General features: G+C 38.6%; 8 protein-coding genes across 11 annotated transcripts; 6 read left to right on the forward strand and 2 right to left on the reverse strand.

Moving 5' to 3' along the window:
- Positions 1–523: 523 nt before the first annotated feature.
- LOC130921028 (triple functional domain protein-like) lies at positions 524–7,093 on the forward strand. The gene is made up of 9 exons (XM_057844637.1): positions 524–662; positions 2,002–2,198; positions 2,286–2,435; positions 2,522–2,627; positions 3,480–3,595; positions 3,675–3,797; positions 3,874–4,035; positions 6,018–6,078; positions 6,919–7,093. The coding sequence occupies exons 1-9, from the start codon at positions 614–616 to the stop codon at positions 6,972–6,974; spliced, it is 1,020 nt and encodes a 339-aa protein (XP_057700620.1). The 5' UTR covers positions 524–613; the 3' UTR covers positions 6,975–7,093.
- An 8,209-nt stretch (positions 7,094–15,302) lies between these two features.
- LOC130921027 (triple functional domain protein-like) lies at positions 15,303–28,862 on the forward strand. Its single transcript, XM_057844636.1, has 10 exons — positions 15,303–15,434; positions 16,873–17,069; positions 17,171–17,320; positions 17,407–17,512; positions 19,338–19,453; positions 19,535–19,657; positions 23,858–24,019; positions 25,150–25,210; positions 28,424–28,504; positions 28,593–28,862. Exons 1-10 carry the CDS (start codon positions 15,386–15,388, stop codon positions 28,646–28,648), a joined length of 1,101 nt encoding a protein of 366 aa, XP_057700619.1. The 5' UTR covers positions 15,303–15,385; the 3' UTR covers positions 28,649–28,862.
- A 13,100-nt stretch (positions 28,863–41,962) lies between these two features.
- LOC130921010 (triple functional domain protein-like) lies at positions 41,963–48,303 on the forward strand. Its single transcript, XM_057844604.1, has 10 exons — positions 41,963–42,266; positions 43,972–44,168; positions 44,265–44,414; positions 44,501–44,606; positions 45,481–45,596; positions 45,679–45,801; positions 45,878–46,039; positions 46,692–46,752; positions 47,926–48,003; positions 48,092–48,303. Exons 1-10 carry the CDS (start codon positions 42,152–42,154, stop codon positions 48,145–48,147), a joined length of 1,164 nt encoding a protein of 387 aa, XP_057700587.1. The 5' UTR covers positions 41,963–42,151; the 3' UTR covers positions 48,148–48,303.
- A 2,253-nt stretch (positions 48,304–50,556) lies between these two features.
- Positions 50,557–88,840, forward strand: LOC130920494 (myotubularin-related protein 7-like). Its single transcript, XM_057843769.1, has 14 exons — positions 50,557–50,821; positions 54,150–54,275; positions 59,674–59,836; positions 61,925–62,082; positions 65,246–65,374; positions 65,454–65,588; positions 65,670–65,802; positions 66,070–66,179; positions 69,359–69,484; positions 69,565–69,614; positions 74,707–74,907; positions 75,212–75,346; positions 79,479–79,605; positions 85,002–88,840. The coding sequence occupies exons 1-14, from the start codon at positions 50,798–50,800 to the stop codon at positions 85,365–85,367; spliced, it is 1,983 nt and encodes a 660-aa protein (XP_057699752.1). The 5' UTR covers positions 50,557–50,797; the 3' UTR covers positions 85,368–88,840.
- Positions 88,841–92,229: 3,389 nt separating this feature from the next.
- pmm2 (phosphomannomutase 2) lies at positions 92,230–126,262 on the reverse strand. The gene is made up of 8 exons (XM_057844139.1): positions 126,004–126,262; positions 121,957–122,068; positions 121,179–121,255; positions 109,566–109,657; positions 102,454–102,553; positions 97,075–97,150; positions 96,893–97,008; positions 92,230–95,371 (listed from the first exon to the last, which is right to left on the reverse strand). The coding sequence occupies exons 1-8, from the start codon at positions 126,076–126,078 to the stop codon at positions 95,267–95,269; spliced, it is 753 nt and encodes a 250-aa protein (XP_057700122.1). The 5' UTR covers positions 126,079–126,262; the 3' UTR covers positions 92,230–95,266.
- Positions 126,263–127,630: 1,368 nt separating this feature from the next.
- Positions 127,631–129,953, forward strand: hmgb2a (high mobility group box 2a). Its single transcript, XM_057843443.1, has 5 exons — positions 127,631–127,776; positions 128,524–128,683; positions 128,857–129,005; positions 129,076–129,250; positions 129,321–129,953. Exons 2-5 carry the CDS (start codon positions 128,537–128,539, stop codon positions 129,489–129,491), a joined length of 642 nt encoding a protein of 213 aa, XP_057699426.1. The 5' UTR covers positions 127,631–127,776; positions 128,524–128,536; the 3' UTR covers positions 129,492–129,953.
- Positions 129,954–137,812: 7,859 nt separating this feature from the next.
- wdr17 (WD repeat domain 17) lies at positions 137,813–198,341 on the forward strand. 4 transcript variants are annotated; one of them, XM_057843485.1, is made up of 32 exons: positions 137,813–137,890; positions 146,208–146,336; positions 148,934–149,117; positions 149,195–149,425; positions 150,550–150,660; positions 154,877–155,017; positions 155,256–155,378; positions 155,567–155,754; positions 156,848–157,016; positions 159,045–159,136; positions 159,387–159,469; positions 159,584–159,670; positions 159,886–160,050; positions 164,826–164,941; positions 165,336–165,422; positions 165,612–165,761; positions 165,844–165,974; positions 169,704–169,829; positions 172,614–172,769; positions 173,004–173,068; positions 175,848–175,980; positions 176,139–176,227; positions 179,444–179,543; positions 179,928–180,067; positions 182,858–182,969; positions 186,813–186,954; positions 189,960–190,053; positions 190,137–190,238; positions 193,249–193,347; positions 197,157–197,224; positions 197,314–197,402; positions 197,487–198,341. In XM_057843485.1, the coding sequence occupies exons 1-32, from the start codon at positions 137,888–137,890 to the stop codon at positions 197,604–197,606; spliced, it is 3,825 nt and encodes a 1,274-aa protein (XP_057699468.1). In that variant the 5' UTR covers positions 137,813–137,887; the 3' UTR covers positions 197,607–198,341. The 4 variants fall into 4 exon arrangements, with proteins under 4 accessions (XP_057699468.1, XP_057699466.1, XP_057699469.1 ...); XM_057843483.1 differs by having other exon boundaries at positions 189,960–190,062; positions 197,487–198,339; XM_057843484.1 differs by having other exon boundaries at positions 137,855–137,992; positions 189,960–190,062; positions 197,487–198,340.
- A 3,191-nt stretch (positions 198,342–201,532) lies between these two features.
- On the reverse strand, positions 201,533–227,477 carry hpgd (15-hydroxyprostaglandin dehydrogenase). The gene is made up of 7 exons (XM_057844626.1): positions 227,187–227,477; positions 226,764–226,887; positions 218,705–218,811; positions 216,567–216,663; positions 211,031–211,107; positions 210,719–210,882; positions 201,533–203,614 (listed from the first exon to the last, which is right to left on the reverse strand). Exons 1-7 carry the CDS (start codon positions 227,277–227,279, stop codon positions 203,491–203,493), a joined length of 786 nt encoding a protein of 261 aa, XP_057700609.1. The 5' UTR covers positions 227,280–227,477; the 3' UTR covers positions 201,533–203,490.
- Between the last annotated feature and the right edge of the window lie 24,430 nt (positions 227,478–251,907).

Raw genomic sequence — 251,907 nt, forward strand, 5'->3', positions numbered from 1 at the left:
CTGGACTGTCTCAGAAAATTAGAATATTGTGTATTCTAATTTTCTGAGACAGTCCTGTACATTAATCCACCATTTAAAGCAGGGGTGTCCAAACTTTTTGCAAAGGGGACCAGATTTGGCGTGGTAAAAATGTGGGGGGCCGACCTTGGCTGACGTCCTTTACATAGAACAATATACAGGACTGTCTCAGAAAATTAGAATATTGTGTATTCTAATTTTCTGAGACAGTCCAGTGATCCATGACCTTGTTTGGCAGTGAATGAGTTAAACCAGTGATAATTTTGAATGGATGTCCAATGTAGTGCCACCTGTCCTGAAAGGGTTAAGAAAAAAAAATACTTTTTATTATTGGTAATGATGAATAAATAAAAAGAAAAAGAAATAAAAGACAGAAAAAAACAATTAGTTGAGTCATTGAAGTTCTCAAGTAGGATGTCCAGAGGAGGTGGCGCCAAAACATGATGACGTCACGAAAAGAGCAACTGGGCTCTGATGTCACGTGAGCATCTCAATAGCATCCAAAGGAGCAGGTGGGAATCGGTCAGATGCTGCATTCGAGTGCAAGCGATTCATCTGGACGTAGGCACGCGACTCATCTGGAGACATTTCTACCATGGAACACCTCACCTCTGAACTTTCTGCATTCGTTGAATGGCTGGGAGGTAAGTTTGATTAAACTTGTTTTATTTGCCAAACCTTTTTACGTCGTGCCTAATTGTTGTGAACTCCACCGTGTAAATTAGCGTTTTGGTCGCCATGCGTTCACGGAGAACTTTTCAATAGCTTAACGCTTTACAGCTAACATTTAGCAAACTTTTAACTGTCATTCAGACTTACCGAGTCAAAAATAACACTTTGAATATCGCGTCGCGTGAAATCGTTTGCACGCTTACTACATTTTAGAATTTAATATGGCAATATACATGCATATTTTCGTGTTTTTCTGCGCGTCGGTGATCATTAATCCTCGTTTTTCGGTCGATGCATCGCGGTTGTCCACTTCCGTTCAAATCTAAGAACGTGAACGTTATTCATGTCTACTGTAAAAACGAAATTTAGGGGGAGGATATATTGCGTTGTATGTGCTATCATTTGTACAACACTTTTCAGGTTAACGTTTAGATTGCCGTTATCTAGAGAAATTTGTTCAATTCAAATATTTCTTCACAATAAAATAGGCAATGAAATTTGCGAATAAGCTGCCGCCTAACCAGGATTTTTGTAGCGCAATCGTCCGTTAAAAAACAAACAAAAAAAAGAAAATCCTGCGAAACCCTGAAAAGAACTCTTCTATTTTATGAAAAGCGTTTTGTGGTTTTGCCTTTCACCAAATGCCACATGAATGGATGAAGATAAAGATCATTATAACATATATATATGTATCCAAAGAACATGAGTGCCCTCTGGTGGAGAAAATAGTTCCTAGATTGAATAGTGAATAGTTCCTTCAAAATTACTATTATGAAATGAAAAGGATCATATCTCCGGTTTTCCGTGGTCAATCGGTGCCAAATAAAAACTAGAAGAGAGGTTAAAATCCGCGCTTTCGACTCATGTTGAGGGCAGCGCTCTATGTCAAATACTTCATTTTTTACGGTGCTTTAAAGACACCACATGATTGAACAGGCTGGCGTGAACATAGAACGGCAACCTTGCATCTGATTGGTATAAAAGGAGTAATGTGATTTTGTTACGACGTCTCATTGGTGAAATTGATAGAGCTACTCTAGGCATCGCTGGCAAAAAATGAATAAATCAATCTAATATGTTGAGTAAAGAGGAAAAATGTAATGACTCTTGTGTAAAAGTAACAGAGTAAGGGTAGTGTTTTTCCTTCACAAATCAAGTAAAAGTAAAAAGCATAGCTTGGTAAAACTACTCTTCGAAGTACATTTTTCTCAAAAAGTTACTCAAGTAAATGTCACGGAGTACATGTAATGTGTACTACCCACTTCTGATCATTGGTTGCTCATCCATGTTCTCATCTCTTATTGACTTTAGAGTACCTACCAGAGCTTACTGCTGGTTCATCAGAAGGCCGAGGCTCTGCAATCGGGATGACTACTTCTAATGACATGGATTTGAAAATGGACAACACTGAGAATAAGACAACTAACTGGCTGCAGCTGTTGCGCAAAACAGACAGCAACCGCAAAGTGGTCATTGCCTCTCTGGCTTTCCACAAGACCTGGGCACAGGTAGGTAGACAGTTTTGGAAGCCCCCCCCCTAAAAAACTTGGATCATACAAATTATATTCACAATCATACTTATTTTCAACTTACAGGTATGTCGTCTGCTGGAAGGCCTGGAGCAGGAGTATAAGAGGATGGAGGACTGGTGCTGCCCAACAGGCAAACCTGACTCAAGCGCTCAGTTGGACCATGTAACTTCCGTGATCAGTAAACACCTGAAACAGAAGGAATTCTTCCTCAAGGTTGAAATCACACCATTAAATATTTAAGCAGAGTTCATACAATGTTGCATGTCTAATCTGCCGTAATTGTGTTTTCCCTAATACAGGCCTGCACGTTAACCAAGGGCATCGCAGGGATCTTCTACCAGTACGTAGTGAGGAACGGCGCTACAATGGGAAGGCTCAGTGACGACCAAGAAGAGCATTTTACAGGTCAGTTTGGAGGATAACATTTTCTTATCTATATATAGCTCTAAGGAGCATTCAAAGTTGATGGGCGGGGCTGAAATACCCAATATTAGTAGTTTGATTTTCTATAAGTAATAATTTTCTAGCATTAGTAACAACTCACAAATGTAATGAACAAATAATGCTGTAATTCGCCAAAGTGAGTGGGATTAACAGAATTTAAAGATTATTTAACGTATGTAAAAATAAAAAAAAAAAAATTATTTAAATGGTTTGTAGCTTTTCTCTCAACTATCACTGAAGAGTGTAGCACTTTGAGTTTTGCCAACTACCCAGTAAGGTAAGTAGCTATTGGCGATCCTAAAAGTTTCATCACCAAATTTGCATAACTGACAATTTGCATTTCATTGTAATGGACGCTGGAGGAGAGAGGAATCAAAAAGTGAGTTAAAAAGCACCCAAAATAAGTTTAGAACTACAAATGAACGCTAACATTTTTTTTAACATAGCCAAACTAAATGGACCAGAAGTACAATACAGTACAAAAAGAAATGATGGTAACTTGTCGTTAGATTTGTCGCTTGCTGCTTATGACAAAAAAAAACTCGCCAGATTTAGCGAGAAAATTGCCAAGTTGGCAACACTGAACACTATAAAACTCACTTACACTTTAATAAATGACACTTGATTCTAAAATTTTTGAATAGAGGAACGTTAAAATAGCACTATGATCTCTTAGGTTAACGCTCAAACTGCTTGCCGAAGGCACTAGGGAATACAGTATACTAGCTGAATTTTACGGTAATGATTTAAATGGAACATCTTGCATCTATATAATACTTTCCTAACAGGTGGGTGTTTTTTTTCTTTTTATAGGTATCTTGAATGATTTGTGTGTGAGAGAGAACCGTGTCCTCAGTTTATGGAATGCCAGAAAGCAGCAACTGGACCAGTGTCTGCAGTTTTTGATGTTTGAACGCCGTGCCATACAGGTGACTGAGTTAGAAATCATTAGTTTCAACCAGTCAACATTGTGTGACTTGACCAAAAACAACAACTTTTTGTCTTTAGGCCCAGGAGAGAATACAAGAAATGGGCGAGGTTTACCTGTCGATGCACTACTCCACCGGCTCAGGCATCAGATTCAGGCAGGAGCTGCTGAAGGAGAAGGAAAACCTTAACATCATCAGCAAGGTAGGTTCCGCGTCACACCCTCATCTCAATGTTTGGATGCAAGCATTCAAAAATGGTCTTATTGGCTCCTCCACAGCAAATTGAAGAATGCGTTAAGCTTCTCATCCAACTGGCGGACGGGTACTGCGCAAAAGGACACAGCCATGCCGGCAAGATGAAAACATGTGTTTTGGCAGTTGACCGGTGCTACCAGGATTTGAACCGGCGAATGGAAAAGCACCGCTGCAGCTTGGAGAAAGTAAGTCTAATTTGACAATGATACCAGCTATGAAGCTTTTTCAACGGTGTACAAGCTACACAAGGGGTATGATGTCTATCACTATCAATGGCAGTGAATGAGTTAAGGGCAACTAGCAAATAAATAATAGGGATATTGCAACAAATGTATTTATAGTGGTACTCAGAAAATTCGAATATCCTGAAAAGGTTGTTGGATTTCTGCAATTCAACTTAAAAGATGAATTTGACATATTAAATGAATGAATAAAACGCAAAAGATTGTATTTCTGGCTCAATAAAATTTTTCTTCCATGTTAAATTTCCAAAATAAAACAACTTTCACTTGATATTTTAATTTTAATTTTTATTGCGCATGCGCAATAGTTCCTTCTTTAGAATTGTTGATTATTATTAATAAATACAAAAATATATAAATACATGTGCAATAATCTTATTGTAACATGTATTTGTTACATGTTTTGATGCATTTTTATAGATTATAAAAGATTTATGTCTGAATTTTGGGGCGCTTGGAAAAGATTCGAGCATTTACATTTACAACGTGTCTCTACTTACAGACACAGAACCAATGGTTTTGTAAGTAGAGGTACCACTGTACATTGAAGTACCTTTAATCTATAATGCAACAATAAAACATGTACAGAAACTAATCTTTGACAAGTTATTGCAATAATATAAAATAAAGAAATTAAGAATACAAGGATAAATGAAGAGAGAAACAAGGGAGAAACTCTGGGAAAATAATCTAATAAAGTGCTAAATGCCAGCAGCATCTTCCCAAATCGAACTAGTCAAGTCATCTGGTGAAAATTCTTCTAGTTTTAGTATTACAATATACAGTGGTACCTCTACATACGAAGTTAATCCGTTCCAGGAGCTTGTTTGTAAGTCGAAATGGTCGTATGTCGAGCAGGATTTTCCCATAGGAATACATTATAATTCCATTAATTCGTTCCACAGCCCAAAAACCTGCACTAAATCCTTAAAAAATACTGCTGGTACTATTACAAATGGCAATTACATATAGCAAAACAAATAAATAATAAATAAAAATCGGATTAATAATATAATAATAATAATAATTCCTTTAATAGTGTAACGAAATGGGTTCTAATAAGGCGGACGTTTTTTTCTGTACCTGAAGGCACCGCGGCGCTGACGTGACAAAGAGGGAGGGGAGCGGGTGAAAGTTTACTTTCGCTTTCAATGCTTTCTTGAGAACATCGTCAATTGCGGCAGACAGCAGGCGTTTTGTGTTGAATAAGTTGTGAAAGAAATGCTGAAAACGTGGCGAAGCTGGCGATTTCTCTGGAGATGTTACCACAATAAGAATTGTCAGCTTAACTTATAAAGACTGGCGAACGATGGTCGGAGGAGGACCGTGGAGATGTATTGTTGAGCCATTTCACGGATGCCCACCCTACGCTCATATTTTTCTGTCATTTGCATCTTTATTTAGAAGGTAAGCGTCAACTTTTTCCTTGTTTCACCACCTGTACCAACCTTTTCTGAAACCTGTGTTGATTTGTCACACAAGAAAATCCGCCGTGCATTCGTCTGCGGTGCTGCCATTGTCGTCGTATTTCGAGCATGTCGTCGGATGTAGAAACAAATGGCGAGTCAAATTTTACGTTGGATGTCGAAAAGTTCGTGTGTCGAAGCGATCGTATGTAGAGGTACCACTGTACTGTATATCGCAAACACCCAAAAAGTCACAATGTCAGTTTTTTTCCAATATTGTTCAGCCCTAATGTAGGCTGAAGTCAAGCTTATTGTGCGTGCGTATGATATTTTCATAATTTGCTGCGGGTCAAAAAAAAACCGGGCAGTTGGCCCACGGGCCATAGTTTGGACACCACTAATCTAAATAAAAGTGACTTGACTGACTAAATTGTGATAACTTGTAAGACTGCAAAAATCATACAGCATATTACTAACTCAAAACAATAAATTCCTCACTGTTTCTTGGTCTGTTTCTAGTTGACTGGCGCTAAGTACTTGGCTGCCCATTACACCAGGGAGAAGAAGCATGAAGGTAACGGTAAGTTAAATAAGGTCTTCTTTTGGCGTAGGGCACTTTTACAACTGTACAATGGAACCTCTGAAATGGAATGTTCCAAAAGTGATACTATGGAAGCCAGTTGAAGCATTTATTTGATATACTCTTGATATGGAGCTTAAGGGTCTATGTACGAGCACACTCTTTGGCCTAACTAATAGGACAATTAGTGCACTAGTACCAGCATGGACGTGCTTTTTGTTTTTTGTTTTCCCATCCTACGCTATGATATTTCTGCACACATAGAACACCTACCATATATACTAACGTAGAGGTCGCACCCCTAGTTTGTAGTTAAAAAAGAAGGCATTTTACTGTAGATTGACCTTAAGTTCGATATAAGTTGCAATATAGACTGTTTTTGGGCCAATTTTCTTTACCAATATGACTGAAACACAAAGCACGGTACATTTTGATTTAAAGACTATATTTTCATTATTTGACACTTGCAGCTTTGGCTGTTGGTTGTATATTATTTGGACCTTAACTTGCCTGTATAGTTAGTGTAAGTAGCTAATACTAAGTTGTATGCTTTTAAAGTTTAACGACGGTCTAAATTGGGAAATGGTCAGAGAGAGGACAACATGTCGGGCGTATAGAAAAATGTCATTAAAACAATTGCGAGTATATACAGTACATGTTTATTCGACAAGCAAAAATTATTATGGGTCTTGTACTCGGATCCTCAAAGATTTGGACGTTACATTGCGCAGTCTTAAACTGGAGTGTCAAGGAACAGGTAGATGACACGATATCACCTATAAAATCTGGGGGGGGGTTTATGTAAGAACGAGCAGAGTTGACAGATGTTTTGTCTTTTAGGTCCCAGTTTGCAAAAGTGGCTTAACAAAAGCGTGTGGTGCCCAAACCGTAATTAAGAAGTACGGTGAGGTGAGGTGGCTGGCAACAAGTACAAGAAGAGAGTTTTGCCGAAGAGATCCCCTCTTGGGACCCAACTGTAAATTGTAAAATGTAAAAAACAACTGTATAGCTGTATGGTACCTGTCCAAAAAGTCAACTTTTCATTTATTTTTGTACTTTTTGGGCTTTTATACTAATGTATATATTTTTGTATATAGTTGTGTATTTTCCTAAATAAATTGCCGTTTGTATGTGTAACTGAATGTTTTTGGTCTCGTTTGAAAACTTTAGTGTTATTGCTTATCGGGGGCCATAATGAGTGTATTTCTGTGTTTGTTCATTTTAATTTTATTCATTTTATTATGTTATTATTAAGATTTGATTAATTTGAAAAATTTAGGAAATTAAAACAAATACACTTTATTTTTTTGGGGCCGTAACGAAAGTGTATTTCTCATTTTGATTTAATTCTTGTTCTTGATTAATTTTTGTCATTAACATTTTATAAATGCATATATTAATTAAAAATATATGTAAAAAATAAAATACAAATAATATAATAATAATTGAGAATGTATAAGTATTTTTTTAAATACAGAAATTAGAAAGTTAATAAACCTTCAAAATGAGTGGCATTTTGCAGGTCACGTGCACTATAATAGAAATAAATAGTTGCATGCAGGCTTACGGCAGGTGTAAAGTGCATAATACAGCAAACGCCCAAGTACTACTTCACCTTTGGTTGCTGATTTTATTCAGCCATCCGTGAAACCGACCCATAAATGACCATTTCAGGCATAAATTATGATTTTATTTTTCATTCTTGAACATCATTATCATTTAACTCATTAGGAATCATTGATAATCCTAGACGTCTAATCCATTTTGACTAGGATGGGCGAATAAACAAATGTCTACAATGAACACTGAAAGATGAGCATTCAGATATGGGGCAAGATTTGTAAAGCAGCTTTGCTGAAGAAGACGGCAACATTTAGTCACATCTCGTGCCACACAGTGTTTAAAACTCTTCTGCAAATTTACCACAATATTTTGCAACTTCAATATTTATTTCTAAATAAGTATAAAACCTAAATGTTTAAACTCTAGAACCAAATATTTAATTCAAATCTGAATGTGAAATCTAAATATTAGAATTAAATATAAAACCTAAATCTTAAATATAAATTGTAAATCTAAAATCTCTTAAATCTAGCTCTCTTAAATTTAGATTTAAGATTTGGTTTTAGGATTTAGATATAATATTTAGATTTTAAATTTATACTTCTGGATTTAAACATTTCAGTGTAACACTTATTATTCAGACTACTCACCCTACTTAAATTGCTAAATATTGTTGTAAATATGTTGCTGTAATCTTCGCATGTGCCAAATGGCGCCCCATATTGACGTACAGTCCTACTAGTTTAAATGAATTGGGCGTCTGTTGCCGTCAATAGCATGCAATGAGTTAATACTAATTGATGCTAGAATTTTACTTGGGGCCGTAACCAGAGTGTTTTTCAGTTTTTAGTCTTAAAAATGCGGTGAAAGTAATTAAATACATATACGCTCAAAAAAATGAAACATAGTATGTATGCAAGAACCTTATTTACACACAACTGCTCTAAGTCACATACTATGTAGTTGAATGAAAAATGCCCAAATGATTTAAGTAAGACTTAATAAACTACTTGAACAAGTTAAGCAATTTCTATTCAAACCTTTTCCACGGAAAAATGTGTCATCACCTTGTGTTTTCTTTCAACAGGAGTGAGTATTTTAAATATTCATTGTGATATTATGAGTGGGGGACCATAGTGCAGAAATGGGGTTAACTAGCAATTGTACCCTACTGTTGCACTCACAAGAGGTAACAGCGGGACTTTGCATCTCTTAAGTAAGGACAGAAGTCAGGACTCAGGTACACAATCATGTGCTTTTTCTCAACCGAACACACTCCACCTATTTACAGACAACGCTATTTACAGTGGTGGTGTCACTTCACCCATAAGTCTTTGCGCCTGCTTTGTTTTTTGACACGTGCACTTAAACTGGGTGTGACTGATTAACTCTGCTAGAACATTTAACTCTGCTAGGTGTGTCTGTGTTAAACTCACTTAAATGACAACGCGCCAAGAACGATCGAAACACTGCTAGTGTGAAAACAACACCCAAATCAACACCGATCAACTAAAAAATAATTTACACCCAAAAAAGTCAACTCCACAGATTTTGCTGTGTACAGCAACAGAGGGACAAAAGTCATACAATTTGATTAGTCACGTTACATAAATATGAAGCAATGCTTTTTCACAAATGTTTTAATTGATTCTCTTACATGAGAAATACAACAATGGGTTCAGCAATTTGTAAAGACACAAAGCTAATATGTATATATAATGAAAAACACCTATTTAAAATTGAATTTTATTTGATTTAATCACGTTACTTGAAGCATTGTTTTTTCTTAAGTGTTTTAATTGACTGTCTTACATTATAAATAGAACAATAGATTCATTAGTTTGTAAAGACACAAAGCCAATATCTATATACAATGATAAACGCCTATTTAACCCCTTCAGACCCAAACGATGCACTTTGTTCTGGTGTTTGAGTAGAGTAAAAATCAGCGGAGATTTTTTTTTTTTTTTTTTTTTTTGCCCAGCAAAAAAATGCGGGTCTGAAGGAGTTACAAATTAATTTTATCCTATTTAATCACATGACATATACAGTATATTAAGCAATGCTTTTCATAATTGTTTTAATGGACTCTTCTACATAAAATAATGCATGTTAATTTTTTGAGTGTGTGTATAGATATACATTGCTGGCCAAAAGTATTGGCACCCCTACAATTTTGTCATATAATGCTCAATTTCTCCCAATAAATGATTGCAATTACAAATGCCGTGGTTGCAATAGCTTCATTTATTTTGCTTGCAATGAAAAAACACAAAAGAGAATGAAAAAAACATTAAATCATTATCATTTTACCTAAAACTCAAAAAATGGGCCTGACAAAAGTATTGTTCTATGGGATTTAGGTCTGGACTCATTGCTGGCCACTTTAGAAGTCTCCAGTGCTTTCTCCCAATCAATTTTCTAGTGCTTTTTGAAGTGAGTTTCAGGTCACTGTCCTGCTGGAAGACCCATGACCTCTGAGGGAGACCCAGCCTTCTCTCACTGGGCCCTACATTATTAGTCTTCAGACTTCATAATGCCATGCATACGGTCAAGCAAACCAGTGCCAGAGGCAGCAAAGCAACGCCAAAACATCAGGGAACCTCTGCCATGTTTGACTGTGGGGACTGTGTTCTTTTCTTTGAAGGCCTTGTCTTTTTTTTCCACTTTAAACTCTATGTTGATGCCTTTTCCCAAAAAGCTCTACTTGTCATCTGACCAGAGAACATTCTTTCAAAACATTTTTGGCTTTCTCAGCAAATTTTGACAAACACTAACCTGGCTATTTAATGTCTCTGGGTCAGAAGTGGGGTCTTCCTGGGTCCCTTTTCATTGAGATGGTGACGGATAGTACGGGTTAACACTGTTGTACCCTCGGACTGCAGGACAGCTTAAACTTGTTTGGATGTTAGTCGAGGTTCTTTATCCACTAAGTTTTCTTTTCCGTCCACATCTAAGGAGGTTTGCCACAGTGCCCTGGGCGTTAAACAATTTTGCTTCTCAAGTCCTCAGATAGTTCTTTGGTCTTCTTTCTTTTCTCCATGCTCAATGTGGTACACACAAGGACACAGGACAGAGGTTGAGTCATCTTTAATCAATTTTAAATGGCTGCAAGTGTGATTTAGTTACTGCCACCACTTGTCATGTGCCACCGGTAAGTAACAGGTGCTGTTCATTACACAAATTAGAGAAGCATCACATGATTTTTCAAAGGGTGCCAATACTTTTGTCCGGCCCATTTTTGGAGTTTTGTGTAAAATGATAATGAATTAAAAAAAAAAAAAATCGTTCTCTTTTGTGTTTTTTTATTGTAAGAAAAATAAATGAAGATATTACTACCGAAACATTTGTAATTGCAATCATTTTCTGGGAGAAATTGAGCATTATCTGACATAATTACAGGGGTGCCAATACTTTTGGCCAGCAGTGTAGGAAAGATGCAATGTATGGGATTGAATGCATTATTTATTGTATATGCGTGAGAGAATAAAGAAACTAATGCCAATTGTTTGTTGTTTGGAATTTTATATACGTATATAAGGGTGAACCTGAGGCTCCGTGTTCTTATGATTGTAGTATTATTTCGCTATTGTTATTAGGTGACGTCGGAGTGACAAGCTGTTTGCCCTCTGATAACGAGAAACAATAGTTGCCAGTCATTTTCTTTAAAAATTACAAATAAGAAAAACTCAAACGATAATATGATTCAGGGGGACTTGAAGGAATGTGACTTTTTAGGCAGATTGCCGGAATCACGCCAAGTCCATCCATCCATCCATCCATCCATTATCTTCCGCTTATTCTGGGGTCGGGTCGCCGGGGCAGCAGCTTTAGCAGGGAAGCCCAGACTTCCCTCTCCCCAGCCACTTCAGTCAGCTCCTCCGGCGGGATTCCAAGGCGTTCCCAGGTCAGCCGAGCGACATAGTCTCTCCAGCGTGTCCTGGGTCGACCCCGGGGCCTCCCGCCGGTGGGACATGCCCGGAACCCCTCTCCAGGGAGGCGTCCAGGAGGCATCCGAACCAGATGCCCGAGCCACCTCAACTGGCTCCTCTCAACGCGGAGGAATAACGGCTCGACACCAAGCCCCTCCCGGATGACCGAGCTTCTCACTTGATCACTAAGGGAGAGCCCGGACACCCTGTGGAGGAAACTCATTTCGGCCGCTTGTATCCGGGATCTTGTTCTTTCGGTCACGACCCACAGCTCGTGACCATAGGTGAGGGTAGGAACGTAGATTGACCGGTAAATCGAGAGCTTCGCCTTTTGGCTCAGCTCCTTCTTCACCACAACGGACCGGTGCAGAGTCTGCATCACTGCAGACACTGCACCGATCCGCCTATCAATCTCCCGCTCCCTCCTACCCTCACTCGTGAACAATACCCCAAGATACAGTACTTGAACTCCTCCACTTGGGGCAGGATCTCAACCCCGACCCGGAGAGGGCATGCCACCCTTTTCCGGCTGAGGACCATGGTCTCGGATTTGAAGGTGCTGATCTTCATCCCAACCGCTTCACACTCGGCTGCAAACCGCTCCAGTGAGAGTTGGAGGTCACGGCTTGATGAAGCCAACAGCATCACATCATCTGCAAAAAGCAGAGATGCAATGCTGAGGCCACCAAACCGGACACCCTCAACGCTTCGGCTGCGCCTAGAAATTCTGTCCATAAAAATTATGAACAGAATCGGTGACAATGGGCAGCCTTGGCAGAGTCCAATCCTCACTGGGAACGAATTCGACTTACTGCCGGCAATGCGGACCAGACTCTGACACCGGTCGTACAGGGACCGAACAGCCCTTACCAAGGGGCTCGATACCCCGTACTCCCGGAGCACCCTCCACAGGACTCCCCTAGGCACACGGTCGAACGCCTTCTCCAAATCCACAAAACACATGTAGACTGGTTGGGCGAACTCCCATGCACCCTCGAGGACCCTGCCGAGGGTGTAGAGCTGGTCCACTGTTCCACGGCCGGGACGAAAACCACACTGCTCCTCCTGAATCCGAGATTCGACTTCCCGACGGACCCTCCTCTCCAGCATCCCTGAATAGACTTTACCGGGGAGGCTGAGGAGTGTGATCCCTTTATAATTGGAACACACCCTCCGGTCCCCCTTTTTAAAATGGGGGACCACCACCCGGGTCTGCCAATCCAGAGGCACTGTCCCCGATGTCCACGCGATGTTGTAGAGGCGTGTCAGCCATGACAGCTCCACAACATCCAGAGCCTTTAGGAACTCCGGGCGGATCTCATCGACCCCCGGGGGCTTGCCACCGAGGAGCTTTCCAACAACCTCAGTGACTTCAACCCCAGAGATTGGAGAGCCCACCTCGGAGTCCCCAGACTCTGCTCCCCCCCAAGAGTGGCGTGTCAGTGGGATTGAGGAGGTCTTCGAAGTATTCTCCCCACCGACTAACGACATCCCGAGTCGAGGTCAGCAGTACCCCATCTTCACTATACAGAGTGTTAATGGTGCACTGCTTTCCTCTCATCAGACACCGGATGGTGGACCAGAATTTCCTCGAAGCCGCCCGGAAGTCGTTTTCCATGGCCTCACCAAACTCCTCCCATGTCCGAGTTTTTGCCTCGGCGACCACCGAAGCTGCAGCCCGCTTGGCCAGCCGGTACCTGTCAGCTGCCTCTGGAGTCCCACAGGCCAAAAAGGCCCGGTAGGCCTCCTTCTTCAGGTTGACGGCATCCCTTACCGCTGGTGTCCACCAGCGGGTTCGGGGATTGCCGCCACAACAGGCACCAACTACCTTACGGCCACAACTCCGATCGGCTGCCTCAACAATGGAGGTGCGGAACATGGCCCACTCGGACTCAATGTCCCCCACCTCCCCTGGGACAAGGGTGAAGTTCTGCCGGAGGTGGGTGTTAAAGCTCTTTCTGACAGGGGATTCTGCCAGACGTTCCCAGCAGACACTCACAATACGTTTGGGCCTGCCAGGTCTGGGCAGCATCTTCACCCGCCATCGGAGCCAACACACCACCAACTGGTGATCAGTTGACAGCTCCGCCCCTCTCTGCACCAGAGTGTCCAAAACATGCGGCCGCAAGTCTGATGACACGATTGCAAAGTTGATCATCGAACTGCGGCCTAGGGTGTCCTGGTGCCAAGTGCACATATGGATACCCTTATGTTTGAACATGGTGTTTGTTATGGACAAACCGTGACGAGCACAGAAGTCCAATAACAAAACACCACTCGGGTTCTGATCGGGGGGGTCATTCCTCCCAATCACGCCCCTCCAGGTCTCACTGTCGTTGCCCACGTGAGCGTTAAAGTCCCCCAGAAGAACGAGGGAGTCCCCAGAGGGAGCGCTCTCCAGCACACCCTCCAAGGACTTCAAAAAGGGTGGCTACTCTGAACTGCTGTTCGGTGCATAAGCGCAAACAACAGTCAGAACCCGTCCTCCCACCTGAAGGCGGAGGGAAGCTACCCTCTCGTCTACCGGGGTGAACCCCAACGTACAAGCGCCAAGCCGGGGGACAATAAGAATGCCCACACCTGCTCGGCGCCTCTCACCGTGGGCAACTCCAGAGTGGAAGAGAGTCCAACCCCTCTCGAGAGGATTGGTACCAGAACCCAAGCTGTGTGTGGAGTAGAGTCCGACTATATGTAGTCGGAACTTCTCTGCCTCGCACACCAGCTCGGGCTCCTTCCCTGCCAGAGAGGTGACATTCCATGTCCCAAGAGTTAGCTTCTGCAGCTGGGAGTCGGACCACCAAGGCCACCGCCTTTGGCTGCCGCCCAACTCCCTACGCACCCGACCCCTTTGGCCCATCCCACAGGTGGTAAGCCCATGGGAAGGGGAACCCACGTTGCCTTTTCGGGCTGTGCCCGGCCGGGCCCCATGGGGACAGGCCCGGCCACCAGAAGCTTGCCTTCGAGCCCCACCTCCAGGCCTGGCTCCAGTGAGGGGCCCCGGTAACCCGCGTCCGGGCAAGGGAAACTTGAGTTCATTTGTTTTACTCATTATAGGGGTCCTTTTGATCCATGCTTTGTCTGGCCCCTCACCTAGGACCTGTTTGCCATGGGTGACCCTGCCAGGGGCTTAAAGCCCCAGACAACATAGCTCCTCGGATCATTGGGACACGCAAACCCCTCCACCACGATAAGGTGACGACTCACGGAGGGGGTGTAAACATTTTTTTTGTACTTTTATTTTAAGTCAAGAAATTGTTTTGTTAAAATGTATTTTTATTTAATCAGAATGTCAATTGTATTTTTGTTTGGTTAAAAGAAAACCAACTTTACCACCTTCGACCTGCCTTGTACTTGACCGACATTAATAAATAAACCCATGCTTGTATGAAAATAATAATTGTGGAGCTTCAAGATTTGTATTTGAGGACCCCTGGTCTATGACCTTATTTGGCAGTGAATGAGTTAAGCTAATGACTTTTGAATGGATGTCCACCGTAGTGCTCCTGTGCTGAAAGCCTGAAAGGGTTAAAAAAAAAAAAAAAACTTTTTATGGTTAATAATGATGAATAAATAAAAAGAAAATCAATAAAAGAAAGGGAAAAAATTATTTGAATTGAAGTTCTCAAGTAGGACGTCGAGAGGAGGTGGCGCCAAAACATGATGACGTCACAAAGAGAGCAACTGGCCTTTGATGTCACGTGAGCATCTCAGCAGCATCCAAACGAGCAGGTGGGAATCGGTCAGATACTGCATTCGAGCGCAAGCGATTCATCTGGACGTAGGCACGCGACTCATCTGGAGACATTTCTACCATGGAACACCTCACGTCTGAACTTACTTCATTCGTTGAATGGCTGGGAGGTAAGTTTGATTAAACTTGTTTCATTTGCCATAACGTTTTGAGTTTTGCGTCGCGACAAATTATTGTGAACTGCACGGTGTAAATGAGCGTTTTGGTCGTCGTGCGTTAACCGAGAATTTGGTACTTTTCAATAACTTAACGCTTTACAGCTAACATTTTGCAAACTTTTAACCGTCATTCAGATTTGCTGAGTACTTGGAATATCGCGTCGCATTAAATCTTTTGCACGCTTACTACATTTTAGAATTTAATATGACAAGATACATGTATATTTTCGTGTTTTTCTGCGCGTGGGTGATCATTAATCGTCGCTTTTCGATCGATGCATCGCTGTTGTCCGCTTCAATTCAAATTTAAGATGAGGTTAACATTTATATTACCGTTATCTAGAGACATTTGTTAAATTCAAACATTTTTTTCACAATAAAACAAGCAATAAAATTTGCTAATAGGCTGCCACCTAATCAGGATTTTTGTACCGCAATCGTCCGTTAAAAAAAGGAAAGAAAATCCTGCGAAATCCTGAAAATACATCTCCTATTTTATGAAAAGCGTTTGGTGGTTTTGCCTTTCACCAAATGCCACGTGAATGGGTGTAGATGAAGTTAACATTATTTTAAGTAAATATATAATCATCTGACTTGTGCAAATGTATGTTTTCCTGCACCCCACTTGATTGTAGCTCATAGTTTTACAGCTGGGACTCTGGTTAATCAAACCACTCAATGCGTCTATCCTTGGCAGAGGTGGGTAGAGTAGCTAAAAAATGTACTCAAGTAAGAGAAGCGTTACTTCAAAATAATATTACTCAAGTAAAGTAAAAGTAGTCGTCCAAAAAATGTACTCAAATACAAGTAAGAAAATATTTGGTCAAAATAATACTAAAGTAATGAGTAACATTGTGAGTAACTGCTTGCATGTTATGTTTGAGTGATTGATTGATTTTTTTTTTTTTTTTTTTTTTTTTTGAACAATGGTATTTTTGTCTGACCACACAGTTTTCTATATGAATTGTTATGAGTTCCGACAAGAGAGAACAAAATACATCAATGAAGACTTATTCATCCAAAGAGTGCCCTCTGGTGGAGAAAATAGTTCCTAGTTTCAATAGTGAGTCGTTCCTTCAAAATCATGATTATCAGATTTAAAGGATCATATCTCTGGTAGTCCGTGGTCAATGGGTGTCAAGTAAAAACTAGGAAAGAGGTTAAAGTCTGCACTTTCGAGTCATGTTGACATTTGTGTAGCCCAAAGTAGCGGAGTAAGAGTTGCTATTTTTCTTCACAAATCTACTCAAGTTAAAAGTATAGCTTAGTAAAACTACTCTTCGAAGTACATTTTTCTCAAAAAGTTACTCAAGTAAATGTAACGCGGTACATTTAATGCGTTACTACCCACCTTTGATCATTGGTTGCTCATCCATGTTTTTGTCTACAGAATACAGCCCAGAGCTTATTGCTGGTTCATCAGAGGGCAAAGGCTCTGCAATAGGGAAGACCACTTCTAATGACATGGACTGGAAAAGAGACAACGCTGAGGATACGATAACTAACTGGCTGCAGCTCTTGCCAAAAACACACGGCAAACGGCAAGTGGTCATCGCCTCTCTGGCTTTCCACAAGACCTGGGCACAGGTAGGTAGATGGTTTTTGAAGGGTCTCCCCACTTAAAATGCTTGGTTCATTCAAACTACATTCACGTGATATTCACAATCATACTTATTTTCCACTTGCAGGTATGTCGTCTGCTGGAAAGCCTGGAGGAGGAGTACACGAGGATGGAGGACTCGTGCTGTGCAACAGGCAAGCCGGACTCCAGCACTCAGATAATTCTTGTGACTTCCATGATCAGGAAACACCTGGAACAGAAGGAATTCTTCCTCAAGGTTGAAATCACACCATTAAATATTTAAGCAGAGTTCATACAATGTTACATGTCTAATCTTCCGTAATTGTGTTTTCGCTTATTCAGGCCTGCATGTTAACCAAGGGCATCGCAGATATCTTCTACCGGTACGTAGAGAGGAATGGCGATACAATGGGAAGGCTGAGTCACGACCAAGTAGAGCATGTTACAGGTCAGTTTGGAGGATAACATTTACTTATCTAGTTGATAGGGAGGGAAAAACACCTGATATTAATAGTTTGCTCTCCTATAAGTATTTATTTGCATAAATAACAAATCACAAATGTAATGGACAAATAATGCAGTAATTTGCCAAAGTGAGCGGGATTTAAAGAAGATAAAGATTATATAACATGTAAAAAAAAAAAAAAAAAAAAAAGACTGGTTTATAGGTTTTCTCTCAGCTATCACTGAAGAGTGTAGCACTTTCAGTGTTGCCAACTACCCAGTAAGGTAAGTAGCTATTGGCTGTCCTAAAACTCACTATATGGTGTCATCACCTCATTTGCATAATTGGCAATTTGCATTTAATTTTAATGGGCGCTGTATGGGAGAGGAATAACGCAGTGGGAGAAGCAAAAAGTGAGTTAAAATTAGGGCTGTCCCAAACGACTAATTTTCTCCCGATTAGTCAGCCGACTATTTTTACGATTAGTCGACTAATCTAATAATTTAAAAAAAAAAAAAATTTTTTTTTTGTTTTGTTTTCTAATTTAGCAATGAAATTTTTGTTGACGCTTATCAATTCACAAAAAACATATTGGAACACTTACATTATTTATTAAAGTACAAATAAACACGTAAATAACAATAATAAATCACAAATAAACAATGAGTTGAAATGCTGATAGAATTAACTAGTGTAGCATCCTGATTAAAAAGATGGTCTCTTAAACTGATGGTTTACAACTTTTATTCCATCCTTGATGTAATCACACTGTAAAAGCTACGGTGCACACAAATAAAACAACACAATTAGAAATTAACGAAAACTTTTCACCTTTTTCCTTTTAAACCTTATTTATATATCAATAAATTGCCTATATGAATTGCCTTTACCTTAATTTATTACCTTATCATTGACAATCTCTCCCTTAAGTGAAATCACTGTATATACTGTATATATTTATGACCTTTTAACCTTATATAATTTTCTATACTATAAAATAAACCATAACATGAAATAAACCTTTCAGTTAGCATTAAGAACAATACTAATAGCGTTTACAGGCCCATTGTCAATGAAACATTATTATTTAGTAAGGCGACAGCACCCTCTGGTGTACAAAAAATGAAAAAACAAAAAAACAAAATTACAAACTGGGTTACGGCGCTTGAAGTGTTTATTCACGGCCGACGTTTAGCCAAGCTTGGCATTGAAGAGACAGGACGGAAGAGTGTACGCTCCTTTTTTTCTTTGAAATAAGTCAATGTTTTGGACACTCTGGTGCGGTTTTTTGGCTTTGTGCCGCTTTCCCCGCTTGCATACAGAGCATCCGACATTCTGAACTTTCCGTGCATATATTTTTTTAACCCTTCATTAACCGTCGACGGGATGTTGTGCTCGTCGACGGATTTACGTCATCGATGACGTCGACTATGTCGACTAGTCGGGACAGCTCTAGTTAAAATGCACCCCAAATATGTTTAGAACTACAAATGAACCCTAACATTTTTTTACCATACCAGTACCATACAGTACAAAAATAAATGATGGTAACTTGTTGCTAGATTTGTTGCTAGCTGCTTTTGACCAAAAAAAGTCACCAGATTTAGCGAGAAAATCGCCGAGTTGGCAACACTGAGCACTTCAAAACTCACTTACACTTTAATAAACGACACTTAATTCGAAATATTTTTCATTACAGAAACATTAAAATAACACTATGATCTCTTACGTTAACGCTCAAACAGCTAGCCAAAAGCACATCTTGCATCATTATAACATTTCCTTAACGCGTGGGTGTTTTTTTTTGTTTTTTTTCCCCTTTTTATAGGCATCTTGACTGATTTGTGTAAGAGGGAGAACAGTCTCCTCTGTTTATGGAATGTAAGAAAGCAGCATCTGGACCAGTGTCTGCAGTATTTGGCTTTTGAACGCCGTGCCATACAGGTGACTGAGTTAGAAATCATTAGTCTCAAACAGTCAACATTGTGTGACTTGACCAAAAACATAACAAGTTTTTGTCTTTAGGCCCAGAAGAGATTACAAGACATGGGCGAGCTTTACCTGTCGATGCACTACTCCACCGGCTCAGGCATCGGCTTCAGGCAGGAGCTGCTGAAGGAGAAGGAAAACCTTAACATCATCAGCAAGGTAGGTTCTGTGTCACACCCGCATCTAAATGTTTGGATTAGGGATGTCCCGATCCAGGTTTTTGCACTTCCGATCCGATCCGATATTGTTTTGCACTTCCGATCCGATACCGATACTGGCCGATACCGATACCTGCCTATCTCAGCATGTATCAAAGTTTAAAGTTATTTAGCCTCCTTACTTAGTTGTCAGACTAATGTTGAAAAGGGTTTTATTATTCTTGATAACAACTAGCCAGCTGAATTAGGTGAGTTTGAATAACACACAATGGTTGGTAACAAGAAACTGACCTGTTTATTCAGTGACAAACACAAAACATTATAAATGACAAACAGAAATGGCATAGTCAGTCAGTAAAATGTGCAAATAATATTGTAAACTGTCAGTGGAAAGTACCATAAAGCCCCCCAAGCTATTATATGCTTTTAATGTTTCGTGCATTAGTTACAAAAATTGTATAAAAAGCCTCTCAGGTTTAAATAAACGACTATTTCAGTATCAAGTTAACATTTTAAAACAGTAAATAAAATACTCAAGTCCCCATTCTGTATCAGCAGCTTTGAACTACATTCAATTAATTTAATTTTGCAAATCAACTGTTTAAGTTGTTAAAATTGCTCCCGTTATTCCATAATTTCCCTTCTGTCTACTATTGACATGTGAAAGTTTTAAAACTGTTTTGTAGATAGATTCAAGTAGGCCTGTCGCGATAACAAATTTTAGTGTGCAATAATTTTTTTCATAAATTATTGCGATATGCGATGTTATTGCACCCCCCAATTAAAAAAATAAATAAATAAATTATGATAACACTGTGAGAATACAGTATATATTAATAGATCATGTACACCCATTTAAACGCAATAATTGTTTACTCTTAAATTCAAAAATACTTTTTAGGAAATCACAACTAAAAACAATAGACCATGCCTCTTTTAAGTAAAAGACAACAATATTAATAATGCACAGAAACACAGAGGAAATAAAATGTGTTTTTTAAGAAAAATACAATTCCACTTAATAATTTAAGCATCTAGGCAAATGAAAACGTTTCCCCTCATAGCTTCTGCTATGGCGTTCCATGTGTAATACAGTGGTACCTCAACATACGAAGTTAATTCGTTCCAGGAGCTTGTTTGTAAGTTGAAATGGCTGTATGTCAAGCAGGATTTTCTCATAAGAATACATTATAATTCCAATAATTTGTTCCACAGCCCAAAAACCCACACTACATCCTTAATAAATACTGGTGTTACTATTGCAAATAGCTAAACAAATAAAATACAGTGCCTTGCAAAAGTATTCGGCCCCCTTGAATCTTGCAACCTTTCGCCACATTTCAGGCTTCAAACATAAAGATATGAAATTTAATTTTTTTGTCAAGAATCAACAACAAGTGGGACACAATCGTGAAGTGGAACAACATTTATTGGATAATTTAAACTTTTTTAACAAATAAAAAAACGAAAAGTGGGGCGTGCAATATTATTCGGCCCCTTGACTTTCAGTGCAGCAAACTCACTCCAGAAGTTCAGAGAGGATCTCTGAATGATCCAATGTTGTCCTAAATGACCGATGATGATAAATAGAATCCACCTGTGTGTAATCAAGTCTCCGTATAAATGCACCTGCTCTGTGATAGTCTCAGGGTTCTGTTTAAAGTGCAGAGAGCATTATGAAAACCAAGGAACACACCAGGCAGGTCCGAGATACTGTTGTGGAGAAGTTTAAAGCCGGATTTGGATACAAAAAGATTTCCCAAGCTTTAAACATCTCAAGGAGCACTGTGCAAGCCATCATATTGAAATGGAAGGAGCATCAGACCACTGCAAATCTACCAAGACCCGGCCGTCCTTCCAAACTTTCTTCTCAAACAAGGAGAAAACTGATCAGAGATGCAGCCAAGAGGCCCATGATCACTCTGGATGAACTGCAGAGATCTACAGCTGAGGTGGGAGAGTCTGTCCATAGGACAACAATCAGTCGTACACTGCACAAATCTGGCCTTTATGGAAGAGTGGCAAGAAGAAAGTCATTTCTCAAAGATATCCATAAAAAGTCTCGTTTAAAGTTTGCCACAAGCCACCTGGGAGACACACCAAACATGTGGAAGAAGGTGCTCTGGTCAGATGAAACCAAAATTGAACTTTTTGGCCACAATGCAAAACGATATGTTTGGCGTAAAAGCAACACAGCTCATCACCCTGAACACACCATCCCCACTGTCAAACATGGTGGTGGCAGCATCATGGTTTGGGCCTGCTTTTCTTCAGCAGGGACAGGGAAGATGGTTAAAATTGATGGGAAGATGGATGCAGCCAAATACAGGAACATTCTGGAAGAAAACCTGTTGGTATCTGCACAAGACCTGAGACTGGGACGGAGATTTATCTTCCAACAGGACAATGATCCAAAACATGAAGCCAAATCTACAATGGAATGGTTCAAAAATTAACGTATCCAGGTGTTAGAATGGCCAAGTCAAAGTCCAGACCTGAATCCAATCGAGAATCTGTGGAAAGAGCAAAAGACTGCTGTTCACAAACACTCTCCATCCAACCTCACTGAGCTTGAGCTGTTTTGCAAGGAAGAATGGGCAAGAATGTCAGTCTCTCGATGTGCAAAACTGATAAAAACATACCCCAAGCGACTTGCAGCTGTAATTGGAGCAAAAGGTGGCGCTACAAAGTATTAACGCAAGGGGGCGGAATAATATTGCACGCCCCACTTTTCAGTTTTTTATTTGTTAAAAAAGTTTAAATTATCCAATAAATTTTGTTCCACTTCACGATTGTGTCCCACTTGTTGTTGATTCTTGACAAAAAATTAAAATTTTATATCTTTATGTTTGAAGACTGAAATGTGGCGAAAGGTTGCAAGGTTCAAGGGGGCCAAATACTTTTGCAAGGCACTGTATGAATAAAAATCAGAATAACAATAAAATAATAATAGCAATAAAAATACGGTAATAATAAAACAGTACAGTACCTGTAATAATGTAACGAATCGGGTTCTAATGTGGCGGACTTTTTTTTGCTGCACCTGAACGCACCGCTGGGCTGACGGTGAGCAGGAGGAGAGCGCTTTTTACTTTCTGTTTCGATCCTGGCGTCAACAGCAGTGGACACTCGACGAGTTGATGGAATAAATGATTAGAAACCTGACGAAGCTGGCGATTTCTTTGACGATGTTACCACAATAAGAACTGTCACCTTAACTTATAAAGACTGGCGAACGGAGGGGGACAGCAGGCCCAGATCGGCGTTCTACGACCCAGTTCATGGATGCACACACCATGCTTATATTTTGCTATCATTCACATCTTCATTTCAATGGTAAGCGTCACCTTTTCTTTTTTTTTCTCCACCTGCACTAAACTTAAACTGCACTAAACTAAAAACAGAACTAAAATGCATTTTGCGTAGTTGTTAACAAGGAAGCCGAACTTTTAACTGCACGTCAGCCGCACGCGCGCACACAGGTGCACGCGAGGCGATAAATCGCAGCGGAAAAATTATCGCCTTCGTTTTTATTTACCGTGTGATAAATGGAATTATTGCATATTGCGACAGGCTTAGATTCAAGTCAAGATTTTGCCGATTTAGGAGTATTTTAAATAAAAAGTTAATTAGGTTCGCTTGGAAGGTTCACTACAACAGCCTACAAGGGAAGTCTCCTGCTTTAAGATGGCGGCTATTTACTAACGCACCTAGTTTTCAATGCATGTGTATGTCGCTAAATGCTTGATTAGGTTGGTTTTATTAAAACTTCTTACAGCTTTACCACCACGCTTGACTTTATTGTGGCATATATTGCACTCTGCCTCTTCGTCTTTGTCGTCCTTTAAGGTGAAATGATCCCACACAGCTGACATTTTTACAGATAAAGTCTCTCAGTAAATTGGGAGACGGTAATGTAGTGTGTTGAAGGTGTGCCGTAAAATGCGGACCGGACTTTAGGGAAACCAAAGCAAAAACTGGAATGGATTATGTATTTCGGCGCGCTGGAAAACCCGGACCGGATTTAAAAAAAAAAAAACTGGATCGGAAGTCTGGATCGGAATTTTTCCGTGTCGGCCGATCCGATACCGATCCGCATTTTTTTGCCCATATCAGCGTCCGATCCGATCCAAATATCGGATTGGGACATCTCTAGTTTGGATGCAAGCATTTAAAAATGGTCTTATTGGCTCCTCCACAGCAAATTGAAGAATGCGTTAAGCTTCTCATCCAACTGGCAGACGGGTACTGCGCCAAAGGACACAGCCATGCCAGCAAGATGATAAAAAGTGTTTTGGCAGTCGACCAGTGCTACCAAGATTTGAACCGGCGAATGGAAAAGCACCGCTCCAGCATCGAGAAAGTAAGTCTAATTTAACAATGATACCAGCTATGAGTTTTAGGGTTTCCAAACTATGATGTCTATCACTGTCAATGGCAGTGAATGAGTTAAGGGCAACTAGCAAATAAAATAATAAGGATATTGCAACAAATATATTTATAGTGGACTAAGAAAATTCGAATATCCTGAAAAGGTTGTTGTATTTCTGCAATTCAACTAAAAAGATGAATTTGACATGTTAAATGAATGAATAAAATAGAAAACATTGTACTTCTGGCTCAATAAAATTTTTCTTCCACGTTAAATTTCCAAAATAAAACAACTTTCACTTGATATTCTAATTTTAATTTTTATTGCGCATGCGCAATAGTTCCTTCATTATAATTGTTAATTATTATTAATAAATACAAAACTATATATATACTGTACATGTGGAATAATCTCATTGGAACATGTATTTGTTCCATGTTTTGATGCATTTTTATACATTATAAAAGATTTATGTCTGAATTTTGGGGCACTTGGAAAGGATTCGGGCATTTACATTTACAACACGTCTCTACTTACAGACGCAGAACCAATGATTTTGTAAATAGGTACCACTGTACATTGAAGTACCTTTAATCTATAATGCAACAATAAAACATGTACAGAAACTAATCTTTGACAAGTTATTGAAATAATATAAAATAAAGAAAAAATCAGAATACAAGGATAAATGAAGAGAGAAACAAGGGAGAAACTCAGGAAAAATGATCTAATAAAAGGCTGAATGCAAACAGCATCTTCCCAAATAGAACTATTCAAGTCATCCAGTGAAAATTCGTCTAGTTTTAATATTGCAATATACTGCATATATATCGCAAACCCCCAAAAAGTCACAATGTCAGTTTTTTTCCAATATTGTTCAGCCCTAATGTAGGCTGAGTTCAAGCTTATTGTGTGCGCCATATACAATGATATTTTCATAATTTGCTGCGGGTCAATAAAAACCGGGCATTTGGCCAATGGGCCATAATTTGAACACCGCTAATATCAATAAAAGTGACTTGACTGACTGAACTGTTAGAACTTGGAAGACTTCAAAAATCATACAGCATATTACTAACTCAAAACAATAAATTCCTCTCTGTTTCTTGGTCTGTTTCTAGTTGACTGGCGCTAAGTACTCGGCTGCCCATTACACCAGGGAGAAAAACCATGAAGATAAAGGTGAGTTAAATAAGGTCTTATTTTGGTGTAGGGCACTTTTACAACTGTACAATGGAACCTCCGAAATGCAATGTTCCAAAAGTGATACTATGGAAGCCAGTTGAAGCATTTATTTGATATCTTTGATGTGGAGCTTAAGGGTCTATGTACTAGCACACTCTTTACCCTAACTCACAGGTGTCAAACCGATTCCAGAAAGGGCCAAGTGGGTGCTGGATTTTGTTCCAACTGATACCGTGCAGAGAGTTTAACCAATGAACTTCCTACTGAAACAAGCAGCACCTGACAAAGTTTAACTGATAAAACATGTAAAAGATCTGAATGGTGAAAAGGTGTCCTCTTCATTGCTTGGAAAGCAAACCTGCACCCACTTGGCCCTTTCTGGAATCGGTTTGACACCTGGGCCCTAACTAATATGACAATTAGTGCACTAGTACTAGAGCAGGGCGGTAAACCGAAAATTTACCGTCACCGAAATTCTTAACGATGACCGACGTAATTTTGACCATGTCGGTAAATTCGGTAAATTAATAAAACAAGAAAATATAGTCTTTTCATCCCGCTTTGATTCTGTTGTTCGTCTATGTTCATTCCCCTTTAAGAAAGCAGTGAATGTGCTGACGTAGGGAGTCACGTGATCATCAGGAAGCCAATCAAACAAAAGCCCGGTAAGCTAACGCTAGCAGCTAACGCTACAAGCAAAACGTGATGGAGTGTGGCTTAAGGGAGGTTCACCAAACTTTCAACCGACATTTAGTAGACGCTTGGTGGCATCCAGACGGGCTTTCACCCGATGTCCTCCTTTGTTCTCACGATTTCCGGAGATGGTGCTTTCAGTGCTTTCTACTGATAGCCAGGCTAACGCTAGCTAGCGGCTAACGCTACAAATGAACGTTATGGAGTCGGATAGAGGCTCTAACCTTGTCGAAACGGCTGAACTTAATGAGTGGATTGGGCACGGACTGCATCTAGCAATTACTATGTGGCGTTATTTTGTATCTGTCTGTGTGCGATTCCTCTGATAGCTTTTGTGATGGTAAAGAATTCCGCATAAAGTACAATCCAACGGCGAAACTTATAATGACCGAGAAATGGCCCCAGCTATTTTTATTGTGCGTGCATTTATTAAAAAATGCACTGGGGGGGAAAAAAAACCTTAAACCATAAAGTAAACACTTGTATTTAATAATTATATCACAGCAGCCATTAACAATAAGTTGTCTTTTCGAAGTGTACTGTTCAAGCTGCAAGTCATTTGTGTTACAATTACATGTTTGCACAGGCATATTGATTTTGACAATGTACATTGTTCAAGTCATACACGCTGTTATAAATGTTCATACTTGAATTCTTATTGCTTACAATACATTTTTATAAACTTAATGTTTAGACTGCATGTACAATTGTTAAATACAGTATATCAAATTGAATGCTGGTAAATCAACAAGAAATAGTTAATCTGTATTTCATGCATTGATTCAGATTTTCAAATTACCGTATTTTTTGGACTACAAGTCGCTCCTGAGTATAAGTCAGCCATAAAATGCCCAACGAAGAGAAAAAAAACATATACAAGTCGCACCGGAGTATAAGTCGAATTTTGGGGGGAAATTTACTTGATAAAATCCAACACATAGAACAGACATGTCATCTTGAAAGGCAATTTAATATAAAAATACAATAGAGAACAACATGCTAAATAAATATACAGTGTACAGTGCATGAACAACGAAATGTGAATATACTGTCCTACGCTACAGCTCGGTCCTGGCTGTACAGCGAACTCCCAAAAGACAATGCAGGACGTCCGTATAATTTGCTGAATCAATTTGGTCCTCGATAGAAAACAGGTTCGGATCAACGTAAATAAATGATAATTAGGTACTATTAGTAATAAGTAACAGGTTAGCATGCGTTCGCTATCATTAGCACATCGTTCAAACAACCACACAACTGGCTCTAAGTGTCCGATCGCGGGTGGAAAACACACAACAACAACAGAAAAGATGATACACGCAGGCGTTGCCTCTGTAGAGATGATTTTAAAGCATAAACAATGAAAGTAGGCTCGCAGCCGTCTATTCTCTCTCGCTGTAACTCGCCCACTCACTCAGAGCTACGTAGCTGTCCGTCTTCTTCTGGCGTGTGAGCACTCTTCTCCACGTAAACAAGTGCGAGTGCGCCCTCACGTGGGCATGAAAGCGCCACAAACTAAATGCATCCATTTCAAGATAAAAAAGTCAATAATACAATTGAGCATACAATGCCAAAGGCAGAACGCGAACGTGGCCATAGCTATAAAGAGTTATTCAGATAACTATAGCATAAGAACATGCTAACAACTTTACAAAACCATCAGTGTCACTGCAAAACACCAAAATAACATGTGAAATTATATCATAATGTGTTAATAATTCCACACATAAGTCGCTCCTGAGTATAAGTCGCACCCCCAGCCAAAATATGAAAAAAACCGCGACTTATAGTCCGAAAAATACGGTATATAACAGTCCGCTTGGGCGAATTTATCGTCATTTATCGTTATCGAGATAAATCTGCTCAATTTATCGTGATACATGTTTAAGGCCATATCGCCCAGCCCTAACTAGTACCATGATGGATGTGCTTTTTGTTGTTTTTTTTCCCCTCCTACGCTATGATATTTCTGCACACAAATAGAACAACTACCATATATACTAACGTAGAGGTCGCACGCCTAGTTTGTAGTTAAAATAGAAGGCAATTTACTGTAGATTGACCCTTGTATAAGTTTCAATATAGACGATTTTTGGGCCAATTTTCTATACCTGAAACACAAAGCACGGTACATTTTCTTGTGATTTAAAGACTATATTTTCATTAAACACACTTGCAGCTTCGGCTGTTGGTTGTAGATTATTTGGAGCTTGACTTGCCTGTATAGTTAGCGTAAGTAGCTAATGCTTAGTTGTATGCTTTTAAAGTTTATTGACGGTCTAAATTGCGAAATGGTCAGAGAGAGGACAGCATGTCGGGTGTATAGAAAAAAGTCATTAAAACAATTGCGAGTAAAGTACATGTTTATGAGACAAGCAAAAATTATTATGGGTCTTGTACTCTGATCCTCAAAGATTTGGACGTTCCATTGTACCACACCTGTAACCACTTTGTTAAATTATTTGCAGCTATTCCTTATTTCATTGTTTTTGACACAAAGTTGATTTTTATTTACAGACACCTTGAACAGAGACGGTATGATGCCAAGATCGTGTCGCACACTCAAGCGCGGTCTTAAACTGGAGTTTAAAGGAACAGGTAGATTACACGATACCACCTATAAAATCTGTGGGGGGGAAAAAATGATGTAAGACCGAACGGAGTTGACGGATGTTATGTCTTTTAGGTCCCAGCTGGCAAAAGTGGCTCAACAAAAGCGTGTGGTGGCCAAACCATAATTAAGAAGTACAGTGGCTGGCAAACAAGAAGAGAGGTTTGACGAAGAGACCCCCTCTCGGGAACCACCTGTAAAATGTAAAAAAAAAAAAAAAAAAACGGCTGTATAACTGTATGGTACCTTTCCAAAAAGTAAACTTTTTATTTATTTTTGTACTTTTGCATTATTGTGTATATTTTTGTAAATAGTTATGTTTTTCACTAAATAAATTGCCATTGGTATGTGTGACAGAATGTTTTATGTCTTGTTTGAAAACTTGTGTTATTGCTTATTGGGGGCCATAATGAGTGTATTTCTGTGTTTGTTCATTTTAATTTTATTAATTTGTTTTTTATTAAGATTTGATTCATTTAAAAACTTAGGAATTGAAAACATGCACTTTAGAGTGTTGTTTGGGCCATAACAAAAGTGTATTTCTCATTTTGATTTAATATTGTCATTCACGTTTTATAAATAAATATATTAATTTAAAAAATATATAAAAAATAAATGATAAATAATATAATAATTGAGGTAGTATAAGTATTTTTCTTGAATACCAAAATTAGTGACTGTTAATAAACCTTCAAAATGGGGGATGGGGGGACATTTTGCAGGTCACGTGCACCATAATAAAAATAAAATAGTCAATAGTTGCATGCAGGCTTGCAGCAGCTGTGAAGTGCAAAATACAGCAAACGAAGTACTACTTCATCTTTGGTTGCTGATTTTATTTGGCTGCCCACAAAGCCGACCCATAAATTCTCACTTCACCCTTTCATGCATGCATGATGACTTTTTTTTTTTTTTTTTTTTTAAACTTGAACATCATTTAACTTGCATCTTAATCCTAAATTTATATTTTACATTTGGATTTCGGATTTAGTTTAAATATTTAGATTTAAAATGTATACTTCTGGATTTAACAATTTAATTGCAACACTTTTCGTTGTAAAATTACTAATTTAAACTTGTAAAACAAAACAAAAAACAACAACTTGTTTTCCCAAATTTTGCGTTCTAAAATAAACATGAAAAAAACAGTGTAATGAATTTTTCTACAAGTTTTTTTTTTCTGTTTGCAAATTTTTTGTTGTTGGTTTTTTTTGTTCTATGAGTGTTTTTTTCTTTTTGCTAAGGGTTAAAATTTACCAATTACAAGTGCACGCATTCCGGTCGAGTTTTTGGAACCAAAAAGTTACCTGTAGCCTAATTGTAAAATAAATAAATGAATAAATCCCAGTAAAATGACAGATTTTAACTTGTAAAACAAAAAAACAACAACTTGTATTCCCAAACTTTGCGTTGTGAAATAAACATGACAAGAACACAATGTAATCAAGTGTTCTACAAGTTGTTTTTTTTTTCCGTTTGCAAGTGATTTTTCCCCCCCTTCGGGTGTGTTTTCTTTACTACGGGTTAAAAATCACCAATTACAAGTGCACGAGTTTCGTCTCCCCCTTGATGTATTTAGAGACAAAAGTCACCCGTAACCACTGATGAAAAAACTACTTGTATATCCAAATAATCTGTTGCAAAACACAAATCACAAAAATATTACTCCAAATAGTAGTTAAAAAAGTCGTTAAAAACAATCAATGAATAGCTCTTCGGGTGTTTTTTTTTAACATCCTCTGTCTAACAAGTTATGTTAATTCAGAATATTTTAAAGTGCAATAGCTGATTACCAATTGCAAAGTAAAACAAAATGGTTGCATGTGTAATATTAAGCCTTACATTTGTAAGATCAAATTATTAACTTTGATTTTCTTGGACGTTTATATTTTTGAATACGTATATACATCTTGTCACTATATTATATGACATGTAAAAATCTTAAACATGCCCATCATCTTCATCATCATCAACATCTTGCTTGCTATACTTTCTCAGCACAACGCCATCTATATGAAATATAGCATATATTGCACAATGATCTATTCTATTACCATAATATGCCAAAAAAATCCAACTAAATTAGCTAATTCCGACTTGATGCCAAGAGAAAATAATGGCCTGTAGTGTACACTCATGCACAGAAAAAAACATTATACTGTATATACTAACAAACTAAAATGATAATATCTCTATTTTTCCGGAATATGTCAATGGCGTTAAACGTTATTAATAGCCGTTTTTCCTTTCATTTCTTTCGGGTTCTTCCTGTAACACCGCATCAACTCAACACACGAAGTCAAGATAGCTAACCGTTGCTAATAGGGTCGCCATCGATTTTCATGCCAATCTTTAAATGCAAAATTAACTGATATTTAAATTGTGATTATATTTGAATAATAAATCCTTTTAGTACATGACATTCAAGAGAAACGAACGTAAACTCCTTACCTGGGCGCGCACCGCCATTTCTATCATTTATTTATTCATTTATTTATTTTTTAGTTATTATTTTTATTATTATTGAACAATTTTATTATATTTCATTATCAAACATTACAACATAAGTGGCATGGTACATTGTTAAACAACTTTAAACGTAACAGACAAGCCTAAGGAGTAATCATGAATCCAACATCAGAAATTACAATCACATATACAGTAACTGCAAGTTAAAAAAATAAGAGAAAAGAAAAAAAAAAGATATAAAAAAAAAAAAAAAAAAAAGAAAAATTTCCCAAGAATTATAATTGTGTTGATGACTAGGTCATGTGATGGCTCTATTACAGAGATACCATATAAAACATTTTCATTGTGTGAAACTAAATAACTTGGCCAATTGCTCCAATTAGCATCTTGAGTGTTTTTAGGGCAAGGTGTCTTGGCTGATGGGGGAAGTGTAAAGTGGTTTTATTCTAGCTGGTCTATTGTCACTTTCAAGCCCAGGTCGTGGTGAAAAAGTTACCATAAAATAGACCAAACTACTGACAAGATGTGACTTTTCTTTTTAAGTGTTTACTTGTCTCTTCAACTCTTCCCGATTATCTTTTGTGTAAACCAAACGGGACATACTAGTCAGGTTTTCTTTCTTTTCTTTTCACTTTTTTTTAAACTTCATGCATGGAGCCATTCTGTCGTCAGACTTATGGAGGTACTGTATATTTGTGTCTTTATTATTCAATTTAAAAAAAGTTGCTTCAATCCCCAAAAAAAGTTGCTTCAATCAAAATATTTATTTTCAATCAAAGAAAAAGGCACTTCAATAAAAAAAAAAAAAGTGATTGAATGCAAAAATAAGAAACTCAAAAAAATGTATTTGGAACCCATTTTTCTTTGATTGGAAAATTTTTTTTTGATTGAAGTGACTTTTTCTTTGATTGAAACAACTTTTTTGATTGACGTAATGTAGCTTTGTGTTTGGACCATATTTTGGCTAGGACATTTGTGTATTATTCAATCAAAAATAAGTTGCTTCAAACATAAAATATATATTTTCAAAAGAAAAATCACTTCAATCAAAAATTTTTTAAAAAATCTATCGTAGAAAAAAGGTTTTTGAATATGAAAAATTATTTGAGACTCGGAAATTCGCATTTGAACACTTAATTTTTCATTGAAACTGTTTTCTTTGATTGAAACAATCCTTTTTGTGTTAGAGCCATATTATGGGTAGGACATTTGTGTCTAAATCATTCAATCCCAATAAAAGTTGCTTCAATCAAAAAACCCATTTTTAATCAAAGAAAAAAAATCACTTGCAAAAATGTTTTCTTTTGAAAATATTTTTTATTTTAAATATTTATTTTTTATTGAAGTGTCACTTTTTTCGAAAGGCAAAAGTTTTAAACTGTTTTTTTTTGTTTTTTTTTTAAAGAAGTTTTGCACACACTTTTTTTTTTTTTTTGAAGTGGAAAAAGTTTTGAAGGCACTTTTTTTGATTGAATCAGTTTGACACAAAGATCCAACTTCAACGCTACTTCCGACATGTTTGAGTGGCAAGTGACTACGCCAATGGCATAAAAGCATGAAGCAAGAATAATGGCCATTAGGGCTCCATCCAGACACTGGACTCTGCTCAAGTCCAAGCCGAAAATAGGGCACCGGTTTTTTTCACAATTTTTCACATTCAAAAACTTTTTTTCTACGATTGATTTTTAAAGTATTATTGATTGAAGTGATTTTTTCTTGAAAATATATGTTTTTTTGTTTGAAGTAACTTATTTTTTGATTGAATAATAAAGACACAAATGTCCTTGCCCAAATGTTGTCCAAGCGCAAAACTACTGTACATTACGTCATTGAAAAAAGTTGTTTCAATTAAAAAAAAAAACTTGACTTAAAAAAAAAAAAAAAAATTCAAACAAAGAAAAGTAGGTTCCAAATACATTGTTTTGAGTTTAGAATTTATTTTTGCATTCAAACACGTTTTTTTTTTTTTGATTGAAGTGACTTTTTCTTTGATTGAAAATAAATATTTTAATTGAAGCAACTTTTTTTTGATTGAATAATAAAGACACAAATCTACCTCCATATGAAAGTGGCTAGAATTTCTTGCCAGAACTCCCCGACGTGAAAGTCGTCACAGAGGCAGAAATTTTCTTTCTTTCTTTTTTTTTTTTTCTTTCTTTCTTTTTTGTGTGTGTGGGGGGGGGGATCAAACCTAAAACTGCTGAAATGCAAAGAAAACTGTTTTGGCACAATGATTTCTATAACACATACATAAACTGATTTTCATTGTAAATTGTATTTTTTTCAATGATTTGCAAAATAAAAGTTAACAAAAACAGCGATAACCCAATGGCGTAGTTTTGGTCTCAACATTGGTAGGGACGATATGGCATAACCCACATGTACACTTTTTGCAGGGGATGGGACATTCATAATGATCAATGCGAAATAAATCTGTATTGACCTATACCAAATTTTATGTGTATTGGTTCAGCTTACACCGTTCAATTCAAACCTTTGTTTTCAAAAACTACTGAAGAAACGTTTTGAAAACTTCCAGAAAAAATGTCCGGATTTTATGAGCAAATTTAAATTAGATTATTTGAACATCACTTAAGTTATATTAACATACACAAAAAATACAAGCTTGTTAATTTCAACTATCCAGGAATTAAAAAAAACAAAACAAAACACACACACACACACACACACACACACACACACAAAAAAACAATTGCCTTAGTACCATTAAGCATTGTCTAAATAAAGAAATTAAATAGCACTTGAAAAAAAAAAAATCTTTGTTACGAAATAATAAAATAAATAAAAATGGAGCCATCCTTCAAGTAAAACACAACTGCTTTTGTCCACAAACACAACTCAACAAAAAATGAAAGATCCTGTGGGCTGCTTTAAGACCACATAAATAAAATAAAAAGTATAATTGGGGAAAAGGGGGTAAACCTCGGTTCACTGCATTTCTCACAGTTTAATTATTTTAACAGTAGAAAACACATACAGGAGGACACTTCTCTCTAAGCAGCTTCCTACTCGAGTTTTGCAGGTTAGCAAGTTCACACAGTTTACTGCTATGCTATCTCTGATGTAGGGCTGACCTTCAGTAGCAAAAATAATGGTGTTTTCCCCACTTCCACAACATTAATGTCTTTTTACATTTCTTACAGTGGCTGCTGTTGGCCGAAAAAAAAAAACTTTAATTTCCCTAATATCTAATGTGTGTGTGTGTGTGTGTGTGTGTGTGTGTGGGAAGGGCGGGGTTCACGCCATTGGCCAATCAAAAATGCATTTAAGATGAGAAAAATGGACTGGCACATTCAAGTGAAAAGAGGTACATGTTAGTCTGAACATTATAAAAATAATTCACTTAACTCATTCACTCCCAGCCATTTTCACCTGAGCAACCCCCTTCACTCCCAGCCGTTTTATTGGATTTTGGTTGATTTTGCAAGGCCCACAGAAAATTCTGTTCTATTGCTATATAAACATGGAACCCACTAAAAGAAAGATTAGATTCTCTTCTTTCAGCAGAAAAAAATTGTTAGTTCATATCTTTTTCCATTCTTTAGAAATCAGCATTAGAAAATAGCTTAGTTTGAGCAATTTTCCAATTTCTGATGAAAAAACAGAGAAACTGAGCTTTTTGTAAAAGCATACATTTCAAACATAACTTTGACTTTAACACAGCTATTTTTCGCTTTTGTGACATGCCAAACATCTGAATAATGTTTTTATTCTCCAAAATGAGATAAACAACAAGTCAAATAGAGCTTTTGATCGCAAAGTAACAATTTATTTACACATAACTAAACTATTGAACTGTTGAACTATTTGCGCACATAACAACGGGGAAGGCTCTCGGCTACTCCCAGTTGAATGAGGTGGCTCCCAGTAATCAGATGAGCCCGGATTAAGGTCAGTCTCACTTTTTTCATCATCTTCATCGTTGGTTTCAACCTCGGGCTCAGGAGTAACGCAACGTGAGCTCTGCAGAACATGTGTGGAACCTGACGCTGTTGTGGCCGTCTCGGCAGACGGGGTGAACTTCTCTCTCATCGCCGTCTGTCTCATCAAGATAGATTTTTTTTTAATCCTTCTTTGACGATGGTTTCATTTTCTTTTCTAAACACTCCTCCAGTGTCGTTTGCCTTTTTCCCCCCGATTTTTTCCACCTTTTTCTCACGCGTCTTCACAAGATCCCTCCAACTTCCGTTTCCTGACTATTTTTCTTCACTTCCTTTCTTGGCCCGAGATGAGTTCTTACAAAATGCGCTACTGCCTTCCAGTGGCCAGTTTTATTGCTTTAAAATGGGTTTTGAGCATTGTGCATTGCAGTTTAGGTGCATCAGAACCTAATAAGATATAAGTACCATACATTCAGAAAAATAAGTACAAATGACTTGTATTATGCAGAGTGAAATGGAATGTTTTAAAGATCGCGCAAACATTGACTTTTTTAAATATAAGGAAATGAATAAGTAGCCTAACATTAATGAATAAATATATGTCCAAAGTGCACATTGACAGCAAAGATGTTCTGAACCTCCCCATCAGAGCAGATATAACTAAATATGATAAATTAGGCTCGTCAACTCTTTCGTTGATGTTAAAGATTTGATCCATTTCATGTTGCATTGCCCTTTTTTTGTCGCATAAATTCAACATTTTTTTTTTTTTTTTTTTTTTTTTGCAGTTCCAGAAAACATGCACATTTGAACCAATCAGAGCTAACTATATCTGCTGATCACATGTCAGTATGTCAGCCAATTGAACTGATAAATGAGTCCAGGCATTTTGCTTTGCTGCTTGCATTCGCACATTGACGTGACTCATCATCGTCAGACTCGGATAACTGCAGCAGCTGGGGAAACCCCATGCCATCCGTGGAATAAAATAAATAATAAACATTGGTGGAAACGGATTATGCTACACAAGCACTTTATTATGCTTGTTGTTAACACTTGTGTATGTAAATCTGATGTTGGTAGAATGTTTTCTTCTTGGAAATGCATGTGTGGTTGCTTAGCATTTTTTGTTTTGTTTTACATAGCGTTTTGATAGTTGCCGTCATATTTTCGGAATCAAAGCACCGTGTACCGGAAGAGCATTCCGGCCCTGAATCTTATACCGGAACTGTGTTCCTGACCGTTCTGGTTCTTTCACCCCTGCATATTCTGTATGTGTGTATAAACTGTATAGAGACAGAAAAGTGCCACTGGATGGTTGTCTGAGGCAATGAACACCTTTAGAGTTCATTTTATCTCCCCCTTGCAAATAGGCTTGTCCAGTGGGACAAAACAGTTGTTGCTTGTCGAACAGTGGACCACCCATGACAGCCTTTTTACATCTTCCAAAAGCTGCAGTTTGCCTACACTGCTGGCCAAAAGTATTGGCACCCCTGTAATTCTGTCAGGTAATGCTCATTTTCTCCCAGAAAATGATAGAAATTACAAATGTTTTGGTAGTAATACCTTCATTTATTTTGCTTGCAATGAAAAAACACATAAGAGAATGGAAGAAAAAAAAATCATTATCATTTTAAACTCTAAAAATACAAAAGTATTTTGAAAAATCGTGATGTTTCTCTAATTTATGTAATCAACAGTACCTGTTACTTAGCACATAACAGGTGGTGGAAATAACTAAATCACACTTGTAGCCAGTCAAAATGGATTAAAAATGACTCAACCTCTGTCCTGTGTCCTTGTGTGTACCACATTGGTCTTCTTTCTTTTCTCCATGCTCAAAGAACTGTCTGAGGACTTGAGAAGCAAAATTGTGAGGAAGCATGGGCAATCTCAAGGCTACATCCATCTCCAAAGACCTGAATTTTCATCAATAAGTGTAAAGCCCATGGCACTGCGGCCAGTGACGTGCGGTCAGGGGAGGCAGGTGAGGCAGAGCCTCACCTGTCATCATGACAAAAAAATAATTATAGCATCAAATTTATATTAATGTTTGTCCATTGCTCTTTATGTATGACTCATTTCAAACATTTTTTATAGTCAAAATCGCTGAATTTGCCAATTTCCTGTTCAAATAAAGAAATGAAACGAGAGGTGCGGCAGCAACGAGTAAAGCCTCACCTCTGATTGCGCAATCCATAACAAACTGGGTTGATACATGGAATTGGAGCGTGCTGGTTGCCGTACATCTGCATGTCGCCATTATAATGTTTCCAGATACGTTTATTTTACCTGATTTTCCTCACTCTGGCTAATGTCTTTAACCCTTAAAGTTTAATGTTTGTTAGCGACATATTTAGTTTTGCTGATGGGAAATAAAACCGCAGTGAAAAGACACAGGCTGCGGCAGATAGTACTCTGCCGCACTGCAAGGGGGCGTACGTGAAACTGGACTTTCCGTTAAAAGTGGACGCGGTTAACACAACGCCGGAGCTAAAAGGTTTGCTTCAGACTACGGGACAGAGGATAACTCGTGCTTTTCAAACGGACTGGTACACCCGAAAAGACTGGCTATGTGGCTGTCCTTCGAAAAATCGCCTTTGCTGCTTTCCCTGCCTTTTCTTCTCAACTTGTGCCAATGTCTGGACTAACACGAGATATTGTGACATTAAAAAACTACCACGAAGCCTCAGCAAACATGAGAGCTCGACCACTCACATTCAAAGCCTGTTTGCTTTAAAAACGTTTGGAAGCTCAAGGATTGATTTGGCTTTGACGAACAGCGGAAGCTCAACGGTAGCATCCTCAAAGCTAATGTAAAGAAAAGAGTTTGAAAGACCTCATTAATGCAACCTGCATCCTAGCTAAACAGGAGTTAACATTTCGTGGTAACGATGAGCGTGTAGCTCTTCTAAAAGTGGCATATATGTAGAACGATTACATGGTTTTGCTGAGAAAGATGAAAGGTTAGCTAGACATTTGGACACATCCACTGTGTTTTCTGGCTTGTCAAACAGAACACAGAACGATCTAATTGAAGCAATCCTCTCTATTGAGGCGGAGAGATTTTTTTAAAGTAAAGGAAAATAAGGAGGACTTTTACTAAAAGGGCGTAGGTTTGCATAGGGACGGTAGGGACATAACACTACCAACTTTTCAGCATGCTAAAATTCTCCCCACCAACTTTTAAACAACCTTACCTTTTTTGCATGATATAATGTTCAGTTATATAGAGAATTTAGATCTTTCAATAGTTCCATATGTTGTAAGGATAGAATTGACCCTACCATTATTAAGTGAATTATTTTCACTTAATAATGTTTATGTTTGCTAATAAAAACCAGACATTTATTCAGGAAGTTTTCAAAGTGTTTCTTTAGTATTTTTTGAAAACAAAGGTTTGAATTGAACAGTGTATCATCTAAACCAATGCACGTAAAAGTTATTATCAGTAGATAAGGATTTATTTTGCATTGATCATTTTGCCTATTAATTAATTAGGTTCATATACATTAGAAATGTAGCCCTTTGCCCCCTTCATCCAATCTGTTTGGTCTAATTAATGTCCCGTCCCCAGCAAAAAGTGTACCTACATGCATGTTATGCTGTTATATCGTCCCTACGAATGTTGAGACAAAACCTATGCCCTTCCAAAGTAACGCCGGTTTTTGTGGTGAAGGACAGGCGCAAGACCACAAACAGTTTTCATTTCAATCTTATTAAAAAAAAAAAAAAAAAAAAAAAAAAAAAAAAAAAGAGCTTAGACCAAGAAAAATACAATAGAATATTTAAAAACTAAATTTGGGCCTTAAATAAAATATTATTTGTTTTTCTTTTCACACTTTTTGTTTAGCAATCTGTAATAAATTGATTGAAGTTTCAGAATTAAAAGTTTTAAAAACAACTGAATATTTCACTAAAGGTCAGAATTGAATTCTGTGGTTTTGTACACCACTCTTTACTCTCATTTATGTTGCATGAATTATAGAATGGCGACGGCCAACACATTGAGGGTGTAGAGCAAATGCATGTTATTTTCTTACTTTTACGTATCGATAATATGTACCGTGTGTGCGTGTTTTGTGAAGAATGCTGATGAGATATGAAATAACCAGTAGCCAATTGAATAATCTACCCTTTTTGGTTTATATATTTGGAAATCTGACACTAAAGGAGTCAGTGCCTCACCAACCATGAACCTCACCGCACGTCACTGACTGCGGCTCACCTCACTAGATGTGGACGGAAAAGGAAAAATTGATTTCAACGAAAGATTGTGCGGAGGGTGGATGAAGAACCTCGACTAACATCCAAGCAAGTTCAAGCTGTCCTGCAGTGTCAACCCGTACTATTTGTCGGCATCTGAATGAAAAGGGACTCTATGGTAGGATACCCAGGAAGACCCCACTTCTGACCCAGAGACATAAAAAGCTAGGCTGGAGTTTGCCAAGACTTACCTGAGAAAGCCAAAGACGTTTTGGAAGAATGTTCTCTGGTCAGATGAGACAAGAGTAGAGCTTTTTGGGAAAAGGCATCAACATAGAGTTTACAGGAAAAAAACGAGGCCTTCAAAGAAAGGAACACGGTCCCCACTCAAACATGGCGGAGGTTCTCTGATGTTTTTGTGTTGCTTTGCTGCCTCTGGCACTGGACTGCTTGACTGTGTGCATGGCATTATGCATACCACTGTCCTAAAAAACCTAAAAGTTTGGAATACCTACAACTTGCACCATTTGATTTCAGTTAAGTTTAAAGTCTTCATTGGGTCAAATCAGAGGTTTTATCATTCAAAACATAAAATTACAAATTCAAATAAGTGTGGCCAATGTATATTTTGATTTGGGAATTTTATTTGTATCATCATCTTCATCAAAAGCATTATAAGAAAAACCTGAAGTGCCCCCACAAACACATGTATTTAAATTCCGTTTTAAACAAGGACAAACACTTTCCGTGCAAAGAACATTGACATTTTATTTTGTGAAATACATAGATTTATCCAACTTTATACAAGAAATCATTTTTTAAAAAGTGTACACAAACAACAAAGATTACCTACAGTATATACACTACTGTTCAAAAATTTAGGGTCGCTTTGACCCCAAACTTTTGAACTGGATTGCACATAATGAAAAAACCCATATGATACACTACGGTTCAAAGGTTTGGGGTCAAAGCGACCCCAAATCTTTGAACGGTAGTGTACATATATTAAAACTTGGCTTTTTGAAATAGTCCGAAGCTGTTTTCTTTGGTTTCTTTTTAAGAGTATATTGTCAAGGTGTGCAAGTTGTGCTCATGAAAAATCTACCAGGTTCACCTAAGAGGTCAGAGCTCGATAACTGTATGGGGCACTCATTGAAAGCATTGGCTGCCATGCATTGACGACGCGAGACGTCCAATCCATTTTGACAGTTAAAATGAATTGGACATTTGTAACAATATTTTGTTCGTAATATTGTTGTTTATTGTTTTTCTCTGTACATTAAAAAAATTAATGAAAATATTTGAAAGAAAAAAAAAAAGAATTGGACTTCAATTGTTGGTAATGCCGGAGGATAAATATTATGATTTTTATTTTTTCAAGCAACTTTAGAGTGTTATTGAAGCAATAACCAGAGTGTATTTCTATTTTTATCATTTTAATGTTATCAGTTTTAGTTCTACTGACATGTTTTTTCATTTCTAATTTCATTTTTTTCTGAAATGTATAAAAAAAAGATAGATATTAAGATTCATAACAAATATATGACCCAAAATGTGATGTCCACGTATGTGAATGCGAGATTTCCGTGTAAATTGTTGTTGTTGGTGGTGGTTTATTTATTACGAAAAAACACGCATTGACTTTCTTGGAATGTACCACATTAGCATAGCATAGAGGGGTATCCCATACCACGCATCACTGATTAAACTACTCAATCATCTTTAACGTTAAAAAAATAATTGCGGATGTTAATTACTGTGCAAATGATTGAACATAAAACACGATAAATATCTCCCTTCACATTTAGCGTAGAGCACGAGCAGTTTATTGATGATGATGAAGTTGAATGCCCTTGTTTGGCAGTGAATGAGTTAAAGTGCCTGTGACACGAAAAAGCATGTTTATTTCATAATAAACGCAGTATTTTATACTCCTGAATGAAATGGACGACTTGGATGTGTGAAGAAGCGATTGATATATTTATTAAATTTTTTAAATCCCGCGCTACGGACTTCCGCCTTCGGTCTTGCATTGAGGAAGAGGGCGCTGTGACGTGTACGGGAGAAGTTAACGTTAAAAAAATAATTGCAGATGTTAACTACTGTGCAAATGAGTGAACATAAAACACGATAAATAGCTCCCTTCGCATTTAGTGTAGCGCACCAACAGTTTAATGACGATGATAATTTTAATAATTACCTGCATGCAAAATACTGTATACATTTCAGCAGTTAACAGCTGAACTTTAGCAAAACGCTACAGCATATCCCAAACGTTGTTTTCGACCCGACAAAAGGCAATTATGCATACAATTAGTCAATTGTTAGGCACAATTAGGTTAAAAACAATAACAAAGATTTTAGAAAACGGGCTGCAACTAATATTTTGCACCAAACAATGTCACAAATGAAACGTTAATTAATTAAAAAGAATTTAAGAATTTAAGTATTTTTTTAACTTCGTAATGCCTTTTTCCACAATAGCCCTTTTATTTCATAATGTCATTTTTCAGCACAATATTTTTGAGATAAAAAGCGTTTTTCACACAATGTCTTTTTCCACAATGGCCTTTATATTTCATAATGTCGTTTTCCAGCAAAATGAACGAGTGGTGTCAGTCAAATACATTATGAAAAAAATGAGTTTGTGAAAAACTGCTTCTTTTTATCTTGTAAAATCTCATTGTGTTGAAAAACAACATTATGAAATAAAACGGCTGTTGTGGAAAAAGGTATTATGAAATTAAAAAAAAAAAACATTGTGAAAAGTGAGTTGGGCTAATGATAAGTTGATAACTTTTGAATGATGTCCACTGTAGTGTGCCACCTGTCCTGAAAGAGTTAAGAAAAAAACGTTTTATGGTTGGTAATGATGAATAAATAAAAAGAAAAAATAAATTAAAGAAAGAAAAAAATTATTAGTTGAATTAAGTTATCGAGTGGGACGTCCAGAGGAGGTGGCGCCAAAACACGAAGACGTCACAGAGAGAGTAACTGGCCTTTGATGTCACGTGAGCATCTAAACAGCATCCAAACTAGCAGGTGGGAATCGGTCAGATGCTGCATTCGCGCGCACGCGACTCATCGGAAGGCACACGACTCATCTGGAGACATTTTTCTACCATGGAACACCTCACGTCTGAACTTACTGCATTCGTTGAATGGCTGGCAGGTATGTTTGATTAAACTTGTTTCATTTGCCATAACGTTTTGCTTCGTGCTAAATTGTTGTGAACATCACCGTGTAAATTAGCGTTTTGGTCATCGTTCGTTAACGGGGAATTTGGTACTTTTCTATAACTTAACGCTTTCCAGCTAACATTTAGCAAGCTTCTAACTCATTCAGATTTGCCAAATCAAAAATAACACTCGGAATATCGCGTCGTGTAAAATCGTTTGCACGCTTACTACATTTTAGAATTTAATATGACAATATACATGTTTTTTTCGTGTTTTTCTGCGCGCGAGTGATCATTAATCCTCGCTTTACAAACGATGCATGGCGGTTGTCTGCTTAAGTTCAAGTTTAAGAACATGAACGTTTTTCATGCCTGCTGTATAAATGAAATTTATAGTGAGGTATATATTGTGTTGTATGTTCGATGATTTGGACAGCACTTTACAGGTTAACATTTATATTAACGTTTATTTCTTCACAATAAAATACGATTCTTTGCGAACAGGCTGCCTCCTAATCAGGATATTTGTACTACAATCGTCCGTTGAAAAATGAGAAAGAAAACCCTGCGAAATCCTGAAAAGACCATGCCTATTTTATTAAAAGCGTTTTGTGGTTTTGCCTTTCACCACTTGGCACATGAATGAGTTTAGATGAAGATAACATTATTTTTATGTCAATAAATAATCGTCTGACTTGTGCAAATGTATGTTTTCCTGCACCCCACCTGATGGTACCTCAAAGTTTTACAATTGGGAATCAGCGGTTAATCAAACCACTCAATGTGTCCATCATTTGGAGAGGTGGGTAGAGTAGCCAAAAATTGTACTAAAGTAAGAGTAGTGCTACTTAAAAGTAATATTACTCAAGTAAAAGTAAAAGTAGTCATCCAAAAATGTACTCAAGTACAAGTAAAAAGTATTTGGTAAAAAATACTTAAGTAATGAGTGACAATGTGAGTATGGGCTTACATTTTTTGTTAGATTTTTTTTTTAAACACTGGTATTTTTTTCTGAGCACAAATGAACTGTTGTTATAAATTCGACGAAAGAAAAAAAAAAAAAAAAACACTAAAAAGCATTATAGGTCCAAAGAGCATGTGCGCCCTCTGGTGGAGAAAATAGTTCCTAGTTTGAATAGTGAGTATTTCTTTCAAAATGACTATTATGGAATTAAAAGGACCATATCACCGGGTTTCCGTGGTCAATCGGTGCTAAATAAAAACTAGGAGAGAGGTTGAAATCTGTGTTTTCGAGTCATGTTGAGGGCAGTGCTCTATGTCAAATACTTCATTTTTTACGGTGCTTTAAAGACTCCACACAATTGAAGAGGCTGGCGTCAACATAAAACGGCAATGTTGTGTCTGATTGGTATAATGGAGCCATATGATTATTGTTGCCACGTCTCATTGGTAAAAATTGGTAGGGCTACTCTTAGCGTCACTGGCAATAAATAAATAAATAAATCTAATATGTAGTGTAAATAGGAAAAATGTAACGACTCTTGTGTAGCCCAAAGTAGCGGAGTAAGAGTAGATTTTTTTTCTTCACAAATTTACTCAAGTAAAAGTATAGTTTAGTAAAACTACTCACCGAAGTACATTTTTCTCAAGTAAATGTAACGGAGTACATGTAATGGGTGACTACCCACCTCTGATCATCGGTTGCTCATCCATGTTTGTTTGTCTTATTGTCTGCAGAATACCCTGCGGAGCTTACTGCTGGATCATTAGAAGGCCGAGGCTCTGCAATAGGGAAGACCACTTCTAATGACAAGGACTTGGAAAGAGACAACACTGAGAGTACCACCAGTAACTGGCTGCAGCTGTTGCGCAAAACGGACGGCAAACGCCAAGTGGTCATCGCCTCTCTGGCTTTCCACAAGACCTGGGTACAGGTAGGTAGACGGTTTTGGAAGCCCCCCCCCCCCCCCCCCCAAATTGCTTGGTTCATTCAAACTATATTCACAATCATACTTATTTTCCACTTGCAGGTATGTCATCTGCTGGAAAGCCTGGAGGAGGAGTACAAGAGCATGGAGGACTGGTGCTGTGCAACAGGCAAACCTGACTCTTGCGGTCATATGGATCTTGTAACTTCCTTGATCAGTAAACACCTGAAACAGAAGGAATTCTTCCTCAAGGTTGAAATCACACCATTAAATATGTTAGCAGAGTTCATACAATGATAGATGTCTAATCTTCCGCAATTGTGTTTTCCCTTATTCAGGCCTGTACTTTAATCAAGGGCATTGCAGATATCTTCTACCAGTACGTAGAGAGGAACGGCGCAACAATGGGAAGGCTGGGTCACGACCAAGAAGAACATGTTACAGGTCATTTTGGAGGATAACATTTATATTATATTATTATATTATATTTATATATATAGCTTTAAAGAGCACTCAAAGTTGATGGGCGGGGCTGAAATACCTGATATTAATTGTCTGATTTCCTATAAGTCTTTATTAGGAGAAGTAACAAATCACAAATGTAAAGGACAAATATTGCTGTCATTTGCCAAAGTGAGTGGGATTTACAGAAGATAAAAATTATTTAACATATGTAGGAAAAAAAATCGTTTGTAGTTTTTCTCTCGACTATCACTGAAGAGTGTAGCACTTTCAGTGTTGCCAACTACCCAGTAAGGAAAGTAGCTATTGGCTGTCCTAAAAGTCATTTGAAGTCGCTAGATGGTGTCATCACCTAATTTGCATAATTCGCAATTTGCATTTAATTGTAATGGACGCTGTAGGGGAGAGGAATCAATAAGTGAGTTAAAAATCACCCAAAATATATGTAGTACTACAAAAGAACCCTAACATTTTTTTAACATTGCCAAATTAAATTGACCAGAAGTACAATACAGTATAAAAAGAAATAATGGTAACTTATCGCTAGATTTGTGGCTAGCTGCTTTTGACAACAACAACAAAAAATTCCAGATTTAGTGAAAAAAATCACCAAGTTGGCAACACTGATCACTTTAAAACTCACTTACACTTCAATAAATGACACCTTATTAAATGTTTTTCAATAGAGAAACATTAAAATAGCACAATGATCTCATACGTTAATGCTTAAACAGCTTGCCAAAGGCACTAGGGTATACATTATATGAGCTGAATTTTACAGTAATAATTTAAATGGAACATCTTCCATCTATATAATATTTTCCTAACAGGTTGGTGTTTTTTTTTCTTTTTGCAGGCATCTTGAATGATTTGACTGAGAGAGAGAATCGTGTCCTATGTTTATGGAATGTAAGAAAGCAGCAACTGGACCAGTGTCTGCAGTATTTGGCATTTGAACGCCGTGCCATACAGGTGACTGAGTTAGAAATCATTAGTCCCAAACAGCCAACATTGTGTGACTTGACCAAAATCATAACAAGTTTTTGTCTTTTAGGCCCAGGAAAGAATTCAGGATATGGGTGAGGTTTACCTGTCCACACACTACTCCGCCGGCTCAAGCATCCGCTTCAGGCAGGAGCTGCTGAAAGAGAAGGAAAACCTTAACATCATCAGCAAGGTAGGTTCCGCGTCACACCCTCATCTCAATGTTTGGATGCAAGCATTCAAAAATGATCTTATTGGCTCCTCCACAGCAAATGAAAGAGTGCGTTAAGCTGCTCATCCAACTGGCGGACGGATACTGTGCCAAAGGTCACAGCCATGCCGACAAGATGAAAAAATGTGCTTTGGCAGTTGACCGGTGCGACCGGGATTTGAAGAAGCGAATGGAAAAGCACCATTGCAGCTTGGAGAAAGTAAGTCTAATTTTGACAATGATACCAGCTATGAAGCTTTTTCAACAGTGTACAGGCTACACAAGGGGTTTCCAAACTATGATGTCTATCACTGTCAATGGCAGTGAAGGAGTTAAGGGCTACTAGCAAAAAAATATATATAGTTCAACAAATGTATTTATCGTAAGACTCTGAAAATTTGAATATCCTGAAAAGGTTGTTGTATTTCTGTAATTCAACGTCAAAGGTGAATTTGACATTAAATGAATGCATAAAATGCAAATTATTGTATTTCTGGCTCAATACATTTTTTTCTTCCATGTTAAATTTCCAAAATTAAACAACTTTCACTTGATATTATTATTTTGACAGGTGCTACTGTATATTTACACGACTGAAACAAACTTTATTTAATCTGCTAACTCCATCCAGATTTGATGCTGATGAGTGCAACAGAGTATAGGCTGAATTCAAGCTTCTTGTGCTTGCGATATTCGATGATATTTTCATAATGTGCTGCGGGTCAATGAAAACTGGACAGTTGGCCCACGGGCCATAGTTTGGACACCGCTAATATAAGAAAAAGTGACTTGACTGACTGAACGGAAAAATCATACAGCATATTACAAACTCAAAACAATAAATTCCTCTCTGTTTCTCGGTCTGTTTCTAGTTGACTGGCGCTAAGTACTCGGCTGCCCATTACCCAAGGGAGAAGAAGCATGAAGATAAAGGTGAGTTAAATAAGGTCTCCTTATGGTGTATTTTTACAACTGTACAACGGAACCTCTGAAATGAAATGTTCCAAAGTGATACTATGGAAGCCAGTTGAAGCACTTATTTGATATCTTCGATATGGAGCGTAAGGGTCTATGTACTAGCACGCTCTTTGCCCTAACTAATAGGACATTTAGTGTCTTAGTAGTACCATGATGAACGTGCTTTTTAATTGTTTTTTTCTCCGACTACGCGATGATATTTTTGCACACAAATAGGACAACTACAATATATACTAACGTCGAGGATTTTTGGGCCAATTTTAATACCAATATGACTACATCACAAATAAAACTCTTTTATTGTTATTTAAAAACTAAATTTGCATTATTTGACACTTGCATATTCGGCTGTTGGTTGTTGGTCTATTCCTTGGGCAGGTTTCGTTAATAAGTACTGTTTGTCTAAAGTACAGTGCATATTTTTGTGGTTGTACGAGATGTTGTATTTCTTATACTCTATTAGATATTTGTTGATTATTTGGAACTTAACTTGCCTGTATAGTTAGCATAAGTAGCTAGTGCTAAGTTGTATGCTTTCAAAGTTTTACGATGGTCTAAATTGGGAAATGGTCAGAGATAGGAAAGCATATCAGGCATATAGAAAAATTTCAGTAAAAAAAATTGCGACTTACTGAATACGTGACTACAGTATATTCCGCACATTTTAGACAAGCAAAAATATACAAGTCGATGGGCATTTTGATGCTCCTATTTTTGGTTACTAATGTTTAACTTATTGGCTGCCATTTACAGCAATAGACATCCAATTTAGAGATTGGCAGTGAGCATTCAAATGGATTCGTTGTTTATTGCTGGATGAAAAAAAAGTTTCTCTTAATTAACGTATTTTACTAGTTGTTTTATGCGAGTTTGTTGATTTTTCTTTGCAATGACAACAATGATTAGGGTTACAGTTCAAGCTGGATGTCAAGGATGATCTATCAATATTAAAATGGAATTCAAACTTTTGGAAACAAAAAGAGAAAACAATGATTAAGGGTCTTGTACTCGCATCCTCAAAGATTTGGACGTTCCATTGTACCACACTTGTAACTAACACATTGTTAAATTATTTGCAGTTATTCCTTATTTCATTGTTTTTGACACAAAGTTGATATTTATTTACAGAGATTTACGGAGAATGCATGATGCCAAGATCGTGTCGCACACTCAAGCGCGGTCTCAAACTGGAGTTTCAAGGAACAGGTAGATTACACGATACCACTTATAAAATCTGTAGAAATAAACAAATAATGTCAGAACAAGCAGAGTTGACGGATGTTTTGTCTTCTAGGTCCCAGTTGGCAAAAGTGGCTCAACAAAAGCGTGTGGTGGCCAAACCATAATTAACAAGTGCAAGAATGGTCGTAAAATGAGGGCACAGAGAGAACAATGAAAAACACTTGGACCACAACGCCATGGTTTGGTGAAGAGATCCCCTCTCGGGAACCAACTGTAAAATGTAAAAAAAACCCAACTGTATAGCTGTATGGTACATGTCCAAAAAGTCACATTTTTTATTTATTTTTGTACTTTTGGGCTTTGTACTCTTGTATATATTTTTGTATATAGTTATGTTTTTTACTCAATAAATTGCCATTGGTATGTATAACAGAATATTTTATGTCTTGTTTGAAAACTTTAGTGTTATTGCTTATTGGGGGCCATAAAGAGTGTATTTCTGTGTTTGTTCATTTTAATTTTTATTAATTTTGTTTTTATTAAGATTTGATTAATTTGAAAAACTTAGGAAAAATAAAACAAATGCATTTTAGAGTGTTGTATGGGCCATAACAAAAGATTTATTTCTCATTTTGATTTAATATTGTCCTTAACGTTTTATAAATTAATATATTAATTTAAAATATATATTTAAAAAATATATATAAATAAATAGTATTATAATAATTGTGACTGTATAGGTATTTTTTAAATACCAAAATTAGTGACTGTTAATCAAGAATTTCATTGTACAACTGTATAATGACAATAAGGGCTATTCTATTCTACCGGTATTCTACCTTCAAAATTGAGGGAGGGGGCATTTTGCAAACAAAATAGTCAATAGTTGCATGCATGCTCACAGCATGTGTAAAGTTTATAATAAAGCAAACGCCCATGTACTACTTCACCTTTGGTTGCTGATTTTGTTTGGCTGCTCACAAAGCCGACCCATAAATCATAAATTCTCACTTAACCCTTTAATGCATAAATGATGACTTAAAAAAAAAAAAAAAAAAAATTAATTCTTGAACATGATCATCATTTTACTCATTGGCTGCCATTAATAATGCCAGATGTCTAATCCATTTGACTGGGATGGGCGAATGAACAAATGTTCATGATGAACACTGAAAGATGATGTGTGGTTTGTTACACATCACCACCAATTAAGTTCATTCCAGTGTGCGGCACTGCAGCAGATCACATCAGATACTTAATTTATCCGATATCTTGACAAACGTAAAGACTTATCAAAATGCGCCTAAGGTGTGAAAAATAGGAATTGTACTTATTTGCAGGAACTCAGAGAGCCATGTACTTCCTCGGGTGTATGGAGATTTGTGTCTTTATAAATCAATCAAAAATAAAGCTGCTGTAATAATAAAAAAAGCTTGACTTCATTAAAAAAAAAAAAAGTTTGAATGGAAAAATAAATTTGAAACTCAAAAAATAGATTTGAAAACTATCTTTGAATTTTTTTTTTTGATTGAAGTCAATTTTTTTTTTTTTGATTGAAACAACTTTTTTGATTGAAGTAACGTAGTTATGCTCGCGGGCCATCTACTCCCCGACAGGCGACAGCCGGCCTCCACAGCCATTATTCTTGCTTAATCATGGTTTTATGGCTTACGCCATTGGTGGAGTGACTTGTCGCTCAAACATGTCGGAAGTAGCTTTGAAGTTGGATCTTTGTGTCAAAATGATTCAATCAAAACTTTTTGCTCTCCAAAAAAGTGACACTTCAATAAAAATAATATATATTTAAGCCCCCCCCCCCCAAAAAAAACTTATATAAATATATATATAACACTGAGGTGACTTGAAGTTCCGCTCTGAGACCCCCAATTTGGCCAACTTTCAAAATTGTCTGATATGCATGTGTGATACATCATTGGAAAGCTTAAAATCTCAATTTTCTGGGGGAAGAAAAATTTTGAACAGGAGGGCATTTTTAAAAAAATTAAACAGCAAAACCCTAACTGGAGGTGAGAGCACACGAGAGCAGAATTAAAGACGCCATGACTTTAACGAGACATTATTGCGTACTTACCTCGTTTTGATCCAAAAACTCCACGTAGCATGTATCACTGAGTGATTGAATAATAATAAATGTCCTAGCCTAAATGTGGCCCAAACGCAAAACCATTACTTCAATCAAAAAAAGTTATTTCTATTTAAAGAAAAATTCAATCAAAGAAAAGGTTTTCACATTTTTTTGAGTTTCAAATTTATTTTAGCATTCAAACACATTTATTTTGATTGAAGTGACTTTTTTGATTGAATATATATATTTTTGATTGAAGGGACTTTTTTTGATTGAAGCAATTTTTTTTTTTTTTTGATTGAATAACAAAGACACAACTCTACCTCCATAATAGTGGAGTGGTGCGCTCGCCTTGAAAATGGATGAGAGGAGAATGGATGGATGGATCATGAATGGGCGATGTGCCACATATAATATGGCGGTCACTATCACGTGTCGCAGCAACGGTTTAACCCAGTCAAGGCGGTCTATGTGTATATGTATGTCTATGACCGTATCAGTCGAGCGGACAGTGGGAAATCGCTACAGCTGTGGTTTGTTAGCAAGCATCAAGATCACAAAATGAATGCTACAGTGGTGCTCAACTCGTTCAATGGAACGAGCAAACTATAGATAGAAAACAATGACACACATTTCAAGGTATTGTCCGAACAACAGCCGCGAGGAAAACCACAGACGATAAAGGAGGATACGTCTGTCCACTATTGGTCTCCACCATTTTGGTTGTCAGTGATGGAGCACATCCGGACGCCCAAGGTATCGTCAACAATGACATGCTAACGTTGTACTGACACTGCCATTTATCGTTTCGTTATTTTCTTGCACAGTGTTGTTTTTTTAGTTTATCGCCAAACCCTGCTCAGTTACACTGTGGTTTTGCCTCCCAAATTGGCTAAAACGTTCCTTGTGGCAAGGACAAGCATCCGAGCAGCGTCGGGCGATATGGCTTTACAGTGGCTAGGCACTTGGGATTAAATTTAGAAGTAATCTTTTTCACTAATTTTTGCTTGAATCCAACAAGGCTCACTGATTCAATGATGTCGCTTTTTATTTCATTAAAAAATTCCAAACAGAAAATAAAAGTTATGGGGGGAAAGTGCACTAATAATTGACCTATTAACACAATGACAAACCCCATTACTTTTAGTGATCCAATTAAGGATGAATTAAAGTTTTTTTTGATTTTCAGATTCTGAATTTTTAAAGCTATATCTTAGTCAATTTTTATTTTTGTTTTACCAAATTTTCAATATAAAATATTTCTGACATGTACTTGACGTTTGACCCAACAACTTGACCTTTGAGCTAATTAGGCACAAGCTCTTACCAATCAAAATAAAGATTTACAAATAGGTCCACATTTTTGGTGTCAAATCATCTTTGACATTTATATTGTATTCCTAAAGATAATGGCATATTCCTTAGTCTCTGACTTTACAAGGACTGATTTTTTACCAATAAAATGACCTGTTTTTAAAAACACACACTTGACACAAATACTTTGCTTCTGACAACAATGAGGAACATGCGGATTTCCTGGCTATAAATATACATATTTTAAGTTAAAACAAATCTAAACATTAAAATATAAAGAGAAATATATTTGGTACCATTTAAGTGCAATTTGGTACCATTTAGATTGTTTATAGCGGTCAGTGGAATAGAATGGATTTCAAAACCATTTCTGCAGCTATATACCTATTCGCCAATACAGCTAGGCCTGGTTCTATAAGGCATAAACTTCATATTAAATATGAAGTATTTGCATATGAAATAATTTCATATGCAAATACTATAAAACATAAAACTTAGCAGGTAAAAATATCTTTTCTATATCATTTTACATCATCCGTTATCTCTTTGAATTGTCCCCATTATTCAAATCATTAATAAGTGACCTTAACTAACCTCCATATTCTTGAAGTTAGCATTGGTGGAGCCGCCATGTATTCAGCTTCAAAACAAGACCCTGCCTAAATTTGTAGTAAACAATAAAGTTTCTCTGCCACAATAGGGTGCGCGGGGCTGGAATCACAAAAAGGTGACATATCCAGGGACACCATTTTGTAGCTAGGGGGCGGGTTTTTGCAAGTGCCTACTCTGGAGTGGACAACCTAAAACTGCACATTTTCGTGTAGTTCAAGGCTGATAACTCCTCTTCTCTGTGACCTGAGATAATTAGGGCAGTCGCCCACAATGTAATTCCTAAAAGGTATCAGCTAATCGGATTTCGTATCAAATTGTGTTTGTAATTTTGTCATTTATACCGATTTGCACCCGTGGGCGAGTATGGTTAGCTGCACTAAGCCACACGGTTACTAACCCTCATATGCTATTATTGAGCCACAACTGTATTCATTGCCTTATTACTATTTGTCCTTCACACAGCTGCTGGAAACAGAAATGTTGTTTAATTAATCTGCAGGCGACCAGGAGATTGGTTTTTGATTGAATGATGATTTTATGACACTGTTCGGGTGTGCGCTGGTCCTCGTGGGAAACGCAGTCGTCCTTAAGGCAAAACATTACCGCTTTTGTCCACCGGCATCGCTAAAATCGACCAAAACTGAAAAGCTACCAAGTGTTGCTTTAAGAAAGAATAATGATAATCTTAGTTATTAAAACCCAAGAACTTTTTGACATTGGTATTTTTTTCCACGTGAAGTTTCAAATGATTTTTTAAGCAAATAAACACTGGTATACCAGGTAATGGATCAATAAATACTGGTGCTGCAACGATTAATTGATTAACTTGAGTACAGGTAGTCCCAGAGTTACGACGTACCCGACTTACGCGATTTCGACTTTACGACGTCGAAGTCTCGTCCGCCATTCTGTCTCCAGTTGATTTTTTTTTTTTTTTTGTCGCGTAAACAGTACCTAGTTCTTGCCATGCCTTCTTCTAGAGCAGCGTCGCCGCCATCCTGCAGTTCCGGACGGTGTCAGGTCCTACCCGCTGTCATCTCCGGTTCTCATGTGTACGCCCGAAAAGTGCCCTTTTCGGCTTGGGAGAGTCATGACGCTCGCCCCAACCTCTGGTTCTTCCCTGGCCACCAACACACAATGCGCGGTTTTCGGACTTCCCACTTCCTTGTTCTCATGCTGCTGCCGCCATCGCTGCTGCCTCTCCCCTGGCGCCGACTCCTCTTGCGAGTCCCAATCTATTTTTTTTTTAGTTCGGACAGCAGGCTCGCTCTAAGAGAGACGTCCTGAGCGGCCATGATATCCCCCTTTTCTCGCCTTCCTACTCTTTCCACAGTGCCCTTTTCTCTCAGCAAAGCGACTCACACGCGAGTAAAGCCCGAATAGTTTTGTTGTTGTTGTTGTTACAGCCCGACTAGTCATTTAATATAACAGCATTTAACACAATTTTTTTTAAACACAGTGACATTGTAATGGTTTGTTTTGAAAGTGTTGCATTTAGTTTTATTGATTTGGGTGGATACACTGCCCTCTAGTGGCAACAGTGAATATGCCATAACTCTGCTAATATAGCTGAATCCGGCTGCTCACTGTTAAGACCAACATAAGGCATGTTTTTGTTTGAGCTTATGTTTGTTTATGCATTCCTTATTTAATTTAGAAGTATATTTAGCAGTTTTTTGTGGGAATATGTGTTTGAACGATTTGTTGAGAAGATTGTAAAAAAAAAAAAGTTAGCAATTTATAATTTACAGCATTTAATTGACTTATGCTATGCAAGTTATCCAATGGTTCTTTTGTTGTACTTAGATCATTTATTTTTGTAGTTTGAGGCTAAGATCAATTTATTTTGAAATGTGTTTATTGCTCTTGTAAAATGAAAGTGCAATTCCGCATTGTTTGAAGAAACACTAAAGAATTTTAATGTCTTCGCATTTTTAATGCTCTTTTGAAAGTGCAATCTTATCAACCAAAATAAATTTCATTGCAAGCATAAACACCTGTTTCTTTGTTTTACATCTCCTAAAATTTATTCTACAATGAATTACATTTTCGTAATCCCATTACTCGATTATTCGAATTAACTAATCGATAGCTGCAGCCCTAATAAATACCAACTGCATCCCTGAGAATTTCTTGTGTCTGTGTTTGCTTCCCTAAGGTGGAAAATGTGCGTCTCCTGGACCGCTCCAAGGGCCAGAGAAAGGCAACCATTGGGACTCTCTACCTGTCAGCTACACATTCAATGTTTATTGAGAACAACCCTGAGACACGCAAGGAAACATGGGTAAGCAGGATGCTCTGTGCAGCTCCTTGTAACTCATTGGCTGCCATTGTCGGCAATGGATGTCCAATCCATTTCGACTGGGAGAATTTGGCACTTAATGACCTCTGTCAGCCTCTCACGGTCAAATGGATTGGACATAGATCGCTGTCAATGGCACTGAAACATGATCATTCTATGCCAGCCATACCCGTTTAAATGGATTTGATGTCTATCGCTGTCAATGGCAGGGAATGAGTTCATTGTAATAGTGTCACTTTTTTCCCTATGAAAGTTGCTTTTCAAATGAAGTTTGATTTTAATATTAGGTAGATGCAATTTATGTACTATTTTTCCTTATTTCACTGTCTGATCCTGGCAGCAGCAGCTGGCGGGCAACTTTGTGCAAGTAGGTGCATGCCTTGTGAAAAAGGCAAAACAAATTTAATTACACTGAGTTCTGTTTTTTTCATAACTGTTAGCATTTTATGAGATAAACCCAAGAGCTCTCTCACAAGATGTCATTCTATTGATGGTTTAAAATCACAAGACAAATTAGACAACAGTTTGTCATGCTTCTTATGACTTAACAGTCGTTTTGGGTATTTGTATTGCAAATTCATATTTTATGGAAGTCACTCTCTATACCGTTCTGCTGTTATAGTGCCTTTGGTCAGACAATGAACCTTAAATGTCTTTCTGTGGGCCATGAATTCTATTCTATTCTATTCTATTCTATTCTATTCTAGTCTAGTCTAGTCTAGTCTAGTCTAGTCTAGTCTAGTCTAGTCTAGTCTAGTCTAGTCTAGTCTAGTCTAGTCTAGTCTAGTCTAGTCTAGTCTAGTCTAGTCTAGTCTAGTCTAGTCTAGTCTAGTCTAGTCTAGTCTAGTCTAGTCTAGTCTAGTCTAGTCTAGTCTAGTCTAGTCTAAATCTGCAACCATCTTATGCTTTTGATAGCATCGTCGTTTTACTCTTTACACGATGTCAATAAACCTGTGGACAATGGACAGCTGTCTTCAGAGTCGTGATGTCACTAAAGAGTTATCTAACTGCCAAGTAGTATCCAGCGTTCATATACCGAGGGTCCAGCCCAGCCCAGCCCAGCCCAGCCGTAGTGGTCCCCTGGAGCTTTTCAAAAATGTTTGAAAATGGAAAAAGATGGGGGAAGGGAATTATATTTTTTGTTTTAATATGGTTTCTGTAGGAGGACAAACATGACACATTCTTTTAATTCATTAATATTATAAGGCATTGTACAACAAAGTATTTACGTGGTGCGCCATTCTCTATAGGATGCACTGTAGGGAAAATAAACATTTAATCATGAAGGCTCATTATGTATTTGTAGCCAACTTAGTCATTTTGATAATAGACTAATATAGATAGATACAGTAGGTGTTGCCTTCATTATAAGGCTTTTAATTTTTTGTGGCTCCAGACATATTTGACATATTTCTTTTTTGGTCCTTTCAACATTTTGAGTTGCCCACCCCTGTGTTAGGAGGTAGCAGGATAGGCAGGTAGCTCAAACCTCTCGCCATCTGACCTGGATCCGATTGAGTATGCATTTCATATGCCGTAAGCAAAACTGAAGGGTCAATTCTACAGGAACAAACAGGAACTGAGGACATTTGCAATAGAGGCCAGGTATAGATTCACCAGGGATAAGTCAAGCGTCTGGTAACGTCTATTACAGGGGTGCTCATTGTTTTTGGAGACAACCTCCCTCAATCTACCTTATTTGGGGTGTGGTGGGGTGTGTTAAAAAAAAAAAAAAAAAAGAAAAAACCCTTTGATGCATGATTTTTTTCCCCGAAGTGTTTTTATTCTTCTTAGGACATGAAAATAATGTTCTATTTCTTATTTTTCAAATCAAATTTTTTTTTTCATGAAGTTAGACATGTCCAATCAAGTGGACTCCATGCACCTGCACACTCGACATAAAACAATGTACATTTACTATCAAAAATGAATTGTTTTATTGTGAGTATAGAAACCCTTGGTCCGTTTTATGCTTTGATAAACATTTCAAGGATTTTTGGGAAATGTCAACACTTTCAACACTATAGGCACAATATACAGTGCTGCTCGAAAGTTTGTGAACCCCACAGCGATGGTCAGATTTTTTGTAAAAAAAACTAAAATAACCTTATTAAATGTTACGTTATACCCAAATCCACAATACTGACATTCCAAATAATGGACTGAAACAAAAGAAATAGTTATATTGTCATTCTTTATTTAACAAAAGTGGTTGATTTAAGAAAAACTCAGATATCATGTGTGCAAAAGTATGTGAACCCCTTCAGTTAATAGGATATTGCGCCTCCTTTTGCAGAGATTACCTCAACCAAACGGTTTCTGTAGTGACTAATCAGCCTCTCACATCTACTTTGGGGGATTTTTGCCCATTCTTCCTTGCAGAACGCAGTCAGTTGAGAGAGGTTTGATGGGCGTCTGGCATGAACTGCTCGCTTCAGGTCCCGCCACAGCATTTCAATGGGATTTAGGTCAGGACTTTGACTGGGCCAGTCCAGAACACGAATCTTCTTCTTTTTCAGCCATTCCTTGGTTGTATTGCTGGAATGCTTTGGATCATTATCATGTTGCATGATCCACCTTCTGCCAAGCTTTAACTTCAAAACAGATGGCGTCAGGTTATGTTCTAGGATTTGACAATATTCCTCAGAATTCATGATTCCCTGGACTATGTGGAGTTGTCCAGGTCCTGAGGATGAAAAGCAAGCCCAGATCTTGACATTCCCACCTCCATGCTTCACTGTTGGGAGAAGGTTCTTTTGGTGGTATGCAGTGTTGACTTTTCGCCAGACATGGCGGTTTTGGTTGTGACCAAACAGTTCAATTTTGCACCTACATCAGTTGATGAAAACTCTTTTTAATTTAGTCTCGACAACACAACTGTTAAAAAAACAAAAAAAAAAAACTACTGAATTGATTGATTAGGAAATCAGGTTGAAATAATAGAAAATTCCAAAATGTTGAGGGGGTTCACAAACTTTTGAGCAGCACTGTATAGGCTTGAACAGAACCCCAATGAAACTTCTAGTTGTGACTCCTACATCTAAGGACCAATGTCTGTTATTGTCTGGCAACCTCTCATCATCACTGTCACTACAGCTATTATCACTGAAGCTGGAAGAAACTTCCTGGGCTATCCTGTAAACTGCCTTATTCTTTGCTTTTATTTATTTAACAGGGACAATGCACATTGGTGAATATGTATTAGACAAATCCAAAACATGTAAATATGCCAGATTGTAGCAAAAATGCTAATTTACATCTGCAGTCTCTGGGCAGGTTACACAAAGACGAAAAAGAACAAAAGATTACAATAAAACAGCACAGTGCAAATGGTTACTGGGAACTTAAAAGTCAGAGATTGCAGGACTGGTTTATTTTCAACCACTGCTTGAGCTGAATTTTGAAAGTTCGTATTGTCGCCCTGATGGCGACTGGTAAACTGTTCCAGATTTTACTGGCTTTTACAGAGAGAGAATTGTGGCCGAAGGCTGTTTTTCCTGATTGGGACCTAAAAGTCCCCCTCTAGAGGAGGCCCTGCGTCATGTCCTTCAGCAGCATTCTCAGGTCTAAAGGGGTTTAAAAAAAGTCTGACATGGGATGTAGGGCGAGTCCATGTAACACCGTATACATTAGAAAATTGTCAAGGCTCAATAAATAGTACTTTTAAAAAATGTTTAAGTCTACAAAATAAGACAATGCATGTAGTAATGCAAACTGCAGCTAAGATAAAATGTATCTGGCGGAAAACATTCAGGTGACTTGAAGTTCCGCTCTGAGACCCCCAATTTGGCTAATTTTCAAAATTGTCCTATATGCATGTGTGATACATAATTGGAAAGCTAAAAATCTCAATTTTCTGTGGAAAGAAACATTTTGAACAGGAGTACATAAAAAAAAAAAAAAAAAATTAAACAGCAAAACCCTATCTGGAGGGAGAGCATGCGAGAGCAGAATTACAGACGCCCTGACTTTAACGAGATATTATCGCGTACTTACCTTGTTTCGATCAAAAAACTCCATGTAGCATGTATCACCGAGTGGTAAGACACAGCTGTGAATGGCCACAGCTGGATTTTTGGGGGATTGTATGGGTTAAACATGATAATATAACAAGGGTCGCGATGCAAAAATTGCAGACATCAAGGAGTGGTTGAGATATTTTCATATATTTACCCTTTTAAACTTTTTTTTTTTTTCAATTTTTCTTTGTTTGGATTGATTATTTATCATCCAACATATTGGAAAAAATGCGACAGGAAAAAAAAAACAATTAAGCGATAGTTATGAGGTAGACTTTTTTTACTGACACCATTTTTTTCATTGTGACATCATTTGTTTAAAACTTTAAAATATGCGAGTGAATAATTTTTTTTTCTCCAAATGAAATATTAGACAACAATTAATGATTCTAAGCTTAAAATGACACATTTTGAATAATATAATTAATTACCTTCGTCTTAAGGCTGGGTTGAAACAGAAGCGGTTGAGCGATGTCTGTAAACGGGGGTTTCCAGGGTAAAACGGACAGATTAAAAATAGTTTGGGGGCTTAATGCACCATGAATCTCTTATGGCAGCATATAGACATATTGTTCTATCAAACACAATAGTTGTTTTAGCTTAAAATACAGCAGTTTCTTTTAAAGAGGAGTTTAAGAGCAGAAACTGCTTTTTCAGCCTTGTCTGTGTTTTCCGCCATGTAGTAATGCAAACTGCAGGTAGTCTGCACAACATGTATTTTTTAAATTAACTGCTTATAAATATCACAATTACATACTAACTTATAACCAAAACAGTCATAAAAACAGTGACACAATTATGTGACATGTTAAAAAATATACTAGGGGATGCATGATGTCCATTTTATTGGACACATGGTTAATTTATCTAAATATTATACACAAATATTTCATATTCCAGAAATTTCCCGAGATGTTACTGTATAGCATTTAAAAAAAAAAATTTTTTTTTTAACCACTGTAGCTCTTCAGGCGCAGAATTATTGACTGCATATGCCAGTTGTAGTCGATACAGGTAGTCACAAGTTGTTGGTTATCTTGGATTCAGAGGATATTTACCCTACCTGAGTGGACCGTCTGACAAATATGGGCGTGCTAGTGAACAATTATTTGTGGACCTCTTCACACTTCACACAAAGATATTTGAACAACTTAAACACTATATTACAGCTCCGCACATCATCTTACCTTTTTGTTTCACCCAGCCCTCGCTCAACCACGCCCACTTTACGACCGCAAACTGACCCTCTAAGTTCCGCCCCTGCCTTTATTCATTCTAGCAGAATTTGTCTTGTAGCAACTGTATTAAAAAAACTCATTCATTTCCAATTCATGACTCTAAATAAAATGTTTGTGTTTCAGGTTTTACACAGCATGGTAAGCAGTGTGGAGAGGTTGCCTGCCACACCTGCCGGTAGTCAGCTGATCTTGCGGTGCAAAGATTTCAGGATCTTCCAGCTTCTCATCCAACAAGAGAAAGATTGTTGTGATGTCCACACCTCATTGTTGAGGTTGTCACGACCAGGTTTGTATGTATTTTGAAACGCAAAGTATGTCGGTATTTGTTTTTGCACAATGTTAAGTACTGTATTTTCTGCACTATAAGGTGCATCGTACTATAAGGTGCATCTTCAAGGAATAGCCTATTTTAAAACTTCATATATATATATATATATATATATATATATATATATATATATATATATATATATATATATATATATATATATATATATATACTGTATATAGGGCGCACTGCATTATAAGGTGCAGTAGTGGCAGTACTTGTTGGGGTTGCGTTATACAACCACTAGATGGTGCTGCGCTAAAGGGAATGTCATGCCATGCTTAATCAATATTGATCCATACACTGCTGGCCAAAAGTATTGGCACCCCTGCAATTCTGTCAGATAATGCTCAATTTCTCCCAGAAAATTAATGCAATTACAAATACTTTGGTAGTAACATCTTCATTTATTTTGCTTGCAATGAAAAAAGCACAAAAGAGAATAGAAAAAAAATTAAACCATGATCATTTTACACAAAACTCTAAAATTAAAAAATTGAAAGTATTGGCACCCTTTGAAAAATCATGTGATGCTTCTCTAATTTGTGTGATTAACAGCACCTGTTACTTACCTGTGGCACATAACAGGTGGTGGCAATAACTAAGTCACACTTGCAGCCAGTTAAAATGGTCATAGTTGACTCAACCTCCGTCCTGTGTCCTTGTGTGTACCACATTGAGCATGGAGAAAAGAAAAAAGACCAAAGAACTGTCTGAGGACTTGAGAAGCAAAATTGTGAGGAAGCATGGGCAATCTCAAGGCTACAAGTCCATCTCCAAAGGCCTGAATGTTCCTGTGTCTACCGTGCGCAGTGTCATCAATAAGTGTAAAGCCCATGGCACTGTGGCTAACCTCCCTAGATGTGGACAGAAAGGACAAATTGACCAGCGATTTCAACAAAAGATTATGCGAATGGTGGATAAAGAACCTCGACTAACATCCAAACAAGTTCAAGCTCTCCTGCATTCCGAGGGTACAACAGTGTCAACCCGTACTATCCGTCGGCGTCTGAATGAAAAGGGACTCTATGGTAGGATACCCATGAAAACCCCACTTCCGACCCAGAGACATAAAAAGCCAGGCTGGAGATGCCAAAACTTACATGAGAAAGCCAAAAACAGAAGAATGTTCTAGGGTCAGATGAGACAAAAGTAGAGCTTTTTGGGAAAAGGCATCAACATAGAGTTTACAGGGGAAAAACAAGGCCTTCAAAGAAAAGAACATGGTCCCCACAGTCAAACATGGTGGAGGTTCCCTGATGTTTTGGGGTTGCTTTCCTAACTCTGGTACTGGGCTGCTTGGCATTATGAAGTCTGACGACTACCAACAAATTTTGCAGCATAACGGACGGCCCAGTGTGCGAACACTGGGTCTCCCTCAGAGGTCATGGGTCTTCCAGCAGGACAATGACCCAAAACACACTTCGAAAAACACTAGAAAATAGTTTGAGAGAAAGCACTGGAGACTTCTAAAGTGGTCAGCAATGAGTCCAGACCTGAATCCCATAGAACACTCGTGAAGAGATCTGAAAATGGCAGTTTGGAGAAGGCACCATTCAAATCTCAGAACCTGGAGCAGTTGGCCAAAGAAGAATGGTCTAAAATTCCAGCAAAGCATTGTAAGGATCTCATTGATGGATATATGAAGCGGTTGTTTGGAATTATTTTGTATAGAGGTTGTGCTACCAAGTATTAGGCTGAGGGTGCCAATACTTTTGTCTGGCCCATTTTTGGAGTTTTGTGTAAAATGATGATTTTTTCCCCCCATTCTCTTTTGTGTTTTTATTGCAAGCAAAATAAATGAAGATATTACTACCAAAGCATTTGAAATTGCGATCATTTTCTGGGAGAAGTTGAGCATTATCTGACAGAATTGCAGGGGTGCCAATACTTTTGGCCACCAGTGTATTTAAGGCTCATGGGATTATAAGGTGCATTGTTGACTTTTGAGAAAATTGAAGGCTTTTAGGTGCACCTTATGTGCAGAAAATATGGGAATAAAAAATAGTATTGCCCATTTATTCACTTAATATCTTCTATTTACAGAAAAGTACAGTGAGCTGTACTGTCTGTCCTTCAATCCCAATATCAACAAGGAGGAGAGACAAGAGTCATGGAACTTCATAGACCTCATGGCCGACTACAAAAGAATGGGAGTTCCAAATAACCTCTGGGTTGCTTCAGCAGCCAACAGTGAATACCAGGTTAGTTGGTCTAAATTTGATCCTTGTACATAATGCTCATTTTGATTTCTCAAATGGCAAATATTTTTCTGTGCCAACATAAAAGCTCCTGCTAAGATAAAGACAGAATTAACCGTATCCTCTTTACATTGTTGAACGTGTGGCAAGAAAGAAATTTACTAGAAGGTACTCACATCGTTGAACTAATTGTCAAAGTCGAGTTGCCCGGTTGATGTTACAACAGCAGTCATATATGGTATATATACATTTCAATGATGTAAGGCTGCAACAACTAATACAGTAAAATCGATTAATAAATTAGCCGCCAACGAATTTGATCATCTATTTCTGCGGTAGCTATTAGGAGTCCCGTTTGCGTCCTTGTTAGTGTGTAATTTGAGGCTGCACCTGCGCGCCAGTGATTAGCGCAAGAGAGAGTGAGTTCACTGCTACACTCTGCTTGGGGTGCCGAATCAATAATATGAAGAAGTGTCAAGAGTTAGATTATCTTTTGTGTTGTTAGATCCAGTGTGCCTCCATCAGGTGAGTAAATGAAGCCAATTGTATTGTTTGTATTCTTTGTTGATGAGATGTTACTGCTTAGTGCGGAGCGCTAAGCTAGTTAGTGATTACGCTAATCAGTGTCTTAAGTGGACATTTGTATTGTTTTGGAGAAGCATATTAGAACTTGAGTTTTGTGCGATTGTAAAGTTGTCTCACTTTTTCTTTTTCTATAAAGAAACCGCACACATAAACCACATTCAAACTTAATTGTCATACTAGAGAGAATTTATGAATAACTATTTGATAAGGAAAAATGATTCGTTACAGTCTGCCTCGATTTTGTTGTTTAGTTTGTTTAAAGAAAAATGAGTCTTTGCCACAATTTATATCGGTGCTTTGCTCACAAGACAAAAAAATGTCAATTAATTTGAACGAACAGGAATTTTGTCTTATCTGTGTACTGTGATGTTTTATTCGGAACCTTTATTAACAACTTAAACAAGTTTTATGTGCTTAAAACAGTGCTGTTGTAGACTACAGATAAATCAGGCAGCTGTAATAAAATTTAATTTTTTTTAGGAAATCATCATCCATGTTGTCTTCATTGTTACTTACAACCAGAGGTGGGTAGAGTAGCCAAAGATTTTACTCCAGTAAAGTAGCGTTACTTCAAAACAATATTACGCAAGTAAAAGTAGTCTTCCAAAAAATGTACTTAAGTACAAGTAAAAAAGTATTTGGTGGAAAGAACACTCAAGTAATGAGTAATATTGTGAGTTTTTGTGAGCACAAAGTTTTCTGTATAGACTATTGTAATGATGCTGTACAATAACCCATTACATAACATCATTATGCCAAAGGATTAAAAAAAAAAAAAAAAAAAAAATCATTGAATTCCGACGAGAGAAAATTAATCAAGTATTATTTGTCCAAAGAGCATGACTGCCTTCTGGTGGAGAATAGTTCAGAGTTTCAATAGTGGTGTGTTCCTTCATAATTACTATTTTGAAATTAAGCTAGGTCTAGCTGGGCTGGTCTCTATCAAACACGGCAGCTCAACTTTTCATTAGGGAGCATCTTCCTCTTTAAAATCACCATAGGTGACAGTTTCTTTTTGTTTCGTGTAGGTGACAGCCCTGAGTTTAAACTGGGCTTCGTAAGCGTGTCTCTTCGCAGTAGATGCCATTTGCGAGGGTCGTTCGCCAGACCAATGCTGTTTGGCCTAACGCACACACGCCTCCTATCACACGCAAGAGTCTCCCTTTATGGTGCCTGTGACAAGATAAAACAAAAAGTCTTAAATAGCATTATTATGTGACTTAAAATCATATTTTGAGACGATTCAATTTTATACAACAATTTAGCAAAGTGCAGATGACGAGAAATTAGTCTTTTAATCTGCCGTTTAGCCCCGCCTGTCATTATTAGCGCTCTAGCTTCCCCAGCTGGATGATGACGTCGGCAGGGTCACGATTTCAGCTGAGTTAGACTCTAGCCCATTGAGGGGGAAGATTCGGAACAAGGAAAATTGCGACAGAGAGCAGCAAAATGTAATCATTGTTTTACTCTCTACGCTAATATTTTTACAGGATATTCTTTTAAAGTTTAGTCTTGTGCTAAATTGAACATAAAATATTAAAAATGCATTCATTCAGTACGACAGGGCAAAATTACTGCATAATGGTCAAAACTGTCAACTTCTTGCACCTCCCGAACGGTATTTTATGCCCCGGTTTCGGAGACATAGGAAAGAGCGTAAACAAAATAGCAGGCGTGACAGCTTGCTGACTTGCTAACCCGAACCGAGCGGAGTTTCCAAGTCTTTTTCTCGCCTTTCGAAAACGAAAAACCACACAAAACTACTCCAACTCATGTCACACACGGCAGCGGGGTTGATTGTCCTCACCAATCGGCAGCCCATTGCGGCGAGCATGTTACCGCTCGTCGTCCTGCTGCGCCCCGGCGGGGAGGCAATGCTCGTCGCCAGCGAGAGAAGGGACACACCAAAAATGGGTGAACAAAGATCTTTTTGGAAATCCAAGCCTCACACCGCTCTCCCTGGTGTAGCAACAAAAGCCTGCAGCACATTGGGCTGCCGTAACGCAAAAAATAAACTAATTAATCTGCAAAATCAGATGAATCCACAGTCCTTCTGCATGCTATATGGTAATGGCTGTCTTGTGAAGATAATCTCTACCGCTGACGTCACATTTGCCTTCTTCCTCAACCGGAGACTGGAGCCGGAAGTCACTCATTTTCATGGCGCGGGATTCAAAAATTAAATAAATATATCGATAGCTTCCACACACGTCCAAGCGGCCCATTTCATTCATGAGCATAAAATACCACTTCTAATATGAAATAAACATGCTTTTTGATGTTACAGGCACTTTAAGGTTCCCATGCGGCTCTCACTTATGTCCGCCTTTTCAAAAATTGCTCAGTCAGACAGACACATTTTGGTACTCAGTCCACACAATAGGCACACCACATTATTAGGCCTCCAGTTTGGTGCTTTTTTTTTTTTTTTTTAACTTTTAGGTGCGCCTTATGGTCATGAAAATACAGGTAGCTTCAAAAGAAAACTACCACAGCTTAAACATTTCCAGTAATATATTGTTAATAGAGGCAATGTGTAATTGGCGTTGGTGACTAAAGATAAAAACATGTTTTTTTGCAGATATGTGAAACATATCCATCAGAGCTATTTATTCCAAAGTCTGCTACATCTTCCGTCATTGTGGGCAGCTCAAGGTTCAGGAGCCGAGGCAGATTTCCTGCTCTATCGTACTTTCACCAGGACACACTGGTCAGTGTTTCAGGGTAACGTAAGCAAATACATGAGCAAAATATTAATGGTGAGACGCTGATGTTTCATTGCCATCCAGGCTGCAGTTTGCAGGTGTAGTCAACCTCTGTCAGGCTTCAGTGGACGTTGTCAGGAGGATGAGATGATGCTGCAAGCTGTGATGAAATCCAACCCTGGAAGTACCTATATATATGTGGTAGATACGAGGCCCAAGGTAATGCACTCATTGCCACAACTCATCAAAGTTATGAAATTTTGAATATTTTTTTTCATGTATGATGTTTTTTTTATACAGCTAAATGCCATGGCAAACAGAGCGGCTGGTAAAGGCTATGAGAATGAGGACCACTACAATAACATCAAACTACATTTTATTGGCATAGAAAACATTCATGTGATGAGGAACAGCCAACAGAAAATTATTGATGGTAATACTATGACATGTTCTTTCCTGAAAGGATTGATGCAGTATTGGTCATTGTAGATCCCCTGGGAATTTAACCGTTTCCAATGTAGTGTTAGAAGCTCAACTGAGGCTTAACTTTGCCAGCTGCAAGCAAAGAATGAAGTCTGACACCAGACCAGAGGGTCACTAACCATGCCTCTTTGTTTTACCCTGAATGTCCCATTTTGCCAGGAAGTCATTCAAACTGTTTGGCCATCTGTGTGTGAATTTCCTTTTGTCTTCATTGCAGTAGGCGAAATGCGATCCCCATCAATGACTGACTTCCTTTGGGGTCTGGAAAACTCTGGTTGGCTGAAACACATTAAAGCTATACTAGATGCTGGAGTCTTTATTGCTAAGGTACATGCTTATTTCTTGAAAACTGTGAAATAACACATGGTTTTCTTCAGTGTACAATTGACTAGGGGTGGAAACCTCTGGGTATCTCGCGATACGATATGATTTGCGACACAAGGCTAATCTCACAATATTGCATAAAACAATTATCGATACGTGGGCCAGGAAATCATTCTACGGTAATCTACAATACAACTAAACAGAAAACCAACGTCCTTCTACTGTGAATCAAAATGAGATTATGGGAGGGGGAGGGTCGCAGCAAATGAAAATCCTAGAGGTTGGAATCTTTGGGCACGTTACGATTCGATTACGATTCAGAGGCTACGATTCGATTATAGATCGATTATTGATGCACAACCCCCACCCCCCTCCCCAGCTATTTGCTGCTTTTAATGTTTCGTACTTTAGTTACAAAAATGGTACAAAAATCCTCTCAGGCTTAAACAAACTACTATTTCAGTATTAAGTTAACAGTTTAAAACAGTAAATAAAACATTGAAGTCCTCATTGTGTATCAGCAGCTTTAAACTACATTCAGTCTTCAACTGAATAAATAGTAGCATTTTGCAGAAATATATTTTTATCCAACTAAAAGTGAACTCTCGTATAAATGAAAGACAATGTGTACTATTATTTTGTGTACTACTACTTTACTGAAAGTACTTTACAAATTAAGTTGTGTAAACATGAATATGTAAACATTAACAGGTGTCCCTGAGGTACAAATAATTAAAAAATAAACCTCCTTTTGCATCCTAACCTCAACAATATGCAGGACAGATCAAGTGTGTTTAGCAGCGACAACCATAATAGCTGCGTAACAATAGAAACGTCTTTTTTTGTTATGTTCCGTTCATTTACAGCACCGCTTAGCAGCTCAACCATATTAGCAACCTTGTCCACTGCTCTATTTTTAAGCACGTGTGCTTTCAGCACCCACTTATCGGTTATGAAGTGGGCTGTTACTCTAACAAACAATTCAGGGGCTACAGATGTTCACGCATCACACGTAACGGCGACTGTCTACATTTGACAGCAATTACATGATTTCTACTTTCGTCTACTTGTAGAAAGTCGGGACTGCTGTGCATTTTGGAGCATATTTGAGTCACTTCCTGTTGAGTATGGGCATTTACTTGTCACTTCCTGTTGATTTTGAGTTACTAGACAGAAAGTGACCCAGGAATTTCCCCTAATAAATAGGAAGTGACTCAAAATCAGCAGGAAGTGACCTGTAAATGCCCCCCGAAACCGGGAAGACTGGCTGTTAATGGTTTTATTTCATTCGCCCTTCCCAGTCAAAGTGGATTGGATGTCTAGCACCGTCAATGGCAGCTAACGTGCCAACATAGACACTATTCTGTTGGAAGATTTTGGTAGGAAACTTATAGGTTCCTTTAAAAAAAAAAAAAAAAACATTGACACCTTCTTAAAACAATAAAACCGATTCTTGGCAGCAGCCTATCAATAACCTTTTGGGATATAAAGTATCCTGATGTATCACAAAATCGATATATTGTCACACCTCTACAATCTGTGATTTGGGACTTGCTCCCGATTGGTATACATTTAACAAAAAAAAAAAAAAAAAAAAGGTTTGTTTTGGGGACTCAGTCTTCCCGCCTGTGAACAGTGTTGTTACTAATGGCGTTATTTTTGTCAGTAGTGAGTAATCTAATTAATTAATTATTGTAATATGCATTACATTAATATAAAATCAAGTCGCATCAGAGGGTTCAAAGAGCCACTGGTTGCCCACCCCTGGCTCAGTGGCACTACATCGGCGCTCAAGAATGTGGGAGTTAAAAAATATACATTTTTTTCATTGCATTTTCAATAGGGGTGCACGATATCCATGTTTTGAAACCGATACCAATATCGATAACTTATAATTAATATATAATTTTTTAATGTATATTCAACGGAGTTTTTGAACACCTGGAGGTTTAAAAAAAATATTGGTGGATTCAACATAGATTTGCCTTTGACCTCACTAGAATTTTCATAATGACATAAACATCATTAAAATGAACAAAACAAAGACAAGAACAGTCTTGACTTCAAATAAAGTGCCAATATTTATTTTTTCGAATAAATATAATTGGAGTCAATCACAATCAATATAATTGATGATATGTTTCCTGAAAAATGAGCACTGAACTAAAACATAAACCCAACAGCTATTATGCTTTGTCATCAGATAAAAATATTTGGTGCTACAGGAGACTGTTGTGGTCTTGGTCCATGAAACAACTTTCTTAACCTGGGAGACAGGTTAGGACAGCAAGCCTATCAATAATCAAAAGGCCTCTCAATAACTTACTAACTTATAACTAACACTGTAAAATGCAAACATTATATAGTAAGGTTTATCACTCATTCCTTATAACAAAAACATGGTAGAACAAAAAGGATTAATGGCTTGCCTTATAATAATCAATATAAACGGCAGTGAGTGAACCCATATTCAATGAAGTATGAGGTTTCTTCTCTGCATAGTATAAAGTCCTACAGAGCATGCTGATAGGACTAACATTACACGACAACTATTATATGTATGTGCAGCATAGCACACTAGCTTGAGCTACTAGCCTTAAGCATTGGCTGGCCAGCCAGCACAGTACATATTATCGGTCCTATTAATAATGTTATTGGATTTATTGGGATGACGTCATAATTCCTATTATCGGACTGATAATTATCAGACCAATAATTATCGTGCACCAGTAATTTTCAACAACTGTCAATTATTTTGAGATTTTCACTTTTCATACATAAATGTTGGGTTCCACTGTACATGGTGGCTAAATGATTCATAAAATGTATTAAATGAAGGTTGAAATGATGGCAAGTTATCAATACGGACTTTAATCTTGTTTAACCTATTCGGTAAAGTATCAAGTACCGTATTTTCTGCTCTATTAGGCGCACCTTCAATGAATGGCCTGTTTTAAGGCGCAGTAGTAGTAGTGGTTGGGGTTTCGTTATGCATCCACTAGATAGAGCTGTGCCAAAGAGAATGTCGTGCCATGATTAACCAATATTGATCCATATATAAAGCGCACCTGATTATAAGGCGCACGGTCAGCTTTTGAGAAAATTGAAAGCTTTTAGGTGCGCCTTATAGTGCAGAAATTACGGTACTTGATACATACTTCTTAGAATCTATTGTTTTTCAGGCGGTGGCTGATGAAGGGGTCAGTGTGTTAGTCCACTGTTCTGATGGCTGGGATCGGACAGCTCAGGCCTGTTCTGTAGCCAGCGTACTTTTGGACCCATTTTATCGAACCATCAAAGGAATGATGGTAAATACACACATACACGCTAATGTATTTTTACTGTTAATCATATGTACCTCTACATGTTTTCCTCTTCTGTCATGCAGGTACTGATAGAAAGAGACTGGGTTTCATTTGGTCACAAGTTCTCCCACAGGTGTGTACCTGGTAAAGATTGACAAGGCCATAGACTTCATAAAGTATTGATGGGACACGGGGCGTGGGGCGATTCAAAGGGGGCCTATCTCCGTCAAAGCTGACAGAGTGAAAACACAAAGGGCTTTTTCCGTTGAAAATTATTGTAAATAAATGCTTAAATCCCTGAATTCTTTATAGATATGGACGTAAAACAGTCTCCATTCTTGGTCAAAAGCAAAAAAACTTGCCGGTAGCATTTAATTTATGTAAATATTGCGAACTATGAGGCTAGTTGGTAAGGAAATTAACGGCCGCCAAATGCAAAGATATAGCTTTTTCCGTTGAAAATTCTTGTGAATAAATGCTTGAATCCCTGAATTCTTTATAGATGTGGACGTAAAACAGTCTCGATTCTTGGTTAAAAGCAAAAAAAAAAAAAAAAACGTGCAGGTAGCATTTATTTTACTTAAATATTGCAAACTATAATGCTAATGCTGTAGCGGCTAATTTCTCCCACTGATTTTTTTTTCACAACGATTCAAAGTGCATGCATGGTGCGAAAAATATAATAATTACCTTGAAACCTCAAACAAATCACTCCTGAGACTTCCTTCCTTTTCGTATGCTTTCGTGTGTGTCGCTGCGACCGACTGTGAATAACTGAAGCGGATTGTGGAAAGGCCCCCTGCTTGAAGGCATTGTGAAGTCTATGGCAAGGCAATAATGCAAAATGATCTGATTTCCTAAAATCATCACGAAAGTTATTGAAAAGAAGAGCAAGATAAGAAGTTATCGTTACAATTTTTTTTGTTTTCATACAGAAAAGCTTAAATGTAAGTTAAGCTACAGTAAATATCAAGTAACTCAAACAGCTCAAAACTAAGAACATGAACACTTTAGATTGGTGTGGCAATGACAAACATTGCAAACCTTTACAATAAGACAGAATAAACAAGTCCATCTATTTTCCTAACCACTCCTCCTTATTTAGGTCACGTGGTAGCTGGAGCTTATCCTGGTTGCGTTTGGATGAGATTAAGCGCATTGAACAGATAGAATAGAATAGAAAACATAAGTAAAACAAGGCTGATATGAAAACATAGGTCACAGGGTACATAGATTGGGAATAAAGTGAATAGCAAAGGGACGAGCAGCAAGTGGTGTTGTACATGGTCTCTCCGGATCCTTAAAAAGTCTTAAAAGTCCTTATTTACAACATGTGGGTTTTAAGGTCTTAATAAGCATTATATTTTTTGAGATATGGCATTAAATTTCATCCGAGTAGCCTAACATATGTCTGGATTGTTTTTCACGCTAACGTTATTTATTTAAAAAGAGAGGCTCCATCAGCTGTGTCTAATAGTGCAGGAATCACGCCGCAGGGGGCAGTGTGTCCTTTTAGCCATGTAGTAGAACCACAGTAGAGAGCAGATGAAGTGGTAGAAATGGGCATACGTGCATTTATTTACATTTTTTACCGTCTATGCATACTTGAACATGAACCGAGAGGGAAGTGCAAGTTAAGTGATAAGTGGCTTGAGAAGCCGAAATACAACTGTTTGTTAAAAACAACGTCGGAATATGAAGCGCGATGCAAACTATGTAGAAAAGATATCAAGTTGGGAACAATAGGCTGTAAAGCCTTTGATGGTCACTTGAAAGGGAAAAAGCATACACGCTATGGTGCTAGTCAGGCAACAACAGTCCCCATGCAAATGTTCGCACCAACAGGCACTAACGCAAGTTGGTGTTATTGTACATGTTGTACAGCTTTACTGTTGACAGCAGTACCCTACTACAACCCCTAGCAAAAAGTATGGAATCACCAGTCTCGGACAAGCACTCACTCAGACATTTTATCATGCAAACCAAATTCAGATAAAAAGCTTGAAAAAATAATGAATTAATTCAAAAGTGCAAATCTTTAGCGTTCAGAAACACTAAAAGAAATTAATAAAAAACATTGTGGTGGTCAGTAAATGTTACTTTTATAGAGCAAGTGCAGGGAAATATATATGGAATCACTCCATTCTGAGGGGAAAAAAATGGAATTATGAGAAACAAACAAAGAAATAACAATCAAAATACATCTCTAGTATTTAGTTGCACCACTTCTGGCTTTTATGACAGCTTGCAGTCTCTGAGGCATGGAGTCGATGAGTATTCTTCATCAATTTGGTGCCAACCCTCTTTGATTGCAGTTGCCAGATCATCCTTGCAGGTCGGAGCCTTGCTGTGGACCTGTGAATGGCACCTGATCTTTTTTAAAATTGTACAAATGTAAAAACAGTGTCTGCTTTAACTAAAACCACCCAAACATTTATAGGTTTTCATATTTTAATGAGGATAGCATGCTAACAATGACAGAAGGGGGAAAAATAAGTAAGTGAACCCTCTGCCTAAGGCAGTACTTCTCAAATAGTGGGGTGGGCCCCCCCAGGGGGGCGCAGAGCAATGCTGGGGGTGGCGCATGTGACCTTGGGGAACATACTTCTTTGCCGTACTAGGTTAAAGTGTAATTGCACATCCACTCAGTGGGTGGCTGTGCCACTCTCATTTTCATCGTGTGCGCAGTATTTTTAACCAAACAAGAGCACACAGCAAAGAGCGCCGGAGATACAGTATGAAAAGCTAAGACAAGGAAATATGACGAAGCATATGTAGCATTTGGCTTTGACTTTTAGTACAGTGGGGGACGAGGAAAGACCAGTCTGTTTACTTTGTCTAAAAATGTTCGCAGCGGACAGGATTTTTTTTTTTCTCAGCAAAAACGTGCTGAATATTGCCAGCAATCCTCCCGCTTAGTCAGTGTTACAAAAGTAAACCAGCAAGCACTGTCAGCATCATATAAGGTGGCATACCTAGTTGCTCAGTGCAAAATAACCTGACACCATAGCAAAGGAGCTGATACTGCCTGCAGCAAAAATAAAAATTGTCCCTCCATCCAATGACACTGTCGTTTTTGTTCTATTATTATTATTTATTTTTTTTTCGGCATAATTGTTTGGCATTTTATCCTAATGAGTTAATGTTATTGATCAATTTAAATTTATTACTATGTATTGATTTTTATTCAATTTTAATTTTCAGTATCATACGGTCAGAAAATGTATCAAGTGTATTTTTACTGTATGGATGTGTTTTGTTTTTACACTTCATTGGAAGTTGATCTATATTACTTTTTTTCTTTTAATATTAAATATAACAATGTTATGCAGAGGTGTAGTTATAATAATAATAAGTTTATATACAAATGATACTACAGTATATTTATAGTGGCGGCACAGAGTTGGGGGGGGGCGAGGAACGGTTACGTTTTCCTGTGGGGGGCATAACAGAAAATAATTGAGAAGCACTGGCCTAAGGAGACCTAAAGAGCAATTGAAAACAATTTTTACCAAACAATGGAAATTGAATGAATAAATGAATTCAATGAATTTAAGTCAGGTGTGTGCTCAATCACTGATGACTGGTTTGAAGCTGCCCTGCCCGCTATAAAACACACACCTGGTAAGAATTGTCTTGATGAGAAGCATTGTCTCATGTGCATCATGGCTCTGTCAAAAAAGTTGTCTGAAGACCTGCGATCAAGGATTGTTATTTGTATAAAGCTGGGAAAGGATACAAATACATATCTAAAAGTCTGGATGTTCATCAATCGACAGTCAGAGAAGTTGTCTACAAATGGTGAGAGTTTGGCACTGTTGCTTCACTCCCAAGGAGCGGCCGTCCAGCAAAGATGATGCCAATTGTTCAGTGACGAATACTCAGAGAGATAAAAAAAAAAAAGAACCCTAGAGTGTCTGCTAAATACCTACAGAAATCACTGGCACAGTCCAATATCTCTGTGCACTCATCGACTATATGTAAAACTATGGCCAAGAACGGTGTTCATGGGAGGACTCCACGGAGGCGGGCACTGCTGTCTAAAAAAACATTGTTGCTCGTTTAATGTTAGCAAAAAGGAACTTGGACACTCCACAGAAGTTTTGGCAAAATATTTTGTGGACTGATGAAACCAAAGTTGAATTGTTGGGAGTAACACACAACTGAGGAAAAATGGAACAGCTCACCAACATCAACACATCATCGGCACCGTGAAGCATGGTGGATGGAGCATCATGATTTGGGGCTGTTTTGCGAACTCAGGGCCTGGACAACTTACAATCATTAATGGAAAAATGAATTCAAATGTTTATCAGGATGTTTTGCAGGAAAACCTGAGGCAGTCTGTCAGACAGTCGAAGCTAAAATGAGGATGGATGCTGCAACAAGACAATGATCCAAAACACAGTAGTAAATCAACTTCAGAATGATTTCAGAAGAACAAAATACATGTTCTGGAGTGGCCAAGTCAAAGTCCAGACTTGAACCCGATTGAGATGCTGTGGCATGACATGATTCATGCCAGACATCCCAGGAATCTGACTGAACTACAGCAGTTTTGTAGAGAACAATGGGCCAAGAATAGTCCTGATCGATGTGCTCGACTGATCTGCAGCTACAGGAAGCATCTGGTTGAAGTTATTGCTGCCAAAGGGGGGGAGGGCACAAAATATTAACTGTGTTGGTTCACTTACTTAATTTTCCCCCTTATGTCATAGTTTGCATACTATCCTCATTAAAATATAAAAGCCTATAAATGTTTGGGTGGTTTTAGTTAAAGCACTGTTTTTTCATCTGTGATTTTGACAAAGATCAGATCACATTTGATGGTGATTTTATGCAGAGATGTGAGAAATTCCAAAAGGTTGATAGTTTTTCATACCACTGTAGAATGTATAACGTAATAACATTTAGAACTCGAAAAGTAACGTCAGTTACAGTGAAGAGAACAAGTATTTGATACACTGCCAATGGGAAAACCCATTGGCAGTGTATCAAATACTTGTTCTCCCCACTGTACTTTAGTTACTCTTACAATGAGGTAACTGAGTTACTAACGCAATTACTTTTTGGGAGAAGAAATTTGTAACTTAAAGTAAGATTAACAACACTGATTATTTCATTCTCCCCTAAAGCGACACTGAAAAAGACCTGAATTAAAAATGAATTTCCTCTTTGGAAAAGCATGGGCAATATTAAGAGAACATTTCTATTTCCTTCTATAGGTATGCCCATTTGGATGGTGATCCGAAAGAGGTGTCTCCGGTTATTGATCAGTTCTTGGAATGTGTGTGGCAGCTGTCTCAGCAGTTTCCATGTGCCTTTGAGTTTAACGAGTGCTTCCTCATTGCTATACACACACACGTTTACTCCTGCCATTTTGGGACTTTCCTGGGCAACTGTCAGAAGGAACGCAAGGAAATGAGGTAACGATAGATTTAAACAGTCTGTGACTGAATGAATGAAATTCATTCATCTTCCATGCCGCTTATGAATTCTAAATCGCCTCAATCTTCTTCTGACCTTGTCAGGGAGTACTGTATTATTCTATGTGTAACACATGTAAGATGTTTGACTCAAATCGGGTTTGCTATCTTATATACCAAATGTTCATGAAATTGGTTTTTGATAGTTTTACTCTTCAACATATTAAGATACTATTCAATGCATTTCATTTGAAATCTAATATACACAATTGTTTCTCCCGCTCATTGTTGTGTGTCGTTTCAGGCTTCATGAGCGGAGTCATTCTGTGTGGCCTCAGTTGTGGAAGGACAGAGCGGATTTTACTAATCCACTGTACAAGGCTGAACTGAGTCAATGTCAGGGTGTCCTGAGACCTAACACCACCCCCTACTGTTTTAAGTAAGTTACTGACGCATAGCCTCTCAATTCTGAAAAAAATACTGACTTGATTTGTGTCCTTTCAGCAGTGTTGTTTTTGGCAGCCCTTTTAATTTTTGTCTTAGTCTATGGGACGATAATACTTATTAGTTGCAGGCATATTTCAGTCAAAACGTGTTTGTCTTTGTCTAGTTTTTGTCGACGAAAACTCAAGACTAATTACGTCTAGTTTTAGTAAAAAAATTTAAACTAAAAATGTTCTCGTTTGAAAATTTTTTGAAAAATTACTCCAAAAATAGTTTCCATCTGTTTCGAATGAACATTGACAGATGAGCACATATTGTAGAGTCTGCAATGACAATGCCAACTTGGTGATAATACACACTCGGTGGGAAAACAGTACATTATTTTCAATGAATTATACCCACCAGGATGCTATGAACGTATGTATGTATGTAAAAAATAAATAAATAAAAGTTGTCCAAGAGTTTTAAGAGGATGCTCGCCGAATGCAAATGCTATGCTAATGCTACAAGTTACATTTAATGTGTGTCATCATCACTCAGCACAGACCTTTGAAAGTTAAAGCCACATTACTATGCTCTCTAGCTAAGATAAGAAAACAAATCTTGCCGTGTGTACAAGCTGGGGTGATGGGTGATGACACAGGTGGGGGGGGGGGGGGGGGTTAGCACATCACGAGTGTCACAACCAGACACTGCTACGATGCAGGGTAACTACACATAAAATGTCACACATCGTGACAGAAACTATTATCCATTTTCGTCTAGTTCTTTTCTCGTCAGACGAAAACCGGTATTGGTATCGTTATGTTGTAGTCTTCCAAAACGCATTTTTAGCGCGTTATCGTACATGCGAGTATTTTTTTATATGAAAAGATATGATTATTCTTTTATCTAATCCCAGAATTTACTTTGGACCCTCTGCAATATTATTTGAAATATTGTATTTATTATGTTGGTTGTAATTTTGATGAAGATAAGACCACATTTTATGATAATTTGATTTTTAATTCCAATGGGTCTCTAACACTGTAGATCAGTTGTGGAATGTAACAAAGTAGTTCGTTAAGGTACTTACTGCAAGTACATTTTTATGTGTCTGTAATTTACCTGAGTACAAATATGAAGTGGTACTTTTTACTTCACTATATTTTACAGCACATATCTGTACTTTTTACTCCACTACTTTTCAAATTGTTGCCTGTGTTACATGTTACTTTTGTTTTTTTCCCTCGTTGTGAATTGATAGTTTCTTTTTCATGCCTCCGGCGCAATCGATAAGCCCCCTGCAACTTGTGTGGTACCTCTACATCCGAATTTAATTCGTTCCAGGACCTGGTTTGTAAGTCGAAATGTCTATTTTCCCATAAGAATACATTATAATTCGATGACTTCGTTCCACAGCCCAAAAACCAATGCAAAATCCTTGATAAATACTGCAGGTACTAATCGCAACTAGGCCTGCAAGCAGGACTGAACGGGCCCTCGCAATCTAGCGCAACTCGGACGTCACGCAACTCGGACAGTGATCAGGTCAGGGTGGTGGCAGATCCTCCTCTCTAATCATTTCATTAGAACCTAACATGCTAGAAAGTCGCCTCTTTACATTCACACACCTAAGAGATAAAAACCCCTATTGGAGAGAGTACTACAAAAAAGGAGCCACTACTGAGCTGTGCAGCCAAGCACTTATTCACAACCAAAAGGAATCTTCTAACTGGGCCAATTCGACCAAGTGTGCCAAATTCTGTGGCTCTATAAGCTGCCTGAGTCTCTGGGAAAAAAATATTTCCTTTTAATGGCGAACAAAGGGTCGTCACGGCAACAGACAGAGACATGTGGACATGGGCCGTAAAATAAGTATTTCAAAAGGTCTTGAAACTACAATGACCAACCTGAAAAGACATGGACATGTATTGGAAAAACGAGTGACTTTCTATTGCCACTAATTGGCGCTGTAGGGTTGATGCAAATGACCCCTACAGGACCCTTCAGAGTATGACTCAACAAGCATGAGATGTTTGGCGCAGATATGTTGTAGATCTTCCAAGTTATGACTGTTCAAAACTTGTGGTGAGACGAAATGGCTTCAGTCATGTTCACTTCTCCTGTTGGACCCTTCTGCTTCAACCAAACCTCAATATTTTTCATCAGGCACCTGAACACATGTGTTATGGCTCCCCCGATGCAGGTTTGAGGTCAACAGTTTTTTGCGAGACAAATTGTTGACTGTCATTTTCACTTTCCTGTTTGGACCCCACAGCTTCAACGAAACCTCAATATTTTTCATCAGGCACCTGAACACAGGTCTTAAGGCTCCCCTGATGCAGGTTTGAGGTCAACAGATTTTTTTCCCTTGGAGGAGGAACCTGTCTTGTAAAAAAAAAAACATTTCCTGTTCTCACTAGGGGGCGCTAGGCCTAATGAGTAATATTTCAATGCACTCGTGTTAAGGGTGGGATACCGCAAATACATGCCAGATATGAAAAAGATTGAATGTTGTGTCAAGGAACTATTAGTCATTTACTGAATGTCATTTTGCCGAAAAAATGGCCGACTTTGGCACCACGGCCAGGTCAGACCCGTGAATGAAAACGCACCATTTAAAAAACTTAAGATTTCATATGTCTCCTGAACAGTCTCACCAATTTTGAAGATGATCCAACTAACTCCCTCGGCGAAAAGATCTCAAATGTGCACCCTGTAAATCGATAAAAATTTCATATTCGATCCAAAATAACCGATTTCCTGTTGGGTTTGGAATATGGGTGTCAATGCTTTTTTGGAGCGGTTTTGGACAAGGTATAGACTCCACAAATTTCATTGCTCTACACTGACGGACCCTAATGTTATAGGCCAATTTTAAAATTTCAAGGGGGCGCCACTGAGCCATTTTGTTACATTTTTTTGCAATGTTCCAAAATTGTCGAAATTTACAATTTTATGTGCAAATTTTGGTGACTTTTCGTGCATGTTCAGGCCTCCAAATTGGCCGTTTTCATTTGCCCTGGAAAAAATAAATAAATAAAATAAAAATAAATAATGCTTTGCAAAACAACAGGGCCTTTGCACGCTTAGTGCTCGGGCCCTAATTGCACATACCAAAAGAAGGGTTCGAATGTGGCGGTTGTGGTTTTGCATGCTGTTCCTGAACGCACCATGTGAGCAACGTGAGTGAGAGAGGTGTAGAACAGTGGGAAGTTTTTTTTTTTACTTGCTTTTCATGTTCTGTTGTTGTTGGTGGGTGTGGGATGACCCATGACCCGCATTCTGTAGCCAGTTCACTGGCACGTACACAACGCTTATGTTTTTTTCTATCATTTCCTTCTTAATTTCAATGGTAAGCGTCACTTTTTTCACCACCTGCACTAACCTTTGGGACCCATGTTGATTTCTCTCACAAGAAAATCCGCCGTGCTGCCATCTTGGGGGGGAAAACAATGATGTCGCGACGCTATTATAAGTCATCGTATTTCAGGCATGTCGTCATATGTGGAGACAAATTACCAGTCAAATTTTACGTTGGATGTCAAAAGGATCGTACGTCGAGGTACCACTGTAAACCGTAATTGAGCACTAGAGGCAGCAGCACGAGTACACGCAAGATTAGTCAGGTGAACAAGATATTGACCAATAAAAACCAACAGTGAGAGCAGTAGGCCTTCAGATTTGTGCTGCACTCTTGTACAGTAGGTGGCAGTATGCACCTGGTAGTTGCTCGCAATCCACCATTAAGCTGAATTTTTGAGCTTGTTAAGCTTCTGTTTACAGTGCAGCAAATTCTATTGCTTGTTTTTTCCATTCTGCACAGTTTTAAATAAAACTGAGCAGTCAATGAATTTCTGGTGCTTAAAACATTGACTCAGATCTCTGAATGTATAAAATAAAAAATATATTACATTGTTTCATCAGGAGAAAATACTTTTACTTGTAAAGTGAATTTTAAAGCAAGTACTTTTGTACTTGAGGATTTTTTTCTTAGATACTTGTACTTTTAGTCATTTTTTGCACCTGTATCTGTACTTAAGTAAAAAATAGTAAGCACTTCGTCCATCACTACTGTAGATGAGCTACTGCTCCCCTTACAGCTCCTTGTCTTTTTGTTTATACACTTTATATATTTTTTTCAGAATGTGGAAGGGACTCTACAACCACGTGGAGCGGTCGACGCCTCCTTGCCAGTCACCTGCAGACTTCCTGTCTGCTATGAGGGAGGAGTCCCAGCAACTGGAGAAGGAACTGACCAACCACCAGGAGGTACCACCAGGAGGAAACGCTCCTCACCACCCGGGCTCCAGACAAGGCATACAACACACAGAACACTCATAACCACAACCTTTCTCTAGTTAATTTTTTTTGGGAACATTTACATTTTATAGGAGACAATCACTTTACACTAAAGTAGGGCTGCAACTAACAATTATTATTATTATTTTTTTTAAATCGGTTAATCTGACAACTCAACAATCAGATACACTGCTGGCCAAAAGTATTGGCACCCCTGCTATTCTGTCAGCTAATGCTCAATTTCTCCCAGAAAATGATTGCAATTACAAATGATTTGGTAGCAATATCTTCATGTATTTCGCTTGCAATGAAAAAACCCCCCAAACAAACGAATGAAAAAAAAAAAAAAAAAAAAAAATCATTTTACCCCCGCAAAAATGTATTGGCACCCTCAGCCTAATATGTGGTAGCACAACTTTTAGACAAAATAACTGCGAACAACTGCTTCCGGTATCCATTCAGGTTTGGGCATCGAGCATTGCGCATTGATTGGACCCGGTTCTAACGCTTCGGTTCTCCTGGAACCATTCAAATTTTAAAATTTCGATTCCTCGTTTCGATGCCCTGTCCGTCGAGTAGGGGGGAAAAAAATGCTGCCGAAAACCACGAAGAAGCCATAAGAACCGCGTGTTTGTGCATTGCAACTTGTTTACAACCATGGACACTGTACGGCGTCGCTCAAAAGTTTGGCTTAACTTCACAAAAAAAAAAAGACCTGTCAGCTCAGTGCAACATCTGCAACACAACTGTATCATGCAAAGGTGGCTGCACGACTAATTATGCTCGACCGGCTTCATAGAATATAGCCTAAGTGCCAAGTGCAAAGCTAGCTGAGTGCTACGTAGTTGACACGCTGCGCCGTCAGAAACAGGTAAGTAAAACAATACATTACGTCTGTGTTCTGCTGTTCCCGTAATCCGACCCCGGATTAAGCATTATATGATGGATGGATGGAAAATAGTACGAGAATTAGTCGTATTATTACGTCGGGCTATAGTCGATTTCATGTATATAGAACTAGATGCAAAATGGCAGACTTGGCAGTGTTAGAACATATAAAGCGTAATCGATGCAAAATGACTCTGCTGCGGAAGTAAACAGCTGCCATCTTAAAGCAGTAGACGCCTCCATTAAAATCAACAGTATTAAAAGGATTTTTGTTTTGGAATCTGTTGTGTTGCTTATTTAGAAAGAAGCTGCCATATGAAGCATTCGATTACTTTTTTAATGAACTCGTAGCAGTGAAAACATGGCATCACACCACAAAGCATCCTAGCCAGACGCTTTCATCTCTTCTTCTCCGCATTATACGTACACACTCCTACAGCGCCACTCACTGGCCTAACTTGTATTGTCACAACATAAACATTGCATGTGTCTAAACTAGGGCTGTCAAAATTATCGCGTTAACGGCACTAATTAATTTTTAAAATTAATCACGTTAAAATATTTGACGCAATTAATGCAGATGCCCGCTCAGACAGATTTAAATGACGGTACAGTGAAATGCTCACTTGTTAATTGTGTTTTATGGAGTTTTGCCGCACTTTGCTGGCGCTTGGGTGTGACTGATTTTATAGGCTTCAGCACCCATGAGTATTGTGTAAATAATTATTGACATCAACAATGGCGGGCTACTAGTTTAGTTTTTGATTGAAAATTTTACAAATTTTATTAAAACGAAAACATTAAGAGGGGTTTTAATATAAAATTTCTATAACTTGTACTAACATTTTTCTTTTAAGAACTACAAGTCTTTCTATCCATGGATCGCTTTAACAGAATGTTAATAATGTTAATGCCATCTTCTTGATTTATTGTTATGATAAACAAATACAGTCCTTATGTACCGTATGTTGAACGTATATATCCATCTTGTGTCTTATCTGTCCATTCCAACAATCATTAACAGAAAAATATGGCATATTTCATAGATGGTTTGAATTGCGATTAATTACGATTAATTAATTTTTAAGCTGTAATTAACTCGATTAAAAATTTTAATCGTTTGACAGCCCTAGTCTAAACGCAACAGAATTGGTTTTACAAATAAGGAATCCTTATTATTTTGCCTCATCTACATCAAATTATAATCAATAGAAGAATTTATACTAATGCTTCGTTGTAGCTCCCAGCTAAGGTGCATGTATGGCAAAAGAATATAAGTAAATGTTTTCTCGGTGAGCTTTTGAAAAATAAACATCTTTGTGAAAGTGCACTCCTGTGGAAAGAAACTTCATCACATTTGAGTTCAAAGACTGATATTTATAGACCCTACCCACGTGACGTCACAACTCCTTCCTCCTGACTGGTGCCGCCCACTTGTCCGTCAACACATCATGTTTCCCTGTTACGGCTACGTACATTCCTCCTATTTACGACGTGTTTTTCTGCTCGTTAACATTAATAATCAAAATGGTGAAGGCGTGTGTGGCGGTCGGTTGCAATAACAGAGAAGATAGACGGAGAAGACGGAGAGACTTGAAGTTCTACTGGATTCCGAGAGACCCGGAGAGAAGAGAGCGAGATTGGCTGCTGCAATTCGACGAGAAAACTGGGCTCCAAACGATTACCACAGATTATGTAGTAGTCATTTTATATCTGGTAAGATGCATTTAATATATATTTAGAGGGTTTTGGGCTGACAACCACAATTAAGATCATTGCTAGGCTAATCGCCGACAACATACACGTATGTATGTAGTGAGAGTGCTATCGCTAAACCAAATAAACATTAAAAGCCCTAACTCCATTGACAAACGACATGAAATACATTAGACTTGACAGTGGATGTTAGCAATAACAAAAGATTTTGAATTGAAAATTTCGTAACTCACCTTTCCAAGCACAAGATAGATTCCTGCCGAATTTTCGTGGACGAGGACCTGTTTCACCCAACCAGCAACGAAGTATTTATAAGCCTCCAAGCTCTTAAAAAGTTTTTCAAACTTTCGTGAGAATAGGCTGATTTTGTGTGGACAAGATAGTTGTACATATCAGGCTAGCTAGCAGATGTCAGGCAAATACGGCGGAGACAGCAGGTCAAACATCGATTTAGGCATCAAATATGGATCTGGCGAATGGATAAACTGAAGCTTTTCCACATAACGCCTTTTATGCAACGCATCAAGTGAGTTTACGGCATCCGAAAGCACCGGGTCTTCCATGAAATGCATTATAAATTGCTCGATCAATTGAGACCATTGATAATACAGACACAAAATGACGGACAAGGGGGCGGAACCATACAGCGAGCACGTGGTTTTGTGACGTCAGTGGGTAGGGTCTATATACAGGTTAAAAATAACCCTGTGAAAAGTTTATATAATTTATAGGGCTGTCAAAATTACCGCGTTAACGGGCGTGAATTAATTTTTTGAATTGATCACGTTAAAATATTTGATGCAATTAACGCACATGCCCTGCTCAAACTGCTTAAAATGAGTGTCATGTCCATTTGTTACTTGTGTTTTTTGTCTCCCTCTGCTGGCGCTTTGGTGGGACTAATTTTATGGGTTGACATCAACAATGGCGAGCTACTAGTTTATTTTTTGATTGAAAATTTTGCAAATTTTATTAAAATGAAAACATCGAGGGGTTTTAATATAAAATTTCTATAATTTGTACTAACATTTATCTTTTAAGAACTACAAGTCTTTCTATCCATGGATCGCTTTAACAGAATGTTAATGTTAATGCCATCTTGTTGATTTATTGTTTTAATAAACAAATACAGTACTTATGTACAGTACGCTGAATGTATATATCAGTCTTTTGTCTTTCCATTCCAACAATAATTTACAGAAAAATATGGCATATTTTATAGATGGTTTGAATTGCGATTAATTACGATTAATTAATTTTTAAGCTGTGATTATCTCGATTAAAAATTTTAATCATTTAACAGCCCTAATTTATAAATTTCATATGAATTGTATTAATAAATAATACATTCATATAAATAAAAATAATATTAAATTTTAAATTCATATACCGTATTGGCCCGAATATAAGACGGCCCTGATTATAAGACGACCCCCTTTTTTTCTAAGACTCAGGTTTGAAAAGACTTTTTGAACACCATATTTTTATACTGAAAATAATTACAGTACATCCAAAACAAATGATTATAACAATATATTTGAGAGAAAAAGAATTTTATTTTGCCTCATTCAAATCTTAATATCTCAACGTTTAAATATGTAAACTAAAGTGCAATCACATTCGTAAATGAATGGCTTCTGGTTTTTGAAATGTAAATAAACCAATCTTTTGTGATAAAACAACAAAATTGCAATAACTGCATTAACCATCAAAGGGAAGTCTAACTGTAACTGTAGTCTTGAAACAAATCTGATTAAGGAAAAACATTGCAATAAACTGGTTAAACTAAAAAGAGTAGCTGAGCTCTCTCATGACAGAACATTACTTCAATGATATCTGGCGCCATCTAGCGTCGTGAATGGGGAGAGTAGCTGAGATCTGTCATGACAGAACATTGCTTCAATGATATCTGGTGCCATATAGCGTCGTGAATGGGTATAATGTCTAGACCGCGAATATAAGACGACCCACTCTTTCAGTCTTGTTTCAATGCAAAAAACACCGTCTTATATTCGGGCCTATACGGTAATTAAAAAAAATTTTGAGAAGTTAAGACATCAATATAAACTGATACATTTTAAACTATAGATTTTTTGACCCTGCATCTTAAAAGAAACCGAATCGAGAATCGTTCGGAACCGGAATCGAAACATGAAACTGGAATCTGAATCGTTTAATTTCAAATGATGCCCAACTCTACATAAAACACAGATTAGCATAATGGCTAACTAGCTTAGTGCCCCGTGTTAGGTAGTAACATCTCATCTACAAACAATACAATTGGTGTCATTTACTCACCTGTGACGGAGGCAAATTGGATCTAACAACACAAAAGACAATGTAACTCTTGACACTTGGTAAAGTTATTGATTCAGCAACCCAACCTGAGTGTAGCCGTGAACTCTCTCTCTCTCTTGCTTTAATCACTGCCGCTTGCAGCCTCACATTACACACAAAGACCCAAACATGACTGCTCATAGCTGCTGGCAAACATTTTTTTATCAAATTCATTGGCAACTAATTTATTAATCGATTCAATCGATTAGTTGTTGCAGCCTTACACTAAAGAAACTGTTTATTTGAACTGTTCAGCAATTCATAAATACAAATCATAACAGTATGGGCACTTTGTGCTACTAACAGATCAATCAGTGTTCTCCCATGGTGTCTCATGTTTGTTTCACAAAACTAAAGAAAACTTCATTGATTTCACTGACGAACACTTGATAAGTAAATAAAGAGGACTTTTTTTGTTGTTGCAGAGGATAACTGCGCTAACAGGGAAGCCAATAATTTGGGAGAAAGTCGAGGTTAAGAGGAGAACTCGGCACATCCAGCAGAGACACCGTGGGCCGGACCCACCCTCTACATACGCAATCCCGGTCAGCGGCCCCGCACAGGACCCCAGGAGTACAGGATCAAACAATCAGAACGCAAAGGGGAAGGACTATGCTCTCACCCTCCCTCTGGATCAGTCCGTTCAGGTCAAGCACATTAAAACAGATGATTTTTTCAACTACAGCGACCTGGAATCAGGCGTGGGTGACCTCAGCAGCCGATCGTCCAGCGCTGGGGAAGAGGGCAAGGACCCGGAGATGATAGATGGATTAGCCTTCACTACTGCCTGACTCAAAATTTCACAAATATTTGATGCTAAATGAAAGAAGACTGCGAAAGAAGCAAGAGTAACATTTTAGAATTTTTTTGTTAAGTTGCATTTTTTTTTCCGGAAATGATTGTTTTTTAATTATTTAAGAGTCGAATAGCTTTTTTATATTCAAAAACTGTGTGCTATTTCACTGTCATTTGTACTTTAAGAAACGCACTTTTACTGTGTTGCAGTTTGTTTTATATTTTTCGCAAGCCGATTGAAATATCGCATGATAAAAACCTTGAGCGCTTTTTACATTATCATGAGGCTGTCATTGCTGCTTCATTAACCCTTAGATGCACAAGTGACTGAACCCTACACTCTTTCATTACTGGGTCAAAAAATACCCATGTTAGAATCAATGTGTTTTTATGGCATTTCAATGAAATATAATCACTTTTATAGTATTTAGGGCCACACAAGAATGATTTCATGTTTGAAATATCTTTCACTAAACATTTTTGAAAAGGAACATTTCATCCCAGAACCATTTTCAGCTGTGTATCTAGCAGCCATTGACACATTGGACAAGGAAACATAAGAGTAATGTTTTTAATAGATCAATATGTAGCTACAAAAGTAAACACACACACTACATATCCAGGAATGTTAGCTAACTTAGGTAGCTAGTTATGAAGTAGGCTAATTTGTTGATTTAAAAAAATGTCATGAAAGACACCCACAAAATACTATATGAAGATAATCACAGTACATGTTTACATCAGGTTTTGCTGTGTAAAATAATCTACACCTATATACCTAGTCTGTGTGGTCCACAGTTAATTTATTCCTGACAAAGTTGCTAAGAATCAAAGGTTCCCATTGGATTCCATTGAAAATACATTAGTTATTTTTGACCCACTTATGGAAGCTTGGGGTAGGAATACAAACATGACAATTTCTTAAGTATAAAAGGTTTGTTAAAAATGAATGGCATTATATCAAAAACGTTTTTTGAGGAATACCTGGAATATGAGTTGATAAACAATTTTTCATATGAAAATATTTCAAAACCAACAGGTTATTTTTCAGCCACTTATACATCTAAGGGCTAATGATTTTATTTACATCACTACTGTAATCATGTCATAGTCATAGAAGATAATGGCCTGTTTTGGGAAATGGAGTCAGAATTCAGAGATGTGCTTTTTTTTGTGATGCAGAGAAATCTTGTTTTGGTTATCTTCAACATAGCTAAAGGGGAAATTATTGAAACATTTATCATGGAAGTATTTACATCTGAAAGAACACAGACCTGAAACCATGTTTTTTTTTGTGTGTGCATTGTAGGAATCACTGTAAATATGAGGGGATCGGCTTGTTAAACAACACTGGAGGTCTTATAGTCTGTATTAGAGGTCGACCGTATGGGATTTTCAAATACCGATACTGGTATCTACAAAAATTTTCAGCCGATTGCCAATATACCTTTTTTTTTTTTTTTTTTTTTTTTTTTTTAAGATAACGAAAGGCAATTAAAAAGGCTTCAGCAGCTTCAGATTTACAATGATAACCTGAGACTTAAAGGTATAATCGGGTGTCATGCTACCAAACCAACAAACGCAGCACTTATACACAGCAAGAACAGTACATTGTTTTTAAATAATTAAACCCACCAGGACGTCACAACGAGGTGTAAACAAGTGAGAGTTTAAGTGTCAATGTTAAGGCTACAAGTTACATTTAGAGTGTAAGGATCACTCCGTAAACACCTTAAAAGACTAAAGCAACATTGTATATTCTCTCATGTAAGATACAAAATGTATATAATTACCAAACGTGCAAGCCTTCAAACTGCTGCGTGGTCCTTCCAGGGTCCTACGGCGGCCACAGTTGCCTACACAGACGCTTGATCAAAATCCTTTATCGGCTGACGGCCAATGTTGGAAAAAGTCCATATATCGGTAGACATCTACTTTTTACCTTATGAGGCTGCTGTTGCTAGGTCATTAATGAATGATTTCATTTAAATAGCTACTGTCATAAGATAGTAGCATACTAGCAATCAAATGGAAATCAAAGTTGTTTCTTTGTGGTGCAGAGAAATCTTGTGTTATCATTTTCTTCATCTAAGAAACATCGCTAAAGGGGACATTATTGAAACAGAAACATGTCAAACATTTATCATGTAAGTATTTACATCGGAAAGAACACTGGCCTGAAACCATGTTTTTTTTTTTGTGTGTGTATTGTAGGAATAGCTGTCAGTAAATTAGAGGGGATGGGCTTGTAAAACAACACTGGAGGTCTTACAGTCGGAATTAGAGGTCGACCGATATCTAAAAAAATTTCAGCCGATTGCAGATAGTCCCCCCCCCAAATAATTCAACCCACCAGGACGTCACGACAAGATGTAAACAAGTGAGAGTTTTAAGAGGATGCTCACAATGCTAAAGCTAATGCTAACGTGAATGTTACACTAACGCTACAAGTTAAATTTAGAGTGTAAGGATCGCTCAGTAAACACATTTAAAAGCCAAAGCAACGTTGCATATTCTTTCATGAAAGATAAAGAAAAATCTTGCATTATTTACAAAACAGGCAAGCCTGAAGCTTCCTGTAGCAGCCTGCCTTCAAGCTGCTGCAGGGTCCTTCCGGAATCCTACCGTCAGTCAGCGGATGCCACAGTTGCCCAAACAGATGCCTAATCAAAATCCTTTTTTAATTATTGTTTTTGTTAATCAGCTGATGGCAAATGTTGGAAAAAAGTCCATATATCGGCCGGCAGATATATAGTTCAACCTCTAGACTGAATGCGGGTATACTTTGACGCAATCTTGAACAAGAACAAAATGTGAATACTGTATTGTTTACATCAACAGCCGATTATAACATGCTTTTATCCTATTTCATTTTGTGCAATATAATTTATTTTTTCTGTGAACTATGTTCTCAGATTATACTATAATTTATTCAGTTTTCAAGGTATTACTGTAATTTTTGAAATTTAAATGTTTCTTTTTTTTGCCTCTGCTCCCTTCATTCTTGAATTTTGAGTTGCAGTTCTATCATCCTTGTCTTTGTACTGTTAAAGTAGTGTGTATTTTGTGTGCAAGTCGAGCATTATAAGGCATTTGATATCTTTATTTTTTTATTTTTTTTTTAACTGTGATAAGGGATGACTATGGTTTGGCTGGTGGGCTCAGCTATAGAAAGCACTGCTGTATTCCTCAAACAAATGCAAAGTCACGTAGGACCAGTTTTCCAGCAGTATTCATGCCTGGAATAAAGCAAAAAGTGCGAACAAGGTCCATAAAATACCAGCTGAGCACAATTTTCGTACATTTCACAACAATGTAAAATACTGTAAATTTGGGGTTAAATTTTGATTTAGGACAAAATAGTGTAAAACGAACATCAGTGTCATTTCCACCTTACGCCATATTATGCTGTCGCGTGGGGTGTGTGTGTGTGATCTTTATTAATGCTAAAATCAATAAACTATTTCAGGTGGGCAATACTCTTGGTCTGATTCTTGAACACAGATGATTTCACGTGCAGTTTGATGTAACCAGGTCAACTTTACATATGGAGTAAGTATGTCCACAACCAAGCTATTCACACACAGTGGTATCTCTACTTTATCTCTCCTGAAATTAATTGGTTCTGGAACAGGGGCGTCACTAGCTTTTTAGAATTAGAAGGGCTTAGCCCCCAGGAGATGACGTAGCGATATACAGTATATGGCGGAAAACACAGACAAGACTGAAAAAGCAGTTTCTGCTCTTGCACCTCTCTTTAAAATAAGCTGCTGTATTTTAAGCCAAAAGAAGTGTTGTGTTTGATAGAACAATATGTCTACATGCTGCAATAGCAGATTCATGGCGAATGAACCCCCCAACAATTTTTAATGTGTCCGTGTTACCCTGGAAACCCCCGTTTACAGACGTCGGGCAACCGCTTTTGTTTCAAACTAGCCATAAAAGGAAGGTTAGATTTTAACTGCCAGTCTGAACAAGGCCTAAGTTACAGGCTGGAATAAAAAAAGACCTTGAGCAGTTAATTGGGTCTTGATTAAACCTGAACCTATGAATGCTGTAAAACGGGTCTGCAATCCTGGTCCTCGAGAGCCGCTATCCAGCTTGTTTTCCATGCGTCCCACCTTTAACATACCTGAATTAAATGATCAGCTCATCAGCAAGCTCTGCAGGAGCCTGATAACGATCCTGATTATTTTAAGCCAAAAGAAGTGTTGTGTTTGATAGAACAATATGTCTACATGCTGCAATAGCAGATTCATGGCGAATGAACCCCCCAACAATTTTTAATGTGTCCGTGTTACCCTGGAAACCCCCGTTTACAGACGTCGGGCAACCGCTTTTGTTTCAAACTAGCCATAAAAGGAAGGTTAGATTTTAACTGCCAGTCTGAACAAGGCCTAAGTTACAGGCTGGAATAAAAAAAGACCTTGAGCAGTTAATTGGGTCTTGATTAAACCTGAACCTATGAATGCTGTAAAACGGGTCTGCAATCCTGGTCCTCGAGAGCCGCTATCCAGCTTGTTTTCCATGCGTCCCACCTTTAACATACCTGAATTAAATGATCAGCTCATCAGCAAGCTCTGCAGGAGCCTGATAACGATCCTGATTATTTGATTCAAGTGTGTTAACAGTGTTGTTAATAACGGCGTTACAATATAACGGCGTTACTAACGGCGTTATTTTTTTCAGTAGTGGGTAATCTAATTAATTACTTTTCTCATCTTGGCAACGCCGTTACCGTTCCTGAGGACGGAAAGGCATGCGTTACGATGCGTTATTATATTGGTCGAAAAGTCTGAGGGAGACGGACTCACCGAGACGACAGAGCAGAGCAGGAGTAGGGAGGAGGCAAGAAAGTTGTGACGCCGAGCAAACGCGATGCCAGGTAGCTCCAATAATACATGTTGTAGCCGATAGCCTACAAACTACGCCCGCACGTTATGGTAGATATGGTAGACATGGTAGATATCACATGTACTGTACATAGATATAACTAGATGAAAAATGACAGACATGGCACTAAATGAGTTAGTAGACAGCCGCCATCTTAAAGCAGTAGACTTTTTAGGACGGCTCTGTTGTAGAGAACCTTCCTAGCGAACCTAAGTAACTTTTTATCTAAAATACTTCTAAATCGGCAAAATCTTGACTTGAATCTATCTTTAAATGATGAAACAGTTTTAAAACTTTCATATGTCGAAAGTAGAGAGAAGGGAACTAATGCAATAATGGGAGCAATTTTAACAACTTTTAACAGTTGATTCAGGGTAAAGGGTAAATTAGGGTAAAGAATTGGGCTCGGGCCAATTGTACCAAAAACCTTCACAAAAAACTTCACATCGTGTGGCCAATGTTTTTTTTTTTTTTTTTTTTTTTTTTTTTTTTTTTTGAGGGAAAAAAAAAAAAAAGTAATTATCACCAATTACTTGGACAAGTAACTAATTACTCTTACATTCAGGTAATTGAGTTACTAACGCAATTACTTTTTGGGAGAAGTAATTTGTAACTATAATTAATTACTTTTTTTCAGTAAGATTAACAACACTGGTGTTAAAGGAGGGAGACATGGGGAAAAAAAAGCTGGATAGCTGCTCTCGAGGACCAAGGATGCAGACCCCTGCTGTAAAATGTGGTCCGTGACAAATAGTAGCGTGACACTCCTGGTGTATGTCATGTTACTTTTAGTAGTATAACACTGGAGTAATTTGATTTCGGGTTAATTGGTTAAACTGTTAATTGAATCATTGGCTATTTTATGTGATCTGTGATCAGCCAGCAAAACAGCCCAGGTCACAAAATCAATAGTTTATCTGCGTCCCCAAACACATAATCAATGTTGGGAAAGTTCATTTTCTACGTGAACTAGTTCAAATTGCACTTCACAAATCTTAAAATGAACTCTTCAGTTCATAGTTTATAATTCATAAATGAACTTTTGTAGTTGTCTTCTTTCTTCTCCACAATACGGTAATTGCTGCAAGCTATTATTGACAGAGTTGATAGAGAACCACAGACAGCAATTATTTTATCATCTTTAACACTGAAACGGTCATTCATCTTCAATTTCAAATCCGTGTTGGTACCGACCTGTTTGTAAAACTCGCATAAATGTTGGTACTGGGCCTCTGTTCTGTCAGATTTGTACCCATCAGAAATTGCAACTTCGCGGTTCTGCGTATGCGCACAACTTTACAAATGGCCACAAATGCAGCAATTCCAAAGTAAACACCAAAAACTTTCTCGAAAGAAAGGAATATGCACTTACATTTGGTCATGGACGCACACAAAGGAAAGTTCTCCTCATTCACATCCTACCATGTGGCTGTGCTCAACTCGACTGCACACCGCTCTCTCACCGTTAACGTCTTCCCCGTGCCATTAAGCATTTATTTACGCTGTATTCATATTGCACATGTATGTTTATGATGTAACTTGTTTATTTAGCACCTTTGGATAATAGAGTCCAACTGAATGTAAAAGAATGCTTATTCGCTGCCATATTTGCTAAAACAGCACAGCCGTGACATGAAGCTTGGGTTGCCAGGTTGGATAGTTTACCGCTGTTAAGATTTTTTTAATATTGTGTTTTGAGCATATGGTTTTATCAGCAGATTTGTCAGAAAGGTTCTAATTCTGAACTCATGAATGAGGTTATGAACGCTGCTCACGAACAGTAGAATGAGTTCACAGTGACGTTCATGAGACAGAAATGTGATGCGTTCATTTCACATTCGCACAAAATACAGACGTGTTCATGAAAAATCGTTCATTGGACGTATTCATGCAAAACACTGCGTATAATCAACAAAATGGATGCTGGATGAGCCTGACTATATAAAATCACAAGGAAATAACACATTACAGTATAATTTCATGTATGCAACAGTTTTATTTCAGAAAATGAACATACCATGGACCACATTGTGCAGTAAATACAAGATGTAATTATGAAAGTATCTGAGTATTGTTACAAGTATTTCCCCCAGGTATACTTTTTACAAATACCCAAAGCACATTATATTAACCCACTTTAATTCTATCTACATGTTGTGCAGTAGTTGGCACAGGTTTCATGGAGAGACAGAAAAAGCAAATGTTTTAGCTCAAATTGCAGGGTACTTATTGTACCTTTTTGTTCAGTAACTTCCAACCAAATCCTTTGGCTGCATTTAACACTGATTTGAATAATGGATCGTGTCAATTATTTTTCGACAAATCAGGTGGAAAGAAAAAAAAAACATCATTTTTACTGATGCACGATAATGCATTTTTCAACCGATAACAAATTTCCTCCTCCTTCCAGCCGATATCGTCAAGCCGGTAATTCTATTAAAATATTTAAAATGTAATATTATTCAAAACAGAATTTATCGCTGTAGTAGTAAATTCCAACATCTAAACAATGTATATTCATTAATTAATATTAATAATACTTACAAAGTAAATACTCAATTGCACAAAAATGCCTTTTAGAGGGGTTGAGGCACCTAAAAAAAGTTGGACAAAACTGCGTCAATTGCGCACATTTGGAGGCTAAATCAAGTACATTATTATTGAATTGCATTATCAGCTCAATTTTTTAAAATCTGAATTACCGGTGTGGCATCATACTTGCTGTTATCGGCTGATAATTATCGGTGACCGATGTTATCGTGCATCTTTACTTATTTTCATCCCTATTAGGATGTTATTTGACACTACAGAAAATGACTTTTTTAGTTGGTTGGTTGTTAGAAATTCTGTAAACTTTATGATAAACGGTTTTCCCATTTTCAAAAATGCTTTATTTTTTTTAAACGACAGAAATCTGCAAATATTTCCCGTTAACATTTGGAGAGGCAAGCTAAAGTCAAGCAACGTCTCTAAATAATTCATCGAAATACCGGTAGTTGTCGTTTAATTTGAAAAGGGATGAGTTGTTAACTTGACCTCTACTTCATCCCATTACATTTAAACAGAAATGATAGTGTTATTAGAAAATGGGTTAGGTAGGCATGGTGTTTTCATTCTATTATTAAGGCTCAAAAAAGGATGAAAAAGGCCTATTATATTGAAATTTCCATGCAATGTTGTAGTGATCATTAAAAAAAAAAAAAGGACTGATGGATGATTGCCCAAGATTGAACATTATTCAAGCAATTCATTATCCTCAAAAGGGTAGCTACAAAATCAAGCCTCTGAAAACATCACCAAATGTTGGCAATAATAAACATGATTTAGAATTCCAACTTACATTCCCGAAAAGATTTCAACTTGTGACCATTTTAAACAATCCATCAACAAGACCTACTAATTCTTCCCACAAGGTCCGAGCTTTGAGAACCATTAGAATTTACCTCCGTGAAGTTAACCCCCCATTAGACGCAAATTCACATAAAATAGGATGTCAATCGTATGTGCTACATTTGTGCTAGTTTGTGCTGCTATCATTTTATAGATATTAATTTCGAGTGATGACGTCACGCACAGCTTTTCCGTATCCAACTCCCGCGGCTGACGGAGCATACCAACTCTCTCAATAACAGACGGGCGTCCCAACAACTAGCGCAAACGTAGCACAAAGGGGTGCCATTTGTTTGTGCTATGTTTGCGCGAGTTGTTAGGATACCCCCGTTATTGAGAGAGTTGGTACGCTCCGTGAGCTGATACAGAGGGGCTGCGATTGACGTCATTACTCGAAATTAATATCTCAATATCTATAAAACAGCAGCACGAACGAAAGAATTTTTACAGCACAAACGTAGCATAAACGAATGGCACCATTTCTGGTCCATTTTGCAATAAATGGGGGGCTGCGTTACGTCATCACTCAGAATCATTATCTCAAAAAGGATAGCACAAACCAGCACAAACGTAACACAAACGATTGACACCATTTTTAATCAATATAGGGGGCTGGTTGACCTCATATTGACCTATAAAAGAATTTCAAATATCTTAAAAACGATAGCGGCACAAACAAGCACAAACATACGGAACCACAAAAGGGTCAAAATTGAAGAAATCAAAACAACATTTTGAAATAAGTACCCTTTGATAAATAACAGACAATGAATTGTGAAGAATTGTGTAATATAGCCCTTAAATTGTAAAATACGGTAATATTATAAAAAAAGACTTTACAAGAAATAATCCCTTTTACCACAATAGCCTTTTTATGTTATAATGTCATTTTTCAGCTCAATGAGATTTTACAAGTCATTTTTTTCGTGAAGTCTTTTCCCACAATGGCCTTTTTTATTTCATAATGTCGTTTTCCAGCACAATGAAGCGTGTGCTCTCAATCAAATACATAAGGCAGAGTCAGATAAGTGATTGGCTGGATGGATCGTGCAGTCTGGCTAGCTGTGCTAGCATTCGGTAGCCTCACTTACAGAGTAACAGAGAAGTTGCGAACCGGTTGGATAGTAACGAAAGTCCCTTTAGCTCAGCCTGAGCGAGGATTTTTGATGCTTTCTGGAAGTTTACCTGACAGTTCATCGACGCTACTAAACGGTAGCGCAGCAAGCTCCACAATCAATCCAGCCAATCACTTAAGTGACTCCGCCTTATGTATTTGATTAGCAGAGCACGCTTCAATGTGCTGGAAAATGACATTATAAAATGAAAACACCTTTTTATCTTGTAAAATATTTTTCATAATATTACCCTATTTTATAATTTAGGAGCCATATTACACAATTTGTTATTTATCAAAGGCAATTTATTTCCAAATGTTGTTTTTATTTATTCAACTTTGACCCTTTTGGGGTTTCATACAAACGTAGCACAAACGATTGACATCATTTCTATATATAAACTTGTGTCTGATGGGGGTCCAACTTCATGGAGGTTTAGAATTTAGAACCTCTAAATCAAGTCTCCTGAATGTGATGTAGATATACCGGTACTTCTCTCATGAGAAGAAAAGCTGCTGGCAAAGTTTTTGCGTTTCTTCCGGACAGGTCACTTCATGGCCAATGGTGCGAGGGTCACAGTAAATCTCGTAGTCATTTCCTCCCTAAAGCAAAAATAATAAGATACAAAGAAGTGTTGGGGTGAAAAAAATCATACGCTGCCTATATAAGCACACAGTCAAAGCAGCTTTCCTGTGACCAAACAAGGACCAAATGGCAGTTTAGTTGTCATTTCATCATCTTGTATTCCCGAAAAGGATTCATAAAAATATTTACAAAACTAAAGGCTTTACTGCTGCTTAAACATAGGTTATTTTTGATAGGGTGTGTTCCACTGTGTCATAGCTATAAGACTCCATCATTAGACGTAAATCACTTATTTGATGAGGTTTTTTTTGTTTTGAAACAAATTTATTTGCTGTACTGTAAGGCCTGATTTATGCTTCTGCGTTCCGTTGATGGCGGCGCGACAGCGCAGACCCTACGTCGTCATTGAGCATTCCAAGTTCTGCCATAGACTTCATTATATTGACGGGTCACGGGGCGCGGGGCCGATTAATAGGGGGCCTGCATTGTTGGCATGGCCGTCAAAGCTGACCGAGTGGAATCACTGACAAAGAGCTTTTGTCGTTGAAAATTCTTCTGAATAAATGCTTAAATCCCTGAATTCCTTGTAGATATGGACGTAAAACAGTTTCGATTCTTGGTTAAAAGCAAAAAAAACCAAAAAAACGTGCAGTTAGCATTTATTTTACGTAAATACTGCGAACTATGATGCTAGTCAGTAAGCAAATGTAGCGGCCGCTTTATGAAGACAGAGCTTTTCCTGTGTAAATTCTCGTGAATAAATGCTTAAAATCTCGAATTCTTTATAGATATGAACATAAAACAGTCTCGATTCTTTGTTAAAGGAGCAAAAAATACGGGCAGTTAGCATTTATTTTACGTAAATGTGTCGAAGAATGATGCTGGTCTGTTAGACAATGTGGCGGCAGCCCTATAACAAAGTTTTCTTGTGAAAAAACTAAAAATATAATAATTACCTTGAATCCTCGAACAAATCACTCCTGAGACAATCCTTCCTGTTTGTATGCGGTACAGCTTTCGTACTTTTTCAACCTAAATCAGACATTGGATCGCTGCATGTGTCGTTGCTACCGACTGCCATAATAACAAGCGGATTTTGGGATGGCCCCTACTTGAAGGCGTGGCACAGTGAAGGTGGAATCTGACCCTTCAATATCATTATGAAGTCGATGGTTCTGTGTCAAGGGAAACACGCATGTGCGAACAGACGCCATTTTCTCTAGAGCGATGACGGCGGGGTACACCCTGAACAGGTTGCCGAGAACAGCCTCTCGAAAACGAAGATTGACCAGATCAAAGCTACAAACCTGTCAATCTTTGTTGAAGTACCAAACTCAAGCTGCACTGGTGAGCAAGAAAGGCAGCAGGAGGGAGGGTGAGAGGCTGTACAAGCATGATGCAGAAAAACAAATATATTCTTATAATTAAAAAAACAAACAATTCTTTTCACCTATCCTCTGTACAATGGCGCGATCGGCCCGATTTCCAATCACGTGATCGGATCGGGACATCCCTAATAGAAAGCGTGGCATACTCACAGGTTTTGTCTTGTCGCCAAAAAAATGAATGGTTGAGTAGTTGTCCTTCTTTACGATCCCAAGGCAGTATCTTTTATCCCAGCCATCAGGGAACACATCGAAACTGATCTGCCCTCCTGCGAAGAAACAAATATTAACAAACAAGAGTGGAAAACGACACATTCTGAATTTTGATCACTCACCGATTGAAAACGACAGGCCTTTTCCTTTAAACTGCTCCTTTAAAACGGATACAAACTTCTCCCGGATTTTTTCTCTCTGTGTGGGCCAGAAGAAAAATTGATGGGATTTTTCTCATATTTTTAGCTTTTCTTGAGGTTAAATAAAGGCCGTGTCTGTTAAAGATGCTGTTTACTACTACGTCGGAGTGATTTATGCAACCCTCCAAATTCTGGGCTAGCATGTACACAGAGGACCAAGGAGCTAGAAGTTGCTGTGTAAAGAAATAAAATGATCCCCCTGCTAGGTAGTATGAAACAGCAAACTACAAATACATCCTTGTGCTATCTTCTGAGTTACATGTAAATGATGAGGAAAAGTTGATGTAGGCCGGACTTTCAGTAGCAAAATTAGTGGTGTGTTCCCCACCTTCACTACAGTGACGTCTTTTTACATTACTTACAGTGGCTGCTGCTGCTGGCCGAAAAACAAAAACATATTACCCCCATGCTGTCATCGCGTCACTGGCTTTTTTAGAATTGATTTCAAACTTTTACTGTTTGTATTTAAATCTATTGATGGCTTGGCTCCTTATTTGTCGGAGATTTTAACCCTCCGTAACTCTGGCAGTGCTCTTCGTTCTACCGGGCAGCTTCTTTTTCCCCCAAGTTCCAAGGTCGAGACTTAAACAGTGGGGTGACTGACCTTCTGCAGTTGCTGCCCCCAGAGTGTGGAACAGCCTGCCCCCTGAAATCAGCACCATTAAAAATCTAGGCCTTTTAAAATCACGAATAAAGACCCACTTTTTTAGACTTGCCTTTTATCCAGACTAAGGTAGCCTTTTTTTGGTTTCTTTAGGGTTTTATTGTTCTCGGATTTTATCCGTTTTATTTGCAGTTTTGACTTTTATTGTTTTCGTTTTTTTCCTAAATGTCATTGTATCATACTTTCCTGCCATTTATTTATTATGAACTATATCGTTGTTGTAAAGCACTTTGTGGACCTTTCGGGTTTTTGTAAATGGCTATAGAAATAAATTTGATTAGATTTGATTCTATTATCCCTCCTCTTTGAAGGGGGCAGAGGAGGCGGCATGTTGTCGATACGTTGTATTTCTGTCGGGGCTGTGAGTGTGTGCGTGTTGTCATAAGTCAGCTTTATTGTCATCTTTTTCATATGCACATACACACAAAGAAAACAATATTGCGTTTCTCTTTCTATCCCGATGAAAGACCCATGACATACAGTATCACAAAAGTGAGTACACCCCTTGCATTTCTGCAGATATTTAAGTATATCTTTTCATGGGACAACACTGACAAAATGACACTTTGACACAATGAAAAGTAGTCTGTGTGCAGCTTAGAAACTACATCCCTAAATGATCAAATTGAATACTGCTTGCCATTTTCCCTCCAAACTGTCACGTGACTCGTTACAGGAGTGCTGTCAGCATTGAGGCAGAGATTGAAGAGGTGGGGGGGTCAGCATGTTAGTGCGCAGACCATACGCCGCACTCTACATCAAATTGGTGTGCATGGCCGTCACCCAAGGAGGAAGCCTCTTCTGAAGACGGTACACAAGAAAGCATGCAAACAGTTTGCTGGAGAGTAGAGACGTGTCATCAAAGCACATGGATTACTGGAACTACAGTATATCCTATGGCCTGATGAGACAAAGATTAATTTGTTTGGTTCCGATGGTCTCAAGCATGTGTGGCGGCGACCAGGTGAGGAGTACAAAGATAAGTGTGTCATGCCTACAGTCAAGCATGGTGGTGGGAATGACCTCCCCACCTCTTCAAGCTCTGCAGCAACGCTGACAACACTCCTGTCACGAGTCACATGACATTTTGGAGGGAAAATGACAAGTACTCAATTTGGACATTTAGGGATGTACGTAGTTCCCATGCGGTGTACTCACTTTTGTTGCCAGGAGTTTAGATATTAATGGCTATATTTTGAGTTATTTTGAGGGGAAACTAAATTAACTCTATTATATAAGCTGCACACAGACTACTTTTCATTGTGTAAAAGTGTCATTTTGTCAGTGTTGTCCCATGAAAAGATATACATAAATATCTGCAGAAATGCGAGGGGTGTACTCACTTTTGTGATACACTGTAGGAATAACATGACTGGTAACAACAATAATAATAAAGTGATGTAGTGACAGGCAACAATGGAGACAGTCCATTGTTGTGTATTGCAAGGCCCAAGTAGTTCTTGTGAGGTAGTAAATGATTAAAGTGCTGTGTGCGTGTATGTGTGGAAGGCAAGGGAGGGAGTTCAACATCCTGACGGCCTGGTGGATGAAGCTGTTTGTCAGTCTGGCGGTTGTGGACCGTAGGCTCCTATTCCTCCTTCCAGAGGGCAGCAAACTGAAAAAGTTGTGCACTGGGTGTGTCACATCTCTCACAATTGTGACAGCCTTGCGAGTGAGGCGGGTGGTGTAGATATCCTGCAGGGAAGGAAGTGGAGCATTGATGATTTTGCTTGCTGTGTTCACTATACGCTGTAGGGCTCTCATGTTGTAGTCTGTGCAGCTACCGCCCCAAATAGCAATGCAGCTGTGTAAAACGTGGCCTTGATTGGTGGTGGTGCTAAAGTTTCCTTAAAAAGTAGAGGCGCCGCTGTGCTTTCTTGGCTAGTGATTTGGTGTTGGTGGTCCAAGAGAGATCCTCATCGATGTGCACGCCGAAGAATTTTGTGCTGGTTACGTACTCTCTCTACGGCAGCTCCATCAATGATCAGTGGCAGGTGATGGCTGTGGCCTCTCTGGAAGTTGACAACAATCTCCTTTTTTTTGCTGTGTTGTGGTGGGCAGGTCAAGTCATCAGCCAATCAAACGTGTGTTTGAGGGGGAAAAATGGATTGGCACATTCAACAAGTGAAAAGGGGTAAATGTAAGTCTAAATATAATGAAAATAATTCACATTATAATGTTGGGGTTCATTATATCTTTACAACATATAGGAAGACAATCTAAATTAACTTTAAACTGAAGTCATTATATAATGCAAATAAGGTAGCTTAAAATTCGGTGGGGACAATTTGAGCATCCAGAAAAGTTGTTTAGTGTTATGTCCCTACTGTCCCTATGCGAACCACGCCCTTGATTTTGGATAATTTTCTGTTGATATTTCCAGGTTACTTCCTGTTGATTTTGGTCAATTCCTGTTGGTTGCAGGGCATATTTGGGTCATTTAGTTGTTAATTAATTGGCTGCCAAAGATGGTGCTAGACGCCCAATCCATTTTGACAGGGAGGGGTCAAATGAACCAACGTGAACAAAATTTTGGTTCATTTCCTGTTGGTTTTTCGGGCATTTCCGGGCTGCTTCCTGTTTCATTTGTATATGACATCCTATTATTTTGGTGTCACTTCCTGTTGGTTTTAAGTCATTTTTGGGTCACTTCTTTGCTAACTCATTGGCTAGGCGTCCAATCAATTTTGACTGGGAGGGGGCAAATGAACGAATGTAACTGTGGACACGAATGTGACCAAAGTGCAGTTGTGCACGCACTCGATCACACAAATACAGTGCCTTGCAAAAGTATTCGGCCCCCTTGAACCTTGCAACCTTTCGCCACATTTCAGGCTTCAAACATAAAGATATGAAATTTAATTTTTTTGTCAAGAATCAACAACAAGTGGGACACAATCGTGAAGTGGAACAACATTTATTGGATAATTTAAATTTTTTTAACAAATAAAAAACTGCAAAGTGGGGCGTGCAATATTATTCTGCCCCTTTACTTTCAGTGCAGCAAACTCACTCCAGAAGTTCAGTGAGGATCTCTGAATGATCCAATGTTGTCCTAAATGACCGATGATGATAAATAGAATCCACCTGTGTGTAATCAAGTCTCCGTATAAATGCACCTGCTCTGTGATAGTCTCAGGGTTCTGTTTAAAGTGCAGAGAGCATTATGAAAACCAAGGAACACACCAGGCAGGTCCAAGATACTGTTGTGGAGAAGTTTAAAGCCGGATTTGGATACAAAACGATTTCCCAAGCTTTAAACATCTCAAGGAGCACTGTGCAAGCCATCATATTGAAATGGAAGGAGCATCAGACCACTGCAAATCTACCAAGTCCCGGCCGTCCTTCCAAACTTTCTTCTCAAACAAGGAGAAAACTGATCAGAGATGCAGCCAAGAGGCCCATGATCACTCTGGATGAACTGCAGAGATCTACAGCTGAGGTGGGAGAGTCTGTCCATAGGACAACAATCAGTCGTACACTGCACAAATCTGGCCTTTATGGAAGAGTGGCAAGAAGAAAGCCATTTCTCAAAGATATCCATAAAAAGTCTCGTTTAAAGTTTGCCACAAGCCACCTGGGAGACACACCAAACATGTGGAAGAAGGTGCTCTGGTCAGATGAAACCAAAATTGAACTTTTTGGCCACAATGCAAAACGATATGTTTGGCGTAAAAGCAACACAGCTCATCACCCTGAACACACCATCCCCACTGTCAAACATGGTGGTGGCAGCATCATGGTTTGGGCCTGCTTTTCTTCAGCAGGGACAGGGAAGATGGTTAAAATTGACGGGATGATGGATGCAGCCAAATACAGGAACATTCTGGAAGAAAACCTGTTGGTATCTGCATAAGACCTGAGACTGGGACAGAAATTTATCTTCCAACAGGACAATGATCCAAAACATAAAGCCAAATCTACAATGGAATGGTTCAAAAATAAACGTATCCAGGTGTTGGAATGGCCAAGTCAAAGTCCAGACCTGAATCCAATCGAGAATCTGTGGAAAGAGCTGAAGACTGCTGTTCACAAACACTCTCCATCCAACCTCACTGAGCTCGAGCTGTTTTGCAAGGAAGTATGGGCAAGAATGTCAGCCTCTCGATGTGCAAAACTGATAGAAACATACCCCAAGCGACTTGCAGCTGTAATTGGAGCAAAAGGTGGCGCTACAAAGTATTACCTCAAGTTGGCCGAATAATATTGCACGCCCCACTTTTCAGTTTTTTATTTGTTAAAAAAGTTTAAATTATCCAATAAATTTTGTTCCACTTCACGATTGTGTCCCACTTGTTGTTGATTCTTGACAAAAAATTAAAATTTTATATCTTTATGTTTGAAGCCTGAAATGTGGCGAAAGGTTGCAAGGTTCAAGGGGGCCGAATACTTTTGCAAGGCACTGTACATGGTTTTACGGCACCATTGTCAATATAAAAGCATGTGATTTTGTATGTACAGTATGAATGAACTACAATTTGTCTGTCAAGCAAAACAACCCTGTGACCTCTGACACCCCCTGGCTTAGAACAATAAGTAGAGATACAATATGCTCTTCTTCAGTGTATTGTGTGCCATTTTTTTTCTTTAAAGCACAAGCCAATTGAATCTTCCTTCATAGTGAGAATGGGTGCTACCTGATCCAGTTCATAGAACTCTTTCCGTTCTTCCACAGTACAGCTGCGTCCAATCGGTGAAATGTTCAACATGCCGTTACGAAATTCAATAAATGTACCCCTGCCAAGAAAAAAAAAAATCAATTAATTTCAAGGCTCACCTAGACCCAGTGGATTCTGTAGATCTATTTATTAGGGCTGTCAAAATTATCGCGTTAACGGGCGGTAATTAATTTTTTAAATTAATCACGTTAAAATATTTGACGCAATTAACGAACATGCCCCGCCCAAACAGATTAAAATGACAGCAGTGTAATGTCCGCTTGTTACTTGTTTTTTGGTGTTTGGTGCTGGCGCTTGGGTTCAAAGGATTTTATGCGTTTCAGCATTATTGACATCAACAATGGGGAGCTACTAGTGTATTTTTTGATTGAAAATTTTACAAATTTTAATAAAACAAAAACATTAAGAGGGGTTTTAATATAAAATTTCTATAACTTGTACTAACATTTATCTTTTAAGAACTACAAGTCTTTCTATCCATGGATCGCTTTAACAGAATGTTAATGTTAATGCCATCTTGTTGATTTATTGTTTTAATAAACAAATACAGTACAGTAAAAATAACCATGTGAAAAGTTTATATAATTTATAGGGCTGTCAAAATTACCGCGTTAACGGGCGTGAATTAATTTTTTTGAATTGATCACGTTAAAATATTTGATGCAATTAACGCACATGCCCCGCTCAAACTGCTTAAAATGAGTGACATGTCCATTTGTTACTTGTGTTTTTTGTCTCCCTCTGCTGGCGCTTTGGTGGGACTAATTTTATGGGTTGACATCAACAATGGCGAGCTACTAGTTTATTTTTTGATTGAAAATTTTGCAAATTTTATTAAAACGAAAACATCGAGGGGTTTTAATATAAAATTTCTATAATTTGTACTAACATTTATCTTTTAAGAACTACAAGTCTTTCTATCCGTGGATCGCTTTAAGAGAATGTTAATAATTTTAATGCCATCTTGTTGATTTATTGTTATAATAAACAAATACAATACTTATTTACCATATGTTGAATGTATATATCCGTCTTGTGTCTTATCTTTCCATTCCAACAATAATTTACAGAAAAATATAACATATTTTATAAATGGTTTGAATTGCAATTAATTATGATTAATTAATTTTTAAGCTGTAATTAACTCGATTAAAAAATTTTAATCGTTTGACAGCCCTACTATTTATCTATTGACACATATTAATTTATTTCACAAACACAAACAAACACTCACAAACATAAGGCGCACCTAGAAGTAAAAAAGTTCTCCAAAATGGACGGTGCGCCTATTGTGTGAACTTTACCAAAATGTGTCTGTCTGACTGAGCAATTTTTGAAAAGGCGGACGGTAACTGAGAGCCCCATGAGAACCTTTATGGGAGAAGGTTGCATGTGATAGCTGTAATGTTTGAGTCTGTGCGTTACCTAAACAACATTGGGAAGGGAACCTGACATGTTTGATGTAGACCTAGCCTAGCTGTTCAATTTGGATAGAGAAGATGAGAACTTTGATGGATTTGTGGATTAAGATTGATGTGACTATTTTGTTAAAATCTTTAATATAGTGCAATTGAACTCAGTTTTGCTCCTGCTGCCTTAAAAAAAAAAAAAAAACGCTAGCACACATGCTAGCATATGTTTTCATGCGCCCAAAAATGCAGTGCGCCACTTCCTAAAACCACTGAAATGCAGAGAAAACCGGCACAGTTTACCTATAACATATTCACGCAAAAAAGGTAGTTTTACACATGCATTAGGCTAATGCATTACACATACGGTCACAAGGCATTAGGGGTGTGACAAAATATCGGAATGGTGATATATCGTGATACTTTGTATCCCAAAAGGTTATCGATATGCTCCTGCCAAGAATCGAGATATCGTTTTGAAAAGGTGTCAATGTCTAAAAAAATAAAGAACCAACAAGTTGCTACCAAAATCTTCCACCATAATAGTGTCTCAGTTAACTCTAAGGCTGCATTGACGGTGCTAGACGCCCAATCCATATAGACTGGGAATGTTCGTTCATTCGAAACCAGAGCATTCACAGTCATTCTGTCCGATTTTCAGGGCATTTACAAGTAATTTTCTGTTGAGTTTGAGTCACTGCCTATTCATTTGTATGATTCCCAGGTCATTTCCTGTTCTGTAACTCTAAATAAACAGGGAAAGACCCATAACATACCCCAAAATCAACAGGAAGTAACTGAAAATCAACAGGTAAATGACCTTAAATGGCCCAAAATTATCTCATTGCCTGGCATTGGCTGCCACTACCGGTCATAGACGTCCAATCCGTTTGAAGTGGGAGGGTGGCAGTGAATGAACATTCTGAAAATCAACAGGTGAATGACCTTAAATGGCCCAAAATTATCTCATTGCCTGCCACTACCGGTCATAGACGTTCAATCCGTTTGAAGTGGGAGGGATGGCAGCGAATTCGTTCATTCGTTGCCACCCTCCCAGTTAAAACGGATTGGACGTCTACTAGTGATAAAACTTATTCCAATTCACAGCAAAAGCTTGTTTTTCTGTTTATTAGTTGTAGAATATCCTAGAATAATTTCCTGACCAATGTATCAATAATCGTTGTATCGCCATATTGTCAGATTGCCGTTATCGTGAGCTTTGTATCGCAAATCGTATCATATCTACAAGGCATATATGAGAAACTGATTTTCATTCAAAATGTATATATTTTTTAATGATTTACAAAATAACAGTTAAGAAAAACACCATACAGTAACCCCAACCTCCATCTCCTCATTTTTATTTTCCCTGATTTCCTCACAACTAATTGCAAACCTTTATTTTTAACTACTTAAGAACATACATCAGATGTACATCATAATTGAAGATAATGTAAACATTTACTTTTTATCATTATTTTTTAATAACGACGATATAAGCAGGGGTGAAAGTGGGCCGGAATGGTCCGGAATGCCATTCTGGCAAGAGATTCGGCGACGGAACGGTGCTTTGATCCCGAAAATATGATGGCAACTGTCAAAACCCCATGCTAAAAACAACCTGCCTGGCTGCCACACTGGCATCTCCAACAGGAAAACAATCCACTAACGTCAGATTTACATACACAAGTGTTAACAACAAGCATAATAATGTGCTTGTGTAGAGCAGTGTTTTTCAACGTTTTCTGAGTCACGGCACGTTTTTACATTGGAGAAAATCTTGCGGAACACCACAAACCAAAAATGTTCCAAAATTGCTTTCTGTATAGTATATATATTTATAAATCTCAATATTTGTACTTACTCAGTGTGAAACTTGAGCCTGTATATATGAACCCAAAGCTGGTATCCTGGCAGGGATCTTCATCACCAGCTCTCAGTCTCTGTTTTTATTTTTTAAAGGAATTAGGCTTGAAAAGCTCAGAATTATCGGACAGGGGCACTTTGCAATGTCTTTAACCGCATCAGAGCTGAGCAGCTCGCTTACATTAGCTTTGTAGGCAGGTAGTATTAAGGTCTCTGCCACAGTGTGGGACTTTGGATTTAGCAACAAGTTCAGCAACAAGGCTTTGGGGGCTTTCTCATTTACCTCTATACCTTTTCTCAAAATGGTTGCCTGTTTCTCTGTGTTTTCAGGAATGCGAACAAAATGGTCCATCGACTTGTTTTGAAGCGACGGGTGTTTCGTTTGGGGATGACGTTTAGGATAGCAGCTCGTGTCGCGTTCCAGAACTGCTCGGATTTCCAGCAGTCAGCCACCTTGCTGCTCTTGACAACATTTTGGAATAAAACACACGGGGAGGATTGACTGTTGTCACATATGGATAAAATGGAAGGGACACTTTCGTGAACATTGACTCTTGACGAGTCTAATCAAATGATGTACAGTAGACGTGCTCGGGTCCACATTCTCGCGGACAGCAGGTCTCTGATGGCTAGAAATCCGAGCAGTTATTGAACGCGACAAGAGCAATACCTCGCTCATCTGCACACGACCGCAACTTTCTACCTCCTCCTTCCTACCTACTGCTACTCTGCCCGACGACGTAAAATATTATTTAAAAAATGCGTTATTCGATAATTTCTGGCGGCACACCTGACGATCTCTCATGGCACACTAGCACACCGGTTGAAAAACACTGGTGTATAGTCATCCGTTTCCACCTATATTTATTTATTCCACGGCCGGCACGGAGTTCTCTGTAGTTGCAGCAGTTATCGAGTCTGACGGGATCAGGTACGAGGAGTCGTGTCGATGTGCGCATGGACTCAGTTGTCCGTTCAATTGGCTGACATACTGACATGTGATAAGCATACAGTAGATAGTTAGCAGCGATATGCTCAAATGCACGTTTTCTGGAACAGCAAAAAAGAGAAAATGAACAAGCTTGTTGAATTAATGCGATAAAAACGGCAATGCTACAAAAATTTATCAGATCTTTAAGAGAAAGGAAAAAGTTGAAGATGTTTATTTATTTAACGTGATTATTTTGACGGGGAGGTTCAGAACATCTTCAGTGTCAATGTGTACTTTGGACTTATTTTTGTTTATTTATGTTAGGCTACTTATTTATTTCCTCATAATTTAAAACAGTCAATGTTTGTGTGATCTTCAAAATATATACAGTGGGGCAAATAAGTATTTAGTCAACCACTAACTGTGCAAGTGATCCCATTTGAAAATATTAGAGAGGCCTGTAATTGTCAACATGGGTAGACCTCAACCATGAGAGACAGAATGTGGGAGAAAAAAAAAAAAAAAAACAGAAAATCACATTGTTTGATTTTAAGAATTTATTTGCAAATCATGGTGGAAAATAAGTATTTGGTCAATACCAAAAGTTCATCTCAATACTTTGTTATGTACCCTTTGTTGGCAGTAACGGAGGCCAAACGTTTTCTGTAACTCTTCACAAGCTTTTCACACACTGTTGCTGGTATTTTGGCCCTTACTCCATGCAGATCTCTTCTGGAGCAGTGATGTATTGGGGATTGTCGTTGGGCAACACGGACTTTCAACTCCCTCCGCAGATTTTCTATGGGGTTGAGATCTGCAGACTGGCTAGGTCACTCCAGGACCTTGAAATGCTTCTTACGAAGCCACTCCTTTGTTGCCCTGGCTGTGTGTTTGGGATCATTGTCATGCTGAAAGACCCAGCCACGTCTCATCTTCAATGCCCTTGCTGATGGAAGGAGATTTTCACTCAAAATCTCTCGATATATGGCCCCATTCATTCTTTCCTTTACACAGATCAGTCGTCCTGGTCCGTTTGCAGAAAAACAGCCCCAAAGCATGATGTTTCCACCCCCATGCTTCACAGTGGGTATGGTGTTCTTCAGATGCAATTCAGTATTCTTTCTCCTCCAAACACGAGAACCTGTGTTTCTACCAAAAAGTTCTATTTTGGTTTCATCTGACCGTAATACATTCTCCCAGTCCTCTTCTGGATCATCCAAATGCTTTCTAGCGGACCGCAGACGGGCCTGGACGTGTACTGGCTTCAACAGGGGGACACATCTGGCAGTGCAGGATTTGAGTCCCTGGCGGCGCACTGTGTTACAGATAGTAGCCTTTGTTACTGTGGTCCCAGGTCTCTGTAGGTCATTCACTAGGTCCCCCTGTGTGGTTCTGGGATTTTTGCTCACCGTTCTTGTTATCATTTTGATGCCACGGGGTGAGATCTTGCACGGAGCCCCAGATCGAGGGAGATTATCAGTGGTCTTGTATGTCTTCCATTTTCTAATAATTGCTCCCACAGTCGATTTCTTTACATCGAGCGTTTTACCTATTGCAGATTCAGTCTTCCCAGCCTGGTGCAGGTCTACAATTTTGTCTCTGGTGTCCTTCGACAGCTCTTTGGTCTTGGCCATAGTGGAGTTTGGCGTTTGACTGACTGAGTTGTGGACAGGTGTCTTTTATACCGATAATGAGTTAAAACAGGTGCCATTAAACCAGGTAACGAATGGAACCTCATTAGACCTCGTTAGAAGCAGCTAGACCTCTTTGACAGCCAGAAATCTTGCTTGTTTGTAGGTGACCAAATACTTATTTTCCACTGTAATTTGGAAATAAATTCTTTAAAAATCAAACAATGTGATTTTCATTTTTTTCCCCACATTCTGTCTCTCATGGTTGAGGTTTACCCATGTTGAGAATTACAGGCCACTCTAATCTTTTCAAGTAGGAGAACTTGCACAATTGATGGTTGACTAAATACTTATTTGGCCCACTGTATTCCATTTCACTGTGCATAATGTAAGTCATTTGTATTTATTTTTGCGAATGTATGTTACTTATATATTTATTGTTTAAAAAAAAAAAGTACATGTTTACATTATCTTCAATTTTAATGTACATCCTATGTTCTTAAGTAGTTAAAATTGAGGTTTTGCATTTACATGTGAGGAAATGAGGGAAGATAAAAATTAGGAGGCAGAGGTTGGGGTTACTGTAATGTGTTTTTGTAAACTGGTTATTTTGCAAATCATTGAAAAATACAATTTTCAATGAAAATCCATTTCTCATGTTTGCCTTGTGATGGTATGTGTAATGCAGCAGCCTAATGCATGTGAAGAAACATTTTGTGTGTGTGTTATAGGTATAATTGTGCCAAAAGCAGTTTTCTCTGCATTTCAATGGTTTGACCAATGATGTTGGTAGATTTTTTTCTTCTTAGAGATGAGATGCGTGTGTGGCAGCCTGGCAGGTTTTGCAGTCATATTTTCGGTAACAAAGCACCGTTCCGGATCCGAATCTTTTAACGGAACAGCGTTCCAGACCATTTGGGCCCACTTTCACCCCCCGAGATGGAATACCGGTAATAAAAAATGTATGATTTGGAATGTCGGGACCGAATCATCACTCGAGAACCGAGGTCTGCTGTTTTAATTGTTTATTCATGGCTAAATGTATTTATCTTAGGTGTTTATTGCTTTCCTTTTGCTCCTGAATTGCTGGTCGTCATTCCCTGTTCATTTAAAGAGAATGAAAGAACCTGGTAAAAAAGAATAACGACTTTTTTCTTCTTCAATTCTCGAGTTTGCACAGCAGCAAAACAATGAATGAAAATGATGGTAGAGAAAGGAGTGAAATGGTAATACCTCTTCTTGGGAAGTTTGATCAAGGACAAGTAGCCGAGACAGAAATTGATAAACTCTTGTAGTAGCTCTTCTCCCATGTGGGCCTGAATGGACTGATGATAAAGAGATACATTTAAACAACTTGATTATCAGGACACCTCAGCAGCAATATACATTTAGCTGCGTTGAGACCGGATGCGTTTTGTTGCGCGACATCGCGTCGCTCGCCCTACGCCCATCGCCAGTTTTGTTTTCACACTGACCTTTACATCGCCAAAAATTGTGTCTGTGTACCCTGAACAAGTTCTAGTTAACGTAAATATAAATGATATAACTTTTTACCACCTAATATTACTCATAATTTGACTATTTTTTCCTCTAATTTTACTTCAATCTCCTAATATTACGCCAAAAGTAGTTTTATGCTAATAAAAACCTTACGTTGGTAAAAGTCTTAGCCCGTGAAACCCAACAACTTCCGGTTCAGGTAACGTTAAAATAAGCAACAAAGAACAGCTGGATTCAGCCATGTTAGGGTAGTTATGGCCTATTCACTGTTGCCACTATAGCGCAGCATATCCACCAAAATCAATTCACCTACAGTTGTGGTCAAAAGTTTACATAGACTTGTGAAGAACATAATGTTATGGCTCTCTTGAGTTTCCATTTATTTCTACAACTCTGATTTTTCTCTGATAGAGTGATTGGAACAGATACTTCTTTGTCACAAAAAACATTCATGAAGTTTGGTTCTTTTATGACTTTGTTATGGGTTAACAGAAAAAGTGATCGAATCTGCTGGGTCAAAAATACACATACATGGATCTGAAAAAGCGAATCATTGACTTGAACAAGTCAGGAAAGTCACTTGGAGCCATTTCAAAGCAGCTGCAGGTCCCAAGAGCAACAGTGCAAACAATTATAAGTATAAAGTGCATGGCACTGTTTTGTCACTGCCACGATCAGGAAGAAAACGCAAGCTATCACCTGCTGCTGAGAGAAAATTGGTCAGGAGGGTGAAGATTCAACCGAGAATCACCAAAAAGCAGATCTGCCAAGAATTACAAGCTGTTGGAACACAGGTGTCAGTGTCCACAGTCAAGCGTGTTTTGCATCTCCATGGACTGAGAGGCTGCCATGCAAGAAGGAAGCCCTTGCTCCAAAAGCGGCACCTTAAGGCTCGACTGAAGTTTGCTGCTGATCACATGGACAAAGATAAGACCTTCTGGAGGAAAGTCCTGTGGTCAGATGAAACAAAAATCGAGCTGTTTGGCCACAATGCCCAGCAATACGTTTGGAGGAGAAAAGGTGAGGCCTTTAACCCCAAGTACACCATGCCTACAGTCAAGCACGGTGGTGGTAGTATTATGCTGTGGGGCTTTTTTGCTGCCAATGGAACTGGTGCTTTACAGAGAGTAAACGGGATAATGAAGAAGGAGGATTACCTTCAAATTCTTCAAGATAACCTAACGTCATCTGCCCGAAGATTGGGTCTAGGGCGCATTTGGGTGTTCCAACAGGACAATGACCCCAAACACACATCAAAAGTGGTAATGGAATGGCTAAATCAGGCTACAATTAAGGTTTTCGAATGTCCTTCCCAAAGTCCTGACTTAAACCCCATTGAGAACTTGTGGACAATGCTGAAAAAACAAGTCCATGTCAGAAAGCCATCAAATTTAACTGAACTGCACCAATTCTGTAAAGAGGAGTGGTCAAAGATTCAACCAGAAGCTTGCCAGAAGCTTGTGAATGGCTACCGGAAGCGCCTAATTGAAGTGAAAATGGCCAAGGGACATGTTACCAAATATTAGCGCTGCTGTATGTATATTTTTGACCCAGCAGATTTGATCACTTTTTTCTGTTCACCCATAACAAAGTCATAAAAGAACCAAACTTCATGAATGTTTTTTGTGACAAAGAAGTATCTGTTCCAATCACTCTATCAGAGAAAAATCAGAGTTGTAGAAATAACTGGAAACTCAAGAGAGCCATGACATTATATTCTTCACAAGTGTATGTAAACTTTTGACCACAACTGTAAATGCACTTTCAAAATTCTCCTGTAATATTACAATGTATGACTTCATTCTTGTAGTATTGCGACTGTTATCTCCTAATACAGGTAGTCCCCGGGTTACGAACGAATTCTGTTCAGACGCTGGCGATGTAACCCGAATTTCCCTGTAAGCTGAAATTAATCCTTTAAGTACCCTAAAATCACGATCCAAAAAGTCCAAAAGTATTGTATTTTGTTTAATGATGGAGGATACACTGCCTTATGGTGGCAGCGTTGGGTCCTGCTGGACTGTTGCCTTATATGACTATGACGCAGACTCAGATGTCTGACTGGATAAAGGATAGCTACGCTGTAAGTTGTTTCAGCTAATACTATATCTCTGTGTATGCATTTGTAATTAAGTTTACAGATACAGTTTGTGGAGTTACGGGTGAGCAACTTGCTATGAGAATAGCAGTACGAATGCTATTTTTACACCGTGGCTCACCCTCGCACACAATCCATGTTATTACTGCTTGTTTTCTGCCGGTAATCTTTCAAAAAAGAACATGCTGAGTAAACATTGCTGCTATGGAATTTGTAGAAACGACTCTAGACATTACGACATATGAAGGATGTTTCCTTCATACGTTTCCCAAAGCCAAAAACTTCGAAAAACTGTGAAGAATGAATCAACTTGTGCGTACGTCCAAAAGACCAGTTTAACGGCAGCGAGGTGAAGCCATTCACCTTCACATGCAGTAAACATTTTGTTGGGGGCCATGGTCTTACAGAGGACGAAGAGGTAAGCCATTTTGATATTTTGACTTATTTTTTAGCGTGGCGTTTTGCCGTGCTGCTCCTGTCTGACAATGAATGACCTGAAAAAAATTTAAATGGTATCTGACTGCCACTGTTGTTACCTTTGCTGTTGCTAAAAAAAAACTTTAGTAAGGGGGAAGTGTCAATAAAATATAGAATTAAGATTTGTTACTAATGAAAAAATTTAAAGTGTTTGTTGGCTGTCACTGAGTAGCATTTGCGATTGCTACACAAAAATAGCAATGTAAATTACCCGCAAGAACGGTCAGAGACATAAGACAACCAGAGGATATAATATATAAGAAAGACAGGGCATATGGTGGTAAAGGATAGATTGTTGAAACAGGAGAATATCATTGTCAGTGGCATAAGGCAATGCACACAAGAAAAAGGTGTCGATAGAAAATACTAACTCTGGATCAGGTCGGCTCTTTTCCCCTTCTTTTTCAGCCCTCGACACTGAAGCCATCTCTTTATCTGAACATTTGTACGTTCTTCCACATCTTTACCAGTGAATTTGGCACCAGGGACATCATTTTTGGACAGAATAGGTGGGTTTTGCTCAGTAAACATCTCGTTCGTACGCTATTTCCATGCATTTAGCATTAGGGACAAAGGCAAGCTTGACCCGCCTAGCAACAATTGCTAACGTCATAATGAGCAAAAGTGATGTGTTGCGTGCAGTACACCATCGTAAATACATTAGCATTTGTAGCATAGCATTCTAGCGGACTTTTGTCAGGCAAATTAGGCTAATTTAATCTACTAAATTTCAATATTGATCAGACGAGATGGACGTTTGAACACCAACTGTTTTGTATCAAGTGTTTTACTGTTAAAATACGTGTCGTTTTGAACATACATTGTACATATGTGTGAAATCGCGTAAGTGGAGTACGTCGTAACCAGGGGACTACCTGTATTTTGACTATTCTCGTAGTCCTTTTTTTTCTTTCTTTCTTTGGACTTTTGTTGACTGGATGTTACTGAAGCCTTAAGTCACGTGAATGAGAAAACATATTTGAATGGCTGCTTTGTCGTCGTTCCTGGAATCTGTCGCGGAAAGTTCAAATCAGCCATCTTCTCTGCGGCGCAAAATTTGACATCGCACGGCTTGTCACCACCAGATTGTGACGGACTACCGAGTCGCAACGGATTGCTACAGCGCATGCATGCAAGCGATGACGGCAGATATAGATATGTACGTGATAGCTTTCTGGTCTCTGAAGGGTTTACTTGGGATGAGGAGAGAGAAAAGACTGTTTAAATTGCGCTGTTTAAATTGTTGAAAGGGTGAAGGCATGTGCGCTGCATATTCTTGTACACTAAATGGCGGTATGCACCTAGGGTTAATCAAATGAAGTTTTTTTTTTTTTTTTTTTTTTTTTTTACGTGCCGCGATGTCCCTAAAGTGATTTATATGTTAAATTCGGACATACAGTATAAAAACATTATTAATGAACCCACATGCCAGATCATTCGAAAAATAATTTGTAAGTCCCAATCTCTCGCTTTTATGAGCACGAAGCCAATGGAGGAAGTGACGTAGCCCCGTCACGTGAACCACCGGTCGCAACTGAGGAGTGATACTGCGCATACGTGTAAAAATTCTTCTTCTTGTGATTAATAACGGCTCATAAGCAATTTTCAGGAGCATACCGTCACATAAGGCACAAAATATGCAGCACCCATTACTCCACCCTTACGATCTTTACATCAACTTAAATGTCAAGAATTTAAAAAGTACTTTCCTTACATACCTCTCTTCCTCCAGCCTGACCCCAGTTAAACCCTTCAGAGACTATTCACGCTGTTAAAAATAAACCAAAAGCTTTATTTGATCGTTACAGACTTTGTTATAACATACAAGGTTTTTCAGTTCTCTACAGTATAACTTAACTAGCCTTTTCAGCCAGTCTTTGATAAGATAAACTGTAATTTCTGGACTACAAGCCGCTACTTTTTCCCCTTGTTTTGAATCCTGCGGCGTGTGCAATGATGCGTCCAATTTATCGATTTTTCTAACGGCCGCCAAGGGGCACTCGAGTAGAGTGAGACACGTGGAATATATCTGTTGAGGTAGACGCTAGTTTGCACTATTACCGCTAATTTAACTTTGTACATGAATAAAAGTAGCAGACCCTCACCTTTGTGCATGAGTAAAATTAGCAGACCCACATCATCAAAAATGCTAGAAGAAATGCATATGACATAGCTTTCAAGTTAAAAGCAACCGAAGTGGCTGATCAAGAAGGAAATAGAGCTTCTGCACGTAAGCAGCCATCAAGAGGACAAACTCCATTCCAGCTGTGATTCTTGAAGGCACAACAAAGTGTTTGCAGCAACTTGATATTAGTGTGAATCGCGCATTTAAAGATGCACTCCGAGTTGAATGGGAGGCTTGGATTGCCAGCGGCGAGAGATCGTTTACCAAAACTGGCCGCATGCGAAGAGCAACTTTTGCACAAGTCTGCCAGTGGATCCTGACAGTGTGGAGCAGTGTGAAAAAAATACACCATCACCAACGGGTTTTCGAAAAGCCGGTCTGCTGCGTGACGGAGAACGGCGCAAGCTCAGGAGTGAATTTGCCTCATTATGAGAGACATTGAAATCGACAACGAAAGAGACTGAGAAGGTGCGTGGCGAAGTGTATCTGAGCCTATTCATATATTACGACACTGAGGGTGAAGTCTCACATGGTTTCAGTGCACAGGAGGAAGATGAAAATGGCTAACAAAGACTTTTATGTTTCTAATAATCAGCGTAGTTAGTGCTGTACTGCCGTGTTGCTGCTGTGTAACTGCCTTGTTGCTGGCGCTGTTTGGAAAGAAAAGTTAAGGTATGCTATTAAAATTTAGAAATTTCTGTGTGTTTCCTTGTAAATATCTATGTTACTATGTGTGCACACGCGGCTTACAGACAGGAGAGGCTTATGTATGTACAAAATGTTTTTTCCTTTAAAAAATGTACTGGGTGAGGCTTGTAATCAGGGGCGCCCAATAGTCCAGAAATTACTGTATGTAAGAAACATTGTTATTGTAAAAATAAACAAAGGCTTCAGAGTCCTACATTTGCATATGTGAGTACATTGAGTTCATGTTCTACACAGGCATTGTGTTTACTTCTATCTACGCATTATTATTGGATGGTTTAAAAAAATAAAATGAATTTATCACCCCCACCGGCCCCAGTTTTTATCGTTTAATCATAGACTTCATTGTTTATGGTGTGATATACCTCTGGTGTGATATAACACCATACCAGTCAAATTGTACGGTTTCGGCGTAATTTGTACAGGTGAGCACTGATTTTTAAATGTGTACGCCATGCTTTCAAAATCTGTACGTTTTTCGTGCTTTACAGTTTTTTTTCCACCATTCGGATTTTGTCACCGTTTCGGCAACGAGACAATGCAATGAAAAGGTGTGCATTACTATGCGTTACTACGTTCGTTGAATGACGCGAGAAAAGTCAGAGGGACGGAGAGAGAAGAGCGGGAGTGGGAAGGAGGGAAGAGTGTTGTGACGCTGTTGCAAAGCTAGGTGGCTCCAGTATTTCCTTAATGTAGCCGACAGCCTACAATCTACGCCCACTTGATGCTACACTGGATATCACATGTAGATAGAACTAGATGCGAAATTACAGACTCGGCGGTGTTAGTAAGAGCCGCCATCTTAAAGCAGTAGACTTCTCAGAAAGGCTCTGTTGAAGTGAACCTTCCTAGCAAACTAGCAACTTCTTATCTAAAATACTCCTACATTGGCAAAATCTTGACTAGAATCTATCTTTAAATGATGAAACAGTTTTAAAACTTTCACATGTGGTAAACTACTAGCATATCAGGTCTGTGCTGCAGCTGCTTCCAGACTCATACCCAGGATAACTTCTCCGACTGGAACAGTGATGTCAGACCCTAAGGAAATTTGTGATGCATTTTCTTATTATTACTCATTGCTTTATACCTCAGAAAAAACAACTTTTATTTGGCCAGACCCCAGTCCTCTAGACTTTTTAACATACCCTCAAGCAGGGGTCGCGTTAACCGAATATTTTCCGTCGTTGACCGATTTTTTAAAACGTTGACGGAAAAAACTGAAGTCCATCCGTCATTTTGACCGGTTGCAATTCACACCCCAGACCACAGGGTGGCGAGTGAGCATATTAATTAGCTATTGTCTCTCTTGATGCATGACGTCATTGGCCTTACTCTGAAAAAATGTCAAGGCAACTGAGTGTCCGAAGTTTCTTCAAAAAGCCCCAAAACGACGATGGTGTTGATAAAAGAGGTGAAAAAACAGGGACTGCACAAGCGGGCACGCAATTCAAGTCCATGCGCACCAGGAGGAAAGTGTGAGACTATGTTCAGGCCACAGCAGGTGAACTGTTAATTTAATTGTTCCATATGCTACATATGGTAGGCTACCTACCTACTGGGGCCTCAGTGACGTTTCTTATTCTCGCTATATGATTATACAACTTTAACATTTGTTAATAATACGCTCTGTGTGTAGTATCATCCATCGCTTTTCCTTTTTAAATGGGCACTTATATTCGCAGGCATTTCACGGGAGAGCATTTCGACTCTTCGGCCAATCATATAGCGAGTGGATAGTGAGGGGACCGCGCGCGGCTCTTAAGTGTCTCTGTCACGTGACTGTCGTAGCTGGTGTAGGCGCTTGAACCTACACCGGTAACGCGCTCGGCCAAATGGACACACAAGTACGGAAGGTGAATTATGCCAAACAAAGGGTCACCACAATGTCATTATCATCATTTAAAAAATTTAAGTGACGGGTAAAAATAGATTATGACCGGATTTTTATGACCCTGTCAGTCAAAATGACAGACAACGAAAAAGTCTAGCGCAACCTCTGCCCTCAAGTAAACATTGACAATTCGCCCGATCTAGGAGCCTTAGTAACACTATCTGAGGTACAAGCTGCCATTAGTGCACTACAAAGTTCGAAATCACCGGGACCAGACAGCTACTCTACTGAGTTCTTCAAAACCTTTTCCGCCAAACTGGCTCCTATACTAGTAAGGGTATTCAATGACGCTTTTAAAAGGAAACACCTTCCTTCTACGTTCTCGGAGGCATCATTGATACTTTTGCTTAAAAAAGACAAAGACCCTCTTCTGTGTAGCAGTTACCGACCAATTTCTCTTCTCAATGTCGATTTCAAAATATTGTCCAAGGTACTCACTATTCGACTTCAGAAGGTTTTGCCGACACTAATAAACCCAGATCAAACCGGTTTCATTACAGGGCGTCATTCTTTTAATAATACTAGGTGGTTATTCAATGTTATCGCTTCCTGCAAAGATTCTGAAACTGCTGAAATGATTTTATCATTAGATGCTGAGAAGGCCTTTGACAGGGTGGAGTGGGGCTACCTGTTTTTTATTTTGGAAAAATTTGGTTTTAACTCGAATTTTGTATCGTGGATTAAACTCCTATACAGATCCCCAGTAGCGAGCCTTAATATTAATGGACTCAAATCCAAACCATTCCCCATGTCTCGTGGCACTCGTTAAGGATGCCCGCTCTCCCCGTCCTTGTTCGCGCTAGCGGTCGAACCTTTAGCCTTGTGGCTCCGTGAGGAAGAGAAATTTAATGGGATTTGTCGATTTGGTCTCTCCAACAAACTATCATTATATGCAGATGACTTGTTGCTCTACATATCCAACCCAGTTGTCTCTCCCCCCCCTATTTTGGTCATTCTGGAACAGTTTAGTAAATTGTCAGGATATAAGATTAATTTACACAAGAGTGAATAACTCCCTCTTAATTTACCTGCTGAAAACCTTCCTCAATCTCTTTTTCCTTTTAAGAAAACTAATAATGGGCTGAAATATCTTGGCATAATTGTGACAAAATCCCTGTCTGAACTATTTTCTAAAAATTTCAAACCCCTTCTTGACCGTTGTAAACTAGATTTAACTAAGTGGTCCACACTCCCTTTGTCATTACTTGGTCGGGTCAACCTCATTAAGATGACAAAACTACCTCGTTTTCTTTACGTATTCCAACATATTCCCTTAGTTATACACAAATCTTTCTTCACTACACTTGATCAGATCATTAACTCTTTCCTATGGGGGGGGTAAACAAGCTCGGATTAAAAGATCAACTCTCCAGCTCCCCAAATCTCTCGGAGGTCTGGCTTTACCAGACTTCCGACGATACTACTGGGCGAGTAATATTAGCAAAATCCTTTAGTGGAATACAGGCGCAGCAAACAACCGACCTCTCTGGGCATGTATGGAATTATCATCCGCACATTTTTCATTGTGGTCGGTGGTATGTGCACAGTTACCTTTTCCCATTAAAGATATATCTCAAAATTTTATTGTCCTCGAGACTTTAAAAATATGGAGGCAATTCAGAGAACAGTTTGGACTGCATACTGGATCAAGACTAGCCCCGGTTAGCCAAAATCACTTATTTCTTCCGGCGTGTTCCGACCTAGCCTTTGACTCGTGGTCGAAAAAGGGCCTGTAAATTCTTGACGATTTTTATATTGATGGCATATTTCCCTCATTTGCTGACTTGTCAAAGAGGTTTACTCTTCCAAGCTCTCATTTATTCCGTTACTTTCAGATATGACATTTTATTCAAAAACTTTCCCCTCATTTTCCAAATCGCCCACCTGAAACGCCGATGGATGCCTTTCTTGTACTTAAACCAACACAGAAAAGCTTATTGTCTACTTTATATGGTTTAATTTTTAAAATCAATCCATCTTTTTTAAATACTCCTAGAACAGCGTGGAACCAAGACCTCAACATTAATACATCTGATGAACAATGGAACAACATGCTTCATCTTGTTCATTCTTCATCAATTTGTTCCAGACATCAACTCTTACAGTGCAAAATTCTCCACAGGGCTCATTTTACAAATGCGAGGTTGGCCAAAATTTTCCCGGGAAGATCTGATGCATGTAATAGATGTAAACTCTCACCAGCCAATCATATACATATGTTTTGGTCATGCCCCAAACTAGTTGTCTTTTGGCAAACTGTATTTGACACTTTAGGAAAAGTGCTTTGCACTAAGCTGAATCCCGACCCCCTAACGGCAATTTTCGGAACATCTCCCTCCCCCGCTTTGTCCAAACCATCAAGAAAAGTGATTGCTTTCACAACACTACTTGCTAGGAGGCTAATTCTCCTTAAGTGGACTCATTCATCCCCACCTACACACAATAAATGGATCCAAGAAATCCTGCAAAACCTGACACTTGAAAAAATTAGATTTTCCTTAAAGGGTTCCCTCCAAACTTTTGATAGAATCTGGCAACCCTTTCTACTCTACATAGATTCCATACCTATTGAAGCTGAAAACCACTGAGCTACTAACACCCCCTCCCTTTCTTTCTTTTATTTAAAAAAAAAAAATTCTTATATATATATATGTGTGTGTGTGTATATATATATATGTATATATATATATAAAAATTTATTTATTTATTTATTTATTTTGTGTGGTGTGCAAGTTGTGAATGAGAACGTCTGCTGTCTTGATCGTGCCGGGAAGGTACCCTTATCTTGACCTTATTGGAAAGAAGCTTACTTTGTGTTATAAAAACCTTATTTAGCATCAACTATCATTTATGTGTTTCTACCCTTGTTGTGTTTTGCCTGTACCGATCCCATTAATGTATGAAAATTCAATTTAAAAAAAAGTTGAAAAAAAAAAAAAAAAAAAACTTTCACATGTTGAAAGTAGGCAGAAGGGAACTACTGCAAAAATGGGAACAATTTTTACAACTTTAACAGTTGAATAACAACATTTAATAACTTCAAAACATAGCAAAGGTTACTATGATTTTTTTTTCTTTGAATGAAAAAAAAAAAACATGAAAGGTAACACCAGTTAGTTTTCTAAGTAACTAATTACACTCACATTCAGGTAACTGAGTTAGTAACTCAATTACTTTTAGGGAGAAGTAATTTGTAACTGTAATTTATTACTTTTTAAAAATAAGATTAACAACACTGATCATAAAGATGAAGTCTGCAGAGTGAAAAGTGACGAAAGTGGAAATTTTATTCTGCCAATTTGTTGCCGAACACAATTTGCCTGCAACTATTGCTGATCACTTCTCAGAATTAGCAAAAGAAATGTTCCCCGACTCAAAGATTGCATCAGTAAGTTAATTTCATCAATTGACCTTTTTAATTTATAATTGGACACACTAACAAACTACCTTCAAGTCAAACTGAATTGCGAGCTGAAGTGCCATGAAGTGCAGCCATCAAAAGACATGATAAAAATTTCCAAAAGTGCTACATACAATTAGAACAAGTTAAATTTTAGCAGTCATGATGTAGCTGAAGATACTGATTGTTCTTTGATTGCACCAGGTTATATGTGACAATATTACCAATAAATTCATATTATTTTAAAAATTGAGTTTTATTTTTGTTTCATATTGCACGCTATATAAAACGTTGTAAGATTAGTCAGCAATTTGTAAGGGCATACGACACTATTTTTAAGATAGCCAACGGCCTTGGGTTAACCGGTATGTAACACATACGTATATCTGCCGTCATCGCTCAAGAGAAAATGACGTCTGTTCGCGCATGCGCAATAGCAACTTACTGGTCACTTCCTGTTCATTTGGGGTTACTTATCACGATCGGGTAATGATAAGACCTATCTGGTCAAACTGGAAACATCATGCATCTTTCTCTCACAAATACATTGACTTTGTATGGGACTCCATCACGTGAGGAGGGAAAAACACATCCAGTCTAAACGTAGCTTTAGGTTTAAGAAGAGCCTCGTTAGGACAGTGTTTTACCTGAATAGATAGTAACTGTCCCTCCTTATAGGCCACAAGACCATTCTCTGCAAATACATAGTCCACTCTCTGGATCACTGTTTGCAAACACAGGCAGGGAGATTATAGGCATTACCCAATGAACCACAAGTATTGGGTGATGCATACTTCACTTATTCATCACTTGATTGCTCATGTTGTGGCCAGCTGATGACAATTAGAAGCGATAGAGGAAAATCTTTGGCCATGTCTACACCTAGCAGGTTTTTTTTTTTAAATTTTTTTTTAAGAACAAGGATTCTGCCCTAATACGTTGGGAAAAAATAATTGGGTCCACACCTGCACGTTTGTAAAGAAAAAAAAAAATAAATAAATAAACTTCACCAGCCAACCGCTTTCATTCATTTTTAAGCACATTCATAATAATAAAAATAATGGTCCATAACACCAATTCTTCAATAAGAAGCAAAGCAATAGTTTGTGAAAAAAATTGGAAGCAATAAAAGCGTGTGTTTAATTTACTCCAAATGTAAACACAGGTTTCATTTGTGACGTGAGGACAACGTTTTTCACAGTGACATTTCCACAGTTAAATCTTCGGTTATCACTGTCCACATGATGGCGCCACAAATGCAGAATTCGCACTTCTTCACTTTTCCCGTCGTTCTTAAGAACCCTGTTAAATGTGCGTGTGCGTTTGGATGATAGACCAAACCGTAGAAAAATATATTTGTTTTTGCCAAATACCCTGCTATGTGTGGACATGGCCTCTGTTTCAAGACAGGCTTGTGTGTCTTACCATCATTTCCCAGTTGCTCTTTGATTTTACAGAGGTCCGACCCCCCAACCACGCCAACACGAACCCTGGTCTTCAACTTGTCAATAAACATGGCCATTTCTGCGGTTATAGGCTGAAAACACACAATTGATACAACAGTGATAAAGTAATTCTCTTTACAGTACTTTTCAGAAATATCCAACACATGTACCCCACCTTCAAACAGTTTCCCACACAAGCATCAAGTGGAACATTTTCACTATGGACCGGTCTAGTTAGTCCAGGGTTCACATTGTCCCTACAGACACCAGGTAGCCCCAAAAGACTACAAGTGACTTGCCAGGTCGGTGTCAGGAACAATCTTCATGAACTTTATGAATGTGCTCGCAGCACTTTTTTTCAATAGAGGCGTCTAGAAAGCAGGTGGCATGTCTACCGGCAAGGGCTGACTGGCATACGGGGATACCGGCGATTTCCCCTTTGGATCCATGGTCAAATGAGCGGACTTTAAATTTTGCGCACCCGCGTAGTCCAAGCATTACGGTAAATGCAGCAAGCGGCACGGCAGTTGACTTCTGTGTGCTCGTGTGGTTCCCAACTCTTAAAAACACTCTCAACCAGTGACTGCAGCACCCCCTGGTATTGGGGGGGAAAGGTGTTTGGTAGATTCCTTTTTTTTTTTTTCCCCCCCTCACTACGGGGTCACGCTGGATAAGGCGCAATTGGAAGGGAAAAGTTAACTGTTGACAGAGGAGGCGTCAACATGGCGCAAAAACCAATTAGCGATTTCTTTTTTTTAACCAAAACAGCGAAATTTTCTAAAATTCAATTCGATGTCGAAAATTAAGATGATTGTGATAGTTTATAATAATGCCTAGCGAGGAAAAGTTAGCTGCGGATTTAGACCGTGGAGAAATTATAATAGTTTGCATTGTAGCCATGTTATTGTTTGTTGCTGCTGTTGAGCTGCCACCGCGCAGAGCACTATTGGCTATTAGTTTGCAATTTATTTGAGTGTTGTTAAAAGTGCGTGTGAAACCGAAGCGTATTGGACCTTTTAGTTTTCAAATCTGTTTTTGTGTCTTTGTGGCATAGAGCTGCGGGGATTTGGATTAAAATACATGGGTGCTTTTTTCCCAATACAAAAACTCTAACACACACTGTAGGTTAAATAAGAATGCTGTCTTTGTAGTAGCCAAGTAATAGTACGTAAACTATCCTGCATGCGTCTCTATGTCTTGTATGGAGATAAAGCACGAGCATGACAAATTAGGACCGAAATGGCTATTTTTGGATGGGGAAAACAAAATAAGATACTCAGCACCCCCTGCTGTAGGTGACTTGTAGCGCCCCTGCTCTCAAAACTCTAAAATATATAATATCACCATTGTCATTATTTTAAAAAACAAATTAGCGACCTGTAAATGCCCCCACAACTAATACGTGGTCACGTTGAGTGCCATTGGCAGCGCTATACATCCAATCCATTTTAACTGTCAAAAGACTGGACGTCTTGACTCTAGAGGTCTCAATGGCAGCCAATGAGCTAACATGCTATTTTAATCCTTCTGTGAATTAGAATGAGGGTGGGTGTTTATTCACTGCTCCCACTTCAAACAGATTGGACAACAGTATCTCTCAGTGGCAGCCAATGCCAGGCAATGAGTTAACTTCAGGGCATTTCACGTCATTTCCCGTTGATTTTTGGTCATTTCCTTTCCTTTTGGGGCATTTATGGGCCACTTCCTGTTGATTTTGAGGCATTTACTGGTCACTTCCTGTTCATTTGGGGTTACTGAAAAGGAAGTGACTCAACAATGTTCCCAAATGATTATAAAGTGACTAAAATCGATAGTAAATACCCTAAAATGAACAGGAAGAGACATGCAAATGGCCAAAAAAGACTGGCTGTAAATGATGTAGTTTCAGTGCCACTGACAGCGCTAGCCGTCCAATCCAGTCAGAAGGAATTGAATGTCTAGCGCCGTCAACGGCACCCGGTGAGCTAACATAGACACTAATCTAATGGAGGATTTTGGTAGTAACCTGTTGGTTCCATGTTATTTTAAACAGTGACACCTTTTTAAAACGATGTATTGATTCTTGGCGGGAGCATACCGATTTGGGACGCAAAGTATCGTGATATGTCACCATTTCGATATTTTGTCACACCCCTAGTTAACAGTTCTCATTTACGTATGTGGTACTGTAAATCCACAACTCTGACTAAGTTCTGGCCAAGGCTGGCGAATAATAGTTGTTGGACTTCTCTGACTACTCACATACTCAAAACTATGCATTTTTATTGAACAAATATATTGCAAATCTGAATTAAATGTCCTAAATGTGGACTTGGATCTGGTTACAGGTTACAGTTTTCATTTTTGTGAGACTGCAAATCCACAATTTTGAAAACGTTCTGGCCAAAGCTGGTAAACATTAGTAGTGGACCTCTCTGATTACTCACATACTCAAAACTATGCATTTTTACTGTACCAAAATTTAGAAAATTTGAATTAATACTCCTACATGCATACTTTGATCAGATTATAGTTCTCATTTTTGTGGAACTGTCAATCCACAGTTCTGAATAAATTCTGGCCAAGGTTAGTGATTATTAGACGTGGACCTCTCCGTGTAGCCACGTTTACATGCTGACTTTTATTCATACCGATTCAAATAATTCCGAATGGAAATTTCAGATCAGCTGTTTACATGTCACTTCATCTATTCCGATCCAGCGTTTACATGTGTCTGCCTTTATTCCGAAAGGATGTTTGACAACTGCCGTCTGACATGCGCAGATTAATCAAAACAAAGCGTCACGTTGCAAAACATGGAGATCGATCGTCAGATCAGCTGCTGTTTTAACTTTTCGAGTGGAAACAAAACTTCAGAATGAAATGCCGTTCATTTAAAAAGTTGTGTGGGCTGGTGGAGGGATTCATGGATATAAACTTTCCGCCGGACTCCAATTAGGTGCGCTGTGCGTGTGCTTGGAAGCCATGTTGCAAGTGACGTTACTTACGTCACCAAGTGACGTCACCACGTCAGTACGGAGCATGTGCAGAAAGAACGCAACCAGACACCATTCCGCTTCCCTGTTTACATGATATAATTTTACTTCTAATCGGTTTGGGAAAAGGAATATTTCACCCCTGTGAAACGGAATGAAATTCCATTCGGTTTGGGCCTGCTCATTCCGAATGAGGTGTTTATATGGAACACATTTATTCGGTTTGAACATCTAAACCGATTGCAATTGGAATATTTGGCTCCATGTAAACGTGGCTTGTGTTGCTAGCTAGCTGGATGGCTTCAAACACAGTCCATGATTCTTTATTGACTCCCACGCCACTCCCCCACTCCGCTCCTGTCTGCTAAGTACAAAGGGAGGTGAAGAAGGCCAGGTATGTCTTGTGTTGGCCCCTTTAACCAGCTGACAGCTCTGCGACCAGTAAATGCTAATGCAGCTAAAACTATGTCAACTTCAACACTGTGGAATCAAGAGATGTAATTTAACAGTCTTTTCTAAAAATAGCTCACCAGTAAAGGAACATGAATATTGCCTAATATTTATTTTGTGTAATCATTTGTAAAGGTTGTGAAACTCATTTTTACCCTGACCTGTGTTAAATAAATAAATAAATAAATAAATAAGAATCATATAGGTTTCAGAACCAGCAAGACCAGTACCTAAACAACCAATTGCTGTGTTTTTTACTGGTGTTGCTAGTACAGTAACCATCATATTGTGGATTACTTAAAAGCAATGTCATCTGTTAGAATTTAAGCGAGGCTGACTTGATTAATATTAAAGCCTATACTCATAATCGCAGTTTCATATTAATACACAAAAACACACATTAGAAACTACAGTAGTTCCTTACATGGCAAAGAGGCGTGACTAACCAGTGATGACTGGACTTACCAGACTGTACGTACGAAACCCACGTAGAGCCAGCACGCGTGTCCATTTATTTGGCAATACTTGGAAGTTATTTTACATTTGTTATGAAGTTTTAAAACACTCACATAGACACAAATGTATTTTGAGAAATGTTCTACCTGTCTCGCAGCTGTCAAGGTGCCGTCTACATCAAATAGGCAAAGAGTCTTGTGGTCCACAGAGATGTCACTCATTTTGTCTCCAAGCTCCTTCAGTACCCAAATCCAGCGGTCACGCTCGTTTATAGTTATTTTTCAGTAATATCACCATTCATACATTCACAAGTCACCACGGAAATCGTTGTTCTTGTTCTAGTTGAAAGGCAGCTAGAAAGCAGCGAGTAAGAAGAATATTGCCATCTACTGGACTGGGGTGGGGCACCGTGGTGACATGGAATCTATTTGGACGCATGCGCGGAATTGATTTGTGACGACATCAACATCTGACGCCTTAGATATCGCATATAAGGCTAGATGTCTGATACGCACATACTGTAAAGAAGCGAGCCAATGGGGAAGATCGTTGTCACTTGTCAGCCATTTTGCGTCGGAGCCATTCGACAAACATTGATCAGCTTCCAACTGATTTTCAAACGAATTGGTTAGTCATAAAACGTCAGGGATACTTAAGAATGTTTAGAAAATTCTCTCAAAATCCAGCCTTCTTAATTGCCACGCACATGTTTTGTATGTAGTAAGTATTTAAGTACAGTAAAATACTTTTACTTTTTACTTGTAAAAGCAAGTACTTTTGTACTTTTACTTGAGTATTTTTTCTTAGATAGTTGTACTTTTACTTAATTACTTTTTAGCACCTGTATCTGTACTTTTACTTATGTAAAAAAACAGTGAGTACTTCATCCACATCTGCAACGGGTGCAAACTGAGGGATTTTCTCCACAAAATGCTCTTAATTTTGCCGGATTTAAAAGCGGTTAATTTATGAAACACTGTATCAATATATGTACTATTTAGGCTGAATGTTGAATCAAAAACAACAACAATTTTTTTGAGTATGACGTATATTTACTGCATTGCTTACGTTTGTGACAAACTAAACTGTTTTAAAATCGGTTGGAAATGGAGCAGTCCATTGCTGTTTCGAAATAGACGTTTAATTAATTAAAATGTTTATGGAACGGCCCCGATGCAAAATGGCCGACAAGGGCAGACGACTGTTCCTATTGGATCACTGCCCGGAGTTGATTTCTACCCTCATACACGTATGATATTTATGATGCAACAGTGTGAAAACGAATTAGCAATACTACAAGTACTTAACAGTTTTATAATGTGTTTAAGGTGATCTGATTCAAAAACTGTACTGGCGTCAAAATAACCGGATAGATCTATCCATTGATAAAATGAAAACATATATAAAGTACAACAAGAAAGGACACCAACGCCATCAGTATGTCATGTTCTATTTGCAGTTTCATTATTTATAAAATTCTGGGTGTGAGAAAACTCAATTGACTCACTCCCAAGTGGGCTGCTGCGCTATAGTGACAATATGTTGTCCTAAAACACGAATATCTACTCGAAATGTTCCACAAACCCAAACAACTGAGGACGAAACCTCTGTTTTTATTTAGAACAAAGACACTTTCGCGCCATGTGTTTAAAACCCGTCACTAACCAATCGGTAGTCAGACAAGCGAACTACACTGATGTTTTCTATCCCGATATTTGGACCAATCAAAAAGGACCTTTCTGCCTCGTCCTCTGTGTTCAAATTGAAATGTTCAGATTCGACCTATCCGCTGTTGGTAGGGGCGGAGCTCTACAAGTACTTCAAGGCAGTTAGTGTGGCGTCGCAGACCGTGACAAAACCGCTAGGCTTTGTATCGTCTTCCTTCTTCAGTCAGCCGCCGATTGTCCAAATTGTAACAGGTTAGTCTCCGTTTTTTTTTTTTTTTTAAATACACTTTTTGTATGTTATTTTGTGTCGGATAATGTTAACGCTTAGTTCCCGTTCGTTAAAAGTACAACAATTCCGCGGTTTTGGCTTCCGTTGTGGCTCATACAAGCGTTAGGGTACTTAAATGTGTTTAACGGTCTCCAGTAAAAATTTTAAAGTATTTGTTGCGTGTTAATGCGACTTTATACAGGATAAGCCGTTACTCAACATTTGTTAGTGAGGAACAAACTGCGCAGGCTGCCTTCTTGGTAAACAACTGCAGCTCAAACGCCATTTGGTACACAGCTTTGCACGATGGCTGAACGTTCAACTTCGAAATTCAGTGGCTAAGAGCCTCGCTTCCTTCAGGCTTTCAACTTTTACTCGTGTGTAATATTTAAAGTAACTAAAACACGTCGTGTGGAGCGGTAAAATGAGTTTGTCGGCCACTTTTCAAGTTTTTGCGAAGTTTAGTTTAGGCGGGAAGATACAAAATGGAGTCGCGTCTTTTTGTCTCTACAAGGCAGAAAGCCGATTAAGGCCATGAACCATCTTTCGCTGTCTGTGGGACTTATTTAACGCATGAAAAACTCAACCGTAACGACAGCTAACCATACTGCTTATTCGGATTGATAAATAACAGAATTTTCGACAAATTATTTTTCCATAATTTTTTACTTTTTTCCCCTGAATGATTTAATCTTGTACAGTCGACTGAATGTCTGCCTTTTACATACTAGATATAAAGCAGCTATGACAAAGGATCCAAACAAGCCCCGAGGCAAAACCTCATCTTATGCATTTTTTGTGGCGACTTGCCGTGAGGAGCACAAAAAGAAGCACCCAGGAACCAGTGTGGGATTTGCAGAGTTTTCCAAGAAATGTTCTGAAAGATGGAAGGTAATCTACATTGGCTTCATGATGTAAAACTTATTGATGGGATTACAAATAACACTGATCCTGGCATTGGTAATCAATTTCTCTGCTGTTACAGAATCAAGCATACATGATACTGTGTTAAGATGTCCTACAATATCAAGCATAGTTTATTTTATTGTTTTGTGTGTGCGCAGACTATGTCTGGCAAGGAAAAGCAGAAGTTTGAGGAGATGGCCAAGAATGACAAGGTCCGGTATGACAGAGAGATGAAGTCGTACGTCCCTCCGAAAGGTGCCAAAAAGGGCAAGAAAAAGAAGGACCCCAACGCCCCAAAAAGGCCTCCGTAAGTAAAACAACACTGCAACTTGGGCTGGAATTGGTTGGCGTCAATATCAACACCCTCCTTTCTCTAGCTCCGCCTTCTTTGTCTTCTGCTCGGAGCACCGACCCCGGATCAAGGAGGAGAACCCCGGTATCTCAATTGGTGACATTGCCAAGAAGCTTGGAGAGTTGTGGTCTACGCAGGGGGCTAAAGACAAGGCTCCATATGAGGCAAAAGCTGCCAAACTGAAGGAGAAATATGAGAAGGTAATGCCATCTTCCCTAACACTGTATTTAACGACGTTTACAATGTATCATCCCTACTTTTCATTGCCAGGATGTTGCTGCTTACAGAGCAACAGGCGGCTCAGGGAAGACTGACGCTGGCAAGAAAGGTGGCCCCGGCAGGCCAAAGAAAGCCCAACAGGTCGACGATGATGACGATGACGACGAAGAGGATGAAGATGATGACGAAGAGGAGGAGGATGACGATGAAGACGATGATTAAGCAAGCGGTTGTTATGCATTAAGCTCAGTTATTTCATTGTGTGGGTGTTCAAACCTTATAGCCTGCTGTCCCTGTTGATCGGCCTCTTTAGGTGGATCAGACCTGTATTCCTTGTCAAATTCAGGGATTTAGTTTAATATCCCCCCCCCAAGTTAGTCCCTTTAACGATTTCTTTAGACCCTTGTTGCTCGATTAAAATGGTCAACTTTTGGTTTGTTGTGCCAGATTGAAGGACTTAGCCTGTGTTACGGTCAGCGGACAGCAGTGTATCAGCAAGGTTTTAAAGAAATGTTTTGCTTTTCAAAGCACTGCTTAGGTTTGTTTAGTGGTGCTGTTTGTTCACTGTCATTTTACTCAGACGTCTAGTTTGAATTAAATGGAAAAAAAAAAATCTGCCGTTTTAATATTAAACAATGTAGAACTGAGAATTTTGTTTTGTAATAAAATTTTGTATATTGGTTATGTGATCTGTCATTTTTGATTTGGAAAAATGTATTAATTGTGGTTAGGGGAGCAAGTATAGCAGTCAAAATAATTATGCTTGGCAGGTTAACTGATCAAAACTTTTTTTTTTAACTATAAAATTCACTTTCTGTGGGGTCTTAAAAACTAGTCCTAAATCCAATAAAGGTCTTAATCTTGACTGGTTTTAAGGTTCCATTTTTGGGGACGTAACTATAAAGCGGAACTACCTGTGTTGCCCAGTCAGAATTTATTGAACATCAGCTATTGCTGCACTGCAAAAAAACTCCTCTTTAAAACTAGTTACATTTGTTTTCAGCGTAAATCTCAAATTACCTGCCAGTGCTTCAAGTTTTACTCAGATTTCTTGAAATTAGCTGAAAATGAATTTTTGGCCATAAATTACTAGTCTCTCAAAAGCTTTGAAATGTTGATTCAAAACAATTGTTCAAAACTTAAAAGCACATTTTTTGATTTAGGTAAACTTAAATATATGGTCTTAAAAAGTAGTTGATTTAAAGTAGTTTTTGCACAAAAAGCCGCTACTTTCCCCTCATTTTGAATCCTGCGGCTTATTGATTTATTTGGGTTAATAGCAAACACTATTTGACAGCGGCGTCATAAGACTGTCATAATTGACATGACACTTATGGGCATTAATGAATGCTTATAATGTCATTGTCATCCAGCAAAAACTCAATTATCTCCAGCTCTGATCTTTTACATCCATTTAAAAGACAATTTGCCAGATGACATCTGTCATAAGCATTCATTAATGCTCCTGACATGTCAAAATTATGACGGTCCTATGACAGTGTTTTGCCGCCGGTGTCAAAGTTTTACCGGTTAATATCTTGGTGTAAATATCCCATAATACAGCGAGGACGGCTGCTGGTGCAGTTTATCTATGAACAAATGTTTTCGTGTCAAATTTGGTAGGTACTCAGGTGCACCTTATAGTTTGAAAATTACGGAAAATTGAATTATCTGACGCATTAATCTGTTAACTAGTCTTTAACACTCAATACAAGATTAAGAAAATGATTTGACTAGATTTAAGAAAAAATCTAAGATGTTATAAATTCAGTGTGTGCATGCACAGTTGTGTAATGGCAGCTTAGTTAGCAAAGCAGCGGTGAAAATTTTTAGCAACCTATTTACAACAGAGAAAGTAGATAAATAAAAGAAATAAATTGATATACTTTGCAAGTTATTCCAGGCCTCCAATTTTCCTTCTTTTCTATGTTTTTCCGGTATTAATGTGAAATTGGTCTTAAATTGTATTTATTATGGTCTTTAAAAAGTCTTAATTTAATCAAAACGTTTACTTTTTATTTTATAAATCTGACTAAATCTAAGCCTTTTAACTCCTGGTTCTGCTACCTTGAAGTAACACTGAGTGGTAGAACAATTAAAAGCTAGATCAGTACCTGGGGCCAGCAACTTGCCCATCAGTACAATAATTGGCCAGTGGGCAAGACTTCGAGTTAACTTGTTCAACTTTTACACAGTACTGTGCAAGCTTTAAAGATATTTATGTTCTTAATGTTATCCACTAGAGGTCACACTTACACTTCATTCCTCTTAATCTACTGTAGGAATATTTTGAGACTGCATGTATACGTTATATACACTGGCGTGCACACATAGACACCAGGTGGTGCTCAAACACTGTCCCTTTCCTTCTTAACCGAGCAAGTGCCCTTATCAAGGTTATTAAGTCATGATCATTATTATGTTATTAATACGTGTGCCCCCCAAACACTGCTGCCATAATCACTGTGAGAGCACCCCTCTGTCCTCCAAACGCGGGAACACACATGGTTTTTATCAATATCTTGTTCACCTGCCTAATTTTGCTTGTACAGTGTATCACAAAAGTGAGTACACCCTCACATTTCTGCAGATATTTAAGAATATCTTTTCATGGGACAACACGGACAAAAAGACACTTTGAAACAATGAAAAGTAGTCTGTGTGCGGCTTATATAATAGAGTTAATTTATCACCCCCCCCCCCCCCCAAATAACTCAAAATATAGCCCTTCATACCTAAACCTCTGGCAACACAAGTGAGTACACTGCATGAGAACTACGTACATCCCTAAATGTCCAAATTGAGTACTGCTTGTCATTTTCCCTCTAAAATGTCATGTGATTCTTCACAGGAGTGCTGTCAGCATTGCTGCAGAGATTGAAGAGGTGGGGGGTCAGCCTGTTAGTGCTCAGACCATACGGCGTACTCTCCATCAAATTGGTGTGCATCGCTGTCACTCCAGGAGGAAGCCTCTTCTGAAGACGGTACACAAGAAAGCGCGCAAACAGTTTGCTGCAGACATGACAAAAAAAACATATCCTATGGTCTGATGAGACGAAGATGAATTTGTTTGGTTCCGATGGTCTCAAGCATGTGTGGCGGTGACCAGGTGAGGAGTACAAAGATAAGTGTGTCATGCCTATAGTCAAGCATGGTGGTGGACAGAACCCCCCCCCCCCCCCAACCTCTTAAATCTCTACAGCAATGGTGACAGCACTCCTGTAACGAGTCACATGACATTTTGGAGGGAAAATGACAAGCAGTACTCAATTTGAACATTTAGGGACGTACGTAGTTCCCATGCGGTGTACTCATTTTTGTTGCCAGGGGTTTAGATATTAATGGCCATATTTTGAGTTATTTTGAGGGGAAAATAAATTAACTCTGTTATTTAAGCTGCACACTGACTACTTTTTATTGTGTGAAAGTGTCATTTTGTCAGTGTTGTTCCATGAAAAGATATACTTAAATATCGGCAGAAATGCGAGGGGTGTACTCACTTTTGTGATACACTGTACTTGTGTTGTGGCCTCTAGTGCTCAGTTATGGTATCGTTGCACGGGCTTATCGATTCGTATTCGATATCGTATTCCTGGAGTGTAACTGGCCATGAGATGACTGCAAAAACATCTTGTGGGTTCCATTTGCACCTTTCACTTTGCCACAATGTACTTGTATGCCATAACGGAGATAGAAGGAACATGGAACTCACCTCGACAGCTTTGGCGAAGAGCTCGTTTTGAAGGAAGCCGGTCAAATGGCCTGAATTTAGGACGAGGTTGTCATCCAGGAAGACAAATACGGAGTGGTTCAGCAGGCGCAGCAGCACATCATTGACCAAGGCTTACAACAGTGGTGTGACATGTATGGCCTGCAGGCCAAAAGCGGGGTTGTTCTGCCTGACGGGCACGTTGCAGCTCATTCACATTGAATAAAAACTCACATACTTTTATTTCATTACTGGTGCTGTAAAATTGTATATTTGTGATCCATGTCATCGAGTCCGTGCACTACTGCACTTGGCTCACTTTCATGTCCGCAGTTACATTCATTTATTCGCTCCTTCACAGTCAAAATGGATTGGACGTCTTGCACTGTCAATGGCAGCCAATGAGTTGACAGGGAAGTGACCCCAAAAATGCTCCAAAACCAACAGGAAGGGACATCAAATCAACAGGAAGTCACCTGGGAATGCCCCCGAATGTAAGGGAAGCTCTCAGGAAATGCCCGAAAAATCAGTAGGAAATGTTCCAAAATTTACAGGAAGTGACCTCTAAGCAAGGGCGTTGGTTTGGTCTCAACATTGGTAGGGATGATATAACAGCTAACCTGCATGTACACTTTTTGCTGGGAAAGGGACCAAACACATTGGGTGAATGGTGGTCAGGGCTACATTTCTCACAAATATGAACCTAGTTGATATATAGGCTAACTGATCAATGCAAAATAAATCTGTACTGACATATACCGTATTGGCCCGAATATAAGACAGTGTTTTTTGCATTGAAATAAGACTGAAAAAGTGGGGGTCGTCTTATATATCGCGGTCTAGACATTATACCCATTCACAACGCTAGATGGCGCCAGATATCATTGAAGTGATAGTTACTCTCAAGTTTCAGTTTGCATTATTTTATTGCAATGGTTTTCCTTATTCAGATTTGTTTCAAGACTACAGTTACAGTTAGTCTTCACTTTGATGGTTAATGTAGTTATTGCAATTTTGTTTTATCACAATAGATTGGTTTATTTACATTTCAAAAACCAGAAGCCATTCATTTACGAATGTGATTGCACTTTAGTTTACATATTTAAATGTTCAGATATTAAGATTTGAATGAGGCAAAATAACATGCTTTTGCTCTCAAATATGTTGTTATAATCATTTGCTTCAGATGTACTGTAATTATTTTCTGTATAAAAATTAATTTGGTGTTCAAAAAGTCTTTTTTCAAACTTGAGGCCTGAAAAAGAGGGGGTCGTCTTATAATCAGGGCCGTCTTATATTCGGGCCAATACAGTACTTACTTACATGTGTATTGGTTCAGGGGATACACCGTTCGATTCAAGCCTTTGCTTTTCAAAAACTACGAAAGAAACATTTTGAAAACTTCGAGAATAAATGTCTCGATTTTATTAGCAAATTTAAATTGCAATATTTGAACATAAATTATTTTAACATACACAATGAAGGAAATAGTATCTTTACCTGTATTTACGGTTTGACTGTCTTTATTACATGAACACACCCAATATAAAATAGTTTAAGAAAACAAGTAGAATATATTTGAAGTATGACTAGTTGGAGTTGGAGTGATTGGAATTTGCAGCATCAAGGCACGAGACTGATAAGGGAGATGACAACTCCATGAGGATGCCTGCTGACTACAGAAGCCGACTCTGAATCGTGCTGACTGAGAGACCCAACGTGCGCGACTTACACATTCAGCAAATGAAAAGGGCTAAATGTCTGAAAATAATGAAAATAATTTACTTAATAATGGTAGGGTCAATTCTATCCTTACAAAATATGGGAAGAAAATCAAAATTAGCTATTTAACCAAACTCATTATATCCGGCAAATAAGGTTGCTTAAAAGTTGGTGGGGACAGTTTGCGCATCCTGAAAAGTTGGTAGTGTTAAATCCCTATAACTACAGTGGTATGAAAAAATATCTGAACCTGTTGGTATTTCTCACATGTCTGCATAAAATCACCATCAAATGTAATATGATTTTTGTCCAAATCACACAGATGAAAATACAGTGTCTGCTTTAACTAAAACCACCCGAACATTTATAGGTTTTCATATTTTAATGAGGATAGCTTGCAAACAATGATAGAAGGGGGAAAATAAGTAAGTGAAACTTCTGCCTAAGGAGACTTAAAAAGCAATTGATACCAATTTTTACCAAACATTTTAAGTCAGGTGTGTGCCCAATCACTGATGAGTGGTTTAAAGCTGCCCTCCCCACTATAAAACATACACCTGTGGTAAGAAGTGTCTTGAGGAGAAGCATCGTTTGATGTGCACCATGGCCTGGTCAAAAGAGTTGTCTAAAGACCTGCGACCAAGGATTGTTGATTTGTATAAATCTGGGAAAGGCTACAAACCCATCTCTAAAAGTCTGGATGTTTATCAATCAACAGTCAGAGAAGTTGTCAACAAATGGAGATAATTTGGCATTGTTGCTTCTCTCCCAAGGAGTGGCCGTCCACTAAAGATGACGCCAAGAATTCAGCGCAAATAACTCAGAGAGGTAAAAAAATAACCCCAGAGTGTCTGCTAGAGACTTACAGAAATTACTGGCACAGTCCAATATCTCTGTGCACACATCAACTATATGAAAAACTATGGCCAAGAATGGTGTTCATGGGAGCAGGCCACTGCTGTCTAAAAAAAAAAAAAAAACATTGTTGCTTGTTTAGTGTTCGCAAAAAGGCACTTGGACACTCCACAGAAGTTTTGACAAATTATTTTGTGGACTAATGAAAGCAAAGTTGAATTGTTTGGGAGTAACACACAACGTCAAGTGTGCAGGAAAAATGAATACCTTGCCAACATCAACACCTCATCCCCATCGTGTAGCATGGTGGAGGGAGCATCATGATTTGGGCCTGTTTTGCTGCCTCAGGGCCTGGACAACTTGCAATCATTAATGGAAGAATGAATTCAAAAGTTTGTCTGGATGTTTTGCAGGAAAACCTGAGGCCGTCTGTCAGACAGTTGAAGCTAAAAAGAGGATGGATGCTGGAACAAGACAATGATCCAAAACACAGAAGTAAATCAACTTCAGAATGGTTTCAGACGAACAGAATACACATTCAGGAGTGGCCAAGTCAAAGTCCAGACTTGAACCCCATTGAGATGCTGTGGCATGACCTAAAGACAGTGATTCATGCCAGGCATCCCAGGAATCTGACTGAACTACAGCAGTTATGTAGAGAAGAATGGGCCAAGATCAGTCCTCCTGATAGATGTGCCAGACTGATCTGCAGCATCTGTTTAGGAGTAACGCACAACGTCATGTGTGGAGGAAAAATGGAACAGCTCACCAACATCAACACCTCATCCCCACCATGAAGCATGGTGGAGGGAGCATCATGATTTGAGGCTGTTTCACTGCCTCCGGGCCTGGATATCTTGCAATCATTAATGGAAGAATAAATTCAAAAGTTTTTCAGGAAAACCTGACGCTGCCTGTCAGACAGTTGAAGCTAAAAAGAAGATGGATGCTGCAACAAGACAATGATCCAAAACACAGAAGTAAATCAAATTCCGAATGGTTTCAGTAGAACAAAATACACGTTCTGGAGTGGCCAAATCAAAGTCCAGAGTTGAACCCCATTGAAATGCTGTGGCATGACCTAAAGACAGCGATTCATGCCAGACATCCCATGAATCTGACTGAACTACAGCAGTTTTGTAGAGAATAATGGGCCAAGATTAGTCCTAATCGATGTGCCAGACTGATCTGTAGCTACAGGAAGCGTCTGGTTGAAGTTATTAAAGGGGCGGCCACAAAATATTAAAAGTGATGGTTCACTTATCCCGCCCCCCCGTCATTGTTTGCATACTATCCTCATTAAAATATGAAAACCTATAAATGTTTGGGGGGTTTAGTTGTCGTCACTGTTTTTTTATCTGTGGTATTTTGACAAAGATCAGATCACATTTGATGTTGATTTAATGCAGAAATGTGAGAAATTGCAAAAGTTTCATATACTTTTTCTTAAATGGTAAATGGGGTTACACTTGTATAGCGCTTTCCCACCTTTTAAGGCCTTCAAAGTGCTTTACACTGTCTCCTCATCTACCTACTGGTGACGCAGCACCACCACTGTATATGTATTTTATCTCATTTTGTAGACTTCAAAAGCAGCAAAGAATAAGGCAGTTTACAGAATAGCCCATCCAGCTTCAGTGATGATGACTGTAGTGACAATTGTCAAGTTGAAGTGCAAATCCTTAGGAGGACATTTATAAACATTCCAGAAAATAAGGAGAAAAGGCATTCAATTTAATTGAACAGTTTGCTAGTAGAATGAAATAAGTAAAAAGTTAAATAAATAAATGTGAATTAAATAAATATATATTAGAATAAATTAATACATTTTGAAGTATAAATATATAAAATATTTTAAATATAAATACAATATAAAAATTGAAATAATTAAAGAAGTAAATAAAAGTTTAAATTAATAACTAAAAATTGAAATAAATAAATAAATAACATTTCAAATAAATCAATTAATAATGAAATAAATATTGAAATAGAAGTATTTTAATGACAGATTTAGTAATTTATTTAATTGTGTATTTATTCATTTGATTTTTGCCCTGCTGGTTCTCCATACGGTGTGTGGTATTCACAGTCATTTAGAGTTTATCATTGTGCTGTGTGGGTCCATTGCCTTTTTTCAATGTTTTCATACTTGAATGGTGACTTTCAACGTGCGTGACTGACAATAAACTCGACCAATCACGGATTACATCGAGCGTTTCAACTGTCCAATCACTGCCGCCGATCGAGGCCTTACTTTACCAGACCAGACCGACAGGAAGCACAGTTTCAGTCTTGAGGAGCTGTCCATTGTGCTCGAGCCAGCCTCCAATTGATGGTAAGCAGACGACCACAGAAGCAACAATTAGCAGCGAGGCTCGCGCTAGAATATCACGCAGCAGCGGTGGCGCACGCACACCCCTCCTTCAACGGATAAAGGGCAAGTGTGACATCAGCGCGCCTCTTATGTAGACTACGGCGATCTGCCACATTCACGTCTCAGTAGACAGTGGACACCATGCTTGCGTATTAGTATACTGTGCTGAAACCTGTTGATGATATCTACGCATGCCTAAACCATAATGACAACCAACAAAAATAAAATTCTAAAATGAGTCAGAATCTGACAAATTGCCTAGAGGTGGCTAACGCCTGGTTAGCCCGTTGATTATTCACAGATTCGTCGTCCAGCGCTGCTATCGCACTTTCAAATGATCGCCTTCCTTTGTTATATTACGGGTAATCCGCATTAAGTGACCATGCTTAGCAAGCGCAAAGTGAGCGTTCCTCCGCATCACTGACACTGATGATAGTGAAATGCGAATTAAATAATGGTAAACTCGTAACAGAACTGTCATCAGCAAACAAAATTTGGTCTGCTATAACGCAGGCAATGATTGTCATCTTCTAACAAGGAGCGCCAAATAAAAACAGTTGCGGAAAACGAGGCGAGCATTTTGTGTCAAAGACGCAATGATGCTTACAGCATATCACCATCCATGAGGTACTCAAGATAGACTCCATACGCACTAACTAGTTGCAGAGGGATGTTGGATGTCTTTTGGGTCCAATTGTGATTTTACACTTAATACATTATTCGTTCATTATTACTGGTATCTTGTTGCACAACTAAGGTACTTTTAAAAAAAAAAATTTTTAATTATTATTTTTATTATCAAGATGTTACCCATCAAACCGGAGTGTGACATTTTACATTGTCAAATGAATGAATGTCACACTTCATCATGCAATGCTACCTATTTTACTTAGTAAAAGAATTATGCACTACAGTGATCCCTCGTTTTTCGCAGTTAATGGGGACCAGAACCCGAAGCGATGAATGAAAAACCACAAAGTAGCGCCCCCGCCCCAAAATATATATATATTTTTTGTGTGTGTACAATGTATTTATTCCCCAGATAGCAGATCGACGTTGAAAAGATGTTTGGATCAGCATTCTGCTGTCGATCTTATATCGGTGAATCAACATCACTTTTGCACCCTCAGTTAATGTTGCTTCAACATCGGAATCCTTCCAAAACCTAAACATCATTTCGATTATTAATAATATTGGTACAGCGCTGAATTAATATTATGTTTTCAACCGAAATCCCCGCTTATCCATAATCAATGACTTTTCAATCGTATTTCCCGGTCAATCATAAATCAACTATTTGTCTTAACTTAACTTTAGTTCATCAACTATATAACAATGTTAACTAAACCATCACCTGACATACCATGGAACAAGGTTGTCTCAACGTCACTTGATGTTAGAAAATTTCAAAATCAACCATATTGATGATTTTGATGGACAATTAACGCTTATTCAATGTCGGTATGCTATCTGGGATATAACACATTTTTTGTGTGTTTTTTTTTTAAACTTTTCGCTCCCAAAGTATACAACCCCTTGCAAAAAGTATGAAATCACCAGTCTCGGACGAGCACTCACTCAGACATTTTATCATGTTGAACAAACTCAGATAAAAAGCTTGAAAAAATAATGAATTAGTTTAAAAGTGCAACTCTTTAGCATTCAGAAACACTAAAAGAAATGAAAATCAATCAATCTTGACTCTTGACACCTTGTCCAATGCAGATTCATGAATCTTGACACCTTGTCCAATGCCGATTCTTGACAAGGTGATGATGCTGGTACTTTTGTTTGGTGCTGTTCCAGTGAGATTTACAAAGATAACTGAAGAAGACATCAAAATTCCCTCAGTCCTTGATGATATGGGGCTGCATGTCAGGCAAAGGCACTGGGGAGATGGCTGTGGTTAAATCTTAAATAAATGCACAAGTTTACATTGAAAATTTAGACAGCTTTCTTATCTCTTCAATTGAAAATATGTTTGTCATTTTCCAAGATGACAATACATCACGCCACAGAGCTAAAACTGTTAAAGCATTCCTTGGAGAAAGAGTCATCCAGTCAATGTCATGGCCTGCAAATAGCCCAGATCTCAACCCTATTGATAACCTGTGGTGGAAATTGAAAAAAAAAAGGTCCACGGCAAGGCTCCGACCTGCAAGGATGATCTGGCAACTGCAATCAAAGAGAGATGGCACCAAATTGATGAATAATACTCATCAAGTCCATGCCTCAGAGACTGCAAGCTGTCATAAAAGCCAGAGGTGGTGCTACTAAATACTAGAGATATGTTTAGATTGTTATTTCTTTGTTTGTTTCTCATGTTTCCATAATTTTTTCCTCAGAATGGAGTGATTCCATATTTGTATATTCCATATATATTTTCCTGCACTTTCCTGCTCTATAGAATTAACATTTACTGACCACCACAATGTTTTTTATTCATTTCTTTTAGTGTTTCTGAATGCTAAAGAGTTGCACTTTTGAACTAATTCATTATTTTTTCAAGCTTTTTATTTGAGTTTGTTCTACTTGATAAAATGACTGAGTGAGTGCTCGTCCGTGACGGGTAATTCCATACTTTTTGCAAGGGGTTGTATATAAAAAAAAAAAATTCCAAAGTGTAATTAAAAAAACAAAAATAATAAATGGTTTTTAGGCACTTCAAATGTAACAATTATAAGTTTTAAACATTTTACTGTCCCACCAAATTATTTTTAAACCAGAATAAAGTATAAAAATGCTGGTCTTTATTAAATGCTTCATTGAGTGAGTCCACTCAAATCCACTTGAGCTGCTCACTTACAGACAATGAGTTGCCACAGCAACTGTTTATCAAGTTAAACGATGATTGATGCATGCGGTGCTTTGAAGCTTCGGGTTCCAGGCATCTATGACTAAATCAAACATTAAACGTCTGTTGATCTTCCTTAACTTTAATAAGCAACTCCAGTGCACTGCCTGAGCAACAAAGAGCACGGAGAGGGAGACTACGCGATCAGCTCGGGTCAGCTCATCTGTATTTATTTATTTATTTATTTTTAATTGAAAAAAAAATGGACTGAGGGGGCGAAGTTTGAAACACGAAGTTGCGAGGGATAACTGTATTTGATTTGAGACAAAGTAAGACAATTGAGTCTATGAATAACAATGAAACAGTTAAAATCTACACTGCTGCTCTCCAAGGTTCTGAAAATCTATAAGTAAATTTGTGAAGCTGTGAGCTAAGCTTATGAGCCCTGCAGTCTGTTATGTTTCCTGTAGGGATGTCCCGATCACATATTTTGCACCCGAGTCCGAGTCACCTGATTTTGAGAATCTGCTGATACCGAGTACCGATCCGAAACCGAAAATTATATTTTTGTTTTTATTTGAACAAAAGTTCAGAACATGTTACAGTACTGTACATTTTCCAGTACTTTCTCCTCTGCTGTTTCCAGGAGTGTTGCAGAGTATAAAATGTATACAGTATGTTTTTGTATCTTTTAGCAATGCCATTGTATTTCTGGATTATTTTGTTACCTTTTTTATTAAAAAAAAAAAAAAAAAAAATTATAATAATAACATTGCGATATACGTATATTGCCAAGGCTCCACACTCACGTTTTGCATTGGTTGTACCTAAGTTTTTTCTTCAGGTGCACTAACACAAAATATAGGGGGACGGAACTGTGAGGCAGATGTGCTAACCACTGCCCCACCGTGCCGCCTTCATAATGTGAATTACTTTTAAACAAGAATAACATAAATGCTTGTCTTTTAAATGCTTCATTGAGTGAGTCCACTCACATTCACTCATGCTTTGACGCTCACGCTGCCGCGAACAGCCTCTCATTTGAATGAGTTGCCACAGACTGGCGTGTAAGGGCGCTTTCATACTAGCACCGTTTGGTCTGTTTTAAAAGGACCTTTTTCACAGATAGTCCGCTTTATTTTGTGAATGTGAACGCGCACCTGAACTCTAGCTCGGACCAAACAAACAAACTCTGGTCCGCTCAAAAATCGTGGGTCTCAGTCCGCTTTAAGCTCACCCTGCTTCGCTTGTGAATGCAAGCAGACCAGAGTGCGCTTATGCTACTTTACGTGTAGCGTCACAGCATGGAACTGTGATGCTCCAGGCTGTGACGCTACATGCAGTGCATCCTTGGAAGCTGAAGTTCAGCGCGCACGTTATTCAAAATCAACAATGGCAAGTGACAATTAACCATGGCCAAATGTTGTTGTGCTGCTCTAAGCAGTTGCATATGATACACAGAATTCCAATGTGTTGGTTGTGTTTTGCATGCTGTTCCTGAACACATCGTGCGAGAGGAAGAGTTGGGTGGGATACTTTCCCTTTCTATGTTCTGTTGTTGGTGGCGCCGCCTACAGCGGACAGTAGCCGTTTTGTGTTGCACAAGTTCTAAAATAAAAGATTAAACACCTGGCAAAGCTGGTGACTTCCATGTCATTGTTACAGTATTAAGGAAACAAATGCTTGCACTAGAGGCTTTTAATCAAAAACCTGATTTTTTTCACCCGATTCCAATGTTCTGAAAAATGGCGCGATCGGCCTGATTTCTAATCACGTTATAGGATCCGGACATCCCCAATTTTATAAAATAAAATTTCAATATTTCAATAAATGAATTCATGAATAATTGCAAAGAAGACAAAATATTGATGACAAACAAACAAGAACATTTAGACATTACAATTAGACCAAAAATTCCAGTCAAAATTTAATCCCCACCCTTGTTTTTGATTGGTGAATTCTGACTCATGTTTTTTAATTTAGACGGTTTCCTGTTATGCTATCAAAAAGAAACTACGTCCCTTTAAATGTCAGGGGGGAAACAATGCTTTTTACACAAATGATCACGATTCACTAGATGGTATTGTGCTGTAAATTAATTTAGCCATCTGCTTTCTGATCCGTATTTAATCATACCAAAGATTTCAATCAATCATCATTGTTCATTTCCAGTGGTTTATTATAGGACATTGAAATATTCTGGTTGTCTTTATAAATTGTATTCCTGCTACATTTTGTTTCCTTTTTGAAAGCTGACGAGAAGTTGCTTTAGCCATTGACGGTTCAGATTAGTGCAATCCTCTTCACATACTGTAGCTCTTTGTAATCATCTTGTCCTACTTAAAACGTAGAGCCACAGTATGCATTGCGATGTTGTATGTTAAAGATCTACAGTATAAACAAAAGTGAGTACACCCCTCGCATTTCTGCAGATACAGTGCCCTCCATAATTATTGTCACCCCTGAAAAAGATGTGTTTTTTAGCTTCTAATAATTTTTAAAAATTCAAATAATATGGGACCTTAATGGAAAAAAAAACAAAAATCCAACCTTCAATACAAGTGCATTCATTCAGTGGGTAAAAAAATCCAACATAAAGAAAAAAATATTTGACATCAAATAATGTGTGTCACAATTATTTGCACCCCAGGTGTTAATACTTTGCACAACCCCCTTTTGCCAACAAAACAAGGTCTGGGGACTGAGATGGCCATGGGAGGAGCTTGATTTTGTGTCTGGTGAACCATTTCTGTGTAGATTTGGCCATATGTTTAGGGTCATTGTCTTGCTGAAAGACCCAGTGACGACCCATCTTCAGCTTTCGGGCTGAGGGCAACATATTTTGATTTAAAAATTCCTGGTATTTCAAAGCATTCATGATGCCATGCACCCTAACAAGGTTCCCAGGGCCTTTGGAAGCGAAACAGCCCCACAGCATCACTGACCTACCCCCATACTTCACAGTGGGTATGAGGTGCTTTTCAGCATGCGCATCTTTCGTGGCACGCCAGACCCACTTAGAGTGTTTGTTGCCAAAAAGCTCAATCTTAGTCTCATCTGACCAAAGCACACGGTCCCAGTTTTGTACCATCCAAGGAAGAGGCTTCCTCCTGGGGTGACGTTTTCTGTACCTCTTCACAAGCTTTTCACATACTGTTGCTGGTATTTTGGCCCATTCCTCCATGCAGATCTCTCTAGACCAGTGATGTTTTGGGGCTGTCGTTGGGCAACACGGACTTTCAACTCCCTCCACAGATTTTCTATGAGGTTGAGATCTGGAGACTGGCTAGGCCACTCCAGGACCTTGAAATGCTTCTTACGAAGCCACTCCTTTGTTGCCCTGGCTGTGTGTTTGGGATCATTGTCATGCTGAAAGACCCAGCCACGTCTCATCTTCAATGCCCCCGCTGATGGAAGGAGATTTTCACTCAAAATCTCTCGATACATGGCCCCATTCATTATTTCCTTTACACAGATCAGTCGTCCTGGTCACTTTGCAGAAAAACAGCCCCAAAGCATGATGTTTCTACCCCCATGCTTCACAGTGGGTATGGTGTTCTTCGGATGCAGTTCAGTATTCTTTCTCCTTCAAACACGAGAACCTGTGTTTCTACCAAAAAGTTCTATTCTGGTTTCATCTGACCATAACACATTCTCCCAGTCCTCTTCTGGATCATCCAAATGCTCTCTAGCGAACCGCAGACGGCCTGGACGGGTACTTTCTTCAGCAGGGGGACACGTCTGGCAGTGCAGGATTTGAGTCCCTGGCGGCGCATTGTGTTACTGATAGTAGCCTTTGTTACTGTGGTCCCAGCTCTCTGTTGGTCATTTACTAGGTCCCCCCGTGTGGTTCTGGGATTTTTGCTCACCATTCTTATCATTTTGACGCCACGAGGTGAGATCTTGCATGGAGCCCCAGATCGAGATTATCAGTGGTCTTGTATGTCTTCCATTTTCTAATAATTGCTCCCACAGTTGATTTCTTAACACCAAGCGTTTTACCTATTGCAGATTCAGTCTTCCCAGCCTGGTGGTGGTCTACAATTTTGTCTCTGGTGTCCTTCGACAGCTCTTTGGTCTTGGCTATAGTGGAGTTTGGAGTGTGACTGATTGAGCTTGTGGACAGGTGTCTTTTATACCGATAATGAGTTAAAATAGGTGCCATTAGTACAGGTAACGAGTGGAGCCTCGTTAGACCTTGTTAGAAGAAGTTAGACCTCTTTGACAGCCAGAAGTCTTGCTTGTTTGTCGGTGACCAAATACTTATTTTCCACTCTAATTTGGAAATAAATTCTTTAAAAATCAAACAATTTGATTTTCAGTTTTTTTCTTCCACATTCTGTCTCTCATGGTTGAGGTTTACCCATGTTGACAATTACAGGCCTCTCTAATTTTTGCATTCCAATTGCACAATTGGTGGTTGACTAAATACTTATTTGCCCCACTGTATCGGTAACTCTAATGAAAAGTGATACAAAATGACAATTAGAGGTGTACTCTACACTCCAAGAACCACACAGTGTAAGAGTACATTGTAACTAGAAAATTCAATTTCTGGAGAAATTGCAATGGTAGCTTTGCTGTGATGGTTGGTATATCGGGTCATTTTCTGTTGATTTTGGGGCATTTCGGGTTCACTTCTTGTTCATATTGGGTCACTTCTTGTTGATATAGCGGGATTGCAGGGTTACATTCTTTGGCTTTGTGGGCATTTCGGTTTCACTTCCTGTACATATTGAGTCTATTCTTGTTGATTTTAAGGCATTCCAGAGTCACTTCCTGTTGATTTAAGGGCATTTCTGGGTCACTTCCTGTTTGATCTTGGGGCATTTAGGGGTAACTTCCTGTTGCTACTGGGTCAGTTGGGTTGGAAATCAATTGAGTGAATTGAAGTTTTGGTGCTACTGAAATGAATGCCGAATAGGGCCATTGGAAATGAATGGGAAATATTGCCTATTATAAATGAACGGGTATGTTTTTGGCAAATGTTGGCCGTACCTCACATTTTTAACAAAAACTATAGAACTTTTTTGCCCCTTAGCGTGCTGATTTTTTAAATTTATGTTTAAATGTTGTGATTTTGGACAGAAAAATGCTACTCATCCTACAATACATATATATACAGTATATGTATATATTAAAGAAAAAAAAAAAAAAAAAACTCTCCTGGGCAAACGGTCATTTTTGGGGTGCCATATGAAAGAGAGCCCACGTCGCATGAGATTTCCAGTCATTTTAGTGTCGGTGGGTCAAACGGTTTTGGCTGGGCGGCGTGCTGAAGAAACGCAAAGGAAATAAAAAGGAATATTATACATGGTAGCTTTTACATTACATGCAAAGCTGACATCAGTAATAGTGCGGGTGATAAGCCAAATATAAGTATTGTGTGGTTCCTTTTGTCATGTTGCTACCAAGCCATATGTGACTGAAGTTTGTTGATATAATGAGTCCTTTCATATTGTTTATGCATGTGTATTTGTCTAGGCGAGGATGGCCAAGGTGAAGCAGGTGGGTTTGCTGGCAGCAGGCTGTCAGCCCTGGAATAACGATGTATGTGCTGCAAGTGGAGACCGCTTTGCTTACTGTGCTACTCTTGCCATATACATCTACCAGGTAATGTATACTGTGTGTGTGCATATCTGTTTTAACCAATCTCACTGTGAAATATAGTTATAATTTTCAAATTTGATTGCTACTGCAAGGGAGCTTTTCCGGTAATTCAACAAATTTCAATTACATACTTCAGTTGATACTTTATTATTTAATACATTAACCGAGGAGTTTCCATGAAATATTAAGTAGCCTAAATAACAGCCACATGGATGAATAATACAGCACTTCTTTGTTTTTCACTTTGCTAAATTTTGGTAGACATATATTTGTTGATGTACTATAATCTTCATGCTTATTCTTTTGGCAATGAAGAAGGAACTTCAATTATGTCACGGATTGCGGACAGGAAGTGGACCCAAATGCCAAAGACAAGCGGATTAAAAAACACCTACGCAAACAAAAGACTGGTCTCCGAAACAACTAACTATGTGAATCAAATGCGGTAGGATGAGGGCACAGGAACACACAGGGTTCAGACGTGGACTTTGACTAGACATTGATGATGTTGCACCAGGGACTCAACAAAAATGGAAAGCTTAAATACACAGACAAGGAGTAAGGAGACAATCAGGTACAGGTGGGTGAGATGAGAGGAAGCGGATCGGTGGATACAAAAGGAGCAGGCCACAACAGGGGGAAAAAATGGGCAATCACAAGGACAAGCCACACTAGGATAAACCAAACACAAACCGTAACAGTAACATCCCTCAATGGACGGATCCCAGACGTCCCAACAGAAACAAGGAGTCCCAAACAGGGCGGGCGGAAGGGGGGCCCAGTGAGGGAACAAAGTTGGGCATCCAGGATGCCAGACGTGGGGCGACCGAACGGGCATCCGGGGCACCAGATGTTGGGCATTCGAAGGGGTCTATCAGTCATGGGTCCGGGACGAGGGTGACTGGCCGACCGTTCTTGCCGCCCAGCCAAGACAGGAAACAAGGAGCAGAAGATATGTCGTTGGCAACTGGAGGCGCCGAAGCGGGATCAGGCGCGAACATCAAGGCGAGGAACAGGAGTGACATCGAGGTGAAGATCGGGAGCGATGTTGAGGCGAAGATCAGGTGCGACATCGAGACAAGGCTTAGTAACGGAAGCGGGAGTGACATCATCACCGTGGAGAAGACCTAGGAACGGAAGCGACATTTTCTCCATCATCGGGAACACTAGGAGTACAAGCGACATCGTCGCCAGGGGGACAAGGAACAGAAGCGACATCGTCAAGGCGAGAAGCAGGGGCGACGTCGTCGAGGCTAGGAGCAGGAGGGAAGTCGGTGAGGTGAAGCACAGGAGCAGTAGCGATGTTATAGAGGCGAAGCGCAGGAGCAGGGTAAGAATTGTCTTGATGAGAAGCATTGTCTGATGTGCATCATGGCTCAGTCAAAAGAGCTGTCTGAAAACCTGCAATCAAGGATTGTTGATTTGTATAAAGCTGGGAAAGGATACAAAATGTTCATCAATAGACAGTCAGAGAAGTTGTCTACAAATGGAGAGAGTTTGGCACTGGTGCTTCTCTCCCAAGGAGTGGCAGTCCATCAAAGATGATGACAAGAGTTCAGCGCAGAATACTCAGAGAGGTAAAAAAAAGAACCCCGGAGTGTCTGCTAAAGACTTACAGAAATCGCTGGCACAGTTCAATATCTCTGTGCAGACATTAACCATATGTAAAACTATGGCCAAGAATGATGTTCATGGGAGGATTCCACATGAAGCCACTGCTGTCTAAAAAAACAGTGTCGCTCGTTCAATGTTTGCAAAAAGGCACTTGGACACTCCACAGAAGTTTTGGCAAAATATTTTGTGGACTGATGAAACCAGAATTGAATTGTTGTGAGTAACACACAACGTCATGTGTGGAGGAAAAATGGAACAGCTCACCAACATCAACACCTCATCCGCACCGTGAAGCACACTGGAGGGAGCATCATGATTTGGAGCTGTTTTGCTTCCTCAGGGCCTGGACAACTTGCAATCATTAATGGAAGAATGAATTCAAAGGATTATCTGGATGTTTTGCTGGAAAACCTGGGGCCATCTGTCAGACAGTTAAAGCTAAAAAGAGGATGGATGCTGCAACAAGACAATGATCCAAAACACAGAAGTAAAACAACTTCAGAATGGTTTCAGAAGAACAAAATACACGTTCTGGAGTGACCAAGTCAAAGTCCAGACTTGAACCCCATTGAGATGCTGTGGCATGACCTAAAGACAGCGATTCATACCAGGCATCCCTTGAATCTGACTGAACTACAGCAGTTATGTAGAGAGGAACGGGCCAAGATCAGTCCTCCTGATAGATGTGCCAGACTGATCTGCAGCGTCTGATTGAAGTTATTGCTTCCAAAGGGGGTGGGACAAAGATCAGATTACATTTGATAGGGATTTTATTAAAATATGAGAAATTCCAAGAGGTTCATATACTTTTTCATACCACTGTAGATAATAATTATTATATTAGCAACATCAGAAGCCTGGTATACTGTTACTGTGAAAATAAGATATCCAAACTTCACCCAAAACCAATAAAACACGTTTTTTATATTTATTTGGTTTATTGGTTATATTAAAAACCTTGACTGATTTTCTTTTGTCTCTTTTAGTTGAACCAGCAGTACAATGAATTCAAGTTGAGGTCTATCATGTCAGAACACAAAAAAACTATAACAGCCATCAGTTGGTGTCCTGATAATCCGGATCTGTTTGCATCAGCTTCAGCTGATAACCTGCTCATTGTGTGGAATGTCGCTGAGCAAAAGGCTGTAGCGCGGCTGGACAACACTAAAGGTCGGTTGGCTATTCTGGTCCAAGCTGTATTTTATTTCAGAAAGTTTTACACCATCACAACATGTCCTTTCTTCCAGGTATCCCGACAGCAGTCAGTTGGTGCTTGAATTCATCTGATGGCGTGGCATTTGTCTCTCAACGTGGCCCACTCTACATTTGGGTCTATGACAATCCTGACTCTGGAGTGACTGTACATAAAGAGGCCCATTCTTTTCTGTCTGATATCTGTCTCTTCAGATGGCACCCCACCAAAAAGGGGAAGCTGGTATTCGGACACACAGATGGCAGTTTGTCTATTTTTCAGCCAGGTATGGATATTTACTATTATTACCATTTAAAAAAATATATATGGAGGAAAACACAGACAAGACTGAAAGAGCAGTTTCTGCTCTTGCACTCCTCTTTAAAAGAAACTGCTGTATTTTAAGCCAAAACAACTGTTGTGTTTGATAGAACAATATGTCTATATGCTGCCATAGCAGATTCATGGCGCATGAAGCCCCTGAACTATTTTTAATTTGTCCGTTTTACCCTGAAAACCCCCGTTTACAGACATCGCGCAACCGTTTTTGTTTCAACCCAGTCATAAAACAAAGGTAATTAATTATATTTATTATTCAAAATGTCTGTCATTTTTAGCTTAAAATCATTGATTGATGTCTCCTATTTTGATATTTAAAAAAAAAAAAAAAAAAATTATTAGCTCACGTATTTTAAACTTTTAAACAAATTATGTCACAATGAAAAAAAATGGCATCTGTAAAAAAGTCACAGATATCTACCTCATAACTATCGCTTAATTGTATTTTTTTTTTTGTTACTCTTGCATTTTCTCCGATACGATAGATGCTAAATAATTGACCCAAACAAAGAAAAATGGAAAAAAAAAAACGTTTAGAAGGGTAAATATACGAAAAAGAACATCTCGACCACTCCTTAATGTCTGCGATTTCTGCATCGCAACCCTTGTTATATTGCCATGTTTCACACATAAAATCCCCCAAAAATCCATCTTTGGCCATTCACAGCTGTGTCTTGACACTCACTGATACATGCTACGCGGAGTTTTTGGATCAAAACAAGATAAGTATGCGATAATATCTTGTTAAAGTCATGGCATCTGTATTTCTGCTCTCATGTGTTCTCGTCTCCAGATAGGGTTTTGCTGTTTAAAATACATTTTTAAAAAATGCCCTCCTGTTCAAAATGTTTCTTCCCTCAGAAAATACAGATTTTAAGCTTTCCAATGATGTATCACACATGCATATGGGACAATTTTGAAAGTTGACCAAATTGGGGGTCTCAGAGCGGAACTTCAAGTCACCTTAGTGTTTTCCGCCATATTCTTTTTTGTCCTGTTGATTGTAGCACATGTACGCAAGCCGCACGCTGTAAACGCACAGTGTTCTTAAATCCTCTTTCTGACGTGTAGGTTGCAAGAGTCAAAAGCATGTGTTACGTCCTGAATCATTGGAGGGAACGGATGAAGAGGACCCAATCAGTGCCCTGGAATGGGACCCTTTATCAACAGATTACTTGTTAGGTAGGGAAAATTAAGAAAATGATCACTTTTCACATTTTGGTGGCTCCAATGTGTAGGGCTGGGCGATATGGCCTTAAGCACGTATCACGATAAATTGAGCAGATTTACCTCTATAACGATAAATGACGATAAATTCACCCAAGCAGACTGTTATATAATTTGAAAATCTGAATCAATGCATGAAAGAGATTAACAGTTTCTTTTTGATTTATTTACCAGCTTTCAATTTAATATATTTAACAATTGTACATGCAGTCTAAACATTAAGTATACAAAAAATTATTGTAAACAATAAGAATTCAAGTATGAACATTTAAAACAGCTTGTATGGCTTGAACAATGTACATTGTCAAAATCAATATGCCTGTGCAAACATGTCATTGTAACACAAATTACTCACAGCTTGAACAGTACACTTCAAAAAGACAACTTATTGTTAATGGCTGCTGTGACATAATTACTCAACACAAGTGTTTACCGCAAGGTTTCAGGTTTTTTTTCCCCCAGTGCATTTTTTAATACAGACACACACACACATTAAAGCTGCATTGATCTAATGACACAGAATTAAGCACATACAGAAAAATAGCTGGGGCCATTAAACAGTTATATTATAATTTTCACTGTTAGATTGTACTTTATGCTGAATGCTTTTACCATCACAAAAGCTATCAGAGAAATCACACACAGACAAGAGCTACACAATAATGTGATAAACTAATGCTGCATTCCAGAGAAGTGGGAAGTCGGATTTATCCCACTCGGATGGTACCAGTTCCGACCTCAAAGCGTTCCAAGCAAATGTAAACAACAAAGATGGCTGATCGCGACGAGGTGTTTTTTATTTTGGCCATCCAAAGACATTTTGACCTCCAGCGAACCTGCCTTCCTATAAGCGATCAAAATAGAGGAAAAATGACGGCTGCGTTATAGCCCACACTGTAAACTGCCTTTTTTTTTAGTTACATCCTTTGCTGATCGTCAATATAAAAACATAGCACAACAAAGATAATTCACTGTATGAGAAAAAAATACATGGCATCTCAAATAAACTTGATTTACTTCATTATTGTGTTAACATTCAATATGTTTTCATGAGCGCCATTTTGTCCAGTGACGTCAGATTGAAACAACTTGGAAGTCGGGGTAGTTATTTTTTCTCCGACTTCGCGACTTGGACCTCCCAGTTCGAGTGGCGTTCCAATGATATTTTCCTACTCGGAGGTCGGAAAAGTCCGACATCCCACTTTTCTGGAACGCAGCATAATTGCTAGATGCAGTCCGAGACCAATCCACTCATTAAGTTCAGCTGTTTCGACAAGTTTAGAGCCGCTATCAGACTCCATCACGTTCATTTGTAGCGTTAACCGCTAGCGTTAGCCACTAGCGTTAGCGACTAGCGTTAGCCTGTGGCTTGGCTACCAGTAGAAAGCATTGAAAGCATCCTCTTTGGAAATCGGGAGAACAAGGGAGGACAGCGGGTGAAAGCCCGTCTGGGTGCCGCCAAGAGTCTATTTAATGTCGGGTGAAAGTTTGGCGAACCTCCCTTAAGCAACACTCCATCACGTTTGCTTGTAGCGTTAGCCGCTAGCGCTAGCCTACCTGGCTCGTTTGTTTGGCTTCCTGATAACCACGTGACTCTATACGTAAGCACACGGTCTGCTTTATTAAAGGGGAATGAACATAGCCGAACAACACAGAGTCAACGCGGGATGAAAAGACTATATTTTCTTGTTTTATTAAATTACCGAATTTACCGGCATGGTCAAAATGACGTCGGTCACTGTAAAGAATTTCGGTACCGGTAAATCTTCGGTTTATCACCCTGCTCTACCAATGTGCAGATCCTAACCTGTAGAAAGCGGAAAATAAGTGTGGATGTCTTCCTGTTGCATTTCAGGCACTCTAACTGACAAAGACGGAAAAAATAGGGCAAGAAATATTGACATTTTTAATTTGGCATTGGTTCAGAAAGCAGCAAAGATCTTCTAAATTTTTTATTTGATGTCCTAAACTGGGGGTCATCAACCCACAGCTCTTAAGCTATTTAGTGCTGTCCCAGTACAGTGGCTTTCTGGAACTTTTGAAAAATGTTTGAAAATGGAAAAAAGTGGTGGAGGGAAATATATTTTTTGTTTTATTATGGTTTCTGTAGGAGGAAAAAACATGACACAAATATTCTTCTAATTCATTAATACTGTAATGAAATCAAACTTTAAGCGGCATCGTCCAACAGAGTAGTCACGTGGTGTGTCATTCTCTATAGGATGCACTGCAGGAAAAATAATGAGCCTTCATGTGTAAATGTTTATGTATTTGTAGCCAAATTAGTTATTTTGATAGTAGGCTAATATAGCTAGCCCGTCTCATCAGACCATAGGTCATGGTTCCAGTAATCCATGTGCTTTGTTGACATGTCTTCAATAAACTGTTTGCGGGCTTTCTTGTGTACTGTCTTCAGAAGAGGCTTCCTCCTCCTGGATTGACAGCCATGCACGCCAATTTGATGTAGAGAGCCGCATATGGTCTGAGCACTAACAGGCTGAGCCCCCCACCTCTTCAATCTCTGCAGCAGTGCTGACAGCACTCCTGTAACAAGTCAAATGACAAGCAGTACTCAATTTGGACATTTAGGGATGAACGTAGTTTCTAAGGGGTGTACTCACTTTTGTTGCCAGGTGTTTAGATATCAATGGGTATATTTTAGTTTAGAGTTATTTTGAGGGGAAAATAAATTAACTCTATTCTATAAGCTGCACACAGACTATTTTTCATTGTTTCAAAGTGTCATTTTGTCAGTGTTGTCCCATGAAAAGATATACTTAATTATCTGCAGAAATTCGAGGGGTGTACTCACGTTTGTGATACATTTTAGATACATACAGCATGTGTTGCCTTCATTATAAGGCTTTAAATTTTTTGCGGCTCCAGACATTTTTGTTTCTTTTTTTTTTTTAGTCCAATATGGCTCTTTAAACATTTTGGGTTGCCGATCCCTGTCCGAAACAAATGACATTTTTATTCCCAAGTGATTGACTTCCTATTTTTGACCATCTGTGTAAAAAAAAGAAAAAAGATTAAAAACAACAATAAGCTTAAAAATGCTTATTAATACATTTCCACATGTATGAAAACAATATCTGCGTGCAAAGACATACAACTGTGTAGTACACAGTTATGGAGATCTAGATTCAGACCAGTGGTTTCAAACCTCTGACTCTGGGGCAGTGCTAGACATAGTATGTATATATAAGTATATTTTTATATTATATTATTATTACATATTATTATATATTTATTATTATTAAGTATTATATATATAAGTATATTTTAATGTCAAATATGCCAAACGCATTCCGCTGTCATGACTACAATGTAAAAAAACAAATCACATCTGGATTTCTCAGTTTTGAAGTCTCTTTTTTTAATACACACAATAATTGGCGACTATTTCTTTCATTCCAATTTGTCAGACAACAGCATTTTTAATTTCACTTTAAAAGGACATTTATTGACAGAGATAAGTATAATATTAATGATATAATACATTTTTTATAAGTACTGTAACACATCTTAAATATCCTGAATATCCGTTGCATTGTCCTTTTTTTTTTTTATCGCATTAATTCAACGCGGTTGTTCGTTGTTGTTTTTTTTTGTCACTGAAAACATGCATTTAAACCAATCAGGGCTAGCTATCCATGCTGATCACATGTCAGTATGTCGGCCAATTGAACTGGCTACAGGAGTCCAGGAAAGGGAGGGTGGTTAGCTGAGCGCAAACACACATCGACACAACACATCAGACACACGTCGGGAGAACTCCGTGCTGTCCGTAGAATAAATAAAGAATAAATATCGATTGAAACGGATGACGCTACACATGCACTGTATTATGCTTGTTGTTAACACTTGTGTATGTAAATCTGACGTTAGTAGATTGTTTTTCTCTTGGAGATGCCTGTGTGGCAGCCAGGCAGGTTGTTTTTAGCATTGGGTTTTAACAATTGCCGTCATATTTTTGGGATCAAAGAACCGTTCCGCCCTGTTCCGGCGACGAACTTCATGCCGGAACGGTGTTCTGGCCCACTCTCACCTCTGCTAAAGAGTAACACAGACACGCTGAAAACGGCTGTCATAAAACCCCGGGAGAGCACCAAATGCATCAAGACAAATATAACAGTGTATTATTTATTTATTTATTCATTTTTTACAGTGTCCAACCTCAATAATGGCATCAGGCTGGTGGACAGTGAGGCCTTGTCTTGCATTACGTCCTTCTGCTTCCCCTCAGCAGCTGCATCAGTTCAGTGCCTTGCATGGATTCCCTCTGCCCCAGGCATGTTCATCACCGGAGGTAAACAAAAGAACACGTGCGTGCTGGTTTCCATCTGCCATAATGCCACAAATCATATATCAAATTCCAACATACTAAGTTGCAAGAAAGTGTTTTACAGAGTCTGTGCAACAACACTGAAAAAAATCCACCGTTTTAAGAGCATTTCACATTTGTAATTCAGTGCAGATGATAACACACAGTATTAACGTTTTTTAAAAAAGTATATTTTTACCTAGCATGTACTTGTCTCTTTCAGACTCCCAGGTTGGAGTACTGAGGATATGGAATGTGTCTCGCTCCACGCCTTTGGACAGTTTCAAACTGAAGAAGACAGGCTTTCATGCTTTACATGTCCTCAACACTCCCCTTGCAAAAAAAGGTGAAGTGTTTACATGTTTTGGACCTTGAAAAAACTAATAATTTGGTTTAATATGATCATTTGCATGTCACATGCATACACTGTTTTATTATACTTTGTAGCACATCTCCTTAAAAAAAATCTACTAGAAATGAGTGAAATTATCTGTATTTTGTCAGTTTCTTGATTCTGTAATCATCTGTCCTCAGCTCGGAGTTCCTGTTCTTACGGTAAAAGTCAGCACACCAGCTCTACCAGTGAGGCAGTACCGCCCCCAACCTTGTCCCAGAATCACTCCTTCTCTTTGCCTCCTGGCCATGCAGTGTGCTGCTTTATGGATGGTGGCGTGGGGCTTTATGACATGGGCGCTAAGAAGTGGGACTTTCTACGAGACCTGGTATTATAATTGAAAAACTAGAATTTGTATTTTCCCCGCGACCCTTGTGAGGATAAGAATGATTGAATTTGTATTTTAGTTTAAAAACAATACAGTGTTTCCAGAGGTGGGTAGTAACACATTACATTTAGTCCGTTACATTTACTTGAGTAACTTGTTGAGAAAAATGTACCTCTAAGAGTAGTTTTACTGAGCCGTACTTTTTACTTGAGTAGATTTGTGAAGATGAAACGCTACTCTTACTCCCCTACTTTGGGCTACACTAGTCGTTACATTTTTCCTCTACAGATTTTACTTTTTTTTTTTTTTTTGCCAGCGATGCCAACAGTAGCCAGTTTCACCAGTGAGATGTCGCAACAATAATCACGACTCCATTTTACCAAACTCAAGCTTGCCGTTCTATGATCTATGATTCTATGATCTATGGTCTATGATCTATGATTCTATGATCGCGCCGGCATGTTCAATCACGTGGCATCTTTAAAGCACCGTATAAAATTAAGTATTGGACATAGGGCTCTTCCCTCAACAAGACTAGAAAGCGCGGTTTTTAACTTGTCTCCAGTTTTTATTTTGTCTCCAACTGACCACGGAAAACTGGAGATATGATCCTTTTAATTTTATAATAGGAACTATGAAGGAACTGTTGACTATTCAACTATTCAAACTAGGAACTATTTTCTCAAGTAGCGGTAACTCATGCTCTTTTCTTTTTTTTCTTGCTGGAATTCAATCATTTCTTTTTTTTAAAAATTTTATTTCTTTGACTTAATGTGGTTATTTAATGGGTTATAGTACAGTATGATAAAAACGGTTCATATAGATAACTAAAAAAAACAGTGTTCAACAAAGTCCAACATTGGAACCGGTTACAATGTCACTCACTAAATCCTTTTTAAAAATTTTTTTTTTTTAGTTGTACTTCAGTACATTTTTTAGATGACTACTTTTACTTATACTTGAGTAATATTATTTTGAAGTATTGCTACTCTTGAGAACAATTTTTCGCAACTCTACCCACCTCTCAGTGTTTCTGAAGTAACTGAAACATAATTTAAGTTTGGTAGAATTCTTAACTGCTGTGCATTTCCAGGGCCATGTCGAAACCATCTTTGACTGCAAATTTAAACCGGATGACCCGAACTTGTTGGCTACAGCTAGTTTTGATGGAACCATCAAAATCTGGGATACAAACACACTGACAGCAGTTTACACCTCCCCTGGCAATGAAGGAGTGGTTTACTCTTTGTCCTGGGCTCCAGGTACACACACCCGTCAACACGCGCGCCCAAGCACTCCCAGCCACACTTACACAAGCACACACTAGAGTTGTCCGATATTATCGGGTAGTATCGGCTGATAAAAGCATTTAAAAATGATATTCGATAATATCGAAATCGGCTTTTCTTTATTGGCTTTGGCCCAATATGACCGAAAGAACAAGATTCCTGATACAAGCGGCCGAAATGAGTTTCCTCTGCAGGGTGTCCGGGCCCTTAGAGATAGGGTGAGAAGCTCGTTCATCCGGGAGGGCAGCTGCTCCTCCGTGTTGAGAGGAGCCAGTTTAGGTGGCTCGGGCTGGTTCGGATGACTCCTGGACACCTCCCTGGAGAGGTGCTCCGGGCATGTCCCGCCAGCGGGAGGCCCCGGGGAGAACCTAGGCCACGCTGGAGAGACCATGTCTCTCGGCTGGCCTCGGAACGCCTTGGGATCCCGCTGGAGGAGCTGGTTGAAGTGGCTGGGGAGAGGGAAGTCTGGGCTGCCTTGCTAAAGCTGCTGCCCCCGTGACCCAACCCCGGATTAAACGGCAGATCATGGATGGATGGATGGATGATGGCTGGATGGCTGGGCTAACATGCATATGGCAGTGCTGTCATGTCCTCTTATTAGAGCATAGATCTTGAGCCTGAACCCTTCTCGACTTCCCGACTTCTCTGTCGCTAACTTTTTTTTAATAAATATATATTCATATATTTATACTAAAACGATGTATGGATGTTAAACTAAGGAATACTTGTCATAAAATAAATAATTTGGATAAAACAGAGAAGGCGCTTTGCATGTGCGCACGTGAACGCAGTGGCCCCGAATCTTCCCCTCCTACCCTGGCGCCCTCTGCAAGTCCGCATCCCGGTGTATCGCAGCAAGAAGTGAAAAACAAATAAAAGACGGGGGAATTGAAAAGAAAAACATGCACCGCGGTAGGAGTGGAAAGGCTTCAGATTGATTGTTGAAGATGTTATACACTGCATATACCCTGTTTCGGCTTCGCTGAATGTAAACGAATGCGGCGCTTTGCTCTCATATGAGAAATACTAGTATATTTAACAAACTTTTCCAGCGTTATTTTGTTGTGTAAAAGCATTTATAATGATCATAAAAATATGTAGACTATTTAAACATTGAGAAAACCTGCGTTTTTTTTCTGCCAACTCGAAGAGATTAAAATAAATGTTAAATCCACTATCCGCCTGATGGAACAGACACACACATATAAAAGATATAAATGTTTATTGAATATCCATTTTACAGTCTTTAACTGGGAGAATTTGTTATAAAACAACCACACATCGCATCCCCGCATTTTCTCCTTCTTCTGAGTCCTCACAAATAAAACATAAAATTCCGGGGTTTTTTTCGGGCTCGGGCCTACAAATAAAACATCAAATTTAGGGCTTTTTCGGGCTCGGGCCTACAATTCAAATTAATTGACCGGGCTTGGGCCCGATCTAACCTCTACCTCTTATTGCCCCCCTGTGTTTCTAATGTTTTCTCGCCCCCTGCTTGCGCTTAGGTGTAATTGCGTTTAATAATCCCAGCATTTTCTGCTAACATAATCATATGTCGACGCGAGCTCATTGCGAATAGAGAGAGCTAAATGGACGAGCTAACATCTGCAGCCAATGTACCATAGCAGTTCTTGCCAGAATATATGGCGGAAAACACTCAGGTGACTTTGGCCAAATTTCAGAATTGTCCTCTATGCATGTGTGATACATCATTGGAAAGCTTAAAATCTGTATTTTCTGAGGGGAATAAAATTTTTAAATAGGAGGTCTTTTTTTTTTTAAACCTTGAAAGTAGGTCAGATCAGGTGAGTGAAAAAAAGACATTTTCGTTAAGTTTCTCATTTAAAAAAAGGTTTTTGGTCCTATCCTGGTACATAATAAATAACGAACACTTCAAGATGATCCCCCTTTGTCTACTCATCTTTGATAATCAATATGCACGCACTAAGATTAACAGTCGATAAAAATATTGCTTAGTTGCCCTCTCTCTGTGTTTGGCAGGTGACCTAAACTGCATTGCCGGAGGAACATCTCGCAATGGAGCTTTCATTTGGGACATCAGGAAAGGAAAGATAATCACACGCTTTAATGAGGTTTTTTGCTTCACTACTATGACATATTTCTGTTTAAAGTTATTGATGGGAGCTTTGCATGCAATGCAAAAGCTACCATCGATTGACCAATATTAAGCCATATATAGGGCGCTTGGGGTTATAGGGCACACTGTCGGCTTTTGAGAACATTTTAGGTGCGCCTTATAGTGCGGGAAAAAAACGCCAATATTTCAAGTTTATGTAACTGTAAAAAAAAATCATTGTGTGCTTGTGTTTAATCTTATTCCAGCATGGAAAAAATGGTATATTTTGTATATCCTGGAGTCACAAAGATTCAAAACGAATTGCCACCTGTAGTGGTGATGGTTTCTGGTAAGCAGTCATTTTGTCTCATGGGAAAATATGAAAATATATCTAATTATCGTGGCCAAAAAAATATCACATATATGAATCTTGAGTATTTGTGTGTGCGTTTTTTGACAACAGTATCATTCGGACCATTGATGGTAAAATCCTTCACAAGTACAAACATCCTGCTGCAGTTTTTGGTTGTGACTGGAGCCAAAACAACAAGTACGTTCAACATTTTTCACAGAAAAAGCAATGTATATCATGTACCACACATGCAGCTAATGAATTTGACTAGATATGCACAGATATGAAAACACATACACAAGATGTTCCTTTTTATAATTATTATTATTAGATGCACAAACAAGATATACCACATACTGTTTGACATCAGGTTATTATGTTCATTTACCGCTATCGCTGAATGTTTCCCACAGGGATATGATTGCAACTGGTTGCGAGGATAAGAATGTTCGCGTGTATTACTTGGCCACCAGCTCAGACCAGCCGCTCAAAGTCTTTACAGGACACCTAGCTAAAGTATTTCATGTCCGCTGGTCTCCACTCAGAGAAGGGATACTGTGTTCTGGATCAGATGATGGGTGAGTTTAAACATGAACATTGTTAGAAGTCTGTTATTTGAGTAAAAGAGTATGTACATTCTAACAAACTCTAAAAATGAATTGAATTGTAATATATGTATGCTGTATGTACTATAAAGCCGTGGTTCCCAACCTTTTTTCACCATGGACCGGTGTGATGTGGGCCTTTTTAACACAGACCGGCACTGTGTAGCAGAAAAATACAGCAAATATGAAATAACACGAAGGCGCGAAATACGAATTTTAAGTGCACGGAAAATGTAACTCACCATACGCTGACTCAACCTTTTTAAAGGGATCTTCGATCTTAAAGACAAGTAATTCTTAAAAGATAAATGTTAGTATGTGTTATGATAATTTGATATTAAAACCCCTTTTAATGTTTTCTTTTTAATAAAATTTGTAAAATTATTTTAAGTGATAGGTCGCCATTCTTGTTGACGTCGCAGTGCGGTGATGTCACCGGGCTTCCAGCATGTCACTCATTAGCTACGCCAACATGCCGTCGCTTCTGCCCTTCCAATTTGAACCAGAGCGGAAAAGTGAAGAGCATGACAGCCCTATCGGTCATTCACAAGACCAACAAAAAAGGCAAAATGCAGAGCAGGAAATACCTGATAAGACAAGAGTGAGGCAAAACTGGTAATGTGCTTGCGGCAAGTGTGTCTCAATGACAACGGAGCGAGAGAGCGTATGCTGTTGAGAACTCTGGTTTTTGTTAGCAGATCTTCAAGGTGAGCTATTGTGTGATCAAACTTATTCCAATATAATTATGCAGATTGTTAGTATCCAGAGCTGTCGTGTGCATTACATACAGTACAAGCCAAAAGTTTGAACACACCTTTTCATTCGTGCATTTTTATTTTCATGACTATTGACATTATAAACTGTCACTGAAGGTAATAAAACTATGAATGCACATGTGTGATAGTTGGGATCGGAGTCGTGTCGTGGCTGTCTGTCCTCATTAAATTCGTCATGTGGATCGAGTTTCCTCCATGTCTTGTACATCCGATTCATGTTTAGCTACGTAAACGTAATCTATATTAAGTGCTCGGCGCACATCAGCTGGCCACTATATCGCTGCATCGGACGTGTCTGGATCAGTTTGAGTGGCAGCATCACTCATATTAGGTGAATACTGGACAGACACACTTATTGTCTGATGAACTGACAGTAGAGGTGAATTATTAGCTTCCTCTGTGACTAGAGGTACGCCAGAAAGTTCGCCTACCGCTGTAGCGACAGGAGCGGCTTGCCTGCTTAAGAAAGCGGTCAGCATTTTCTTGTCTTTTGCGCTTTATTGCGCGCATTTCACTCGCTATCCAAGCACGTTGAGGCTTCTTGTGAGGGCAAAATAGTTGGAACAGCATTTGATTTTAGTCTCCCCTTATATCCAGCCGCTCCGATGAGCTCTTTCATAAGTTGTCGTCGACTAAAAACCTCGAACGCGGTAGGAGAAAAATGGCAAGAACAAAGCCTTGGGTCTTTGAGAGGTTTTGTCAGTCTACAGGCATTTTCCCAAACCTTTCTGCTCTTCTTGTAAATAGGAGATCTGTGGAGACTTATATTACTCCCCTTGTTTCCATTTTCCTGGAAATTGCACACAAAAGCAGCACATCGTGACATTTTACTTAGCGAGTTCTGGCAGCAATACACAATGTTGTACACAATTGGAAACGTTCCAATTACATCATCACTCCGAGCCCGCAAAACATGGTGCCAACCAGGCCCGGAGTGACTAATCGGGAGCTTCTGGACGATTCCAGAAGGGCCGGCTGGCCAGATGGGCCGGTCCGGGTTTTATTAAAAAAAAAAAAAAAAAATTACACTGTTATCATTTTTTGTTTGGTATTTATTTATGACAGTGCCACTGAGTATAACTTACATTCTGTTACCGCTGTCCCTGTGGGCCGTCTTAAAAAAAAAAAGACTCATCCTCACGTGTGCAGACGAAAAATACAGCATGCAGCTCCGCCCCCTAATTGTAGTCTGTATTGAGCCAAATTAGCTGCTATCTCGGTGCTCGGATGGATAAAAAGAGCAAGGGTGGCGCTGAAAATTAAGAATTAAAAAGAGAAAAGCACTCGTGAAAGAATCGGCAAAATGCGCGAAAATAGCTAATTTTTTTCATGCAACGACCTTGCGGCCTCAAACTACAGAGGATTACAACGAAAGTGGTAAGGCCGGATGGCGAATAAAATGCAACTTGCACGGTGCAAGTTGCACCGTGTGATACGACAATATGTAATTGTGGAAACTTTGGCTTCTTGTAGCACCTCACAAGGGATATGTAGCAGCAAGCATTAGCCATAATGAACACACCACAGGTGCAGAGCTGGAAGGTAGGATTGCCATGTCGTTCAGCGAGTGAACATTAGAATGAATATATTCATTCAATTACGTGGCGTTTTTAAAGTGGAAATGGAAAATGGATAATAGTATCATTAGAAGTTGTTACAATGTGCAATACGTATTCTTTATTTTTCATATTGTTATGTTGCTATGTTTGTTTTATCTGTAAGCACTCATTTTGTTAATATTTGATGTTGCAGAAAAGGTCTTATTTATTCATTTATTTTAGGGCTGTCAAAATTAACGCGTTAACGGGCGGTAATTAATTTTTTAAATGAATCACGTTAAAATATTTGACGCAATTAACGCACATGCCCTGCTCAGACAGATTTAAATGACAGTACAATGACATGCCCACTTGTTAATTGTGTTTTATGGAGTTTTGCCGCCCTCCGCTGGCGCTTGGGTGCGACTGATTTTATAGGCTTCAGCACCCATGAGCATTGTGTAAGTAATTATTGACATCAACAATGGCGGGCTACTAGTTTATTTTTTGATTGAAAATTTTACAAATTTTATTAAAACGAAAACATTAAGAGGGGTTTTAATATAAAATTTCTATAACTTGTACTAACATTTATCTTTTAAGAACTACAAGTCTTTCTATCCATGGATCGCTTTAACAGAATGTTAATACTGTTAATGCCATCTTGTTGATTTATTGTTATAATAAACAAATACAGTCCTTATGTACCTTATGTTGAATGTATATATCCATCTTGTGTCTTATCTTTCCATACCAACAATAATTTACAGAAAACTATGGCATATTTTATAGATGGTTTGAATTGCGATTAATTACGATTAATTTTCAAGCTGTAATTAACTCGATCAAAAATTTTAATCGTTTGACAGGCCTAATTTATTTTCCAAATGTATCATTTAATATAGTTTTTTTTTTAAATCCATTTTTAAATTTGTTCAAAATATGTTGTGTTGCACTTGTTAAAATAAAGCCACCTTGTTAAACAACCATTACCTGCACTGAATTGGAATACACAGAATTATAGTACACGGCTTTAGAGAACACTGAACTTAACACGTCTATGCATAATGACATAATTTTAAATGAGTGGGCCGGTCTGAGGCATGAAATTCCAGGGCCGAAAATGAGTCCCACTCCGGCCCTGGTGCCAACTATTGGTCAAAATATGTACTAAATATTGTAAAATATTGCCATTGATTCAACATTTTATGTGTTTCTAACAACATATTTTAGTAGAAGAGAACAATTGTGATTTATTAGAGCCTACATGTTTTTAAGATCGAGGATCCCTTTAAAGCAGACATGTCCAAAGTCCGGCCCGGGGGCCAAATGCGGCCCGTGGTCAAATTTCATCCGGCCCCCAGCCCCTGTCATAAAATCAATAACGTCTGGCCCGCACACAGACTTAATAAATCAATCAGCAATACTGCTACCAGCATATGAAGTAGCTTACACACTAAATGGTGTTCCTCATTTACCCACCAAAAGGCAATAGCACTCTAAGAAGCATTACCCCGTGTAACCCTTACTTCCAATTTTCTAAAATGGCGACAATCAACAGAAAAAAAGAAAGTTGACTGCGACGGCTGACGCTTCAAGGATAGGTGGAAATTGGGCTATTTCTTCACTAAAGTATGCAACAACTCTGTCTGCCTAATTTGCAAAGAGACAGTCGCTGTTCTTTCAAGTTTAATGTGAGGCGCTATTACCAATCAAGCTCACGCATGCATATCGGACAATTTTGAAATCCGAGACAAGGGGTCTCAGAGCGGATATTCAGCTCAGTGTTTACCGCCATATACGTATGTTATAATTTCAAGAATTTAGACGATTTGAAGGTGACGCCTTCCTAAACGAGTAATTTGTTATCAAATTAGTTGTCGATTAGTCCATTAATTGTTGCACCTCTAGTGGCTTATTAGAGCCTACAACTCTTTATACTCGTGCATGGATCCCTTTAATAACGGCCTTTCCTAAAACTAGACAGCAAATATCCTTGTTCGCAGGCGTAGTAGGTTCGTAGTATGTAAAAACTTTGTCCAAAGAGGTCTGGTTTTCAGTCATCTGTGCTAGCGCGTAGTCTTATTTTTCCTGGCAACAAATAGGATGTGCCTACGTCATAATTGGGACAAGCTTGCATAGATATGAAAAAAAAAATGCTAGATGTTAGCACCAATGAATTTCTATGATGACATTCTATCCAGTTTTATTATTATATCCACTGATAAGACAGGCAGATTGGACAGGCCAGAATGCGGTCGTTAAAAAAGTAGCAAATGCGCCACGGACTTGTACTGGTCCCCGGCCAGGCGGTTGGGGACCCCTACTATAAAGTACAGTATTACGCACATTATATGAAGTTATGTGTTTTGTATTTTTAAAAAGGAAAAAAAACCTTTATAATAAAAGACCATGTTTGACTGTGTTTGGACAGTACTGTTCGGATATGGGACTACACACAGGATGCGTGTATCAATGTGTTGAGTGGTCATACAGCACCAGTCAGAGGTCTGATGTGGAACACAGAGGTTCCGTACCTGCTAATTTCCGGTATGGAATTTGTACACTTTCTGTACTTTGTCATCTTTTTATTTTCTCTCGCAACCTCCACAGCCCTTCCCCTTGGGAGTCACTTTGGTAGGCTAACTTGCCGCCGAAAGTCACCCTCGTTGCGCAGTTCGTGATCAACTATCTCCTGCAATACGACGATGACCTATAGCCTTGTCGCACCGTGTGAGTGCGTTGGCATCAAGAGAGTGAACGTTCTGAAATAGTTTGATAGTTGACAGATATCCTACTGTATTTGACAGCATATGTTAATGATGATTATGTAGTCGTGTTTCAATACATTTTGTTGACAGATGTTTGTTGGCTGTTATGTAAATTAACACCAATTTAGTGTTACAATGTTCTTGATGAATATTATTTCAATGTGTTTTTATAGGCTCATGGGATTATACAATCAGAGTTTGGGACACAAGAGATGGCAACTGCCTGGACACAGTCTATGACCATGGTGCTGATGTCTATGGTAAAACAATCAATGAGTGGCTGTAAATTAGCGTAGATTAGAGAGTTGAGTACTGCTCCTTTTCGATATTTTATGTATAGGAGTCTAGGAGGAGTAAAATGAATTTAAAAGAAAAGTCAGTATTTTAAAGCGGAGCCCACAAATCCTCAGTTGGTTGAGGTTAAGATATGTGTGTGTGCTTTTGTTCAGGTTTAACATGTCATCAGAGTCGTCCCTTCACCATGGCTAGTTGTAGCAGAGACAGTACAGTAAGGCTGTGGTCTCTTACACCTCTCATCTCACCTCTGCTTCTAAACATTCTCACTGATCAACCTTGGGAGAAGATAATTGGAAACACTGGTATAGGGAACTCTTTCTGTGCTATTTTTGTTTTGTCTATTGCTGACTCCTGAAAAGCCCACACTGGTGATATATCTTGCAGACAAAGCTATGGTTCCAGGCGCTCCACCATTGCTCTGTGGTAAAGTGTCAAGAGACATCAAACAAGAGCTGGAGAAACTAAGCTCTGACACCACTGCCAAGAAGCTGTGTTGGTTCTCTGAATGCTGTTTGGTAACTATTTTCTGATTAAAAACCCAATGGACCTATCGCAAAGCCCCTCCCCCTTGTAAAACTCATTCAACCCAAAACTCTTTTAATTCTCTCAGTGACAGTGCTTGAGTGAACAAACGATTTATGGATGATTGGAAGGGGTTTAGATTTCTGACAGGCAGTGTAAATTCAGGCAATAGACTTTTTAAAATTTTTTTTAAATGAAATGGTTTTTGTTTATTTTTCGTCTAGAAGCAGACAGAGAGGGTTGCAGTTTACAGTACAGTGGTATGAAAAAGTATCTAAACCTTTTGGAATTTCTCACATTTCTGCATAAAATCACCATCAAATGTGATGTGATCTTTGTCAAAATCACACAGATGTGAAAAACAGTGTCTGCTTTAACTAAAACCACCCAAACATTTCTAGGTTTTGATATTTTAATGAGGATAGCATGCAAACAATGATAGAAGGGGGGAAAATAAGTAAGTGAACCGTCTGCCGAAGGAGACTTAAAGAGCAATTGAAACCAATTTTACCAAACAATTTAAGTTAGGTGTGTGCCCAATCACTGATGAGTGGTTTAAAGCTGCCCTGCCCACTATAGAACACACACCTGGTAAGGATTGTCTTTGTGAGAAGCATTGTCTGATGTGCATCATGGCTCAGTCAAAAGAGCTGTCTGAACACCTGCGATCAAGGATTGTCAATTTGTATAAAGCTGGGAAAGGATACAAAACCATCTCTAAAAGTCTGGATGTTCGTCAATCGACAGTCAGAGAAGTTGTCTACAAATGGAGAGAATTTGGCACTGTTGCTTCTCTCCCAAGGAGTGGCCGTCCACCAAAGATGACGCCAAGAGTTCAGCGCAGAATACTCAGAGAGGTGAAAAGAACCCTAGAGTGTCTGCTAAAGACTTACAGAAATCACTGGCACAGTCCAATATCTCTGTGTACACATAAACTATATGTAAAAGTATGGCCAATAATGGTGTTCATGGGAGGACTCCATGGAGGAAGCCACTGCTGTCTCAAAAAACATTGTTGCTCGTTTAATGTTTGCAAAAAGGCAGGTGGACACTCCACGGAAGTTTTGGCAAAATGTTTTGTGTACTGATGAAACCAAAGTTGAATTGTTTGGGAGTAACGCACAACGTCATGTGTGGAGGAAAAATGGAACAGCTCACCAACATCAACATCTCATCCGCACCATGAAGCATGGTGGAGGGAGCATCATGATTTGGGGCTTTTTCGCTGCCTCCATGCCTGGATAACTTGCAATTTTTAATGGATGAATGAATTCAAAAGTTTTGCAGGAAAACCTGACGCCGCCTGTCAGACAGTTGAACCTAAAAAGAAGATGGATGCTGCAACAAGACAATGACCCAAAACACAGAAGTAAATCAACTTCCGAATGGTTTCAGTATAACAAAATACACGTTCTGGAGTGGCCAAATCAAAGTCCAGACTTGCACCCCATTGAGATGCTGTGGCGTGACCTAAAGGCAGTGATTCATGCCAGACATCCCAGGAATCTGAATGAACTACAGCAGTTTTGTAGAGAAGAATGGGCAAAACTTATTTCTGATCATGTGCCAGACTGATCTGCAGCCACAGGAAGCGTTTGGTTGAAGTTATTGTTTGCATACTATCCTCATTAAAATATGAAAACCTATAAATTTTTGGGTTGTTTTAGTTAAAGCAGACACTGTTTTTACATCTGTGTGATTTTGACAAGGATCAGATCACATTTGATGGTGATTTTATGCAGAAATATCAGATATTCCAAAAGGTTCAGATACTTTTTCATACCACTGTATGTCCATTGTATCAAACTTGACAGAGAGCAGACCATTACTATAATCAAGGCAAATTGCTACCACAACTAAAGATGTCTTAATCAGATCATTTTTCTTAAATCTTGTCAAATAATTGTCTTCATTTTGTTTTGCATGTTAAAGATTAGTTAACAGATTAATGAGTCAGATTATTCATTTAATTCATTTATTTTAAGTAAATATTACTATTTGTTCTTATTAGGGCTGTCAAACGATTAAAATTTTTAATCGAGTTAATTACAGCTTAAAAATTAATTAATCGTAATTAATCGCAATTAATCGCAATTCAAACCATCTATAAAATATGCCATATTTTTCTGTAAATTATACATATATTCTGTAAAATAAATTGTTGGAATGGAAAGATAAGACACAAGATGGATATATACATTCAACATATGGTACATAAGGACTGTAGTGGGCATTTCACTCTACTGTCAATTAAATCTGTCTATGCTGTCCTCACTCCGAAGCATCTACTTTTTCCAAAGCTAGACAGCTAGTGAACGACGCCTTAATAATCAGACTTCTTCCTTTTTCATCTGATTTATTAATAAAATAGCCTCAAACCATTGTCCTCTTTAGACCGTCGTAAAACTACAAAAAAAAAAGTACACAAGCATTGCATTAGCAACAACGTTAGCTTAGCACGCTATACAGGTTCACTAAACATAAACAAAAAGCGTCTCATACAAAAAATATAACATTTCGCTTACTAACATAATATGCACATTCTTTACAACAACCATACTTACGGACAAATCTTGTCCAAGGATCATATAAGCACAACATTACAACGTGGGCGTCAGCCCGAGACGTCGTGCAGCCATATTGAACTGTCAGTGTCAAGAAAACAATAAACTATGTCGCAAAGCGACCACAAGAGTTCGCTGTTGGACAGCACAAAAAGCCTTGCTGTGAAACTTACCAAAAGGCAGAATACTGTCTGAGCGGGACATGTGCGTTAATTGCGTCAAATATTTTAATGTGATTAATTAAAAAAAATTAACTACCGCGCGTTAACGCGATAATTTTGACAGCCCTAGTTTTTATTAAACCCATACATCTAAAAGTTGGTAATATTTTACCTAAATCACCAATAATTCGCTTTCAAATAATGTTTTGAACGATATCTATTCTTGAATTTTGAACATTTCTGACAATTTTTTTAATGCATTTTTTTAAAATTCAATATACAACTTTATTGTTTAACATGTCTTTTCAGATAGCTATTTTTTATTTCAAGAAATCTGAGTAGAATTTACCAAAAGTAAAAGCACTGGCAGATAACTCCATTTATTTATAGTAGATTTAAACCGAAAACAAGGGAATTTAACTAGTTTTGACGAGGTGTGTTTCTGCAGTGTGTAAATCTGACAGCAAAATATTTCAATTGATTATTCAATGAGAATTTGCCTTTGTTTCTTTCTGTAGTTATTACTTTGTATTTTGGGGCTGACAACACAAAGACAAGGTGATAGGAGAGAATCAAATAGAAAGCAATGAGAAAGAAAAAAAAACCTGCCAAAAAATTAATAATAAACATTTTTTTGGCCACATTATTAACATTTGTCAATATTATTCAGTGCAAGCTTAGAAAAAAAACCCAAAACATAGAGGAAGACAATGGTTCACAATCATAGTTTACTTAATGTGTCTTCGATTCAAAGGATTCCTGCTTCAGGAAGCATTTATTCCAAATATAACCTATTTTACACACACAATCACTATACATAATAAAACAAACCAGGCAACCAATTCAGGTTGTACCTGCCTCTTGCCCATCGATAGCTGGGATAGGCTCCAGCACCACCACAACCCTTGAGAGGATAAGCAGTATGAAGAACGTATGAGTGAATCATTTTTGGCTATTGTAACCCTTTTAATGATATGGTTTTTTTTTTTCCTGATAGCCTCCAGGGGGAAGCAGCAACCTATGGGACTTGGTATTTGTGATTAATGGACAGGATGACTCACTGCTACCGGGCAGATACAGCAAGGGCGTAATGCACATGAAACACCTACTCAAGTTTAAAACGGTAAAATTCCCAAAATTCTCAATATGTGCAACAAATCCTCAAATGTTTACAAGTTATTCTAATACACAACAATTTATCTTTACCACCAGTCCACTAAATTAAATGCTAACCTCCTTAGTGAATAATTACAGTATAAATAGCAACAACTGGTAGTTTATTTGCGCTACCGTTCCCAAAAATGTACACCGCTCTCTATAGGTTCACAAGTGATATTATAGTGTTTTTTTTAAAGGTCTGCTAACAGCACTTACTATAAATGAAAAACGAAGACCAAAGCCAAAGAGGTAATCCTTTTGATTAGTGTTTTTATAAGTAGCATAAAACCCTAATCAAATGATTCCTAGTTTCAAAAAAAGTATTTCAAAGCTACTATAGGATCATGGATGAGAGAGAACCATCTCCAAAACAAATAATCTGTGAAAGTTTTTAAATCTTTTTCATGGTCTCCCTACTTTAAAGTGCTTATGACTGCAAAAAGCATGTTTATTTCATATTGTCAGCGGTTTGTCCGGAAGTCATTTCCAGGTGCGTCCCCGGCAATGAGCACTCCTGCCGGGGCCGAAGCACCTGAACGATGAACCGAAACTTGCTCGCCTACGGGGTCTGGCCAATCGGTGAAGACAATCAACCCCGCTGCTGTGTGTGACATGAGTCGGATAGTTTTGTGTGAGTTTTCATTTTCGAAAGACGAGAAAAAGACTTAGAAAAGCCACGCGGTTCGGGTTAGCACGTCGGCTAGCTGTCATGTCTCCTGTTTTGTTTATACTTTTTCCTCTGTCGCCGAAGCCGGGGGCAGGTAAATGACAAAAGCCGGACAAATTCAGATGGCATAAAATGCAGTTCGGGAGGTTAAGAAGTCGGCAGTTTTGACCATTATGCAGTAATTTTTCCCTGTCGTGCTGAATAAATGCATCTTTAATATTTCATATTCCATTTAGCACAAGACTGTTATTTGTCATGACCATACCATTTATTTAGCAAGTGGGAAAAAATACTGAGAAAAAAAGAATATACTGTAAAAATATTGGAGTAGAGCAATTGAAACAATGATGACATTTTGCTGCTCCCTGTCACATTTTCCTCATTCTGAATCATTCTTCCTCAATGGCCTGAATTCCAAATCAGCTGAAATCATTACCCTGCCGACGTCATTATCCAGCTGGGGACGCTAGAGCACTATAATGACAGGTGTGGCTAAAGGGCAGATTAAAAGACTAATTTCTCGTCATCTGCGCTTTGCCAAATTGTTGTATATAGTCGAATCATCTCAAAATATGATTTTAATTCACATAATAATGCTATTTAAGCTTTTTTTTATGCTGTCACAGGCAATTTAATGTTTAATACCATCAAACAAATGTAAATATCCAACCAAGACAACCTGATTAAAAATACACATCCACCAATTATAAAGCTCTTTACCTTTTATCTTGTCATTCTATGATATATATATAGCTATTAAGGCTGCAACAACTAATCGATTAACTCGATTAAAAGATTATTAATTTATTTTTACCGGCAGCTATAAGCAGTCCCGTTTGGGTCCTTGTTTGGGTGCAATGTGAGGCTGTCCGCACCAGTCATTAGAGCAAGAGAGAGAGAGAATTCACTGCTATACTCATGTTGGGTTGCTGAATAAATAGTATTACAAAGTGTCGAGAGTTACTCTTTTGTGTTGTTAGATACAGTGTCCCTCCGCTAGAGGAGATTAAATGAAGCCAATTGTATTATTTGTATTTTTTGTTGATGAGACGTTTGTACTTAGCACGAAGCGCTAAACTAGTTAGCGATTATGCTAGTCAGTGTCTTAAGTGTTCGTTTGTATTGTGTTTTGGAGAAGCATATTAGCACGTGAGTTATTGTTAGATAGTAACGTTGTCTCATTTCTTTCTATAACTAAACCACACACATTCACCTATTCATAACAGCTCAGAGTCTCCTTTTAACACAAATTCCTATTCAAATTGTTAATTGCCATACAAGAGATTGTACTTTGAAATTGGATTTGGATTGTATTTTGAACAACTTTTGGATAAAGAAAACTGATTCCTTACAGTCGGCCTCATTCGATTTTGTTGTTTATTTTGTTTAAGTAATGAAGCTGGAATAAAATATTATTTTTTTAAGGAAATAGCCCTGCTTTTAATCGTCATTTTTACTTACAACATGCCTAAAACAATTTCAAGTTAAATTGTGAAGGTAATTGGAACAAGTGACAATTATCCGATTAATCATCCGATTAATCGATTATAGAAAAAGAAATCGTTAGTTGCAGCCCTAATAGCTATACTGGACTGTCTCAGGAAATTAGAATACACAATATTCTAATTTTCTGAGACAGTCCTGTACATTAATCCACCATTTAAAGCAGGGGTGTCCAAACTTTTTGCAAAGGGGACCAGATTTGGCGTGGTAAAAATGTGGGGGGCCGACCTTGGCTGACGTCCTTTACATAGAACAATATACAGGACTGTCTCAGAAAATTAGAATATTGTGTATTCTAATTTTCTGAGACAGTCCAGTAGACATTGTCAGGTTCATTTACCAAAAGGGTGATTATTTTTAATGCCATTGTGTACTGTGATTAATTACACCAACATTGTGGTTGGTTTATAAAGATGTAGAACTGTTCAGCATCATGCTGGGAGATTTCTAGAGATATTTACTGTATACATTTTAGTGCAAGTCTTTAGTGAGTGACATTTTTTTTTTCAGAATTAGATAAGTTGTCGATTCAATAATTACGTTGAATATTCCTGTCTACTTTTATGTGTTGTGACTCAGTCTGAAGCACAGGAATTGACCATTGTCAAGATGTCCAAATTTGGAGGTGGTATTGGTGCTCCTAGTAAAGAAGAGCGTCTGAAAGAAGCAGGAGATATTCATCTACGGCTTGGACAGATTCAGCGATACTGTGAATTAATGGTGGAGCTTGGACAGGTGTGCATGTAAATGTCTACATAGTTCTTATTAATTCTGCTAACTACATCACATTAAAACTTAACAACAATGTGTGAAATTTATAACTAAACCAAAATCTAAAACAATACATATTGTTTATGCACCATCATATTAGAGATGAAAACAAAGCAAAACAAAAAATTAAACATAAAATAAAATGAAACAGAGAATGTAATCAATTAGTGATTAATTCTAAATTCCTCTCTCTGGCAGTGGGAGAAAGCCTTAGCTGTAGCACCAGGAGTATCCATGAAGTACTGGAGAAAACTGATGCAAAGGTAGGTTTTTATTGTCACTTGTAGATTGATCAGCTACGCAAAGAGAATACTGAGTACAGGTAGTCCCCGGGTTACGAACGAGTTCCGTTCTTATGCTGGCGACGTAACCCATGTTTCCGCGCAAATCGGAATTAACCCTTTAAGTGCCCCCAAGAACCCCCTAAATCTCAAAATAACTTTATTTCAAAGTACTGTATTGTATTTTGTTTATTGATGGAGGATACACTGCCCTCTGTTGGCAGATTTGGTTCTGCTTGGACTCTTACCTTGTATTGACTGAAGAGCAGACTCATCTGACATGGTTATAAGGACAGCTGCCCTCTGATTTGTCCCAGATAAGGCTGTAAATTGTTTCAGCTAATATATGTTTGCGTATACATTTGTAATTAAGTTTAGAGGTATAGTTTGTGGAGTTATGTGTGAGCGTTTTGTTATGAGAATTGTAAATATGTTAGCATTCGTAGCATTTAAGATTTCGGATCTTTTTTTGACAAATTAGGTAAATTTAATCTACTAATTTTACTTATTGGTAAGACTAGCTGAACGTTGAACACCAATTGATTTGTGTCGGATGTTTTGTTGTTCAAGTGCGTGTCGATTTGAACATAAGTGTACATATGTGTGTTACAGCCTTACAAAGTAAAAAGCTTCAAATACCACAGTTGCCTTGTTTGCCGTCTGTCAAGTAATGTTGTTTTTGGCAGCTCTTTTAATTTTTGTCTTTGTCTTTTGGACGAAAATACTTATTAGTCTTAGTCATATTTTAGTCATTTCAAAATGTGTTCGTCTTTGTCTAGTTTTAGTCAGCAAAAACTCAAACTCAGACAAATTTCGTCTAGTTTTAGTCGACTTTCTCGGCAGGTTCGTTGAGGGTGCATGGAAGTTCGCCCAACCGGTCTACATGTGTTTTGTGGATTCTGAGAAGGCGTTCGACCATGACCCTCGGGTTGGTGGGAGGGGGTACTTCGGGAGTATGGGGTACTTAGCCCTTTGGAAAGGGCTGTTTGGTCCCTGTATGACCAAGTTTGGTCTGCACTGGCGGCAGTAAGTCGGATTCGTTCCCAGTGAGGGTTGGATTCCGCTAAGGTTGCCCTTTGTCACTGATTCTGTTCTTAATTTTTATGGACAGAATTTCTAGGCACAGCCAAAGCGTTTAGGGTGCTCGATTTGGTGGCCTCAGCACTGCATCACTGCTTTTTGCAGATGGTGTGGTGCTGTTGGCTTCATCAAGCCATGATCTCCAACTCTCACTGGAGCGGTTCGCAGCCAAGTGTGAAACGGTTGGGATGAAGTTCGGCTCCTCCAAATCCAAAACCATGCTCCTCATTTGGAAAAGGGTGGTGTGCACTCTCTGGGACGTGGATGAGGTCCTGCCCCAACTGGAGGAGTTCAAGTCTTGTTCACGAGTGAGGGCAGGAGGGACCGGGAGATCTACAGGCGGATTGGTTCAGCGTCTGCAGTGATGCAGACTTTGTACTGGTCCGTTGTGGAAGAAGGAGCTAAGAAGCCAAAAGGCAAAGCTCTCGATGTACCAATTAATCTACGTTCCTACCCTCACCCATGGTCACAAGCTGTGGGGTCGTGACCGACAAGATCCCGGAAACAAGCGGCCAAAATGAGTTTCCTCTGCTTGGTGTCCGGGCTTTCTCTTAGAGACAGGGTGAGAAGCTTGGTCATCCGGGAGGCACGCAGGGTAGGAGTAGCCAGCTGAGGTGGCTCGGCATCTGATTCGGATGCCTCCTCGACTCCTCCTGGAAAGGTGTTCCGGGCATTTCCCACCGACGGGACGCTCATCGAGGACCCTGGACACACTGGAGAGATTATGTCTCTCAGCTTGCCTGGGAACGCCTTGGGATCCTGCCGGAGGAGCTGGTTGAAGTGGCTGGGGTGAGGGAAGTCTGGGCTTCCCTGCTAAAGTTGCTGCCATGCTACCTGACCCCAGATCAAGCGGCAGATGATGGATGGATGGAAATGGTCATTTAATAGTAAATTAAAATATCAGATATTGTAAGCTGTTACTCACAATGTTACTCATTACTTGTTTTTACTGAATACTTTTTTACTTGTACCTGAGTACATTTTTTGGCTGACTGCTTTTCCTTTTTCTTGAGTCATACCTCATTTTGAAGTAACGCTAGTCTTACTTGAGTAAAATCTGTGGCTACTCTACCCTCCTCTGTGTGTTGTTTATTCAGAGATTGCAGCTGGACAGGAAAGGGTTAGGGGAGACAAAGAAAGAAGCAACAGAGGGAATAGGGACACAAAAACATGATTGAATATACATGCTATCTAATGTAAGTAGCGTTGCTATCTCGATATGACTACTGTTGCCATGGGGACACCATGTTTAGAGGGGATAAGAAGAGGAAACGTAGGTCAGATAGTAGTGCGCACAAGCAATGTTTGGAAAACATTGCTTGAATATGTACTGAGCTTTGACCACTGCTGAGTGTTTACTTGAGGTAAACAGGGTTGGCCAAAACATTAGCACTGTATCAGTATCATATTAATATATTTTAAGGGATGACAGGAATGTAGAATGATTGGCTTTTGTGAATATTCTTGAGCAGTAGTTTGATTTACAGTAATAAAAGATGTATTCTCAAATAGAAAATAGACAGATGGACAAAATAACCTCAAATCTGTGAAAATGCATTGTGCAAGGTAACAAATGTACCATCTGTCCAGTGGCTAGTACACTTAGGGGATTTGAGCCTTCCAAGGAGAACATACTCAAATGTGTCTCCTTTTCAAAGCTGTGTTATGTTCATTATTGCAGGAGAGCTGATCAACTGATAGTGGAGGATAACGATGATGCAATCCCTTACTGCATTGCCACTGGAGACATCAATAAGCTTGTAACATTTTTCACTGGCAGAGGACAACTGCTTGAGGCATTACTAGTTGCTCAGGTATGGTGGGTAATTTGTCAAATGTAGTTTTTCCCCCCTTTTTTGCTAGGGCATAATTGATTAGGACAGGGTACACTAATGACAAAACATATGAGCAAGATTTCCATTATGAAAAAAAAACCCTACTGTATCATGGAAGGTATGTATTTTTATTTTAGGGGGCGTGTGAGGGGAACATACGTACACCTCAGACCTCCTCTGTCAACCATAAGACTAATGATGTGGAAAACAGACAACCATACCAAAGGTAATGCACACAAACATTGTTTATTTACGCTTTGCAAGAACTAACCACCAAATTAACTCATTACCAACAGATCATAATGTTGAGTATTGCTTTTAAGACACATACACACATACACTGCTGGCCAAGCGTATTGGCACCCTTGCAATTCTGTCAGATAATGCTCAATTTCTCCCAGAAAATGAGTGCTATTACAAATGCGATAGTAGTAATATCTTCATTTATTTTGCTTGCAATGAAATAACACAAAAAAGAATTGATTTTTTAAAATCATTATCATTTTACACAAAACTCCAAAAATGGGCCGGACAAAAGTATTGGCACCCTTTGAAAATTCATGTGATGCTTCTCTAATTTGTGTAATTAACAGCACCTGTTACTTACCTGTGGCACATAACAGGTGGTAGCAATAACTAAATCACACTTGCAGCCTGTTAAAATGGATTAAAATTGACTCAACCTCTGTCCTGTGTCCTTGTGTACCACATTGAGCATGGGGAAAAGAAAGAAGACCAAAGAACTGTCTGAGGACTTAAGAAGCAAAATTGTGAGGAAGCATTAGCAATCTCAAGGCTACAAGTCCATCTCCAAAGACCTGAATGTTCCTGTGTCTACCGTGCGCAGTGTCATCAATAAGTGTAAAGCCCATGGCACTGTTGCTAACCTCCCTAGATTTGGACGGAAAAGAAAATTGGCGAGAAATTTCAACGAAAGATTGTGCGAATGGTGGATTAAGAACCTCAACTAACATCCAAACAAGTTCAAGCTATCCTGCTATCCGAAGGTACAACAGTGTCAACCCGTACTATCTGTCGGTGTCTGAATGAAAAGGGACTCTATGGTAGGATGCCCAGGAAGACCCCACTTCTGACCCAAAGACATGTAAGAGCCAGGCTGGAGTTTGCCAAAACTTACCTGAGAAAGCCAAAAACGGTTTGGAAGAATGTTCGCTGGTCAGATGAGACAAAAGTAGAGCTTTTTGGGAAAAGGCATCAACATAGAGTGTACATGAAAAAAACAAGGCCTTCAAAGAAAAGAACACGGTCCCCACAGTCAAACCTGGCGGAGGTTCCCTGATGTTTTGGGGTTGCTTAGCTGACTCTGGCACTGGACTGCTTGACCGTGTGCATGGCATTATTAAGTCTGTAAACTACCAACAAATTTTGCAGCATAATACAGGACTGTCTCAGGAAATTAGAATAAGAACTTTATCACAATATTCTAATTATCTGAGACAGCCTGTATAGGGCTCATTGTGAGAAAGCTGGGTCTCCCTCAGAGGTCGTGGGTCTTCCAGCAGGACAATGACCCAAACCACACATCAAAAAGCACTTGAAAATGGTTTGACTTGAAAATGGTTTGAGAGAAAGCACTGAAGACTTCTAAAGTGGCAAGCTATGAGTCCAGACCTGAATCCCATAGAACACCTGTGGAGGGATCTGAAATTGGCTGTTTGGAGAAGGCACCCTTCAAATCTCAGAGACCTGGAGCAGTTGGCCTAAGAAGAATGGTCTAAAATTCCAGCAGAGCATTGTAAGAAATTCATTGATGGATACCGGAAGTGGCTGTTCGCAGTTGATATATCTAAAGGTCTTGCTACCAAGTATTAGGCTGAGGGTGCCAATACTTTTGTCCGGCCCATGTTTGGAGTTTTGTGTAAAATGATAAGGATTTTTTTTCCCCCCCATTCACTTTTGTGTTTTTTCATTGGAGGCAAAATAAATGAAGATATTACTACCAAGGCATTTGTAATTACAATTATTTTCTGGGAGAAATTGAGCATTATCTGATTGCAGGGGTGTCAATACTTTTGGCCAGCAGTGTCTATTAGGGAAAACACTCAGGTGACTTGAAGTTCCGCTCTGAGACCCCCAATTTGGCCAAATTTCAAAATTGTTCGATATGCACGCGTGATACATCATTGGAAAGCTTAAAATCTCAATTTTCTGGGGGAAGAAAAATTTTGAAGGAGGGCATTTAAAAAAATTAAACAGCAAATCCCTAACTGGAGGCGAGAGCACGCAAGAGCAGAATTAAAGATGCCACGATTTCACGATTTACGATTGGTTGAGATTTTACCCTTTTAAACGTTATTTTTCAATTTTTTTTTTGGTTGGATCGGTTATTTATCATTTAACATACAGTGCCCTCCATAATCATTGGCACCCCTGGTTAAGATGTGTTTTTTAGCTTCTAATAATTTTTCTTTTAATTCAAATAAAATGGGACCTTAATGGAAAAAAAGAGAAAAATCCAACCTTCAATACAAGTGCATTTATTCAGTGGGGAAAAAAATCCCACATAAAGAAATGGTTCAACAGACACAAAATCAAGCTTGTGAAACATTATAGGAGAAGATTAGGTGCTGTTTTGTTGGCAAAAGGGGGTTGTACAAAGTATTAACACCAGGGTTGCTAATAATTGTGACACACATTCTTTGATGTCAAATAATTATTTCTTTATGTGGGATTTTTTCCCCACTGAATAAATGCACTTGTATTGAAGGTTGGATTTTTCTCTTTTTTTCCATTAAGGTCCCATATTATTTGAATTAAAAAAAAATACTAGAAGTTAAAAAACACATCTTAACCAGGGGTGCCAATAATTATGGAGGGCACTGTATCGGAGAAAATGCGACAGTAACAAAAAATACAATTAAGCGATAGTTATAAGGTCGACATCTGTGACTATTTTACAGACGCCAAATTTTTCATTGTGACGTCATTTGTTTAAACATTTAAAATATGCGAGTGAATAATTTTTTAAAGTCTTTTTTTTTTTTAACTAATAATTAGACATCAATTAATGATTCTAAGCTAAAAATGAAAGACATTTTGAATAATAAATAGAATGACCTTTTTATGGCTAGGATGAAACAAAAGCGGTTGCGCGACGTCTGTAAACGGGGGTTTTCAGGGTAAAACGGACAAATTAAAAATAGTTTGAAGGCTTAGTGCGCCAAGAATCTGCTATGGCAGCATATTGACATATTGTTCTATCAAACACAACAGTTCTTTTGGCTTAAAATACAGCAGTTTATTTTAAAGAGGGTTGCAAGAGCAGAAACTGCTTTTTCAGTCTTGTATATATCCTGTATATGTATATATATATATATATATATATATATATCTTTGGCATTATAATTTTGAGGTCAGCTATTGATATTATTCTGAATCTTAAGAGGGGTATAAGCTGATCAGTAATTTTGTTTTTACACAGTCTCCTTCATGACGTATGTGCACAACTGGCTGAGTGGTACTTTCAAGATGGCTGCTCTGTTCTGGCTGCGTGCTGCTACCTAGCGGTTGATAATGTCAAGGTACTAGTTAGGTGCAAGTTATCATCCACCTGTTTAAAACACTTCATGTAAATTCAAGCTGAAAATGACAATTCAATACATCACCGGAAATGCTGCTGCTGCTGCTGATGCCCTACTGCTAGCCATGAGCTAATGCTGTGACACATGAAATTTATTGGTTGGGATCAGAATGTATCTAAATAAATGGATTTAAAATATAATTTAAAAAAAAATAGCTTTAACACAGCACAATAACCGCTGTCATGCTGCTACTTGCTAGTACTGCTACTACGGGTCCAGTAAAGCGACAGAGCATGTGCAAGCGTGAGTGCCCACGGTGTTTTAATACTGACCAATTACTGTGAACAAATATCCTTGTTTGATCTTGTATGTTTTTGTTTTCAGTTGGCCATGTCTAGTCTGATAAGAGGTAATGAGCTGGAGCTGGCTGCGTGTGTGGGTATTGTCCTTGGAGAGACAGCTGTTCAGAGTACGGCATACTGTCTTGAGCTCTTGGCCAGGAAGTATATGACCCCACTAACATGGTGAGTGAAGCTGGTTACTCTGCAATCTTGTAAATTTTGTAGGGTTTAAGCGATTCTAATTTCGAATGGACCAAATGCCGAACAAGATAGAAAATGTTGTCAAACCACCATCATGGCTTTATGCAAGAACTACAACGTATGATTGCCCTGTTCACGGCCCTCTGTGGCTGTTCGGTAGTAAACAGAAATTATTTTGCGGCTCACTGAGTCTCACTCACGGCCGAACTTTGCACAGCTGGCCATAGGTTAAGAATCACTGTACTAGACCACCACATGATGCAGAGACACCGGGGCTGAGTTTGATCTGGTATGCTATAGTCTACTAATTGTCGCTGTGACTTTCAGGTGAATTAGTCTCCACGAGTCGTCGCCTTGGTGAAGGTGCAAGCAATATTTTTGTCTCTGCTCGTGTGATGAGGCCTTTAATAAATACAGTGATCCTCACTACTTCGCACCTTGAGTCCATCGCAGATTTTTTTTTCAATTAAAAAATAAATACATAAATACAGATGAGCTGTCCTGAGCCGATCACATAGGCCATGTCCACACGTAGCAGGGTTTTTAAAAAACGAGGATTCTGCCCTAATACGTCAGGGGAAAATAATTGCGTCCACACCTGCACGTTTGTGTAGAAAAAAAAAACAACAACTTCCACAGCCAACCGCTTTCATTCATTTTTAAGTACATTCAAAACAATAAAATAATTGTCCAAAATATCCATTGTTCAATAAGAAGCACAGCAAGAGTTTGTAAAAAAAAAAAATGGAAGCAAAAAAGCGCCTATTTAATATACCGGTACTCCAAATGTAAAAATTAGTCTCATGTGTGACGTGAGGACAAAATTTGTCGCAGCCAGTGACGTAAATCTTCGGTTATCAATGTCCACATGATGGAGCCACAAACGCAGAATTCGCAAATCTTCACCTTCCCCGTCGTTTTTAAGAACCCTGGTTTAAATCTGCGTGCGCGTGTGGATGATAGGTCAAACCGTAGAAAAAAAATCTTCTTTTTGCCAAATACCCTGCTACGTGTGGACATGGCCATTGTCTCACTCTCCCTCCTGCTGCTCTTTGTTGGTCAGGCAGTGCACTGGAGTTGCTTATTAAAGTTAACGATGATCGACAGACATTAAGATTTGATCTTGCCACAGATGCTCGGAAGCTGAAACTTTAAAGTACCGCATGCGTCAATCGTCGTTTAACTTCTTAATCAGTTGCTGTGGCAACTCTTTGTGTGTAAATGAGCAGCTTGAGCGGATTTGAGTGGAGTCATTCAATGAAGTATTTAATAAAGACAAACATTTTTCTACTTTAGTCTTGTTTAAAATAATTAAGTGGGACAGTAATATGTTTAAAACTTATCACAATTATTACATTTGAAGTGCTTAAAAACCATATATTAAAATATATATAGTGGTATGAAAAATATCTAAACCTTTTGGATTTTCTCACATTTTTGCATAAAATCACCATCAAATGTGAACTGATCTTTGTCAAAATCTGACAGATGAAAAAACAGTGTTTGCTTTAACTAAAACCACCCAAACATTTATAGGTTTTCATATTTTAATGAGGATAGTATGCAAACAATGACACAAGGGGCAAAATAAATTAATAATTTTTGCTACCGCCCACCTTTGGCAGCAATAACTTCAACCAGACGCTTCCTGTAGCTGCAGATCAGTCTAGCACATCGATCAGGATTAATCTTGGCCCATTCTTCTCTACAAAACTGCTGTAGTTAAGTCAGATCTCTGGGATCATTTTTAATCAAATTGAAGCCTCTGAATATTAATCGAATCGTTAGGTGCCCAAAAGATTCCCACCGCTAGTAAATAGTATTACACCTCTGCATAACATTGTGTCCTTTTTAATATTAAAGAGAAGAAGGCATATAGATCAACTTCAAATAAAGTGTAACTTTATTAACATTGTTTTGTTTGTAATAGAAAAGAGAAAAGCCACATCCAAACTGTAAAAATACACACAAGATACATTTTTTGACCATTTGATACTGAAAAATAAAATTTAATAAAATCAATAAATAATAATAAATTCAAATTGATTTGCAACGTTAACTCATGAGGACAATATGCCAAACATTTTGACCGAAAAAACAAAAATTAATAGGACAAAAACGACAGTGTCATTGGACAGAGGGACAGTTTTTATTTTTGTTGCAGATGATATCAGCTCCTTTGCTATAGTGTGGGGTTATTTTGCACTGAGCAACTTGGTATGCCACCATACATGATGCTAGCAGTTCTCGCTGGTTCACTGATATAACACTGACGAAGCGGGCCGATTGTTCGCAATATTCGGCATGTTTTCGCTGGAAAAAATTCAAGCAGCTTTTCAATATGATTGAGCTCTCATGTCTTTAAGTGACGTCTTAATTTATTTGGCTTCCTGCTGTCCGCTGCAAACATTTTTAGACACCGTCAACAGACTGGTCTTACCTCGTCTCCCGTTGTATTAAAAGTCAAAGCAGAACGCCGGATACATTTGGTCATCTTTCCTCAATTTAGCTCTTCGTATCTCGACAATATCTTAAAAAAATACTGCGCAAAATGAAAGTGGCACTTCTACCCACTGAGTGGATGTACAATTACACTTTATTCTAGTACGGCAAAAAAGTATGTTCCCTTGGGGGTTGCACACCACCATTTGAGAAGTACTGGCATAAGCCCAGAATTTGAGTTTGCCACTTTTAAAGGAAAAAAAAAAGATTGTTATTGCTTTTTTTATCTTGGTAATTGATGATATAGATCTTTATTGTGTTTACATTTAGGGAGCTCTCAGTTGACCTGCTTAAAATGATTCCTGACAACAATATTTTACTGGCTAAGGTCTGTGCATTTTACCCTGGAAGTACTGCAGAAATCAACCAATTACATGAAAGGGTAAGTGGACCAACAGTTGTTTACAAAAATATCATAAGATTGTTTCAGATAATTAGGGAATACATAAGAGGCAACAAGAGAACATTGTTGTTTTTGGCAGCCCTTTTGATTTTTGACTTACGGTAGTCTTTTGGACTATAATACTTATTAGTCTCAGTCATATTTTAGTCATCTCAAAATATGTTTGTCTTTGTCTAGCTTTTGTTGAAGAAAACTGAAGACTAATTTGGTCTCGTTTTAGTTGACGTTTACTAAAAGTGTTTTTGTCAGTAAAATTAAAAAAAATTACTTCAAAAATAAATAAATAAAAGGTTGTTGACAATACACACTCAGCAGGAAAACGGTACAGGTAGTCCCCGGGATACGACGTACCCGACTTAAGTGATTTAGACTTTATGACGATGGAGTCCGCCATTTTGCCTTCAATCGTTTTTTAAAATTTTTTTTTAATAATGTTGTTCAGGAAGCATAGAACAGGTAGTACTAATGACACGGGAGTAAGGGCGCATGTACAAACGAAGAACGTATTTACGTCCACCAAGAAGTCGCACAAACGAGTGAGAGAGATGGGAGAAGATTACAGCTGCAAGCCTGCGCGCAAATTTGTTGCTTGTGAAGCATCCACAGAGGCAACAACTGTATGTAACACCTTTTGTACTGTTTAATTTCAATTGTGATTGAATACTTGGGGCGACGTTATGTGACTGTTTTTGATAATGTGCGGACGCTAACTGATACATGCTAACCATTTATGTGAATTGTTACTGCTCTATCAGCAGCTAGTTATAAACGCAAATTTGAATTGCTGTCATTGAAGATGAAACTGTTTAATCACATTTTTATTTTAGTTCCATTCTGCAAGTGTTGATGTCATGAGCAGCTGAATAAAGTCAGCAAATCACACTGATATCTGACATTGTCATTTCGTAGCTTAGCTCGCTGTGTAGCTAGGGCTTAGCTCCAACATCTTGGTGAGGACAGTACAATAACGGGCACTTAAAGGGTTAATTCCGATTTAAGCAGAAATTCAGTTTACATCGTTAGGGTAGGAACTAAACTCGTTTTCAACCCGGGGACTACCTGTACATTATTTTCAATGAATTATACCCACTTGGATGCCACGAACTGTAAGTAAAAAAAGTTGTCTGAGAGTTTAGCCAAATGCTAACGTGAACGCAAATGCTATGCTAACTCTACGAGTTACATTTAGTATGTGATGATCACTCAGCACAGAACTTAAAAGGCTGAAGCAACATTGCATATTCTCTCTGTACAAGAAAATAAATCTTATTGTGTGTGCAAGCCTGCATGGAGACTGGAGATGACACACTGGTGAGTCGGGAAGTGGTGGGGTCGCAGCATGTCACGAGTGACACCAAAAGACACTGCTACGATGCAGGCTAACTACACATAAAATGTCACACATTGTGAACATGTGACGGAAACTATGGCGCTAAAATGACCCTATTAATTTGTTTTTTTCCCCCCTGTGCTAATGATTTGCCATATAATTTGAAAATAGCTGTGCTATTTGCAGGGGTGAAAGTGGCTAGAATTTCTTGCCGGAACTCCCTGACATAAATTTCGGAACGGAGCACTTTTTTTTTTAGGAGGGGGGGCTTAAACCTCCTAAAACCACCCAAATGCAAACACTGCTTTTGGCACAGTTATAAATATAGCACAAAATAAAACACAGCAGGTTCCACACACACACAGTGGTTAGCACGTTCCCCTCACAGTTCTTAGATCAAGGGTTCAATACCAGGCTCTGGCCTTCCTGTGTGGAGTTTGCATGTTCCCCCCGTGCCTGAATGGGTTTTCTCCGGGTACTCTGGTTTCCCCCACATCCCAGAAACATGCATGGTAGGCTGATCAAACACTTGTTTGTTGTTCGTCTCCTTGTGCCTTGCGATTGGCTGGCAACCGACTCAGGTTTCACACATGCATTAGGCTACTGCTTTAGAATGGAACAAGGCCTAAATAAGAAACTGATTTCCATTCAAAATTGTATTTTTTTAACATTTTTTTTTACTGATTTACAAAATTCCATCTAAAACTCCATCTAATTTTTATTTTCCCTCATGTCCTCAAATCTAAAAACAAAACCTCAATTTTAACTATTTAAGAACATAGGATGTACTTTAAAATAGAAGATAATGTAAACATGGACTTTTTTTTTTTTAATAATAAAGATATAAATAACATACATTAACAAAAAAATGTACTAATGACTTACATTATGCACAGTGAAATGGAATATATTTTCAAGACAGTGCAAACATGGACTTTTTTTTTTTTTTAGTTATAAGGGAATAAATAAGTAGCCTTACATAAATGAGCAATAATAAGTCCAAAGTGCATATTAACATGGAAAATGTTCTGAACCACCCAAATAAAATAAACCTAATCAACTTTCCTTTCTCTTATCTGATCTGATCAATTTTCCGTTGCATTGCCCCTTTAATTCAACAAGCCCCCCCACCCCCATTTGTTGTTCCAAAAATGAATCAGAGCTAACTATCCCTGATCATGTGTCAGTATGTCAGCCATTTTTAACGGACATCAGAGTCCAGTTTTTTTTTTTTTCCACTGCCTGTAATGCGAGTGGTCAGATGCAGAGAGACGCTGGGAAGAACTACGTAGAATACATAAATGAATATCGGTGGAAATGGATGCCGCTACACAAGCTCTTTATTAGGCTTGTTGTTAACACTTGTGTATGTAAATCTGACGTTAGTAGAATGTTTTTGTTGGAGATGAGTGTGTTACAGCGTGGCAGGTTTTTTTTTTATACATAGTGTTTTGACATTTGCCGCCATATTTTGGGATCAAAGCACCATACAGTGTATCACGAAAGTGAGCACACCCCTCAAATTTCTGCAGATATTTAACTATATCTTTTCGTGGGACAACACTGACAAAATGAGACTTTGACACAATGACACAGTGTGCAGTTTATATAATATAGTTCATTTGCTTTGACACAATGACACAGTGTGCAGTTTATATAATATAGTTCATTTGTTTTCCCCTCAAAATATCTCAAAATATAGCCATTAATATCTAACCCCCTGGCAACAAAAATGAGTACACCCCTTAGAAACTACCTAAATCACTAAATGTCCAAATTGAGTACTGCTTGTCATTTTCCCTCCAAAATGTCATGTGATTCGTTACAGTGCTGTCAGCATTGCTGCAGACATTGAAGAGGTGGGGGGGGGTCAGCCTGTTAGTGCTCAGACCGCAAACAGATTGCTGAAGACATATCAACAAAGCAGATGAATTACTGGAACCATGTCCTATGGTCTGATGAGACGGGCAGGCTTTCTTTTGTACCGTCTTCAGAAGAGGCTTCCTGGGGTGCTAGCCATGCACACCAATTTGATGTAGAGTGCGACGTATGGTTTGAGCACTAACAGGCTGATCCCCCACCTCTTCAATCTCTGCAGCGATGCTGACAGCACTCCTGTAACGAGTCACATGACATTTTGGAGGGAAAATGACAAGCAGTACTCAATGTGGACATTTAGGGATGTACGTAGTTCCCATGCGGTGTATTCACTTTTGTTGCCAGGGGTTTAGATATTAATGGCTATGTTTTGAGTTATTTTGAGGGGATAATAAATGAACTCTATTATATAAGCTGCACACAGACTACTTTTCATTGTGTCAAAGTGTCATTTTGTCAGTGTTGTCCGATGAAAAGATATACTTAAATATCTGCAGAAATGCGAGGGGTGCACTCACTTTTGTGATACACTGTATGCCAGAACGCGTTCCGGCTCTGAATTTCATGCTGGAACGCTGTGACCCACTTTCACCCCTGTTTATTTGTCATTCCAGTGTGGTCTCCCATCATTAGAAGAGTGTAGTGCCTTGGCAGAGGAATCCATGAGTAAAGGAGATTTGTTGTCAGCGATTAAATTTCACCTTCTGACCTCTGAACCAGAGAATGCCCTTCAGATAGGAATCGATCATGTCAAAGGTATTTCAAATCATTGGTTCATTTGCAAAAGAACATACATTATAGCAATCATTTTATCTTCTGTAAACTGTATGTTGTATTGCCTTTGAACATTTAGAAGTTGATGACATTTGAATAAAGGTCAAAGCAGTAAATCTATGGATATCACAATATAATCAGCAATAATCATGGTCGGTACATGTACATTGTTTTAATTTTCTTCTGTTTTAAACATTTTAAATATTTACCATTATTACCATATTGGCTGTTTTTTTTTTTTTTTCAAGTTGTTGCAAGAGCGTTTTGAAATGCGAGCTCGTGAAAAATGCATTTCGATACCAGATCATTGATTAATTCAATATACGATTTTCACAGTTGTACCTGACCTGACCATTTTAGTTATGTAAAGGTACAGATACGGGTGTAAAAAAAGCCCTTTTTGTAAAAGTGTAAGTATCTAAGAAAAAATGGACTCAAGTAAAAGTACAAAAAAAACCTTGGTTTACAATTTACTTATTTACTACAAGTAAAAAGTAAAAGTATTTGTTCCTACGCTGGCAACGTACCCGAATTTCCGTATAAATGCTATCCTAAAACTACTGATGCACCGATACCAGTATCAGTAGGGGGGGCCGATCCGGCCCAAAATGGTGGTATCGGTATCGGCAAGTATTAGGTTATTATTAGATTGAATGAGGGGTTGTCCTAATTTATTCCTCAACAGAAATTGCATTTATTTAAAATTACATTTGACAGAAAGTTATAAAAAATCTTTTTTTTCCAGTTTTAATTGTTTAGTTCTATTACTTGAATCTCTCAAGATAGTTCAAATTTATATTAAATATCAATATGACCAAATACGTTCGAAAACATACAGGCTTCCATTGGGTGTCTGAATTTTTTCATATGACTGTGTAATGTAGTATTATGAAATACCATATATGAATAGCAATTAATGTAGGGATCAACATTTTAGATTAATTAGACCTTAGATTAATTAGACCTAATAAATAACAATATTAAATGACAAATAATAGTCTACATCCCATCAATGCGGAGAGGTGGCGGACAAGACGGTGTTGTTATGCGACTAAATAAAAAAAAAAAAAAAAAACGCATCATAAAGTCGAAATCGGGGGACTAGCTGTATATTTATAGTCACACACAAAGAAATCTGAGTCAATATTCAAAGAAAGAACCAGAAAATTCATTGACTGCTCAGTTTTATTTAGAACTGTGCAGAATGGGAAAAAAAAGCAACAAAACTCACTGCAACTCCAAAATTTAGCCATATAAACCCTTAAAGTGATCCTCTGACTTAAATACATGTAGGCTCTAATAAACCACAATTGTTCTCTTGAACTAAAATATGTTGTTAGAAACACATAAAATGTTAAATCAATGGCAATATTTTATAATATTTAGTCCATATTTTGACCGTTAGTTGGCGCCATGGTTTGCGGGCTCGCAGTGATGACGTAATTGGTATCGTTCCAAATTTGTAGCGTGTTATACAATTGCTTATTGCTGCCTAAACTCGCGAAGTAAAATGCCACGATGTGCTGCTTTTGGACGCAATTTCCAGTCAAATGGAAACAAGGGGAGTGAAGTGAGTGGTCAAGGTGGAATTATTATTTTTAATAAATAAATGTGCATTAGCGGAAGCTTCTCCCCCTTTTTGGTCCCTGTATGCACGTACCCTACCCACCACGCGTTACAACTGGCGCCCAAACATGTTTCCTGGATCCTCAGTCAAGTAAGGGATCTGTCTATTTTCTGGATCCGACGGTCCCACCACGTCTGCAATATTGGTTTCAGATCTGTCCATTTTTTGATTCGTCGGTCCCACAACGGCTTTTCGGATCAGTCTATTTTGTGGAATGGATGGCTGCGACATTGCCTTGGGATCGGTCTAATTCCTGGATCTTCGAGTGAGTAAAAAATGCGGATTTGGATAACTATTGCTATCTTTTATGTTGACTATTCTTGGTAGGAGTTTTCCCCAAATCATACTAAATAATTAACTGACTGACTCTGACGTGGACCTCACAACAATGTTGGGAGATCGTCAGGGAACTCTTGTTTGCTTACTGCTGAGCTCCCGAAAGTGAAGAGTGGTCAAGGTGGAAATATTATTTTTTGTGAATAAAGGTGCATAGTCGAAGCTTCTCCCCTTTTTGGTACTTTTATACATGTATCCTAGCTACCACGCATTACAATGTACAAGACATGGATTACACAAGGTGTGCTCTTTGGCCTGTACTGTATGTAAAGCACACGACAGCTCTGGATGCTAACAATCCATAATTATATTGGGATAAGTTTGAAAACGCAATATGCTTACCTTGAATATCTGCTAATAAAACCGGACAGCATACACTCTCGCTCCCAACCGGAGTTCCCAACAGGACTCTCTCGCATCACCAGTTTTGCCCAACTTTTGTCTTATCAGGTATTTGCTGCACGCATTTTTCCCTGAAGCTCGTCTTGTGAACGACCAACAGTGCTGTCCTGCTCTTCACTTTTCAGATCTGGTTCAAATAGGAAGGGTAGAACTGATGACATGTTGGGAAAGCTAACGAGTGACACCCTGGAATTTCGGCCACGGGACCAGTGACGTCACGCACTGCGATGTAACAAGAATGGCGACCTATCACTTAAAATAATTTTACAAACTTTATTAAAACAAAAACATTAAGAGGGGTTTTAATATCAAATTATTATAACTCATACTAACATGTATCTTTTAAGAATTACTTGTCTTAAAAATAGAGGATCCCTTTAAGGACAGTCTCAAAGTACTTTTACTTCATTACATCCCCCCCCCCCCCCCCCCGCACCCACACCCACACATACACATACACGTGCGCATAGACACAATTCCTCCACAAATTATTTGCCTGTTCAAAAAATACTACTTCGACTTCATACTTAAAATCAGATATATTCGTACTTGTATCATATTTGTTTTTATACTTATGAAGCATAATTGATCACAGACTGGTTTTAATTTTCATCTCCATCAGAACAGCTGACTGAATGTGACTGGACAGTGGAGAGTATTCATCCAATCCTTGACCTGTTGAGTTACATCAGAACAGAACACCTCCTCATGGCCAAGTTAGCCAAGTAAACTAACTTTTATGATGGTAATTCAATTGCACTTTGATGTCAGTTTATCGTCAACATATGTGTGTGTCCAGAGCCCGCAGTGAGCTGTTGATCCTGTGTGGTTACATTGGTGGCCTGCTTGCCATAAAGAGAGAGTACTCCAGCATCGTACCTGCACTTTATGAATACACCAGGTACACAAAGATCAGTGATGCTGTCGGTTCAGAAACATGTCCTGTTACGCATAAAGTGCCGAAATTTGGTGTGCAAGTGTACTTTTTTTATTTTTTCAAGCTTCTGTCACAGTGGGCTCTTCTGCATAGAATGTCATCACGTCCTATCTGCTGGAGATTTAGTTCTTTACTTCTTTCCAGTTTGGGTTACCTCCCACTGTTGCAGTTTATATTCTTGAAATTCTGGCCAAGTTTGAGCATTCATAACGATTAATACCCTCCCAGCCCAAGCAACACAAACAAAAGTATTATTGATTTGTTGCAGAGTGCAAATAGTCTATTGATTTCAACATCCACAGATTTCCCAGCTGTTCTAAACTCAATGATGATTGACTGTACAGTATATGCTCTGTGATTTAGCCATAATGTATTCAGTGCTGGCCAAAAGTATTGGCACCCCTGCAATTCTTTCAGATAATGCTCAATTTCTCCCAGAAAATGATTGCAATTACAAATGCTTAGGTAGTAATATCTTCATTTATTTTGCTTGCACTGAAAAAACATAAAAGAGAATGGGGGGAAAAAAATCATTATCATTTTACACAAAAATCCAAAAATGGGCCGGACAAAGGTATTGGCACCCTTTGAAAAAAATCATGTGATGCTTCTCTAATTTGTGTAATTAACAGCACCTGTTACTTACCTGTGGCACATAACAGGTGGTAGCAATAACTAAATCACACTTGCAGCCTGTTAAAGTGGATTAAAATTGACTCAACCTCTGTCCTGTGTCCTTGTGTACCACATTGAGCATGGGGAAAAGAAAGAAGACCAAAGAACTGTCTGAGGACTTAAGAAGCAAAATTGTGAGGAAGCATTAGCAATCTCAAGGCTTCAAGTCCATCTCCAAGGACCTGAATGTTCCTGTGTCTACCGTGCGCAGTGTCATCAATAAGTGTAAAGCCCATGGCACTGTTGCTAACCTCCCTAGATTTGGACGGAAAAGAAAATTGGTGAGAAATTTCAACGAAATATTGTGCGAATGGTGGATTAAGAACCTCGACTAACATCCAAACAAGTTCAAGCTATCCTGCAATCCGAGGGTACAACAGTGTAACCCGTACTATCCGTCGGCGTCTGAATGAAAAAGGGACTCTATTAGTGGTGCAACGATTAATCGATTAACTCGAGTATTCGATTAGAAAAAAATATTCGAATTAAATTTTGTTGCTTCGAGTATTTGTTTAATTAAAGTGCCGTTGTAATGGTTTATTTTGGAAGTGTTTGCATTTAGTTTTATTGATTAGGGTGGAAACAATGCCCTCTGGTCTGCCTCTTTTCACATGGCTGAATCCAACTGCTCCCTGTTAAGACCAATGTAAGTTAAGTTTTTGTTTGAGCTAATGTTTTTTAATGAATTCATAATTTAGTTTATAGGTATATTCAGTTGTTTTTTGTGGGAATATGTGTCTGAACCATTTGTTAAGAGCATTTAGCATTTCATAGCATTTAAGCTAGCATACTTTTTCTGTGCAAGTTAGCCAATTGTTTTGTTGTACATAGATCCTCATTAAAAAAAAAAAAAATACCGTTTGAGGCTCAGCTGAGGTATTTTAATTTTTCATGTTCCTTATCCGATTACTCGATTATTCAAACTAACTAGTCCATCGATTAATCGACTACTAAAATATTCGATAGCTGCAGCCCTAGACTCTATGGTAGGATACCCAGGAAGACCCCACTTCTGACCCAGAGACATAAAAAAGCCAAGCTTGAGTTTGCCAAAACTTACCTGAGAAAGCCAAAAACATTTTAGAAGTTCTCATGTCAGATGAGACAAAAGTAGAGCTTTTTGGGAAAAGGCATTAACATAGAGTTTACAGGAAAAAACTAGGCCCTCAAAGAAAAGAACACTGTCCCCACAGTCAAACATGGCGGAGGTTCCGTGATGTCTTGGGGTTGCTTTGATGCCTCTGGCACTGGACTGCTTGACCGTGTGCATGGCATTATGAAGTCTGAAGACTACCAACGAATTTTGTAGCATAATGTCGGCCCAGTGTGAGAAAGCTGGGTCTCCCTCAGAGGTCATGGGTCTTCCAGCAGGACAATGACCCAAAACACACTTCAAAAAGCACTAGAAAATTGTTTGAGAGAGAGCACTGGAGACTTCTTAAGTGGCCAGCAATAAGTCCAGACCTGAATTCCATAGAACACTAGTGAAGAGATCTCAAAATGGCAGCCTGGAGAAGACACCCTTCAAACCTCAGAGACCTGGAGCAGTTGGCAGAAGAAGAATGGTCTAAAATTCCAGCAGAGCATTGTAAGGATCTCATTGATGGATACATGAAGCGGTTGTTTGCAATTACTGTATTTTGTCTAGAGGTTGTGCTACCAAGTATTATGCTGAGGGTGCCAATATTTTTGCCTGACCCATTTTTGGAGTTTTGTGTAAAATGGTAATGATTTTTTTTTTTTTTTTTTTTTTTACATCCTGTTATGTGTTTTTTAATTCCAACATGCGGTGGAGACATGATCTATAGATATTCCATCGCTTCACCATTTTGGATATCCGGTGCTTATTGAGCCTTTTCGTCTTCTTTTATATATGTTAGTTTTATGAATGTTGGCGATCGTTAACCACCAAATAATTCAATTAGGAAATGGGGCATCTGAAAGCTTGACGAAGCTTAATTCGTTAACAACGGTCTCGAGGATTTATGATCGGTCGATGTCGTTTAGGAGGTGGAGTTTGCGAAAAGTCAATTAATTAATAGCCATAATTTATCTAAATTTATAAAATATGGAATTTTAGACTGGCTTCAGGTGAGTTCAATCAATGACAAGATGCTCTTGAGCAAAGCACAGAACCCTTGTTATCCTTTTTAATTGGAACTCTAGCGCTGGCTCTTTGGGTTTTTTCTCTCTTACTGTAAAAGCACCCACTTGGACACAACTAAAAATTCTAATTTGATACTGTCATCACCATGTCTGAATATGATATCATAACATTTCCCTTTTTTTTTTGACGCAGCCAGTTACTTAAGCGAAGAGAAGTAAGCGTTCCTCTGAAGATTGAGCAGCTGTCGCTTGAGCTAGATGCTTGGCGGGCATGCACTCAGAGTAGCAGCAAGTAGGTTAACACACATGCGCGCACATACTCATATACACACACTGTAAGACACATCATTACAAATCTACAAGGCATGGGTGTAGGTTTGGTCTCAACATTGGTAAGTTGCATAGCGAATAACACTACCAAAATTTCAAAGTGTCCCCACCAACTTTTAAGCTTCCTTATTTGCGTTATATAATGAGTTCAGTTATACAGGTAGTCCTCGGGTTACGACATACACGACTTACGTGATTTCGACTTTACGACGCCAGAGTCTCGTCCGCTATTTTCTCTCCAGTGTTTTTTTTTTTTTAGTCAAGTAAACATTACCTAGTTCTTGCCATGTCAGAAGCCCCTCCTCCCCCATCAGCGTCACCGCCATCCTGCAGTTCCTGACGGCGTCAGGTCACACTTCCTTGTTCTAATGATGCTGCTGCTTCTCCACGACTCTTCACCGACTCCTCTCGCGAGTCCCCATCCGGATTTTTGAGTAATAACGGCGGGCTCGCGTGGCGACCTGAGCGGCGATGATATCCCCCCTCTCTAGCACCCCTACATGTGTTGAACAGTTATTTTTAGGTTTATGGGGTATTTCGGGTAATTAAAGGGTTATTTCCGATTTACGCAGAAATTCGGGTTACATCGCCGGCCTAAGAACGGAACTGGTTCGTAACCCAGGGACGATCCCTCTATGTAATTTGGATTGTCTTCCCATATGTTGTAAGGTAGACTACACCCTACCATTTTTAAGTGGATTATTTTCATTATTTTTACTTGCTGAATGTGTTGTTCCATTTATCTCCCCCTGAAATGCACGTTTGATTGGCTGATGACTTGACATCCCCCCTACCCCTGGCCACTCGGACACACACATACACATGCACACCCTCATTCACATAGCCCTGACGGATTCATGTCGAAAACTGCCGCCTCCTCTGCCCCCCCTTCGACGCGGAGGGATAGTTTTTTTTTTGGCCAGCAGCAGCTCCTGTAAGTAATGTTAAAAAATATCAATGTTGTGGAGGGAAAGAAACACTAATTTTGTTACTGAAAGTCTACCTCCATCAGTGTTAGCATATCATTAAACTGTGTGAACTTGCTAACATGCGCTCAAGCCGGCCTCCACAAGGAACAATGAAGTCAAGCTAGTCGTCCCTCATTTGGATCATTGTTGGCATTATGTGCATTACGGTAATGGAACACAGTGGCTTCAGAGTGCAAGTCCCTTTATTTAAAAAAAAACAAACAGGGAGCTATCCAAAAATGAGTCCTCTTCAGGGGAACACTGACATGAACATGAACTGACATGGAAAAAAAAACAGTGAAATGAAATCACACATCAGACTTTCATGGTCGTACTTTGGTTCAAGTCTTGGTGTAGTCTAGTATGCCTCAGATGTAAATCGGTCCTTGGATATCTCAGAATTGTTTTCTTAATTTTTTTCCAAATCACTTTTATAGACAAGTTTCCTGAGCAAAACTTGGACGATGTCTGCTCCGAACTTTCGGTTTAGAAAAAATAACATGAATTATGGTTGAATTAAGCAGTGTGGTGACAAAGTTAAAACTGTAAAATTAAATGGTAAATGGTAAATGGTCTTATACTTATATAGCGCTTTTCCACCAAAGCAGAGGAACTTACGGAATCTCCAAAAATGAATTCAGCACGACGTTGATGAGACGTAGATGAGATTGTATGATTCTTATCACTTCATTGATCATTCGTGGACAAAATGATAACAACCTGTCAGCCTGTGTTGACGTGATGTGTAGATTGATACGCTGGCCACTGGAGTGACCAAAATGAGGTGAAATTACAAATTACCATATTGGCCCGAATATAAGACGGTGCTTTTTGCATTGAAATAAGAATGAAAAAGAGGGGGTCGTCTTATATTCGCGGTCTAGACATTATACCCATTCACGACGCTAGATGGCGTCAGATATCATTGAAGCGATGTTCTGTCATGACAGATCTCAGCTACTCTCAAGTTTAACCAGTTTGCATTATTTTATTGCTTATTCAGATTTGTTTCAAGACTACTGTTACAGTTAGACTTCACTTTGGTGGTTAATGAAGTAATTGCAATTTTGTTGTTTTATCACAAAAGATTGGTTTATTTACATTTCAAAAACCAGAAGCCATTCATTTACGAATGTGATTGCACTTTAGTTTACATATTTAAATGTTCAGATATTAAGTTCGGATGTACTGTAATGATTTTCTCTATAAAAATTAATTTGGTGTTCAAAAAGTCTTTTTCCCAACTTGAGTCTTGAAAAAGAGGGAGTCGTCTTATAATCAGGGCCGTCTTATATCCGGGCCAATATGGTATATTAAATTTGCCGAATGCAGAAGGGCTGACACGGATTTTGTTGTGACAAGGAAATACTACAAGGTATGTACATATAAACAAAAATAGTATGTCATTCTTTTTTATTGCAGATATCGATCGCAATAAAACATTTGGACAACATGATTCCATTTCTTGTTTTATTTAAAAGGATTGGTGCATGTGCAAAACAGGTCAATAAATCACAGTTTATAAGATGTTTAGAAAAATATTAATGAAGTTTGAGCATACAAGGAATGTGTTATCAGACAGCAGACCTTAAGGGAGCCAAACTTTCACCCGACATTCCGAGACCCTCGGCAACATTCAGACGGGCTTTCTCCCGCTGTCCTCTGTAATTCCAGCTCTAAAGAGTATCTTAAAGTTGCTACAGTTAAAAAGCTCGTAGTTGGATCTTCGGATCGAGCTGACGTTCCCTGGGAGTCGAGCCTTCCACCATCAAAGTAGAACGCACGTAGTCTCGGTATATGTCCATCAACGTATAAGTCAAGTTGTCTCCCTTGCCTAACAGCATTTTCCAGCTGTAAAAAACACGAACATCAAACTTGTAACACTTGCATTTAGTGTTGACATAATTGTGCCATCCACCCGTACTGACAGCATTTGTAGCAAATAATATTAAAGATCATCATAATTACGATCATCATCGTAATAACAATATCGAAGGCATCAAGTAGTTTCATGCGCAAGATTTTGGCTTTAGTATTTTTTGAGCAACGGACACATGAAAATGCAGGGATAGGAAGAACATACCTTCCAAAACACAGCGGCAACATGACTACAAAAACACCCAATCTTTGTGGTAGCATGAGCTTGGTTCCACATCTGCCTTCATGAACATGTTGTCCTCCCCTGTCGTGATGATGGCAGATGGATGCGGTATTTCCAAATTGTCCTTTTTAAGGGATTTTGATGAGTAATGTTACTCCAGGTCCAGTGTTGTTTTGAATGGAGAAATTCTAACACGGAAGTTGCTTGCAGACATAATGGATTGTTAAATTAATATTAAATATTAAAGCGGAAATACCTCGGAAACTTGTCTGTATTACAATACTTTAGTTTGAGTCTAGGGGAGCTCCAGTTTCCGATTCTTGGATAGCTCCCTGTTTTTTTAATAAAGGGACTTGCACTTAAAAATGTTTCTTTTGTAGTTTTTGAAAACAAAGGTTTGAATCGAACGTTGTATTACCTGAACCAATACACATTGGTATAAGTCTATACAGATGTATTTTTGCATTGATCATTTAGCCTACCAATGAATTAGGTTCATATTCGTGAGAAATGTAACGCTGACCCCAGTTTAATAATCTGTTTGGTCTTATTAATGTTACGTCCCCAGCATAAAGTGTACATGCAGGTTATGCTGTTATATCGTCCCTAGCAATGTTGAGACCAAACCTTCGCCCTAGCAATACAGAAAATAATAAAAGTATTTAAATATACATTTAAGCACTGTGTCTGTCATTTTAATAGCCCTCCTTCAGAGAGTCTAAAAGATGATTTCCAATGCCTCCAAAAAAGAATCCTTTCTGTGAACCCAGGTAAGTACAATCCTTAATATAGAAAAACAAACAATCCTCTAAAACCAAACAATCTGTATTTAAAACACATTTTATTTTTTCCCCATTAGTCTCATGTGGTGCTGATTATGTGACAGGCTCCAATCTCCCAAGTCATTCTGATGTTCAGCTTTCCTGTTTTACTGGTCAAAGAATACAGGTGGGAGTTACATATTGTATGTGTATGCATGACCAAAATGCCATTACAATGTTGTTGTTGTCGTTGTTTTTTTTTAACATACAGGGTCCAGTATTCTTACTTGAGGATGGCAAATCAGCTATTTCCCTGAATGATGCTCTGATGTGGGCAAAAGTCAACCCCTTCTCCCCACTTGGCACAGGAGTTCGCATTAATCCCTTCTAACGCTCACACACAGGCATATACACACAGAAGTACACGTAAACGAAAAAGGTGTAAAAATGACAAAAGTATTATATTAGGAAGAAATTATTGAGCCAATGATGGTAGTCAAATACATTCGTGCATCAAAAAACCCCACAATTTTAAACCTGTTTTGTACATTTTGTCACCGTGTCAGAACCATCCTTTGTAACAGAAGTTACAGAACAGTTCTATTGATTAGATTCTTATAGTGGCTCATCTACTTCTTGTTTGTACATACACATAGAGTTTATGCCTCCGACTTCGTTTATTTATTGAAATGTTGTAAAAAGAAAGATTAACACCAAAATAAAAATTGGCATCGCATGGTCTGTGTTTTTGTCTTCTTTAGGCTAAATGTAAAGTATTGCACCATTGACCCTTAAAGGCCCAGGTGACTGGAACCTTCACTCTTCCATAAGTGGGTCAAAAATGATCCATACTAGAATCAATGTGTTTTTATGCAACATGTCCTGTTCAGCTGTTTGACACGGAGAATGGAAGTCGTAAGTTCCCGGATGGTCTGAACAGTTTTAATGTTTCACATTGAGAGTCTGACATACTCCCATTGTGATCATTAAACATACCTCGTTTATTATAACAAAGCAGCAAACAGGAAGGGGTTATGGGGAAACAGAAGAAAAACACAAGAGAAGAAAGAAAAGAGACACAAACTACAACAAGAAATACATAGAACGTCTAGACTAACTACTAATATGTTGGTGCTATCGTCAGCTAGATGTATTTTTGGTTGACACCATGTGGGGGGCATGTTGACCAGGTAAAGAGGGGGATGTGGGTGGGGGAGTCTATAAGCTAAATGATTGAAGGGGGTAGAGTGTACACAAATCAGCTCTGTGATCTAGAATCCAGTGTGTGAATTCCTTGTGAGCGTAAGCCCGTTGGCGACCGACCCTATGCTGCCCCATCGCCAATCCAGGGGCGCCAACCCAGGGCCATGGTGGTTCAGCACAGCCCATCCCTCCTCCCGCAGCCCAGCAAAGGAGCCATCGTTTGCCACAGCAACTGTTAAACAAGTTAAATGATGATTTACGCTGAAGGAGATAGTACCTTATCTCATAGGCACCGTCCAACTGTTTGCATTACTCTAACACACTTAATATTATTAATCAGGGAATAGTATAGTTTCTCGTACTTACTGTATGACTGTATTACTCTAACACACCCAATATAAAAAAATAGCACTTATACCATAGTTTAATGAAAACAAGCAGAATATAGGGCATAAGAGATAAACAACGCCTTCTTATCACGGAAGTCCAGCGCGTGCGTCATACAACTAACTGAGTAAGATTGACGCTGACAAGCCCACGTTTGCACCCCCGTCTCGCAACCAGTTCTCCCGGACTGTCCACAACAAATGGCAGGACGGTCTGTCCTAACACGAGGAACACAGGAGAACACCCGATATCCAACTGATGACACGACTGACAAGACTCCAAGAGCCCCGTTGACGCTGAGCTGGCAAAATCCACATCCTTGTTGCCCGGACAACAGTAACTCCTGAATCCTCCTGTCCAATCCACAAACAGACAATAATCCCAAACACACCCTTCTTCTTGCCCGCGGCCTGCCCTGCGAGAGCCTTCAAAAGACTGAATGTTTAACTAAGCATTGTCTTTTTTCTCGGGAACTTCTGATATGGTGACCTTGGAACGAGTTTGCCTCCCCACCTGAGTGTTTTTTGTTTCGTCTTGCCGTTTTGATCTCTGTCGACCTGAATAAACTGCCAACTGGTTTTCGGTGAGCCTTCTTTAAACCTCTTAAGATGGAGTCAGAACAAAGGGTTAAGACTAAGATGAACGAGCGGAGTTTGCCTTTCTGGCCGGATTGCCGGGATCTCCCCGGCCCGGACCGTTGGATCTGCGTCAGTGCTGGTCCGGCGGTTTGGCCGGCGTGATTCTGGCGATCTGGCTAGAAGGTCAGATTCCTTCAACGCATGTCACGCTTTGAAGCTTCAGCTTCCAGGCTTCTGTGGAAAGATAAAACCTTAACGTCTGTCAATCATCATTAACTTTGAAGTGCCTATGACAGCAAAAACATGTTTTTTTTTCATATTTTCCGTGGTATTTTATGCTCCTGAATGAAATGGACCGCTTGGATGTGTGTGGACGCGATCGCTGTATTCATTTAGTTTTTTTTTTAATCCTGTGCCATGAAAATGAATGACTTCTGGCTCCAGTCTCGAGTTGAGAAATGGGCGCTGTGATGTGTACGGTAGAAGGAGTCCCCGTCACTGTCCAGCCATACTGTTGTATGAGAAGGACTAAGGATTCATCTGATTTTGCGTATTAATTAGTTTACTTCTCGCATCACGCCACCCAAATGGCTGCAGAAAAATTTTGCTGGACCAGGGAGAGGCGTGTGAGCCTTTTTTTGGGTTTCAAAAGGTTCCCATTCACCGGTGGATATTGGCCAAAACAAGCCCTACTACTGTGGGACCATTTGACTTAGAAGGAAGTGAGTAAACATTGTGTTTTGTATTATGTCAAATACTGGGATCATTTTAATATGTAGGTGGCTTGCATTCTGTGGCCGCCGGGAGAGCACTATACTCGGTTTATTGCCGTCTTCATGTGCCGGGTGTTCTGTCAAATTTTCAACCCCATCAGAATTTGCAACTTTGTGTTAAAAATAGCCGCGAATAAAGCGATTGCAATGTAAACACTACAAACTTTCTTTAAATATAGGACTATTTACTTACGTTTCATCATGGATGGGCATGTAGAAAAGATCTCCTGAGACACATTCTGTCTGTCATGTTTGTTGCACAACAACTGCACGCCGCTCTTTGTTTGTGTCCTCGCCTTGTAGTAAAGCATTATTTTTTATTATATTCGTGTTGACCATGTGGCAGCTACGCGTTCCTCCGACGTCGGAGGAACCAGCTGCTTTCCCGGGGAGCTCTCCTGTCCGTAGTAGCAGGGGAACGAGCTGTAACTTGCTCTCCGCCGGGCGGGTTGCCGATCGGCGTAGACAATCGACAACCCCGCGGCAGTGTGAGATGATCCGGGCTAGTTTTGTGTGATTTTTCGCTTCGATAGCAAAAATAAGACTTTGAGACGTTACTCGGTTCGGTTTAGCATGTCGTCTAGCTGTCACGCCTCTTGGTTTGTTTACACTCTCCAAAGCCGGGGGGCAGGGAAATGTCAAAAGCCTGACTAACTACTGCGGCATAATATAGCGTTCGGGAGGTGCGACAGTAAAGGTGAAGTCGACAGTTTTGACCATTAGGGAGTAATTTTGCCATGTCGTACTGAATAAATGCATTTTTAATATTTCATATTCCATTAAGCACAAGATTTTTATTTGTCATGACCATACCATTTATTTAGCAATTGGGAAAAATACTTCCATAGAAAGAATATCCTTTAAAAATATTGGAGTAGAGAGACTGAAACAATGACATTTTGCGGCTCTCTTCGTCGCATTTTCCTCATGATGAATAATTCCCCCTCAATGGGCTGCATACTCAATCAGATGAACCATTGTCCTGCTGACGTCATCCACCTGTTGGGGACGCTAGAGGCCTATAATGGTAGGCGTGGCTAGACGGCGGATTAAAATACTAATTTCTTGGATCTGTGCTTTGCCAAATTGTTGTATATAGTCGAACCATCTCAAAAAATGATTCTTATTCACATAATAATGCTATTTAAGACTTTTTTTTATCCTGTCGTACGCATTTTAAATAGCAACTCCAGTTCACTGCCTGACCAACAAAGAGCAGCAGGAGGGAGAGTGAGACTACGTGATTGGCTCGGGACGCCTCATCTGTATTTATTTATTTTTTAATTGAAAGCAAAAAGGGATCACTGTATACTAATTTATTGCTTAAAATAAATCTGTTAAGCTTATTTTCAACTGGCTATTTTTCCTCTTTCAAGAAATTTGAGTAAAATTTACTTGAAGCACTGGCAGATAATTTTACTGAAGACTAGTGAAGGACGGCTTTCATCTCAGGCAATGATCTTTATTGAAACAGAAAGACTTTTAAAACTGAAGGACTACTAGTTGGACCTCTTAAAAAAATATAGACAACTTTGTCTAGAAGCATTGTCGCATGGATTTCATGTACAAGTAAAGATGAAACAACAAAGTAATTAATTTTGGCTTGAAATAAATTAAATTGGAATTTTATAAACAGTGGGGCAAATAAGTATTTAGTCAACCACCAATTGTGCAAGTTCTCCTACTTGAAAAGATTAGAGAGGCCTGTAATTGTCAACATGGATAAACCTCAACCATGAGAGACAGAATGTGGAAAACCAAAAACAGAAAATCACATTGTTTGATTATTAAAGAATTTATTTCCAAATGAGAGTGGAAAATAAGTATTTGGTCACCTACAAACAAGCAAGATTTCTGGCTGTCAAAGAGGTCTAACTTCTTCTAACGAGGTCTAACGATGCTCCACTCGTTACCTGTATTAATGGCACCTGTTTTAACTCATTATCGGTATAAAAAACACCTGTCCACAACCTCTCAGTCAGTCACACTCCAAACTCCACTATGGCCAAGACCAAAAAGCTGTCAAAGGACACAAGAGACAAAATTGTAGACCTGCACCAGGTTGGGAAGACTGAATCTGCAATAGGTAAATGCTTTGGGGCTGTTTTTCTGCAAAGGGACCAGGACGACTGATCTGTGTAAAGGAAAGAATGAATGGGGCCATGTATCGAGAGATTTTGAGTGAAAATCTCCTTCCATCAACAAGGGCATTGAAGATGAGACGTGGCTGTGTCTTTCAGCATGACAATGATCCCAAACACACAGCCAGGGCAACAAAGGAGTGGCTTCGTAAGAAGCATTTCAAGTTCCTGGAGTGGCCTAGCCAGTCTCCAGATCTCAACCCCATAGAAAATCTGTGGAGGGAGTTGAAAGTCCGTGTTGCCCAACGACAGCCCCCAAACATCACTTCTCTTGAGATCTGCATGGAGGAATGGGCCAAAATACCAGCAACAGTGTGTGAAAAGCTTGCGAAGAGTTACAAAAAACGTTTGGCCTCCGTTATTGCCAACAAAGGGTACATAACAAAGTATTGACCAAATACTTATTTTCCACTATGATTTGGAAATAAAATCTTTAAAAATCAATGTGATTTTATTTTTTTTTCCCACATTCTGTCTCTCATGGTTGAGGTTTAACCATGTTGAAAATTACAGGCCTCTCTAATATTTTCAAGTGGGAGAACTTGCACAATTAGTGGTTGACTAAATACTTACCGGTATTTGCCCCACTGTAAATAGTGTTTGTAAATCTGACCAGAAGTCAGTGCCTCACTCATCACGAACCACACCACCTGTCCCTGATATATTTAGTACGTACTTATTACGTAAGTATTAAAAACATGCTTTATACAGGTACACATGATGATGAGCTGTCAAGAAAGTTCTTAATCACTTCTCTATTGCAGCAACATTTAATTTTCTCTGTTGTATTCAAAACAACGCTGACATCAACACATGCTGATAAGTTTATAAAAATAAAGAATATCTAAAATCCCCAAAATTGCAGAGAATTTTTTGTACATGTACAAATGATATATCAATTAAATAATTATGGTTACAGGTCTTGATAATAACACTGCTTTACTACAGAAGCTACGGGGTCGACTTTGACCTTCAAAAACACTGAAAAGACAGTTTAGGTTTGCTGAAGGTTACATGATGAATATGGTTTGCTGAATAGCTGTAATTCCATCAATTCTACTCGCGTAGAATTGTGCAGTACAATCAAATCCTAATGTATCAGATTGATATCATGGGTGGAATGTTTCAGCGAACGTTCCAGTCTTTCAGGTTGCTGCGGTGTATTTATAGATGAGCAGTCCAATAGACGATGATCATGCAGACGCAGGTTCGTAAGTGTGGAAGTGGATTCCTTTGGAGCACGTAATCTTCATCACGGCGCCATTTAGGCTGGTGTCATTAATTAACCTCATCATGCCTTCGGCTATCAAGGATGGCCTGCAGAAAATAGGATAGTGTTAAAATCACATTTTAAAAATAAGATCTTGAATTAGCATGTCGTTGAGAATAATGTGTACGGACCCATTCAATGGTAAATCCCTCCTATTACCAGTAGTGGAAATGTAACTGTAGGCTACTTAAGTGCATTTTTAGTGCACTTTACTTGATTACAAATATGAAGAGGTACTTTATACTTTTACTTCACTGTATTCTACAACAGATATCTGTACTTTTTACTGCACTACTTTTCAAATTGTCGCCTGCATTACACGTTGCTTTTGTTTTTTTTCTCTCTCATTGTGAATTGCTAGTTTCGTTTTCATGCCTCCAGCACAATCGGTAAGCCCCATGCCACTATACTGTAATTGAGCACTAGAGGCAGGAACACAAGTACAAGCAAGCTTAGGCAGGTGAACAAGATATTGACCAATAAAAACCACCCCGCCGTTGTACAGTCGGTGGCGGTACGCACCAGATAGTTGCTTGCAATCCGCCATTACGCTAAGTTTTGGAGTTTTTGAGCATGTTTAGCTAATATTTACAGTGCAGTCAATTTTATTGCTTGTTTTTTCCCCCCCCATTTGGCAGTTTAAAATAAAAGTGAGAAGTCAATGAATTTTCTGACTCTTTCTTCATTGACTGGGATCTCTTACATTTTTGCACCGGGAGAAAATACTTTTATTTTTCACTTGGAAAGTAAATTTTAGTGCAAGTACTTTTGTACATCTACTTGACTAGATTTTTTTCTTACTTGTACTTTTACTCCACTATTTTTTACAGCTGTATCTGTACTTTACTTTAGTAAAAAACAAACAAACAAAAAATAACCGTGAAACTTCATCCACCGCTGCCTATTACAAAGCATTGTTTTACATACTATTGCTACTAGTACTTTCATTTTGTCCCTATAGGGGTCGCCACAGCATGTTATCCTTTTCCACATCAGTCTATATTTAACATCCTCTTTACACCAACTGCCCAGAATACCACATGCATTCATCTTCTCTTCAATCTTTCTCCTATCCAACCTGGTCTCTCCTAGAAAGAACTTCCAACCTCTTCATCATCATTGCTGACCTCACTACTGTTTTATAAAATTTGCCCGTTATTCAACCAAGACTCTTTTGTCAAATAAAACACCTGGCAACTTCTACCACTCGTTCCTGCCGGCTTGTCTCCTTTTGTTCACATCTTTACTCCACTCCTGGTTGCTCTGGACTGTTAAGTTCAAATATTTAAAGTCATCCACCATTGCCATTTCTTGTTCCTGTACCCTCATTCTGCCTTCACCACTTCTCTCATTCTTAATTTATAATATTAATAATCAGGGGGAAAGTGGCTACAATTTCTTGCTGGAACTCCCTTACATGAAGGTCACCACGAAGCCAGAATTTTATTTATTTATTTTTGTCAAACCTCCTAAAACTAAAACCACTGAAATTCAGAGAAAACTAATTTGGCATAGTTATGCCTGTAACACGTAGACACAAAAAATGGTTTTACACATGCATTAGGCTACTGCATAACACATGCTGTCACAAGGCATACATGAGAAACTGATTTTCATTTAAACTTTTTTTCAACTGCAAAATAATAGTGAACAAAAACAGCAGTAATCACAACCTCCATCTCCTAATTTTTTTAATTTCCCCCTCATTTTCTCACATCTAAATGGAAAATCTGAATTTTAACTACTTAAGAAAATAGGATCTACATTACAATTGAAGATAATGTAAACATTTACTTATTTTTTTCAAATAAGATATAAAATACTTTAACAAAAACAAGTACAAATGGCTTACATTATGCAATGAAATTGAATATCACGAAGATGATCATGCATAGACTTTTAAAATTATAAGGATATAAATAGTAGCCGAACATTAATGAACAAAAATAAGTCCAAAGTGCACATTGACATGGAAGATGTTCTGATTTCTGAACCTCACCATCAGCGCAAATAAAATAAGAAAAATAAGCCTGTTCAACTCTTTCCTTTCTCTTAAAGATCTGATACATTTTCTGTTCCATTGCCCTTTTTCATCGCATTAATTCAACGAGCTTGATCTGTGTTTGCTGTTGCAGAAAATGTGCATTTGATCTAACCATCAATGCTGATCACATGTCAGTATGTCAGCCAAATGAACGGTCACTTGAGTCCAGGGTGGTTTGCTGCGTGAATGCCCATGTCGATGTGAGTCGTCAGACACAGATATAAAAACATTGTCTGCTTTAACTAAAACCACCCACCCCTTTATAGTTTTGAATATTTTAATGAGGATAGCGTGCAAATAATGACAGAAGGGGGAAAAATAAGTAAGCTACCTAAGGCACAGGTGTCAAACCGATTCCAGAAAGGGCCTAGTGGGTGCAGGTTTGCTTTCCAACCAATGAAGAGGACACCTTTTCACCAATTAGATCTTTTACATGTGTAATCAGTTAAACTTTGTCAGGTGCTGCTGCTTGTTTCAGCTGGAAGTTCATTGGTTAAACTCTCTGCGTGTTATCGGTTGGAACAAAATCCAGCACCCATTAGGCCCTTTCTGGAATCGGTTTGACACCTGTGACCTAAGGAGACTTAATGGGCAATGTGCCCAATCACTGATGAGTGGTTTAAAGCTGCCCTGCTCACTATAAAACACACAAGTGGGAAGAATTGCCTTGGTGAGAAGCATTGTCTGGTGTACATCATGGCTCGGTCAAAAGAGCTGTCAGAAGACCTGCATTTAAGGATCGCTGATTTGTTTAAAGCTGGGAAAGGATACAAAACCATCTCTAAAAGTCTGGATGTTCAATAATCGACAGTTAGCAAAGTTGTCTACAAATATAGAGAGTTTGGCACTTTGGCACTCTTCCAAGGAGTGGCCGTCTATCAAAGATGACGGCAAGAGTTCAGCGCAGAATACTCAGAGAGGTAAAAAAGACCCCTAGAGTGTCTGCTAAAGACTTACAGAAATCACTGGCACAGTCCAATATCCCTCTATCTATATGTAAAACTATGGCCAAGAATGGTGTTAATGGGAGGACTCCACGGAGGAAGCCACTGCTGTCTAAAAAAAATATTGTTGCTTGTTTAATGTTCGCAGAAAGGCACTTGGACACTCCACAGAAGTTTTGGCAAAATATTTTGTAGCCTGATGAAACCAAAGTTGAATTGCTTGGGAGTAATACACAACGTCATGTGTGGAGGAAAAATGGAACAGCTCACCAACATCAACACCTCATCCCCACCATGAAGCATGTTGGAGGGAGCGTCATGATTTGGGGTTGTTTTGCTGCCTCAGGGCCTGGACAACTTGCAATCATTAATGGAAGAATGAATTTAAAAGTTTATCAGGTTGTTTTGCAAGAAAACCTGAGGCTGGCTGTCAGACAGCTGAAGTTAAAAATAGGATGGATGCTGCAACAAGACAATGATCCTCAACACAGAAGTAAATCAACTTCAGAATGGTTTCAGAAGAATAAAATACATGTTCTGGTGTGGCCAAGTCAAAGTCCAGACTTGAACCCCTTTGAGATGCTGTGGCATGACCTCAGGATAGCGTTTCATGCCAGACATCCCAGGAATCTGACTGAACTACAGCGGTTTTGTAGAAAAGATTGGGCCAAAATTATTCCTGATCGATGTGCCAGACTGATCTGCCGCTACAGGAAGTGTCTGGTTGAAGTTATCGCTGCCAGAGGGAAGGGGGGCACAAAATATTAAATGTAAAATATGAAAACCTATAAAAGTTTGGGTGGTTTTAGTTAAATAAGACAGTTTTTTCAACTGTATTATTTTGACAAAGTTCAGATCACATTTGATGGTGATTTTATGCAGAAATTAGAGAAATTGCAAAAGGTTCAGATACTTTTTCATACCAGTGTAACTGCTGCTCCTGGGGAGAGCTCCGCGCTGTCCGTGGAATAAAGTTTGGTGGAAGGCAATTACGTTACACAAGCACTTTCATATGCTTGATGTTAACACTTGTGTATGTATGTAAATCTGACGTTGGTAGATTGGTTTCTTCTGGCAGTTTTTTTTTTTAACATAGGGTTTTGACAGTTGCCGTCATATTTTCATGATCAAAGCACTATATCGCCGGCCCCGAATCTTTTACCAGAATGCCGTTCCGGCCCACTTTCACCCCTGATAAGCATAATAATAACATATATAGTATCTTACTTCATTCCTTTCCTTTCCAATCCATACCACCACCTTACTAAATGTTCACCCACCTGCTCCATGCTTTCACTGCAGATTAAAATGTCATTTGCGAACATCATGGCCCATGGGGATTCCAGTCTAATTTAATCTGTTAACCTATCCATCACTGAAAACAGGAAGAAGCTCAAGAGATGATCCCTCACGCATTCCTACCTTCCCCTTGAACTCCTTTGTCACAACTGCGGCACATCTCTCTTCTGTTCTGCTGTCATGGTATACCTCACTAATTCTAAAATAGTGGGGCACATGTGACCTCGGGGAACATACTTTTTTTACATACTAGAATGAAGTGTAATTGCACATCCTCTCAGTGGTTGGCAGTGGACCACCTATTTACAGAGTGCGCATTGTTTTTGAGCCAAACAAGAGCACGCAGCAAACAGCAGAAGATATTAAGTGCTAAGATGAGGAACAATGACGAAGCGTATGTAGCGTTTGACTTCACTTTTCATTCCATGGGAGACAAGGAAAGACCAGTATGTTTACTGTGTCAAAAAATGTTGGCAGCAGACAGCATGAAGACAAATCAATGAAGATGTCACTTAAAGACATTAGATCCCAATCACATTGATGAGCTGCTTGATTTTTTTTAGCGAAAACGTGCCAAATATTCACAACAATTGTCCCGCTTTGCAGGGCCGTGCAGAGATCGAAGAAGGGGCAGGTGCTCATAGATCAAAATGGGCACGTGAACAACAATTTAATACACCTTACAACAACATAACTTCCAGTTTAACCAGCTTTAGTGTATAATTAGCTGTGACTGTGACATACTTTAATTGGGAGGGGGGAATAGTGAATAGAAATCAACACGGTCATCAACACTTTGTGGCTGTGACTCAGTCAGTCTTTGCCTCCTTTCTTCCTCTAACCTCTGAGTCAAAACGTCCATACTCAACTTTTTGTTCATCTGAGAACAAACCAAATTAGATGTTCACTGAGCCACCATCAGCACAGTTTTTTTCCCCCAAAACTATTACTTCATTACTATAGAACTTAAAGATGTGTACAAAACTCCAAAAATGGGCCAGACAAATGTAATGGCACGCTCAGCCTAATACTTGGTAGCACAACCTTTAGACAAAATAACTGCTAACAACCGGTTCCGGTATCCATCAATGAGTTTCCTACAATGCTCTGCTGGAATCTTAGATCATTATTCTTTGGCCAACTGCTCTCTCTGAAATTTGAAGGGTGCCTTCTCCAAACTGCTATTTTCAGATCTCTCCACAGGTGTTTTATGGGATTCAGGCCACTATAGAAGTCTCCAGTGCTTTCTCTCAAACCATTTTCTAATGTTTTTTGAAGTGTGTTTTGGGTCATTGTCCTGCTGGAAGACCAATGACCTCTGAGGGAGACCCAGCTTTCTCACACTGGGCCCTACATTATGCTGCAAAATTTGTTGGAAGTCTTCAGACTTCATAATGCCTAGAACACGGTCAAGCAGTCCAGTGCCAGAGGTAGCAAAGCAACCCCAAAACATCAGGAAACCTCCACCATGTTTACCTGTTGGGACCGTGTTCTTTCCTTTGAGGGCGTCTTTTTTTGTTTTTGTTTTTAAACTCTATGTTGACGCCTTTTCCCCAAAAAGCTATACTTTTGTCTCATCTGACCAGAGAACATTCTTCCAAAACGTTTTAGGCTTTCTTGGGTAAGTTTTGGCAAAGTCCAGCCTGGCGTTTTTATGTCTCTGGGTCAGAAGTGGGGTCTTCCTGGGTATCCTATCATAGAGTCCCTTTTCATTCAGACGCCGACGGATAGTACGGGTTGACACTGTTGTACAATTGCAATCATTTTCTGGAAGAAATTGATCATTATCTGACAGAATCGCAGGGGTGTCAATACTTTTGGCCAGCAGTGTATAAGAGAAAATTACATATTATTAATTATTTTTAAAAAATCCCCACAATAAACCTGGTGTAAGAATTTTCACTGCAGTGTTTGCTTGAACAAGGTTTAAAAGGGTAACGCAGTTTGGTTTTAACCACCAGATGTCGCCAGACTACTCACCACACACCAAGGTCACAGAAGAACAGCGTTCAGGGGGGTAAGGGGGGTTATGCGGCGGCTTAGCGGCACACAGACGGCTTTGAAATGTGTATATATATAGATTTTTAAAGGCGTTTTCGGTGCTCAATTGAAGTACTCGATGGCGTGCCTGCACAGCTGGCCAGCACACACATATGCACAAAAAACAAACAAACAAAAAAGAAAACTGGTTCTTTGGGTATGAAGGAGCAATGGGGAAGGTGCTCAAGCACCCTCTGCTACTCCCCATGCACGTGCCTGCCGCTTTGTGAGTGTTGCATCAGTAAACCAGAGAACATTGTTAGCATTATTCAGTATAAAGTGGCAAACCAAGTTGCTCAGTGCCATATAACCCAACATTATAGCAAAGGAGCTGATACTGCCTGAAGCAAAAATTAAAACTGTCCCTCCGTCCAATGACAATGTCGTTTTTGTTCAATATTTTTTTTTCAGTCAAATTGGTTGGCATATTGTACACTGTGTTCATGTTGCTATCAATTTGAACGTATTTGAGTGTATGTTGACAGTTTTTTTTTTCCTTTCCAGGCAAATATATTAGCTTAAGTCTTTTCCAAAACAAACAAAACAATGTAAATAAATTTATACTATATTGTAAATTGATCTACAGTATATGACTTTTTTCTTTAATGTTAACAAGGACCAAATTTTATGCAGTGGTATACTTATAATTTTATAGACAAATGATATTATTTACAGTGGGGCGCAAAACGTTTATGTCTTCCTGCGGGGGTGGGGGCGAGGGGCCTATCAGGAAATAATTGAGAAGCACTGGTATGCCTCAATTCAAGGGCATCAAAATAAAAACTTTTTTTGCAAGAGTTAAGTTTACTTGTGTCATAACTCACTGTAAAACGCCAAACTTCTTCATGCTGCGCTTGAAATCATCCTTAAATTTGACAAACTTCCCCATGTATTCCTCCTGGTCCACTGAGTGAAGCAGAGGGGTGTCAACAAAGGCAGGACACAACACATTGAGCCGGACACCGTAGTCACTCTGAGAAGATGCATCCTTTAAAAAAATAAATAGTAAAAATAATGAATAAATATTAAAATAAATAAATGAATGAAGTGACATTGACTTTTCAAACTACACTATAAAGTTTTTATATTATCAATAGCTTATTTGGTGTGTATGTGTGTGTCCATGTGTTTCTTACAGCCATAACCCTTGTGAAACCAATGACTCCATGTTTTGTGGCAGTGTAAACAGGTTGGTGAGGAGAGTGCAGAAAGGCTGTATTGAAAAAAATATAAGACAATAGCCATTTTAATATTAATTAAAAAAAAAATCATACAGATATAATCTTACAAGAAATATGAAGGACCAGGCAAAACACAGCTTGGAATCCCCTACGATGAAGAAAAATGTTTCTCTTGTATTAATGTAGGAAGCACTCAGAATAGAGCTACCCCTCCAATTGAAAGGAATTGTAGCTACATTATACTTGTAAACATTAAAGCTGGGGTCAATGAACTGGTCCTCAAGGGCTGTTGTGGGTCTTGGTTTTCGTTCCAGCTGATTAAGCACAGACAGTTGAACCAATGAGGTTCCTACTAAAATAAGCAGCACCTGACCTCAATCAACTGATTACAACTTTAAAACACCAGATTGGTGAAAAGGTGTCTTGTTTGATAGGAATACAATCCTGCCCCCTCTGTGGCCCTATGTGGAATATAAGTAGTCCCCAGGTTACGAACGAGTTATGTTTCTACGCTGTCGACGTAGCTCGACTTTCCGGAAAGTCGGAATTAACCCTTTAAAAATTAAAAAATAACTATCAAAAAGTCCAAAGGTATTGTATTTTGTTTAATGGACAAGGATACACTGCCCTCTGGTGGCATTGTTGGGTCTGGCTGGACCAGAGGTTGCGCTAGACTTTTTCGTTGTCTGTCATTTTGACTGACAGTGTCATAAAAATCCGGTCATAATCTATTTTTACCCGTCACTTACATTTTTAAAATGATAATAATGACATATTCAATAGTATTTAGTTTTCATTCATTTCTAATGAATATTCTGTCCGAACAAGCTTAACAAGAGGCAAACAGACAGCGGAGTGCACCAATCAGCGACGGGCAGACGTGCCGTTAGCAAAGCGACAAGGGCAGGACGAGGGACTTGCGCGCGGAAGTAAACATACGAGGAGAACGGAGTTTATTCAACATGGCTAGCGCGAGACAGACTTGTCAATGATTCGTGTTGATGTGTTTTAGCTCATTTAAAACTGAATTTACCGTGGATTGAAACATATTCTCGGCTCTCCCGTTCGCCATCCGTGTTGTTCTAGAGACGACTTTCGGCGTGCAAGAGTGACGTTGCTCGTGAAGAACACGTCACGCAAATAAACAAATCTGATTTGTCGATTGATTTTGTACCTACTCGAGAGGCTGTGTCCCAGACTTGTTTCTCAGTGTTTGAAAAATACAGGGAGAACAGTCTGGCCGTGCTAGGCAAACACTCAGTTGCCTTGACATTTTTCCAAGTAAGGCCAACGACGTAATGCATCAAGAGAGACAATAGCTAATTAATATGCTCACTCACCGCCACCCTGTGGTCTGGGGTGTGAATTGCAACCTGTCAAAATGACGGATGGACTTCAGTTTTTTCCGTCACCGTTTTAAAAAACCGGTCAACGACGGAAAATATTCGGTTAACGCGACCCCTGGGCTGGACTATTGTTCAATAATGCTTCCATACAGGAGCACTCAGACACAGGGCTGTCAACAAACTATCAGTGGCCCGGGGACAAGAGACCATTATAGGGCCACCCCACCCCTTCCACTGGCTTGTCACAACAACATACGCAGTACTTTTAATGCTTTTAGAGCAATGACATTTTCAAATTATTTAATTTGCGATGGGCAGTTAAATTTTTGTCAGACCGTAATGTGATGTAACACAATCTAAACAAATAATTTCCATCTATTGTTTCATGTAGGCTACAATACAATACAATACAATACAAGTGAGAGTGCTATGCCTGCCTGCTAAGCAACAAAACGGTATAACTAAACATCCTTTGCCTGCCCCCTCCACATTTCTGGGGATATCAAGCCCTCAAACAGTGATCATTCCCTGAAAAAGATAGGTCTTCATTTCTACTAATACAACAACAACAACAACAACGGCATTCCTAATTAATGCAGACTGACTGACACACACTCCCTACCAATCAGTGGCTGCTGCGCTGAGTGGGACCCGGGACACAACCCCTCCTCAGCTCTGACTGTGGCCTGTCTCCCCCTGACAGGCTGTTTGTGCTGTTTCGGTGATGGATTCGTATTAACGTTTGCTATAATACACAGTGGGTTGTAAACCCAATATAAATCCAGCCGCCAGACCAGAGCCTTTTCAGCCTCGCGCACCTGCTCCCCACAGACTAACATATATATCCCTGATCTCCCATCACTTTCTCTCTCCTCGGCTCAACACGAGCAGGATGTCTTGTCATACCGCAGCTCATAAGGCTACATGCGGCCGGTGATGGACTTGAATCGGGATTTGGTCACAGTAATCGCGAATGTAAACGTTCATTGTTAGCCCTAATTCTCTAGCTTCTTGTCCCCATTTTAAAAAATTCATTTTTTCTCATTCGCCTATATGATCTTCATCTCTTTTTCTTTTTTCTTTGTTTCGCACCCAATTTATGACGACTCGCCATGTTTAGGGTTTATAACAATGACAGATTTTAATTTCCCGCTTCAGGGCACGTACGTCGTATAGCCTTGAGTGCGCCAGAGCGGTATCTAACCATTTTCTGCTAAGACAGAGGGAGTTAGAGGCGGGCGTTGTGCAAAAAAAAAAAAAAAAAGAGAAAAAATATATACAGTATTTGAAATATTTTAATTAGGGCTGTCAAAATTATCGCGTTAACGGGCCTTAATTAAATTTTTAAATTAATCACGTTAATGTATTTGACGCAATTAACGCATGCACTGAATGAACCGCTCACGCATAGCCTCAAACAGATTACAATGACACCGTTTATGGACATTAAGAGTGAAGAGAATGCCACCGGCCGCTTGGGGGCAGCACCGTTCCATACTAATGTTATTCCTTCGACTAGTGGGAGAATTCGTAGTTGTGAGACATTTATGCTGTTACATTGTGCTATTTGTGCTCCACGCATGTTCTAAGTTTTCTTTCTTTTAGTGGCAATTATGTGTCTCTTGTTATATTTTGGGTAAGATATGTACAGAGATATATATGTTATAAAGGCGAGGGGACACAGGTGTTCTTTGGACCACGCCGTTTATTGGCATAAGCTTCGGCAACTCCTTCACAACAAACATAATATTCCTATCCCTTAAAAAAAAAAAAAAAATGTTCACAAAAAGAAAAGCACTTCAGTCTGTAGTAATGAGGCCCTATTCTCACACAGTTAAACAACAATGCAAAGTGAACTGGCATGAACTGGCAAGTTACTCAGACTTTGGTCACTCTGTTCTTATAATTGTTATTTTTATTCTTTTTATTATTATATTAACGCTACTTTTGATTGAAAATTTTACAAATTTTATTAAAACGAAAACATGAAGAGGGGTTTTAATATAAAATTACTATAACTTGTAACTATAACATTTATCTTTTTAGAAATACAAGTCTTTCTATCCATGGATCACTTTAACAGAAAGAATGTTAATAATGCCATTTGTGGATTTATTGTTATAATAAACAAATACAGTACTTATGTACAGTATGTTGTATGTAAATATACGTCTTGTGTCTTATCTTTCCATTCAAAGAATAATTTACAGAAAAATATGGCATATTTTAGAGATGGTTTGAAGTGCGAATAATGACGATTAATTACGATTAATTAATTTTTAAGCTGCAATTAACTCGATTAAAAATGTTAATAGTTTGACAGCACTAATTTTAATATGTTAAAGTTTTTAAGTATATATTGAGTAGAACATAAGATTTATTCAGACAATGATTTAAATAAAAAAGAAATATGTGAATGTAAAGTAAAATAAATTAAGGGTCATTCAGGGGCCCCTATGACAGGGGTCCCCAATGACCGGGCCGCGGACCGGTAGCGTTCCGTGGCGCATTTGGTACTGGGCCGCGCAGAAATAATAAATAGTTTATTAACGACTGCATTCTGGCTGATTGACTTTGGCCTGTGCCGCTTAACACACCAATATACCTGTCCACTCTAGATATACAACTACAGGATAGGAGGTTGTCCTAGAAATGCATCGATTGGACTGTTAGCAGTACATCTTGTTTTGTATATCTATGTGCGCTTGGCCTCGATAATAACCTATGACGTAGGTCGTCGCTCATCACATTTGTTCCTGGAAATAATTAGCCCCCGCACTAGAATGAATGAAAAGCGAATGTCTTTGGACAGATTTTTTACGGGGAAAGGGGAACCTGACGAGCCAGAAGATGAGCAACAAAATGGCGGACAAAACTCTGGTGTTGTAAAGTCGAAATCGCGTAAGTCGAGTACGTCGTAACCCAGGGACTACCTGTAGTTTGGAGATCCCTGCATTAGAGTATATAGGTTGGTTTTCAGTGTTGTTAATAGTGGTGTTAGAGTATAATTCTAATTACCGTTGCACCAGCCCAAAAATGAGCAATAAAGAGGAGAAAAACATATATAAGTCGCACTGGAGTATAAGTCGCATTTTTTGGGGAAATATACTTGATAATATCCAACACATAGAACAGATATGTCATCTTGAAAGGCAATTTAAAATAAAAATACAATAGAGAAAAACATGCTGAATAAGTGTACAGTATGATGTTACATTATGCGTGAACAACGAAATGTGAACGTGGCCGGTAAGTTAACGTAACATAGCTATTAAGCGTTATTCAGATAACTATCGCATAAAGAACATACTCACAAGTTTACCAAACCATCAGTGTAACTCCGAAACACCAAAATAACATGTGAAATCATATAATAATGTGTTAATAATTTCACACGTAAGTCGCTCCAGAGTACAAGTCTCACCCTCAGCCAAACTATGAAAAAAAACTGCGACTTATCGTCCGAAAAATATGGTAACTGAATTTCCCATCTTTGCAACACCATTATCACTAATGCGAATATGAAGGGGCGCGGTGCTACAATTTGGTTGAATGAAGTGCAAGTTGTCTAATTTTATCACACATTAGCTGCCTGGGAGAGAGCAGAGTGGGAGTGGGGAGGAGGGAAATGGGCGGTGAGGCCGTTGCAAATGCGATGTTGATTGGCTAGGTGGGCAGATGATGCCCTGCTTCACTGCACGCTAAGGCAAACACAACAAAATAGCGAAAATGGCAACGGGCCAAGGAATTTCAAAGGTGGCGTTCTCAAACTTTTTAAGGATAGTATTCTGCTTGTTGTGCAGTAGGCCTAACATACACTTTCAGAGATTTGCATTGGTTAGTAGTCAGTTTACATTTGTGTTTTCTTAACAGACTTATATATTTCATGTTCTAAAAATAGCTTACCGTATAGTGTTTTGTTTCTTCAATCAGGTAATACAAGCATCTTTGGTGTGAAAGATGTTATGGAATGTATCGTAATAATGTGTAGAAGATGAAATGTAATATCAGTTACTTTGCTTAGTAACCAATTGCTTTTACAGTGAAGTAACTAAGTTACTAACTCAAATCCTTTTTGGGGGAAGTAATTGGTAACTGTTACTAATTACTTTTTAAAGTAAGATTAACAACACTGTTGGTTTTACCTGCCATAGAAGACACATTGATTATTGTGCCTCCTTCCTTCCCATGCTCCTTACTCATATGTTCAAGAGCCAAGTAGGTCCCATTTATTACGGAAGTCTGTAAAGAAAAAGATGACCTCATCATAGTGAGATTTCTCAAAGAGGTGTAGCACATAAATTAAAATGTTGAATTGAACAACTTGCTAATAAGGTGTTTAAAGACAAATTTATTTTAAAGATGTACAGCTGATTTCTAGTGTACTTCCCTCCAAGCACATACAGACAAAACCAGTTATTGAGCCTCTGGGGAACACGCGCTGATTATGTTAACAAGGAATTTCCTCCTCTTAAATTAGCTCACCGTGAATATACAGTAAATGTTTGTTGTTACTCCTCAGGCAAAACAAAACCGAAATACCAGTACTGTAAAGTCACACGCTTGTTTGCCACTCTTGTTTGTGTTTGTGTATAGTTCTTACTGTGGTATGAAAAAGTATCTGAACCTTTTGGAATTTCTCACATTTCTGCATAAAATCCCCACCAAATGTGATCTGATCCTTGTCAAAATCACACAGATGAAAAAACAGTGTCTGCTTTAACTGAAACCACCCAAACATTTATAGGGTTTCATATTTTAATGAGGATAGTAGGCAAACAACGGCGGAATGGGGAAAAAATAAGTAAGTGAACCATCATATTTAATATCCCCCCCCCCCTTTTGGCAGCAATAATTTCAACCAGACGTTTCCTGTAGGTGCAGATCAGTCTGGCACATTGATCAGGACTAATGTTGGCCCATTCTTCTCTACAAAATTTGCCATAGTTCAGTCAGATTCCTGGGATGTCTGGCATGAAACGCTATCCTTAGGTCATGCCACATCATCTCAATGGGGTTCAAGTCTGGACTTTGACTTGGCCACTCCAGAACGTGTATTTTGTTCATCTGAAACCATTCTGAAGATGATTTACTTCTGTTTTTTGGATAATTCTCTTGTTGCAGCATCCATTCTCTTTCTAGCTTCAACTGTCTGACGGACAGCCTCAGGTTTTCCTGCAAAACATCTTGATGAACCATTGAATTTGTTCGTCCCTTAATGATTGCAAGTTGTCCAGGCCCTGAGGTAACAAACAGCCCCAAATCATGATGTTCCCTCCACCATGCTTCACGGTGGGGATGAGGTGTTGATGTTGGTGAGTTGTTCCATTGTTCCTCCACACATGGCGTTATGTGTTGCTCCCAAACAATTCAATTTTTGTTTCATCAGTCCACAAAATATTTTGTCTAAACTTCTGTGGAGTGTCCAGGTGCCTTTTTGCGAACATTAAACAAGCAACAATGTTTTTTTTTAGACAGCAGTGGCTTCCTCCGTGGAGTCCTCCCATTAACACCATTCTTGGCCATAGTTTTACATTTATTTGATGTGTGCACGAAGATATTAAACTGTGCCGGTGAGTTCTGTAAGTCTTTAGTAGCCACTCTAGGGTTCTTTTTTTACCTCTCTGAGTATTCTGCGCTGAACTCTTGCAGTCATCTTTGGTGGACAGCCACTCCTTGGGAGAGAAGCAAGCAACAGTGCAAACTCTCTCTATTTGTAGACAACTTCTCTAACTGTCGATTGATAAACATCCAGAATTATAGCGATGGTTTTGTATCATTTCCCAGCTTTATACAGATCAACAGTCCTTGATTGCAGGTCTTCAGACAGCTCTTTTGATTGAGCCATGATGCACATGAGACAATGCTTCTCATCAAGACAGTTCTTACCAGGTGTGTGTTTTATAGTGGGCAGGGCAGCTTTAAACCACTCATCAGTGATTGGGCACACACCTGACTTAAATTGTTTGGTAAAAATTGGTTTGTATTGCTCTTTAGGTTTCCTTCGGCAGAGGGTTCACTTACTTATTTTTCCTCCCTCTGTCATTGTTTGCATGCTATCCTCACTAAAATATGAAAACCTGTAAATGTTTGGGTGGTTTTAGTCAAAGCACTTTTTTTTTTTACATCTGTGTGATTTTGACAAAGTAATTTTATGCAGAAATATGAGGAATTTTCAAAAGGTTCAGATACTTTTTCATACCACTGTACATTGAAGAATGTAGCTTTAAGATGCAAATGCTGTATAATAAACTAATAACCTATTATCATTTTCTAATCTCACCAGGTTCACTTGTATGGTCTTCTCCCAGTTCTTTTCATTGTTAATTCCAGCATTGTTGATAACAATGTCTAGTCGACCGAATTTGTCGACTGTGCTCTGGAAGGCATCTAAAGAACAGAAATTTCAAGCAATTTGTGAAGGATTTCAGACAATTGTATCACAAGTGGCAAAACTCGCATTTTTATGATCACAATCTTTAAATTAAGAAGTTCAAAAGCCACCTCAAGGGGGAGCATCTTTCAATGCCAGTAGTGTGTTTGTATGTTTTTCTGTCCTTTTATTATTTGTAATAGTATGCCTTTTTGAGTAAATGGCATTGGTGCTCTCATTCGGAGAGTGCACAGGCAGCATTTTGTTCTGTGCGTAAGGTTTTTATGCTCTGAGCAAGTACACACGAAGCAGAGAACGGGAAATATGAAGTCCAGTGGAACAAGCCCCTTAGAAGCAACTAGATAAACTATTTAACAGGAATGAAAAGAAAGGTGGAGAGAGTCAGGGATAATGAGACAAAGGCATATGTACCCCAAGCTGAGACCTGGAATTCAGACAAAGCGTATGTATGTCACGCTTGGCTTCACTATGACTATGGACACCACACCCAATAATGCTAATACAGTAAGCTATTTGTTATTATTTTTTCTGTCAAATTGTGTCGAATATTGCCAATATTCTTATTTTGCATATCATTATTTTATAGACAAATGATTTTTAGCCATTATAGTCATAGTCGTGGCAGAGAGTGGGTAGTACCAGAATTTATTCTATTCTATTCTATTCTATTCTATTCTATTCTATTCTATTCTATTCTATTCTATTCTATTCTATTCTATTCTATTCTATTCTATTCTATTCTATGTGCTGGCTACACGATTGTTGCTCGGTTTGGAACCAACAGATGTTTTTAGACCACTGGTTATCAAATAATTGCCCACCTCAAAGAATACTTGGCTCTCCAAGTATCACTATAAGGGCCAACATTACAATGCGTAGTAGGGCAAGGAGGCCAGGCTACAGACAGTGTATCACAAAAGTGAGTACACCCCTCACATTTCTGCAGATAGTTAAGGATATCTTTTCAAGGGACAACACTGACAAAATGACACTTTGACACAATGAAAAGTAGTCTGTGTGCAGCTTACATAATACAATTCATTTATTTTCTTGTCAAAATAACTCAAAATATAGCCATTAATATCTAAACCCATGGCAACAAAATTGAGTACACCCCTTAGAAACTACGCACCTCCCAAAATGTCCAAATTGAGTACTGCTTGTCATTTTCCCTCCAAAATGTCATGTGACTGGTTACAGTAGTGTTGTCAGTATTGCTGCAGAGATTGAAAAGGTGGGGTGTAAGCCTGTTAGTGCTCAGACCATAGACCGTACTCTACATCAAATTGGTGTGCATGGCTGTCACCCCAGGAGAAAGCCTCTTCTGAAGATGGTACACAAGAAAGCCTGCAAACAGTTTGCTGAAGACATGTCAACAAAGCACATGGATTACTGGAACCATGTCCAATGGTCTGATGAGTTGAAGATTAATTTGTTTGGTTCCGATGGTCTCAATCAGGTGTGGCGGCGGCCAGGTGAGGAGTACAAAGATAAGTGTGTCGTGCCTACAGTCAAGCATGGTGGTGGGAATGATTCCCCCACCTCTTCAATCTCTGCAGCAATGCTAACAGCACTTCTGTAACAAGTCACGTGACATTTTGGTGGGAAAATGACAAGCAGTACTCAATTTGGAAATTTCGGGATGTATATAGTTCCCATGCGGTGTACTCACTTTTGTTGCCAGGGGTTTAGATATTAATGGCTATATTTTGAGTTATTTTGAGGGAAAAATAAATTAAATCTATTATATAAGCTGCACAGACTACTTTTCATTGTGTCAAAGTGTCATTTTGTCAGTGTTGTCCCATGAAAAGAAATACTTAAATATCTTCAGAAATGTGAGGGGTGTACTCACTTTTGTGATACACTGTACATACATCTGTACATACATACAGAGATCTGAGTCAATATTCAAACAAAGAACCAGAAAATTCATTGACTGCTCTGTTTTATTTAAAACTGTGTAGGATGAAAAAAATAACCAAGGTAGTGCTTAGATTTAGTAGGAAAAAACGGGAATGAGTTGATGATTGAATAAAATGGTATTACACGAATGAATTGATCCTAAGCAGTGTTGTTTTCGTCAACGAGGACGAGAATGAAAATATTTCGTCGTCGGACACTTTTTTTCATGACAAGACGATAACGAACTAAATACGTGTTTTGGGGGATGAAAACATAACGGGCCTAATGCCAGTTTTCGTCTGACGAGGCGAGAACGAGACGAAAATGTGCAATGATTTTGTCACATGTTCACATTGTGTGGAATTTTATGTGTAGTTAGCCTGCATCGTAGCAATGTCTGTTTGTGTCACTCATGTGACGTGCTGCGCCTCCCCCCCACTCATCAGTGCAGTGTCCTCTCCAATCTCAAGGCTTGCACACACGGTAAGATTTGTTTTCTTATCTTGGCCAGAGAGAATATGCAATTTTTCTTGAGCCTTTAAACGTCTGTGCTGAGTGATCATCACACACTAAATGTAACTCATAGCGTTAGCATAGCATTTGCATTAGCATTAGGCTATTGCTAACTGCGCACGTCCTCTTAAACAAACAAAACAATCTTAAACAACTTTTTTTACATACAGTTCGTGGCGTCCAGGTGAGTATAATTAATTGAAAATAATGTACAGATGCTTATAGATGCTACAATATGTGCTCATCTGTCAATGGTCATTCAAAATACTTTATTTATTTTTTTATTCATTTTTGGAGTGAAACTTTCAAATTTTAGTTTAGTTTTAGTTTTACGGCGAGCGTCCCCCAAAACTCTTGGACAACTTTTTTTTACATGCAGTTCGTGGCGTGCGGGTGGGTGGTGTTTTCCTCTTCAGTGTGTATTATCACCAAATTGGCATTGTCCTTGTATAGATTCTACAATATGTGCTCGTCTGTCAGTGTTCATTCGAATAGTTGGAAACCTTTATTTATGTATTTATTTATTTTTTAAATTTTACAGACGAAAACATGTTTTAGTAAACGTCGACTAAAATGATACAAAATTAGTCTAGAGTTTTCGTCAACAAAAACTAGATGAAGACAGACTCATTTTGAGATTTAACTAATAAGTATTATCGTCCAAAAGACTAAGCCGAAAATTAAAAGGGCTGCCAAATACACTGATCCTAAGTATTTGAAAGGAACCCGTTCTAAAACATGAAATGTGAATCTATTCTTTTCTTTCTAATGTAATTCATTCTAATTTTACTAAAATGTTTTATTGTCATCTCATCATGTCATGTTAACAATCATCATCATTTAAAAAAAAAACAAAAAAAAACCTCGTGTTTCCTCACAGCAAATTGCTGATGCCAAAATAGCACTTCAGTTTCCTTCCTTTCAATTGCTCTTACACAGTTGTGAGTGTGGGAATTAGTGTGTGTGTGTATGTACGTGTGCATCTTTTTGTGTGTTTCAGCGGCATTAGGTTTATTTGATTTCCTTGCTTCTAACGTTAAAACACCTTGTACAAAAAGTGTAGGTTATGGAACCTATATGACATAAGTTTGTACTGCACAAATGCTTTATTCCCCAAACTAATAATGGATGTGAAACTTTCCATTTAGAATTATATACAACTTGAAGCATTTTATTTAAATAGAAAAATAAAACAACACTGAAGACCTACAGTATGCAAAAGGCTCTCCTACAACAAGCCACCAGCTCGTTGTTTATCTCTGTGTGTGAGCAGACAGATCAGGTTACATCAGCTTCTGACAAAACCCGAGGTGGTAAAACCTGCATTTCTCAATAGAGGTTGCATTCCACACTTGGCAACAGTGCCATTACAAAGACACACACCTGACTTGAGGAAATGTTTTCTTTCAACACACAGGCACATAGAGAAGGTAAACACACAATTATTGACAGCAGTAATACTATCAGGCATTTTTAAGCCATATCTAACAAGCTTTTTTCCATTCTAGCTAGTACTGTTTTTGAATTTGACACACATTGAAACCTCTGAATTTACTCTCCTCTCACGTGCAAGCCAATTTCCCCCCATGTACAGTACACAATGTTCATTGTGCCACACTGTTGAACCAACGGCAGATATGCAGCGAAACAAGCATGTGACTATGTACAAGACCAGACAAGCTTAGTTTTAACTGAACCGTGATAGCTACTTGTCAGTGAGATCCACAAGTGACCAGATGGTTTGTGGCAGCTGGTTCAATAAACTGTAGTGTGCAAGAACAAGCCTACTGAATTGAATAATGCGATACAGATACGGTAATTTTCGTAATATAAGCCACTACTTTGTTCCTTCTTTTGAATTCTGCAGCTTATAGTCAAGTGTGGTTTATTTGTTGATTTATTTGGGTTAATAGGTAACACTTAATTTCACAGCGGCGCCATAAAACTGTCATAAGACCGTCATAATGATGACATGACACTGTTATGGGCATTAATGAATGCTTATGACAGATGTCAGGAAGTGTCATCCTAATTCCATTTATGTCCAGCTTGGATCTTTTACATCCGTTCAAAGTGAGATAATTTGCCTGATGACACTAAATGACATCTCTCATAAGCATTCATTAATGCTCATGATAGTGTCATGTCATCATTATGACGGTCTTATGACAGTCTTATCACGTCGCTGTCAAATAAAGGGGTACGGGTTAATATCTTTTGGTGTAAATATCTCATAATACAGTGAGGACAGTTGTGGCTTACAGTCCGGTGCATCTTATCCATGAGCAAATGCAGTTTACGTGTCAAATTTGGAGGGTGGCGGCTTATATTCCGTGTTTTATCGTCCGAAAATTACGGTAATTGTATTGTTGGCACCCTTAATCATCAATTTTCATTATACTTACTACTCATCCACACATATCAATATAGAGCAGACCCACAGACAGTTTTGCAGTCATTAAATTCTTTTGAATTGCTCTTTGATTGCTGAATTAATACTCGTGACTGTGTTTAACTACTTGGTGATGATGCAGTGATGGGTGAATTACTCGCTTTTTTTTCTACTTAAGTAAAAGTACAGATACAGGTGCAAAAATTACTTAAGTAACAGTACAAGTATCTAATTAAAAAATTGAGTAAAAGTACAAAACTACTTGCTTCAAAATCTAATTTACAAGTAAAAAGTAAAAGTATCTGCTCCCGATGCAAAAATGTAATATACGTATTTATTATTATTATTATTTATTATTTATATAGTATTATTATTATTATTTTTATTATTATTACTTTTATATACTGTATTTTCTGCACTATAAGGCGCATTCGAGTATAAGGCGCGCCTTTAACGAAGGGCCTTTTTATTTATTTATTTATTTTTATTGAATGGTCTATTTTAAAATTGTTTTCATAATTAGAGCGCACTGCATTATAAGGTGCAGTAGTAGTAGTAGACGTAGTAGTGGTTGGGGTTGCGTTATACATCCACTAGATGGTGCTGCGCTAAAGAGAATGTCATGCCATGATTAACCAATATTGATACATATATAAGGTGCATCGGATTATAATGCACATTGTCTGTTGTTGAGAAAATTGAAGGCTTTTAGGTGCGCCTTATAGTATGGAAAATACGCTGCATACATACATACATACATACATACATACATACATACATACATACATACATACGTACATACAAAGATCTGAGTCAATATTCAAATAAGAACCAGAAAATTCATTGACTGCTCAGTTTTATTTTGCACTGTGCAGAACGGAAGAAACAAGCAATAAAATTTGGTTTAATTTTGGAGTTTTTGAGCTTGTTAAGCTTCTCTTTGCAGTGAAGCTTAACAAGCTCAAAAACTCCAAAATTAATGGCGGATTGCAATTAACTATCAGGTGCATACCGCCACCTACTGTACAAGAGTGTGCAGCACCCACATGAAGGCGCGCTGCTCTCACTGTTGGTTTTTATTTGTATTTGTATTTATTTTGAGCTCCATTAGCTGTAACAAGTACAGCTACTCTTCCTGGAGTCAATTCATCCTGCTCCGTGCAAAACATTTACACCAGTGCTGACATCACCAACAAAAACGCATACAGAAAAATAATAATAATAAACAAATACATAAAACCCACATCCATTTGGTTGATCAATTGGTCAATATCTTGGTCACCTGCCTAATGTTGCTTTTACTCATGTTGCTGCCTCTAGTGCGCAATTACAGTATAGTTGCAGGGGCTTATTGATTGCTCCGGGGGCATGAAAACGAAACTATTAATTCACAATGAGAAAAATAAGTAACGTGTTACGCAGGCGTCAATTTGAAAAGTAGTGGAGTAAAAAGTACAGATACGTGCTGTGAAATGTTGTGAAGTAAAAAGTACTACTTCATGTTTGTACTCAAGTAAACTACAGATACACAAAAATGTACCCAAGGACTTTAACAAAGTACTTTTACTTCGTTACATTCCACCACTGGCTGGATGACATACATTTCCTCCCAAAAATTCGACTTCAGTGCGACTTACAGTGCACCCTCATGATACGAGCACCTCACTTTATGTTTGTCATGATTCAAGCATCATCGCAAGAAAAAATGAGACTCATTATGTGAGCAAATTTTCACCGTTCAAGTGTCAGAAAAGCTTGGCGTGTCGGAGTGCCTAGCATCCCGCCAGTTGGCGTCTGAGCTCTATTTTTTGCTTTGTCTCCAAAAGTGTCTAGGGTGCATATGAACATGTCAAATCAACAGATGCTACTGATCCTTATTGTCTAAATTTGTATCAAAGTGCATCTGAATCCTTTGTGCTTACAAGTGAACATTAACAATGTCCCCCAGGAAAATGGTGACTGAAGACAGAGGTGTAAATAAGAGTGTAAGCTCGGCAGGCTCGCACTTTTGTTACACCACGAAAAGATTACAGCCCTCATGGTAAGTGTTAGTATTAGTGTTGTTTTTTTGCAGCCCTTTTAATTTTTGTTTTAGTCTTTTGGATGATATTACTTGTTAGTCTTAGTCATATTTTAGTCATTTCAAAATGTGTTTGTATAGTTTTTGTTGACGTTTACTCAATAGTTTCGTCTGTAAAATTGGAAAGTTTCACTCCAAAAATGAATAAATAAATAAATAATAGAGTATTTTGAATGAACATTGACAGACGAGCACATATTGTAGCACCTATAAGCATCTGTACATTATTTTCAACTAATTATACCCTCCTGGACGCCACAAACTGTATGTATAAAAAGTTGTTTAAGATTTTTTGTTTGTTTAAGAGTTTAAGAGGACACCCGCCGTTAGCAAAAGCCTAATTCTAATGCGAATGCCACAGTAATGCTACGAGTTATATTTAGTGTGTGATGATAACTCAGTACAGACCTTTAAAGGCTAAAGCAGCATTGCATATTCTCTCTTGCCAAGATAAGAAGAAAAATCTTAACGTGTGTGTTTCAAAACAAACAATGGGGAGACAGGAGAGGACACTAGCGGGTGAGTTGGGGGGTGCAGCACATCACATGAGTGACACAACCAGTCAACGGTACGATGCAGGCTAACAACACATAAAATTTCACACATTGTGAACATGTGACGGAAACTATGAAGCATTTCCAACTCGTCAGACGAACACTGGCATTCGTATTTTGTTTTGTACCCTATAACACGTATTTAGCTTGTTATCGTCTCGTCATCGTCCTGAATAAATTTTTCGTCGACGAAATAATTCTGTTATAGTCATTGTTGACGAAAAAAACTGGCTAGTATATAAATACCATTGTTTTTATTTTTAATTTCTATTTCAAATTATTTAGTCTTAAAAATTATGCTTAAATTATTATTTATGAGTAACATGGGAGGTCATGGGAAGTGTTGCACACATGAACCGGAATTCGGTTATTTCTTATGGAGAAAAATACTTTCATGAAATGAACACAGTCACGTTACGAGCTGGGTTGTGGCTTGTATCATGAGTGTCCAATGTCCATTTTTTTTCTTTCGTCATGATTTCTCTCTCATACAAAGTGAGTTACCTCTCAGTGAGACTCCGTTGGACACATCACACTGAATAAAGATGTTGCTGTCCTCTCCAAATTCAGTATCCAGCTGCTTTTTACACTCTTCACCGCATATCTTGTTCAGGTCAACTACAGCCACCTAAAAGAACACAAAAGCTTTAAACGAAATTATACTGTACTTCCAATCGTTTACATTGTCAGTGTTTCCTGCAACAGTTCTCCAAAACCTTTCATTATAACATGACAGTGATGCAGATTAGCGTACAGAATATGCGTCGCCAGGTGAAGCCAAAGCAGGTAGGTCAAAACAGGTTGTGCAGCAAAGATAAGAGGCAAGTCAGTTGTGCAAGAGCTGTTAATGGAAGCACAAAATGTTTATTGACATTGTTGAAATAGACAAATTGGTGAAAGGAAACAGAGGGAAAGATCAGGACTGACCTTAGTTGAGCTCTGTAGGAGAGACTGGACTACAGCTCTTCCGATGCCTTGAGCTCCCCCGGTCACCAGAGCCACCCTCCCATTTAGAGACATGATCCTACACGCTTTGGCTTCTTTCTATAAACCTGTCGATCACTCTCTCTCTCTCGTATTTTTTGTTGTTGGTGTCCACCTACCTGAGGATTTCCACACCTATCTTTCTGTAAACACACTCAGAGGCTTGCTGACTATTCCGTCTTTCTGCTCTTTTGCTTGGCTTGTACTTTGCCTCCTTTTTTCCCTCCCCCCCTCTACATTGGCTCCCTCTCTCCTTCTGCTTATCAGGCCAAACAAATTCTGCGTGTGTGTGTGTGTATGCGATAGAGCGATCAAGGCATATAGCCTTCATAAACTGCTGTATAATAATTACATGTTTATCCAACAGTTGTACCTGCCTTCCTACCTCCTCCTATTTCTTTGTCCCCACCTCTTTCTATGCACTTTTTTCACACCTCTCACTTGAGCCTCTTCCAGGAACGGCAATTTTTGACATTTTACAGGAAGTACCACCTCAAAAAGTCCTCGGCTGGCTGAGTACCACCATCATGGCCAAGATGAACTCATTGTCTGCCAGTGGTTCATTATAAGACTGCAACAACTAATTGAATAAATCGATTAATAAATTGTTTGCCAACTAATTTGCTAATTGATTTTTGCCGGCAGCTATGAGCATTCCCACTTGGATCCTTGTTTGTGTGTAATGTGAGACTGCGTGCCCACCAGTGATTAGAACAACAGAGTGAGTTCACTGCTGTAACTGCTACTGTTGGGTTGCTGAATCAATAATATTACCAAGGGCGTAGGTTTGGTCTTAATATTGGTAGGGACGATAACCTAACAAAAATCCCATATTGGCCCAAATATAAGACGGTGTTTTTTGCATTGAAATAAGAGTGAAAAAGTGTGTGTCGTCTTTTATTCGAGGTCTAGACGTTATACCCAATTACGACGCTAGATGGCGCCAGATATCATTGGCATAGGATGTTTGTGAGGAGTAATGTTCTGTCATGACAGATCTCAGCTGCTCTCAAGTTTAACCAGTTTGCATTACTTTATTGCAATGTTTTATTCAGATTTGTTTCAAGACTACAGTTACAGTTAGACTTCACCTTCGTTAATGCAGTTATTGCAGTTTTGTTGTTTTATCACAATAGATTGGTTTATTTATGTTTCAAAAACCAGAAGACGTTCATTTACGAATGTGATTGCACTTTAGTTTACATATTTAAATGTTCAGATATTAAGATTTGAATGAGGCAAAATAACATGCTTTTGCTCTCAAATATGTTGTTATAATCATTTGCTTCAGATGTACTGTAATTATTTTCTGTATAAAAATTAATTTGGTGTTCAAAAAGTCTTTTTTCAAACTTGAGTCTTGAAAAAGAGTGGGTCGTCTTATAATCAGGGCCGTCTTATATTCAGGCCAATACAGTAAAGAAACATTGAGTCTTCCTTTAAGTAAAACACTACGGTACTCCTTTTTTTCCCACAAGCACAGCCAAACTCAACTGGAAAAGCTCCTTTGGGCTCCTTAAAGACTACACAAATAAAATAAAATGAAAACTGGGGAAAAGGGGGTAAACCTTGGTTCACTACATTTCTTACAGTTTAATTAACATTAACAGTAGAAAACATACAGGAAGATATTTTTCTCAAAGCAGCTTCCTCCTAGGGTTCGACAAATTCATATAGATTAATGTTATGCTAACTCTGATGCAGGTCGGACTTTCAGTAGCAAAATTAGTGGTGTGTTACCCACATCCACAACATTGACGTCTTTTTACATTACTTACAGTGGGTGCTGCTGGCGGAAAAAAAACTAATATCCGTTGTCTTCGAAAGGGGCGGAGGAGGCGGCTTGTTGCGTTTCAGTTGGAGCTGTTAATGCGTGTGTGTGTGTGTGCCAATCAAACATGCGTTAAAGGGGAAAACATTCAGCAAGTGAAAAGGGGTCAATATAAGTCTGACCATAATGACAGTACTGGAATTCACCTAATAATGCTAGGGTCAATTCCATCCTTACAACATATCCTATATAACTGAAGTCATTATATAATGCAAATAAGGTTGCTTAAAAGTTGGTGGGGACAATTTCAGCATCCTAAAAAGTTGCTAGTGTTATGTTCCTACCGTCCCTATGCAATCCTACACCCTTGAATATTACAAAGTGTCAAGAGTTAGATTGTCTAGATCCAGTGTGCTCAGAGGTGAGTAAATGAAGTGAGTATTGTCTGCATTCTTTGTTGATGAGCTGTTACCTAGCACGAAGCGCTAAGCTAGCTAGCGATTATGCTAATTAGTGTCTTTAAGTGTACGTTACGTTTGTATTGTGTTTTGGAGAAGCAAATTAGCACTTGCCAGGGGCGTCACTAGGTTTTAAGAACAGGAGGGAGATGCACAGGATGTAAGTGAACGTAGCATACAAGCACAAAACTTCACAAACAGCTAATAAAGACTGATAGTTATTTATTATTATTATTATTACTATTGTTGTTGTTTCAGTCTATTTTGTACTATAATAGAACAACAGGGAGAAAAATGGCTACAATTGCAAGTTACTTGGGAGATGGAAGCATCAAAGAATGCTGTCTGTTTTTAAGGGTGTGTAGCCCAGAGAAAAAATACAAAAGCGTTATACTCAATAACAACACTAAAGGGCATGAGCGACATTTAATAATTGTTATTCAGAGACTCGCGGCTGTGACGTCAGCGCATGCGCACTTCCATTTTAAACGTTAGGCTTTCTAACTGAGGGGACAAAGTTTTTGTTCACTCCAGAAAAACAAAAGAAAAACAAGCAAATTGAGAGAAGCATCAACTGCTGTTGTGTGACGTTTGCTTGATGCAAATTCGGACGGTCGCGTGGTGAAAATACTGAGCAGACACCACTCGGTAAGATGTGGAAACACACTTCGCTAATTCGCTAATGCTAAATTTATATTCATGGCTCACTGCAAGTGCCTTATTCACGCAGGCCAAAAGCCTTGTGTGAGAGCAACAGGACCAGGCGTCGTCAGTTCAGAATATTCGGTGAGATGTTTTTATTAAAATGTACTGTAGTTTGTAATGTTACAAAATATAGTTTCCACTTGAAAGGAAAAATGTTATTTATGTTTCATGTGTCATGGAAAATGTACCATTTACAGTATTGCATACAACTTTTGAAAGCGTAATTAACATTTTTGTGTGAAAATCGTATGATTTATTGCATACAAAATGCTTGTGAATGAATCACTCGGTGTTGTTTGAAAAAGTTGAACAACATGAACGAAACTGAAAATATTGAAACTGAAAAGATTGTAACCTAGGACCTGTCTTATATATGGGACAGTTTTTTTTCTGATTGGAAAAAAACAGATCATCATAGTGGATTCACGATGGCGAGCTACCCAGAATGATTTGAAGAACTAAGAACATCAAAAATTCTGGAATAACAGACGGACTGTCTGTCTGGTAGGATTGTTTCAGTCATCGGACTGATACATACATTTTTTATTTTTCAAAGAGTGCACTCCAATGAACATTGGGGAAAAAAACTATTGCAATAGTAATACTTGAGACATTGAATTAGTTGCCATTGCAACTAATATTGGATGATTTTGACTTTGACAAAACAAATTGACTCAGACTAAACACAAGACTATTTTTAAAAATTTGGTTGTTTGTTATTACTATTGTTATTACCGATTCATCGTTGTTAAATGTTAAAATTATTTTATTGTATTGTTCATTAAAAAAAAAAGATACACAAATAGGTTTCCAACTGCCTACACCTGCCTGATGTTTGATGTGGTTGTCGTATCTAAAGTCTAACCAAGAACACAGCTCCTATCTTTGTACATACAGAAGGGTATAAATATGGGCTATGGGTGGCAAATCGGTCTGTCACTCTGTTGTGACTCTGACGCTGAAGCTCATCTTTTTCAATTGACATGACTGCCTTTTTCTGACCCTTCAAGATACATTAAACAACAATGAATTTAAACAATATCATCTATGCGTAAAAGTGAGAAACACAGCTGATGCTCCAGAATGAAGTCACCGCAATGATAGTGGTAAAACGAGTGCACACTTAACACTATGAACAACCAGGACATTCACAATGCATTTCAGACTAACGAACTAGTAGCAGCATTATTTTAGAGCTGGGATCTAACTTTTGACCGCAAAACAACAAAGGTAAAACGTGCGCAGAGATTGTAGCGTGCAAGCCATTTTTTTTTTTTTTTTTTGTCAAACACGGAGCATTGGTTTATTAATTACATGGGACTTTCTGCTGTTAGCTGGGGGATGGAGCCAACTTCCAGCTACCAACTACTGTTACTACCAGCGGTGATAAATACTCACGTTCTTTAAAAACCTTCTTATGTCCATCCTTCATCCATCTAATCATGCTCTGCTCTGTGTGCTTCAGAGGTACACACACATGCTGCCGGCAGTAACGACTGTAAGCAAGGTCACAGGGAAACGCAGACTGGATTTTCAGTGATGTGGACGTTCTCTATATGAACAAGTGGAATGGATTGGATAACAACGCACTGAAGGGGCTCTCTAGCTTACGCTATGAAGTGATGGGAAACTGACAGATTTATGATCATATTTAAGTTAATAATGACAGGTTATATGATTATTGATTTAAACTAATATTCTGGCAACTTCATAGTGAATATGTCAGCAATTAGTATTTTATTTTATTTTTTAAATAAAACAACACCAAATTAATTAGGGGTGCTAAAATAGGCCACAAACAAACTCAAACTGTAAAATGTCATACAAGAGAGTCTGCTTTGAAATTGGATTTGGATTGTATTTATGAACCATTTAATATAGAAAACTAATTCATTACAGTCTGTCTCGTCTTCACTCGATTTTGTTGAAATTTATATACACATTTTGTATAAGTGCTTTGCAGACAAGACAAATAGTCAATCAGCAGCATTTTTTTATTTGAATGAACAGGGATTTTGTCTGATTTGTGTACTGATGAATTTGTTTTATGTTTAATACTCAGAACCTCGATTAAAAGAAAAAGACGTTTTATGTACTTATAGCAGTACAGATGGAGACTACAGTTCAGTCAGGAAGCTGTCATAAAATATTTTTGAAGGAAATTCTGAAGATAATTGAAAAAGTGACATTTATCCAATTAATCGATTAATAGTTTAATTAATTGTCTGATTAATTGATTATAAAAATAATCTAGGGCTGCAGCTATCGAATATTTTACTAATCGAGTAATCGACTGAAAATTCTATTGATTAATCGAGTAATCGGATAAATTTTTTTTTTTTTAGGTAAAGACAAATTATAAATATACATGAGAAAAGAACACATTTAATTCAATATTGAACCATTTTCAGTCAATCAACGTCTTTATTTTCGATGTACATTGTTGAAAACAGCCAACAATTGCATTTAAGATGTGGCTACAAAAAAATTCACTGCTTTCACTCAAAAAACTTTAAGATCTTATAAAAAAACAAACAAACATATTTCTTACCTAAAAATGTAATTACACTTGATAACACACATCACTCGAAAGCTATGTGTTTTTCCCACGTGTTTCAATTGAATTTCCATTTGTGTCAAGCTATTTTTAAATTAACTAGTTAAGTTTTAAGTTAGTCTAAACTCTAAGTACAGATAGGATTTTGAAGATTTTCAATTGAATTTCCATTTGTGTCAAGCTATTTTTAAGTTAACTAGTTAAGTTTTAAGTTAGTCTAAACTGTAAGTACAGATAGGATTTTGAGTTTTTGCAGTGTTCAAAATAAATGTATGATACCTGCTGTATTGGAGCACATTAGGGACCAGTGCTACTTGGTGTTTTATTCAGCAATGACTGCTGAGCTAAAACTGACAGTTAGCTTTATTATGTTTTAATTTTACACCCTCATCACTCTACAGCGCTGTGTTTTTACAGATTAAATAAAGCCTGTATGTAAGACACGTTAGCCACGCATCGACAGTGGTCATAATCAATAGAAACCCTCCGAAGGGGCCTTATGTTACGTGAGCGAGTGACAGTAACGTTATATTTATTAGCGATGAGAAGTCTACTGCTTAAAGATGGCGGCTTTTTACTAATGCTGCCCAGACGCGGCCAAGTCTATCATTTCGCATCTAGTCCTAAATGCACGTGATATCTATGAGACGCATCGGACACTACCTGCTACCACACTAGCATCATGCGGGCGTAGTTTTTAGCAACGTCGGCGCAGTTTGTAGCGGCTGTCGGCTGCGGTAAGTGATTTCTTTTTTTTTAATTGCTTCTTCCGTCAGCACGTTGTCCCGCATTAAAAGTAGTCCGGGCAAAACGTGATGCTTAGAGATGGCAAAATTAAACGATTCATTGAAGTGAATAAAATTACTCGGATCAGTTTTTAAACTCGAGTTACTGGAGTTGCTTGAGTATTCGTTTTAGCTGTAAAATAATCATTAGTTGCAGCCCTGCTCTTTAACATGGTAATTTATGCACAGTAATTTTGGTTGTGATAAACATGTGTGAGTGACATGTGAATTGACACTTCCGCGAAGAACCTTCGGGAGATATGTTGCGTTCATGTGTGTCGGGAGATCTGAGTTCCTAAGTTGGAAAATCATTCTCATGTGTGATGAAAACATGGTTGCTACAAAGAAGTGTACAAGCATCATTTTAATGCTCCAAGTTGAGTGAGTGTTTGGTTCTTTTTATTGACACCATGTAACAGAGAATTAATTTTTTTCGATTACTCCAACAAAACGTGGATGCAGCATCAATATTATGTTGCATGTGCCACTTATACAGGCGACGGTGCAAATTACATATTCGCACCTGCTTTAGAAGTTGATGCCAGATAACCTGCCTATCCTTGTTCGTCTTTTTTTTTTTTTTTTTTTCTTAACCTCAGTGTTGATGTATGTTGTTTGCCTATTCCCATGAATTGTGAATTTATATGGTTCAGCTTTTACTCTTTACATATCAGGCAGTTCACTGAGGTAAACTACTCTGGTCGCAAATTGAAGTAGCAGACTAGCTGCCGTCTTTTAGCTTATTGGGCAAGAATACAATGATGATCAAATGCGATTTGAGTGAGAGGCTCTCACTCAGGAGCTTTATTTAATCTTGTGTAAATATCATATGTGGTATTTCAACTGTATCAATAAAAGCATTTTATTTGTTACTGCAGTACCTGTAATCTGTAATTTGACTCAAACAGCATAACTCTTGCAAATGGATATTACAAAAGTTATTTGCTCCCAGCAAGAATAAATCAGAAGGGCTGAATGAGAGGTAAGCTAGGTAACCCAACTAGGAAACATAAAACACCTCTAGGTCACAACCTACCAGCTGAGAAACACTGATTACCGTGTTTTTCGGGCTATAAGGAACACCTGACTATTAACCGCCATTCACCAAATTTAAAACGACATTTGTTCATAGATAAGATGCACTGGACTATAAACCCCAGCTGTCCTCACTGTATTACGGGCTATTTACACCAAAAGATATCAACCGGTAACACTTTATTTGACAGCGGCATTGTGAGACTGTCATATGACCAAATGAACCACCATGAAGCTTTGAACCAGTCAGCTACAAAGCTTCATTTGGCCAACACTGCACCCTTGAAGGAGACAGTCAACCTCTGTTGCCACCGGTTGTCAACACTGGTGTCGTCCAACATGCCTCTTAGCATGCATTGCAGGGTAGCAGATGTAAATAACAATGAAAATTCATGTTCTGTGCTAATTATTTCTTCAGTCACTGTTCTAGTTGTTTCATTTATTGCTTGTTATGGTGTTTGGTAACACTTTATTTGACAGTAGAGCTATAAGACTGTCATAAGACAATCATATTATGAAATGACACTCCCATGAGCATGAATGAACGCTAATGACTGATGTCATTTTGTGTCATCCGGCAAATTATCTCACCTTTGAATGGATGTAAGTTACGTATTAACCCAAATGAATCAACAAATAAGCCACACTGGACTATAAGCCGCAGGACTCAAAATGAGGGAAAAAAGTAGTGGCTTAAAGTCTGAAAATTACGGTAATTGCATAACAGTTCTGATTTTGAATACTGATGGTTGAAAAACACAAAAACTTCCCTTTTTAACAGAAACTTTTGGTTTTATTATATATGGCGGAAAACACAGACGACTGAAAAAGCAGTTTCTGCTCTTGCACCCCTCTTTAAAATAAACTGCAATATTCTAAGCCAAAACAACTGTTGTGTTTGATAGAACAATATGTTATATGCTGCCATAGCAAATTCATGGCGCATTAAGCCCCCAAACTATTTTTAATTTGTCAGTTTTACCCTGAAACCCCCCATTTACAGATGTCGCGCAACAGCTTTTGTTTCAACCCAGCCATAAAAATAAGGTAAGTAATTATATTTATTATTCAAAATGTCTATCATTTTTAGCTTAGAATCATTAATTGATGTCTAAGTTAAAAAAAAGAAAACGACAAAAAAAATTATTCACGTGCACATTTTAAACTTTTAAACAAATTACGTCACAATGAAAATGTTGGTGTCTGTAAAAAAGTCACGGATATCTACCTCATAACTATCGCTTAATTGTATTTTTTTTGTTACAGTCGCATTTTCCCTGCACGTTAGATGATAAATAATCGATCCAAACAAAGAAAAATTGAAAAATCACGTTTAAAAGGGTAACTACATGAAAAAGAAAATCTCAACCACTCCTTGTTGTCTGCGATTTCTGCATCACGACCCTTGGTATATCACCATGTTTCACCCATAACATAAAAAAAAAAAATCTGGCTGTGGCCATTCACAGCTGTGTCTTGACACTCGGTGATACATGCTACATGGAGTTTTTGGATCGAAACAAGGTAGGTACGCAATAATATCTCGTTAAAATCGTGGCGTCTTTAATTCCGCTTTCGCCTCCAGTTAGGCTTTTGCTGTTTGAATTTTTTTTTTTTTTTCAAAAATGTCCTCCTGTTCAAATTTTTCTTCCCCCAGAAAATTAAGATTTTAAGCTTTCCAATGATGTATAACACATGCATATTGGACAATTTAGAAATTTGGCCAAATTCGGGGTCTCAGAGTGGAACTTTGAGTCACCTGAGTGTTTTCCGCCATATATATAGTTTAAAGTGCCATTTCTGACTTTTAAAATTTTTTATAAATGCTAAAACTTTTATTGCTCGATCGCCAGTGGTCCGCTGTGCCTCAGTATTGTATTAGGTCTAGTGACGCCCCTGCTGAAGAACTGAACTTGACCATTTGGATCCATTATTCATTTCCCACAGAATGTAATTGCTTCCAGACTCTACTGAACTCATGTTGAAGTGTGCTTTCCATTGAGTAAGGTGAGAATATTGTTCTTTGACAGGGTTGAGCTCACGCAGACAAGACAAAGGAGCAGGATTTCACTGTGGTGTTTGGTCAGTCTAACAATGGCTTCAACAGCTGAAGAGTAAACACCTCCAACTCCAATGAGGGAGGAGATCAGCTACTCTAGTTACTCATACCGCACACTTGAAAATGAGCTTTGATACATTTACCTAGTTGATGTAGTGTTTTTGACTTCATTTAATCAACAGAAAATACTCTTTTAATAGGCATGTTCATAGATAATCAAAAATGATTTACAAATGATACAGTTTGATGAATGATGAAACTAACCACAATTGGCAATTTGTAAGACCAGAAATATAATATTGCCGTCTCCCGATGACCTCTTTATATGCTTGATGATTTTAGCATTAGAAAAATTTTTGATACTGCTTGCACTATCTAACTGTGTTTATACATTGTTGCAGAAATTGTATAATTTGTGTCATTTGAAAAAAAGAGTCATCCAGCAAAATACATACATACTGTATGCTGTGTTAGCCCTCTGGTGCATACAGATCACTACAGTGCAAAGCTACTGAAACGTACCTTTCTCTTTAATGCACTGCTTCTTAATTATTTTCTATTACGCCGCCCCCTCAGGATAACTCAAACTTTTGTTGTTATTGTAGATCAGAAGTGGGGAGAGAAGTCAAAACTTTTTCTCAAGTAAGAGTAGCGTTACTTCAAAATAATATTAAGTAAAAGTAAAAGTAGTCATCCGAAAAATGTACTCAAGTACAAATGAAAAAGTATTTGGTGAAAAGAATTCTCAAGTAATGAGTAAGATTCTGAGTAACTGTTTATATGGATTTTTTTTAAACAATGTTTTTTTCTGAGCACAAAGTTATCCATATGGACTATTGTTATAATGATACTGCACAATAACCCATTACATAACAACATTAAGCCAAAGAAATACAAACAAAACAAAACAAAAAAAAGATCATTGAATTCTGATGAGAGAAAAAAAAGAATAATGAAACATTATTCGTCCAAAGAGCATGACTGCCCTCTCGTGGACAAAATAATTCTGAAATTGAATAGTGATGCGTGCCTTCTTAACTCATTCACTCCCAGCTATTTTCACCGGTGCAACCCCCTTCGCTCCCGGCCGTTTTACTGGATTTTGACTGATTTTGCAAGGCCCACAGAAAATTCTGTTCTATTGCTATATAAACATGGAACCCACCAAAAAAAAAAAAAAAAGATTAGACTCTCTTCTTTCAGCAGGAAAAAAAAAGTTATAAAAAAGTCATATCTTTTTCCATTCTTTGGAAATCAGCATTAGAAAATAGCTTAGTTTTAGCAATTTTCCAATTTCTAATGAAAAAAACAGAGAAATCAAGCTTTTTGTAAAAGCATAAATTTCAAACATAACTTTGGCTTTAACACAGCTATTTTTGCTTTTGTAACATCCCAATCATGTGAATAATGTTTTCCTTCTACAAAATAACATAAACAACAAGACAAATAGAGCTTTTGATTGCGAAGTAACAATTTATTTACACATATTTACACATAACTAAACTATTGAACTGACAGATGACGCTGTTGTGGACAGCCGGGATAAACCTTTCCCTCATCGCCGCCTGTCTCATCAAGATGGATTTTTTTGAGTCTTTCTTTTGTGGTGATCACTGTCTCGTGACGGAGTTCGCCTGGGGAACTTGTGTGGGGCATGTTGTGTTCCTGGGGGGAACTGGTTTGGCCGTGCGCGTTTCCGGCTGAGTCGCGGGACACTGGAGGGTAGCGAGGGACGCGGGCGGCTGAGCACGGTGGCGCGGGCTCTGCTCGGCGAGCAGCAGAGACTCAACAGCGTTGTCCGCTGCATTGGTGGTCCCGGTCGTTCCGCACGGTCCTCCAGCGCCTGGCATTCCGGGCGTCCTCCCGGTTGTTCTGCTTGGTCGTACGCCGCCTGGCATCCTGGACGTCCTCCTGGTTGTCGCACTTGGTCGTTCGTCGCATGGCGTCCCGGATGTCTTCCCTGTAGTCCTGCTCGGACTTGCCGCGCCTGGCGTCCTGGACGTCCTCCTGGTCGTCCATTCAGTCGTCTTCTGCCAGCGCCCCAGCCGTGCGGCCCAGCCATTTGATCTGATGAATCGGGTTGTGGGTCTTTACAAATGCGCTACTGCCCTCCAGTGGCCTGTTTTATTACGTGGAAATTCGGGTTACGTCACTAGCTAGTAACAGAACTCGTAACCAGGGGACTACCTGTATACAGTATATTTCCTGTTTCAAAATATATGTTTTGTCATGAGCCTGTTTGATTCTTCTCTAAAAGTATTCTGTGTGAGGCATGATACGCCCCCAACAAAAAATATTGCCAATATTTCACAAACTTTTTCAATGTATGTAAACTTATCCACAATACTGTGAAGATTCATTTATTTATTTATTTTTATTGTACAATACAGTGTATGACAAAAGTGAGTACACCCCTCGCATTACTGCAGATATTAAGTATATCTTTTCATTGGACAACACTGACAAAATGACACTTTGACACAATGAAATGTAGTCTGTGTGCAGCTTATATAATAAAGTTAATTTATTTCCCCCCCAAATAACTCAAAATATAGCCGTTAATATCTAAACCCCTGGCAACAAAAGTGAGTACATCCTTATGAAAAAAAAACGTACATCCCTAAATGTCCAGATTGAGTACTGCTTGTCATTTTCCCTCCAAAATGTCATGTGACTCGTTGCTGGAGTGCTGTCAACATTGCTGCAGAGATTGAAGAGGTGGGGGGTCAGCCTGTTAGTGCTCACACCATACGCCGCACTCTACATCAAATTGGCTGTCACCCCAGGAGGAAGCCTCTTCTGAAGATGGTACACAAGAAAGCGCGCAAACAGTTTGCTGAAGACATGTCAACAAAGCACATGGATTACTGGAACCATGTCCTACGTATGGTCTGATGAGACAGACAGGCTTTCTTGTGTAAATTAATAAATTGTGTAAATGTGTATTTAAATCTTTAGGGGAAGTAGAAGAGCGATATTTTGACATGAATTGTTCATACTTGACAACCTTTGTGAATATATGATCAACCACTTCTTATGAAACAACATTTGTGAACAGATGATCATCCGATTCTATTTACTTTGTGTCCAAAGTACGACTATAGACAAGTTTCCTGAGCGAACATTTTGACATTTTCTGCTACAGACTTCCGGTTTAGACAGAGCACCACTAATTTCGGTTGAAGTAAACAACGTTTTAAACTGCCAAATCAAACTAGAGGAACCCACGGAATCTCCCAAAATTGATTCAGCACGACGTAGATGAGACTGCTGGACCTTCTGTGCTGTGCTTGGTTGTGTGAACTCCTGGAAGCGCCTACATACAGTGGGGCAAATAAGTATTTAGTCAACCACTAATTGTGTAAGTTCAACCACTTGAAAATATTAGAGAGGCCTGTAATTGTCAACATGGGTAAACCTCAACCTTGAGAGACAGAATGTGGAAACCCCCCCCAGAAATGGACATTGTTTGAACAGACATTGTTTGATTTTTTTTTTAAAGAATTTATTTGCAAATCATGGTGGAAAATAAGTATTTGGTCAATACCAAAAGTTCATCTCAATACTTTGTTATGTACCCTTTGTTGGCAATAACGGAGGCCAAACATTTTCTGTAACTCTTCACAACCTTTTCACACACTGTTGCTGGTATTTTGGCCCATTCCTCCATGCAGATCTCCTCTAGAGCAATGATGTTTTGGGGCTGTCGTTGGGCAACACGGACTTTTAACTCCCTCCACAGATTTTCTATGGGGTTGAGATCTGGAGACTGACTAGGCCACTCCAGGACCTTGAAATGCTTCTTACGAAGCCACTCCTTTGTTGCCCTGGCTGTGTGTTTGGGATCATTGTCATGCTGAAGGACCCAGCCACGTCTTATCCTCAATGCCCTTGCTGATGGAAGAAGATTTTCACTCAAAATCTCTCGATACATGGCCCCATTCATTCTTTCCTTTACACAGATAAGTCGTCCTGGTCCCTTTGCAGTAAAACAGCCCCAAAGCATGATGTTTCCACCCCCATGCCTCACAGTGGGTGTGGTGTTCTTCGGATGCAATTCAGTATTTCTCCTCCAAACACAAGAAACTGTGTTTCTAACAAACAGTTCTATTTTGGTTTCATCCGACCATAGCACATTCTCCCAGTCCTCTTCTGGATCATCCAAATGCTCTCTAGCGAACTGCAGACGGGCCTGGACATGTACTTTCTTCAGCAGGGGGACTCGTCTGGCAGTGCAGGATTTGGGTCCGTGGCGGCGGATTGTGTTACTGATAGTAGCCTTTGTTACTATGGCCCCAGCTCTCTGTAGGTCATTCACTAGGTCCCCCCGTGTGGTTCTGGGATTTTTGCTCACCGTTCTTGTTATCATTTTGACGCCACGGGGTGAGATCTTGCATGGAGCCCCAGATCGCGGGAGATTATCAGTGGTCATGTATGTCTTCCATTTTCTAATAATTGCTCCCACAGTTGATTTCTTTACACCAAGCGTTTTACCTATTGCAGATTCAGTCTTCCCAGCCTGGTGCAGGTCTACAATTTTGTCTCTGGTGTCCTTCGACAGCTATTTGGTCTCGGCTATAGTGGAGTTTGGAGTGTGACTGACTGAGATTGTGGACAGGTGTCTTTTTTACCGATAATTAATTAGTTAAAACAGGTGCCATTAATGCAGGTAACGAGTGGAGCCTCATTAGACCTCGTTAGAAGAAGTTAGACCTCTTTGACAGCCAGAAATCTTGCTTGTTTGTAGGTGACCAAATACTTATTTTCCACTCTAATTTGGAAAAAAAATCTTTAAAAATCAAACAATGTCATTTTCTGTCCCCCCCACACACACACATTCTGTCTCTCGTGGTTGAGGTTTACCCATGTTGACAATCACAGGCCTCTCTAATCTTTTCAAGTAGGAGAACTTGCACAATTGGTGGTTGACTAAATACTTCTTTGCCCCACTGTACAGTATATGCTTGGAAGTGGAATGTCTTGCACAGTGTCCAGCTTCAAAGCGCCAGTGAGGCTATACCTCGCCACTAGCCTTAAATCAAAACCAGCTGCAGGTTAAGCAGTTGGCTCGCAGCTTTTACCCTAAAGTACCCACTTAAAAGATTGCATGTGTTTTCTTATCACTTTATCAAAATTCTAATAATCTGTGCAGCCTGTGTTAACTTGGGGTGTAGATTGATATGCCGGCTACTTGAGTGACCAACGTGAGGCGAAATTACAAATATTACAGTTGCCGAATACAGTAATGTTGACACGGATTTTGTTGTTTTTAGGTTATAGTTATGGTATTATGAGCATGTACATATAAACACAAAAAGTATGTCCTTTTTTATTGCAGATATTGATCGCAATAAAACCTTTGGACAACATGATTTCATTTCTTTGTTTATTTAAAACAATTGGTGCATGTGCAAAACAGGTCAATAAATCACACATTATTATTAGAAAAATATTAACAAAGATGGAGCATAACTCGAGCCTTCCATCATCAAGGTAGAATGCACGTAGTCTCGATAAATGACCGACAACCCAAGTGTGGTTGTGAGGCACATCGTTGTCTTCCCTTGCCTAACAGTGCTTTCCACCTGTAAACAAATGAAAAAACAACAACACTTGTAACACTTGCATTTATTCTTTTAGAGTAGAAAGCCCGTGTATGATTTGTAGTAGATGAGTGTTTGCTTTTCAATTCTTCATCATTGTATAACTGGGCTGGTGTGGCTCAGTGGTAGTGTAGTCATTTCCCAACCCCTTGGGATTTAAGCATTTATTCACTAGACTTTTTGCCACAAAAACTCTACGCCAGGTGGCCGCTAGCCTCATTCGCTAACATAGTAGCATTGTACTCCGTCAATATACGTAAAATAAACGCTAACTGCACAGTTTCTTTGCTTTTATCCAAGAATCGAGACTGTTTTACGTCCATTTCTATGAAGAATGAACCCTAGGAGCTGCGAGTAGCAGCCCATGCTGTATTTTGTCTTTTGTATCCTGAAATTTCTTTCGTAACAAGAGGCAATATTTTCCTCTTGAGGCTTGTCTTAACCTGAAAATTCCTTATGTAGAGATGTTCGTAAGTAGAGGTACCACTGTACAATATGTTGCTTTGTTGTAAAGCACTTTGAGGACCTCTCGGGTTTTTGTTAGGAGGTATATAAATATAAAAAAAATGTTGTATACATAATTTAGAATTGTGAATTCCTTAAAAACGGCTGTGTTCTTTAAACGATTTCCCAGAATTCAACCCCAAGGATTCTTTTTTACATTTCATCCTGTAGCTTGTGTTTTTCTCATTGTGTCCTGAGGCAGCCAACTTACAGTGTGACGTAAAAGTCAAACATTCAGATCATTGCTCCCCGTGCATTTTTGTTTGTTCAGCTTGTTTGTATTTTTTGCTGGCTTACAATTAGAAATGAGTTCTTAATTGCTTTACTTTGATAAACAAAGGTTAAAATAACAAATTAAAAAACAAAAAAAACGTTCTCATACCCACATTCCCATTAGATGAGCAATTTTGAGAAGACTTGGTAGACAAAGGCTTTACTTATCTGAATCCAGTAAATTGAACTTTACTGAGAACTGTGAATTTTACTTTCAAAACAAATGTGAGGTAAAGTCAACGAATACAATTCATTTTTCTGAACGTGTTTAATAAAATTAAACTTTTCTAAAAATGGCACTGTGACATTGTTGTTCAAACCCCAAATTCAACAAAGTTTGATAAAATGTAAATAAGGGTAAGGTCATCCGAGCTGTTATTTTGTGGGTGGCGGCACCAAACAGAAGCAAATTCTTTGCAGTCTACATTCACTTGAACACACAATAAAGATAAAAATATTTGTTCAAACTGGTGAATTTTATTGTGTTTTGGCAAATAATAATAAAGGAATATTAATGAATAAGAATTTTATGTTTCCTTGTAAATATCTCTAGTTATGTACTTTTATTTGGTTGTTTAATATGTTGTTTGCTTAATTTATTGCAAAGAATTGTAATTTTATAACGTATACATTCTTTCAGTATTTTTATTGTTTGTGATGTTAAATTAATATTCTCTTGCACATATCTATTGTTTTGCACTTTCAACTTGAATGAATGAATGAAGCTTCTAATTTTGAGCATGCACAAAAAACAGAAATACAGGAGCCTATAACTCAGAAAAAGTATTTGCGTTCGAAAGGAAGTGGGAAGTACAAAAACTTATTTAAGTTTACCCAGCACCGTGATGGGATTGTGTGGCGAGGGTTGTGCAGTGTATGCATTAAAATAGGAGAGCTCGGTTTGGGGCAGTCAGACCACTGTATGGAGGTTCAACCCAACCGCCCGTCCCACCGGCCCTTGCTGGAGCTCCCCCATGGAGTATGATGTGTGTGGTGCGTTAAAAGAGGTGCGGGAATGGCGGGGCCTGTCGTGAGGATGCATGTGTGGCAGCTTAGAATTTATTATTATTATTATTTTTTTTACATAGCGTTTTGACAGTTGCCGTCATATTTTCGGAATCAAAGGACCGTATACCGGAACAGCGTTCAGGCCCTAAATCTTATCCCTGAACTGCGTTCCAGCCCTGAATCTTATACCGGAACTGAGTTCCTGACCGTTCCAGCCCACTTTCACCCCTGGTGCCAGGGTGAAAAATATTTACAGTGAAATTTGAGGAGTGTGTGAATTAAGAGGTAGCCTCCTGAAGCCGTGGCCCCAGCTGCCAGAACCACCGGCCGCAGGGCGGGGGAAGCGCTAGGGCCCTGATCAACCCCCCGCCCCAAACTACCCCCAGCGCACCCTGCCACCTGAGTACACACCCCGCGGCCCGGACAGGCACCACACCGAGCGCCGGAGACCAGGGCATATCCACCCCACCTGCAGGGGACAACAAGCCCCACCCGCATGGGCCCCGCTGGTAGAAGGGCAGCGGCAGCCGCCGCGGTCTCCGAGAGGTGAAGAGGGACGGAGACAGTCCCAAGAAATGGAGGCGCGAAAACCGCCACCCCACCCCCGGGCCGGGAGGGGTGCGTGGTATGACATCAGAGAGCCTCGTACCCTGTATGAGGAGACGTGGCCCATCTGGGCCGACCGAGGAGGGCACTGTGTCCGCCGCATATTAATGTTAGAAAAGGGATTCCCAAATTGGCCTGAATATAAGACAGCCCTGATTATAAAACGATCCCCTCTTTTTCAAGACTCAAGTTTGAAAAAAGACTTTTCAAACACCAAATTAATTTTTATACAGAAAATAATTACAGTACATCTGAAACAAATATGTTATTTTGCCTCATTCTATATATATATATATATATATATATTAATCAATATATAATATATATACATATATATATATATATATATATATATATATATATATATATATATATATATATATATATATATATATATATATATATATATACTGTATATATATATATATATATATAAAATTAACACAGTTTACTGTCAATGTGGAACAGGGATGATCACTAATGAATGCATGGGTCATTTTATTATAATCTTTATTTTAAAAAATCACAACCTCTTGAGATGCAAATTTACAGTAAGCAGTAGTGCAGTTTTAAAATTTTTAAATGGATAGAGTGAAATCTCAAATTTAAACACCCACCACATTTCAACCACAATTCAATAAGTAGTATAAAAAATAACACCAAGTTCATTGCTGAAACAATGCTGAGATATATATATGTACATTACTTACAGTGCCATGAAATGTTAAATTAAAACTACCAGGAAAGCTTACTATTTTGGTTCGTTGAGGTGAAACGTGATGACATACATAAGTTTGAACAATTGTTACCCAAGTTCCAAAACTCAGCAGATTGTGAGAAAAACAACTGTTGGTATTTTCAAACTATATACACCTTCTGAATACTTATACAGTGGGGAGAACAAGTATTTGATACACTGCCAATGGGTTTTCTCATTGACAGTGTATCAAATACTTGTCCTCCCCACTGTAAATCTTGTTACATATGTACAGTATTTAGAGGAGCACAGAAAATAAAAATTCACAAAATAATAATTTTAAATTGTAGTAGGTAATGGCCTTCGATTGCTAGCTAATAGAGCAATCAGAATGAGAAAATGTGTTTCCGTTAATTTCAGGTAAAAGGTTTTGTCAAGTAATGTTTATGTTGGTCCACTTGATGTCTCCTACTTCTCCAAAAAGTGAAGTGAAATGTACTTGTAAGAGTAGTTTTACGAAGCTATACTTTTTACTTTTACTCGAGTAGATTTGTGAAGACGAAACGCTACTCTTAGCTACTTCAGGCTGCAACAGTCGTTCCATTTTCCCTCTTTATTCAATATATTACTTATTCTCTTGACAGAGACGCCAACAGTGGCGCTCCCAGTTTCACCAATTAGATGTCGCAACAATAATCACATGACTCCATTATACCAATCAGACTCAAGCTTGTCATTCAATCACGTGGCGTCTCTAAAGCACCGTAATAAATGAAGTATTTGACATAGATCGCCGCCGTCAACATGACTCGAGGTTAGATTTTAACCTCTGTTCCAGTTTTTTTCACCGATTGACCAAGGAAAACTGGAGATATGATCCTTTTCATTTTATAATAGGAAATATATTTTTTCCACTAGAGGGCTTTCATGCTCCTTTGAAAAATTATGCCTAATTTCTGTATTTTTTTTTCTCTGGCCGGCATTCAAAGATTCTTTTTGGAAATTTCTTTGGCATAAGGTTGTTATGGAATAGGTAATAGCAGTACTTCTCAAATAGTGGGGCGCAGAGCGATGCCAGGGGTGGCGTATGTTACCTCAGGGAACGTACTTTTTTGCAGTACTAGAATAAAGTATAATTGCCCATCCAATCAGTGGGTGGCAGTGGCTCTTAATCAGAGAGTGAGCCTTATTTTTGAACAAGCACTGGAGATATGAAGAGCAAAGACGAGGAAATATGACGAAGTGTATGTAGCGTTTAGCTTTGACTTTTAATACAGTGGGGGACGAAGAAAGACCAATCCCTTTACTGTGTCTAAAAACATTTGCAACGGACAGTAGGAAGCCAAATCAATTAAGACGTCACTTAAAGACATTAGACCCCTATTACATTGATAAGCCCCTTGTTTTTTTTTCAGTGAAAACATGACGAATATTGCCAACAATTGTTCCGCTTTGTCAGTGTTACAACAGTAAACCAGCGAGCACTGTTAACTTGATATAAGGTGGCATACCAAGTTGCTCAGTGTAAAAAAACCCAACACCATAGCAAAGGAGCTGATACTGCCTGCAGCAAAAATAAAACTGTCCCTCTGTCCAATGACACTTTCGTTTTTGTTGTATTAATTTTTTTTTTTTTTTTTTTTTTTTTTAATCTGTCAAATTGTTTGGCATATGGTCCCATTGAGTTAATGTTGCTAATTATTATTTACTGATTTTATTGAATTTTATTTTTCAGTACCAAATGGTCATTATGTACCTTAAGTGTATTTCTTCCAGTTTGGATGTGACTTTTTTTTTTTTTCTTAATTTGGTCTTTTCTGTTACAAACAAAACAATGTTAATAAAAAAAAAAATGCTTTATTGTAAGTTAATCTGTATTACTTTTTTTCCCTTTAAGTGTTCTTTAGGTGTACTTATAATATTAATAATAATTTTATAGAAAAATAATAGGGCGAAAAGTTCACGTCTTCCAATGGGGTTTAACAGAAAATAATTAAGAAGCACTGGGTAATAGTATTATCATTAACTATATTTGGATTTGATGTAAAGCCTTTTGAGGACCTTTTGTAGAGGGGCTATATAAAGAAATTTGTAGAAAAAAAAAACTCAAATGTTGTAAGCAGTTAATCACATTGTTACTAATTACTTGAATAATCTTTTCACCAAATACTTGTACTTGAGTACATTTTCAGGATGACTACTTTTACTTGAGTAATACTATTTTGAAGTAACGATACACTTACTTTAGATTACTTAAAATTATTTTGGCTCATAATGGCATTTGCTTTTAAATTGTAATAAAGCCCAGTGATACGTAACCCAAACAAAGAATGGATTGAAACACGAAAATACAATACACCTTGATTTTTTGTTTTTTATAGTAACTGTGATGCTAAATGTTACCACTGTTAACAGTGAAGAAGATTAATAGCAGGCATGAGGTTCTCTCGGAAGATTAACTCACATTTGCACAAATGAATGGCAGTGCAGGAGTTCAATAAAGTGACGTGTGAGTTCTATTCAGTGGTCTACATTGTGTGGCCCCGTCTCATCAGGGAAGCTGTCATCTTACTGAACTGATGCACATTATTTTCGTTGAAAAACACACTGTTGCTGAAACTAGCACGGTGGATTCAGGAACTTACGATCCACCATGTTGAAATCAACACACTGAAGTTATCCAACATGAAAACAACATCGTCCACAACAAAAGCAATCAAACAATAGTCGCTTTGAATGAAATGTGCCTTTGTATGGACAGGAGAATGTCAGTTTCATTTTTTATTTTTCCCCTCTTTTTTTCTAAGTTTTGTTTGGTTGTTGTAACTATTAAAAAGTGGTCAAACCGAGACATTCAGGCTACATTTACTCCAAATTAATTACCGTATTTTCCGCACTACAAGGCGCCTTATATGTATATGGATCAATATTAGTTAATCATGGAATGACATCCTCTTTAACGCAGCTTCATCTAGTGGATGCATAATGAAACCCCAACTACTACTACAACTACTGCTCCCTATATTCTAGTCCTAAAAAAATTAGCATATTTTGATAAAGTTCATTATTTTCTGTAATGTACTGATAAACATTAGACTTCCATATATTTTAGATTCATTACACACTACTGAAGTAGTTTAATCCTTTTAATCCTCTATCTAAAAAAATTAACATATCATGAAAAGGTACTCTAAAGAAGCTACTAACCGAATCATCTGAATCAATGAATTAACTCAAAACCCCTGCGAAAGATTCCTGAGCCTTTTAAAAACTCCCAGCCTGGTTCATTACTCAAAACCGCAATCATGGGCAAGACTGCCGACCTGACTGCTGTCCAGAAGGCCATCATTGACACCCTCAAGCAAGAGGCTAAGACACAGAAAGAAATTTCTGAGCGAATAGGCTGTTCCCAGGGTGCTGTATCAAGGCACCTCAGTGGGAAGTCTGTGGGAAGGAAAAAGTGTGGCAGGAAACGCTGCACAATCAGAAGAGAGGACCGCACCCTGAGAAAGATTGTGGAGAATGGCCGATTTCAGACCTTAGGGGACCTGCAGAAACAGTGGACTGAGTCTGGAGTAGAAACATACAGAGCCATTGTGCACAGGGGTGTGCTGGAAATGGCAGAAACGCCTGACCTGGGCTAGAGAGAAGCAGCACTGGACTGTTGCTCAGTGTTCCAAAGTACTTTCTTCAGATGAAAGCAAATTTTGCTTGTCATTCAGAAATCAAGCTGCCAGAGTTTGGAGGAAGATTGGGGAGTAGGAAATGCCAAAATGCCTGAGGTCCAGTGTCAAGTACCCACAGTCAGTGATGGTCTAGGGTTCCATGTCAGCTGCTAGTGTTGGTCTACTGTGTTTTATCAAGGGCAGGGTCAATGCAGCTAGCTCTCAGGAGATTTTGGAGCACTTCATGCTTCCATCTGCTGAAAAGCTTTATGGAGATGAAGATTTCATTTTTCAGCACGACCTGGCGCCTGATCACAGTGCCAAAACCACTGGCAAATGGTGTACTGACCATGACATTACTGTGCTCAATTGGCCTGCTAACTTTCCTGACCTGAACCCCATAGAGAATCTGTGGGATATTGTGAAGATGAAGTTGAGAGACACCAGATCCCAACACTGTGGATGAGCTTAAGGCCGCTATCGAAGCATCCTGGCCCTCCATAACACTTCAGCAGTGTCACAGGCTAATTGCCTCCATGTCACGCCGCATTGAAGCAGTCATTAGGGATTTTTGTTTTTTGATTTTTCTTTTTTTTTTTTTTTGCCAAAATCATCAATATTAAAACAATAAAAGGCTTGAACTACTTCAGTTGTGTGTAACGAATCTAAAATATATGAAAGTCTAATGTTTATCAGTACATTACAGAAAATAATTAACTTTATTACAATATGCTAATTTTTTGAGAAGGACTAGTATAACAACAATTTTCAAATATGCCACCTTATAGTGCGGAAAATATGGTAATTGTTTTTCTCCAATGCGTCTCATTCTGTATATTCTGTATTCTGTATATATATATATAATGTATAATTCAAACAGAATCGGGTCAGAGTAATATAGGTTAAATCAGTTATCTGATTTTGTTGTTAAAAAAGGCTGAGAAGCTTGGTCATCTGGAAGGGACTCAGGGATGAGCCGCTACTCATCCGCGTTGAGAGGAGGTGGCTCGGGCATCCGGTTCGGATGCCTCGTGGACACCTTCCTGGAGTGATGTTCCGGGAGGCCCCAAGTCCAACCAAGGACACGCTGGAGAGACTATGTCTCAGCTGTCCTGGGAATGTCATGGATCCTGCCGGACGAGCTGGTTGAAGTGGCTGGGGAAATAGATGTCCTGGCTTCCCTGCTAAAGCTTCTGCCCCTGCGACCTGACCCCGGATTAAGCGGTAGAGAATGGATGGATATGGTTTAAAAATGCCAGATATGCAATGCAATGCTCTTCAATGGATGGCGCGTACTCACACATCTACCTCAGCATATGCCAAATATTAAACTAGAGATGAGTTCCATATGCCATTACATGAGGAAAGCAATGGTGGCCAGTTAAATAATAACAAAGGTATTTGCCGTCATAACTCTAAAATGAAAAGGCCTGTGCAGGTCAAACAAAATTCTATGTAATGTTTAACACTTTACATTTTTCAGTGCCGTGTGCCAACTGTTTTGGCAGTTGCCAAAAAGTACCACATATTTAACAAAACAGAACCCCAAGAAAGACTGTACACTGTATACTGGCACTAAATTGGAATTGGGAATTAAAAGCGGCAGCGACAATCCAGTCTCGGATCGCTAACCCTGTCATCCAAAAACATCCCAAAAGCGGTTGGTGTTGTCCGAGTTGTGTAATCATGGTAATTTTATGCTTATTTCGACCTGTATATCTACAGTGGGGTACAAGGAAAAGGAACACCCTGGAATTTCTCCCACTTCGAAATTAGGGAGTGGTCTGAAAAGGTAGGTGGATTTCTACTGTGAGAGAAAACAAAACAACAAAAAGAAAAAATCAAATAGTGTGATTTTTAAAAGATTTGTTATTTATTGCTGATTATTAATCTGCCCCAAAATAAACTATTTGCCTGGTGTTGGCTGCCACTGACAGCCATCGACATCCGATCTGTTTGAAGAGGGAGGGAACTAGGACTGCAACAAACGATTATTTTCATAATTAAATAATCAGACGATTAATCAGTTAGTCGGATAATTGTAACCTTTTTGAATTACCATAGACTTCAACATGAGTTGATGAGACAGCTCCTAGACATGGCGCCATGCTTTCCCGGAAGGGGCTGGCCCAGGCAGAGCGTTGTCGTTGCTTTTACTGTAAAAAGCTCAAACACACTGCGTTCTAATGCTGGAGTTAGGTGGAAACAGGACAAAAGTTTTACGCCATACAAACAGGCAGGAGTGTTTCAAAAGTGATTTGGTCAATGACTCAAGGTAATTATGGTATAAAATAGCACCATGCATGCACTTTGAAAAGTTGTGAGAAAAATGAAATGAATGGAAAAAACTAGCGTAACTTTCGAATGAAATATTTACGTAAAATTAATAACTGCCCGTTTTTTTTTCTTTTTTGCTTTTAACCAAGAATTTAGACTGTTTTATGTTCATATCTATAAAAATTCCAGGATTTACGCATTTATGTACACGAATTTTCAACTTAAAAAGCTTTTGTTTTGTGACGGCAGCCACGCTGGATTAGACAATAGCGTAACGATAGCTTGAAATATTTATCTAAAATGAACGATAACTGCTCGTTTCTTTTTTTTTTTTTTTTTTTGCTTTTAACCAAGAATATAGACTGTTTTACGTTCAGATCTATAGAAAATCCAGTATTTATGCATTTATTTTCTAGAATTTTGAACTTATAAAGCTCTTTGTTTTGTGACGGTGGCCATGCTGGATTTTGTATCTGCACAATAGCGTAACTAGCGGGCCTGCCTGTTTTTTGGGCAAAAAAAATGTAATTTAGACATTTCTGCATCCATATTAAAAAAAAAAAAAAAAAAAAAAAAAATCAGCTTTTACGTGTTTTATTTATATAACATTTCAATCTAAAAACTTTCAGTACCCATGGGGAAGAAGTGTTGGGTTGTGGGC

This window comes from Corythoichthys intestinalis, chromosome 8, assembly GCF_030265065.1.
Source record: "Corythoichthys intestinalis isolate RoL2023-P3 chromosome 8, ASM3026506v1, whole genome shotgun sequence".
NCBI classification, from domain to species: Eukaryota; Metazoa; Chordata; class Actinopteri; order Syngnathiformes; family Syngnathidae; genus Corythoichthys; species Corythoichthys intestinalis.

Excerpts from the sequence above, each read along its gene's own strand:
- LOC130921028 (XM_057844637.1), top strand. The coding sequence starts at position 614 with ATGGAACACCTCACCTCTGAACTTTCTGCATTCGTTGAATGGCTGGGA. Across the intron at positions 2,199-2,285 it reads TCCACAAGACCTGGGCACAG|GTATGTCGTCTGCTGGAAGG; the intron begins GTAGGTAGACAG and ends TTCAACTTACAG. Across the intron at positions 3,596-3,674 it reads TTGAACGCCGTGCCATACAG|GCCCAGGAGAGAATACAAGA; the intron begins GTGACTGAGTTA and ends TTTTGTCTTTAG.
- LOC130921027 (XM_057844636.1), top strand. The coding sequence starts at position 15,386 with ATGGAACACCTCACGTCTGAACTTACTTCATTCGTTGAATGGCTGGGA. Across the intron at positions 17,070-17,170 it reads TCCACAAGACCTGGGCACAG|GTATGTCGTCTGCTGGAAAG; the intron begins GTAGGTAGATGG and ends TTCCACTTGCAG. Across the intron at positions 28,505-28,592 it reads ACTGGAGTTTAAAGGAACAG|GTCCCAGCTGGCAAAAGTGG; the intron begins GTAGATTACACG and ends TATGTCTTTTAG.
- LOC130921010 (XM_057844604.1), top strand. The coding sequence starts at position 42,152 with ATGCTGCATTCGCGCGCACGCGACTCATCGGAAGGCACACGACTCATC. Across the intron at positions 45,597-45,678 it reads TTGAACGCCGTGCCATACAG|GCCCAGGAAAGAATTCAGGA; the intron begins GTGACTGAGTTA and ends TTTGTCTTTTAG. Across the intron at positions 45,802-45,877 it reads ACCTTAACATCATCAGCAAG|CAAATGAAAGAGTGCGTTAA; the intron begins GTAGGTTCCGCG and ends GCTCCTCCACAG.
- LOC130920494 (XM_057843769.1), top strand. The coding sequence starts at position 50,798 with ATGGAGCACATCCGGACGCCCAAG. Across the intron at positions 54,276-59,673 it reads AGACACGCAAGGAAACATGG|GTTTTACACAGCATGGTAAG; the intron begins GTAAGCAGGATG and ends TTTGTGTTTCAG. Across the intron at positions 59,837-61,924 it reads GTTGAGGTTGTCACGACCAG|AAAAGTACAGTGAGCTGTAC; the intron begins GTTTGTATGTAT and ends TTCTATTTACAG.
- pmm2 (XM_057844139.1), bottom strand. The coding sequence starts at position 126,078 with ATGAGTGACATCTCTGTGGACCACAAGACTCTTTGCCTATTTGATGTA. Across the intron at positions 97,009-97,074 it reads AGGCCTGTCGTTTTCAATCG|GAGGGCAGATCAGTTTCGAT; the intron begins GTGAGTGATCAA and ends GTTTCTTCGCAG. Across the intron at positions 95,372-96,892 it reads TTGGCGACAAGACAAAACCT|GGAGGAAATGACTACGAGAT; the intron begins GTGAGTATGCCA and ends TTTTTGCTTTAG.
- hmgb2a (XM_057843443.1), top strand. The coding sequence starts at position 128,537 with ATGACAAAGGATCCAAACAAGCCCCGAGGCAAAACCTCATCTTATGCA. Across the intron at positions 128,684-128,856 it reads AATGTTCTGAAAGATGGAAG|ACTATGTCTGGCAAGGAAAA; the intron begins GTAATCTACATT and ends GTGTGTGCGCAG. Across the intron at positions 129,006-129,075 it reads AACGCCCCAAAAAGGCCTCC|CTCCGCCTTCTTTGTCTTCT; the intron begins GTAAGTAAAACA and ends TCCTTTCTCTAG.
- wdr17 (XM_057843483.1), top strand. Across the intron at positions 155,018-155,255 it reads AGGCATGTTCATCACCGGAG|ACTCCCAGGTTGGAGTACTG; the intron begins GTAAACAAAAGA and ends TGTCTCTTTCAG. Across the intron at positions 173,069-175,847 it reads TGGAGAAAACTGATGCAAAG|GAGAGCTGATCAACTGATAG; the intron begins GTAGGTTTTTAT and ends TCATTATTGCAG.
- hpgd (XM_057844626.1), bottom strand. The coding sequence starts at position 227,279 with ATGTCTCTAAATGGGAGGGTGGCTCTGGTGACCGGGGGAGCTCAAGGC. Across the intron at positions 218,812-226,763 it reads CAACGGAGTCTCACTGAGAG|ATGCCTTCCAGAGCACAGTC; the intron begins GTAACTCACTTT and ends TCTGTTCTTTAG. Across the intron at positions 203,615-210,718 it reads AAGAAGTTTGGCGTTTTACA|GCCATCCTTGATAGCCGAAG; the intron begins GTGAGTTATGAC and ends TATTTTCTGCAG.